The sequence below is a fragment of the Annulohypoxylon maeteangense genome, assembly GCF_022496945.1.
Source record: "Annulohypoxylon maeteangense strain CBS 123835 unplaced genomic scaffold GGS22scaffold_3, whole genome shotgun sequence".
In the NCBI taxonomy this organism is placed as follows: domain Eukaryota; kingdom Fungi; phylum Ascomycota; class Sordariomycetes; order Xylariales; family Hypoxylaceae; genus Annulohypoxylon; species Annulohypoxylon maeteangense.
In genome coordinates this window covers 1-264,225 of record NW_025953250.1, presented here as the reverse complement: position 1 = coordinate 264,225, position 264,225 = coordinate 1, and the positions used below count along the sequence as shown (strand labels likewise).

Sequence of the window (264,225 nt, the reverse complement as noted above, 5' to 3'; positions counted from 1 at the left end):
GGCAAAGATGAACCCGGTCCAGAGTACGCAGTCTCCTCGTCTGATTCCGAGTCAGTAAGCGATAACACACTTTGCTGCTGTCGATCAGAGTCCAAGGTGCTCATAATAGATGGAGTGGCCTTCGAGGTCCGTGTATGTCGGCTCGATATGCTTGCTGGATAATCATTTCTAGACGCCGGGCGTAATTGTAAAGTGCTGGGTGTTCCAGCTCTAGTTGCCGTTGCTTTGCTCGACTGAGAAGTATTCCGGCTATGTGTCCATCTCGCATTAGTTGGCAATGGTGTGATCATATCTTCGCGAGATACGTCAGGAACTTCGGGTTCGTAAGTCCGAGGTAGTAGGCGTGGTTGGTTCGATAGTGTTTTCTCTAATAACACTTCATCCTCCTCATCTTCTTCTTTCAGGTCTTCAGCATGTCGGAATGACATTTGTTCATAATGGTCGTAAAGTTGTGTTAGTGTACTTGCATCGTTCCCGCCCTTTAAGCGGCTAGGTCTCCCCGACGCTGCGTGGGATGTGATCTTCTTGTCTGGTCTTGGGGTCCTTTCATCAGAATTCGATGAGGCCAAGGAATTCGACATATGTGACATTACAGATGGTGATCTCATCACATAGTTATTTCCCAGAACAGGACCAACTCCGTGGGGGTCCCGATTCTGGTCCTTACGAGATCTCAATCTCAGCTTTGAGAAGTCCAACTTCGAAGGCTTCTTCTTTTGTGGACCCTTGCCATAAAGCGCCCCATCTATATCCAATAACGCGCCGGCTTTCGACGGCAATCCCTTCGCCATTGCTGAATTAGAGGTTTGTTGAGATATCGAAAGTGGCATCTTCGCTGATTCGTAATGCGAATAGACAGTAGAACTAGATTGAGGTCGACGAGATATGGAGTCGTCTGTCGTGGCCTCTCGGCTACGAGCACCGAGGGTGGCGGCAGACCTCTTCGTCTTTAACCCTTTACCGAATGGGCCATTAGCGCTACGCAGTCGTCGAGGTAGAGCCTCCGATTCCTCCTCCCATAAAGTTCCACCGTAGTTTGTCCCGGCCAATATATCATCGTCCTCCTCTACGATGCCGGATTGACTAGTGCTACTTTCTGATATCGATATACTGATACCGCCGTTCGACTCCGTCTCCCACAATCTTCCAGGTTCCCTTATCGAGGTAGGCGATACAGTATTTGCGCCACCAGTCCCCAGAATCTTTTCTGCCTTTGAGAGGGGGTTCGATGTCGCCACGGCAGGTGTATGCCTCGAGGAGCGTCCCGGAATAGGGAAGGTGAATTTAGATTTATGACCCATTTTCCAAGCAAATAACTACTTCAACCAACAGGTAAGTTAGTGATAAGGCCTATGACGTTAAATTCTCGGGGCGGTCGTCGTCGTTCGTGCACAAGGCAATACAATTAAGAGATCGGTTAGTGGATTCCGAAGGTTCCTCTATCCCCGTGTCTCGCTTCGTCTCTCTCTCCCAGGACAATGGTTCCGGGTGGATAGGCATGTAATTGTATACTAGCTTTAGATGCCGAGAAAGAAAGCTACGGTACGGTTAAGGAGCGGCGTCAAGATGAAACGAAAGGACCGACCTCGGTCAATTATAGAACAGTCGTAATGTCGGTGGGCGATCAGTTAGCCCAAGTAGCATCTCCCGAAACCTCCTCTCATATCCTAGTGTGCGAATTTCAGTCGTGTTCAGAATCGCATGTCTCGACGGCGTGGCTGATTGCTGTAATAGAGTCGAAGGCTCAATTGCCAGTTCGGAAGGATTGTAATCCCACGATATAGTTCGAAGGGTCGTCAGAAAGCTTCTCAAGTTGTGCCGCCGGAAGCTAAGATCTAGGGCGTAGGATCTTGTAAATGGGCTATTTACCGACTTCTTCACCCCAAACTCAGAGATCCTCATCCGATCTCAGCGTCAAACTTCGGAGGCGCGACTCCATGTATGAAGGACGGTATATCAGAGGAGGGGGAAAACAAGAACAAAAAGGGATTGGAACGATGGCCCTCCTCACGACACGGACTCTTTTTTTTTTCCTGGATATTAAAATTGGGGAATCCAAGTGATGTACATCTCCATACAGTAGGTAATACGAAATTACTGGCACATCTACGCACATCTGCACATCTGCATATGCGAACATATATACCTGTACATTATCTTTACTTAACATGCTAGCAAACCAGCATACCAGCATATCTAGCTGTATTATATGTCGGTACAAAACAGTGACCTGCATATGTATGTACCTATCCTGATTCCTCCTCGAATGATTAATGCCGTATTAGAACAATTATAGCTTATTTTAGTCCCAGTTCCTCCATTAGGTAAAATTTGTGCTGGAGAACCTATCACCCATCCACGCGATATCCACTGAAGCCACCGGCACGATGGAACGATAGAGACGGCGCCAAACCAAAAGGAGCCCCAAGCTGCCAAGGTGACCTGCAGATAGATTGCTGCAAAATATTCAAATCAACCGTCCATGCCCGTCGACCCACAGTCCCACTCTGCCCACCTAAGCCACCTGGCAAATACTCCAGGGCTTGCAAGCCACTCTACAGATCCAGGAGAGAGGGGGGTTGAAGACCCCTGAATTTAGCCCCTGTAGCAGGTTGTAGTAGGCTCTTCAGCGGCATCATTATTGCATGCCTAGAATCAGCTATGTAAGGTACGGCTATATTATATCGTCTTATAATGCAATACAATGCAACCTAATGCTACGTATGTAGTAAGATGTTCAGGTCGATCAAATAGTTGGGAAGAAAAAGGCCGCATAAATCAAGAAAAGCATTAATAAAATGTCTGCATGGTATAATTTCATAATCAATAAATATTCCAGCTCACTAGTGAACACGCTGGACATCACGGACACGTTCGAAGTCATCTTGAAGCAAATAAAAAAAAAAACATTCAATGGTCTCCATCCCCTTTCATTAAAATACGGCTGTTTGCCGCTAAATTGGGGGCAAACGGCTAGGTTCATGGAAGTCGGATTCAATGGTGTCGAAAAGGATTTATTAACCCAAGCAAAAAAAGCAGCAAGTTCAATAGCCCGTCAGCCCGTATCATCCGGTAGCAACCCGCGAGCATCTAACCTACGGTATTGGAAATCCCTTCTTCTCCGTTCACTCTTCTCGTCGGCGTCGAGGTCCGGGCGTACCAAAAAAAATTATCGTCGTCTGGGAGTGGAGACGATGCTTGCTCAGTGCTCACTGGTGTCCCTTTCAGCAGCCCAGCCTCATCAGCCTCAACTCTGTCTCAGACTCTCAGACGATCCATGGATTTCCAGCAACCTTGAAGAAGGTTGGTGAGGAGCTCTAGCAGCAGCCCAATTTTTCTATGCTAAACTTCCTAGCTTCTTAGCTCGAAGTCCAAGCACCCGCCCAAAAAAAGGCTCCCCTTGCTGACCTTGCTGACCTTGCCGTAAAATACTAATATAGTGACGTATCGGTCATCCGCTACTAGATAAGCTGCCAGACTTCCGATAGGTGCTGGAAGATTTTGATAGATTCTAGCTCTCAAGCCATTGCGCTTGCGACGCAGCTAACCTTTTGCTAAGGTAATTTGCTTCAGTCGCGCACATGGCATCCTCGTTTTCGTCACACCGTTTCTTTCTCTGTTCCACTTCGTCCAAGACAATTGCGTTACAGATTAACTGCAAGCCGCTGTGGATGTCTTACCCTGAAGCATCGCGATAGGTAACACGGCACGCCTGTCCAGGTACCTAGGTGTGCACGATAGCACCTAGCAGCCTAGCTATGGTGGACTCAACACCAACCCGTGACACCGTAGACACGGGAAGATATTAGCTTTAACGACGGGCTGCAAGGGACCGTCAGCTTCCGCCTGGAGAAACTGTCTAAAGAAGCGCTATAGAAACCGGTCACCGGTGGCGGCCACCCGGAGCTACTGGCGTGAGATAGCGTCCGACTATGGCGTCGTAATTTCTCCTATTTTTACCTGGGTGTTGTCTCCGTCATAAATCAGTCAGGTACGCACGGGATTCGACGAATTAAAAAGTGAAGAAAAAAAGCATCAGCTCTCCCGAACGCGACTTTGGATGCAAAGACGCGGAACACTTGCGAAAAAAAGAACATGTCCCTAACCATGACTCGTATGTGGCCATTAGTCTATCGTTAGTCATTTTTGATCTCTCCTTTAATTCATCCATACTTCGGTTTTCCATCGGTATTCCCACGCTTCCACAAAATCAATACGCACGTCATTGCGTGTAAGTTAATCAAATATCACGAGTGACACATATTCCCTTCCCTGCATACATGTCTATCTTCAGCACTGTCCCGGCATTGTCCCACCCATCTATGAAGTACCTAGTGACACATGATCGATGTCAACAGGGCATTCGTAGAATCCGCATGAGGATTGCTGTACCTTCCCGATACCATGCCTACAGCCGAGTCAAAAGGATTCGTGTTGATTCCAGGTTGCACACCCAGGTAGGTACCTAGTAGGTATCGATCTTTGCGATCTCTTTCAGTCGACCTAGGCAGGTTTGGGTAGACTAGTTGCTTTTAGCTTAGCAAGCATTATCCAATACATTTTATGTATATTTGTTCATATTTGTTCATAATTAACAGTGCGTTACGACTAGTATCGTATCGTCATTTTGGATATGGAGATCCGGCAATTTATTGCACGATGTAAATGGTCTTCAACGGTATATCGGGGAACTGGGACGTACGGTCGGTACCTAGTTAGTGCTTACGATCAACGGAGCTCCAAGATGTTCGAGGCCTGCTAGCTTTATGTCACATCATTCATTCATTACATAGTTTTTTTCATGGGCGGTATAAAAATCTCCGATTGGAGCTATTTTGTTGCGATCTAGCTATTATCTGTGTATTTTGATGATCATCATCTTCTTCTTCATCCCTAGCTATCTGCCATGTGTTTGTTGTCAACCCTATGGTCGAGCTAGGAGACTTCGTACGGAGTATTCCGACGTTTAGCTACCTAGCTCCCGGTGGCTATTAGCATCTAGAAGCCTGTCAGTGATATTGCTTTATGCTTCTGCAAAAATGTCTGCAATGGATCTTTGTGGATCGCGTGCGCGTTGAATCATAGCACAGCGGTGTCAAGTTTCCGTGGTAATATGCGAAAAGCAAAATAGTGTAATGCGAGGCGTGAGCGCCCCCAATCTTCGCCATGCCGTCATAGGGGCAAAAGCAAAAGTTTCCTCATACGAAAGCCCTTAGGCATCGCAACTCAGTGATCTTCCAGCTTGGTACTCTAGCGAGATCGTTCTGTAAGTGCAAACATGTCTCGAGCGTGGGCATCGATAATTGCCACCATCTGTAGGCCAGCGCTGTAACTTAGCTCCTGACCATTCGAGCTTCGGGTGACAGGAAGGTCGTAGTTGAGGCCGTTGATAATATGAGTTACGCGTGTAGTCTCGACGTGTTCCTTAACGATCCATTCCACCTTGAACGGTTCCGAGATGTTCCATCTGACGTTGTACCACCATCTTGGATGATGTACATCCTTGGACGGGATCGACTTCATGATGGCCTATATTCAGGGAGTCATACCAATTAGTAACTGAGCAACAATGGCGGGATGATTAGGATAGGCTACATCCAGGGGGAAAGGGGCGCCCTGGAAAAAGGAAAGAAAAAGGAATACTGACGTAACCCTGAAAACCATGAGAATGATTGACGGCAAAGAAAAGCACCACAGTAATGCCACTAGATAGTATGTCGCCAAGTTGGTCTGCCTTGTTGATGTTGGTAGCCCAGATTCCATCCTCCTATTAAATTTGTTAGTTGTTGCAATTTATCATATCTTCCAGAACAGGTCTTACGTACCATCGAGTTGTAGACATTGTTCCAGCTACCAGATCGCATAACGAAGAACCGCACCGCTTTAGAACACATAAGATGTTAGTATGTTATCACATAGGCACTTCTTAGCCCCTTTTGAATAATTCTTTTCCGCCAGACTTACTTCCTTTATCACCAATCTTGAAAGACTTGGGACGGCAGCGAGTGGCTCTTTCACGAGCAAAGTCACGGCTGTCGGTTGGAATTTGGCCGCCGGGCGTGTTGTGAAGGTCAGATACGAGTGACGATGAGGCAACGTAAGTTGAAGAATCCGTTAGGCGGCGGCTATGGCCAATTGACTGTCCATCGTCAACTCGGGGCTTGCTGTTCTCCTTACGGCGGGATTCTGGATAATCGCGAATGCGGTAACTAGTGTGCTTGTCACGATGCAGTTCTGCAGGTGATGTGGAACGGGCGCGAGGCTTCTGTGATCCAGCGTTGTTGCGACGTGGAATCTTAAAGCTTGTCTTGGGGCCTTTTGATGCCTCGAGAATACCGGCCTGAGTTAGTTCGTTCTCCTCAGCAGGCCTACCATAAGCTTGATACTTGTCCACATATGGGCTCACATCGGACTCCCGTCCCTCTTTCCGCCGATAGTTGCTCAGCTTCTCCTCCCGGAATTCAGTATCATGCCAATGAGTGAGTCGCAGCCAATCTTGGAGATCACTAGAGAGCATTGACTCCATGCCGACACCTTTGGCAACCTCACCACGACCTTGCTGGTAGTCGCGGTGACGGGTAGACTCGGAAGTAGCCATGTCAAAGTTTGACATGGTTATTGATCCACGGGCGATGAGTAGGAGTGTGTGTAGAATAGAGAAATCCTTGCTGTCCTGTCAAAAATGAGAATAAACGCAATGGTACCTAGTAGAAAGGTACCTACCTAGGTAATTCACGTGTATGTGCTTCGAGGATTTATTGTTGTCTGATAGATTCACCTTGGTATCTCGACGTGGTGGTGTTCGAAAGTAGCGGTAGGTATTGCAGGGATATTTTATTTGCAAGGTCAATAGACTCTAGCGCAGAGGTGTGTATTTGGGGTCGGAAAGTGATGACTTGGAAATGGGAGAGGGTGGTAGAATGAAGATATCCCAGGGAGATGTAGGCTAATTTGTATCTCAGAAGGATATTCGAGTAAGGATTGGAGGTTGAAAAGAAGACGGCATAAAGATGGCCAGTCAAGGGAAATACCACTTGATTTACATCTTCTGGAGATTTGGATGAAGATTGTAGGAATTAGAAAGAATGTGATGAGATTAGGAAATGAGCTTTTAACTTCACTGCTCTCATGCAAAAGATTTCGTAATCGGTTTATTTGAGTCATCAAAGAAGGACAGAGCTGTAGAAGTGGCAGGTAGGATGACTGTCACCACCGATGAACTGGGGTAGGAAAGAAGTAATGTCAAAAGGAGTAAAATTATTTCAAGATGATATTTGATGTTGCCGTTTACGACTGACTAAAATCACTCCTCGGCCGTCCTTTTTTCGGGATAGTCCTCGGTACTGACATAGTGAGTCGTTTGTAATGCTTTGCGGTCTGAATGGCTAACTCCTTCTGGTATGACGGGCTAGGTACATACCACCCTATTAGGTAGAAAGGGGCTTATAGGAGGCTTGTTGTCTAGAGATTGGAGTCATATGACCGGAGAGCCCTGGAGGTCTTGTACGCGATGAACGACTACCAACCTAGAACCTAGTAGTTCCAAGGTTGCTAGTAGGCATGGTATCATAGATAGAGATACCTAATTCCTATGAGTTCCTTGACAACCTTCGATCATGCTAGGAAAAAGCTTGTATCAATACTATCTAGTACTTTTGTCACCTTTTCTACATCTACGAGTATCTAGCATTTGATGGTGTGCCTCACTTTTGATTTATTCATCTATGTAGGTACCTATCCAACAGGGGCCTTTGTCCACTGCTACCTACACGGTGACTGGACTGTTGTAGACAAGGATCCTATCAATGGAGCTCATGCAGAGTTAGAAAGCTTTTATTAGATTTCTATGTACTAGGTATGTACTAGGTATGTATAAACAACGAGGAACTATTCTATTATCAAATGGCTGTATGGAGGAGTGGGTGCTAGGTATATAGAGAGTACTCTGAACTATTTCTATGGAGAATTGATGATTTTGGGATGTAATGCTATAGCGGTGTATCGAGGAATAATTTACTATTATTTATAACAGTATAAGATCAAGCCGGTGGAAGGAAGGACGCAAAAAGAGCCCCTTGAATAACGGCATACATAACCATGAACCTTACAACAGTATTTCCAAATGTTGAGTTCTTCTGGTCTGTGAGAATTTTTGCCAGCCACCAATACCAAAGGGGATACCCCGATGATATTCTTGTGATAATTTGGATATGATAATTTGTAATCGCTAAAACAGCTAAGACGACCTGGGCTAAGGCCATTGACCGAATTAGTAGAGATAGATGAGTTGGATCAGCTGGGTCAGATTTCTCAGCTACAACCTTGAGAGGCAACTTCATGCATTCTAGCCCTGATTTGGCGAGAAAACAAATCATCGGTGTAGCGAGTAGGAAAAGTGGTATATTTGATGGAGTCCAGTAACGGAGAAAGCCAACGTTCCTGCCGGTCTCATTAGCATGGGTTACTACGCGTAATGACTTTATACTAACCAGTATCGTTCTTGGACGAATGAATATATGCTGCGTAAGCCACTCGTGCACCAGGGCCTGGACGGTTGGATGAAGCAAAATGTTTGGTAGGCACTTAGTTGCGGTGCTATAAAGCCGATCGCGATCGCTAGACCTCCGACTAACAGAGCACAGCGTCGCCGTATGCTTGTAAAGGTCGGTGGTGTAGTGAGCTCCTGGGCCAGCGCGATGGCGAACGGAATTCCATTGAATAGGCCATTGCTACGGAAGGTGGCAGCAAAGCCAAACCACATACCAGAAGCAACCAAGCTTACATCATGGGCAAACGTTTGCTTCGGCCCTAGCAGGCCCTTCGCAAGAAAGAGATACCCGGTGAAAGATAGGAAGGCAAAGGTGCTCTCCGCATAAGGGGCGGACAAGAAGAGACCGGCTGGGGATAGGATATGCAGAAGGGCTGCAACGAATGAGAGCCGTTGATCTTTGCAAACGACAAGTCCAAGCTGATATAAGGCAAGCACGGATAATAAGTGGGATGCATGGGCCACTAAGATTCCAACAGCTGGCTCGAGGGAGCCCTGTGCTTGGATGCCAACACTAGAAAGGGCTATCGGTGTAAATTAGAATAATGTATAGACACTATCATACTATGATTGAGGTATGTAGAGGGCCTAGGTACCTACCTTGGATGAAAAAAGATATGACGGCTGGTAGTCCACTACCAAATGCCCATTCTTGCTCATATAGATAACCTCGACGAGATGCTTGTATGAAGTATATAGAGTCCCATCTTGTCAGTTTTGTAGCGAGATCGAAGGTGGATTCGTCGGATGAAGCTATCTCGGAGGATAACAGTGTGGTTGAGGTGTCATAAGCTGAGCCGATACTATTCCCGATAGCAATAGCTAAAAGTAGCGTCTTCCAGGCAAGAAACGTGACGAGTAACGATTGGATAGGACGCCTATAGCCTAAGGAGAGCATGGTAAAGAAGAAGAAAGATTGTAATAGAGAAAGTTGTTGTTTCTATTTTTGTTTCCAATTAACTTTCGATGCTGGAACTTGGAAGCTTCCCAGTTGTAAAGTTGCAGAAAATGTGGGGTATACATGGATCTAGCTAGCTGCCTGTCGTGGTACCTAGTAGCAAGAGCTTAAGCCACAATTGGAATAAATCTAGAAGAAAATGTGGCTTGATAATGTGTACCGCCACCAATTCTAAGACAAGGACAAGTCAATCAAATATCGGAAATGAAAATTCAAGACCAACAAGGTTCAAGGTTGAGGAATCGCCAGATAATTCCCAAACATCATCGATATCACATCTGGGCAAGGGATTTGTTGTACGATGTGATTAGCCCTGCATCATTAATCTTCTTAGATTTCCACTATTAAGGCTGATATTGCTAATACTACCTATTGCATAGTATCTATCTTCTACAATTCCTCCGGTTTGCAACTATTGTCGTCGACTCGTCGAAGTTTAGCAACTCTTAAAACAATTCAACGCCTAAACCCCGGATTCAAGACCGGCGTTTCTCAGTGTTTCCTCCGATATATCTTTGCCTCGGGTCCCTTTAGGGAAAGAGGCACGTTGACGTTCTAGAGTATCTACCTACCTAAGTCTCCTAGGTGATCTTACACGCAGTCATTGATACATCGAATGCGGACATAAATTTCAACACACGTATTCGTATGTGGACAGAATGATGATTATGTGAAGTAGATCGACGCAATCTGCGGCATGTCGTCATTGTTTTACAATGCTGTATTGCAATTTGTTCGTCCGTTCCTAACCTTACAAAGCTTACAGAACTTACAGGGTTCTAATGTCATCGTTATCACAAGTCTCGAGGATGCCCCTAAATTGCGGACAGGTGCCCATGACCTCTCGGATCCAACAGGAAATATCGGAATGTCAATAGCTTCATTACTCAATACCCGCTAGGTACCTAGGTAATCAACGATTAAGAAGGTACCTATAGAATGCTCTTGAACACTCATTGCAAGCATCCGTCATCAATACCAGTCACCTGCCTCGGCTCCCGCGGGAAGATATGGAGAAGGTAATCGATTTCTTGAATCTTTACCCGCCATTTTTGAAGAATTAGCTCACGGGTTTTTGTGTTGCCCGAAGAGCCTGCCACGCTACCAGGCAGCTAGGCAGCTAGGTATACTAAAAGATTAAGATATCTACTAAAATAGGTCGACTTCTTAATCCGCTAACCGCTAAGACGCATGGTTTCATGATCATCAGGCTTCCAACGTTCCCGCGGCGTTATGGCCTCACCGACATATTAATGGCGCCCTCTTACAAATCTTGATTGGATCCGAAAGCGAGCAGGATGGATGGGTGTCTTGGTCTACTCAGCATACTTACTTTTTGGCCTCGACCACCTACCTACATATATGGGGTCTTCTAAATGTGCCGCTGTGGCTGATTATTGATTGACTTACTTGAGTACGACCTAAGAGTGTACCCAATTCAAACTTCAAACTGGGAACAATTACAGACTGTTTTAAGCTTATTAGATATTTATATCTAATGACTTAATAAAGCCGAAGATTCGATAACCGAATTATCCTGTTGCTAGTCTGGAAGTATCGAAATGACGAGATGAGACGAATTTTGATCTCTGCCTCACATTTTACATTTCACATGACTCGGCAATCGCAAGAATGGCTCAAGATAGCGGGCTCGGCAACGGGATTCTCGCCTCCACGGGTGTCGTTAAGTAATTGGTCTAATCGGCCCCCAAAGATAGACTTAAGCATCCATCTAATTGATGCATATGGATGGATGTAAGGCAGAGGACATCCGCACCAACCGAAAAAGAGAAGAATAGGGAAATCTAGAGCGCTCAAAATTTTGAATGTAAAGAGTTGTTTCTTTTTTAGACCGGCCGATCGGTCGAGCCTGTGATTTTCTATTATGCCTTCCAGGTTTTGGCCTTATGGGGCGGTTAGAAGACTAAAAGACGCTAGGGAAGGAAGGGAGACAGGGAGACAGGGAGTTTGTCCGCTAGGTGCTAGGTATGTGCATAACTAACTGCCGGTCAACAAGGTTCCGATCCATTGGTCCATCAAAGCCCTGATCTGATCTTTCTCATCCAGCTCATCGTCTTGGTGTGTGTTCTGGTGGTCTCGGATTTTCGTTTTCGCATTGGAATCGTGCATTTTCCCATTCCAACCATTCCAACTTTTTAATTATTACCGTAATATCAATAATAAACACCATCTGGGCACCATCCAATGCTACCCCATAACCTGCCATTTCATTTCCTCTGCCCTTACGATCAAACATACGTTAGCCAACCGTTATCTGCCTGATCTCTCCCCTTTTTATATTGTAACTTCATAATCTATTAGATACATACACCGACTAATACTCTGTACCTACCTACCTACCTAAGCTATCGAATCGGCCAAAACTTTCATGACCCTCCTTTTTTTTTCTCCTTGAATATTTTTATGCCTCGGTTTCGTGAGCCAAGCTACGACAAGCTAGAGAATAGCTACCTTTAGGCTACTCACTACTAGATAGCTAAGATCTGGACTCGGATAGTTTCGAATATCCGATTCGGGGTTTTCTGCTACAATTCTTCAAACGTCTGCGAATGATTGGGAAAGTCGGCTCCGATCCGAGCTGAGCGTGTGGAACTTACCTAACCAGGACGACGGGGCACGCACATGGCGGACGGCGATCAGACCCCACTGATGCTTCCATTCTATCCTCGTAGCCCCTATTAAAACCCCCTGTTCCCTAGCCGAATACGCGTATTCCAGCCCTAGGGGTTTACCAAGTGGTTCAGCCTGTCAGGCCATCAAACCATTCAACTCTCAGCTCTCTCCACTTGATCTACCTACCACTTCCCTTCTAACCTTCTAACCTTCCAATTATCTACACCTCAAGCGATAATACCTTACACGATAGTCTCCTGTTTTGTTCCAGATTCGCTTCGGGATTCGATCCATACGGGTTATATTAGAAAAAGGGTTCGGATGGTTATTCATCCCGTTTTCCTCTTTACTCTTTGACTCTTTGAGCGCAAGTGAAATATCGAGAGACACGGAATCGTCATCGTTTTGGTTCGGGTCTTAGTACATATCTGTCGGGAGAAGCTGCATTTCGACCCTAGCTTTTCATTACTCCCCACTTGCATTGCCGAAAGCGAAGCTTTGATGGCCGCTTCTTCATAATGTTCCTACATTCGGGAGCAAGCCTCCACGGCCATGAATATTCGAGCCGGCCCGCTCCTCAACCTGGTCACCGACGCAATCCACTCTTGCGCTCTGCTTTCGCTAAACCTATAAATCGACCTTCATCTTATCGTAATAGCGCCGAGATTCCTCCTCTTCCTAGCGAATCTAATTCCCTAGATAATTCCCTAAATATAAGGCGACCTAGGCCTCTCTCAGAACAACTCCCTAAAGTCACTCAACCGGTTGTAAGATTTGAAGAACCCAAATGCGATCCCCCGACTCCGGCGAAGCCAGAAGCGATGAGCGAAGATGAGGGCTCGATTGCTTCCGATAGTGACGCAAGCCGGGTCTCGTCATCCCCTCGTCGTACCCGTCGAAGGGTCCCGCGGAAGAGCACCACATTTCTTTTTGCGCATCCACCTCCGAGGTTACGCAATAAGCAACTATTAATTCATATTCGTCCGAAATTGTTGCTCCAAATCCAACAGTTATCTGTCAACCAGCGCCCGAGACCGATCATCGATGTATATCCTTCCTCTGCCGTCGCCGGATCATTGATTGCGCCTTTATTAAAACGCTTCCCGATGATTGCTCGCATTAAACGGGAATTGAATGTACAAGATGTGATGTTAGTAAAGAGCGAGGATTATGCACAGGCGTCTGGGTCAGAGAGTGATGGCGACGAGGACGATATTAAATCGCGCGAGCTTTTAGCCATATTAAGTCCATTGAGGACGGAAGACAAAGCCGAGATCGTGTTAGCTGACGGGTCAGTGTGGATCGTGACGCCCCGACTAAGCGGTACCAGTTCATGCTCGTACGAGTTCGTTTCGGTTGATTCGAACGGAAATACTATCACGGCTCGGTGGGTTCGTAAACAGGTTGTTACTAAGTCGCTACCCGCCACGCCGACGACTGCGCGCGGTTCCACACCACCACCGCCTGTAATTGACTACAAATTTACCTTTAGCATAATCGATCCGAATTGCCGGCGTCATCCCATCATGGCCACCCTTACAAACTCTTCCCTCGATATTCTCGATACATATACTACTGTTTCTCAGTCCGCCAGTCGTTACCCTCCGACTTCTCCTTTGTTATCTACACCTACGCCTTCTTCTGCCAGCGAGGAGAATCCGTTCGAACGAACGACCCAACAAGTGGAAGATTGGCAGAAAAACTTTATTACTATATCGGCTATTTGGGTAATACTTCGCCATGGCTCACCCCCGAACTATAAACCTGCAGATGTCAATAACCCGGGCGTATCTATCCCAACGCCGCCACCAGACACAAACGGAGTGACTCGTCGGCGGTCATTAAGTGTCAATACAGATATGACTCCCAAAGTTAGCTTTGCCGAAGCTAGCTGTCGCCGGAAATTCCCAGGGGCCTCGTTACGGAGTGATCAGTTTGTATCAGGTGTGCTACCTAGGAGGGCGACATCCACCAGCGCATCTTTCATACCCAAACGCAACATTACGGATACGAATCCTAGCCAAATAAGCAGTAATTCAGAGCACGGAGCGAAGAACAGGAGGCCATTCAGTGGTGATTGGAGTGGTCCAGTGAACCGGAATGTGGATAGTTCGTTGGCAGCCATATTGGACGCACCGCTAACCGCGTCTCCCATCGAGATATCCGCACCAAGTAGCACTCAGACATTAGCCCCTACCCCTTTGTCCAAAAAACGACGAGCTGTATCGGCATGCTATTCAGTCGACCCTGGTCCATTTAAAGCTACTAACGTCGAATTTATGGAAACGCCTGAAAGTCGACGCAATTCGTTCTTCCACAGCCCATTACAGGACAGCCAAAAGGATGATCACGACCACAAGGTCAAGAATCAGAAGTTGAGGAGCTTCACAAATTGGTTTCGAAAGTTACAGGGGCGGTAGGACTGCCGGCTGCACCTTTGCTAGTAGACAGCGAAATAAATAAATTCGACTGGATTGTCCGTGGATGTGGAAACGAAAACTTGTATCATATTTTCGCATGGGCCGGAGTTACAGGGTTGGGGGGTCTAAGCATTGGATTTGGATGGAAAATCACATCTTTGGTTATTACAGCTACTCCTACGGAAGAGGGTTGAATCTAGTTCACCAACTAGAACCCTAGGAAGCTTCAAGGCTTAAAACAAGAAGTTCCGATATATAGTGGTTGATCGCGAAGAGCCGGAAATCACCATGGCCCGAGGTTAGAATATTCATAGTCGCCTAGAAAAAGGAACGGCTTTGAGCAGCATCGAAAAGGTTGTTAGCTCTGATGATATTAAATAGTCTTAATAGAAAGAACATTTATTATCTCTCTACTTGGCGATGGTTTACATTACGATCTAAACTGACCAATCGACGTGAACAGGCCCTACCGACCTATCACGCACACAAAAATCCAAATACAGGCCTCATCATAGCGGCGATCTAGCCCTATCTATTTTTCTTACGACTAGAAGTCGGGTATCAATACCGCCTGACGGCCTAACGGTCAGGAACATGCCCTCCTACTTGGACCTGCATCTCGGCAGCATGCGAATACTACCGAAGCTAGCGCTCGGGTAGGCGCGTAGGTACTCATTCTTAAGTCGCTATAGCTTACCCGAGATCGACACACGTGATACCGTGTAGTTCGGATCCGAACATCTACATGTGGAAATGTGGATGTTTGTGTTACCCCCGAGGCTGTTGGACGAAACTTGACCGTGCAAGATCACGCAGGTTGGTCATATGCTTCTGGGTTTTTATATATAGGTAGCTAAAGGCACTGTTGTTAAACCGCTTACCTCCTACTGGACCCGGTCTTGGTCAGATATGACGTATATTCCCCTTTTCTTACTTATCCGGGTGGGCGATTGCCAACATCTCAGAGAATGGTTTAATCAAGAGATCTGAACCGATTGAATGATTTACTATTTTCCTGTGGCATGAGCAATCTGAGATATCGTATCTGAGGGATTCATGTACTGGGGTAGCAACGAGTATTGTTTAGGTAGGACATATTGAGGTATGTATTTCCTTTTCATACCTACCCTTAGCTGATATATCAACCCTCTAGGCGGAAAACCCGACGTAATTGTCCCTCAAGGTCGTCGCGCACGGTAAGCAAGTATGGAGAGACGGATATACGGACCGTGGAATAGATATGATGGCGGAGTTGGTTGGATGACCGGTGGCGGAGTTGGTTGGTTGGTTGACCGATGCCGGTCAGGTTGTGGAGAGTTCAAGCCGGTGGCGGAGCTTCCCGTTCGGGAGATTTCCTACATTGTCATCACAATGACGACGAATCGCAGATGACTTAAACATCGATTACGATGCGGAGAAGCCGATGTTCTGCCGTCGGGAGCCCCCCGGCTTGGTTTTGCCCCAGATTCGTGATAAATAACATCTCCGTTTTTCGGTTGTGGAGGTCAGATCGTGTACCGTAGTTTCTCCAGCGGTGTGTATAAGTAAGTGGCGGGGAGACGAACCGAATCTTTAATTGTTATCTGGAGATTGTTCGCCTTCTCACCCCCTTAGTTCGGTTGGAAGGCCACATACTACATTTGAAAGTTTCGAGGCGAAAAGACGGGATCGAACATCCTGCCATCATGGCCATGCGTGTGCAACAGAATGGCAGCTCCTCGACTTCGGTTATGGAGCTAGAGCCTGTTTACATGTCCTCACCATATTCGAACCAGGATGCTAAAGTTGATATACCAGCCCGTGGACCGAGTCGCCAGACAAGCAGCGGACATAGCGTTGCTGCTTTTGATGAAGATGCAACCTCACTTCCACCTCCTAATATGGTAGCCGAGGCCGTGCAAAGATGGAACTACCCTCGAAAAAACATACCGCGCGTTGCTTCGTGTTTTTGGTCTTTTATCGTGATGGGCTCAAATGATGCTGCATATGGCGTAAGTTCTTATTTAAGAAACCATAGCCACCTAGATATGAACGGCCCCGCTAATATTTTATATCTAGCCTCTCATCCCATATGTACGATAGTTCCCCAAGTTTCAAAGATGAAGTTCATCTAGTGGTAATGGTGGACTAACCTATCAAATAGATTCAAGCTTACTATGGCCTCACATATGTAATAGTATCGCTCATCTTCCTTGCCCCCTTTGCGGGATACACAGCGGCGGCATTCTCGAATAATGCTATCCACCTTAAGCTGGGTCAGAGGGGTGTCGCCTTCCTCTGTTCGGGGTGCCACTTGATATCCTACATAATAATCGCCGTCCATCCCCCATATCCAGTTTTAGTAGTTGCGTTTATGCTGGCCGGATTTGGCAATGGTATATGTGATGCCGGTTGGAATGCGTGGATTGGTAATATGGCACGGGCGAATGAGATGCTTGGTATTCTTCATGGTTTCTATGGAGCTGGTGCTGTCATCAGTCCGCTGGTTGCTACGACTATGATTACCAAGGCAAATTTGCCGTGGTACGCCTTTTACTATCTTATGGTGAGTTTTTCGATGTCACCGGGGGAACGGATAGCTGACTAGGTGTGTTAGATTGGAATGGCTGCGCTCGAGGTAGTTGTTTCGGTCAGTTGCTTTTGGAATGCGACTGGGCGCGAATACAGAGAGTCGCTCGCGAAACATTCCGACTCATCCAAAGGTAGCCTTAAGGAGGCTCTACTAAAGAACCCCGGAGCTCGTGTGACTTGGCTTTGTGCCTTTTTCTTGCTCGGTTACGTCGGCCTTGAAGTCGCCCTTGGAGGGTGGATCGTCGAGTTCATGATTCAAGTGAGGAAAGGTGAGCCATTCGCCAGCGGTATGACGGCTACTGGATTCTGGCTCGGCCTGACGATCGGACGTTTTGTCTTGGGATTCATAACACCGAAAATTGGTGAGAAATTAGCGATAACGGCAAGTGTTTTTCGTATCTACAATGACTTGACCTGGCTCATTCGTATTCCTATGCAATTTCATGGGCTAACTGACCGGTCAATAGATATATCTCCCGGTGACGATGGGTCTAGAGTTGTTGTTTTGGCTAGTCCCCCAGTTTTACGTTTCCGCTGTCGCCGTAGGGCTTCAGGGGTTCTTCATCGGCCCCCTGTTCCCGGCTGCCATTGTCGCCATGTCAAAATTACTCCCGCGGCATCTTCACGTCGGAGCTATCGGGTTTGCTGCAGCTTTTGGCGGTAGCGGCGCAGCGGTTTTGCCCTTCGCTGTTGGAGCTGTTGCCCAGGCCAAGGGCGTGCAAGTGCTGCAGCCGATTATCCTCGCCCTTCTTGGTATCATCTTGATGTTCTGGGTTGGATTGCCTAGGATAGATAAGAAAAAGGAGTGATTGTGTGTAATAAGTCGCATATTAGGAACCTTGATATTAGGAAACCTGGTAAGCGCGTTACTAGCTCAAAGTGAGCTGAATCATATATTTCTCATTGCGATCCCTTCTCATAATAACTTCTGATGCGACGGATGCGGAAGCTGTGGAAACACCAGATGACAATCTTTTGAGACAAGATTGGCTTCAAATAGGCTCCCTTATCCGAATACTCCGTAACACCGCGCTGGCTATGGCATGGCCAGAGCGAATCCTTCCTGGCAGTTTCTCCTTACCGACTGCGGAGATCTCGGTGTAGCAGGCAAATAGATATACCTACCAACCTAGGTATGGATACCGTCGCATCCGTAGACACATGCATTGATGCCTTCCGGGAATCGTTGGCGTCGCGTTACGAAGCTGCTTGGGCCTGACTACCTGACCATACCTTGTGGCAACCTACCTAGGTACCCTTGTGGAAGTCATTATTGGGCTGTTGAGTTGTGATAATCCGGCAAGATGGGATCTCTAAGCAAGAAGAAAATGATGATAGAACTAGATATACCAGCTCTTAGTTTTATACGACTGTGCCTGTTATGAGAAAAAGCACTCGAGCAAAGTCATGTGAGCGTCTTGATATGCTGCCAGCAAGGTTGTAAGAAAAAGTGACCTGAAAATTGCACGCACTTGCCCAAGATACGTAGAGTACTTTAGAACGATTAGCTAAAATATAATAAATCGATGAGACATCCGAGAACAATGTGGCTAGCTAGGGGCAAGGGTTGGGCAATCCGCGGGAGTTGTACCCGTCAAATCGGGATCGATTCCCCAGCCACGTCCGCAATATCCGTTCTGATTTGCATGACGTCGTGCAGTACTAGCTTTGGCGGTTCTAGGAGCTGAACCTATGGATTTCTGCAAGCATGCAGCTTTTCGATTTTTATAATAGGAACCATTGGTGATCCGCGGCCACATGCATTCTTTGGCTATTCCATTTTCCCTCAAAATTCGGATCTGTACTTGAGGCACAAGTGACTGGTCACCAGCATGTGCTTTGTGATATGTCTGGTATAATAATGAGAAGCTATCCCATGCTGCATGTTAGTTCGATGTCCGATGCAAGGCCTCTATAATATGCCAATAGTATCCGTCCCAACGGGACTCGACAGGGTCATGATCTGATATTTTTGAACTCGAAAGTTGATTTGCACGGCAAATATATAGAACAATAAGAATTGTGAAGGAGGGAAATAGATTCATTGATCAGTATGTTACTAGGTAAACCTTTAATGCTAGGTGCTAGGAACAACATTAAACCCGAATATATGGCCAGCGCTGTCCTAAAGTTATGAGAGTACTAGGTAGGTACAATACAATACACATCTCAAGTTTAAGGTTACATAGGTAAGTAGGTAGGTACATGTATGTACTTGGTATCTAGTACGTACATTCGTCGATTTGAACCTGCACGTGTTATATTAGTCATTGTAAAACATTAGAACCCAAGCTGGCCATTTGGAAATTGATGGAAGAAGGTACGAGACGGAATGTAGAAATGTAGGCTGCTATAGTGATTCGTAGTTGCTCGTCACGGGAAGTTTGCGGTTACCTACATTGATTATAGGTGGGTTCGGCCTATTACGCCTATTACGTACTTCCCTTTCTGCCTCTGGAACAGAACTTACAAGAACAAACGAAAGCGCGACCACTGGACACTGGCCTAATTGACTTTCAACTACTCCCCACTTGTGAATGAGCCAAGTGACCTAAAAGTTATTACATCTTTCACCCCAGTCAACATCCATGGATCCATGATCTCGACCAACACATAAACTTCGCTGTTTATCTGAACAAATACATCAACGGTGCTATTTATCAGCCTTTGATACCCGTTTGGTAATCTTTCATCGACACTCAAACCAACAATCCAAACAATCCCGCGATCCCGCATCTGACGAGGCTAGCAAAAAGAAAAGAAAAAAGAAAGCGTCGCACATAGTGAGGGGTCGGTATCGGTGTGCGTAGAGTGCGGCGGTGCATCGAGTAGATCGTTCCCCGTTTTCGAGTAGTCCAAACCCCAGAGCAGCTAGCAGCAGCTAAAGAAGCTCCGAGAGCTGCGACATGTCAGCGTGCACCCTACTCCTAGCACTCCTAGCTGCAGCACGAGACCAGCAGCCACTATCAAACTAGGTACACCGGGCGCACTGTCTACTACCATCGTTAACGGTGTGCGTGTGCAAGTGCAAGATCCATAGCAGAAGGGACATCGACAACGAAGTTTGGGTCTTGAAATTATCCAAAATTTACAACGGAGGTTGTATTACAACCATAGCATTTCTTGCCCCAGAAATAACTCGATACGATCTGATACGATACGATACGATACGATAACACAGGGCTGAGCCAAAACAAGGAACCAGATACCAGATACCATTATCTACGTAGCCATGGATGAGGCTCTTGATCCTCCATCTGCCGCAGCCTTTCCTGCCACAGGTGTATCACATTTTCTCTATGTCGCAGGCGACGCAATCTCGAGAACAACCTCTCCGGGCCCACCACCTTCTACTTCACTCGATGTCGACGACAATAAACGATATCGACCTCGAACCTTTGCATATTTCCAATTATTACCCTACCCTGTCGAAGACGAAGCTGAACGCGATGCCGCCTTACAAGGAATATTGAAACAGCTCTACATAGCTATCAAAGCTGAAGACTTCTCTCCTGGCGCCCTTCATTGGACGCGCCAGCTTCAGGGATGGCTTTCGTTGAAGTTCGACATGTCCCGCGAACTACGCGCTAAGCTTGTCAAGTTGTACTTCCACCTCTCCTTAGCCAAGGGCCTGGATGATACTTCTGCCGATCGGTTTGCCAAAATGGTAGTAACCCTTATCAGGAGAAAACAAGCGCTTAAACCCGAGGTTGATTTAATTCTTGACTGGAGACCGTTATGGAATGAGTTGAAGGCATTGATATTGCCCAGCGAAACAGCTGCACATCACCACTCTAGGAAACGAGGGTTTAAGCATCTCAGAAAGCTGTATCTGTATTCGCAGATGTATTTCGACCCCAGAGAGCGACGTGCCATGTTAGAGGAGATGCTACCTTTTTTCAGTACCTCAGATATTCAAAATGCCTACATTGTCGTCGGCGCTTTGAATGTTCTAATGCCTACAACTCCGGTCCCCCCTACCGAGCCGCAGTCTCAACCGTCGGATTTCGTACCTACCTTCTTCCATCTTTGGTCGCTAATGACCCGCTCTAAGGTCATGGACAACTCATTTATCGATATGTTCTCTAGGATTGCTAAGGATTATCTAATATGTCGACACGTACCCTTCAGCGAACATGGTATCTTCACACGAGAGCAGTCCGATCTGATCTTTACTGCGATCCTTCGCCTGACTGAAATTCCTGTTGGACAGGCTAATTCCCCATATACCTCAATCGATTATTCAGCTGGAATAGGCTTGTTCCTTGAGAAGGATAAGAAGAAGCACCCAACACCGTACATAGTTGCCCGTTGGGTTATATGCTCCCTATCGCCCTTCTGTCTCGACAAGGAAAATTCAATCCTGGATAGCCTTGAAGGGCTAATGGAGTCGGTTGACACCTTCTTCCACCCGTCGAACCAAGGTTCGTGGACCAAGATATTAGCTCAGCTCACATATTATCTCACTGAGCTTTTTGTGTCTCGTTGGAACAGAGAGCAGAGCGGAGAGCAAGATACCCCGGCTGAACGCAGGATTAACGATGCTCTGAAGCGTCGATTCGTCTTGAGTTTGCGAGAAGTCACCTTTATGGGGCTTTTTGGGAAAAGCTCCAGTATCACAGGCTTATACTTCAACTCTCTCCAGAACCTGACTTATCTCGAGCCTGACCTAATTCTACCTGGTGCACTCCAAAGGTTCTATCCGAGTTTGCAAGGCTTGGTCGAAGTTCATCGGACCACGTCTAGTCTCTGTGGTCTTAACATGATTGCCAATATCATGTCACGCCAGAAGGGATTCAGATGCCACATCACCGCATTATTAGCACTAGCTTTACCTGGTATTGACGCTAATGACCTGAACAAGACACAGTATACATTGAACTTTATTCAAAGCGTTGCGTATAGTATTCCATTTGTGACTTTGACGAAGGAGGACAATACCGTCCATGACACCACCCTTGCTATGCAATGGGTTCAAGGGGAAATGGAGCGCATGGAACGCGAAGGCCAAGACGTTAAGATCGATTACAAGAATGAGCTAACTGATGAGGATGAGGCGAACATTGTCCGGTCCTCGACTGCCGGCTTCGGTGAATTTATCATCGCATTATTAGGCAAGGTGTTCACATTGCTTGAGAATCTCCCTGACGCGGCCCAAGTACGTTCTGGGTCTCCCGAGGATAATATTATTAATACCTTGCCGGCTGCCTTGACTCCGATGTTTGCCTCTCTATCGCCCGAGCTCTTTGAAATTGCCCTGGACAAGCTGTCAACCTTCGTTTCCAGCCATGTTGTTCATCAAGCTCGAGATGCGATGGCTTGGATCTGCAACGCGTTATGTAAGGTGAATCCGGAGAAAACACTCAAGATTTTCATTCCGATGTTGATCGTCAATATACGCAACGAGATTGACTATAACGGTGCAGCGTCTGATCGGAGCAGTGGCACTGAAGTTCTTCCCCGAGACAGGGCCCTTGTGTGGCACGTGAGTATTTTGAGCATGTGCGTTGTACACGTTGGTAGCGAGGTGCTGAAGTACAAGAAAGATCTCTTCGAAATAGCAGAGTATATGCAAGAGAAGTGCAGAGGCCTACCTACTATTCATATTAGTAACTACATACACCACCTGTTACTCAATCTCACACATACATATCCCATAGACACTTCGCTGTACGAACCTGATGTCCTGCAGCGCGGCTTGGACGTTGACGACTGGGGTAAAACGACGTCTCCAGCGGATTTGACAATTCGATGGCATCGTCCCCTGCAGGAAGAGATTGAGTTCGCGGTTGAATTATTCGAGACACAGGCCGAAGGTGCTATGAAACGCCTCGAGTCGTTCATGAGCGAGAATCCTCCCGTAAGCCGAAAAGGAAAGAATAAAGAGTGGTCGGATGAAGTTACTCGTCAGCTAGGACAGCTGCGATTGGTCATCTCCGGCCTCGCATCCCTTTTTGATCCTAAAAGAGCATCTTGTGGGCCAACAGGACATGTTAATGGCAACGGAAAAATTGGAAGTCAGGAGGACGAGACAATGGCTGATGACGATGATGACAGTGAGAACCCGCTGGCGGAGGTTGGAGAAGATGATGAGACGAAGCCACAGTTTAAGTATCCGAGCGGCTATTTACTCACACCAGACACCCCGCTTTATAATCGAATCCATGAACTTCGAGAGGATATAGGACGGCTGCTCTCCCGAACACATTCCTTCCTCAATGATCACCAAGAAGACGATGTTTCTTGTTTCACGTCATTGTACAACACCTATCGTACATGGATCACAGACGTGGGCTTTGAGCGATCAGCACATCCATTAGATCGACTGATTCGACTCTACAGAGCAGACATTGCCCCCTTCAAGATCAGCGGGTTACGAAAGCCGTACCCCCGGCCGCTCCTTGTCAAGCGAGCCGACGCATACCAATTGCAACGAGTCAAGCATAACGCATCGATTCGTAGGAAGAGTGAGCTAGACAAACGTTTACTGCTCGACCTCGCAGAATCGTCCGTCTCGTCGTACGCTGATGTGCGACGAATAGCTCAAGGAGCGCAAGATGCGTCTCTCAAAGCATTAATTGGCGGCCGCCCACTCGTCATTCCCGTTATCCTAGAAAGATTCCGTAAAGCACTTGATGAAACCGACCACGACAGGATCAAGGGGGCCATGTATACGCTGCTCTTTACAAGTCTACTCAGAACATTGATGAGGGATTGGAGATTTGCTCCTGACCTCATGCGACTATACATACAGTCAGTAAATATCGACAAAACGTCAATCCAGAGCTTAGGAGCGACCGCCATCTACCCACTCGCTGAATTTGGCAGGCGGCTCGAGTTAATGGTCATAATAGACGAGCAGACTGTAGACTTGATCAAGCCTACTGAAGATTGTTCAAAGGCCATCAGTACGAGGCACGATTTCATCAAAGAGCGCAGAAAGAAAGTCGAGCAGAAGAAGTCGGATTTGGGACTAGAGTTGACGGAACTTGCGAAGGAGTCTCACTGGAAGACAGCAAGTCGGTGTGCTATGTTTATATGCAATCTCTGTCTACGATTTGAGTCTATTGCGCCACCCCAGTTCATCGAACTTATCGCTAAGGGTACGAATGATCCACATCCTGGATTAAGGGCTAATTACCTCAGCGTATTCGCAAGCATCTTCACGTCGATCGATCAGCGTGCCGTGTATGGGCATAGCTACTCCAATTACCTCCAGGAGAAGGAACGGGATATCAATAAAATCATTGTCCCAGTTCCGAAGGGCGACAGCGAATATACAGAGCGCTTCTTAGACAGCTTCAAACACCCCGAGAATGCTGAGTATTTCGTTGACACGGACCATGCTGGATGGTTGGTCTGGGGCAAGCAATTCAATGCATTTAAAGCTAAACCGGAAAAGTTCGACGACTATGATGACGTCGAGAAGGCAGTCAGACAGCAAATCGGCAAACTAATAACGAGGGAGTGGCTTTCTCAATGCTTCGCTTATATGAAGCAAGAGCCGCGAGATTCGACAGCTGATAGGTTCAGAACCACAAATGTCTCTTTGCTCATGCATATCTTCGATCTCATGATCTACGGGCAGACCGAGCTCAAGTTTGACGATGTCAAGGAATTAGTCGCTGATGTATACGGAGATGGGAGCGACAAGCATCAACACCGCGCCACGGCGGAGATTCTCGGTGCTCTGATGGTTGGCACAGCGTACGACCCTCTTAATATGAAGAACGAAGTATGGAACTTTGCGCAACCGATGATTCTCGATGTCTTTGCAGACAAATTGACTCCCGATAACCTCTCATACTGGGTCACATGCCTCCACTTCATCATCGATACGAAGGACCCTCGTCGTGCTAATGAGCTCGTCAACCGTCTAAGTTCTTTCCGCCTGGATATGAATTCTAACGCTGCTTTCAAGGAGTCCTCAAAGGTACAGCTTCTCGAGTTCCTGATTAATGACTGTGGATGGCACTATCGCCATGAGAAGCCGATCCTGGACGACTTCATAGCACATATCGATCACCCGTACAAGGCTGTGCGCGAATCAATTGGTCGCGTCATCGCAACCATCTACAGAACTCGATATCATGAGTCGTTCGAAAGTGTCGCCGCTCTACTTGAGCAGAATAAGGCAGACTCAAATATTGGCATCCGACCATACAAGCCAACCGAAGAGTTCGCGGCAACTATCAAAGATGTATTTGACCGTCTTGAAGTGTGGCGCCATGAGCGTACACCGGGGCAGCAGACACCGTCCTCTTACACATCTGGGTCGAAGACTGTCCTAATCTGGCTTGACAGCACTCTCTCGTCCCAGGAATGCATGCAACTCATTCCATTCTTCCCAGATCCATTTATTGATCAACTTCTACACATGATGGATGTCAAAGAGGATCCGGAGTTGATGCGTCTGGCCTACCATGTCTATCGTCACTTACCGAACATTCCATTCCGTACCGGCGAGGATGAGCCCTTCATCGCAGCATTGGTTCGTCTCGGAAAGACTGCTACAAGTTGGCACCAACGTCTTAGAGCTCTGGTGAACATGCAAGTAATCTATTTCCGGCGACTATTCCTGATGGACGCTCCTCAGAGAGCATTGCTCTTCGACGCTGTAAGCGATATGCTAGCCGATCCCCAGCTTGAGGTTCGAACGGTAGCCAGCGCTACGCTGGCTGGTATGATTAGATGCTCCCCCGCTACGGTACGGAACCCCTTCATTGTGAATCTGAAGTCGCGCTTCGAAAAAGAGTTGGCGCGAAACCCAATGCCGAAGAAGAGACAGCCCGGCACTGAAACCCCGATCAACGTCACGCAGCAAATCGTGAGACGACACGCTGCGGTCTTGGGACTTGGATCGTTGATAGAAGCATTCCCGTACGCAACTCCACCACCAAGTTGGATGCCAGAGGTCTTAGCCCTCCTCGCGAGACGCGCAGCAAGTGACCCTGGTGTAGTTGGCAAGGCTACAAAGGCAATTCTTTCTGAATTCAAAAAGACAAGACAAGATAGCTGGGGAGTTGATCAGAAGGTAAATTTCCCTCTGTCTTCCATTTGTCTTTGGATTATCCCAACAATATGCTAACGTGTCATAGTATTTCACTCACGAGCAACTCGAAGATCTCGAAGGGGTTCTCTGGAAGAGCTACTTTGCATAAGGGCGAACACATAGAGGTCAAATGTTTCGGTTATTGATTTGGTCATAACCAGGCATGTAGACCAATGATTTGAATAGGTCACCTCTAATCATGATACGGCACATTTTCCTAGGATACCGGGCGTGTACAATAAGGGCCACCGGGGTGTGTTAAGAGTACACCGGATGGTGTATCTCTTCTTGATATTGATGTTTTCAGATACTACTTGGCATAGACGCGAGGGAGTCATGAATGAGGTCGGACAATGAACCCATGAAGGCGCACACACTTTCGGGGTACCACGAATATCTACAGCTACGTATAGCTTTATCCGGTGATTCAAATCGGTATCGCCGTTAGGGCTTAGGAAGTATACGGCTGTAGAGAAGAAGTACCATGATGAATAATTTGACCCGTTTAGTCATGTGCTATATTGGTTAAAGGTTTATGTACGCGCTTAACTCGATTATTTCTATTTGTGTGCTGCTACTACCGTATCTTGACTACGGGCTGACAACGTGGCATGGAATATTCATAATTAAATCGGACTTTGGGGGCATATGCTGACATCGTCGCCTCGGATCCTTCGACCATCATCCTACTCCATTCCCTACGCCCTTATTACACCTGTGATAAAGCTTTAGTGCGGCGAGCAACCCCTTTCCTAGTTACGTAGGTACCTACCTAGTATACCCCGTTCGTTCATATTTTGAAATCCATACTCGGTACCTAGGTAGCGACGTGTATAGTTCTTGTTACATTGATATGTTGTACGATGCAATGCAGGCAAATATGGGTCAACAAAGGAGGAGCAAATAAACGCATGTGATTTTCATTCCATTGTCGATCCTCTCCAATATATATATACATATTATTAGATATAAAAGATATAGGTCGGAGATCAGTCTTTTTATAGTACTTCACTAAGTAATATGGGAACCTCAGGACCATATGAATGGATTACATAATAACCATTTGCCGCCGGTCTAGGTACCAAGTGGCGAAGTGATGGAGCCAGCTGGCAAACAGCTGAAATCCGGGTTATCGTGCTTTACAGCAACTGGCGTCAAGTTCTCAACATTTTACCGATCTGTTGAACTACGACAATTCTTACTGACTCACCTCAAGTCCAAACCCACGGCCAATTAACCCAAACCACATCCCGCATCTCTCTCACGGGGTATTTCGCCACGCTAGGTCATCAGCAGGTACCTACCTTTCAACCGGGCAGTAATCATGGGATCGATCGGCGCAGAACCAGCAATCGCCGACCCCGGCAAAGATGAAGCCACCATCAAGGCACACCTGGAGGATCTCACGGCGGCCCAGCTGCCCAACTCGGCCATCTACGGCTTTCTGCTCTCGGGCGTGCGCATCGTGGCAGCTAACCAGGGCTTCATGAGAGCGAGGCTTACGCTCACGAGGAATCACATGAACTCCGGAGGCGGCATCCACGGGGCCGCGAGCGCGGCGATTGTGGACTGGGCTGGCGGCATGGCGATCGCGACGTGGGATCTGCGTAGGCGGACGGGTGTGTCGGTCGATATCCACGTCTCGTATCTCTCGTCTGCCGTTGAGGGAGATGAGATCGAGATCGAGGCTTCGGCGGATAAGGTCGGCGGCTCCCTCGGGTTTACGAGGGTTGTTATTAAGAAGGTCGTGGATGGCGTGGCGGGGCCAGTCGTTGCTAATGGTTCGCATACGAAGTTTGTTAAGCAGAGGTAGCGCCGGTACGGCTTTGGAAGTGTTGGTGGTTTCTGCATGGCAGCGTGGGTAGCAAGCGATAGCGCGTATTGCTTCATTTCAACTTAACATCGGGGTTGATAGACGAGGAAGATAGATTTTAGACGCTTGGTATTGGCGCAGAAGTCTCGATGATAGACGGATAGAATCCTCAAGGAGTGGAGGCGACGGCGAACTGCTATAGCGTGTCGCGTACAGAGTTGCCTCTATCAAGGCGCTGGTAGCCAAATACTAAACCTCTACACCGTTGTTAGCAGCTTTTTCGTCGATCAATACCTAATCCGCCCTCCAGAAGAGGGTATCAAAAGACGGTATGAACTCTAAACTACCACGACTGTCGTAGCTGAAACCGACGAGAGGAAAGCATAATGACTAAAGTTACCCCCAGCCTAGGACAATGCGGAATGAATAGGCTGTAACATCGACGTTGGACAGGATCGTGTAACTCTGGGCATAGAGTACTTGGACTGCGTCACCGCCTCTATGGAAGGGTTCTCTCAACCATCGACGAAATACGAAGTTTCCGTGCTTTTAATGCACTGTATAAAGAGCCCCCTGGCTTGCGGCGACTTCCTGCTCCAGTCAATAAGGGGTAGATTGCTCACCCCACCGCCATGACATTCACAATTCGCCCACTTCGTAACCAAACACCCCTTTAAACAGCACCATAAAGTTAAAGTCATAAACTCGCAGCTGGAGGCTTTGGAACCAAGTAACTGCCTAAAGCAAGTTCGAAATCATCGGTCTGAATAGGTCTTGAGGATGTAACGATGTTGTCGAGGCCCACCCAAATCTTGCACGACTGCTTTTTCTCTTCCAGCCCATAGCAAACCTCAAGAACGGCTATCCATTGTATAATTATAATCTTTCCAGATAGAATCCCATCGTGTATAATAATGCTTGGAGCTTCTCCGTCTAAAGTGCCATATGATCTACCAGGCAAGCACTTAAATCGGAAAGATCGGACTCGAACTCGATAAGATCGAAGTATCGTACAGAGGTATATCACTTGGTACTAGGTAGAAGTTATAGTCGGCGTTTCCGAGCATCGATAGAAGCAATCGCCATTGGTCATACGGATAAGGCGAGGCTTGATGGTCCCCTCTGCCCTGTTCCCCCTTTTGCACTAAACGCAATGCTCTTGGACGAGAATTACAATAGAGCCAAGAGAGTACCGGATAGACATGGAGGTTTCAAATAGGGCTACCTAGGAAGTGCCGGCTATCTGATAAGAATCCTTGCGGAAATTCGTCAAAACGATGAGGGGGGAGAATTAGCAGGACCCGCGTTGCCAGCCACTGATATCGTCGTCAAAACCGTAGATCAGCTCGGACTACATGTAAACACTGTTAGTAGAGTAGCCTTTTCCATCAATTGATGGGTTGAGGGTTATGTAGCCCAACCTTCATCTACGATAAGATGTTGGCCACTTCGCTGATTTCCGCCACTATACGGGAGCTCGTTCTATCTCTGCCTCGAAACGTTAGGACAATCCGTTGAAAGAAGGCGAGAAATACACCACAACAAGAGAATGGGATTTAGCCGAATATAATAGCATTCTAGCGATTCCATCCTAAATCATGGTAGGACAAGACGACGAGGTCCGGGAGCAGCCAAGGTCTGTGCACATTCAATGGGTTAACCGATGACGGGTTGAGAGATAGTTTATGCGACCTTTTCGTTGTGGTATGCAGCGACAGAGGCTGACATAGAAGCTCTTATGGGTTAAATGCAATCAATACAGTGCTTACGGCTAGTTTGGGTAGGACCGAGCCGGCTTAGAAGAATGTCAATAGGTGACGACATTCTTACGCCTTTGTCATCTTCAAGAAAAAGGTAGCCTTGCCTGCCTTACCAGTATAATAGTAAAGATCGGATCATGGATGTATTCAACCTAATTCCTTCCTCCAAAGCCCTATCTACTCCCTCTAGATTACTCCAGGATCTTCCATCCCAATAAGGCTTTCTCGGAGATGAGCTCCTGACATTCACCTTTCGTGATATCCTTATTGTGGTGGAACCAAGCTCCCACCACACCTGGATACTCTATTCCGTATTGAGAAGCCTTGTTGGAGCCTTCTAGTTCACTGGTAGAGAATAGGGGTTCATTCCGAGGATGGCACGGGCCAAGGGGCTTGGATCTACGAGCTATCTCTATTATGAACGTTCTAGATGTTCATTGACTATTTGTGGCTCTACCAACAATGAATACTCTGGACCGAAGGCAATATCGCTTCGCCGAATACTTACCTAGGTAGGCTGCTCGAGGAGGAGTCACCCCGCCAAGTAAGTCCTACGCCTTTTTAGGAGAAATATTGATTTAGGCAGCATAACCGGCAAACCCGCTATCAGAATTGATGGCTTCAGCATACGATGCCCCTCACATATCACTAGCTCCCACTGACACGCCCGGGGCGGAGATGCCACGGCGGCCTTGAGCCGCACGGAGGTCGATTAGGAAGGCGGAGTCGTGGGTTTCGTGGTGGGGGTTGAAGAGCCGTAGGAGTCTGACTAGGTAGCCGAAATCCACAAGAGTAACTAGGTAGACAACCGCTATAAGCGTCGGTTTGTGTTACGGAGGTCCGCGACTCGACGCGTTGATGGTGTGGTTCTAGCTTTGTGGGAGTTTGTGGCGAGCGGACTTAAGGGGAGTTCTCGTATCAGGGAAAATTCGTAACTTATCGAGTAACGATAGCCGCCGAGGATCCGGCTTTCCCCTCTTGAGTGACCTCAGTACCCTGAAGGACTATTACGAGGTAGGATAGGCAGATAGGGCATCCCATCCTTGAAGATTACGAGACATACAGCGCAGAAAGCAGAGCTGCCTTGAGAGAGAAGCACCCATTTAGCGGCTTTTTTCCCCCCTAGGCTTCTAACACTATCCCACCACCACGATTGATCTACAGAAAGCGACGAATTAGGCTAACATTCTTGATGTAATGGTGATGTGCATGAATAGTGCTAATCGATGCAGACGACCACACATCGTGTCTCGTCTTTCCCTTCTGAAAGCTTCGATATCGCGGGAGACGCCGACCACGCGCCGAAGATGCTTGCAGTCTGGCCTTCCCGCGCATGGCGGCACCCACACCCACACACAATTCGAGAGGGAGAGAGGTCATGGCCTCCTTCCTCGGGCACGCAAAAGGACGCAACGGACGCAAAGGAAGAAGACGTGGCCGTCGACGAGACGCATTAACACTTACTATTTCATCGATATTAGACGTGTATGACTAACTTAGGGAGCACGTAGGTCCGATGTAGCAGATTCTTCGATCAAGGAAACTGGGGTTTTAAAACTTCTTGCAGGTTTGCTACATAGTATATTATTATTATTTTGCTTTTGCTTAGGGTTATTCGCTTTAATGCCCTTTCCCAGATTGAAGCTTCGACCGGAACTACCGGTGCATATGCCCGGGAGGAACAACGCATGAGCGGGAACGATGTGACGACCCTGGTGATTAGCAGCCCTGCAATCCCTTTCAGTGATGGCGTGAGGTCCCAAGATCCCCGATGTAGGAATCGGTGGAAAGCTTCCCCAGACGGGAATACACGTAGCTAAGCGGGCTGTTCCCAAGATTTGGGCTCTATTGGGAGTGAAATGGCTAGGCCTCGGTGCATCGCGAAGTCCCACTTGGTCGAAGAAGCTCTTCTGTCCTGAGCCGCCTCGTATACTCTGCAGTGGAAAGGCATGCGTGCGTGCGTGTCCTTTTCTAGATGTTCGAAGCTGTATGTAGTAGGTAGGCATGGGCAAGGGTAAATACACAACTCCGCCCACACAGTCCTTCTATACTGTATGCAGAAAAAGTCCAGTTACCGTAGTGTGTCGCTAGCGACATGTTTTTGTAGGATGCTGTTTAAGCAAAGCAGGCAAAGGCAGGCAAGCTACTACTAAGACGGCACAGAGGGCATAGGAAGCACCACAGAAGTAACAGCGATAATATGCACCATCCTGGATCTTGCGGCGAAGGGTCCGCCGAGGGGAGAACTGCCACCGAATCTTCCAGGTTGTGGTCTCGGCTTTGGGTGACCAGGGGGGGTTAGGTGGTGTACTATGCGTAGGTAGGTAGAAGAACCGACTAAAAAATCGAGGTGGATTCAAAATCCGGGTGCATTTTGAGAGTCAAGGTCAAGCCAAGTCAATCTACGTTCCTCCACGAATAAAATGTTGATCGATGAATTTCTCAATGAGGAAAAAAAATATTATGACACTTCTATCGTAGGGAATAGACAGCTGACAGGAATACCCCGGTTCATGACCGGTGTAACGGTGAGCTGGTGTGTCTCGTCGTGTTGAAGGAGAAAAAAAAGAGGTACTCGCCGGTACTGGTCCAATCGTAGCCTCCGATCCCAATCCACCTGTCGGTCAACCTCAGCGAATAGTATAGCGAGAATGCCTCTATTCTAACGGCTAGACTCAATGACATGTCCTGCCTTAACGAATAACACATCAACGTCGGCGGAGAAGCCAATTTTACATAGGTAGGCAGACATGCGGTTTTAGGTACATGGTCAAGAAGTATTGATGAACATAACATAGCATGATACCCATCGTCACCTCTTGGTCGATGATCGGCAAGTTATGCGTACCTAGCATCGTACCTTGCTGACTCTTACCTAGTACTTGAGCTGTAAGGTAAGCTCGTGCCTGTCAGAGATTGACCAGCATGGTCGGCTCAGCTCGCATATGCAAAACCCGAAATAGAAACAAAAGCAGCTGCAAAAATGTCGATTTGGGGTAACAAGGGGTGATCTTAACATACAGGATTGAACGAATATCGGTCAGCTATCATAATATCTACCTACTTCAATAGATAGGCATGTGCCGCAGGCAGTGTATGTAGATAGATAGATACTAGGTAGGTAGATAGGCAGGTAGGTGGTATCGAGGAAGGCAAGTGTGTGTGTGTCAACGAAGGAGCACGCAGTTTTGCGGCGAGGCAGAGATGATGATTTGTCGGAAGGGATGAATCAATCAAACAGGCGAGCTTCGCATACGATCGCGTCGCCTGAAACACGATGCGGTTGTCATGATATTCCTTGCACGATATAGAAAATTCGTGTAGGCAAGCTGGGGTCATCTTATCATAGACCTACCTACATAGCAGTATAACTTATAATTTATAACGTATAATTGCCTCGTATTATCATATACTATGATATTATGATACATATTATGGCTAAGTTTATGTTTCAGGTCTTGATATCGGTTCGGGGTAGGTATTCAGCGCGGTCGCCCTGAGGACTTGAATGTTGCCATATGCTAACCGAGTATGGTTAGGGATATATATGTGTGTTGGTTCGTTTTCCTTAGGTACCTTGCTTACCTAGTAGTTACTGGATAACTTGGCAATGTATTGAATATTATCGTGAGAAAAAAATAAACGTTTTGTTCGTTGTGGAGCAGAGAAAAAGTCGGTATCTATCTTAAGAACCGCTAAAAAGATCGCGGGTATGGGGAAATCAACAGTTTGTGGGTAGAAGAAAACCTTCTGCGATGGCAATGAGTTATGCGACGTTCAGGGGGTCGTGCTGGGAAGTAAGATGCTATTGCCACCTGTTCTGGAAGGGTTCCAGTTGGTTCCCGCCAGTTGATGAGGTGAGCATCCAGCCTCCTGCTGCTTCTGGAATAGGAGTATGTTTCGCAACTCTGTTTCTAGCAATCTCATGACCGAAAAGAGAAACTCACGTTCAGATTCTGCACTTCCCTAATCAATAACAGCGACTTATTTAGGTCCCACTGCCGTCAACGGCTACCGTACTCTGCTATTCATGTACGATGTGTCGTAGCATGAAGGTGGGACAACTCAGCACATGGCACCTGCAGTAGCGACTGCATCATAGTAGCAGGGTCCTGTATAGCGCCGTACGGATGTGTGGATATAGGGCATGTATTGTTGTATTGTATTGTACGAAGTGGGAAAGGAACACCGCATCCGTTATGTTGGCGGGTGGTGGCAGATGTTACAGCGCACGTGGATTTTAGGAGCAGGGCGGAAGAGTCGACGACAAGGAGAAGTGCCGATATTCATCCCACGTTAGATTTTATCCCTAGATGTCGTGTGGTGGAAGACGACCTAAGAATCTATTAATGCGACTCATATAGGGTCAAATAGTGCCTAGGTCTACCCTACTTGGCTGGCTTGGGGACGGCATGGTTAATACCATTCTGGAATGCGGAGATCGAAAAAAGAGAAACTGCAGGGAAATGGTAATGACGGACATCTGATACAAATGACATCCTTGAACGGCAAGCTATGGGTACCTGGGAGGTATAATACGTAAAATATAATAAGCTGCGTTATAACACATCTGTACTATGTAAATCAGTGCTCTGTTCAGGTAGAGCAGGTCAGTGTCGTTTTCTTGTGTCATGCACTAATACATATTGATATTGTATCGGAGAGAGACAGAGAGAGAGAGGCTGGCATTGGCAAGATAGCAGTGCAGTAGCAGCTAACAGCGCCAACAAGCACCGCACATGATTATTGATAAACGTTTCCCAACCACCGGGGCTTTTTGTTTTTTTTTTTTTGTTTTCTTTTTTTTGGCATTGCCGAATTTAGTAGCGGACAGTTCCTAAAATGAATGTGGGTAAACGTAAACGCCTCTTCGTCACGGGCTACAGGCTCGAGCGGCGAGCGGTCTAGCCATAATTAGCCCGTTTGTCAAATCTGGGGTCTGGTCCATGTGGCTGGGAAACCAACCCGAATGTTCCGGATTCTTAATCGGCCTGTGCGTCTTGTATGAGCGATGTTAAGGATGATATCCTTTCTGCTTTGAAGTATATTGCTTGGGGTATCCTAGAACCTAGGAAAGATCAGAGTCGCAGGTGACGATGCGGTATCAGATAGGCCTTTGCATTAGAGATGAACTGGTGGTTCGTCTCAACGAGTTGTAGCAAAGTAAATGGCGGTGGTGGGTTACGCGAGGATAACTATTGATTAAAGGGCTGCACGGATTTCTTTTGCCCGTTCGACACGTAATGCAGATATTCCCAGCAAGACCCATCATGTAGGGAGGCATGAGGCATGAGGTAGGTACCTATGCAATAAAGTTTTTAAACATATGAAGATAGTCAGATATATTGGTTTTTTAGAAGCAAGGATACATGTATCGCCGACATCGACGTGCGATATTTACGTGGGGTAAGTTCAAGGTTATTATGATTGCTGTATGGTCCCCTAAGCTATATAGGCGAATGTTATAGAACTCGATTCGGCGAGATACAGAATGGATCGTACATAGATTATGGCATAACCCATGATAATAAAGCCTGGCTGGCGTCTTGCAACATCTTCGTCTTGTGGGGCGCCATCGTAGGCGAGAGTTAACCGAAGGAGGCCAGTCGGGAAAGGCCGCATTGTCGGCGATGAAAAGGTGAAGGTTAATAGATATGGGATGAATTATATGGGATGAGATACATACCTAGCCCTTGATAGCCCTTGATAGTCCTTGATATTAAGTCGGCCAGGATTAAAAGAGGATGCCGGACCGTTGGTAACAATCTGTTACGCGGTTTGTAGAAGAATCCCGTGGGGGAGTTTGGGTTCTGAAGCCACGAGTCATGACGAATAGGCAAGGGGGTGGCATGGCCTTTTGATCTTGGCAACCCTGTATCCAGGTAAAGCACCGGCAGGAAGCGGCTTTAAGCTGGCATATCATATTAACGTTTGGTGCTGCTATGCGGCTTATATACCGTAACTCGGCCGTGAACCATGGTCGTGCGATGCGTGGAGTGTCTAATGTAGGTACGGCAACGGAGCGAGTGTGTCATCCCGTCCTAAGTCATGTATGGTAAGTTCTGATAATGATATTAATGTAGATAGCCTTACGTGACCACTGTCTCGTTGAATTTGGGGCTAACATCTCACTTTAAAAAAAAAATAAAAATAAAAACTCGACCCCAGATCGCGGCTGCGAAATCTCATTCTCAACGATGGTTAGCGATCTAAACCGAACCGAGAGCCCCGATTTTCTGGATAGAAATTCCGAATACTTACCTGTATCTAACAAGTACTTAATAGTTACTTACCTAAGTAGGTAGGTAGTAGGTATCCAAGGAAGCGCATTAGTTGGAAGTAAGATGTTGAAGTTTCGACTCTCGAGATCCAACCCTAAACTACCCACCTAGGTAGACAGCTCTCGATAATGCTAAGAACTAAAGCAAGGATGACGACAGGGTACATTACCTGTTAAAGATTCTATTGATTGGCGGTTGAAAATGTTGCAACATTTCGCGACTATGCTCACCTACCTCTTAACCTTAGGCTACTAGGTACAATACTAAGAGGTAGTAAATTCATCTACCTAACTGTTAGTGTATCTGCACACTATTATAAGCCACAATTCGATAGGGGACCTCGATTCGACTGGATGTCAATACGGTGTCGGTATAGGTACATGGTGCACTGTGAGTTTTACTTCCCGAATTTCCAAGAATTCCCCAAATATTTGTAGTGGCTTATAGACCCCTGACCCTTTCAAGCCTCATAGAGGAAGATCCCCCACTCTAAGCCACTATCGTCGAACACTTGCGCGTGAGGTATTGTCTGTTGTAGCTAATGTCGTCGTATGTATGTGTGTACCTAGGTATGTAGGGTAGGTAGTACAGATATCTTACCATGTCTTACAATGTTTACACCCTCTTCCGGCACTTACACGACCCTTACCACCAACGATTACCAACAATATCACCACCAGGAGTCATTCCGCAACTTTTAGAACTCCATGGCAGGTGACTAACCAACCTACCAACCAATAGAATCCGATACGCGGGACCATCTAACGAATTTGAATAACTATTGCAGTAGAGCTACCATCCACACCGAGCCGGAATACACCCCACTGGTAGGTTCTCATCTGCAATGTTCCGACCGGACCCTGGATGTGCATATGCACGCCAAAGACCCATATGTATTCTGCATGAGCCAGACGAACGGCATAAGCGAGACAAGTGTCAAAAGCCCTATCGAGTACCTAATTATGCTACTACGTTGGTACTATGGATGTTGGTATTTGTGGTGTGTTCCATCGCGCGGAACGGTCCAGTCATGTACCAGAGTAGACATGTATGAAATGTATGAATGTGCCCATAAACTACCTGCTGTAGGTGGTAGGTAAGGTAAATAAATGTCGGTATGTATGTCTGTACGTATGTCTGTACGTATGTACGCACATTACATACCTACTACCTAGGTAGTATCTATTGTACGACAAAAAAAAAGACCGCTGTTACTATTTTGGCTATTATTAAAACTGGCAATAAATATATCGCATCATCCTAACCTTCGTCATCGTCATCATCGTCATCCCTATCATCATCATCAGCAGCAGCATCATCAGCATTATCGAAACCGATCATGATCTTCGGCAAGGGGAACGGCCGACGAATTAGCTCGCGCGGTCGGCCGTACGCGCTAAAGAATTCCTTTCGTCTGGAGCTTCAGAGCCCCGGCCTGATCTCCGCCTTTCCGACAAGATCAGTGTGACCATATGGACCAGCGGTACATACATTATGTACGGCGATTGTACTGTATGTGCGATGCAGGGCAGGGCCAAAGAACGTGACAAGTTGGAGATGCCCGATGCTGCTTTGACAGCTGGCCCTCACATGTTGTGGCCTATGCATTGCGCAGGCCAATGCCTTGGCGGCCACGAACCGCAGAGCTAGCAAAGTACATGCAAACGTGCTTCTTCGTCCCGAGTACCTATTTTGTTCCTGTTAGGATTATCCTTCTTAAGATTTTCTATGCCGTTACCCGCAGCGTCAATGCCGGTTCGCATCGCATCGAATCTCTGACTTAGGGGTTGTTGCAGAAGTCTATCTTAAATTCTAGAACCTGGGATGGGGAAATAAGGAATGGTGAAGGAGCTGGAGAGGAGTCGAAAGTTACCTAGGTTAGCATATTCTCTTCGTTCATCGTTCGTCCGATCCCCACGACCACTTCGGAGCTGAAAGGTCTGTGGTACACCCTACATACAGCCCTGAAGGGCTAAAAAATCGCCGACCAAGATCTAGGTGACCGCTTGCTTTACCCCATCAACTTTTTGTCGTCTGGTTCTCTTTTGAGACCAGTCTCGTTCGCGGCCTTTTCCTGATTCAGGTATTTATATTGCTTCTTAATCAATTAGTATTTGCCCATGTCCTAAAACGGTATGTGGGAATCCTCTTTAACATCGCCAGCACTAAAGCACTAAAGCCCTTGGTATTCTCACGTGGGTCAGTTCCATTAAACGTGGCGTGCTCTATTATGTACCAATACATATTATACCTACCTACCTAACTAATCCTTTTTAACCCATCAAGCGAATTACTTTGACGTTTTTTGGGTATCTTCCAGGTTAGTATGCGACATCCTTCGAGATGGTGTAATACCAAAGTCATCACAATGTATGTTCTCGCATTCGGGATTTATTTATTTTTATTCGTATTGCAATAAGAGTTAAGAAAACGCGACCTAACAGCCCTAGATATACGCATAGTACACGATGGATGTGACAGGGATGATCTACATATGAACAAATAGTCGTCCAGTACCTTAAATTTACAATTTTAAAAAAGCTTCTAGCTCTTGTAAGATGATCGGTCAGAGTATGCATCGATCTATATTAGTTCTCCTATATCCATCCTCATTAGATATTTTTACCCTTTTCTGCAATGAGAAAATGAAAGTGGATGGTGTTCGGACACCGTTCACCTACGGCGACTCCTTGAGCCTGTTCCTGTCATAATAGCCGTAATAGCTACCTACCTACTTACCTACCTAGTATTGTACCCAGACTGTCAGGTCTTAAGGATTCAGGAACGCGAACTACTTCGCCACATGAACACGACCCCTTTATTATTAGTGTACAGAATTGAACCCTGAACCATGTCAAATCTCTTTGGGGTATTGCAGCACGACATCTATATCAACCAACTTAAAAGTTTTGACGTGCTAATACGGCAGGATGGGATGGGATGGGATAGGATGTCAGAATTAAGGTAGGGGACATATGCCGCGCTCGACCTTGAGGCTGTGAAGACCGGATCGCCCTACCCATTTTAGCGTTTGATGGCTTCTTTCGATGCGCATTCTTTAGCATGGGCTGTGGAAGCTTCTGAAACACGGCCGGTCCAGTCCCGGCTGGGGATTCCGTCCGATCTCGAAATAAGAAAACAGATAGACAGCCTGACCTGGCATACCTGGCATGCCATGTCCATGCCTGGTTTAGCGGCAGGCCCGTTAGATGACCTCTGCGTTTCTTTCGTTGGTTTTGGAAGCGGAAGAGTTCTTCATGCTGACCAGGTGCTGAGCTGATTCGGCGAATAATTCAGATCTTCCACAACCACGCACGCACGAATGCGACGGCAGGGTGCATACTACCTAACTACTAGGTAGTAACTAGGTAGTTACAGCGTACCTATGTAAAATACGTTCGTTCTCCATTTTCCACTCTCGAGTCTCCATTCTCCCAGTCTCCATTCTCATACAACACCGACATGCTATGTTAATGAGCCAACCGTGCGAGTAATGTCACCCTTCGGCAACGACATCCTAGATTATCGAAAAAAGAGAATAAAATAAAATGTTGGGCTAATTTAACACGAGTTCTTCTACCGGCAGGCCACAGCCAGTTCGCTGTAAAGGTAGATCTTTTCAGTATATGGGGTCTTGGGAGCCGTACCTATACTTGTACGGCGTTAATTACTAGGTGGCATCGGCCCTCCTCGAAGGCTACTTAAAAGAGGGACGATGCAATTGATGTACCATACTTGGCATAGCCCGGGGATTACACATTTTTGATAGATAGTGGAGCACTCGCCTTCACCGTCCACGTCCTCCACTTTGCATGCGAGGGGGCGTAGCTCTTTCGCGCATACCTATCTGCACTTACTGTGACCGTTCGGCTCTAGAAGGAGTCTGTCGTATGTACCTCTTACACTCTTTGCTCGCCGAGTTGCCTACTAGAAGTCTCATCACCTGCTAACCGTATGCGCGTCTGCGGCAGTCTTCTCTTTGCTAATGTATTGTATTTTAGAGGAATCGCCTTTTTGAGAGACCGGGGTTCGTCCTGGCCGACTACCTACAGCGTACCTACACACATAATACTCTACCTACCTACCTACCTTAGTACCTACACCTACAGGTAGGTATGTAGGCACACCACACACTGTGTTATTTCATTCCTGCCGGCTCAAAATCTCCTAGTCTCTACCTAGTAGTGAGCTCGAACAATATTTCCTATCCATATCCACAGTTCTCGTCAGACCTCCTCCTTTACCTATCCTTCAAGGAGAACCTTGCTCTGAGAATAGTATGAATAGTATGGATTTATATGATATTAAAACTACACATATATATCACACGTGGGGATAGGGAAGCGCGAAGTCGCGTTGGGGTTCCGCGTTCGATAGTCTGGTGCGGTGCGGGAGTGCCAGCATCAAGTCCCTCGCTCGTTCGGATGCACAGCACGGACAGGCGAACCAGCCCTCCCATGTACAATACATAAGTCTTTGTGCGGATAGAAAAGCTTGAAGCGGCGGACCCCCCCCTGTCGCTCTCTACTCTGATCATTGACAACGGTTGACAACGCCCCATGCAGGCTCTTTGTTGTACCTCGATGCGAAGTACACTCATCCTGCAGCTCGACCCCTGCTGGAGGGGGGAAGTATGTCTACTTTTATACAATACAGCATGGTTTCGTCAGCAGAGATAGCTCTCTTCTGGTATGGTGTATCATTAGGCCAAGGCGGAGCTAGGCTGTTGCTGTTCACCATGCCAATCATGAACTCGAGGTACAAAAGATGGGCGAGTTTCGTATACTATGTACATCCATCAAGGGTATCCTCTTAGACGCTACCCTCGAGGGTCGAGTACCTACCGGTTGATCCCTACATACTATGTACAGAAATTTGGCCCACCATCGTCATTCCCCGTACATCACAGTGCTTAATGTTGGCATATTTTTTTTCTCTGGAGCTTTCTGCAGTTATTGGCCAGATCACACCACTATCGTTTGTCTCTGGACCTGCTTCGAATATCTACTGTGCCATTTGTACTTGGACCGGTACATATTGCCTAGCTTATGCCTTCCCGTTGGTAATATGGTATACCGTAGTTTATTCTTCTCCACATGGTAAATCCATCCACCCAAATACATGACTAGTTCCAGAATCGTCTTCTTGAACAATCACGACGAGGACGTCGTGTTGTCTTAACTATCCAACTTCTACTGGCCTTGACAATAACCTTTGGGAAAACCTGGTTACGGTAAAGACAGCCTACATTCCCTCCGCACGACCGGCCTATCGATATTGCTGGAAGATCCCGGAAAGCGGAAATACCCCCACGAAGCTCTTCGCCCACCTTGTTAGATTTCTCGTCTTTTTTCCCTTCGTCTTCCAAGGTTGGACCTTCTTTCTTGATCTGTACAGCTTCAAGAATACACCACCATATATACGACCAAACTCAATTCATCCAAATAATACTAGACGAATATCCAACCGACGGCGACATCCTTGGACCACGACAGATTCTTGATTCCTTCCAAAGGCGGCCCGAACGACAGCAAGACTCCCAGGTCCTTGATTCCCAAGCCCGCGAACTCAGATAACAGCCTTCCATCCCCATTCCTCGGAACGGTACAGCGTGGACCGGCCATCTTGGATTAGGTACATCTCGTCCTGACAAGCTGTGATTTTGGGGCGCACTCCTAAACCTCCCAGAAGCAACTGGTCCTTGGATGTGAATTTAAGAGAGGGGTGCTAGAAATTCATCGTGTGAATACGAGATCGCGAGATCCTGGGCACTAACATCCTGGTCCGATATCAGGAAAGCCATCAGGCTGCCGGCGCCATCTCCAAGTCGAGTAGAGCATCGCAAAAGTAGAGAACCTCTCTATTCACAACGCTTTTCCACTTGACCTTGCACCAAATACCGGCTATTCCTTGACTCTTAGTACGAGGCTGTTGTCCTAGCGGTTGTAGCCGAATCTTGCCGGGTCACTCACCGCATTACCTGATTACGCGGGCCAAACGAACCAGAGCCTCGCGCTAAGTTCTAACTCCAATAGTTATCAGTAACAGTCACAGCTCCTCATCCAAGAAACGGTGCTCGACAGTAGAGTGTTAGGTTGAGGCTACGTCTTCGGAAACAAAAAAAATCTTTACGGTTCTTCTACCAAGTCATGCGCCTGCTCACAACTATCTACGGGTAACGATACGCCACTGCCGCACTTTGCGAAGTTGAGGTGGAAGAATAGTATTTTTGGATGGCCGTGGCGACTCTTTGGCTTCAGTTTGGCTTGTGACAAGGATTGTAAAACGGGAAAAAAGACATCTAGTTCACTAATCAAACTCCCACAGTGGAATTTCTATTAAGTGAGAGCTGTTTGCCGTCAACTGGGAAGAGACGTAGATCCTACCAAGGAGTCGGTATTACAGAAGTTACAAGCAACAAGAGTTACTACCCAGTAGGCTCCGGTTGAAGACTCAGAAGAAGGAACTTAATACACATGCAAAGGAAGGAGACAATACGACCCTTTTACACGAATTGTTTTGTAAAAGTGCTCTTGTACTTGTCCTCATCGATCCTCTTTGGAAAGACGCGTCCCTCGACTTGGTCTTCACTAATTACGCTTTGTATGAAAGCCAGTTTGGTGGGTTGTCTTGGACACGGATCTGGTAGCTTTTCACCTCCGGATCGGATACATCACGATTATCTCGAGATTCTTGATTTCTGAAGTTACCTATATTGAAAGAGTTATCACATTTTGTTGACTCTGTTGGGTGGTGACGTCGTGGGTCGTGAACCAGCGAGAGGGACGATTTGGAACACACAACCGTCAGTACCCTCTATTTTATTATCCTCTCCCCGTTCGCCTACATCTCGTTGATTTTTTCCCCTCCTACGTCTAATCTTTCTTCAAGAGACTTGATAAAAGTTATTCCTTCTCTTTCGTTTACTAGATGTATTAGCACCCTTCTCTACATTGTTCTATTTAGTTATTAAGCCACCTACCTTTCTAACTTATTAACAGATTTGATCCCACATTTGCGAACCAGAGCAAAAGCAATTTACCATATATAGTGTTTTGCGAGTTGCGCATAAAGTACCGCATGATTGCTTCGGTAAGTATCCCATTGCCAACCTCTACTGTCCTAAACCTGCTCAAGTCTAATTATTGTCAAAAGAAATGGCATTCCATACTCATCACAGCACCCAATGGGTCAGCCATGGACCTCCAACTGGATATATGCCAGCGATGAGCCCAGCAATGCCTCCATTATCCGGGCCTCCCCAGGTTCACCATCAACAACATCCGCAGCAGAGTGGCCCTCAACCTCAACGGTAAGCAACTAGTTCACTATGAGCTTTTGTAATTTTATGAAGACGCTGTTTACTAAATCCTGATAGTCCCGAATCTTATCGTTTAGAAGTATTACAACAACCTACCATGGCTAAAGCTGCTAATGGTAAAGACAAGGGTAAAGAGCTTTCCCACCCTCCAATATTTGGCATAATACTTACCTGAGAAGACCGTAAACCTGTCGACCCTCCTCCAATCCTTCAACTACACGTACCCAGCGACGAAGATCCCGATGGTGTATACCGTCAAAGTGAGTACCTAGATACTTGTAGAAAAATCTGACCTAAGTACTAAACATTCTCTAGGTCCGTATCTAATAGCTGTTGCATATTTAGAGTATGCGCATCCTCCGGGCCCGAATGGCCAGTCTACACCCCCCGCAAATATGATGGCGGGCACAACAGTGTCATCATTACACCGGCTGAAGGATCCCACTAACAAGGAGGGGGCATTCTTCGTATTCGGCGATCTTACGATTAAGAGTGAAGGGGAATACGTAATTCGGTTTGATCTGCTGCAGATGACGATGGATAATATCGAAGATGGCGAGTTTTGGGTCACAATTTGTTCGGTGACGAGCGACCCCTTTAAAGTCCATGCTGGGAGAGCCTTTCCCGGTATGGCGGAGTCTACGTTTTTGACGCGTTCATTCAGTGACCAGGGCGTCCGCCTTAGATTACGAAAAGACTCGCGGCAGATTGCCAACAAGAAAAAGAACATGCGTATGGCAGACATGGACAAGCAGACAGGACATAGGCAGGGCGGAGCTCCACAAAATGGTGGCATGCAACCTATTGACGAGCGCTCCTATCACGATTATGCAGAGGAACCCGTAGCAAAGAGACACCGAGCAGAATATTCAACGATAAACCCCGGAACACCTACACAGGAAGGGGGACCAGAGATGCGATGGGGACCTTATGGTGGTCCCGCGGGTCCTGGATATACGTCCCAGCAACTGGCTTTGGGGTCTGTAACTACAGGGCCACCGAGTTCAGCGACGACAGTATCAATGCCTCCTCCAACAGGCCGTATCGAAACTCACTTCTCTTCGTTACAAGGCCCTCACGCTTATGAGCGACAATCTCCGTTAAACCACTCACCGATCCAATTCGGAAACCCGAACGCACCAAACTCTTCTCACCCTTTCATCTTCACAGGAGGTTCTAACGCTGGAAACAATCCACCATTAAATCTTGCTCCGATCCCGACACATCCCCAGAGCGCGATGGCTTCACCAATACATAATGTTTCTCCCCGATCACACGGTCCACTAAACGGCGCACCCCCTTCGGGAACCGCGTCACCAGTAGGTCCTAATCTATACACTACCGCACCACCTACCTCAAATACGCACCAGACTCATCACTCCCCCTATTCTAATCAAGGGGCATACCAAGGTATGACGAATGCCTACGACCACGGCAGTTTACGAGAACACGGCTTAGGAACACCTTTGACAGCGACTATGCCGTCTGAAAGCTTGAATGGATCTTACCCAATTAGCGGCGCAGATTCTTTCGATCACCATCTTGGCCACATGGTCAACAAGACGCAGCAAGACCACTGAGGATGGCTGTTGGCCAATATTATACCTCCCACGAGGAAAGATTATTATTGGCGAGCTTAAAAGGCTAATAATTGCTGGCATACCTACCAGCAAAAATTTCATACCCCTTTTCGACTTGAACGAACGCTTGACGGCTTAGAATAATACTTAAGATTTCGACGTTGGCACATTATGAGAGTACACTTTATTTACACAACCGTCCTGTCGTTTTTATCGTTCCTTTTCGAAAATACCTATTTGTCACACGCATCCCATGGAACATTGCATCGAAATGGAGATTTTCCAGTTCGCAGGAAGGCAGGTGGCGTTGGTGTGTGTATGTGCGTATGTGCGTGCGTTGGAATTGGTCTACATGTTTTTTTGTTTTTTGTTTTTTCAAAGGGAAATTGATGCATAGTGAGGGACAGTCGTATTTCCTCCGGTTCATCCTTCTGAGTTTGTACGGCAATACGGGTTTTCAAAAGCACTTCTCTGAAAGATACCCAAATGGAGGCTATTCTGCGTCATTGGTTTCCCCATATTCCCCCTCCGCGCAACCATTCGAGGTCCCCTTTGTTTACTACTACTTTACGCACGTCAAGGGGCTAATGGATTCGCCCCTGGAGGCTCTTGGTATTACGATGACAAAACCTACTACGAGCACTCTTCAAGAATCCGACTTAATTGCTAGAGTAAAATAGAAATGAAGGCATCACTGCAATGCTATGCTTAATTCTGCAATGTGACTCGACTTACTACGAGCTTGGCATTAAATACATGAATTCTTCCTTCATCGATCGCGATTCTAACTCCGAGTGACTGTTTCTAGTAAGAGAATGCTTCCCCTTATGATATCCCGTAATATAGGTGCTACTAGTCGGACTCGCCGGAGAGTCACGGCTAAGACGTCTCCGCTTGCCAACTCAGGATATAGGTGTGATACAAGTGCATTGCAGTTCTGTGGACGCGTTTGCATACAATAAATCAGGGCATAACGGCATGGACTCTAGCTGCAGCCTCGTGTACTATGTAGGTAGCCCAATACAGATCAGTTATTTCTCATCAGATCTATAAACCAATAATAGAATTACTATGAAGCAGGGTGTGCTTTGTGCCCGCCGTTATATATCATAATATAGCCCAGGGGGTCGAGATATCCTCGAGACAAGGTAGCCAAGCTAACCAACCCCCGCAAGGGGCGGAACCAAACTTACAAACTATTCGGAATGCGTCCACTACAGTGAGTACAGCGTAGATAGAGGGACAATTAGGGCTATTAGGTGACTGTGTATTGTACAGTACATCGAGTGTTACAGTCTCTCTGGTACATAGTTTGCCCCAGCGGCGAATTATCATTTGCAGAACTATTGGCAGTTTCGTTGTCATGTATTCCCGCCGCCCTGTACATAAACGTGTGGCTGGTTGTAAGCATGATGATGTGTTTGAACTATTATGTGCTGTTTCTTGACAAATACACTACTATTGACTAATAATTCTACATCGCAGCCCCCGTCAGATGCAATTCATCCGGTTGCTTACTGTCTATAGCTTCTTGCAGGTCTCAATAAAAGGCCGAGGCCATCTTTTTTTGTTTGATTTTGTAAATAAGTATGCCGTTAGAGCCGTTGTACATGCCTACAAATTCAATGTGGTCGTAGAAAACTCCCAAGCCGAGCACTCATAGGTACCTACCTACCTACACATCTCAAGTAACTGTCAGGATTATCTACCGTGCCCATTCCTCTTCCAGATGGCACGAAATGTTACCAGGTAGCCTGTAATTACCTAACCATCCTGATCAATGTCATCTAGAGTCTATCTAGTCGTCATGTTACAGTTGATCCTTGCTCTAGCATCCCAGAGGAATCCATGTACTCGTACACTACTTCATATCTGTCTGTCTAAGCCACACCGCAATTACTGTTGACAATCTATCTTAATTACGTCTAAGCTATGAAGAACCTCCTTTTCAATTCTACCTAGGTATTAAATTCTTTCCCTAGCCTGTCATCTAAAAGAGTAGTTAATATTTTACTTACCTGCATATATGTAAACCCTGAATTAATAACGAGTCTAAGCCACACAGACTGCATTAAATCCATGTCCGGGATTTGCACCCGACACTGGGTACTTATTATTACTCAGTAAATTCTATTATTCCTTCACTCGCATCTCCCCAGAAAGCCTCTACCCAAGGCACTGGAGATCGTCCGGCTCTTGTAATACCGCTTGTATTTATGATGCTTAGTGTCATTGGTTTCATATTCCCGGACTCGAAAATAGCGGGCTCTCCCGAGTGAAACAAATTTCACGTACCTACGCACGCTTTGACGTTTGAAATATCAATCAGGCCTATACAAAGTTACTACCTAGGTAGGTAGCTAGACGACAAGCAAATGTATACCTAGCTTACGATGATAATAATTTGGAAAGTTACTCTAAGTCTTTCGTTGAGGTAGTATTTTTCTTTGAGGCTCGCCATCTAATCACGGAAGACATGTTTACATTACCTGCTTGTTATATAGCTAATTTGCCCTTTTCACCTTCGTCAATACATAACCTTACTCCAAGCCAATCCAATATTATGGCGGTAACTTAACTCACTTTACCAATCAGACTTCTTCAAGACTTCGGGCATTCCCACATCTCAACCACACATCCTCGTATAACAAACAATTCTCAGAGAAACGAGATACAGTATGTATTATAATCTCCACATTGGTACATTGTACAGATTTCAGAGGTGGCTGTCATCGATTATGATGTGCTCAAGGTGTTGCATTTGGATCCGCAGCCACTATTGATCGATGAACGACTCGCTTCTCGAAGTTACAGATAACCGTTGAAACGTGGAGTTCTTCAGAGCTCACCCCTGTTCGTTATACCCTGTCATATGTTCATCCACGCGGAGCCATGATCCATGTTCGCTGCTTAGGTAGCTACCCCAGCCATCCTACAGTACATTACCTCGGTCCCTAGACAGTAGACACCAGGTTTGTATCCAAGCAGGTATGGTATGTATGATACTACGTAAAGTACAGACACGTTTTAACAGACCCGAAGAACTTACGAGGATCTTTGCTCGGCCCTAGCCTCCGAAAATATTCTCCGATATTCACATTGACCGAATCCGGTATCGCCATCCTCAGAGCTAGCCGGGGAGCCGGCGGCGTAGCTCACGTTCGTAAGGAACATAATAGGAAAACGAACATAGTAGGGAGATGAGCAGATGACGCCGCCGGCAACCACCACAGCATCTAGCGAGCACGCGGAATATGCAATCGACCTCCATGTCCTATCACACCGAGCCTGCTTGGCCATCTTGGCTCCTCAGAGTCGCGCGCGACTTTGAACATGTCGTATATTGCTATAGACTTGGCATCAAGATTGGACCAGGTAAGCGCTGTAGGAAAATGACATCTCGCTTCAGCACCAACGGGAGCTATTTTCAGAGCAACATACATATGCAAGTCTGCCCGCAGTCGGCGCGGATGACTAGGGTTGCAGCTCGAAGTACGCGTAGGGGAGGGGGAGCTGCAGAATGAGCACACCATCAATCCCAAAAGGGCAATGGCAAATGATGGCTTTTCCTTGATCTGGACTATGGGGATAAATTGATTGCATGCGGAGTACAGCAAAGTTCAACCTCCCTGGACAGCTTTCGGGTAGCGAGTTCACAAATCTTCCGACCAAACATGGTCCATCTCGCCGTCAACTTAGTTGGCAGATACTGCAACGACGGGATAGAATCTTGGAAGATCGGTAGTACATCTAAGGATTATTAAAACCATGTTTCGGTACCAATCCGACATTGATAAAGAACTATTTGACTTTAATTACGTATGTCAACTGCGTTTCATGCGTTCGTACGTTTGTTTTATCATGTCGTTGCTTCCGAGACCTACGTAAATAGGTACCTATTTCGACATACAGCGCGGAGCCCATGTCACGAGTTGCTCACAAGTTACCTATCTATGTTCATCTTCGGTCCCTTTCTCTATTCCTGCTTAGAAGTCCCTAGCTACCTAGGAAGGAATGCTACCGTTATTGGTTTGTACTCCGGGAAGCGAGATGAGTGTCGTTGAGTCGTGCCAATCATGACATAGCTCCGTGAGTTACTAGTGACAGATACAAAGCAGTTAGTCGTTGACTTTAGCTAGAGAACTGGTGCGGAAATTCAGATGGCGTAACGAGCTGATCGGCAGGTGACATCAACGACGTATGTACATACCTTAGACAGGTAAGTTGTCGACGAGAATGCACTTCGCCCGGTCCCTTGTCTAGGTATTTACACGGACTCCTCACCCGGATACCACGTTTTTTCCCCTCACGAGCTTGAAGGGGCTTAAGAGCTGTCAAAATGCAGGTAGGATACCCCAAATTCGGAAGATTAATAATGAGCATTCCTCTTGACATCCCCACTACAGATTGTATAATCCCTCTCTAATCCGGTATATCGAACTTGTAATTTCGTTATTTCTCTATACTACCTATCTACCTACGTATGCGAATAGCTAGAGAAGCAGTTAGAGCATTGAGAAATATCTATTGAAGAGAGGCAAACTAGCTAAGGACGCTTTACCCCTTTTCATGCTTATCTCCGACGCTAACTACCATTCACTTTAAACCTATTGAATATATAGTAATATCAAACCTCTATTATACCCCCGCATGTCATGGATGCACGGTACTGCACTAAGAGGGTTGCAAGACAGGGAGTCAAGGGTCCCGTTGAGTTGATCCCATCGAGAGCAAGGGTACAACTTCCGCGAGCCGTCGTTACATCGCGTGCTCAATTCGAGAGCACTACACAATTATTTGCTCAAGGTACTGGGACCCTGTATCCTTTCGGGGTGCCACTCTCAGTCATGGCAACGATGGAGGAGATTGTTCAAATTACCTATTCATCTACGATAATACCTGCAGAATGGAGTCAGAAAAGACCGCCCATGTGCTATTCCTACTGTATTGGACTGTGCAAGTAAGTATCCCTTACTGTGCTAATATTGGCAACTAATACCCAGTATACTCATCATAATTGGTAGAAAATGCCTGTTATGTAATGAAGGGGATAGTTTTAATGACAGTGCAAATAGTAAGATTAGCACATGGGGCACTTTTTCTGACTCCATTCTGACCTGTCAACATGGTCGCCGGGTTGGCACAGATATTCAAAAGTCTGACGATATCTATCTAGGTATTAATCTTCAGTAATACTAAATTGTCGATGTCATTGCCTGGAATTATCCTTAGGTCCAGGATCGAAGATCTGGTCATGATCTTGGCAATAGAGGAATCAAACTTAGCCTTCTTCGTCCAAGTATATCGAACCAGTCTCCGTTTTTAAGCCGCGAATTGCTACGTGTGCCACTCACTATCCGATTTCCTAACTATCTAACTTCCCAACAAAATGAAAATCGAATTAACTTTACGAACCATAGTAGCCGCCAAGAAATTTGCCGCGGTTGCAATCGCGAGCTTGCTGGCCTCCCGCTCCTCACCGTACCTACTGCTTACTCTCTGTATGTACCAGTACTATCGTTCTATTCTGGAACCTAATCTCCCGGAAGCCATACAAGAGTAGATTCCGTCCTTCTTCCCTACCACCACAATGATACGCATGTAGTTTCTAGCGCCGAGCTAGGAACTTTGGCCTAGACCTGGATACCGAATTCCGCCGAGACCTTCCCCGGTTGAAGCTTCTCTACTATCCGAGATCTTAATTACGCGTGTTACCGCCGGTTAGGTTACAGTCATAGGATAGACCTCTGCATCAGCTCGAGAGATTATGGTATTCCAGCCTACGAGAAGCCTTTGACGTGCCCCGTAAAATACACAGCAGGCCTCGGCACCAAAATAGCGACCTGCCTGGAAGAGGAGAAAGACCTGGGACCTATGACCACCAAGCTGAGAGGGGTACCTCAAGCCGTTGGACCCGTGGCGTAGTAATTACAGAGGCAGCCTAGCCCAGCCCGAACGACTTCTGCAACAGTCGGATCTAAAGAGACTAGATGAGGAGGTCCCCCGTAGTAGCCGCTTTTTAAATTAATTCTCCGGCGCACCTGAGATGCGCTGCATGGATGGGCAAACCTCCGCCTGGTTGGCCTGTTTACCTAACCTACGGCAATTACTCGCTGGCTGGCCGGAAACATGCGACCCGTACTGCCCTCGTTATAATGCGGTGCACCGTTACGATATCGTGGGTTAGCAGTAGCGCAACATCGACGTAGGTACCCGGACGATAGTAGTGGATATGCCGTGCCATAGAATCTATATCAGTTACACAACGTGTGGGAATATCTCAGTAAGTACGGTAGTTGGCTGCCAGTCATCTGGCTCTTTAAAGCTCCGTCCGCATCACGGAATTCAATCCTTCTATATCTTCAGATGATGATTGGAGGGTACAGACTAGTTGACCTTTTTTAACCACTCCCCCTGGTCGAGATGCATAGACACCCTTAGAAAAGATTACCGTACGCATAAACCTATAGATTGGTAGCTTGGCCTCCTGGCGGCCTGTAACGGTTCATGATTCACGCCCACCCCTCTTTTCACCTTCCTTATCATTCGCATCAAGCCGTTGCCTTCCATTTAACAGATTTTGCCTCACCGACGCAACATGAGAACCACCACACTCGTACCAGTCTCCGGCTGATAGAAAACTCGAAATCGATGGTTTCTATGCACGTCTAAGGACTAGGTAGGTAAATATCCCTCTCACACCTAACATACTTCGGTACCTACTTACTTATACGGCATATGGCTGTGGAGAACAAGACTATGGCATTCCCCCTTTTTTGTAAATATAACATCCAGGGACAGTAAAAGATCCTTACCCAAGAATACCCATACCTACCTAGTACCTATCTTCAGATAGGAAGAAGCGGGTTTCTGCGGTTGGTATCGTTGTTCACCCACTGTTGACTAACTTATACACAATAGACTCTTAGAGGGATATCGGGCTTCTAAGGAGTCAGGACAGATGGTTAGTACCCACTAGGTATCTACCAAACCGGGTTTTGCTCTGGCTTGCTAGATTCTGGTACTGAATCCTATTGTTTCTACTAAAAGACTTAACTAACAGCATTGTCGAATCACCAGCGGTGGCTCGCTAACGCAAGCCTATTTGGTGCATAAAAGGGACCAGGATCTGAAAGTCACATGCCCTTGAAAATTAGGTAGCGAGTTGTTCTGGTACTATAAGTGAAACTAGCAAACACCGCAACTTTGACAGCTACCTTTATCGGAAGTGAGGCTAATGGTTTATCAGTCGTTACTCAGCTAACGTTGAGTTTATTTTACAAATATCCTGCGGTTCTCTTTATCACAATATCTAGCAAGCTGACTTACACATTCTAATGAGGATCAGGCTTGTATTCTGGTTATACCTACGGAGGTGGCGGACAAACTATAGGTAGTCTCCACATGGAAGTACAGATCAAAACATGAGCCCGGGGTTTTTTTTTCAAGATTATGTAGGTACCTAAGTATAAATAGGTAGGTAGGTATGCAAATAGCAACATTATATACTATTAGTGAAGTAAAGAGAGTGCAAACCCACTCATTTACTAGGGACCATTCACGCCATTTATTTAAGATGTGTAGGACCCGAAAATCGATTTGGACAACTTTGTAAGCTATCATGGCCATTTTTGGGATTTCAAACAACAGTCTTGATTAGCTCTAAAATGATCATCGTCTTGAATAACTTCGAAGTTTCCAATGATGCAGTTTCGGAGTATTTGGGATTCAAGAAGCTACCTAGTAGGTACCTACCTCATTCATAGTTTTCAAGCTTTGTAGGCAACTCTTTAGCATCACGAGGACATGAATCCAACTAAGTATCCGATAATTAGGTAACTAGTATCTCGTTTTATGTATATTTGCTGCCATTGCAACATAAGTACCTAGGTATGTAGGTATTCATAGTTCCAATATCTGCATATCTACCTGATACTTGTGGATAAGTCGCCTTGGGAATACTGTACATAGTATGGGTATAGTATCTAGCACCTTCTTGTAGTCTAAGAGAACGAAATCGCCATTCGCTGCCAGTAGATTAGTATAAAAGTCTAAGTATGATACCTTTATAATAACTATTCTAATTACCTACGTGGTCACCGAAATTAACCTTGGAAGGCACATATTATTTTGTGTTATGAAAGTAAATCTTACGCTACTAGGTAAGGTACAGGACACAAAGTATTCTTTATATTAGTAACAAACATCTTAACATCATAAACAAAGGGATTAGAACTTACATCCGTAACTACCTAGCAGGTACGAAGTAAGTAAAAATCAACCATCTCCTATAACTCTGAGGAAAACGGGAGTGTCAATGAACCTATGTTAATCTAAACAAAAAATTCTAGCATTGCAGCTATGATATTATACCTGGCTCCACCAAAATACTTGGTACGAAAGACAATTATTAAATCCTAATGTGGGTTGTCCTACGTGTCTACCTAGTAGGTTGGCTTTTATTTTGCTCGCGTGATCTGGTACAAGAGCTACCCCTTTTCCTTGTATGAGGCTTCATGGTCATATACCTACCTACACAAGTGGAATCTTGTCATAGGCAATAAGACCTTAATATCTTCAAATTGTATTAATGATTACATATTTTAAAGTTTGATGCCTTCTGGTTGTCGACTTATATTCTATTTTATATGAAGAAATATTTGTACTGTTTAGATGAATTTACTTTACAGAATATTGATGATTACGTAACGATGACTTTATGCCGTGTATCTTCCGGATAATTTGATAAGCGCTTACATAGAAGGATTAGGTAATCCATATTATGTAATTTAGCTTATCTAATCAGTCGCGTCTTACCCCTGAGCTAGGCAACAACTAGGAACGCGTTCATCCTCGTTCGCGTCAACATTTAGAATCGCGTGCAATTGGTTTTCTATGATGACAACTCTTCCCAAACAACATCAGGAACCATGTCCAGATCCCGGGAAACTTGTTCACATGAAGCCTTGCTATTAGAACCGTCAGCTTATGCTAAAGAAGTTGGATATAGCTGGCCTAGTTCGGATCGGAGATTAGCTGCAACGACAAAGTCAGGGCGAAATCCGTTGATAAGAAAAGGCCAGAAAGTTGAAGATGTAGAAAAGCTGAGCGAGGCTATTGCCAATAACCTCTCTGGCACATTTCCAGGCCCGTTGATTCTACCAGGAGATGAGCTGGCATTGGATCCGAAAGACCCGCCACAATCATTTCGATCTTGGCTTAACGAAGGACTGCGCAAGAATCGAAAGTTGAATAGGAAGTGTAAGACATTATATGTTGCAATCGCACCTGAGATCACATCCAGTGTGAGTTTCATGAAGGCAGGACTGCAGCCATCAGTCAGGAAGGGTAGTAGGGTAACAGCCACTAAATCGTTGGATCCTCCATCACCAGAGGATATCATAAAATATACGGGCGCTTTTTATCATGGGCTACTTGTTGAAGCATTTCCAGGTAGTTTTCAATTCGTGCCGTGGGACGAGTCGAAGAAATCACGCAAATCCGATAGTGATACTGGTTATGTTGGCCTCCTTGCGGGCAAAAACAGTACTCGCATCCGCTACAGACCATCCCCTGACGGCGTTTTCAAGTATCAGCTAAACCTCAACGATCTTATCGACGCTGCTATCGAAATGCTGACAGGAGATGCGTATTCTCTCCTTTTACTTGTCAACCATGATATGTACGAGGACGAGGATGATGTCTTTTGCTGCGGTCGGGCCTACGGAGCTGATCGCGTTGCTGTAGTCTCTACCGCCAGGTACCATCCTGCCCTAGACGATCACGCCAATATTGATTTCGCGCATATGTGGCCGACGTCTCATTGTAAATCCTACGTCGATCAACTCTGCGGAGAAGAGGGTCTCAGACAGGACACAGAAATGGCTACACGGGTAGCAAATACATCTGGACCACTCCGGGCAGCGGTAGAAGCAATAAGGGGGTTTGAGAACTCGGCTTTGGAGGATCCAAGAGGCTTATGGTTTTCAAGGATTACAAGGACGGTGGTCCACGAGCTCGGGCACTGTCTCGGTTTCGCACATTGCGTCTACTATGCCTGTGCAATGCAGAGTTCGTCGTGCATGGCGGAGGATCTCCGACAACCTCCTTATCTATGTCCCGTGTGTCTGGGCAAGGTATCCCATGCGATTGCTTGTGAACTAGAAGGACGAGACGAAGCCGGCAAATACGAATATGTAAAGGACAGGTATAGATCAATAGCTGATTTTTGCGATTCGTGGAAGCATGTTGGCTTATTCGCTGGGTATGGGGCTTGGCTCCGTGCAAGGCTCGAACAGCTAGACATAACATAATAGATAGGTAGGCAGGTAGATTATGAAGTCATGGCTAGGTAGTAGTTTGGCACCATTCTGCGAGGTAATGCGATGAGAGCTTATGCATAACTGGATTAGTGGTATGACTGGTAGTTCCCGATTATGATATTCATGAGACATACTTTTAAGCGTCGATGCGTCTAAAAAATATCGTCGACTTCTAAACCACCATGACGCCTTATAATAATTGGACCCGAACTAACATTGACCGAGGTCGAGTAGGGCTATAGACGCGTATACTGAAAGAAACCTTGGAAACCAGTGGTCAACATTTATGAAACATTGAACAGACAGAATTGAAATTGGACTTTTTAGAAAACCTACCTACTTGTATTCATCCATTAAACATCTAGGTAAGTACCTAGGTAGGTAGATAACTATAGCTTCGCGATGGCAGGCATTAGAGATTCCGAAGAGAATATATCGGTAACCTAGCACCATTCTGACTCCATTGCCGCACCTGATAGTCTATGAATGTCTACTTTTTGTCCACCTCTAAACGCAACTCGGAAATAAGAATGTTCGTTCTCACCAACCCGCGTAATCGTGATGGTCGGTAAGGATGCATGCGGTTCTGGTCTTAGCTAGGTGGTATATCCCTAGAAATAAGCCTTCCTCCTAGATTATATTTCTTTTCCAGCGCGGCCGAACCCTTCTCTTGTTCACGAACACGTTAACCAACACGATCGCGGCGATGATCATATAGAGGGGGAAGAGTATCAGGGAAAAAATGTCAATCCATCTCAGTCTGTAGGGTGGTTTTCGGAGGGCCGGTAGTAGATAAGGCCCCGTTGATTTGAGAGCATTGGTGATCATGGTTGAATTCGCGAACACCATATCTTCTCGAGGGTATTCCGAAGGTAAAGCTTGAGGATTAGAGATTTGTGTTGTTACTTATCTACAAGGAAATAATTTGGAGAGCCGTGTCGGCTACCTAATTTATATTTTAATCGTCTTGGCGCCATGTTTTCTTATGTGATATAGGCCAAGATGTGGAAACGAAGTCACGCAGTCCTTGTTGTGATTGCGACGAGGAGCAACGAATATTTCCATAGGCTTCATTTGGGGTCTCTATTGCTTGGGTTTCTTAGCTTGGTGAATAAGCATAAGGGCTATTTGGCAAACTGATGCTATCACTCCTCCGTCCGTGCAGGTCTCTAGGTCAAATTCACTAGGTAGGTACCTAGGTACCAATGTCATACTCTTGCAGACTCAGTTCTAACTTAGGATTGTGAATTGACCTTCGATCGACCGGTAATGTATTCACAGGGTGTAGTTTGCGATAACAAGTATAGTGTGATACGTAGAGAGAGGGAGCATTCGATATTACATGTTTGCTTCGATACATATCAGTAATAGTTTGACTTATTTGTAAATCGTCATTGCGAAATCAGGGTGGTTACCTATATTCCAGTAAGAGATTTAGGAAGGTACCACAGATAGCTACCCGGATGGGAAACATACAGGTACTAGGTAATAAATATACTTAGGTAAATCTATAACTAATGATAGAAAGAACGACCCGGTACGGAGGAAAATGATTCACCTGACGGACGGCACTTCCGGGGCAAACAATACGGAATCGGTCGCCGGATAGTGGGTCTTATCACCGAAGTTAATCGATTCTGGTGCTTTAACGACATGCGACAAATATTTTCCTATTCGCTGTCCGGTGTATACGTGACATCATCAAATTGGGGTGTCGTATCATCTTCAAAGGCAAAACGGTACCTTTCTTGTAGGGAAAATAGCGGTCTGGATATAGCGCATGTTCTGAGTACCATCAAGGGGTCTTCGTGTGGTTACATAATTATATCCGGCATGAAAGACGAGGAGCGAACCGCGATCTTGGCAGGCCGTCAAGTAATGATGACCTGACCCAAGGCTCTGGGTTTGTAGGAAGTTGACGACGGTGGCGTATTTGGCAGGACGCCACGGCATGCACTTGTCATAGATCTACATGGTACCTAAGTAAGCCGGCTCTTTCTCTTGCGTGTAACCATCATATCCGATCATTTCGGGAATATCGGATATCCTCTTTAGCTTTAGTCAGTTGTGTTTCACGGCGGAGGATGTGCAGACAATCATCTTCTTGGGTCAACGGACACAGCAGACTCTCGTGCAAACTATATGAATCTACTGATATTTACTTTAGAGGTATTGGATTCAATTATCCGATGGACCACGAAGCTGAGAAGATGAGATATCAATTCTTAAGCAGATTTTAGTGAGCAAGATGAATTTTCCAACTTCCTTTCAACCTATCGGCACTTATAGTAAACTATACCTAAATAGGTAAGGTATTTGTGCATGCAAGACACTGATATGAACCTATGAATTTGATATTTCGCGGGCATGTTCCTAAAAGGAATGTGCTAATAGGTACCTGATCACACGATATGTAAGGTTAAAAGCTGTCGAAAATCAAATGATCTTATATTGGACGCATCTACAAAGGCTAGTACAATTTACTCGATTTTCTTGTTACTATCTGACTAGGGTCTAACAATGGAGCACTTTACAAAGGATATGAAGTAATGTGCAATTCGAAGTAACGTAAGTAGGTACTTATGTACCCTCAATTCTCCACTCCTATAGGCAATACGAATGACAAAAACGACAATAGATTGACATGTATTCAATAATCGGAGATCCGAGACGCTAAGAACGGAGATTCGAAGATTGCTCGGATTTGGACATGAAGATAGTATGATGATGTGTTCTTGATACCCAGTCACAAGCGGCGGCAGTCCTCGTAGAGACGTTAGGTAGGTTGTGTGAAGGTACCACTGTGCGACTTGCTCAAGGTATATAAAAGGTAATCAGCCATGTACGTATTGCAACCATGGCCTACTACACTTCTACTCTATCAACCACCAAAGCGAAATACGATATATATATCACTCGATATATAGCACAAATTGAGCAACTGCCATCGCAAAACCATGGCCGAGGAACAAGACCAGAAACTCAACGTCATAATAGTCGGATCGGGGCTCGCCGGTCTGGCTGCGGCCCGTGTCCTACGGGAGAAGCACCAAGTTACCGTGTATGAGCGTGGCGAACCTTCAGTTGCAACGGGAGGACAAGGTATCGCCAACTTCCCCAATGCAACCAAGATCATGCAGCAGTTGGGGTTTGACCCCGAGCGGACTGGTTCAGTGCCTGTCCAAGGCTTTAGAACACTCGACAAGCTCGGTAACCTAGTCTTCGACACCGAATTTCCCTTCCAGGAGAAATATGGCGCCCCCGCCTTATCACACATGAGAGTTGACTTTAGAGCCGAGCTGCTTCGTCTCGCTACCGCCCCGTCAAAAGAACTAGGCATTGGTGGCGAGCCTGCGAAGATCGTGTTCAAGAATGGCGCCAAGGACATCGACCCTGAAGCTGGAGAGATTACTTTGGATGACGGAACGAAGGTAAAGGCGGATGTGATCATTGGTAAGAACCTAACTCATAAGCTACAGCTGTATTGTTGCTGATGACAAGTTAATAGCTGCCGACGGAATCCACTCCCGCCTGAGACCGAAGATCGCCGGCCCGAACTCCCCTAAGCCCAAGAAGAGCGGCCTGACATGTTGCCGAGTGGCTGTCTCCGCGAACCAAGCTATCGAAGCCCTCGGTCGCTTGCCCGATTGGTGGCAGGAGCAGAATACCGGCGACCGTCGTATTCTAGTCTTTGAGGCTCGCGATGGCACCGACCGCATCATGGTTATATACGGCCTCCGACACTTGAGTTATATGAATATGTCCTGTATCTTCGTGACGCGGGAAGAGAAGGAGAGTACGACCAATTCTTGGTTTGCCGATGGCGATCGTCAGGAGATGTTGGACATCTTCCACGACTTCGACCCGAGCTTACTCGCGCTCATTGGGTAGGTAGAAATTTTCTTACCATTCTATTCTATGTTCTCCAAAGTATCAGCTAGAACTAACCACCGTGCAGCGCGGCGACCGAAGTAAAGCTATGGGAACTCCAAGACATGGAGCCACTTGATTCGTGGAATAAGGGTCGCGCGATAGTCATCGGCGATGCTGCTCACGCCATGACGCCAATGCAAGGCCAAGGTGCCAACTGTGGTATCGAGGACGCCGAAGCCTTTAGACTCTTGATAGAGCCAGGCGTTACGCGCGATGACATCCCCGCAATCTTGAAGACGATAGACAGTGTTAGGAGGCCACGCGCCGCACGTGTCCTCTCCAACACGCGGGCAACCCAGCGCGGCATCAAAGGAGATGAAAGATACAAGGTAATGGATGACAACTGTACATACCACGGGATATTCAAGATGATTGAGGGCCAATGAGGCGTCTAGAGCTAAAGAGGTGTTGTCCGAGCTTGGTGGCTTGAGGAGTAGGGGCTGGGAATACCGGCTGCCGTCTAGAAACTCATTCGGGTGGTGTAACGAATGATGAGCATCGCATATTTATTTTTCATTGTACTGCATCCTCAGCATATATACGAACTTAGGTTCGGAGCGGAGTTTCTCCAGATCTCCCCTCGTTATATAGGTACCTAGGTAGGTAGGTAGGTAGTTGATCAGATACCTATCGAGTATATACCACTCAGCCCTCCATTCCTCTCCGGACCTTCAGCAAAAAAACTCCTGTGATAGTTTGCCGTTGTTGACAGTGTGAGACAGGCAGAGCCGCACATTCTTGGTGGTTAATTAATTCCGGATGGCTTCCGACGGCTTGCATCATGTACGCTCAATCCTCAAGCCACGGAAACGAAACGGCACAGCATTGACTGCCCAAGTGAGTACCGGTACCTAGCAGGTACCTAGTGTATGAATGTATCGCAAGGCATGCGCCCCTAATCGCCATAGTCAGTGCTAAGAAGTCGGTCAAGCAGGCAGTAGTTCGTTCACATTTCTAAAGTGAAGCTTAAAAAGTGTGATAGAGTCTTGAATTGTCATTGAGGCAACGTCTATTGACATTAGATTACCTAGATGGTTAACTTGTTGGTACAACAAATACCGAGATACCTCATCATTCCTTAGATATCCTGTAATGGGTAATCTAGGTAGGGTTCGATTCTCAAAAGGCATCAATCTCTTGAGGTCCTGAAAAAGAGTAGCAAAAAAGCAGGAGCGTAGCTAGGGACCGATCAACAATACCTCAGGCAATTCAGGCTAGTTGGTCCAGCCCAAAAAGGGTGTGTAGGTATAAATGCAGCACCTTGCAGCCTCTCTGCAAGTCACTATCACATTTGAGAAAGTGAAAGACATGCATGGAAACCAACTTTTATAGAAGGGTATTTCGAACTGAAACAATGGGAATGGCCAGAATCAAATTGAGGAAATTGTCGAAAAATTGGTGATGATAATTTTTGTTTTATTATCTACTAGGTACCTAGGTACCTAAGTTGTAGGGCGCTCGCGCTTCTTGGCAACTGGGCTCATAAAAGTACTAGTACTAGGCCGCTTTTAGATAAAGTGGAGACGGTAGCGGAGCTTTCTTCAACTTCTGAGCGAACATGGCATTATGATAATAGATCCATGGAATACCTATCTTGTATGAGTTTCTGCATTTTCTGGAATCGAATAAAAATTTGGTATAAATTCAGTTGGATCGCCAAGTTGAAATTTGTATTGAGTTATATCGACCGCGAGGCCGATGTTCGGCTCAGTATGGCATCTGAACGATTGGATTTGAGTGGCTTACCTCAGGAAGCACCTACAAAACTTAAGAACAGATTGCGTTATGTAGATGTAGGTTTAAGTTGATTTATATTAATTGTCTGGTTTTGATTCAGGTCTATAACACTTGTAGGTATAGGTTGCAGTTACCGCCACCGCTAAGGAATTTGATGGCATCTATCGAAACAAGAAATACCACCAAGCCGACTTCATAAACACATTGGATCGCGCGCAGGCCGCTGGAGTAGAGAAGATTATGTTAACGGGGATGTCCCTATCCGACGTTTCTATAAATATTGGAATTGCACAGTCCCGTCCGACCCAATGTTTCGTCACAATAGGTGTGCACCCATACCATGCCGCCGAGCCTGATACTGAGGGACCTACGTATCTGGTAAAGTTAACAGAAGCTATCCGAGCCGCTCTCGCTTCGACACCGTGCCCTCTCGCGGCTTTCGGTGAGCTAGGTCTTGACTACGATCGATTAAACTACGCATCAAAGGAGGTACAGATCCGCACCTTCAAATCGCAATTGGATTTATTCGTTGAAAATGGATGGGAACTGCCGCTCTTTCTGCATTGCCGTGCAGCGTTTAACGACTTCGTCGAAGTCATAAGTCCTTATGTGGGGCGATTACCGAGACGTGGCTTAGTACATAGCTTCGTTGGATCCAGAACACAGATGGAGAAGCTTGTGGAGCTCGGTTTCGACATCAGCGTAAATGGGTTTAGCTTCCAGTCGCAGGAGAGTGTTGATATGGTGGCTGCGATCCCGTTAGAGCGCTTGCAGGTCGAGACGGATGCTCCGTGGGGAGAAATTAAGAGTGGTAATGAAGTTTCAAAGCGATATCTGACTAGTGCGTCGCCTTTACCACCTAACAAGAAGAGGGATAAATGGGATGCGACGTGTATGGTGAAGGAAAGGAACGAGAGCTGTACGATTGAGAGAGTTGCTTATGTTGTTGCTGGCTTGAAAGGGGTTACCGTGGATGAGGTGGCGGAAGCGGCATGGAAGAATAGTATAAATATGTTTGGCCTCGGTATAATTGGTAAAGATTCGTGAGCTATATTGTCTAGGTATATCCTAAATCAATAACACTGTTACTCGGAATTCTACCTACCTACACAACTTGCGTAAATATTAGAAATAAATGCTGGAGCCTGGAGATGAATTTCAAGCTTCTAAGGTTTTGTTGAAGGGTTTAGAGTACGATGTCTAGGTACTATATATGCACTGTATTTTATCGCTATACTCCCCGTATGGATAGGGGATTTAGCATTAGTTAGCGATGTAATTCTAGGGAGTTTTAGCGCCTACCGTGTAATTAAATTGCAGGTAGTGAGTCCTACTCCTCCAAACGACGGTTCAACAACAGCTTAAAATAAAGTCTTATAATTACACTTATTATACATTTGATATCACACAGCCCGGATTGGATTAAATGGCTTTGAATAATAGATTAAAAGATGTAGGTTTTGCCTATTTAGAATTCAGATTTATAGCCGTTGTGAAGCTGTTGTTAAGCTGTTATTTAGCTGTTGTGCTCTGAACAACGCCTACCTTAGGCACCTAACTTTGGCATTTCGCGGCGCTATGTCCTAAAAGTGATTTCTCACCTGGCACCTGGCACCTGGCAGTAGGTGTCACTCAGTAATCCGCGCCACAAACAGAACTACTAAAATTACTGATTACCATCACGTGACTCTTGTCACGTTACACAGATGCATCGAATCAGAGTGCCGACACGATTTCTCACGAGCCTTGCTAGTTCATCTTCTAATTCTAATGTTCACTAATCATTAAATACTAAACCCGCCTTTTCTTGATTCTTTGACCGTCAACCAATACAGATCGGTTTAGACTGTTGCTATGACGCTTATTTGGTTTTCATAAGCGAGCTGAGTGCATACAAATCGCGATCAAAGTACCGGAAGTACTTTACGACGGTGAAAGTCATTGGCGAAAGTATTTCGATTTTGCACTCAGTGTGAGTGCTGACTCAACGACTTGGACGCTGTGCTCTGTCGTTGGCCCCCGTTATTGCCGGAGGAAACGGCGGGGAAGGCGAGTCTTATCAAGACCTCACAGGACAAGGTCTCGACCTTAGCTCTTAGACTCGGTACGGAACGCCTAAGAGGCCTTCCGGCTATCTGCAAAGGTACACACCATGGGACCTGGGCCCCTGTCAACAGTGCCTCCCTATGTCCTCGATGTCCCAGCAAGATCCTGCCACCCGGTCCCAATACATTGGGGACGGTTTTCAAGGTCATAGAGGACAACCTAGTCGGTCTAATCCCGCGCATAATAGCTTGTTGTCAGATCCCCTCTCAACAACGCCTATATATCCATTTTCCTCCAACATTTATCGCCCCGTTGGCCAATCTGGAGTAATAGAACCTATTAATAGTGTAAATGAAGGACCTGGTTTGTCCACTGGAACCTCACTGGCTCAACACACTTATTGGGGTGGTGGAGTCCAATCGGTTTCTCAGCCAGAGCACACCGTTTTCCAATTTACTGCTAGTGGAACACCAGCAGCATCGCTGCCAGAAGCACCGCCAATGAGGTACCTTCATACCGACTTACCTGTGCTCAATGTTGAGCAGTATGAGGAGGGGCGTTATTCAAAGCAGCCTTCTAAAGGTAACCCAAAGCCAAATATTCCGGCTGACCACGCCGAAAACGTTCCAAATCCGAGGAAGAGAGGAAGGAAACCAGCAAAACATGATCACCAAAGGGAAGCAAATGAGGAAACCAAGAGAACTAGAGGTCGCCCACGTCTTGAGACAAAAGACCAAACTCCTACCGAGGTTAGTGGATGCCTCCAACCCCTATATCTTGCCAACTGCCTCCCCGTAGTATTTCGCACCAAGAAATTCGATGGGTGACCCAGCTTTTGAATATCTTAAGCTGGTAGACCCTTGATATCTATATATGCGCTTACGTCTAACCCAGCGCCGACGAACTCAAATCCGACTCGCACAGAGAGCATATCGTAACCGGAAGGAGAATGCCATCACAGATCTCCAGGCAAGAATCGACGGATTGAAAGACGTGAACAACGAGATCAATAGTGCATATCAAAATCTTTTCGACTATGCTTCGCAACGCGGGCTTTTGGCTCAGGCTCCCGAATTTGGACAACAACTTCAAAGGCTCCAATCGCTTGTTAAGCAAACCCAAGAAGAGGATATTCCTAGGCTTAGTGATCAAGATAGCCCGGAAGGGAACTCTGATGATAATGTTCGCGATACACGTGAGACTGAAGACATAGCTGCCTTGAACGAAGAGATCGTCCCTATCACGGCGCCTACTACGCTTCCTACTACATTGCCCGAGGGCCGGCCAGTTAATCTTTGGGGTGGGTTTCAGGTATCGCATGAACCTGTGATCCAACAGGAGGCATTGGCTAGTACGTCTAATTTAGATCCTGCATTGATGTCCTCTCAACTGCACCAACATCAGTATGAGATTGTCACGACACCAACTCCTGACAATGCTAGCTTTGGAACAAACCTTTCGGTCGATATGAATTTCGCAAACCCGGCATATACGAATTGGGCGCAACATCCATATAATCGGCTTACTGGTCCTCGAACGATGTCTTTTCACGAATGGGCATTTGCTCGGAGACTCCATAGACACGCTGTCGAAAGGGCATCGGCCCTGATCAACATGCCCAACCCACCCCCAACAATCCTGTCACGGGTTTTCGGCTTTGTCATGTTGTTTGAAACTGTTGATGAGATTAGAGCACGAACAACGGCAACCCTCAATCGGATTAGGCATCAACCGCTAAATTACTGGGAGCATCCTTTCCATCGGCTTGGCGGCTCTGGTACTCATTTCTCAGATCAAGATGGACCCTCTAGTCTTTCGGGATCGTCAGCTTATCAAAGCACCGGTTTTGCCACTGGGCCCTTTAATGAGCGAACGACGAGGGTGCGTGATACTTTATTGGGAGTGTCACAGTATATCAACATGAGCGGTTGGGAAGGGACTTGGTTCGACTCGGGCGAAGTAGAGACCTATTTGGCACAAAACGGGATCGTCATTCCGACAGCAGCTGATTTACATCCCGTTGAGGTCCCACCAAGCGCGTTTTCTGACGTCCAGGAACCTCAGATTCAGCTGATGCAGACCATACCCCCCAACGCTACGCATATGCCGCATGAAAACCAGTCATTCGCTTCTGGTGTATCTGACAATAGCTCGCCACCTACGGGAGTTCCTACCTTTTCGGCAGCGGTAAATGTCCCTAGTACCGTAGGAACACCTACAACCCAAGGTGATGCTTGGCCTCATGTTTCTGTCACGTCAAGCCTTTATGGGACCTCACAGCTTTCAGATGGAAGCATTCCAGCTTTCGCTGGCCTTGATAACATGGCCAATGTCTTTCCGAACACTCAGTCTTACATCTACCCACACCACGAGCCGGTAGCTCCCATACCACCTCCAGCCCCGAAGAGAGTTATCCTGGATGTAAATAAATTTATATCAGGTAAGTTCGCATGCAAACTCTATGAATCCGCGACATTAACTAACTGTATTTTGTAATAGACATGATATCACATGCCACTTGTCTCGGACGTGCTCCCGCTTTCAGGCCGAAAGATATTGCGAACTCGTTTTGGGGTGCTGTGATATCTGATTGATGTGTATCATGCGCAAATTTTCTGCTATTTATACGCGTACGCGATTTTGATTAAGGAGAATACCCGGTATATAAGAAGCGTTCTGTTCATTTACCTACCTATTTTATTCATACATAGGTACCTAGGTATATATCACGGTTATATGGGCGGCCATTTGCCTCGGGCGCACCCGAAATATAAAATTGGAGCAGCGTCTATTGTTTTGTGCAAGGAGTAAGGGGTTGGGTATATATATATATTTTTTTTATCTATAGCCGGAGCTATTCGCTCACATATAAAATACATGTCATCTACACTCTATGAGACCATAGTTGATCATTCTAGGAACTGAGCCGGGCGCGACTCTCGCTCTCTTAGTCGTTTAGCAGCCTCGCTAGCAGCGACGAGCTTATCCCACTGGTCGCTACTCGATTCATCCGTCCTGCCCTCTGCTCTGGCTAACTTGCTCTCCTGTTTCATGGCGCGCTTCTTGCGGATTCTTTGTACTTTCTCCTGCTCAGCCAGGGCCGTCTCTTCCTCGATCAATTTCCGCATGGCGTCCGCCCGCGCGATCTCGTGCAATCGCTCTTCGTTGAGCTTGTTATGCAAATAGTCGATAGCGTGTCTTTTTGTCGTATTTCCAAACGTATTCCCGCTCGAGAAGTCGGAGAATATCGCATCTATCTCGGGAGTGTCTGAGATTATTTCATTTCCGCCGCCGTTAGGGCGAGTCATGCGATGTGTCTTCAGCATCGCACCCACATCCTTCTCCCACGCATCCTCGAGCTCTGCATCGGGTAGCATCTCGTCCCAATAATTTCCTAGGCTATCGTATCGCTCCACGCGCTTCTTGATCTTCTGTGTTAGCACGCGGTTCAGCACCGGCGGTTGCGGCTTCTTGATCCGCAGGAACGGGATGTCTGATGCCATATCCAGGCGGGGTATATGCCTCTTCCCGGACCCGCCAAGCTCCTCCAACGGCCGCGGCCGGTTCGGTGTCGTGTACACGGGCGTCGGGTGCGGGTTATCGGGCGTAGGTTCCGGCGTCACATTAACTAACAACGGCACGGTCTCCTTCTTAGGCGCGGATGTGATCTTCGGCGGGTTGCGGCTATTCGGGGGATGTAAAGCCTTAGCCTCGAGGGAGAGATTGCGCTCGCGCAACCGCGAGCGTAAGAAGGTGATTATGGACTCGTGGTTTAGGTTGCGGGCCCATTGCAGGGTCGGGGGTGAGGACGCTTTCAATAACGCAAGCATCTGGTACCCTGCCTTCAGCGCGGGGAACACGATCCGCGGGCTGGTGTCTGCGCGGTTGCGCCGGAAGGCTCGTCGGATTAGGTGCTTGATCGGGTTACCTGGCCCCCAGGCCTCTCTGAGTTGATCAGGTAGAGGGACATTGGGGGCCTCTTTGAGGAGGGCGCGATAGAGGGCAAAGCCTGGGTGAGAGGTTTGTGTTAGTGATCCTGTGCAATAGTGATGTATCGATACCTATATAAAGCGAGATAGCCGGGTACCTAGCTATTAGGTAGGCACCTAGGCATGTAGCATCCACTAGATGCGCTGGAGATAATAGAGGTTGACTTACATGCTGTCCGATGCCGTGAGTCTCGGGCTGGTATTAGAAATTTTGGCATATGGGCATCGAGGCTTTTAGGTGTTGTCGATGTTGACTGCCCTCCGTTTTGTCCACTTCTACAGTTTGCCAAGGTTCTAAGAGCGAATATTCATAAAGTTCTAAAAATTCAATTAAAAGACGGAATGATTCCGCGCCGACTTAGTCACCCGGGGTCACGTGGGCATATATTAATTTAGTGAGCATTCGGTTAATATGGGCAACATGTTACGCTAAAATGTCAAGAGTCACGATAGTTACGATAATAAGGGAATAAGCTTGCTCATACAATAGAGGATAATGGTTAATTCATTGTTTATTCATGCCAAAACTCCAGGACTTAAACCTTCCGTCCCTTTCAATTGGAGATTCCTCCGCGATGGTTCTGGCCTCGCTATGATGCAATGAGTTGATCTATCAAGCACTAGCACGATCATACTGGGGAAAACATCAAAATCAGAATCTGGGTCTCTTCCAAGACCCGTGTCTAGGATGCTGGAGGTTGCGCGTTGTCTGTCAAATTCAACCCCCTCTCGAAAGCTTCCTCGATGCAACTATCCTACTGGCCGGGGTAAACTGATCCTTCGGGTGGCTGAGGAAGCTTCTTGCACTGACTCGATGCCATGTATCTAAAGTTGACCCGTGATTAGTATATCGTCAATCTATAAAGCCCAGATCTATGCTCGATATAACAACCTCTACTAACCTCCGAAGTTCGATCAGGATAGTCTCCATGGTATTGTCTCGCTTCCAGTTCGCTAAGCATGGTAATTGGTTTGGGTCTACCACTCCATTCCTTTGGTTGACACACGGGAGGTTGACTTGGCTGACAAACTGGATCGTGGGTGGCTTGTCGGGGTACTGATCACCACAGTGCATTTTAACGGAGTAGATTCGGTTCTCGTGTACGCTCTATAATCGCGCATATCAGTTCCCGTTTTCTTGTTCGTCATAGAGCATATAGGTTATAACTAACGTGGGGAGGTCCCAGAATAGTGCCGTTCCAGTCGGACATTAGGAGGTCTTCAGGGTTATCTAAACCATAAGAGCATGCCTCTATTGCACAAATAATCGATCGCAGGTCAGCCTAAACATTTAGATATCGTCCAGGAAGGGTTGAATATACCAGCTCCCAATCCCTTCTCTCCCTTTTCCAACTCCTCCAAGAGACGGAAATTTCGAGGAACTTTAGCGCCCATCTTGGATACAATCAAGTAGGTATGTGTCGAGGAGGGAAATCTATTGTTAACCGGATGAGGTAATTAACTCCGATTCTTAACGTGTTATTGTGAGATTGTAAGTATTTATGCTGCCAGAGCCTCTGAATTGGTAAGAGAGTTGTAACTTGGAACGCAGCCTCACGAAGTTACAGCGATAAAGATGAATGATGCGGGATGGTGGGGTTGAGGTACAAACATGTATTTCGTACCTGGATACCTGGATGGAAGGTTCCGCCGCTCTGGGTGCCTTCTGCTGCGCCCTCCGAGGCCTGCTAATGTTTTAGTAAGCACCCCTGGCACCTTGGATTTACATTGTCTGCCACATTATCTGTGGCTGAAACTGCGATTACCAGGTACCCATATGCTTAGTCATGATCAATTTCTTGGTAAGTGGGCTTATGACGAATCTGGCAAGAAGCTGTGAAGCTTACGACTTACACTAAACAACTAATCAATTCAATCTTCCATCTTTGTTCGATGCCTCACGATAATTAGTTGTCAAATACTTGAACTTCTAACTCGTAGATTTGATCAGATGGATTCTATTCAACCTGATTGGCCAAGATGACCTCACAGCTCCTCTCTACGGAGTTAACCAATCTCATACAAGAGAGTAAACGGAAACATAACGATCTCAGACAGGCATGCACTCACTTAAACTTACCCCTGGCTCAATCTCTATGAGTTTACGGGTAATCTCAATGACACAAACCTTTGCTAATTCATTTCCAGGCAGCTGAAAAGTCTCTCGAGGAACTTAAAGGAATTCGTGCCACAAGTGAATCACACCTTGCTGCTGGTATGCTTCTCTTCTAGACTAACCGGATACCGAGGAGTACTTACGGTATAATGTAGAACTCTCTCAGAAGGTCAATTTTGTCAACCCCTTTGTCATAGCTTGTGGTACAAGAAACGCCAAGTTTACCGGAATCGCCATTGTCTGCTTGTCCCGCCTCGTTCTCGTCACAGCACTCCCACGATCCAAGTTGAGCCCCGTCTTAGAAGCATTACGAGAGGCCACCTCCGCTGGGCTGGATGTCCAACTTAAGATTCTACAAGCTTTGCCATCATTGCTCCAGAATTACTCTAAAGAGATCCAGGGAGATTTACTTGTTACAGCTCTGAATATCTGCTTCATTTTGCAGACGACAAAGAATGGGGTCGTCAACAACACATCCGCAGCTACGCTTCAGCAGCTTGTTATGACCGTATTTGAAAAGGTAGCAGCTGAGGATAGTGAGTGAAGACTTGTACTACGTTGAACTTCAGATATTAATGTCGTTTAGAATTAGCACCTGATGGGAATTTTGTTGGCGATGCCCCTACCGGTGATGGCGCCGTTCAACTTCGCGCCGCGTCTATGGATGCTTACCGTATTTTTAAAGATATCTGCCTAATGACAGAGAATCAACGACCAGAATATCTCAGGTTTACTGGGCTTCCACAGACATTCGGCTTAGAGTTGATAGAATCGGTCTTGAGTCAGCATGCCATCATTTTCACCGACTCTCATCATCCGGAACAGGCACATATACTCCGCACTGGGGTAATGCCCTTTGTGATCAAATCATTATCCGGAAAGCCGAACTTTGCAACTTCCGTACGTCTTGTTCGTATTTTATACACGTTACTCAGAAAACATCTTGATGTTTTACCGGCGGAGGGTGGCGAAGCCCTCGATACACTTACTCAACTACTAGATCAAGACACGGCTGCTTGGAGAAGAGCATTATGTATGGAGGTATTTCGGGGTATATTCTCAGAGCCTCCTCTACTCAGGCGTATATATACCTTCTACGATTCTGAAGAGGGGGAGAAGGATGTTCTTAGGAATCTGACCGCTACGTTTGTTAGGGTTAGTACAGAAAGACCCGTGGTAATTGGTCTGGGCCACCAGTCTACTATCCCCGTCGCAAACCCGTACGCAAATATAGGGGGCTCATCGGATCAGGCAATGCTAGAGGCTAGCGGCGTTACTGGAATTATCGGCGGATCCGTTGGTGAGGGAGGAAATACCGGAATTAGCTCCCAATGGAGTACGGTCCGAGTCGCTTGCATTGATCAACTTGACAAGACTGAACCGCCGTTGGTTCCAGAATCGTACATCTACGCATTAACACTATCTTGCATCACTTCCTTGTCTGAAGGGTTGGCTAAATTCATCTTGCCACTTACGGTTCCTCCCGACAACCGGGCTCGCAAACGTGGTGCTAAGCAGCCAGAAACGGGGAGGAATTCCCCCAGTCTAGTTGATGATGATACCGGTAATCTAAAAACTATAGTAGAGAGGACGGCCACTCTGAATTCTCTCGAGAGATCAGGTTCGTTCAAGAAAAACCCTGTTCCCCTCAATCCTCTGGCAGTAAAGGACCATCCCTTACATGCCGAGGTCGAGATATGCGCGGCTATCATCGACGAATGCTGGCCAGCTATCCTTGCAACATGTTCTACCTTTTTATATGCTGCACTCGATTCGGAATATTATCATGGCCTGGTTCGAGCGTTTCAGAAATTCGCCCACGTTGCTGGATTACTTCACCTTACAACCCCAAGAGATGCTTTCCTCACAACCTTGGGTAAAGCAGCTGTGCCCCCCAACGTATTCACTGCTTGCTCAAATACTGGCGCATCTAAACCTACCGCCGTCAGCCCCGTTTCTGAGGTCCCCAATAGTATCATAGGTAATGCTAGGGGCCTTCTTAGCGTTGATAACTTGGTAACCCCAGTCGGCGCTGCCGGTGAGAGGCAGAGACAGGCATCTATGGATGCTAACACGATACCTCAAACTTTGAACACTCGGAACCTTCTATGCTTACGCGCATTATTGAATTTGGGAATAGCCTTGGGGCCAACACTTAGTGCCTCTTGGTCAATTATTTTGGAAACGTTACAACAAGCCGACTTTGTGCTATTCGCAACTGGGAAGTCTCCCGGTAGAACCCCAATCGCCGGGAAGGGACCGGACCCGAGAGCAGAGAGTGAAGCTTCTTTGCTCTTGGCCAACTTCAGCACTGAGATAAGGGCTGTTGAAACTGCCGCATCTAGACTCTTCGAAAGCACGGTTGATTTTCCTAATGGTGCTTTTGTGGAGGTCGTCGACGCCATATGTGGTCTGCTAGATCAACGAACAGACCAGGCTTCAGAAGCATCAAGCCGACCACAATCATCAGCTTCCCTAACAACGCCAGTGCCAATGACGGGCCTTCGAACGCCGAGTGGTCAACATCGGAGACTTGTCAGCGTATCTACCATACTGCCAGCTGGTCCCAGTCAAGAGGATCAATTTGCCCTTGCGAAAATCGGTGAAATTGCGAGTATCAACATTGAGAGACTTCTAAGCTACCCTCCAGATGTGTCAGGCTGGACGCGCATCACCACTGAGCTTATTAACGCATTAAGCTCCGTCCCCATGCCAGCACAGATTCGAAACCGTGCTGCAGATATTCTTGTGCATCTTACTCTAAACGCAGCCAAATCTGTAGTTGGCTTCGACGACGAAACCCGCGGTCGGGTTCAACTGCGCCTCCTCGAGGCTCTCCGCGACTCCTTGCTTCCACTACAGATGGAAGATCGTGCAGCTTCCGTAGCCACTCATTCAACAGATATTGATATCCATAAGATCATACTCGAGGGCCTTAAAAGCCTTCTTGATGACTGTGGCGATACGCTTCTGAGTGGCTGGGAGATTACGTTCGAGATTATTGGTAGTATCTTCGTTCCAAGAAGATACGGTGACGGCACACGAGACACTGGTGACCAATCCTTCACCCTTACAACACGATCTAGCAAGCTCATTAGATCCGCGTTCAATTCTTTGCAATTAATATGCTCTGACTTCCTCGGGTCATTGCCCAAATCATGTTTTCTTATTCTTGTTGATACCCTGTACAAATTCTGTTCACAGGACGATGATTTAAATATTGCGCTCACGGTAAGTCGCTTCGTATATTCGTGCTCGCCTATCTGCCTTACTAACTTTTCTTTCTTTGTCAGACTGTCACGTTCTTCTGGGTACTTTCTGATTTCTTGTCTGGGAAAAGCAAATTGCTTCCAATTACCGATACTCTTGTTGATGATCCTGATGGCATTTCATTAGTTGAGAAGGCTTCGAATGCTGAAGATGCATCCTCGGACGCTGCCTTGTGGATGCTTCTCTTGTTGAGACTAACTACCGTGACAGCCGACGATCGACTTGATTTAAGAAACAGTAGGTAATTCGATAATTATGTCATGGTTCTATACTAATAGCATGTTTAGGCGCTATTCAGACACTCTTGCGCATATTCGATGCATATGGAGAAAGGCTCGGTCCTGAAGCATGGTCTGTCTGCATCAAGTCTGTCATTTTTAAACTTCTTTCGTCAATTGAGGAGGAACTTGAAGATGTTGGCAAGCAAGACGTTGACGAGAAAATACGCCACGACTGGCATGACACCGCTGTTGTGGTCCTAAATGGCATATCTAGTCTCCTTGCCAATTATCTTGACGTGCTGACTGTCCATCCCACATTCAACTCATATTGGCAGCAACTATTAGGGCATTTTGCTTCCCTACTTGATTTCCAGGTTCTAGAAATTAGCACGGCAACGTTCAAAGCGTTGACCCAGATGCTTTCACAAAGTCAGAACGGTATAAAACAGAATTTTAACAAGACAACAATTGACCTGGCCTGGGATCTGTGGTCTCGTGGCGTTCCTGTCTCTAGAAAAGGCAACACGGGCAAGATCACAGATAACCAAAATTGCCTTCTCGCCTACGTCGCGGCTCTTCGCGACGTGTATCGTCTTATACAAGTTGACCTTACAGTTGACCGCATTCGTCGAATGTTAACGCTATTACGAGAAGTCATGCAAGTGGCGACCCCCGGATCATACATAGCTGATATTGATCATGTCACACCTTTGCAAGGGCAGGTTTTAGAGGTGATAAAATTACTTCGAACTGATCTACCAGGGGCGCCGTCTGCCGTGATATCTCAGACCTCCGAATTCATCTCACTGGCTTTCCTCGAAGAACATGCCATGTCAAGCCAACGCAATTCACAAAAACGCACTTACGTTGCTATGTCTAAGGCCAGCATGTTGATTCTTCAATCATTACTTGTTAGCCACGCATCCGACGTAAAGATCTATAGCGACGGCGCATTCCTGACCGCTCTTACGGCTTTATCGAAGCCGATTGTACTTAAATACAGATTTCCCATCATCACTAAGACAGAGCAACCTTGGAGGTTATCCACAACTTCTGCTTTGGTTATTCTAGAAGCTACTCTCCCCCAACTCCATAAACTCGATATTTCCCGGCCAAACCTACAAGACATTTGGGAGATGATCGTTACTATTGCCAATGGGGTCATCAGTGCAGATTGCGATGCACCCCCAGATCGAGTTAACATTGCGGACGATCAGGATTTTGATATCTCTTCATTCTTGAAACTTCGTGAGCTCATCATTCCTTCTCTAGGTGGAGAAGTTGTAGCGGACAAAACCAGAAAGGTGTTCGCAGAAAACCTATTCCGCATGTCCATCATACATACACCAGCACCTGCAGAATCCGCGCTTATCTACGGAAGCGATGGAGATGACATAATTGGACTCTCAAACCTTTACAAGCCACGAAGAGGCCGTACCATCGATCCACCTCCTGCTAAACGCGAGAAGATGTGTTACATATGTATTGATGAGCTCTTCGCCTTGGTAAGTAACCATAGCGAAGCATCAACACCTCACATAACAGTTCAACCCCCAACGCCTGCTTTTCCTCCACCAAAGGTAGCGGCGAATATGCCATTTGAATCCCCTCATGCTCTCCATGTGCGACTAGCAAGAACGGCAGCACCATATTTAATACTGAGGGCAGCTCTTACACTACGGGCCTACATTGCAGATCAGCCGCTGCGTGGTCGCATGCCGCAACCGCTTAGCCAACGCAAAGAACTATCGCGGATGTTAGAAAGATTAGTAGAGCTTCGAAGCGAACCCGAGGCTATACCCGACACAGCCAATGTCGAAAGCGAGAGCCGTAAACATCTACTCAGACTTTACCCGTTGATTGTCAGCGCGAGCAGCGTAGCTGGCACGAGCGGGGATGAAGGCGTATCGAAGTTGCTGACGAAGGCATTGGAGGTTGTTGGATCGGAATTGGGGATTTGAGATTATTAGTCTTTTATGACGGCAATGATGAGCTGAATTCGCAGGCTATTAGACTCGTGGTTATGTTGAATTACCTTACAGTGGTTTGTATGAAGCTAGGTAGGTAGTATTCTCATAAACATTAGGTAAAACCACAACGCACTCGAAATAATCTTGAGGAGAGTTGCGTACATAGATACTTGCTAGGCACCTACAACCTCTTAGGCTTATATTCATCCTTCGAACTTTTTATTAGCATTCCCAAGGGAGCTGCCGCCTATCTGACACGACCTAAACTCCCATGTCTCGTGCCCCCAATCCACCCCCACCCCATCATGCGTTCTTATGAGTTGCGTGGTCGTTTTAAGAGTGCCATAGAATTACATATCCATACAATAAGACACTTGAGGCCCAAGTAGGATGATTATACCAACAGTGATGACAATGCCTCTACCGCAATGCCCGCCGACGCCATGCTCAGCCGATTTTTGATTGTTTTTTTCTCTCCTTTTCTCTTTCCCTCATGCCGAGTGATATGATAAATCTCAACCTCCTTTTTGATAGATACGGGTTTGGTGTTACAGTGACCTTTTTACGGATTCATGCAATCGTTTCCATCTCATTCCCCATCCGTCCCATTCCTCCTTACCACCCTCATATGTTCGTAAAGGATAACGTGACGTCTTCCTTACCATAGTATCCCGATAGCCGACTGAGCTATCTCACTTTGTCACACATTTCCTCACTTTCTACGAGCCGTGTTATCGAACTCCCTAACCATCGAGTCGACGACACTGGTCTCCTTCTCCGCGGGCTCCTCTGACCTCCCCTTCTCCATCAACTGCTTAGCCATACTCCGGCTCTGCGCCTCGCCCACCTTTCCGTACACACTCAGTCCCGTGGCGATCATACCCCCGATATCTCCCACATTTCCAGGAACAACCACCGCCGTGCTCTCGCGCGCCAGCTTCCCAAACGCATCGACGTATTTCTCCGCGACATTCAAGCTCACCGCACCCTGAGCCGCCGCCCCACCCTCGCTGATACTCCTAGCTACGGCATCAATACCCTGAGCCGTAGCCTTGGCTTTCATGAGGATAGCCTCGGCCTCACCGGACGCGCGGTTGATGTTTTCGGAGCGAAGAGCCTCCGAAGCGAGGATCACGCTCTGCTTCTTTCCTTCGGCTATGTTGATCGCACTTTGGCGCTGACCCTCGGACTCCAGGATCTCGGCGCGTTTGGATCGCTCCGCTGTCACTTGTCGGTGCATGGCTTCGACTACGGCGCCCGGCGCGTGGATATCTCGGATTTCATATCGGAGGCAGGTTACACCCCATGCTTGTGCGGCTTCGTTGATGGCGGCGGTGATGTTGGTGTTCAGGGCGGCGCGCTCTTTCAGTACGTGGTCGAGGGTGAGCTGGCCGATCTCGCTGCGCATGGTTGTTTGGGCGAGTTGGGATATGGCGTATTCAGCGTCTTCTACGCCGTAGCTGGTAGAGGGTGGGGTGTTAGTAAATAGGATTGGTTATATTATGGCCATAGTGGGGGTGTGAGCAAGGTATTGAGGCAGAAAGACATACCTGGCTTTGTATGCATCGAAAACCCTGGTGAACAAGACGCCGTCGAGCTCTAAGGTCACGTTGTCGGCGGTGATGGCACTCTGGCTAGGTATTTCTATGGCGACTTCCTTTAAACTCTTGACATAGGAGATTCGGTCGAGGAAGGGGACGAGGATGGCTAGACCGGGCTCGAGAATACGGTGGAACTTGCCCATGCGTTCGACAATCCATGCCGTCTGCTGGGGTACGAAGCGGATGATGGTGTTGGCGGGGAGTGAGGGGCGTTGGAAATAAGACGGCGGAACGGTGCCGAGGCCGCTGAGACCCGAAGGTGACGGGGCAGAAGATTTGGTAGTATTTTGGAAAGTTCGGACAGCTCCTAAAGTAAGCGTAGGTGCTAGTAGTGATCTTGTTGCTTGTCGAGTTATTTGTCGCGTGGCACCTTGCCGTAAGGCCGACGAAACAACTCTCTTAGCTCTGGTCAGCGACATGATTGCTGCCGTTCCACTTTCCACACACTTCTTTTCCTCTCGTTCCTATTCTACTCGCTGAGGGCCACGTCACAAGTCGAGTCGGCGTGTTAGGAAGAGTGAGTGGGAGAGAGCTTGGAAATTCATTCACAATGATGACATTTCTTTTTTGAGAGCTTCAAAAGTCTCGGAGTTTACCTTGGAGCTCGGGCCACATCCAATTACGTAAACATCATTTCTAGAATTGCCCCTATATATAGGTATTTTCTTAAACTTATCGCCATAAAGAGTACTATTTCCTCATTTATGGAAATATGCATGAAATAGCTATAAGCTACACCCCTTTTCTAAGTTTTCGTCGCTTCACCCTGAGACCTTTCAGCGACTTTACCATAATTGTCTTCCAATTGAAAATATTACCCCGCACTAGCTAATAAATGATCGAAATCTGAGCGATTGGCGAAGGGAATTAATTTCCTGGCGACATATTCTATTTTGCGCAATCGTTGTTAAGAATCGCGAAGATGGCACCACAAGAGTAAATCCGGAAGGTAGAGTCATACCCAGAGATCTAAGCAGCTTGGCAGTCTCTCGAAATGCACCAGACGCTTGATCACTCTGCATGATCTAGAGCATAAGGTTGATTTAGTGGTTAATGTTACTAACTACTAATTGTTGACCTTAGCTAACGATATCTCGTTATGATTCCATCGACAATTATTTACCTCCGATGTAACGGTACACGATGTTTAAATTTACGTGCGAATAGATATAAAAAGATGATACTACGCTCAGGTTATACTTACCAACCCTCCATGATGTTTATTGAGTTCAACCCTACTACGTACCAGGTATTGCTCTTGTCTTTGCAATGAAGTCCATTCGGTGGATTTCCGTACTAATTTCGCTCGCCACAAGCGTTGCCTCACTTCCTAAGGCCGACCAGGTAGGAGTTACAACTTATGATGGATATAAGGTATTCCGAATAAACACGCATGCGCGACCGTCTATCATACAAGAAAAGCTCTCGAATATCACCTATGAGCAATGGAATCACGATGTATACAAACACATTGATATTCTCGTTTCTCCTGACCAGATCACACGTTTCGAATCACTTGAACTTGACTACAAAGTCATGCATGAGAATCTAGCGGAATCAATTGCTGCAGAATCTGCTACCAAACCCATATATCAGCGACAAGCCGGGAATCTTTCATGGTATGATTCATATCATGGTTACGACGATCATGTTCAATATTTCAAGGACTTACAACAATCATTTTCAAACAACTCTGAGATCATATCGTCTGGCACTTCATATGAGGGAAGAGACCTCTATGGCCTTCACTTGTGGGGTGCGAGCGGGCCTGGTAAGCCAGCAGTACTTTATCATGGAAATGTACATGCTAGGGAATGGATCACATCGCCTGTAAGCAGTATCAGTGAAGTGTCCCCATGAAAACCAGCATGCTAAAAACTCTAGGTCGTCGAGTACATAACCCTTCAGCTTATCAATGGCTATAATAACAATGACAATTTCACTCGTTCACTAATCGATAGATACGACTTTTATATAATTCCATTTGTGAACCCGGACGGTAAGTTGTCTATACTTCTTCAACTAGTACCTCTCATGTCTTTCATCGATTGACTGTTTCAAGGATTCGTGTATTCTCAAACATCAGAGCGTCTGTGGCGGAAAAATCGGCAACCGCCACCTCCCGGAGACAACTTGTCTTGTATTGGTCGCGATGTTAACAGAAACTGGGAGTTCGCGTGGGATTCAAATTCTCGGGGGGCCTCGACCAACCCCTGCTCTCAGACCTATAGGGGTGAAGCACCCTCAGATACCCCAGAGGTTCAGGGTCTAGATAAACTAGTGCGAGAACTACGTGATAGATCCGGCATCAAACTTTTCATCGACTGGCACAGCTATGGGCAATACATTCTATCTCCGTTTGGGTATAAAGAGACACTGTACGCACCGGAGTTAGGTAAGTGGACCAAAGCGGCAAGCGTGGTGAGCGAAAGTATTAGGGATAGTTCGGATGCCCGCACAACGTTCACCTTTGGTCCTAGCGGTGCCGTGTTGTATGTTACGACCGGTGCAGCACCAGATCATGTATACAGCATCGGTGGTGCGGAGTTCTCATACACCATCGAACTTCGGGATACGGGAGATTATGGATTCGTGCTGCCTCCTGAGCAGATCAGGCCTGCTGCCGAGGAACAGTGGGCTGGTCAGAAAGCTTTACTGGGTCTACTAGACGAGGAATTCTTCGACGGAAGGGGGCCAGCATAGCCATTGTGATAGTAGGGTTCTATCTGAGAAGATCAACAAACGACCAAAATATACAATGCATACCAGGGGAGAGGACCTATCACTCACTGATCATAATAAATATGACAATCTCATCATAACGAGGAACAAAATCGTGATCCGTTTAGCACAAAGTATCTCCGCGTTATAATTCATACACGCGAATATCCATCTGTCCAACCTGCCCCGTCACCCGGACTACCTATGTACTATATCATCCAATGAAACTTACAAATATAACCTGTTACTACCTGTTACCTCCTATCTCCTTTTTTTACCCCGACGTCTCTGTTTGGTTGTCTGTGTCATCATCATTTTCGCATGAGGAAATCCTTATCTCCAGTCATTATTCCGCAGGCACATTAACTCCGCGAAGGAGTTGCGTAGATATACCTACCTACCCAGTACCTACCCTTGATCATGCCAGGTAAGCTTACCTAGTATTCTCTTATTTAATATTGTCTGCTTTCTACGAAGGTTCAGACTAAAACTTTTATTCATGCCTAGGCAGGCACACTACGGGTGCTGATGGCTTAAAGCTGTATAAATTAGAGTATCCTCTCACCGTGTGGCGTTTTTTTCTAGCGACTAAGTCCCTAAAACAAGCTTAAGTTGTAGCGACTATCCACTGGAATTTAGCGGACAGATCACTATCAGGTTTCAGCTTCAGCGCAAACCTAATACGGTATGAAGTAGCTGCTTTTCTAACCACGTACCTATTGTACAAGGGACGTTCTGATGAAGCGTTCAAGAGTCGACCTAGGATTCAAGCTTGTATCGCGACGTAGTAATTAGGTCTATACAGGGGTAACTGCGGCACAGTCTTTTCCACCCGACCGGTAAGCGACCGTCCATAGTCCAATTAGGAAATCTATCCGGTATTCGTCCGCGATGACAAATGACCGACCGGACGAGATGGAAACCCGTTCCCAACCCCTGACGAGAACCTCATTGAAGTCGCCGGGTTCCACCGACACCGATATATAAAAGGCAGTGTAGAGCCATTGAATATTTGTAAGTGCGTATAATCCGTATCTCAACAATTACAGATAATCAGTAACCACCAAAAATCACAAATCGCGTTGAACTTCCCATCCACACTTCACCATGTCTTCACCAAACTCCGCTCAGCTCCCAAGCACCTACAAAGCACTAGTCTTTGAATCAGCCTCTATCAACCCCAAAGTAACCTCCCTCCCGTCCCCAAGGCCAGGTCCTGGCACAGTCATCGTAAAGCCGCTCTACAGCTGGGTATTCAACTACGCAGCCGACATCTTCACCAACGGCAACCCACGCAACTACCCCATCTCCTTCCCCATCATCGGCGGCGGCAACGCCATCGGCCGTGTCGCCGCCACATCCGCGGATACCCGGAACCTCACGGTAGGCGACCTAGTCATAGTTGAACCCATCATTAAAGAGCGCGATGGCGCACACCTCCCCAACACACGGGGTCTCGGCCTCTCGGATAACGGGACGTGGGCGGAGCTCGTGCAGATCCCGCTCGAGAATGCGATGCGCGTGGATGAGGCCGCGCTCAAGCGGAACGGCATCGCAGTGAAAGATGTCGCGTTCTACGCGCAACTCGTAGTTCCCTACGGCGGGTTCCGCGACGTGGGTCTGACGGCGGGGGGAACGGTGCTGATCACGCCGGCGACAGGTAATTTCGGCGGCGCGGCGGTGCACGTCGCGCTTGCGATGGGGGCGCGCGTGATCGCCATGGGGCGCAACGAGAAGATCCTCGCGGAACTAAAGGCGCTGGCGCCGGGGCGGGTAGACACGGTTGTGTTCAGCGGGGACCTCGAGGCTGATGTGGCCAGCATCGCAAAGTACGGTCCCGTCGACGTGTTCCAGGACTTGACACCACCGATGGCGACGAATACCTCGCATATCCAGGCGGGGATCTTGTCTGTGCGGACAAACGGCCGCGTCAACCTGATGGGGAATGTGAAGGATTTGGAGATCCCGTATCGCGCGGTCGTGTACCGCGGGTTGAGGATACAGGGGACTTTGATGTACACGCGCGAACAGGCCTTGGATATGCTTAAGTTGATTGAGACGGGGACGCTGAAGCTAGGCCCTCAGGCGGGGTTGACGACGAAAAGGGTCTTTAAGCTGGAGGATGGGGTTGCTGCGCTTGAGTTTGCGGCGAAGGAGGCGGGCGCCGGGAGGGCGGTCTACTTTGCCCCGAACGAAGAATGAGTAATAGGCTGTAGCTATTATTCGATGACTGTGCGCAGAATAAATCAAACGGTTTACGAATTTTTCATGGGTTTGGTCGTAGTTGGGTTCTAATGACTTGGCTAACCAAAATGAAATCTTTTTGGATTGGGTGGGTACCAATTTTGTGAGGCTATTCGGGCCCATATATTTATACATACCCCATAAAACATGGTGGTTGGTGTCCACAATATGGTTGATCATCCAGATATCTGGGTGGCTTTTTGTACTGTGCTTAAAGTCTAGCTAGACCTAAATTCCCAATGTTAATACGGCAATAGCCGTTATGAAAACTCCGGATAATCGGCAGATTCAGGGGCGGGTTTTCAATCGAATACGACCAAGCCAACTGAAAAGATAGCTATGTGCTTAGGCGATTTTGTCAGCTTGCAGCATGATTGTATTATGGTTCATAAATGTAGATAGTCACTGTCGGTGGCTACTTCACCGCCGTAGTACACGTGTTAGTAGGTAGAAGAGGTGATCGACATGTACATAGACTTGTTCTTACACCAGATTACATTGAGTGTTCACTGTCGTCAATAACTCCCTAGACGCGTCGCATTTGTCCTAAAGGCTATTGAATTTACAGCTTCATGCTATAATCAAGCACATCAAGATTCGAGCAACCACAATGGCACCAATTCTCGAGTCCGTCATAGAGGATTATCGCTATACGGCCCTTCCGGAACAAGGACCTGGAGATCTTTATATCCGTCTCCTGGATATACTTCCAGGTGGCCCTAAAGATGAAGCGCTCAGACTTGGCCTACGAACAACTCGCCTGGAAGAAAGCCCGACGTATGAATGTCTCTCATATGCCTGGGGTACGTCAGATGGAGACCGTGAAGAAAAGGAGGTCTTTGTCGTAGGACCTAACGCCGAATCGTTCAAATTGAGAATCCGCAAGAACCTTAATGACGCCCTCCGAGCCTTGCGCCACTCGTCACGATCGCGCACTATTTGGGCAGATGCAATTTGTATTAATCAGGAGGACCACGAAGAACGCAGTAGCCAAGTCATACTCATGGGTCTCATATACTGGTCCGCCTCCAGGGTCAATATCTGGCTCGGCCCAGATAGACGTGGGGTTGCAAAGATGGCATTCGAAGCCGTGAAACCAATATCAGCTGCGCATTGGGAGACAGATGCAAGGTTATCGAGTTTTAGCAAAGAACAAGCTGCCGAACTGGACCCAGTTCCTTGGGAAGGAGTCGCGGAGCTTTATCGAAATTCCTGGTTCGAACGCGCCTGGGTGCAACAAGAGTTAGGCCTTTCAAAAGAAGCCTATTTTTACTGGGGAGATAGCCCTCCGATCGACGTGAGGGATCTCTTTAGCTTCGATCTCTGGATGGAGAGCGTTGGCGATTCCGTTAGGGCTCGATTCATCGGCGACGCATCTGGAGTACGAGGAACACGGAACTTATGGTTACAGTATAGTCGTGTAACACGCAGCGACTGGCCTGGAGATCCTGATCAATTTATGGCCGAGAACCCTTTCCTTCAGGTTCTAGTAGATGGCTCTAACTGCAAAGCCACCGACCCGCGAGATCATGTATACGCCTTCCTAGGTCATCCCGCTGCGCGAAGACGAAATGCGTATGAAAACGATCAGAGTATGAACTACGCGGAGATATTTATTGATGTAAATCATACCTTTATAACACCCGACTATAGAAGAACTGTCGACGAGGTGTTCCTGGACGTTGCCAAGAAATTGCTGGTGCAGCATAACGACTTGCGAATACTTGGCGCAGTCTCCCATTCTACTGGAACAATTGCATCTGATTATCCAAGCTGGGTGCCACGGTGGAATGCCAATCAACATCGCAAAACGATTGGCATATCAGTGTCTATATGGCCGACCAAGATAGATGTCCCTGGACTTCCCACAACGCGCATCGAGGTTAACGCACTTCATGTCCAAGGCCTGGTTATCTCAACCGTTTCTAGTCTTCTAAAGTGGACTAAGGAGTGTATACAGGTTGCCACGGTGGATGTGTTTGCGCGAAAGAACACCATAGAGATGTTATATGGGAGGCGGCTATTTCAAACGAAAGATGGACGGAAGGGTATGGTACAGGATATCGTACAAGCTGGTGATGTCGTGGCTCTCTTAGTAGGCGCATGCTCTCCTTGCGTCCTGAGACATGTAGAAGGTGGAAAGTTCAAGCTTGTAGGAACTTGCTTGATGCTCGGTTTGGCGGACGATGATTTAAATGATATGATTAATAATAGGAGAGGACAAATACAAGAAATGATAATAGTGTAGGTAGAAATGGTTGACGAAAACACTGGGCAATTAATTAGCAGCAATCTCTAGTAGACTGCTAACGTGTTTAGTTGCCTAGGTGATTTTTTAGCAGTCATTGATGGGAGCCTGGGGACTAAGAATTAGCGGTAATCCGTGGTCTTTTATAAGCCCTGGAGGTTTCCAGGTGCAAGCTCTATAGCACCAGTGCTAGCCCGGGAAGATTACAGCAGTTCCACGCTAGTGGTAGGTACCTAGCACCTATAAATATCCAACTAATGCTAATATTGAACGAAATACAGGTCGATCTAGGGGCGAGGAGTTGAACTTTATAGAACCCCCACCCTTCGTTTCCAAATTCGAACCCGATCCAGGCTATTAACCTGTGGCATTCTTCGGTGCAACATTTGGATACTCCACACCTCCAGCCCAAACCCGAGCAATATCTCTGGTGTTCGTGATATTTTCCAATGGATTACTATTCAACAGAATCAAATCGGCGCGTAGCCCAGATTTAATCGCACCCCTGTCCTTCAACCTATGCACTGTAGCAGGCACAATCGTCGCGGCACGCAAAGCCTCGAGCGGCGTCATGCCAAAATCTACAAAGTTGGCCATCTCCTGATGCAGCGACACACCAAATGGGAAGTAAACGATAGGTACCAGGCTACCGACCGAATCAGTACCGGTGAGCATAGTTATCCCGGCGGCGTGCAGCTGCTTCACGTTGGTAACTACATGCGCATACGAATCGTTGGCAGATAAATTCCCTCGAAGAAATTGGCCGATCTCTGGTTGTATCGTGTACCCACGCCGAAAAATCTCCACAGTTGGGGTGGCGGCTAGATCGTGGTCTTTGATCGACTGGAATATATTGGGTGGCAGTAAACCGTCATCGGGGATGTGTTGCAAGACGTCTGTTCGAGCTGACACAGCGCGCGTGTACGTAGCCACGCTCGGCGCATGCTGGACAACGAAATGGCCGAGGGAGTGCGTATACTCGACTATCGTATTCTGTTGATCTTGAGTTGGGCCGTCAGCTGCTCCCACGATCTTAAAATAGTCAGAGCCATTGCCGAAGGAATAATCAACGAGGAACTTCGGGTCCTCTCCAGGGGAAAGACGCAGCGAGGCCGGCACCGGATTCAGCTTCGCATTTCCCCCAGACGGGGCGAGGGCTGGTAGCATGGAAGCGAATAAGGTAGCCAGGCCAGGGTTTGATTTAAGTGTATCGCAAAGTTCGTAAGTAGGGCATGCCATGTTAAAGATAGTCGTGACGCCGTATGAAGTCATATTTTCTAGTCCTTCGACTGACTGCACATGGGCGTGTGCGTCGATCAAGCCGGGGATTAGGATACGATTGCCGGCGTCAATGGTTTTTGCGATGTTATCGTCCGAGTCAGTGATGTACTCGCCATCGATTATGACTGTCTGGGGATTCCCTATATTATAGCCATCAAATACTCGCACATTCTGAATGGCTGTTTTAACAGAAGCTGGTACATCACGCTTGCGGAGAGCCTCCTGCACATCTCGTAACCGAGGCGCAGGAATATGGTCGTGGAGGCAAGCTTCCGACCTCTCGAAGATGAGAAGCGAGACTGGGATAAGCTGTTTAAATTGCATCTTGATGGAAGTTAATGGAATATGATATGGATATAGAATGTCGAGATCGGTATTGAGTCGAACTCGCTGCCCGTTGTGGCATATTATATACTTGCGAAATAGCTCATCGTATGACCTAGGTGCACCTGGAAATAGGGAAGATAGTCGATGGCATACGAAGCTTGATTTGCACTTTTCATCCAAATCATCTTCTGTTTCTCAACTCACAAGTGATTCGTGATACAAGCGAGTCTCAATTCCTCGTACACTAAACCTGAATAGTTCGAAGAGAATATAAGAACAGAGCCCAGCTCATTCGGAGGGCCCGGTCGAGTAGTCCTGTCATCCATGTCATCTTAACATTCGGATTACTTGGGAAGTAAACATTTTTACAGTATCATTGTATGTTAGGATGCGGCACTCAATAAGCGCCGCTACCGCTCATCATGGGATGATGGGATGAGAGAAGGAAAAAAGATGGTTAAAGATCTCGACCAAGATCTCAGGATTGATAAAACCAGGGGGGTTTCAGGGATACTCGTACACTAGACCTATAACAGGATAGTGTAATCGGTAGTGTAGCGTCAGACGCGTTGATGACGCTGCGGAGTATGGAGTGGAGTGGGTAGGGTTTAACCTTGAAACGTTCAGCTGAAGACCATTACCGGGGTGCCATTAGGCGCGGAAGTACAGCACCCAGGTAGCCCAGCCAGGTTGCCCTAGGTAGTCCGGGTGCTTTCAATGTTTTTCAATGCTCCAAACTTCAATCTTCATCAAAATGCATCTTACATCTATTTTCATCAATGTGCAATTACAATTGCGCATTCAATTCCCTTGTGTCTTAGCGGCACAAATTCTAGATTGTTCCGACCCCGAAACTTATCGGTCTTCAATCTGTTGTAAAAGCCCGAACACCAAACCTTGAAGATGTTTGAACGAAATCGTCCTGTTCGCTTGGTTTCTCATCCAGACCCTTCCTAGTCCACCACACATGGGGCTAGCGATGCATCTGAATTAGGTGCTCTGAGCCGTTGCTTTGACTTTTATTTACATGGCGACCATTCAGAATAAGGAGCGCAGAAGCGTCTCCCGCCAGTTTCATAGGAAATCTCGCAATAGTTGTCTACCATGCCGCAAGCGACGCGTTAGAGTAAGCTCTTAATAGTCTATAGAGTATTTCTCTTAGATGTTCGCATACATGCTGACTCTGACTAGTGCGATCTGCAGCCGCCTACTTGCTCTAACTGCCAAAGGCGTAATGAGCTTTGCTCTTACAAACAGCAACAAAACCAAGCCTTGGACCTAGCTCTGATTTCAAGCCTCAGTTATACAACGGAAACCTGGCATCGTAATGGCGACAACTTTTTCGATGGCTATGTTCCATTGGAATATGCAACCTCTCATATGGCTCCCAATGTTCTCCGTCATGTAGACAGCCCACAATGGATACGGCAAGTCACAGGTGTCAATACAGGTTCTGTAAATAAGGTCATGGAGGAGACTTTTTTCCTCTCTTGGCTGTCGAATCTCGAAGGAGCAACGCTTGCTCAAGAATTTGACCGCCAAGCAAATTCTTTCAAATATGTGCACCGCATAATCACCGCACTTTACGCGCTTCATGAATCCAGTCAAAAGACGTCGCACTCAAATCTCCACTCCACCGCATATCGTTATCAGATCGAAGCTTCCATATTGTTCAGAAACTCGCAAGTCGAAGTGAATGAGGCGAATTGGTTGGCCATCCTGATGTTCGGAATAGGAGTTATTGTCTTTCAATTTGCTTCGGCCCTGGAAGCATCCGACGAAGATAGCTATATGGAGCTCCTTTACATTTTGCGTAACTCTTTTGGCCTAGCTGCACAATTAGGGCCTTATCTACATGCGAGCCCGCTCATGCAGTTTACTAAACTTCATCTCGGTCGACTTCAGCTACACTTAGATGACTTCACGTGGGCTGCTATATGCTGCCTGGACTCGCTTAAGTATCCAGTGGATACTACTGATGAAGAAAGACGTGCGTGTCTACACTCTATCGCGGCACTAAAGGGATGGGTTATCGAGATCGATGGATATCCAAGAAATTGGCTTCATTATATCAGCTGGCCCGCTGCGCTCTCCGATCATTATCTTACATTGCTTTCTCAGAAACATCCCGTAGCTCTCGTTGTTTTCATCTACTGGTGCTGTATAATGCATCGCTGTCCAAAGCGTTGGTACATGGTCGGCTGGCCTAACCGTGCTGCGGACTTCGCTATGAAGTATCTTGGAGAACAGTGGGATTATATACTTGAATTTCCCAGAAAAATACTAGCGAACGAATTCAAGAGTAGCAGGTCCCATAGCTTAGCTCTCATATAAGTATACTACCGGATAATACTTGAGTCTTGAGAACCTGGCCGCCGGGAATAACGATCTAGCATGCACCTGCATGCCACACCACCACACGATTATCAATTCATTCAACATATCAATTACTTCCTGTCTATCTCCTATGAAGTCACTCAAAAGCAAGCTTCGCGGAATATGACTTGACGTCGAATAGTGTATCCAGTAGCGTACGTTCGCGTCCTACCCCATCTGTGGAAGGACTTTTAGAGGTCAGCAGAGTGTCATCGTTTGTCACAATTTACGTCCATCTATAAGAGCACCAATGAAATACTATCCAAGTTAGAGGTACGTTCAACCTTTGGCAGGGTTTCTCACATAGGAAGGTGACTTGACTGAGACATTGAGCATTAGTATTACCTAACTACCTAGTAGGCACTGTACTGCTTTCTTATTAGGTTTTATTCTGTGAGATAATTCCTCAACCTTCGCATTATGACCTCGACTACCGTTTAGATCACAAAGAAGACAAAATTTCTACATCGCCGTACCTAATTTGACGCTCTATGAATTAGGTCGATTCGTAAACGCGAGTTTTTATATTCAAAGTGTTAAGCTACGACATTAGGTATGAGGGAATCCCTACTTTTTGTCCTTGTCGGACTCGTTCCTTCGTGTGCGGGGCACAGTGAGGAGATATGGAGCTCGCTCAATACTAGCACCAATGGACGTCTTCACACAGACCAACCCTTTGCATTACCATGTTATTCGATGTATAATGGAAACCCAGTCAAAGCTAATAAAGAGCAATGCTCTACTGTTCGAGATAATTATACCACCAATTCGATCCATGCAGCAACCCCCGGCGGATATCTGAATCTTCAGGGGGAGTTATGTCTAGCGAACCCCTTAGACGAGTGTACTCTCAACAATACAGTGATTCCAGCCCCAGAACCTGCTTCCGGAGTCTCGTGCAATCAAGGGAGTGTTCCTTCATATTATATCGAGGTTGAAGAAATTTCAGACATCAGCGCAGCTTTAAGATTCACTCGTGAATACGGGGTGCCCTTAGTAATCAAGAACAGTGGTCATGATTACATGACTAGGAATAGTCAAAAAGGAGCTCTTGCTCTCTGGGTGCATAAACTGCAAGGTCTTACATTCCATGAGGACTACGTGCCAGAGGGATGCGCCGAAAACCTAAGCGTTGGTCGTACTGTCACTACAGGAACTGGGGCTAGCGCGGGCGATATTCAGAATTTTGCGCATGAACACGGAAGTACGTTTATCAGTGGCTACTCTCCGACAATTGCGAGTTCTGGGGGGTGGGTTCTTGGCGGTGGGCATAGCGTGTTGTCGCCTGTGTATGGTCTTGGAGCCGACCGTGTGGTCGAATTCAAGATCATTACCCCCGACGGAGTCATCCGGGTTGCCAATCAATGCCAACATGAGGATCTTTTCTGGGCTCTACGCGGAGGGGGTGGTGGCACGTTTGGAGTTGTGTTAGAAGCTTCACACCGCGTTGAACCCTTAATGTCCGTCGCGGTTGCTAATATCATTCTTCCCGAAAATGGAACAGCGGATACATCGTTGCAGTGGATCGAATTGATGGCACGACAGTCCTTAACTTGGGGTAAGCAGGGCTGGGGAGGCCATGCGGCAGGGCTGTACCTAACCTATATGAATCCAATGCCGGCCATCGCTAACTTGACGGATGGATCTTCTGCTGCTAGGGACTCGATGAGAGTTGCCACAGAATTTGCACTTGCTGCTGGAGGGACTAGCACCATAGAAGTTCTCCCAAGCTTTCTTGATGTGTGGAATAAGTATGTTCTGCCGGGAGCCTTGGCAACGGCGGGAGTAACTCGCATATTGGCAACAAGAATTATTCCCCGAAAGTTATTTGAAGACGAAGCCGGAATAGCCAAATTGATGAATTTCATGGAAGCTGCACAGGAACTAGGCTTTGATCCGCGTGGTTTCTACTGTCCAGTGGGTACTCCTTTTGTTGTTGGCGGCCCGATGAACCTTAACGCTGCGAACGGGACGAAGCCTGCAACTTCTGTTCATCCAGCATGGTATGATTCTCTTTGGGATATTTCAACATCCTTGACAATACCCTGGGGTGCATCATATGAGCAGCGGTTGCAAAATATGACAGCAATCACAAAGGCGACCCTCCTTGCGGAAGAACTAACTGGCACCGAAGGAGGGACATACACGAATGAAGCGAATCCTTTCACGCCCAACTGGCGTGAATCGTGGTGGGGTGATAATTATGAGAGGTTACTTGAAATTAAGAAGAGGTATGATCCTGAAGGTGTTTTCAAATGTTGGAAATGTATTGGCTTTGAAGACGAAGAAATATCTACCGAAAGATTTCATTGTCAGGGAAAACTACAACTTGACGTTGATCGCAACTTGGCAAATGCCATATGACCATAGTAATTCGGATCAAACTTACGAGTAGCAATTCACATTCGATATTTCCACGATCTAGGACGTTAAAAAGAGTAATATAGTCAGGATCAATGTTAGTTGGATTCTAGATAGGTCCTACCTAGGTACCTATTGAGCCCGGCCAGTTTCAACTCCCGATGCTTACCCCTAGGAAAAGTAAGATACTCCAACTTTACACTAATAGGCTAATACATAGACCAGTAATTCCTGTTGAATAGCCCCTCGAATATGATGGCGTATGCTGTGAAAGCTTGGTATTATGTAAGACGTGCGATTCTCATAGTTCAATTCACTACTAGGACTACTATGGAATAATGTTTCAAGACAAAGAATCGAACAATGTTGTCATCCTGTGGCTAGTAACCGGGCTATAACACCGGAATGATCGGCTATTTACCTACCTAACCATTCCATGACAACCGATATTGGTCAAATTATGAAAAACATTTACCTCCAATTGGAGAGAGCCCGCGAAGTTGCCCATTATCTCAGCTCTTTATAACCGCTAAGCCTCACGGTGCTGACAGGCTGATTTCTCAACATATAACTCAATTAAGTTAATTCCTAAAATCATCAGGTAGGTAGTTACCTAGATACCTACCTAGGCATTAAGGTATATTCAAGAATCGTGATATAGCCTGGCAGTTAATATGGTATTATAAAATTAGTACCTACGCAATAAATAAGTAGGTAAGCACATATGCAGACTAATGCAGAAAAACGTGTCCGTCCTCGTGAAGAAGTTTTGTAAAGATAATTGGATGACTTAACCGTATGGCTTGTATTTGATCATGATGTTTTAGCTAGGTATGGTCAGCTCAGCTGTTAGGGCTGAAATGGACTAGGTAGGTAGGTCATAGGCCAAGAAAGAGGAACAAAGATTAAGTTCGTATTTCACAAGGTATTAGTAGAAAAGTACCTACCTAGGCAGTAGGCAGATTCTAAGTAGTCATTGACGACCTCACTCGGGACTTTTGACATCTCGTATTTGAGTAAGATCGATGCAATCGTGGGCGAATTGGAAGGTGCAGTCCTTGGGGGATTACTTCGTAACGGAATTTCCTCGAAATATATAAAGATGCAGTTCCCTACCTACCTACCTAGGTAGATATATTATCAGAAAGTATATTCACAACTAAACACTAGACATCCACACCGCTGAGACACTCAATCAACAATTGACTCATAGGAACATCTACAACTGATACCAAACCATGAAGTTCTCAAGCGCAATTCTCTTTGGCATGGGGCTTGCCGCCAGCTCTTCAGCTCACCCCCTCGAAGAACGCGATGTTCAGGTCGCGCATCTCACTTTTCATGGAGGCCCGGCCTCATATGATCTCGCTGTACCAGCTGATGGCTCGGTAGTTAAAACAAGTATGTTATAAAGACATACGACCATAATAATAGAAAAGGTCTCGGCTAACTCGACATAGACAACGATATCTCGGTCAGCATCATTGATGCTCCGGATTATAACGCCATAAGCCAGTGTACTTTCAACACCGCGAGCGACAAGGCACTTGTTAGCAGCATCAACACCCAGACTGGTCTCCAGTCGATTATTGTTGGGCCTCCCCAGCCTATAATCAGCGTTAGCTGCAGTGGTGTCTGCACTCCAACGTACGGGGTTTGCTTTAGCAATGGCCAATACACCGCGCCTTGCTGCAACGGTTTCTGCGCTGCTACCAGGTGCCGCCCCTGGAACATCACTAACACCGGATCATAGACATGATGCTTCAGATTGGAGTAGGGCACAAGATAAATTTATGAATGGGTTGAAATTGTGTTAGTTATGGACGATAGGATGATATTAGGTAGTCTTTGATAACCATAGCATCGTAGTAACGAATTTACTCTCTTTACCTATATACAACACTTTATATGAGATGGTCTGATGCAAATAAATAGGTAGGTAGGTATTCAACGTTATAGTGTAGGTAATCTTTAGGAGGATGTGGCAAATTGCTACGGTAATTATTATCAACATGTAGGTACCTACCTACGTTATCACGATCAATTATCGTGAACTTCCCCGTTGGAAGATCCCCCTAACGCTTGACAGATAGCTATATCTCCTCACTGTCTGTTTAACAAGTTGTTTAATCACTAATCTACTATGAACATAACACCTAGGTACCCAGGTTCCCATTTCAATGAAGGAAGACCAGAGTAGAACAAGTGTGGTGAAAGTCACATATGTATTAACTTTTATGCGAATCAATGTTAATATTATTGTAGCGCGCTGTAGGGTGGCTATCCCATTATTACCTAACCACAGTCTTTTGTCGGCTAAAACATGTATTAGTTACTTTAATAAGTAACTCAGGGGATGCTCTGCGTAGTTTAACGCAATGCTACCAGGTACCTACTCACGCATAGTCTCTTTATCTTGACGCTACCTAGTATGTTGCGTACCTATACTAGTTACGCAGTTAAAACATTGAATAACATTTTAGTTATTTAATTGTGCTATAAACAGCAAGTCGTTGATGATCATAGATATATTTTGTTGGACCTTGAACGAAAACTTACTAATCCGGTGACACCACCTGACATAATCTAAGATTACCTAATTGTCCATGACAACGGCGATATTTACCAGTAGCGAACCTAAAGATCATTAACCTATAACTTTGACTCGTCACGATGCACTCGTATTTCACGCGAATTTCCATTTCCATGTCGGGTACCGAGTAAAAAAAAACAAAAAAAAACAATGCGTTGGATTATTCATTTGGTATCTCCTGTTTCGCCTATAAAAGTAACTCATACGTATTTTGGTAGGTAGGTATGAAATGTCGGCTTGTGACGCTTTTCTCGGCTGGGATAATGAAAACATAGTTACATCGCTCGACGAATAACCGAACTTCTGTTACTCACCTTTCCAATAAACCAAGATAGATATCCACCCCTCAATAGGAGTTTTGCTAGGGCCACGTCAACACCTAGCTTGAATGGGACTTAAAGAACCTAAAGAGATCCACGAGGCTACTGGGTATTCTTTGTGGAGACATCGAGACGAAAATAGATCAAATGATTGCTTGGCCGCGTAATGCTAGCTGGCAGCGCAAAGATAAAGCTTTACTAATATTATGTCCACCAGGAAGAAACTCAGGGACGTCGATCAGGGACGTCGATCTGGTACGTCGATCACGAAGTTCTAGAAGGCTTATACCCCATGCATTGGCATGAGTGGATACAGTTGATGAGGCTTCTCTAGGCTTTGTAATTAACTTACGAGACAGGTCACTACGGAAGACTCCAGGGCACTTATACCCCTTAGGGGCGCACTAAGGTCTTGGCGTTTGGACGGCGATGACCGCGTCTCAAAGGGATATAATTTTTTTGTAGATGGTTTGATGAGGGCAGGGCAAGCTTATGAAACCGAAACTTATTATTTATTCAATCTATTATTATTCGTACTAGGAGGTAGTTTAAAATTCTTACTTTCTTGATGAGGATTAATTAGTAGAAGTCGGAACGTGCCGTGAATACCTAACATAAGCCGTTAACTCCCTTGTTTAGAACACTGTCAGGGTACTCACGGGCACCCCAGATCATAAAACTGCGGCTAAAATATACCAGATAAGAGTTCTTAGCCGCACAGGGATCCCTAGTTGGAATTATACCTACCCTAGTACCTAACCACCTAGGTACCCCTAACAGTGCGTGCTAGAACGATCATGGTTAGGTACCTATCTAGTGGCAGTACTGGAACTAGCTAACAATCAAATCAATTAAGGGGACAGTGATCTACTCAGAAATACATGTCATTGTCACATAACAGCACCGTTTAATTTGGTTCATCAGAATATTTGAACATTTGAGATTTTATTATGTCTCCCCCGAGGATTGCAAACGAGTGAAAAAAAAAGAAACGAGAGTAAATGGATCGCTATGAACACGAATGTGTGTATGCCTAGATAGTAGTAGGCAGGTATGTGTCTTTCCGCCTTAAATAATACATCTTAGATTGTATAGTTTCCTATACACATCTGTCTTTCAACTCATCGGTTTTATATTCCGGAGTCGTCTTGGTCAATATCCTCCGAGTCTTGGAATGTTGACCAGGTAGAGCACTGGTCGGTCAGCGCCGTCGCGTTGGTTATACCCGCGATCTCGGAATATCTCTCAACGAATTGTAACGCGAACCCTTCGCTTGTATGCCAGCCGATATGGCACTGTAAATTATGTTAATACTCGGGACCTTAGAATTTTGAAGGGTTTTAGAATATTACTTACGTGCATGAGCCAGACACCGGGGTTATCCGTCTCGAAGGCAATAACAAGATATCCGCTAGCGGGCAGCATAGCAGTGTCTCGGCGAGGTGGGTTGTCTAGGTTCAGGGTTACATTGCTGGAGTAGGTGCCGGTGTCTTGCGCAAGGACGTAGAAGTCATGTCCGTGAAGATGGATCCTATGGCATGGATTAGTACAATATTTCGCCTAGAATATATTTAACTGCCGAGCTACTTACGGGTGGGTGACTGCAAGATCAGTGGTGATGGCCAAGTAGAACCATACATTTGCTTCCGAGAGTTGGATTACGGAGTCGTCGGTCTCGAATTCAGTCACTTCATCCAAAACTTGCGCAAGGGTGGGGTCGGTCCAGTTGACCAGCATAGACGTGCTGTTTAGAGTCCATTTGAAGACGCCGTTGCTAATGGCGATACCAGCGTCCTCGCTAGTGGAGGTGCTCGAGGATCCCACCGTCTTGGAAATGTACGGGACAAGGTTAGAAGTTTCGTCGTCACAAGAATCAGTGTAGTTGTAGCCTGTAGTTGTGGGCGTTCCAACGGTATCGGCGTATGTGACGATACCACGAATGTTATCCGAGTTGTCGTTCTCAGAGCAAGCGGACTGGGGAATGGCTCGCATCCAGAAATTGTCTGCAACCGAGGCTCTGTGGAAAATAGGGTTAGCAATATTTCCTGGAGTAGGTACCTAATAATAACTATGTGCTTACTGGTTAGCGGTGACAATAATGTCGTAACGTTGTCCCATGCCAATGTTAAGGACGGTCGTGTTGTATGGCTGGATCGGAATGAGATCGGTTGCGATAACTTGCATGGTGTGGTTGTCGATAGAGAACTTGAAGTGGGTATCAACAGCGCCGTTGACAAGTCTCATGCGGTAAGAAGTTCCAGAGGTGAAGGAAACGTTGAGCCTCGATCCGGTGTCATTGTAGACGTTGGTGCCGTTGATGAGACCAGTGTCTAGAGTAGGGGGGCCATTTGTCTCGGCACTAACCCAAAGTTCATCTACTGTAGAGTGATCCCAGTCGGACAAGAATACCATTCCAAGATCTTCATCATAGTTGGCAGTGGCCGGGCCGTTGATGATGATACCGCCAGCAACACCCTCCCAGGCTTGAAGGGCAAAATGAGAGTGGTACCAAGTAGATCCGTACTGGATCGCCTTCCAGGTATAAGTTGTCGTCTCTCCAGGGGCTGCAGGGCACTGAGTAATAGACACCACACCATCGTTCTCGTTGGTATAGTTCTGACGGATACCGTGCCAGTGGATAGCTTTGATTATTGTCAGCTCTTGATACAAGGAGAAGGCGGATACAACGGAGAAGACCGGGGTAGCTCTACTATGCTTCTGCGGCACAGTCGAACAAAATCAAGGAAATCTTGGAGGTTATACTCACATGTACCGTTGTTGGAAGTGGTAAGGGAGTTCTTAACATGTACAATTACGGTATCACCCCAGTCAGCGAAAAGAGTTGGTCCTGGGATTGAGCCCTGTAGCAAAAGATTAGCAAAGTCCCATGTGTCAAGGACTTGAATGTCGGGGTTGCATTATAGGACGTACGTTCACAGCCATGGCTGTTCGAGAGACTCCATCAGGGGCGACGGTAACGTCTGTCAGCTCGAGCCAATACTCCTTCGTCACTCCAGTATCTACGACTTCAGTCATGTAGTCGGTGTCGATAGAGTAGTCGCACCACTGGCTTCTGGTCGTGGCCGTATTTCCCGAGCATGCTGCTCGTGGATACAGGTTAACCTCGGGGACGAACGGAGAGGCTGCTGCTGTTCCATATAGGAACAACAGAGGAAGAGTTGATAGTTTAAAGGCAGACATGATGATGTAATGACTCCAGCTGTAGCCGGAAAGTAGAATTCAAAGCTGATCCAAAAAGATAAATGAAAGTTGTTTTTTTTTAAACACAAGCCTCTAGGAGACTGAAGAGCAAAGAACGACTTGGTTGTCCCTCTTCTTCTTCCTGACATCACGAACGAACCGGGCAGTCTTTATGCTCGCCATCGTCTCCTATCCGGCCTCCTATTGCCCACTTGCCGACTACTATAGGATTAGACGATATGAGACGCACAATCGTAATGGTTCGTCCTAAAGTAGCATTGCATGGACTTCTTCCAGTATACTGCACGTGGGATGGTCTGAGCACAGAATCCACCATCGTCAAGTCGCACCAGCGTGACCCCTTGGAAGCTGAGAAAGCTGGTTTAGACGCTTGTACGCTTGCTGCGCGATGCCTTCGTATCGATGAAGTACGCGTACAGACAGGAGGTGGCCCGCGTGTTCTGTGGAGCTTCATGGATGATGCCTTGCAGTGGATCCTCGAGCCGCAGAGCCGCCGAGGGTATAGTAAGGCGTCCGTAAGGGACGTTTCACGGATTCAATAGAAAACAATAGAGCGATAAGTCTAGACTCCTTTGATATGTAGCATTATTGACCGGTCCAAGCTCGTGACGGAGTTGCACTCAGCCCCTCGTGTGTGATCGGGGGTAGATAGTCGTAGTCGGCGGTTGGCCGCATCATCGAGCCCACCCGGATGCTTTGTATGCATAAGTTATCAGCTCCAGGGATTACGAAATCTTCTTGTAAGCCCTGTGACGGGTAGCTGATAATATTGATCGATGATCCTAGATCTTATTAGATAAACATTTTTTAATCCGGCTTGGGCGCCGGTCATGGCGTAGCGTAGCTGTCAAAAGTTCGCTGCCCCTGCATCTGCCGAGAAATATAAGTGGATTTGACTATCGAAAAAAATGAAAATAGCTACGTTTGGACGAATAGCCATGTTTGGACGATTACGCGTTTGCTGCATGGGACCCTGCTCTGCTGCGGTCGCCGCAACCCCGGACCCTCCCGCACCCCCGCGACGGCCCACAATCCGAATATAGAGCTTAAGACCGTCATGGCATAGTCGACATTTAATAGTCAGGGAGAGCTGACGAATCTCTATACAAGCAGGTTCAGGAAAGGGGCTCTTTTCGCGGCTATGAAAAGATGAAAAGACCGGCGTTTGGTCGAAATATCATTTATCAACGACCACAACTCGGTTGATATCTTTTCTCAGATCCCAACAGGGTCTTGCTATCTATCTTCTTCTTACTCAAGTTATTCTGTCCTTTGCGAGAAAAAAAACAAGTTAACTCCATTCGTTACCTACCTAGTACCTACTATCCACAATGCCTGCACTCAAGAGCCTCCTTCTCATCGGCCTTCCCATGGCCCTCGCTGCTTCACCCGCTGTCATGAGGCGCGGACCCACATCCAACTTCAGCCTCTATGCCTACGGTGATGGCATCGGTGGCGCACAAGTCTTCACCACCGGTGGTAAGTCAACTACCTAGGTACTAAACCTATCTGCGACGAATTGTCATTAATACATTTTATAGATGGCGCCTTTGTCGGTTCGGCATCTTCTTCAAACAGTACCGAAGCTGCTCCAGTTTTGTGTAAGCCGTATAGAACTAAACTATAGAAATATCTAGGTACTAATTACGAATATAGTCGACGTCGGTACGGATAACGCTCTGTTGGGTAGCCCGAACGCCACTGAAACCACTCCCTCCTGGTCAAACCTCACCTTCAATGTTCCGGACACTACTTCCAGCGGTCACCAGGTCTCTTTCAGCAACTCTACGACTAATAGCACCACCGGCAGATCTGCTTCAGGTTTCGTATTCTATGGTCAGTACTTATTCCACCAGAACACCGGTGGAAATCTCCAGTCGATGTGGTACGCCCTTCCTTCCGATCAGGACGGTGTCTGGACCTTGAACTGGAACTCAACTGGCGACGACACCGACGGTCAGGTGATCGTTACCTTGAGGGCCGTAGCCCCATCGACGGATGCCTCTTCAGACACGACTTCGTAAGCAGAGCATGGATTAGCAACCCGCCACGATCATTTAAGGAGTTGATAGTCTATCCCGTGGGTTGGGTTACTGCCTCCCATGAATCACTCGTTGACACAACAAATTCACACCGAGGCACTCTTTTTGAATCTAGAATTTGAAAACATTTCAATAGATACCTAACTTTATCTTCTATAACAAATTCACTCGCTTTGCAAATAAGTCATGAGATTTGAACTTTCTTTATGCTCCTTTCAACCTCCCGTATGGACCTATCTGATAGGTAGGTGCCTGCCTACCTGGGTACCTATGCAGGTAGTTTAGTAATTGATATTATATTCGGCTGTGAAATTAATGACTCAAAATGTTCCTCGTTAAGTCAACCTAGTATTCAAATTTAAGTTTTCCTTTTCGGCTATCTCATTACAAACCCTTATTTGACATACCTTCGAAATATTTCATATCGTATCAGTACTCTCATCCCTTTCAGCGGTCACATAAGTCGGAAACGGGTTATCGGGTAGGAATACCCATTATCTCCGTGTGAATGTTTTGTCCGGTGGCCGAGTTGTCGTGTTTCTCGGCAGGAAATGGAGCAAACGCGCGCCTGGAAAGGAAGCGAGCTCGCACATGATAAAAGAATGTGACGTTACTGAAGCCGCTGACGTAGGAATGGTAGGGTAGCCCTACATATATTTCGCTTCAGCCATTGGTGGCATGATATGCAAGGTATAGGTAGGGCCTGGGCTTTGAGGAGATGGTAGTATCCTCCTTCATTTTATAGGTATTGTTATAAGAAAGGGGCGGTTTATTTTCGTTATCACATCGAAATATCAGGTGTTGTACAGCCGGGTTGCCTTACCGGAGGAAAGGGGTAATAGGCTATTAGATAGTCAATGAAGTAAAAATCAAGATATGTCGGGTGGATTAAGTTAAGGGATATCACTTGCATGAGAGATACTACACAAACGTCATGAATATCAACCAACTTTAGTATACCAACAAAGATTTTCCTACCTAGGTACTGAGGTAGGTACCTCATAAATCGTTCTATTAACAACAAAGTCATTTAATATAATGTTATAATGAGAACTACCTAATTACAAAGAAGTAACGTATTTTGATTTTGGAATATTTACTAAAGTAAATAATTAAATGTTTAGTTACTTACTAGGTATTTAAGTAATTTACGTGTTTAAATGTAAAGAAATATATGTAAAAATACCGATTATACATAGCCATGAAAGAAATGCACTTGAGTACTTATAATGTACCTAGGTAAATATATTAGGTTAAAACAGAAGCATACCTATATATGAATAATAGTTTGAAGATTAGTTAAGGTTTCAAACTAGGTAGTATACATGGAGGCTCTAACTTCTTTAATCCGGTCTTATATCAAATTATATCTTTTTTCATACACCCGAACCAACCAAACCAAATCTCTTCCAATATTTTACGCCCCATGAATAAAGCTCTCCTTGCACAAATAATGTTTAGTTAACAGATTGAACACTAAGATATTATTTATTTAGACGCCAAGGCTATGCGTGAACTATGCAGTGTTGCGGGATGGGTATGAATGCATACTAGGTATGCCAGGTACCTACCTACCCATGAAACAGTGAAAGATGTCTTTTCCAGGAAATAGTCCGGATTTTCAGTGATTTAGATGTATGCAGACTTTGAAGACCAGGCCAGAATTCTTTGAAAAGGTAGGTAGGTGCTTGTATCCAGGATTTCGGGATTTGGACTCAGGAGTTAATAAGAAATATTGAATCATGAGTCATCATTCGTATTACCTAACAGTTTCAACCTACCTAGTATTCTTATCTTCCCCTGACTTTAATAGTTGTTATATCACAAGTGTTCCGTGGGAAGACACTCCCAATTGCTTCCTTTGTTGTGACTCAAACCTTCTCATGACAAAATCCAATGCGACCTCCGGGCCTTCCGACGGCCCCTGAATACTCAGTTTAGCACTAAGCTATTTCTAGAGTGTTACGGCAAATATGGATATAAAGCATCTATGACTTAAATAGCTGTGCGAGAGGTTCTCTGCTTATTCATTATCTTGGGTATCTAGTTCCTTGATTGATCGTAACAGCCTATAGACTATCCTAGGTAGGTACACAAACCATTACGAAAATTCGTAGTACTGAAGTATTGGTCGGATATAAAAATAGGGGTATGCATCAGGTAGGTATGTATATGATTTAAGTCACCAACACCTGCAACAATTATATTAATGCAGGCACGATCTCAAAATCCGAGCATGAGATTACATAGTATATAAAGGTATCTTTCCAACATCCAATAAAATAAGAGCAGTGACATGTCGTGTTGTGACTGAAATTTTAAGCCGCCCCTTTCCATATGCATAGAACTTGTACGACACGAGTAACATAAGTAACACCAAATGCCGCCCATTAACGCCTCATCGCTAATATCGCCTGACTCAAACTCTAAGCAGGCCCTTAGCTGCGATCATGGTCATTAGTATATCAAAAGGTGGAGGGAGCGCGGACCAATGGGGAGCCACCAGGGACGCCAACACGAAGTCAGTAAATGGTGTGTAAGCACCATGCAGCAGTTGGAGCAGTGGCAAGATCGAAGTAACCAACCAATACGCGTATATTCAAAATCCATTGGTGCTTAACTATCCGAGGGAGGGCGGACGATAGCTACGACAAAAGCATATCTTGGTCGTCCCCTCGATGGTAACGATATGAACTCATCCAAGACTTTCGGAATTGTCTCGCGCTCTTCCCTCGGTCGGTTACATTCGACAAGTCATATTCGCATATCACGCCAGGCGGCTATCCGAACAGCCTCATTTTGCGAGCTGAGGAAACATCTAGAACGTCGAAACATTTTGCGGGGTGCCACATCCCGATCTTCCATCCGCGCGCCTGGCCAAGGAGTCGCCATGAGCACGCGGTCCGTACACCGGGTTCCTATCGAACCACAACGTGTCGACGCACCCCTAACCCAGTCTGCGACCTTTCTCGTAGTTACTATCGCTCCTACACCAGACGCCGCCCATGTGGTACGCTCAGTTCTCTCAAGCATCGGAAGTTTAGCTAAAAACGTCGCTATCCGAGATCTTGGCGCCGCGTTTTCTTGCACGGTAGGAATCGGCAGCGATGCATGGCCCTCGCTTACTCGGATCCCACGGCCGGCGGAGCTTCATCCATTCCCCCCAGTTCATGGTCGGAAACATGTTGCCGTCTCGACACCGGGGGACTTGCTATTCCACATCCGCTCAGAGCGACGAGATCTGTGCTTTGAGTTCGAGCGGCAATTACTCGACGCTCTTGGTGATGCCGTTTCCGTCGCCGACGAGACAACTGGCTTCCGCTATTTCGATGTTCGTGATCTTCTAGGGTTTGTCGACGGCACAGCGAACCCAGTCGGTCCTGCAGTGCCAGACTCTGTCCTCATCGCGGAAGAGGACGCATCTTTTATTGGAGGTAGCTATATCGTGGTGCAAAAATACGTGCACGATATGAAGGCTTGGACTGATCTCTCCACCGAACAGCAAGAAGCTATAATCGGGCGCAAGAAGTTCGATAATGTCGAGCTAGATGATGCCGCAGCAGATCAGCAACAGTCCCATAAGTCACTCGCTACGATTGAAGACGAGAATGGCAACGAGCATGACATTCTTCGAGATAACATGCCATTTGGTTCGCCCGGTTCAGGAGAGTTTGGAACTTATTTTATAGGATATTCAAGGCGGTTATGGGTTATCGAGAAAATGTTGCAGCGCATGTTCATCGGTCATCCGCCTGGTTTGCACGATAAAATACTTGATTTCTCGACGCCACTGACAGGAACGACATTTTTCGCGCCATCGTCGGATTTTTTGAAAGGATTACAGATAGAAGAATAAGTTATATCTAGATATTATTATGTACCTATTGTCGATCGACATGATCATTCCATGGCATTAGAATAATTACCTAGTATATTTGTACGCCGGCTAAATGACGCAAAAAAAAAACACCAAATAAATTATTGGAGGAGTGAGAATGGCCTGAGAGCATGCACCCAATCAAATCATTTCATAATAGAAATATCGGGGTTACCGGATCTGACGGAGTTTACAAGGTTTTAGCGCCGGTCTTAGCGGGGTTACTGCGATAGGAGATTTAGGAGATTTCCAAGGTTTTGATAAGGACTGGAGAGAAAAACTACCTAGGTACCTACCCAGGGCTAATACTACACAGTTTTTAAACTGGGGATCGATGTTAATATGAATCAACTTCACATGATCGACAATAATTACCTACTCTAACTCTACCTACCTAGTAGGGATCTAAGATGTAATCCCTTATTCAAGAGGACGTCGCAAATCTATTATTCTTTAAATTTTTCTTCTCAAGACGCCTATTTATTTATTTTTTAAATGTCGACTGATACGCTACGTCTGTTGCTCCCCCGACTTCTAAGGTCTTTCAGTAACCATGGACATGGACGCGGAAAGAACCTACCAGGTTATACATCCCTAGCTCGGTCTCCTTTAAGTCACCCTCAACGTTTAAATCCGCAAACATATGCATTTTCGAGCATGGCACAGTCTCCGGGAAAGGTAGCCGCGACGAATAATTCTTCGATGGGAAAGGCGGAAGACTCCCACGCAGAGCCAACAAGTCTAGCGGATGACGGTGCGATGGAGGAGACTGACAAGAAAACTGTAGCTATTCTGTGGGATCTCGACAATAAGACCCCCAGTGCTCTGCCCGAGGGTCTCGCAACCACCATCCGCTCTTTAGCTTCTAGGCGGGGTAAGATCATTGAGTATTCGGCCATGGCAAATTATTGCGCCGACTTACGCCTACCTCCTGCTGCAATAGAACTCAGGAAACAGCGGAAGTTGTTTATGACTGCTGAAGCACGAGGACAATTCAAACCTGCCGAGCCATATAGGTGTCCTGTGTGCCAGAGAAAGTGTGCCACGCAAGTCAAACTAGAGAAACATTATAAGCAACTTCACGAGCGGGAACTCCGCGTGAAACAGGGCCGGCTAGCCTCACTGGGGGGTAAAAAAAGGGAGAAGTGGCTCAAGGATAAGGGCTCAAATCTTCGTAAGCGTATAGAAGCTCACGCCGAAATCCTAAATCCCGAGGCGAAGCATAAAGTCTTTAAGAGCCTGACGAGAGCCGGCGTATTAGTTCGGGTGGTGCAGAAAAAACCTCAAGCGGCCGACAAGGCACTCATAGAACGATGGAAAGTAGTCGCAAAGAATTCGAACCTTACTCTAATTCTTATCTCGGACGACTCTGACTTCTGCAAGATGGCCCAAAGGGCAAAAATGAGTTACGGCGTGTATGTTATCGTCGTAAGTGAAAATTCAGAAGGGAAACTAGCCGGGGTTGCCGATGAGTGGTGGTCGTGGGATACTCTTAACAACGACGCGCGGGACACTAACCACATCCTCTTGCGTGAGGCTCTGACTGACTTGTCCAATTCCGAAGAAGGCGAAAGCGATGGAGGTCCCGGTTATGTGATCGACGATGACTTACAAGAAGAGCTATTCGAGATGCAATTAGGAAACGAAAACGTTGAAATCGAATGCGAACCTTGGAAAACTAGGTAGCGATAAGGACACCGTTCATGAATAATCGCCGACATAATAGGGCTTATCTAGGTAACTGAGGGGGAAGAGGGTTGCCTGAAGTCTTGAGAATCGGATCTTGCGTACAAAGGACGAAATAAGAGTTGGTTGCATCAGGTATATCGAAGTACGCTGCATCGTGTCACTCGAACGGTGGTTCCAGCACCGACTTTACTTCCGCCATCTACCTAAGTTATGTCAATTAGATGCCAGTTCTAAATTACCTAGGTACCTACCTAGGTAGGTCGCGTAATACCTTAAAAAATCAACCTTAGGTAGGTGCAAAATGGCTTGGGTGCGATTAGTAGCGGTTACACTGTACAATGCAAACACTGTATTTTACCGCTAAGTTCCTCATAATAATAGCGCTGTTTAGTCCTCTTCAGCAATAGCCCAACAACCCTGAAAAATACCTACCTACTTATTACCTAGGTAAAAGAGCAACTTCATGTGTGGAATTAACCAAGTTTGATGTTTATACACGATGATCATGGTTGGGTACCATACGTACTATACTAAACAGTTTATATATACAACTGGTTGCTTACATCTGCCACCTAGGTGTAATATTGTCATAGAATACCCCCTTAGATAGCAATACACCAAATTAGACAAGTCTAGGCCTGATCAACTCATCACTCACCCAATTCTCTATGAAGGATTATGCGCCTAGTTAACTCCTAGGTAGCTAATGCCCAACGCAGGGTTAAAACATATCTTTGAAGTGCTGGTATACGTTACCAATACTGTAAGGTAACGCGGTACTGTCATCAACAGGCGGCGGACCGGCCGTCGGCGGGTCCCCCGGGCTGCTCTTCTTGCCCATGTAGCCCTCGAATATCCGGGACATCTCGCTGGATATCTGGTGCCCGTTCTGGACCCCGGCAAAGGTAGGGGGCGCTCCCGAGACGGGCGAGGGCTGTAACCCGTAGCCGGAAGCGAGGAGAGGCGTGACCCCCATTTGGCCGGTAGCCAGCCCGGCCATCGTGAGCGCGGCCGAAGAGTGGGGGTCTTGCGCGAGTCCGAGACGAGGTGCCACCTCGCGAAGCGACTTGATAGTGCTCCAAAGGCGTTGCGAGACCCATGATCTGGAAGATAAGTCCTTTACCAACTCAAGCGCCATGTAGAATTCGTTTCGACACGTCGAACTAAAGTTGACCGGAGCATGGCAAGATGCGAGGAAGAGCACCGCGATGGCGGCTAATAAAAATTGATGGTAGAAGACCTGGATCTTCCGGTAGATGTTGGTCGTGTTGTTTAGGTGAGTGAGGTAGCAAATCGTGTTTTTAGCAAGCTTGACAGCACGCTCGGCAAATTGCATGTTTTCCATGATGCTACTGTGAGTATGCAGAATAGGGGTATATAGCCAAGTCCGAATTTGGTTGAAACGTAAGTATGTCCAGATCTGTAGTCTCTGTATATCATAATCCTTCTGCGAATTAACTGGAGGGTTTAGATATATTGGTAATGCCTCCCAATCGGCTAGCTCAAGCTGAGTTTCTTGGGGCACTTCGCTGTACCATTGTTTTATTTGCCGGTCGAGATCCTCGATTTCATTTGGCCGAAGCTCTAATGGCGTGTTAGGCTCAAAATTCCGTACCAGTCGCCATACTCTCGCGCTCAGTTTTGAGTAGGTAATCATAGCGACCAGATAAGGATGTGAATCCTTCGGGCTGAAATTAGCACCAGCAGCTCCTCTGACGTCCTATGGGATGAATTACTTACGGGATAGGGCAATTGAGGATCGATTTCTTCGTCTGGGACAGTAAATGGCAAACCTGTACCGAACGCCCACCTTCGATCCAATACGTAAGCCGCCCAAAATGTGTTGATCGCGTTATTACGTTCCTCCTCGTTATCTATTCGTTGGATCGCGTCGAGTCGATGAAGCCCAAGCTCGAAACAAAGGCGTGTTACTTGACCCATAGTCCGCCAGGCTAGAATTTCGTCATTGGCGAGAAAGTAATAGCCCGCCTAGGTAAGTATATTAGCTTTGGTAACTATTAGGCCGCCTCGCGACCGGGCATACGAGAAAGGCACGTCGTGAATGAAAATGTAGGACGTACCACAAGAGCTAGTATTGGCATATTTTTCACGTCACTTGGGTCGGACATCAACATCCTGTCGGTCGTCGGCCGGACGCTGAGAAAGAGCCTTTGCGCCTTCTCGCTGTTCCCGTGCTCCTCAATTTGCAATGCGCAACAAATGATGAGCTTAAGCAAAACCGTATTCCGATCCTTAAGGTTGCTTTCTTCTCCATATAACATGAAGTTCTTTCTAGCTGCCTCCATCCACGAAGACAGAGTTTTTGCATGGCGAATAACCGAATCCATCTTAACTACCGGGTACATGATACCAATCTCTTCGTCGTGAACACGGCATAAGCGCACTAAGTCATCTTTGTCGAATTCCCATAGCGGATCGCGGGTAAGGACGTTAGGAGTCGTGGTTAGTTGAGTCGTCATATTCGGGGACGGTGCGGGACTTTCTTGGCTATAACCGTCTGGCTCGCTGCCATCGGGCGGATTGCTATAACCCATCTTATGTAAGGTATTCTTCGCGACATCCAGGTTGAATCTGGTACTTGTGGGCCCGCGGAAGCCAGGCTGACGAGACTGAACTAATTCAGCCGGCCTGTGTATGGGCGTGATGGAAGGTATAGAAGAGGAGGACGGAGTACTCGACGTAGATGGTAAGGTGGGCGGTCGGTCTTGAATAGGAGCTAGGCGCAAGGCTTCCGACCTCAAAGCGTTCATGTTTGCGAATAACGCATCGACCTGTTCCTGCAGCTGATTGACCTTGCTAGTCATATATTTAAACTCGTCCGAGTCCTTAAACGAACTAGAGCAGCAATTGGGCGCGTAGAGGCATTGGAGGTTGAGGTTTCCGCATCGCTGGCATGGAGTCTCGCCATTGCATTTTATTTTGCGTCGCTTGCACTCGTTGCTAGAGAGGGGGCGTAGAGTCGGTCAACATCGCGTAATTCGAGCCAAGTCAAATCGCGTCTTGCGTCGCTACGTCGCTACGTCGCGTGTATTCGAAGAGGGAGGGTATGGATGCATATGCGAAAAGACTCACCAAGCTATGGATATATACCTATTCCTCTTACTTCTTTGCTGAGGTCCTTTCGAGCTTGGCGACTCTTCTGCGCTGTTCTTTCTTTTGGCACCGGGAGCTGTCGCTATACTACTGCTGCTATTATGTTGCTGAGAGGCAGGAGATACAGGCGGCGCGGAAGCAGGGGTTTCAGCCAGTGTAGTCAAGTATCGCACCTCGCCGACTTGGTTCTCGAAGAATTCCATAATCCCATTCCTTCGAATGACCCGTATATCTACTGATGGTGGAGATGGTGCACGTCGTCGCTAGCATTCTGTACGAGTATTGAAGATATTGAAGCAAGAAGGGCGAAGGCGAGCTGAATGGAGTAGGATCGCGACAAGAGAACTGCCCCACTACGAATGAGAAGGATCGGATCTTCTAGTTCCAAATGTGGCATTAACAATGCAGATACTTTCTTGTTACGGGGTCGAAGCGTTGCCAGATATGTTATAAAATGCGTATTACTAGGTCTCACTAGACCTAAAATGTCCTTCACAAAGCAACCTCACGAGTCATGTGGGTAATAGTTAGGTGTCGAAAACAAAGGTATTTCATGTTATGCCACTCTTCACCAGGATTTCCATCTTCTTAACTCCTAGTATAATAATATAGAATCGAGTCTCTGGAAACTTCCAAGTTTCTTCCAAGGAAGTTTGCGGTCATTACATACCTTACCTACCTAATATTTACCTACCTCGGCTACTTAGTTGCCTACTAGGTAGGTACCTACCGTAGCGGCAAAAGGGATATCTTTACAATTATTCTTATAAGATAATTATTCTTTTTACCAGAATATTTCCACTAATCTTAAGTACCTTCCCATACAAATTTAATGGCAAGGTACATCGAGAAAATCGATTATGTTTAAGAATTATTTTAAAGTTATAAAATATATGCGAATAGTTTTATTTTTTTTAAAATATTTTCGAAATTATTTTTTTCTTTTTAATTATTTTATTAATAATAATTATTTTTTCGAATATTATTAAAATTATTCCTTAAATTATAATCGAATTTATTAATAATAATTATTTTTTTAATATTATTAAAAATTATTCCTTAAATTATAATCGAATTAATTATAAATAATTATTTTATTTTTTTATATTTTTTTATATTTTTTAAAGTTTTAAATAACTTTATTTTTTTTTAAAAATTTTATATTTAAAAATTATTTTTTAAATTTTAATTTATTTAATATATTTAATATATTTAATATATTTAATATATTTAATTTTTTTATTTTATAAAATACGTATACGATTTATTCGATTAATTTAATTAATTCGATTAATTCGATTAATTTAATTAATTCGATTAATTCGATTAATTCGATTAATTTAATTAATTTAATTATTTATTTACTTTAATAAATACGTATTTAATATATTTAATTTATTTAATTTATTTAATTTATTCGATTTATTCGATTTATTTAATTAATTTAATTAATTTAATTAATTAATTTAATTAATTTAATTAATTTAATTTATTCGATTAATTTAATTTACGTAAAATTTCGTATTTAATTTTTTTACTTTTATTTTAACGATATTTTTATTATTTTTAATATTTAATAAAATATTTATCGTTTTTATTATTTTTTTTTTATTTCGTATTTTTTATTTATTTATTTATTTATTTTCTTTTATTAATTTTTTTATTTTTTTATTTTTTTATTTTTTTATTTTTTAATTATTTAATTTTATAAAATATTTAATTAAGTTATTACGTTATATTAATTTAAGTATATATATATTATATTAATTTTTTAACTTTTAAATTTATTAATTTAAATAATAAATATATTAAAATATTAATCGCGTAATTAATAAATTTATTTAAATAAATACGTATGTATTAATTTTATAATTATTTAATTTATTAATTTATTTATTTATTTAATAATTAATTAAATAAATAATTTTTAAATTATTTAATTAAAATAAATACGTATTAATTTTATAATTATTTAATTTATTAATTTATTTATTTATTTAATAATTTTCGAATTATTTAATTAAAATATATACGTTTTTATTTATTTACGAATATTAAATCGTAATATAATGTTTTATTTTTTTAACATGAACTTTACGTTATTATGTTAATTAATCATTCTTTAATAAACTTTTTATAAAAATTCGTTAAAATTTCTCACTTTAAACTTCACCACTTTTTTTAACATTTATATTATTATATACGTTTTTTACATTTATATTTATTTATAATTAATAATTTATTATAATAATGTTTTACTTTTAAAATTTACGAAAACGTATTTAAAAATTTCATAATTTATAACTTATATTTTTATAATATAAAATTACCACGTTTTAATTTAATATATTTTTTAATTAATTAATTTTATATATTAATATATTAATTTTTTAATTTTTTAATTTATTAAAATACGTTTTAATTTATAAATTTATTTATTAAATAATTAATTAATAAAATAATATATTAATATATAATTAAATTAAATTATAAAATTAAATTAAATTAAAAAATTAAATTAAATCGAAAAATCGAAAAATTAAACTTAATATAATTATAATAAATTTTATATAACTTTTAAATTAAATTATAAAATTTAAATAATAAAATTATTTTATTAATTATAAATTATTATTTTTAATTAAATCATTTTTATGCATGTAATAATTAAAATCATTAAATTAATTATAAAATCATTAAATTAACTATAAAATCATTATATCAATCGTAAAATCGTTATATTAATTGTAGAATCATTTCTTCTAATTAAATCATTCCTATGCATGTAACACTTTAAAGCTATTTAGAATTATTCTCATAAATGGGATGTTCCCACTACGGTACTTAGCATACTATCGTGGGGCTTTTGGTGTATTAGCGCTTCAAAAGACACGTAAAAGCCAGTGCTCATAAGCCAACACATCAATATCGGCCCTGAAGGTGAGCTACTAGTTAATTCGAACGGGGATGATCCAAAGCTTACCTAGGTATAAATACACTTTTCTTTTAGCAATAGAAAGGTACCCATTAGAGGTATAGATAAAATTAGATCGATCATTGATCTGTGTACGTTTAAATTACGAGACTTGAGAGCCTATTAATTAGTATTTCCCCTTAGTAAGTCTGTAATGACTAAGTAGGTATTGATTGGAGATCTAGAGGCGAAATGTAGTCGAGTCTTCTGACAGACTCACAAACTACCTACTTAGGTACTACAAACCAAGCCAGAAGACGGCGACTATTTTGATAACTAGGCACCTAGCCATTATAGCAAGTGCAATATCTCTTGCGTGCTCCGAGGAACGATAGCCGGGCTGAATTAATATCTGTTGGATATAAAATCGTACGAGAATCGATGCGATAGGGTCCAAGAATATAGGGCTTATGGCAGCTGCCGCAGAATAGCGTATCCGAGAACCTGGAAGACATTAGGCCTTAGCAAGCACGCTGTAGTTACGGGCTCCAATACCCTTGCAGATGCATCGGCGCATTAATATGCGGACCAGATCAGCCCAACCAACAAACCAACAAACCAGACAAATTGGCTTTTTTCTCTCTCAAAACACGATGTTATTCTTGCACCAACAGACTACCTATCCCCCCCTCTTACTTACACCGAGATGGCCACAAAATCCTCAAGGGAGCCTACTACGACAACAGTATTTATTAATGAGCGACATGTCCGGTCCCTTATTTATGGATCAAGGTAAAGGTATGTTACTACCTAGAAAAGATCTAAGATATCTAAGATATGCTGTGCGACGTTTGTCGCATTGGTCTTGAAGGTATCTGGGATCCCAGTAAGAGTAAAAGGATCGGGCTGCTCGAGGATTTCCCTGAAATACTGCAATTCCGATTTAATGATGACGAGCTTGAAGAAGCCTTGAGTGAGCACCTTCCTAAGATATTAATCCCTCCAGCTAATAGTTATCAGGCTCGAGCAAATTAAAAGAGCCAGAACGATATGTCTTCGGTCATCACATCGACTACGACTCCTTAGCAAGGTCCAAGGAACAGCATTGCACCGCATGCAAAGAATTTGGAGTGGCTAATGACCGTGATGATGTGAATACGACTTTCGCGGAAGTTGGGTACTATTCTGTATTCTGCATCGGCCTGTCTCCGCCCGAATTTGACAATCCCACAATGCTTGTCTACGTGGGTGATATGATTGAAGAGATATCGCACGAGCTAGTCGCGCATGATGGTAAGAGTTCGAGTTCTCCAGAAATGTACGAGCTCCGGAATAACAGTTGAGCAAGAGAACGACCACCTCAACTCCATGATATCGCCTTCTACCTCGGACGACAAGACATGGAGTTTGGTCCAGTCTTGGCTTGACAGATGCCTAGTATCACATAGTCTATGCCGAAACCAGGCACTCACAGTTTTTTCGCCTACCCGTCTCTTGGAGCTGGTGGATACAGGGTCCGATAAGACTTTCCGACTTGTTCAACGGGGAGAATTTGATCCAGGTGAACGCTACGTAACGCTAAGTCACTGCTGGGGCCCAGAGTCCGGTGAAGAAAAGCTGCAGCTTGTGGCGTCAACTATGTCTTCCTTGTCTGTTGGAAAACTTGTCAATAGTCTCCCAAAGACATTCCGCCACGCCTTCGAAATTGCCGACCGACTGCACATTCGCTATATATGGATTGACCGCCTCTGTATTATACAGGACTCCGAAGAAGATTGGCGGGATGAATCAGCAACTATGCAGACTGTTTACAGGAATGGGTTTCTTAACATCGCCGCGCTTGGTGCCACAAATGACGAGGGTGGATGTTTCTTTGATCGCGATCCAGTGCTGGTTAAACCTACGATTATTAATATTAGTCCCGATCAAGATCTTCCGTCCCATTACAGATTTTCCGATGAGACCGAAACGTGGACTAGAGATTTTCATAGGGAGACGCTTATAACAAGGGCCTGGGTGTTGCAGGAACGGATGCTCTCGGCTAGAAATCTTTATTTCGGCACCCAGCAAGTTTTCTGGGAATGTTGCACAACTAATTGTTGTGAGACTGTCCCGGCTGGACCATTGCTCACTTATATAACCCGGAGCACAACAGGCCTTGATGCGATGAGTTCAAAATCTGCAAGATTTGCATGGAAACGGCTCATCGATGCTTCAAATTCTGGTCTAAGAGAGGATCGAGGTCTTCTTGCTAATCTACTCCTAGAATGGTCGGCAGCGGTTCAGGCGTACTCTACTTGCAATCTCACCTACTCAAGTGACAAGCTGATTGCCTTGTCCGGGCTAGCAAATGACATGGGAGCTATATTGAGAGACCTAGACCCTAGTTATGGAACATACCTCACAGGTATGTGGAAATTAACGATGCCTGATAGTCTATTATGGAAGGTCAAAGGACTAAATAAACGGCCTTCGCCGTATCGCGCGCCTTCGTGGTCCTGGGCATCGGTTGATGGGCCTCTCGATCTCCCTCCCGGTGGAATAAATTCAAGTTGTCCCCTTGTTGAAGTCCTTGGCACCGAACCGCTCCCATTGGATGACAGTGCCATAACTAATATCGATGGGTACAAGATAGTGCTCAAGGGACCTTTATGCGTTGTGAAGGGACTTAGACCAGAAAAGCCACCTAACCCGCTACTCAATGTTCACAAGATCAGTAGCCTTCACAACCTCGATACATGTCTACCCATCAATGCTTCCTTAAGTCCAACTCGTATCCTCTTTGACGACCTACAAGATCAATACGATGAAGTATTTATTTTACTATTTTGGACCCACCCTTACCCTTCACTTTCGAGAGTCGTTACCGGCGGTTTAGCGCTTAGACCCATTGACGACTCCCAAACATTATACCGCCGAGTCGGACATGCTCAAATCGATGTCGATGCGGATGATATACAAGATCAAGACTTAGACCGGTACAACCCCGTGTTGGATGCTTGTCAAACAATAAGCATAGGAATTGTTTGAATATTATATGTCATGGTTTATTACTAGGTAGGCATCTATACATTGCAATGTACCACGGTAATCTATACCTACCCAGTAATCTTAAAGCCGGGTCTGGAGTTGACGGACATGTCTACTGGAGAGGGAGTCGTTTACCGTGATCTAAAAGGAAGTATAATGCGATAATGATAGGAGTATTGGAAATTCTCGGCAAATGAAGTAGACAGGTATATGCACTGGATGAAACAAACTGATGATCAACAATAATAGATTGTCTACCGTTATAGTTGTCATACAATGACTACATTATACAAGATTTAGGAATCCAGTCCTAACCGAGATACGCCTCGATGGTATCCAAACTATCTATCGCAATATATCCAAAACGCCCTACGGTTGAGTCGACCTAACACAGACAGGGCACAAGTGTCCAAGGAAGTATTGGATGAGAAGTGGATGAACAAGCGGAAAGGGGCTCTACTCGGCTGCCGCCTTGTTCTTCTTCTTCTTGTTGCCACCGAAGTTGGATACGCCGGGCGTCGATGATAGATGTATTAGGAGCCGTTGCCACTCCTCCTCCATCTCTTTCAACGATTTAGGATCCTCCTCGTTGTATTCAGTGTGTACAGGGGTCCACTCGAAGCCTTCTAAGTATGGTTTATCAAGTTCATCATCGGCCTGCATCGACAAATTCCAGTCAGCTAGATGTACGACAATACCGAGATAAGGTGGATATTCATCCCATGATTTCCATAGAGCCTTACGATGCCTAGAGACTCAACGAAAAGGAATTATCTTAGAAAAGAAAAAAATTGACTTACCCTCTTCTTATTAGCTTTATGGATGGCGTCTAACGCATCCTTGATGGTGACGCCTTGGCGATTTCTCGCCGTTATTACGGAACCCAGGTCCGTTACTAAGTCAATCGCTCTCACCATTGGCATTACTAATGGTTTCTTTAGAATATCTTTCTCCTCGACTGTATGAGAAGATGTGTTTATTTTCCTACACAAGTGCCACATTTGTTAGTAAATGCGGGGTATGAGTGACGTATAAGTGCCGCTACGCCGGAAACAATGGAAGAAAACCAGCCTTACCATCCAGTCCGCTGCGTTTCCGGTGCTATTTGGAGTTTCGTCCTCGTGTCCCCTTTAGTTGGAATTAGCTTTCAATGGTGATCCGACCTATCCGGTTGAATAGGCCATCTATGAATATCAATACTCACACATGTCTTTCATACTAGAAACCCCAGCTGCACTTGAGCTGGTTCTCCGATGGGAGATCTTCTCCTTCGTCGGAGATTCCTTTGTCGGGGATGTTGGAGACGTAATCTCGAGACCTTGGACGGCCGAGTCTACTCTGGTGAGAGGTTGAGGTTCCGCCATAATGAATTGATGGATTAGGTGATATAAATGTAGTTATATATATCGAATTGGAGCTTATTGTGACCTAGCTACATCAAACCGGGAGTTGTTAGTATCGCACTTGAAAAAAAAATTTACACAGATGATTAGGTCTAAGAGAAGGCCAAGGAAGAGCTACCTTAAACTAGCCAGGAAAGACAATGATGATGATGAACGCAGGTACAGGAACTGTTGAGAAAACCAATGTCTGTAGGACAGAAGAGGAGAAACAAGAAAGGAAAGCAGGAAGAGGGGAAGTGAGGGCAATTTGAAGGGGAGGGAAAAAGGGGCTTCGGGAGAAGAGAGGGGCCCCTGGCTTTCTCTGATGTTCCGTAATGTACGAGGAGCCATTATGGATCGGCGACCAGCTGATGCAGCTCCATGCTGCTAGATTTCGTAATGATTGGGCGGGGTGGGATACAGTAAGGTGTTGACGAGACACGGATGGTGTGCTCATCGCGTGACTCTCGAGCTATGGTTCGCTGAGCTCCGTTGGCGAGCTGCAACATCATACTTACTCGAATCGGTATAGCGTTTTACAGCTTCAAAACCTGGGGTAAAAATCCGGGGCGATGAGCAGATATCCACTATTCTGCATATTTCATAGTAGCCTAGACTGAATCCTTCTTCTCCCCCTCCCCACTTCTTCATCCTTCGAGTATAGACCTAGATGAGTTACTCAAACTCTTTTCATAATTTGCAGTTCTTATATTATCGTGAGAATACCGATTGCTTGTACAAGAATACCCTCCAGATAGTGGGACATCGTGGCTGATCGCCGAGGGGGCTAAGAACATCAGACTTACGATGTTACCTACAATGTACGACATGAGTCGTTAATTAACTCTTTAGCCCCAGCCATTCATACGTCTTTCCCACTGTAGCATTGCTAGGAATGTGTTCCGGTTAAGCCTAAGACGGGCACCTGACGTCGAAGGCTCGAGCGACATCATGATTTAGTATGGTCCTTTGTTGACCCTAGGGTAATTTCCCACCTGTCCAATCGATCTTTTCTTTTCAGGTTTTGTTCGTTGTGGAAATTGACTACACAACTATCTCTATGGTTTAATAGAATCTCAACAAAGCGGGCGCCGAGCTGTATGAAAGCTTGCTAGGGCAACCTTGGGGCGATTGTCGGCTAGATGGGCTCTGCTGTGCCTCTGCATTGTAACTAGGTACCTAGGTAGATAGTATGTAGTGCCGGAAAAAGACGGTTGAATTAGGAGCGTTTAAAGCCGACATTTAGTAGATCATTTTTAATCCTGGGGCATGACTCATTAGGAAGCCAAAGCAGATATTGACTTAGATTGGTCAATATTTGTCATCGATCTAATGAGAAAAAGTAAAGATCTAAAGCAAGGAGATGGTTCATCCAGCTTCAATTAACCTCAATATACCTACATATCTTCAAGCCTGAGGTTCCAAGGTTAGATTTGGATGCGATAAAGGTGGTGCTGGACCAGATTAGTAGAGCCTTAAAAGATCTGCGGTCAACAAATAGCATCAGAACTCTACTTAGTACCTAGCTGCCTAGGTGCCCCCCTAACAACGCGAATGAAGCTCACAAATTAGCGCTTGCGCAAAAAAAATGTTATTATCTCTACCTAGGAATTTAACCCGAAATGCGACTTCATGCCTAGGCCTATCCCGAAAAAATAATAGAGGAATGTACATGATATGTACCTGGTTTGTAACTGGTCAGATCGTGTACCTACGTAAATATTCACTGTCCCGTTCACCTTATCCATCCTGATATTGAGATGCAAATGATTCAATGACATATAAACCCCAACATTGGTAATCAATCGTAGGGGTAGGTAAGTACCTAGGTAGATACATATTCCTCCACCACGACTTTCATAGGTACTTACCTACCTCCTAATAGCAGCACTATAGCACTATCGTAAATCCATCATAGAAACCTCTCCAAAGTAATATCCGTGCCTGTATTCACCCAACTTGGCAATCACGGTGATCGCCCCCTCCGTGTTGCACCTTCCATCCGATCGTTCAACCGGGTAAACCCCTCACTTCCGCTGCTCCTGCCCCGAGCCGGCGACGCCTTTAACGGTATTGTCCAGCGTGCCCGTAACTCCCTTGCCGACATTTCCAACGCCCTCCGTCGCGGACCCGGCGGTATTCCCGAGTCCTTCAGTTGTCTGGTTTAAGGCATTTCCGACACCTTCGGTTGTCTTACCGACGGCGCTGTTAAGACCGCCGACAAGCCCGCCTTGACCCTTGGCTTTGTCGCCACCTGTCAGGATGCTGTCGACGCCGCTGACGACGCTACCGATGAGACCACTACCTCCTTGTTCTTTAGATTGCTTTCCGCTGTTCTCGGTCATGATGTGCTGATTTGAGATGCTTGAGTTGAGAGATTATTCTCCGAGATTGTGTTCTAGTGGAATACCGCGAAAGTCTTAACTGGTAATTCTGAGAGGCGAGTTATCAATTACATCGATTGAAGGCAAAAAGGTGTTGTTGGCTTAGTCCTACTCCCTTAAATTGCTGTGCTGTTGCTCATTAGAAAGTTCGTGCGTGATGGGGTCATGACGTATTCGTGCTGTTTTGGCGGTTGGCTATGAGGTCACATACACGACAAATAATATGAATGATCCCAACATATTACATACTATGGTATACCTGATCATGCCTACTAAAGCCCGCACACGTGGTCCGTATAAAACTTACTGAAAGTTGAAGCTTTATCGTAAGTGTGTGCTGTCCAGCGCTAGTCAAGTACAGCATCATCAAGAGACGGAACTACTGCGGACGGGTAAACAACAATCGGCTGCTTTCTAAGTGTATCCTTCTCTTGCACCCATGATCCAAGTCTAGCGGCAACTCTCTCCTCGTCGTGACGCGCTTTAAATTCGTATACCGCTGCATCAGACTTCATCATGTACTAGGTATACGCCCAACTCGGGACATCCTCAAGCACATGTATAGGTTTTGGCGTCTTGTCCCCTACCCCTTATTTTGCTGTGGATATGGTAGATTGATCCATCGTAGTAGGATCGCGACGAAGCTCAGTAGACCCGGTTGGTTCTGAAGTAAGGTGTACGCCACTATCTGCCCTCTTCCTTTCACTGGTAGATTCTATCGTAACCTCGGGCTCTGACACCCCCATCATGTTATCTTTTTCAGAAGCCGCTGGTTCCTTTCTTTTACTGAAAACGCTGACAGATGGGTTCGGTATGCTCGGTATCTGTGGCATTTGCGTTGGGAGATAGGATTTGAGACTAGACCCCGACGGGATTTGAGGCATCTCGGGCATTCTAGTTGGTACATAAGACTTAACCCCGGTTCCTGCCTGCTGTGCCACTTGCATGAGATATCGCATGTATGTGCCTTTTCTCGCTTGTTTAGCTTCGTTGTCTTGGGGAGCTTCCTCATCGCTATCCGGTAGTGGGATGGCAGATGCGGCGGCAGTAATGTCCAGCGGAGATGCATCGGGAAAATCACTACCATCTTGCTCTTCGATTTCGTTCAGCGTTGATTCGGTATCTTCTGCAATACCGTCTATCTTTGGAACTTCCTGGCCATCCTCCATCGTAGCGACAGGCTGCTCAATAGTCTCTGGTGGTGTAGGCATAGCAAACTTAGGATCGTCCACGATATCAGAGTCGTCGTTGAACCAACGAATCACGAGATTGCTAGCCTCCTCCGTCATCTGGTCGTACTGTTGGTTCTTATCTCTGATGAACATGCTCATATGTGCTTGGACTTCGTCCTCTGTCTTCTTAATGACTTGCCGTGAGAAAATATGGTGTGCCTGATGATCTTTCACTGGTATGGCACAAAATGTCCTTTCGGGTACGAAGTATCCTCCACTCCACATTCCATTCTCCCCTAGCGATGTGAAGAAATCATGGATGCCAATTCCCTGAAGTGCAGCTATACGTTCGAGTCTCCGAGCTAGTTCTTGCTGCTTCATAAGTGTACCGACAAAGGTAAAATGGTCAGAAAGGTATTCAAATGACTTTCCTACGTTGCCACGGTTGATATATGCAAGTCCCTGGCTGAGCGTATCCATACTCTGTTGATATCCCTCCTTAACCGAATCTTTGTTGAGGTTTCGCACTATAATAAAAGAAGTCAGCAATTGGTTGTTTATGGGGAGGGGTCATTTAATGCATATCCCGGAAGTATTTAATTCCAAGGGGGCAGAAATAATACTAGAAATGGGAAAAAGGACCTCTGGATTTTACGTACTGCTGCGCATCCCATCCATAATCTTCTGGCGGTGCACATAAGCAGCAACGCCCCCAGCTGCAATGGCACCGACCGTACCGGTGCGCACGGCAATGAGTTGCCAGCCTTTCCATGCTGGATTGGATGGCTTGGTGGACGAGACACGCGTCGCTGTCTTCTTAAAGGCGGACTTTCCGAGAGCTGACGGTGCTGCTGAGAGGGCCGTCATTACGTTAAATACAGTGCTTACTTTCTGGTAATTTGAGAAAGCACCGTAGACAAACATAGATCGCGCTAGGCCATTGAACGGAGTGTCGAAGGTTAGAATCCCCTGAATTAGAGGGAAAATTGGTGACCCTTCTTGTCCGTGTGCGATCCGCTCATTTAGAACAAGGAAAAGGGTGTCCGAAGCGACAAAACCCCTAAAAGTACCATTAGCAATTCATATCCAAGGTAGGTACCAATGTTTGATACATTTATTCTAGATTTATCTTACCCCATAGAATGTGCAACTAAGATAACCCCTACATCTCTATCATGGGGCGGCCAAGGGGTTTCAGATTGAGCTTTCCGAATATTCATTACCTTTTCCTTCAGCCTACCGCATTCTTAGTTGTTAATCTTTTTTTTAAAAAAAATATTGGCTGAAGCTTACCATGATAAGAAGGACGAGCAACACGGTGCTAGCTCTCCTCTCGTCTCATATTTCGGATATACTATCGACTCGACATTGTGATCCGGGAGTTTAGTGGCTACTCGTTGCTGCAAGTCACTCGGGAACGTCCGAAATGTGTCATCGTCCCCCTTAAACCCATGTAAGAAACAAAGCAATAGTGTTCGAGGCATACTTGCGGTGATTGATAATTCATAGGTGCCTAGTAGGTAGGAATATAAATAAGGAGGTATATAATAGTAAGTTCTAAGGTTGTTAAGCTGAGATGGTTCACTACCCACTTAGGTAGGTAAGGGAGCGCGCAGTAAGACCCCTAAGTTAGGTATCTACCTAGTACCTAGTAGTTAGCTACCTACTGGAGCTAGCCAACTCTTTGTAGGGGCATACCAACTAGTAACTTCCTCTGCCAATGTCACACACACCCTCCATATTGCATCACAGCGTCATTTATAACGTCACTAACGCTTCAACCTTTCTATTGTATCCTTGATTTCGTTCAAATTTCTTTTTAAAAAATACAGGGATGAGAACGCCACAATCCCCTTGGGCAAGCCTCCTGCTGAGTGAGACTGCTTTCACTCGATAGTTGGTAATCCTTTGGTGCTCGCAATCACGAAGAACGTGCTCATGAAAAATCATGGACTATTGCGAGATAAGATGTGATGTATTTACCTATTATTCCTAGCTAGTAGATACCTATATAGAATAATGATCACTTTTACCTGCTGAAACCACCTATTTATGTGCCCCTAAGCTTTCCTGGTGTTCCTTTGAAATCCCAGACATAAAATTGTGAGCGAAAATATTACAGAACCATTCATTACAAGCATGTCAATGCCCATACTTCCTCATGCATTGCATCAGATTATTTCTTTTTGCTCCCAGTAATGGGAGCTAGAATCGGGCCTAGCCCAAGGCCATCTAGAACTCTAGTTAGACCGAGACCGCCTAATAAATTGTTGACCAAACCTCCTAGGCCAAGTCCATTAAGAAGTTTGCCGACAAGGCCCAAGACACCGCTTAGAAGCAGACCGACGGCTGCGACAATCTGGAATAAAGGCTCGGATAGAAGACCCCAGAGTGGGTTGATGCCTTTCTTGGCATGTGGTAGGTTCTCGAGTTTGCGCTTGGCATTCTCGATGGTTTCGGTTACGGTACCAGTAAGTTCTTTCAGCAAATCTGCGAGACGGTATTCTTCAGGTGTTGCTTCGCGTGCTGCAGTCTTGTGCTTTGCGTTAGCTGAGATACGGCCGTCTGGGTCGAGACCGCGAATTACGCCGTTAGCCTCTGTAAGGATCTTGCCGCCCTCTTCAATTAAGGGGCGGACTTGCTTAACAAGCTCTTCTTCGTCACGCTCGTCTTCTGGTTTGCGCTCCTCGGAGTCGATCCTCTATAATAAGAGTTCAAATTAGCACGTGGGTCTGATAAGAGAAAAGGAGGTTTCCGTAACAACGTATCGTAACATAATTATAGACTTACATCAACAATCATCTTGCAAATCGGCTTGATCTTATCAAGAGACTGCTCAATGCAAAATGAAATCTGTCCAGCAATCTTCTTGTCTTGTTCAAGCTGCAGACGGGCCTGTTTCTCCTCTTCGGTCTCCTCGGGTTCGGGAGTCTGAGGTATCTCTTCGAGTAGGGAACAATGTCCCATGACGTTTCCTTTGCCGTCGACAACGTCACCATCATCGTCGATCTTCTTGCCAGCGCACTCGCTCAAGGTACCAGATGTAAGCTTTCCCATGAGGTCGCCATTTTCGTCAACAACATTACCTTCGCGGTTAACCTTACGACCTGACATGGGATTAATGTCCTTAGGGATTGGATCTTCTTCCCAACGTTCGGCGTGGCCGAGAACGTTTCCATTTTTATCGCATATATCGCCATCATCATCGACGGCACGGCCAAATAGAATTTTCGGGTCACCAGACACGAGTCGTCCAACAACATCCCCGCCAGGCGTCACGACCTTTCCTTCCCTGTTGACAGTACAGCCTGGGAGCTCGGTGAAGGGGCCTTCTTTCATACCTTCACGCTCAGCTTCAGGTATGAGCTCACATTTTCCGATAATATCGCCTCCTTCGTTGCGTATGAACCCATTCTTGTCACACATCTTCCCGATAAGGCGTCTAAGATCACCCTCAACTACACGGCCATAGATATCGCCGTGCGAATCGACGGCATTACCAGCCTTGTTGATACGTTTGCCAGCCAGAGCCGAGTTATCGATTTCTGGCTCAGGTTCGGGTTCTTCCTCTTCCCACCGCTCCGCATGGCCCAATTGGTTCCCTGTCTTGTCGAGGATGTCACCATCGGCATCGACAGGCTTCCCCTTTAGTTTCTTAGGATCACCCTCTACTAGGATGCCGATTTGCTCCCCAGCAGACATAATCTTTCCTTGATCGCCCACAATTGCATCAGGATAGTCTTCAAATGGCGCAGGCTCTTTCACTTCTGCACGTTCGCTGTCCGGGATAGGTTCAGCTTTGCCGATGACTTGGCCAGCGTCATTGAATATTTCTCCCTGGTCGCCGACCCTTTTCCCAACAAGATGCTTGAGAATACCTTGCACCACGTGGCCCCAAATCTGACCTTTATCATCCACGACATTACCTAGCTTGTTGACTTTCTTGTCACGGAGCATAGAGTAATCAACTTCCTCCTCCTCGGCCTCCACGGGCTCCTCGGCCTCAGCACGCTCAGCGTGCCCAATGACGTTGCCGTTCTTGTCGAGGATATCACCGTCAGCGTCAACCTTCTTGCCGATTAACTTTTGGAAATCATCACCAGATACTACACCAACTTGGCGGCCTTCGTAGATGACTTTGCCAAATTTATCGACGGTAGCATCTGGAAAATCTTCAAACGGCGCTGCCACATTCTGAACAGCCTCAGGCAGAACTTCGACTTCGCCAATGATATTTCCTTGGCTATCCCAAACTTTTCCGTTCATATCGGGAGCCTTTCCAATGAGCTTCTTAATATCACCGCTCTTCACTTTACCGATAGGGTTGCCGTTATCATCGACAACGTTACCGGCCTTGTTGATCTTCTTACCCTCAAGAATGGAGATATCTGGTAGTCTAGTCTGTTCTTCTGCTTGGTGCTTGGCGGCTTCGAGAGCATCGAGCCTCATCGCAGCTTCTGGCACTTCCTCCTTTATGCGCTCGACGATTGTGCCTTCAGGCACCAAGTCAATCTTGCCAAGGACAGTTTCGTTGTCGCCAAGCAAGTTTCCTTGGCCATCAATACCTTTGATATCCTTACCGACTAAGTGCTCGTATTCCTGACCTTCCGCAAGCCTGCCAAGTATCTTGCCCTTCTGGTCCGTGACCTGACCATCCTCGGCGATATTGAAGGGACCTTCAAACATTGCGATAACCTTATCGGCAACTGATGGAGCAAAAGAAGGGATCTGGATCGGCGCAACTTGTTGTGCTTGCAGCTCCAGAGCATTAAGGCGGTCTGCGGCTTCGGGAACCTCTTCCTTGATGCGTTGAGCGATCGAGCCTTCGGGAGCAATATCAACTTTACCGACAATGGTACCGCTCTCAGCTAGTAGGTTTCCTTGGGTGTCTATTTCCTTAACATCCTTACCCACTAGGTCTTGGATGTCTGAGCCATTAGCCAACTTGCCGATGACCTTTCCCTGTTTATCGGTGATCTTGCCGCCGTCTGCGATAGTGAACGGTCCTTCAAACAGTGCTACGACTTTATTCGCAACTGACGGAGATAACGATGGGATATCAATTGGTACAAGACCTTCGTTCGCGAGGTCATCGATTTTAGAGCCGAGTTCGGGGTCCATGTCCTTGAGTACAATCGGAGCTCCCCCCTCTTCAAGCTCTTGTGCGTCCGGAACGTCGCCTTGCGCTGTCTTTTCAGCAATGTCTGCATCATCAGCAACATCAGATATCTCTCGTACGTCAATGTCCTTTGCAGTTCCTTCAGCAGCTTCCGTTATACCTTGTGTAGCATCGCCAATGGCTGGCGTTGCATCTGCGGCTGTGTCACCGGCCGTATCCAGGACGTTTGGAAACGTGTCGCCAAGTTCACCCGTAACACCCTTTGTCCCGGTCGCTTCGCCGGCGGTGCCAGTAATACCTTTCGATTTATCACCAGTAGCCCCCGCAACGCCTTTGGTAGCCCGGCCGAGACCTCCAGTGATTCCACCAAAGGCAGAATGGGCGGTCCCTGTGATTCCGGAGAGGGCACCACCGAATCTACTTCCGCCGCCACCCTGCAGTTGCTTACTTTCTTGTCCTTGCGTAGCGATGTCCTTACCGGACTTTGTCGTGTAGTTAAATTCAGACGCTACGTTCTCCAGTGGTACGGCTTTGCCGACCACACCTCCATCTTCGTCAAGTATGTCACCCTCCTGCGTGACAATCAAACCGGCAAGATTCTTCACGTCGGCTTGAGTCACCTTGCCGATAGGTGTTCCATCATCATCAATTACCTCTCCTTTGTCGTTGATGCGTCCCGCTGCTGGGACCATCTCGCCTTCGCCTTCATTTCCCTCGGATGTATCCGGAATAGAACGGGGTACCGATGCTTGCGACGCGGTTTCTTGTGGGTAACTATCGTTCCCTACCCCGGGAACATTTTCGGTAGCTTTACCAAGCGGACTGCTCAGCCCGCCGACTGCTTCTCCGAGCCTAGACATGGTATCTGGGTGGATAATCGTGACTGGGTCCTCGTCTGGGCTGATTTGTCGTGTCGTAATAGTTATTTCTTCGGAGTTGTGTTGGTCTTGTCGTTGCTGTTGTAGCTGTGGTTGGGTATAACAGTTATGGGGAATAGTCATAAAATGATGATCACTAAATCCACAATAGGTACACGAAACGACGAATTGGATCTTTTATGAGGATATGATCACGAGAAAACAACAAGAGTTATTTGTCTTTGAGGATAGAACTTACGTCACAGGTTTAGGGAATCATCTACCTCATTCTTAATGGTTGGTAGAGATGTCCGAACCCTTAACCCTTCCTACATTCCGTTCGACGTCATGACTGCGGCTGTCTGCTTTCGACAAACGACTGTGAACGTCATGAGTAGGGAATACCTAGCCATGGGCCCTAAGACAAACTTCGTGATAAGGCCGAGCCACGAATGAGGCTACCGCCCAAGCCGGTATTCTGTCGATCTTGAGCAATCTCGAGCCATAATGTGCGATGGGCAAGTAATGAATCTTGAGTTTGTGGCTTGCTAGTCTTTTCGCATTAACCAGATGATAGGCTTGAACGACTACTACAAGTAGTACAAGCCAACTTCCCAGCATAGGGGGTTTAAGGAGCTGAGCTGTCATTCGTTGAGCGTTACCAAAGAGTGGCATAGAAAACAGGATTCCTTCTTAGAACTGTGGTTATAGATTATCAGCCACCCTAGGGGGCGCCGTTCGGAATCTCGATCTTGAGCTAACAGGCTAAGTGAGCTAGATGTCGGAAGTTTTGTTGATGGTTTGGAGCGGTCTTTGCACCTTTGACCGTGCAGACCGTGGCAATTCCACACGCGACATGGAAAAGGGAGGTTGAGAAAAGCTTGGCGTTGTAGGTCTTAGTCGTCATTCAAGCCACATCTCCTGGCTCGTACCATGAAGAATGGCCGATGATTGGTTGTATGGGTTAGGTTAAATTAAATCGAACGCCACTTCAACTACAAGGATAGCACGACCACCTACACCAGCCCTATGCTACCCTGCCTGACCAGCAACCACCCCTGCCATCTTAATGCCGTCCAGACCGTCCAAGCCGTCCCGTAGCGTGTTACGGGTTGTGACTAATAGCCAGGGTTGGTTAGCGTAATAATGTGCGCCACCCACTTTTGTGCGTACGCGGATTTCTTCATCTTAACCGGTTTTCCTCGCAATCCAGCAAGCCACACTTGACATGGGTAAACATCAGATTAACGTCATAAACGGCATGGTGGATGGCAAGGGCGCCTTCTTTTCGACTAATTTGTATTTCAAAGTACTATACCTACATATCAGCGTACCTATTTATGTACTTACCTACCTAGGTACCCAGGTAGGCACCTTGCAGCATTCAATATTTGGTATGGGTGGAAGATTAGATTCACCTGGCTGCCTGGGCAACATTGTAGAGCCAATTCTCAGGTTCCAGATTGTATACCCAAACTGAATACAGCGTATGGCATTCATCCTAATATGTAGTAGGTAGATACCTAGGTACCTATTGATGTGTATGCAAGGTAATTGGGCAAATTCAATTATTACCTACTCATACACGATGCAGTCGCGGACGCTGTCAAATGAAAAAGATCCAAGGACCAAGGTATCATATTCCGCCAAAATCGCTCCACCTTATGCATTTTCCAACCCAGATTACTATGTATGCCTAAGCAGCTAGGTAGGCAGTAAACAAATAAATATTCACGGATCTTGCGGCCTTTTCCCAAATGTTGTCGGGATGCGAATGGTTAGTTGGATACCGTCTGTTGTAGACTTGACATCTAAGAAGATATCAGAAGGGCTCCCACCTGTGTGAGCGTTAACCTTCGGTTTCTTCTCTTCTTGAGGCTCATCATCAGGTTCAGATTCACCCATTTTGGATGGCTTTATGAATGGTGCTAAGTCGTCGTTCTCTCCAGCCTTCTCATTAAAGCGGCCGATTATGTTGCCGTTATTATCGAGAATGTTGCCCTCGTGATCCACTTTCAACCCTCCTAGCACCTTTTCAGGTATGTCCGTAGGAGGAGGTGGGCTGATAAAATTTTCTGAGACATATCCTATGAGCTCGCCGCCATCTCCATATACCTCGCCGTTATCTGCGACTTTCCTGCCTACCATAGCAGGTAGGTCGCCTGTAACATGACCAAGCACTGTCTCCGACGCATCTATGATATTGCCAACGTCGTCGATAACATTACCGCCAAGACCATATGCGAGACGGCGTAAGTCGGGGGGTGGTTCCACGCCGATTGGTGTAATCTTTGGGATCTTCGGAATAGGTGAGACATTGGAGGACGGAGAATGGACCGAAGGATCCAATACTTCTTCCGGTGGATCTTGTAGCTCGTCAGGGAGCCCGGGCAGACTATCGGTGCTTGGTAGACCTTGCGTCCCAGGAAGTTCGTTAGGGTCATACAGACCAGATGCGATATTCTTCATATCGGGCGTTGTCGGTTGAGGGGGACTGTTCACTACCTTTTCAGGGCGAGTGAGAGGTATTTCAATCCTTCGTTCAATGTGTGCAGGATTACCCATGTTGTCCACGATCTGGGTCCCATCATTCATCATTTCTAAATCTCTAGTATTCGCTTTCTGGTCGATGCTCTCTCCAATGTTTCGAGCACCACCGTTCCGCTTCATTTCACTGCCTTGTACTCCAATATGTGCCTCCTTCGAGATGCTAGATATATCAGGTTCGCCAATCACATTGATTGGCGTAGTGCCTGACATTTGGGCTTTGGCGTCGTTCGTATTCCCCTCTGCTTTCTTCGAAGCGTCTGTAGGGGTTGAAATATTTGCCATTTTCTCATTGAAGCCTTGACTCGAATTCGCCGTTTCAGGTATATCTACTTCGGTAGATGCCTCGGTAAGATTCACAAGATCCGATGTCTTTGGCTCCTCGAGAGTTTCCCGCGTCCGGCTTTTGGGCGGAATTATTAGTGTGTCGTCTCTTGGTAATTCCTTAGTTGGGCTAGGTACGTTATTCGGTAACTCGCTGGTGACGTGGCTCATCATCTTATTAGAGCCATGCAATGCTCCCTTAGCAGGGTCAATCGCACCGTCACTCGAAGTCTTGCCAGATAACGCTGATACGAAAGCACTCATTTCGGAGTTCCCTTGTTCAGAAAAGTATTTCGCAATGTCTATTGGTGAATTGAGGGCATCTGTGGGATTGGAAGGTTCGGGCAGATCGTCGGTTGAGGAGCTAAGAAACTCTCGAGGTTTTCCAGCAATGCTTTTAGCTGGGCTGATCGTTTGGTCCGAAGCACTACCCTCTTCGGTTGAACCGTCGATGGGGTCCTCTGTCTCCAAGGCGCCAGGTCTGTCTGTGCTCCGACTAATAGTCTCGGTGGGGGTGAGGACCTCGTGGGACTGAGTACTCGAGGCCGCGGGAGTGATTGGTCTTTGTCTTTTCACGGGGGTTGGCGTTTTAGTTTTGCTGGAAGGCTTGAATAACTTCCTTGGCGGTGTCTGTGGATTCATCATGTCGGCCATGGTTAGGATAAGAGATCGAATGTGATTGGCATGAAGGAAAAAGAATATAGCAAGGTATATTGCTAGGATAATATGGTAGAAGAGGTCAAATCCGGAAAATGTAGGCCATGTGAGAGAAATCATTCACTAACACGAGCTTAGCAGCAGCGTAAAAGCCACGAGGATATTCACGTACGAGGTTAGTTTCTATGGGGACAAATGGGGATAAGGAGTATGCGAAGTGGAGGAATGATAGCATGAAACTCTAAAGGTGAATCCCAACTACATACTATGCGTAGAACATTGAATGTTTACCTAGTAACCGACCCGCTAGGTACTTACCATGTTGCCATGTAGCCGGTTACAACAGGTACTTCATCTTACATCTTACTCCATCCCAGACGCCGTCCGCTTGCGTCATAGTGAGCAAGGAGGGGAGCTCTAACGTGATCGACACCCAATCGCGATCTTAGTATCTCATCTATGTAGGTACTAGGTATGCCGCATGTATAGATTGACAGGGGTTAAGCTCACCTGCCGGCTTCGTGTTAATAAGTTCGCCTAGGTAACCGGTCATATTCCTCCGAACCTATTAGAAGCTTCAACTGTGGCAAGCTTCAGCTAGAGAGACGTTATTTCTTAGCCAATGCTAAAAATGAATGATTTCGCAGGAAGAAACGATGCGCACTTTGTTCTGTGATCTTCTAACACGATCCTAGAGGTGTATATCGAAACGTATATCGAGACTTCCAATATCGAAACCTCCAAGCAACCATTGCCCTAGCGTCCAAGTAAGATTCAGCTGGTCAATTGGAGCATATTGGGCGCACTGCACCGTCTGCTGTGGCGTGTTTGTATACATAGAGACTTGGGAACCTGGCTGCCTGGCTGCCTGGTCAATTCAACCCGGTCAAATATGTTAAGTGTGGATATGTGGATGATACCCGAGCCGAACCGCGCCGTAATTAACTAGCTGCTAATAACTACCTAAGTAGCGAGCCATGCCGCCATGTCAGTCCACGGCTGCTACGTTGTGATCAATTTGACAGATTCTAGGGGGTCTTGTGGTTGTGCTCGTCCGACTTGAAGAACTGAAAAAAGTTGGCAAAGTTGGAAATATTAGGAAGAGTGGATTAAGAATATGAAGCTTTCATTGGTGGGAATGGTGGAGGTTGTCTTTTGTACGAATCTGCACGGTTGTTGCTATGGAAGTCCGTCACTTCCGTAAGCAAGGTACTTACATGTACCTTTTTATGATTGGACAATACCTAGTAAGGTTGATGGTCGATCTACTTAGGTATCTACCTACTAGGTACCTACGCAGTATGCAGTAAGATTTATTGTTCTTTTGAAGTTCGAATCCTTTGAAATTGCCTTGAAATTTTACTATATTACTTATCATTAAGTTATCATAAACCTGAAATATTCCCAGTATTCTTTCGATAGTCCAAGCTGCGGCTATCATCATTAATGGATATTCGAGTATTATGTCACTCTGTAGGCACCTGTCCGGATACACGCTACCTAGTAGGTACCCACCTAATATCCACTCCTTGGGCTGTTCTCGGGAATCTGTGCATAGGTAGGGCTAAGTGGAGATTTACCCCCAAACTCCGAAGCTAAGGTTGATATCCACTAATCTTTACCCCTGAAGTTCTTTCTCTTCTAACTTCATACCTTCCCATGCTCAGAATTAATTCACTTACTTGAGGAGTCTCTAGCACCGCAGTTCACAAAAGATTCCAGGAGAATTTAAAGCATCTTAGGTTTACAACAGCCAAATTTTTGTCGAAATATTGTATTATCCAGTTCCCCCCTATCAATTAGAAATATCTCCCCCCTCTGTGCATGGGACCCTCATAGGCGCTTTTATAATTATAAACAATTAAGTAGCTACATATGTAATTTGCATTAGTCCTGCTCAATCCGGTTGACATGCCCGATATCGATCAGGATCTAGATGATCTACAGTACCGGAACTGCGGAAGAGAGCAATCACGTGCCGAATATCCTAACCCAAAGGTATGACCCTCGTCTCTAAATGGATACGAGACGGGATATCACTGAAAGCCGCCGGTCCCGGCTGCCCCGTCACTTGTCATCCATCTCCCCTTGCATACCTAGCATGTGGTATGTTAATACAGGCTCACAGACCTTCCCTGTTAGCGGCAAGCAAGGCTGTTAGTTATTGACTTATCTCCCTAAGTATCGCTTTGGCAGAGGTCAGTTTGGTTGACACCCAGCAGGACAAGTTTCTGGGTGTCTCGTGGATATGCAAATGTACAGCTGGCGAATCCCCTGGCTAGAGGAACACAAAATGGGATGGGAGAATACTGAATGTTGGGTAGGAATACGAGGGTGGGAAAGTAGGTATCACGTACAAGAGAGCCAAGGTCAGATCACCGTGGATCCGGGCCTTTAGCGTTACCTCTATCTCGAGGTTGAGATCCAACCGCAACTTGAGCGGATTCTTTCCACCACTATCCTTCTGGGGTTGTTGTTGGACTTGCTGCATTGGCTGTTGTTGCATCGGCATCTGCTGCTGCTGTTGATACTGGGATGGGGCCCGGCGCGGTGGACGAGGCGCTACCTGTTTCTCATAATCGTTCTCTTTGTCGTCTTCTTCCATCCACGATGGTTGATTATTGCGGCGGCGTCGTCGCGATCGACTTGGCTTCTGTGATTCGACACGCGCCGGCCTAGGTGGTTGAGGTGGAGGCTTCACCTCGGATTTCACCGGAGATTGAGCTCGGGAATTTGCACTCTCATTCTCTTCTTGTTTGATATTCTCCCGTTGTTTTCCGTTATTTTGTATCGTTTCGTCGTAGTGTTGATCATCTTCCCTTTTCACTTCGTCTTGTGTTTGCCCGGCTTGCGAAGACGTCTGCTCTGGTTGTTCTTGCCTCGTCTCGCCTCCCTCGTTGGGTTGCTGAGGTGCCTTATCGTCATTTGATGACATGATGTTTAATATTGGTGCCTGTGGTTGACTGCGTTTCACATGAATAATATGGCAAAGAATAAAAATTATTAATGAGATGGGCAAGCACTAGTAGTGCCTGTGGCGGTCTCCTGTATTTTATTTTCTCGACTGAGAATGGCATTTTCGAAATACCATAGCCTCCCTGTTGTATACACCATGTATACATAAGGTAAGCGTCAGCACTGTGACGCAATGGGGCGCTCCCGAGTGAACTGAGTCGTATCCTAATCGAGATGGAGTACTCATAATGCATATCTATCTAAACCCCTGCCCACTTTCCAAGTTCCTCTTCGCCAATCAACGCGATCCAGCACCGAAGTCGTGCAGAATTATCCTTACTCCAACACCAGATTTAGTAGTCAACTAGGTACCTATCAAGGATGAAGTCATGTATTTGTCTTAGACAACCATGCATAAGGTTTCGGGTGCCCCCCTACTTCTGTGGCTGAGAAAAGGTAGCTTGCTCGTATGGAGTAGAGCATATGTTTAATTTCATCATCTGACTCCCGAGTGTTCCCAATTATGACATGAAGAGTCTCTAAACCTGTTTTACTGCCCACGAATATCAGCTTCCGTCAGGCCAAGCTCCGTCGCTTCACCATTAATTCATTCTCTCCTTGATACTTGGGCGCGAAGGATCTTCGAAGTCGCAGCTAAGTTCCTGCATTGTACCTCTCAATTACGAGACATATGGCTCTCTCTACCCTCGGACTACTTACGGTCTGCTCCATTCCAACGGTCATTGGCGTTGCAGAAGCAATCGACGCCCAGAAGAAACAAAACCAGCAAGCGAAGGATAGGGTCAAGTTCAAGTTGACGGCCAATTTTTCACATGACGGCGTCTCACCGCCACAACAAGCTTCGGTAGTGTTTAAAGACAAGAAGGTAAGTTCACAGCTATCTATTCTAGCGCGTCTAGAACCAATCTCCTAAACCAATTCCCAGCTATACCTCAATCATCCGGCGTGTCCAGTAGACGGCTATCCATTCAACGGTTACTACTTCGGCTACCCAGGGCCGGAGAACTATCAGGGTTTGGTGGCACCCATAGCAGATGATCCGCCAATGCTTAATTGGATCTACGCGGATAAAGAAACGGGGTTATTACGCCACGGCTCGAGATCAGAAACTACTGGTCACATTATTGGACCTTGGAGTTGGACAGAAGATGAGGAGTGGCTCACACTTGAGGATGTACAATACTTCGTGGCCGTCGAGAATGATGAAGGTACCTGGAACCTCCACTATGACAAGGACGGAAATTTGGACGAGGTTTTAGACTGCGATGTGGTAGATATCGACTTACATCGTGAGCTGCAGCTTGGTGTATCCAGTCGATATACGAAGTAGTAAAATAAACAAGATTTAGCTTGCTTGCTTAATATCCCAGGGCAAAAGGGGTTCACATGCAGGAACCTCGTGATGCAGTAATAGCGGCACAGAACTAAGGGTCGTCTGATAATGAAGGACGTGCTAAATACTTCGAAGTACACCCATTTAGCCCTTGTAGACTGGGTACTAGGTATCTCGTAGCACCTAATAATAAATCCTCCACACCCTCCCCTTAACTCCGCATCCCTGTTGGATACCTACCTCTATGTAGCTAGGAACTAAAGATCGACGGACTTCCTGTGGCTGACGTCAATACGTAAGCCATGCATATCATATCCGAACCCCCTGAAGTCTCCGTATCAGGCATTGGGTGGTGTTGGCAGCATCTACACATAATACTTCTCTACCTACCTAGGTATGTATGGGGTAAGAAAGGCGCAAAAGTTACGAATATCTAAAATCAGGGTTTAGATCCTCCATTGCTTTTGACGAGTGAGACAAGTTCCCCGATTTGGACAATGCGTGACGTATCGCCTCCGAATATGACACACCTAATCTACATGAGGTCGATGTACCGGTGAACTTTCACAGCCCTTCTAGATCGTATCTTATACGTAGATGGTCTCGCCCTATTATGAATTCACACTTTGTAGATAAGCCATCAATCATATTTATATTGTTTCCAGTATGAATCGCACTTCTGTCAAACCCCTAATAGTGTCGCTTTGGTAACACATTTCTTCTATACACTTACAGGTATCTTAGTGCCTATAAATATAAAGCTCATAGACACGTTTACCATATTATAATCAACATAATACCTACACAAGCATCTCCGACATGTCGTCTCCCACCCCTTCAGGTTCAGGATCCGTGTCTAGGTCCCGACAGGGCCGTCGCCGCAGCCGCAACCAGTCCCGGAGACAGCAGGCTACCGCGCCACAGCCGGATCCTCAAAGCCAGCAATATTCAGACGACGACAGCGCAGAAGATGTTGAAGCAGTACCACAACCACAGCCGCAGCGGCGCCGACGCCAGCGTACGCAGCAGGCGCAACAGCAGCAGCAACAAAGCGGTGGAACGCTTGGAGGCGTTGGCGTCGGGGGGGTTGATCAGCTACTTCCCGTCAATAACGTTGGCGAGACGGCCAATAACCTGACCAACTCCGCGACAAGTACATTGGGAAATGTTGCTGGAGGCGCACTTGACAAGCAGGGAGGAGGTGGTGGCAAGTCCGACACTTTGCGCCTTAGACTTGATCTCAATTTGGAGATTGAGGTCACACTGAAAGCTAGAATCCATGGCGATCTAGAACTGGCTCTACTGTACGTGCCTCCGTTTCCTTTCATTTACATCTTCATTGCATTGCCAGCATTACAGCGTTCATCTCCATATTTATATGTTGTACTTCCTGCGCCATAGCAAACCATGTCCCTCCCATACCATAATACTCAGATATTCTGATACGCTCTTCAAGGGATACTGCTTGAGCGTGGTAAATGGAGTTTATATTATCGAAGATTGGGATGGAGCTTGGAAAATAATGATATTGCTGCAAATACCTAGAGAATACCCCGGGCCTAAATCGCACATTCATGTACACTTACAGCTCGGTCATTTACTTCCTGCTTTCGCATGCTATCTGCGATAGTCTCACCTTGTCCGTAGAACTCGCTAATATCTCTAGAAATGGTTAAAGGACGACTTGAAGGTTTTCACTATATTATATATACGTTTTCCTAGAAAGAGTTATTGTTTAACAGTGGCGAAACTCCTCCCGAGTTCGGTTCCTCGATGGTTACCTAGGTACTTGTAACCTAGTATCTATGCTGTGTAGGTACCTAGGTATCTATTAACTAGGTAGAGATACCTCCGCTACCGGTGTTTCTACAGGTCTTTAAGGCCTAGACAATACCTGTCTAGGTATTCAACATGTATATAGTTGGGCATATTTATGTTTATTTAATTTGTTACCTTAGGTAGTCACGATAATATCACTTGTAATGGCTCATATATATAATATCTACGATACCATCCTATAACGGAACCTTTAAATCCTTGCACGATGGGCTTCCTTTAAGATTTCCTAATACCTACCTAGGTAGGTACCTAAGTAGGTGAATCCAGGTTCTCGCGAATAGTATTTCTCTCGGCCCCTAGGTTATAAAGCTTCGCTCCGAACTACGTCTCGACATTTCAATTAATATGGGTAGGTACCTAGGTAAGTAAGTAGTTTTATTTTCATTCGTTCCTTCCATCTTAGAGATTTAAGGTCGAGTTAATCTAGTTAGGTATAATAACTGGGTGGCCATCGTGATTCGTTCCGTTGCTTTGGGGTCCTTTATGGGATATGGGACTCTCCTTGACATAAACGCCGGGATATGGTATCGTCTAGAACGTACAATACCTATCATGCCATGGATTCGCTCTACATTAATCCTGAAAACATCGTCACGGTTCCCTCGATACCTACCTAGTACCTACTATATCCCACATATCCGATTCGAGGGGTATAAAACATCTTTGAGACTAAATCCATTCGACCGGTTAATTATGATTTATTCTAATTAACAAGGCTTATTCTGTGTTAGGGCTGCCCAATAGTAGGCTGAACTCTGTATATTTAGCCAAGATGCTAGTGTGGATGAGCTTGACAACTGGATAGGAATATCGCTTGCGCCTATCGTGATATAATCGTATAATTTACCGCCACGCGCTTATCGGGCCGTACTCCATGTTTACAACCCCAACCTGAGAGGCGTGATCTGGGGAAACTGGGGAAATAGGTAGGTATTAACGATAGGGCATCCCAAACCCCAGGCGCGCTTCTCGATGCAACGAGGAGCCATGACTCCCGTTTATGCAGGATTAAGCATGCCTTAATATTGCAGGAATGCTACATATATTGCACGCCCCTCGAGGCCATAATTTACCGCGATTAAGATTTGTATATTTGACGCCGTCGTCTAGTTACTTGGGTACATGTGTGCCTGCTCTTGGAATCCTGCGTTACCTATCGATTGAGATTCAGAGGTAACCATCAAACATGAGACAGAGGATTTTAAGTATTGCGGTACCTTGGATCCGCGAAGCATCGGTAGATGCTGCCTAACGCGTCTCAATGCTGTGCCGGGGCGCCAAAACGGGTTGGATAGGAATAGCGTCATGTATGAAGACATAGCCATACATCCATATTGAGTCTGTCTCCCCACGAACATTATCTCCATATTCATCATCTTGGAGTAGATGCATAGTGAGTGTCATTCAAAGCTAACCTAACTACCAACCAGTTCGTTGGCGCTATATTAGGCGATCGCCATGTTCAATATGGCACTTGACATCGCTCGGACCGAATCGATTCATATTTCCCCTTGTAGTGGGTTTAAAGGAGGTAAGTGTCACATCATAACAATCTGAACCCCTATTGCATCCGAAGGTCATGATTCCCTCACCTTATAAACCTTAGGGATACTGCCACAGAAAGCCTCGCTATAGCTACCTACCTAGGTATCTAGGCACTACAGGTACCACGCAAATCTCGGCAAAGACGAGTTACGAGATACGTCAAATATCCTTCCAGCATCGTAGGATAGGCGTCTGAATAACCAACTTCAAGACCCCCGACGACGACGGTGGGGCACCAGGTGAAATTTTGTGATGTATGAGATCGAACCAGTACCTTTCAGGTGCAGGGCAATCTTGATTAGAGAACTCACGAACTTAAACAAAACAATACGATTCAGGCCGCATTCATTCTTGATACTACCCATCAAAGGTATCCTAAGCCAATAACCGACATAGGCCACCATCATAAAAGATACGCGTAAGTAACACCGACCCTTCGAATATAAATGCATCCAATGTCTAACCATAAGGTAGCAAATAATTTCAACAGCCATACCCTTCGGCCAACAGCGAAGATGCCTAGAATCTACCATTATCCCCCGCCCGAGGAGGCAGCTGCAAGTATGCAACAGGAGTCCTTTTCTTCCGCTCTCGGTCTGTCTTCGGAGCAAATGCTTCTTAATCGAGCCGACTAAGGCGCTATTTCCCCCAGGCATACTTGAAGCTTTCCCCTAAAGAAGTAATCGCTGACTCCTTTTGTTGTAGTGGAGGCGTCATCCGCCCTCGAAGACAAAATATTCATCAGTCTCATGGCAATCATGCTCACGATCTTGGCATTTGGATACATATTCGTCTTCTACCAACTCTTCTTCGGGTCTCCGCGAAAGGTCGACATGGACGACGACGTCGAGCGACAGGCTCTCGATCGAAAGGACGAGATCAAGTGGTGGCTCCATGACTATGATAATGACCATGATAATGATGCCAAATAAGGCGTCAATTATAGAGGGTTACAGGGGAAGGTGATCTAGCCGAGGCTAGGAGTCAAATCGGGATGATCAAGTACCGCAGTCCACTAAGAATGAGGCAGGGAAGTTAGGTGATGTGGAAGTCATCTGCGCCTAGCTGAGGAATCAAATACAAATGTTCAACTTGGTCAATTCTACCTACCTACCTACCTACCTAGTCAAAGGCTCATTAGCACGAATGAAACACGAGTGTTATTGATGGACTTTATGATCAGATTACGTACTAACTCGTCGGGTTATTATTTTAGATGCGAACGAAGATCTAACGATTCCTTGATTGCGAATGTTTAGGTAAGAAAGCCTTGGAAAAAAGGTAGAAAAAAAGTCATCTCTGCGTGAGCGTATAATATGTATGATTTTACCTACCATGGACCCACCAACCCATGCAGGTACGCAATTGTTGGCTTGTTGTATGTACGAAGTATGTCTATGATATTGGCTGTCGCCCCGTATAATTTCCGTGTCCCCCACGCGCGTATGAACACCGCGGATAGCATCCACGAATCGTCGTCATCGTAAACCCCAATGGCACGAACCTGCTCACTACAATCCGGGAATCAATGGATATTATTCATGCGGTTATCTATCTCGCAATAACTTACAAGGGTTCCCCATATTTTATTCCTTGGCCTAACATCATGAGATCCAAGGCTAAAGTACCGGAATGCCAATTTCTCCAGCGCCTGGGATTGGTCAATTCGGATAGCGATCTACCGAGAATCATTAATATAAATGCGAGATCCGTCCCATGTGTACAGCGTATGAAATCGAAGACCGGGTTTGCGGTACTCTATTTATTTTCTGTTCGGGATCGTCGCAACCATGTTCGTACGCCGAGTGCTTCACCTTGCCATCTCGATTGGCGTCTGCCTTAACCTGTCTCTAGCTAGCCCTGTCGACCTTAACGAGCTGGGTCTTAAAGTTGAACGCCGTGCAGATACAGGGCTGGTTGGTTATCTCGGAGCAATATTTCTTGGGGCAGATCCTTACGTGTATTTCTACCTAAGTAACGGCAATGACCCGCTTTCCTTCAAGGCGATGAATGGGGGGCAACCCATACTACGCCCAACGAAGGGCACTGGTGGTGTGAGAGATCCCTATCTCGTGCAAGGTGGCGGTGCTGAGGCCGGTAAAAAATGGTACATTGTTGGCACCGATCTCGATATCGGCAAGGTGAGTGATTCGATAGCATGATTGCGACACCTCACGCTGATAGCATCGTAGACAACCTGGGACGCATCCCAGCGGACAGGTTCTAGGGGTATATTAGTTTGGGATAGTGCCGATCTTATTAACTACAGCGGCGAGCGCCTCGTCGTTGTGGAAGACGAGACTGCTGGCATGGTTTGGGCGCCCGAAGCGATTTGGGACGCGTCGAAGAGTCAGTTGATGGCATAACCGATCGAAATATGGCGCTAACTTTCTTAGACCAATACCTGGTTCATTGGGCTTCGAAATTTGTAAGTCGACTCGCTCAGAGGAGACCGTTTCTACTAATAATGAATTATAGTATTCTTCATCTGATGCTAAGCATACCGGTTCGGCGTCGAATATTCAGATTAGGTACGCCTACACAAGCGACTTTAAGACGTTTAGTACACCGCAGACATATATCAACTACTCACCTACGAACATTATCGACCTCGATATCCTCCCGCTTGACACCGAGGGTAAGAGCTACCTGCGATTCATGAAAGACGAGACGGCCAAGACGGTATTCGTCGAGTATTCAACTACCGGGCTTTTCGGGACTTGGACCCGCGCCGGGGGAAATACGGGTATCATCACATCCGGCGTCGAAGGCCCTGCGGCATACCGCGATAACGGGGACGATTCCAAGATCCACGTACTCCTGGACTTCTACGGTGGCGACGGATACAGGCCGTACGAGAGCGTAGACCCAGATGGAAATAAATGGACAGCGAGTGGTCGATCAGCGTTTCCAACTAATCTGCGGCACGGAAGTATTCTACCCATCAACCAGACGTTATACGATGCCGTAAATAAGAAATGGGCTTCCTGATACCTTTGAGCTGGGTCGAAGCGGATATTAATGTTTCTGCCTACCTACCAACAAACCTAGGCAGGTAATTACCAAGTACAAGGGAGATAAAGGTTGATAAAAAAGAATCTAATAAATTATACCGCCGTAAATGATGGGAATTCCTTCACTTCGCATTGATAGCGTCCACGATGTCTCGTTACCCTTATCATAGTTAGGGTATTAGGGGTTTCTCGATTTGTTTGATGTTCACGTTAAAATATGTTGAAGGAAGATCCATGGGATAATCTATGGATAATCCAGAGAATTCATTGGGTCATATTTACTACGGCCTCTATTACTACATACATGGTTGGGTACCTACATATGTACCTAGATAAGCAGCATATTCGGAGATTTCGGCTATATGTATAACCTAATATAGAAACCCCAAATCCCACGAGGTGTGAATGTACTTTGTACAACTGGACTAGTTTAGGTCTAGGCGGCTTGGCAGATTTTTGAATTAATTTGGACTAGTCCCCAACTGTCTCTAACCCTTGGAACTTTGGAACTTTGGAACTTCAACAATTTCAAGCCAACTAGGGCTAGCCTCAAGGTTACAAGTTGATGTACTGTATTATTCTGCAAGATCGCAGCTTATCAATCGCCCTATCTGCCTGTCTGCCTAGGGGTAGGTACATAGTAGCCATCTGTCACAAGAAATCGCAGGCATCCAATAACCTTCTCATCCGGCGATATGTGCTTACCTGCCGTGATCCGAGTGGAGGCCGAGGCTTCCGGTAGGAACCGTCACGAGCCAGCCTCAATGTTGCCAATGATGCACAGGCGGCGATATGAGCACCGCGGACTGACGGACTAACAGAAAAAAAACAAGCGGACAACCGAAAGATACATATGTTGGACAAGGCAGCGACAGGGGGGATGGTAAGACCCTTAGGATCACCATCTAGACCCTGTCCTTTTTATTTTTAATCTGCCGGTACCCAAATATTCCAGAGAAGCTCCCCCCCAAATGAAAAAGCTTATTATTTATTATATTATTATGAGGCGGAAAGTAGTGTCACCTACGATCCTTATTGTTTATTTCTCTCCCTTTCTTTCTTTTGCTCCTTCTTTGCCAGCACCTGAAAGAAGCATTTACTTAATTCTCCTGGCTACCAAACATGATATGACGCATAGCTGATCGTTTATCCCTACCTAATTATCCATAGACCCTTCCTACCTGTACTACCTCTGCCAGCTCTGCTTCGTTTTCCGCAGCCGTAGAGCCCCAATTATGCCGTGGGCGACAAATCCTCTCTTCAAACCGTCGACGGCGGAGGCTACGGCTGATGTTGAAGCGGCCGCCGCTAATAACTCTGGGTCCAATCTTGATCCGAGCCTTGAACCAAGTTCTAGCGCTGGACAAGAGATTCCGAGCAGCGTTGATGACGGCTTCAAAGAGCCAACGGAAAAGTTCACCGCTCATCAGATCTTCTACATTTTCATCCTTGATGGAATAGGTGCTATGATCCTATCCGGCGGCATCAACTTCGCTATTGCATATGGTAAGAGGCAGCCACTTCAATCATACTCGGTCCTTTTTAGTCGACTCATCCGACCAGCCAGCTCATCTCTCACCCTGAATTACCTAGCAGGGTAGTATTGCTTTACGATCCCTGCATCACATCATTTAACCAGCCACATATCTCTAGCCACAATTCCATCGCTAACACAGCCACAGCTATGTATGCGACCCAAGATATCGCAACAAGACCCATCAGACTATGGCTGTTCCCGAACACCCTTGCCGGAGATGCGGCTGTCACTGTCATTATCCAGTGCCTCATCACATGGCACATAGAACTCTTCCTCGTAAATCGGGATCTAAGGAAAGGCGGAGTGCATCCTATCGGTTTTATCCCGGAGCCCAAGAATAAGCTCATGCGCTGGTTCATGTTTCTCGACCGCCCTAAGCAGACGCACGAAGTTAGGAGCATCGTGCATTGGTTAGGCTTCCTCCGCTCTCAGATACTGCGATCTATGATAATAGCCGTAGTCTGTTTCCCTTTTATCTGGGGACCTAGCATCGGCTTCCTCGTCTTGGCGGGGAGATGGGAAGGGAACGATTGGTACTACGACAGAGTGTGGGCACCGCAAGTTTTCAAGCTCATTCAGGGAGGCGTGCTGGGACTGCTGACCACACCGCCCATGGTGATTTTTTGGCTTACGAGATGCGGATGGGCATTGAAGAATAACGAGGAACGCTATGGCGAGCGATAGCCATTCGAGACCGCATCAGTAACAGTTTAGAAATATAGACATACTAATAACTCTTTATGAGGATCATGATTCAAGAATATTACTCGGTGCTCGATATCGTATAAATTCTATTCTTTTGAAACTGATTTCGCTTCTATCCACCCGCTCAATCTACTTTTGGAGTGAATGAAGTATGTAGCTGACAGGTTGACAGGTACTGAAAATTAAATGTACACCTATCTACCTACTAGGTGCCTTGGTATCTAGGTCGTGGACACGCAGGCTTATAGTTATTCCGCACATGGAATAACTATTCAAAACGACTACTCTATGCTCGGTGTCAAGTTCCAGGTTAGAATCCGGGCTTAACACAACATCAATAGACCTATGAAGCTATTGTTTAGGTATGTGCGAGATTAACACCCTGCTCTCGAGCATCATATTGTCATCAGCAAGCCCCGAGTTTGTTAGAGGTAGGAATCCTGATTTTCCAGATACCTACCTCTTATATTGCAGATCCATGGTCTCAGGAATGATAGCACCCAGTTATTGTCAGATACACTTTTCTCTCCAAGTATCTGTCACGTGGAATTAGGTGTATTTCAGGTGGTCTGTGCTGAATAGCTATCCTGTCTGTGCTTTGGAGATATTATTGTCAAAATCTGGTTACTCACGTGACCTCTCTGAGACAAGAAGAACTTTTCCTAAGGGTTTCTATTTGTAATAATAGAATTAGAACAAGATACATCTTTCATCAATAATTGAATGGTTCAATCCAACAGTTATTCTCGCCTTCTGGCTTAAGTTTTATCGAGTCAAGGGCGCAACAATTATTTCGATGGTCCGAGCTGAGTGCCCTAGCGTCGCCTGGGTGGAAATAGAATCCTAGCCCCTTGCAATATGATCGGAGCATGGCCTCGGCTGAATCCCATTGTCATCGAGATCAGTAGCTATGAATTAATGAGGTAGTGAGGATATTTAAACGATCTTAAAGGTTGAAGCGGTGATCAGCGCTCGGTTGCTTCATGGCCGAGGATGAAGGACGGATACGCTCCAGCTTTTTAGCCATCATCCAGAGACGTCAGGCGCTGTCTAAAAGCTAATACTAGCACTGTCCGTTCTATCACTCTCACCCCCCTGAACCACTTACGTCAATTTGTTGATCTATTTAGGTATTTACGCCATTGACGTCAGGTTAGGACAGGATACAATGACCACAGATCTTCTAAATCTTGAATATAAGTATCTAGGTAGGTACCCTTCTACTTAAGTGTTCAGAAGGTGGGGAGTAGAATTCTTTTCCAAATTCTTATGTTGCCGTCTCACGCAAACCCCTTGACTTTTTAGAATTACCACAACTCAGTATCATGACGAGTCCTTTAGGGGAAAATAGACAGAAGACCAATATTCCTTCTACAGTAATGGTAGGTACTCAACCTATTGGATACCCAGGTGCCTAATACTTGATATATATGCTAACAGGTCATGCGCAATGGTGTCTAGCCTTCAACTAGGCAAGGCAAAGAGAACTATCGCGATGATGCTGCCGACATGACCAAGTCTAACGCCGTCTCGTCTCGGAAGCGTAAATCAGATGTCTTCGAAGACAATCAGAGCATGCCTGAAATAGACGATGACGATCCCCGCCTCCGCTGCATAGACGATACATGCAATCAAATACGCAGAAAGGTAAAAAGTTTCATCGAGGGTGGAAATATGAAAGTATACGAGTTCCAAAGGGCTATTAATGTGACGTCGAGCACGTATCAGCGGTTCATGAGACAAAATGGCATGTATAAAGGCAGCGAGTCTGCGATGTACAGCAGAGCCTTTGCCTTCTTCAAGAAGCGTGAGCTGAAGGGACTAAAGGCTTCCCCACCGAAGAAAGCCAGAAAGTCCGACGAAAAGAATGTGCTAGACGTTGATGATATAGAAATGGATGGACAGAATACGCAGGAAGTGCCAGTATACGATACGTGCGATGAAATCCGCAAAAAGATCCGAGCTTTTCTACGAAAACCCGATATTAGCCAGGCCGCCTTCTGCCAGGCAATATCCAGGAGTTTTCCCGAAGAGGGGCGCAAGGTACAATCCAGGCAGCTGAATGCTTTTCTAAGTAAGAAGGGGGCCATGATGGGAAACACCAGCCCCGTGTTCTACGGCGCGTATGTGTTCTTGGAGAAGCAACGTATCAAGGATGGTAAACCAAAGTCTGAGATGAGAGACGAGATGGAGAAGATTCACCCTGATGGGGTAAACACCTCAGATCCCGAGACGAGGTGGATATGTAGAGGTAATGAGCGCCCTGTTCATGACAAATACGGACGTATTCGATTTATTTAAGGATAACACATTCATGTAACCTACCTACCTAGTCCCTAGGACTTCAGTACCAAATCAACCCGACCAGGTTACCATGGACGTCACCTAGCACTGTTGCCCTTATATATTCCTATTTAACCCTCTCATGTTTTCGACATGAGCAGCTTCCGTGATAAAGAGGAACGTGAACGAAGCCTTCCTAGAGGGACGGCAACTACCTAGGTAGTAGGTAGGTAGGTAGGTAGATAAGTACCTAGGTACCAATCAATAACGTGGAACATTAGAATGTTTAGATACTTGAAGGAAACCGTTGGTTATTTTATAACATCCACTAAGCCTATCATTAATCATACCTATCAATGGCAAAAGTGCCGACCAGTCGCGAGACCTGATCCTGTTTGCATGTCGATCCGACAAGACTGGGAAGACCTCGAACTCTATATGGGCCACATTCATGTATCAAAGGCCAAGCCTATCAGAGCCTATGAATATGAAATACACCAAAGCCACGGGCAAGCTTGCTTCTATCCCAGACATCATGAAGATGATCGGGGTGGCGCGGTTGCTTCGGGAGTTCCACAAAGTCTTAGCCTCTCTTGCATACAAAGTTTTAGAAGTTTATAGATCCGAGGTCCCGGCTATTATTCTTTCTTGATAAGTTCGAAAATCAGACAGATCGTGAGCGGGGCCTACGACTCTTTGCTCGCGATATCGAAGGATTGCTATCTCGAGGTATTAGGGTGTTAGGCCATATGCTAGAATCGTCGGCTACTTAGAGCGAGGTGAAGATCCGGAACGAGGCAACCTAATACCTAATTAGCAACCCATAACCTGTATATGATAACAGGTACTAATGGCGGGCTTGATTGATTCGCCTTCAGTCAACATGGATACGTGATGTCTCATTATTCCTCTTCGGCGCTCCGAACGTGCAAAATTACCTAGTAGGAAGTACTTATTAGCTTCGGTTTGAATGACAATTGATCATGAACCGCGCACTGTGGCTTCCCACTTTTGTTTCCGCCATATTGCTACGTAAGTACCTAGTATCCAGTATCTCGTGACTGCTACCACACCCAGGTATGTGTAGGTACTAGGTACCTCTAAAATAATACCTACACTACCGGGAGGGGGGGGTATTTGGACATGGTCACAACTAACGTTTTAATATTTCAACCTAATCACCACCTTTTATAAACCTTGTTAGAAATTAATAATATTACAGCTATAATTTCTAAATTAATATTATTATATATCGATATAATTATTATATAATTAAAAGCGTTATAAAATAAATATAATTATTATAATAATTTAAAATTAAATTTATTTTTAATTTTAATAATAATATTAAAACATAATAATAATATTAAAATTTAATACTATATTAAATTAACGTATTTAAAATACGTATTTTTAAATTCCTTAAATAAGTTATATATTAAAGTTCGAAATAATTAAAATTAATAATTATGTAAATTATAAATTATAATTTTTATAATATAATAATAAATTTCGTAAATTAATAATTTAAATAATTTAAATAATTATAATTATAAAAAAAAAATTTAATTTTTTAAAATAATAAAAATACATTTAAAAGCTTTAAAATAATAAAGATTTAATTAATCGTAATAACTTTTTTTTTTTTTTTTTTTTTTCTAAAAAAAATTAAGTTTAATAATAATTATTAACGTAATAATAATTATTAACTTAATATTTATTAAATTAATAATCGTTATAATAAAAAGTGAAGTTATTTTTAAAGTAATTATTTTTTTTAATATAATTTTTATTAAAAAGTTACGGTTATTTTCGAAAATAATATTATTTTATTAATAATTAATTAAATTAATAATTATAAATTAATAATTATTAATTAACATTATATTTATATTTAATAATTATTTTTATAATTATATTTAAACATTTCCTTTTTTTAATAATATATTTATATATATTTAAATATTAAATATATATATTATTAAAAAAAAGAAATATTTAAATATAATTATAATTAACATTTTAATATTTTAATTTAATTATTACCTTTTATAAACTTTATTAAAAATTAATAATATTATAATTATAATTTTTAAATTAATATTATTATATATTAATATAATTATTATATAATTAAAAACGTTATAAAATAAATATAATTATTATAATAATTTAAAACCGAATTTATTTTTAATTTTAATAATAATATTAAAATATAATAATAATATTAAAACTTAATATTATATTAAATTAACGCATTTAAAATACGTATTTTTAAACTTTTTAAATAAATTATATATTAAAATTCGAAATAATTAAAATTAATAATTATATAAATTATAAATTATAATTTTCGTAATATAATAATAAATTTCGTAAATTAATAATTTAAATAATTTAAATAATTATAATTATAAAAAAAAAATTTAATTTTTTAAAGTAATAAAAATACATTTAAAAACTTTAAAGTAATAAAAATTTAATTAACCGTAATAGTTTTTTCTTTTTTCTTTTTTTTTCTAAAAAAAATTAAATTTAATAATAATTATTAACGTAATAACGATTACTAACCTAACATTTATTAAATTAACAACCGTTATAATAAAAAGTAAAGTTATTTTTAAAGTAACTATTTCCTTCGATATAACCCTTACTAAAGGGTTACAATTACCCTCGGGAGTAATACTATCCCACCAATAACCAATTAGACTAATGATTATAAATTAATAATTACCAGTTGACATTATGTCCACACCTAGTGACTATCCTTGTGATTATGTCCAAACACCCCCCCCTCCCGGTAGTATAACACTTAGGTACGCGCACTCACTATTAAAGGTACGGTGATACGCACTGTAAGGAGTGTATACCAAGTATCCATATTTACTATTTACACTCAGAAAAGTTTCAATTCTTTTCTCATACAACAGCCTATTCTCTTTGCCCACTATGTACAGTACTAATTCAACCTTTCTCTAGTCAATATTAGAGAGAATATGCGCAGACGAATAAAATAAAATCGAGCTTTGTGAGAAAAGATCCTATGAATAGGTTCTAACCATGTTGCCATGGTCTTTTAATCATTGCAAAATGACATACAACCGCCCTTCTTTTGGCTCCCCTAACCACTGTCTTTCGGTCCCAAAGCTCAAATAGTCTACTGACCCTTCCAACTCCTCGCACTGTTCGTAGAAGGGCGGCGGCATTTGCATCTCGCCCCATTTTAATCGCAAACGGTATATCTGCAGCCGAACACGGCGCTCCTGGCACTGAAGACCCGTCTCGAGATCACCCACCGCGTTTTCTTCATCTCCCGTATCGCTCACCCAGTCGTTCTCCGAGTCATCCGTCAACGCCCCTAGACTACCGTTTGTATGCCTTGCTGTACCTATCCCCAAGTCCGACATTTCGATATCTATGGTAGCGTCCAAAAGCAGTTACCGCGATAAGGCTGGCCTTGTACTATTACTAGTCCAGAATCCACGTCGCGTTCCTCTAGGGGTACCGCGGGGAGGCGCTTAACAGGTCTACGTCGAAGAAAGGCCTCTACAGTTGAGGCGTAACACGTCGCACTCATGACTATCTAGTTGCTGCGAAAACAAGGACCAGTATCTCAAAACTGATGGGGACAGTGGCGCCATAGGAAAAGTCTTACCGACGTAGATAATGACTATATAATGCGTGTTGGAGACCGTCCAATAGAGCACGCTGCTGGGGACCAGCAGTGGGACGCTGTAGCGGTAGGGCAGCTGCAGTCCGTACGTCGAGACCTGCTCGCCATGGGGGTCTGTCGCATGCAGCAGCCGCGCGACGCCGGCGTAAGAGAACTACTCGCGGACTATGATCTGGTGGGTGAACATGCTGTTATACGTAAATAGCCTACGGCAAGAATGAGCTACAAGGCGGTTGCTACAGTTGCCCGTCCAAGTACGAGTTACTGTAGAACGGAAACCAAATTCTATCCAGCCAGCGCGTTAAGGCAACATCATTACATAAGTGAATGTATCCCGGTTTGTCACGATCCTTCCACTGACTGTATGGCTGACTTCTGCAGCTTAGGGTTGTCTGATGGCATGTGTTATGTCTAGAAGTCCTCGAAGTTATCTTCTCGGGTGGGATCGATGCCTAGGTCAGAAAAGTTGAACCCGTTCCCATCATTATAACCAGATAGGTTAAAGCTTGTTTTCATAGTAAAATGTCGGTTGATTTAGGGCTGAAGTTTTGAAACATAACATCCCCTCTAGGGGCAACGGAGACATCTTACAATACGATCATAGAAAGGCAGGTACCTACCTATTATCACTAGCTACCTAATTAAGCTAACTACCTTAATACATGTTAACAATTACCTTTATCCTCGAGGTTCAATATGAGACTCACGACCACAATGAGTATTGGAATAGGAATCGTCCATGCTCTCGACAAGAGATCAAGGTTAACAGTTACCACTGATAGGCTGTATACCTATCTTGAGGATGTCTCCCGATTCCTACGCTTGTGATGACACAGGTCAAAAAGGAACCCCCAAAAAACCACCGAGGGCCTAGTTACTTCCTCGAAGTAGTCCTAGACCCTTTTTATGATACCTATATAGTTAGGTAATTGTGAGGTACGTTGCGTAATCCATAGGTAATTATTATTTGTACCTACCTATGTACACTATGTTGCAACGGTATATAATCTAGGAGTTGATACTCAGTCGGAGAAAATAAGATAAGTCAAAAATGACGTTAAGGGGTGAGACAATGTGAACAACTGCCCTAGGAGTGTAAAATACATGTATAACATGAAGAAAATAGCGACAATAACGAAGTGTGGGATAATTCTAAAAGTTTTCTTTTTTATTGTCTTATGTTTTCCATTGAGAAGCTTTCTGCTTTGGTTTTCGTTGTCAAGTTTGCTGTTTTCTTTTATTTATCAGTAAACTTGTCATATTCCATACCTATGGGGGAATTCACCATCGGCATCATTTCTACCATTCTCGCCGTCCCGCTCTCACAGCCCCATGGTTCCCGCCATTCTTACGGTAGCTCGCCGTCATTATTATTCACGTTGTTCTCGCCCTTCTCGTGGTACTATCATCATCATCCTAGTTACTTCCTCCTTGTTATCACCGTCTTCGCCGTCCTCTTCCTCTTTCAACAGGCAGTTACTATCTCTTATTTTACCTTATTAGAAAAATACCTATCTATACCTATTTGGACCGTACTAAGCCAAGTGCCTTCCTCTACGATACTCGAAACCGGCCAGATCAGCCTGGTTTAGGAATGGTTTGCTGAGGAATCGGTCCCTAGTAATAAACTACTTCCAAATTCCCTTCTGAATGACTCTTATACCTTCCTGTAGAGTAAAAGTTCCTAGGTTTCTGAATAGTATTTATAATAACCCACCCACATCACAAATTCTACGCACCATCTGAGATATTATTTCTGCATCAACTCAACTTCTTCCATACCTACACATATTCACAGTCATATCTATCCTATCCCTCGACATACCACCAACGCGATTTGTAAAGCATTCAATCAACTCTCAATTCCCAAGTCTCTCCAATATTATCACCTTTATTTCACCAATCCAACTCAACTTTGATCAAGCAACCACACCCGTCTACTCTCTAAAATTCTGAGTAGTAAGTATTTCCATCTCCTTGCCATATCATCACCATCATAATTACTATCACTATCACCGGTTCTATACCTACCTACTTATAGCCTACCATACCTACCTAGTCTTGTGGTATAATACTAGCGACAAGAAGTGTGGTACTATAAATACGCATATTCACTGTCGGTACATACTTACTAGGTAAGTATCTAGTAGGTACCTACATTGATTATACGACCACGTCCTCATCTTCTTATGTAACTGTCCCTAACTATATGTTTCTATCGCTACACTAAGCTGGTTTCCCCATCGCTGTCTTGACGGAATTCCCTTTTACCCTTTCGCTGACACTAGTTTTCTAATTATTCGTTCTACCAGGCTATGGCGCCCAACAAGAAGGGAAAGAAGATAGCAAAGAAGGGCAAGTCAACCACCAGACATCGCCCAGTCCCGGCTGTGGAGGGGGCATACGGTAATGTGCTGAATGATGGACGCTTCGAATGCCGTCTAAGTGTGCGACGACGGCCCTGTGGTGCTCGTATGGCGAACGAGAGTCACAATATCCGATCTCATATTTCGAAGAAGCATCGGGTCGATTCTGCTTACAAGAAGAACCAGAGAACCGGAAACTGGCCCTGCACATGGGCTGATTGCATGGAAAATGGTAGCACCTATTCCAATTTCCATTCCCTAGTTGGGCACGCTCGATCTTTCCATGGAATGAAAGGCTCGTCGAAGGCGTTGAAGAAAAAATCGGGTAATCTTCTACAGAAGATACGTATGGAGTATCAGAAGAAGAAGAGAGAAGAGCAACGACAGATGGAAGATGACGAAGACGACGGAGAGGATGAACCTCTCTTTATCGATGCACCCGACTATTCCGATGGTAACCACGGCGACAAGAATCAAGAAGATCGTGATCCTCCTGGAACTGGGGGCAGTCAACCCATTCCTGTCGCGTAAGGGGATAATAACCTTGGAACTTGTAATCGCTACTTACGATACACACAATACTCACAAGTCTGCTATTCCCAATTGAGTTTCATTTCCTATTTCCATTTTTAGCTTTATTTGCGCAGTTTCCTTTTTTCATCTCGATGTAAGTTTGAACTGTTCATCTTCCCTCAGTACCTAGGTAGGTACCTAGGTACATATTTGAACATTTAAACATTTAATTATGAAATTCGAATCCTAACCTTTAAAAACCAAACAGATTTCCTTTCTCGGATATTTCCACTCTTTCGATTATCAATAATCATGTCGCGCCAGATTCGCCGAAAACTCGTCACCGTAAGACGCATCTCCAATATTTCCCCTATCGCGGGATCACGATACAACGTCGTCACAGTGGACGGATGGAATGTGGTTGTCGGACGGAACGAAGGGTTCTATGACGGTCAATCAGTTCTATACTTCGAAGTCGACAGCCTACTTCCGTGCAATCATAATTTCTGGGAGTTTTGTGCTTTCTCTAACAACAAGTCCGGTTATGTGGTCACGACCATGATCGTATCCAAGCACATATCCCAGGGTCTCATATTCCACCTTGATACATTCACCGAGTTTTCAGATCTGTATACGCGAATGAAGAACCGCCATGGCATGGAAACCACTGAAATGATGATAAGAAACCGATCTTTTGAGGACATTCTTGGAGTCAAGAAATGGGAGAATACCAAAAATGGAGGGACCACCCATAGCCTCGAAACGCCGCCCATATTCTTCCCCCAACCAGGTTGCGAAAGAGCCCAGAATTTGCCAACTCTTTTTAGGGATCACGGAGAAGACGAATATCAGATCACAGAAAAGCTAGACGGTATCCCTATGAGCGTCTATGCGGTTAAGAAAGACTCGAAGTGGTATTCAATCTTGCCATCTCCCAATGAAGACTCGCAATGCCAACAGATCGGATCAACTCGCATCGGCATATGCAATAGAACCCGAGATCTAGTCGAATCATCAACCTCCTTATTTTGGAACACTGCTAAGAAACAAGGCATAACCGAGAAGATTAGTCAAGTTGGACATAACATCGCAGTACAAGGCGAGCTCTGCGGTTTCGATATCATGTCTAACACAATCGGCTTTGAACCAGGAGAACACATCTTCTTCGTATTCGGCATTTTCGATATCGACAACCAGGAAGACCTACGGCCGGAAACCGTAAAAGACATATGCGATAGGCTTGGATGGGAGCACGTGCCCATAATTTCGGACCGTATCAAGCTATCTGCATTCGCCAATGATGTTCACGATCTCCTCCTCAGAGCAGAAGGGACAGGGATGAAGGGTCGGGCGAGAGAGGGGTTGGTTTTCAAATCAATTGATGCTAGTTTTGCTTTCAAGGCCATTTCAAATCCGTGGCTTCTTGAAACAGGAAAGGATTAAAGCAGGGAAATATGTGGTTTCCTTTCTGCCTTTATTTCACGATGCTTTGCGTTGCTATTGATTAAACGAAGGACAGGATCAAATGGGGTCTCGGAAGATTGTGAGATTTATGGATCTCGCGAGATGCAATGATCCTAGTTCGCGATGCACTCGGAAAGGATAAAATAAAATAAAAAAACATTGCTTAATTCTTTATTCTTCCTAACAGCGAAAATGCTAATGACTGTAGTTAACGATTTCAGCACTCCAAACAAACCTCCTTCTTTCCCCAATACCCCTTTTCCCGTACCCTTTACCCCGATCTGCTCACCATTTCTAACGAGTACTAGGTATCTACCTTCTCTACACTACCTGTCTAACCTTGCCTGTTTCAACCTCGTAGATCCAGCCACTAATGATCACACCGTCTGGCACAGTTGCGCTTTTCCTCAGGTAGTCAACGTCTTCCCTGACGGCATCTTCCAAGTTGGTAAATGGGAGGAAGTTAAGTGTAGCGATCTCCGCCACGGCACTGGGACCTAGGTTCTTCTTTACGAGGCCGTGAGCATCCTCGTTAGAAAATGTCAGCATGCCACAACCGGTATGCTTGATGAGGATGATCTCCTTCGTCCCGAGAAGTTGTTCCGATATGATGATGGACCGCTGGCCGTCTCTCGCGCTACCACCGGCATTGCGGATAACATGAGCATCGCCGAGGTCAATGCCGAATGCAGCAGCCGGGTCGAGACGAGCATCCATGCATGTCACTTAATCGTCGTCAGCTTCTTTTTTTTTTCTCTTTGGGACTCGCGCTTCAGATGCAATTAATGATACTGGGGACGTACGAATCAGATAGTGTTTGGCTGGTGGAAGAGCAAGGTCGCCCTTTGTAAAATGACTGGCATACTCAGCATTCTTCTCCACGAGGTTTTTCTGGATAGGGGAAGTCATGTTTGTGGTTGTGGTATGGAAGAAATAGTTCTTAAAAGTGAAGGTTGATCTCAAATATCCCACGAGTTTGGAATCAATGTTACCTCGATCTAAAACTGGTAACAAGGGTCTTATATATCCCTTTCTGTCCCTGGACAACAAGAAGTGACGCAATGGCTGTTGCAGGCAATCTCAGTTTCTATCTAGATAGTCTGCATACATACTAGAATAAGCAATCGAATTACTGATTTCGATCATATCGCCATATCAATAGTGATCACGTCATCACCTTAGCTAGTATCTATTCACCTCTGCGGGGAATGGTCGCCGACGTGGCAGAGATAATTAGAACCAATAGGCCGGGACAAAGGCCGACCACAAACGGCAATTAACACTTCCAAGGTAAGGTAAGTAGGTACCTAGTAGGTAATATGACCGATTCATAAAACAAATCCCGTAACTACCTAGGTATGCGACGTTTAAAATCTAACTAACGATTAAGCTGTCTGCATCCGCGGAAATATGTACTAATCTCGTGATGGACTCCACATAATAGATTTAATTAGTAAATAGGTAGGTAGGTACTAGGTAGGTATCTAGCTAGGTTAGGTGCATGCCCTAATGGTAGAGCTGAAGAAAAAAAGGAAAGAAAAGTTAGCTCTGCTCCGTTTCGATCGGAGGACCTCCGGGTTATGAGCCCGGCGCGCTTCCGCTGCGCCACAGAGCTTTTACCTTACAAGGAACTCAAGACTTTCCACACTTGGATGAAAAACACTATGTAATTGTGCACTATGAGGAGTGAATGTGGATTAAATGTGTTACCGAAGTTTTGGTCAGTGCTTTCTAGATAAAGTGCAAACACTTGCGAAATTCATGTGTCCCTAATAGGTGTCTGTCTGGTTGAAAGCCCTCTGTAATATACCTAGAAAGGACTCAGAAATACCTAGTAGGTACCTAGGAATGGTATGGGAGATCTAAATCACGAGAATATCGCATCTACGTAGTACCTATGGTACCTAAATAGAAATAGCGTCCCTTGCCGGAAGGTGATGTACAACTTTAATACCATCCCTGAATCAGTGGATGGACTGATAGAATGCGCCGTGAACGCTTTCTCAAGATCCGTGAGTGGACAAGGAGGTATCTCTCAATAGCTTGTAAGGTAACATGGATGTGGTTCATACCTACGAACAAACGAGAATTGTTAACTTAAACAATTCCTTTGATTCCGATAAAGATCAGAGGCATAAGTATGAATAAAGAGACAAAGTCATTGTTCAACAATAGATAGAACAACATCTAAGAGCCCTTGCCAAGGTAACTTCTATATATACCTGGCGATGATTGCATCTTTTCGAATCATAAGCACCAACAACTTCAAACCAACTTGAACAGTTCGATCAAAGCTCTAATCCATCGATATCGCCAATACTTTATCTCTCTTGTTCTTCAATTTCCCACTTCATCGGAAATCTCTACTTCAATCGTCCATCATGTGCCAAACCATCCGCCAAACGAACCACAGCTGTGGTCACCAAGTTCTCACCAGCATGGGTAAGTCGAAGTTCTGCCTCTTCTTCCCGCACGAGGCCGAGGAGTTTCACTCCGTCATCACCGTGTACGTTAATGGACCGCAAGGCTACCCGTGCTACGAGTGCAAGGTCAAGATGGACGCGTTCGGGAACGGTCTGAAAGGAGCCGAAAAGTACCAGTACGTGAAGAATAGGTACGCGAAGAGCCGCGAGGCACAATCGAAGGCAACCGCAGGCCAGGCCATTGCCGCCGCAAAGAAGAGTCAGCAATGTAAGCTTAGCGCGGAGAAGGTCGCCCAGCTGAACGAGAACGCTCGAACCCAGGTCGCGTTCTACTTCCGCAAAAATCGGGTAGCGAACATGACTCAGCGGGCCATTCTCCTCAGGACCATCATCCAGATGCCCGACGTCATTGACCGTAAGAGCCTCGTGAAGTATTTTGCCTCTTACGTAGTCTGGGACTGGACAGACAAAGCAGCGCCAGCGTGGAAGGGCTTGCCTTCTGCTAACAAGGCCGTTCTTACGACCATTTGCCGACGCGCGGGATTGACCAAGACTTTCGAAGAAGGGTTGAAAGAGCCTCGCCCTCTCGAGGCGAAAGCAGCAGAGGTGAATTAATCAGCATTTTCCAGAAGTTCTAGAGAGTCGGATTTCGTCAACTAAGTAAATTACCTAGGGGATGAATTCGGAAACATATTTACCTACGACGTATATTAGTTGGAGTTGGCCTTGTACTTATGTTTACTAGTTAGTTAATAAGACTGTTTGTTGTTTACAATGAAACCCGTGTCCACGTCTGCTACTATGTAGGTGATGTATAAATGAACCAGTACTGGATCAACATTTGGAGACGTTATGTTAATATATATGAATAATAAGTCAATATATGGAAATATAGACGTATACGAAGTAGAAAGGTTTAGCATTATAATCCGTTGCGTACCTGGTACCCTTGTCTAATGCTTAAGAGTCAAATTAGCGTGGCGTTTTTCTCATAATTTCCGCTCTAGTTCAACTTTGAACGTTCTAAGATTCACACTCTGCGCTGATCCATTGCTGCTAAGCTCGAAAACGAATTCGTCCATCGATCGAAACCCATACGTGAGCCTATCCATGGTCCCCCATGTATGGCAACTTGCATCGGACCAGAATAAGTTTGATTCCTTTGCAGCGAGTTGTTCGGGGGTACCAATATCAAAAACAGCTCGCCACGCAGTATGGCATTGCGAGCCCAAGTTTGTGGGGTACAGTCGAACAGAGACGGCTCTATCTGTCGGACTACTCGATAACGCTGCAAATCTGCCGTAGTTCTTGATGATATCAACGTCGCGGATAACCCAGTCGTAGACGGAAAAGCCGGGAGCGTCGTCTAGAGAAAGGGTGATGGTCGAGTTCGTAGTAGCATCTGCATAAGTACCACCAAACTTTGGTATAGCCTCTGCCTTACTAGCGTCTTCGATGGCAGGAAGCAGACCTTGGACGATTCTCGACAGAGTTAAATCGACTAGGTCGGCATTGGATTGTGGTCCGCCCGAGAGAATTGTAATAACAAGATCGTAATCTGGTATGAGGCAAAGCTCATTGTTATATGAAGCCAAGTTTCCAGCTTTGCAATAGAACTCAATAAGGCGTTTATCCTTCGTGACAGTATTAGACCGAATAATTTCCCACGGTCCTCCCAAAAGGAGGCCAGACGAAGAAGTGGATGTCAATGGTTTCATCCATTTCCTCGTCTTAACCGAATCTAGTACAGTATGCTTTAGAAGGCCAGTACCAAAAGAAAGTAGGTCGAGTGTGTTTGAATAGAAGCCACCAGCCCTACTTACTGTTAGCATTATTCATACTTAATTAGCATCATGGCTTACATGTCTTCGTATCCTAAACTACTCCCCCACCAAGTCTCATTCACCGGAATAAACCCCCACGAGTTCTCTTTGGGACCAGTGAATATCGTGGTATTCGTCATAGAAAGAGGCCCAAAGATCGACTGCCTCACATAGTTTTCGTAGGTCGTATTGGTGATCGCCTCAACAGCAAAGCCTAGGATAACGCTTGCAACATTCGAGTAGACCGGGTTTGTGAACGGGGCGTATACCGGATGGCGTTTTCCGAAATCTCGGAAAAATTCCGTTCTATTACATGGTGGAAGGCCAAGGACTCCTGCACATCCAGTTTTCGAGGACTCGTTCAACTTGGGCAAACCAACTTGGGTCCAGTCTGTCGGGATACTAGCCAAATCATTGACCACTAGAAATTCTTAGCAAGCGTACCTATGTATAAGAATGATGCCGTCATGTCACTCACAATCTGTGCCGATACCGCTCATGTGTGATGCAAGTGCACCAAGGGTTACCTCGTTCCACCTAACTGTAGTGATGTCGCTGATTTCGTCTATCTCCCCTTCGAGTTCAAGTAATTCGGGGACATATTTCGTGATGACGTCGTCCATCTTTACTTGGCTCTGCTGTAGAAGAGAGAGAACGGCGAATATCTTGGAAATGCTTCCAAGTCGATACACAGTCTGCGAATCAATAACGGCGGTCCCATTAGGGTTGAGAACTGCGGGTGTGTGATGAAGCTCTAGAAGCGGAGAGTCCTCGTGTATAGACTTAACTGCGATCGATATACCGGTATAATTAAGTTCAGCAGTAAGGTTGTGGAAGGCGTCCGTAATATTATGTATGGCTAATTGGACCGATTGGTGTGCTGCGGGATTCGTCGGAGCAGGTAAGACTGGTCCTAAAGGAGGACAATGTCCATTGAGGGCAGCCAGAGCGACATTACTAGCTGCTAAGGTTACGAAAACGTTTGCTAAGAGGTCGTATCGAGATATCATGTTGTGTCTGAGTCGCTGTATCAGGAATCTTAAAGAGTCGATATATGTAGGTAGAGACTGGGCCGCCTCTATATATAGGTATCTTCATTGGGTTATCTATCTCCATGATAGAATAGAGTCCATCATAGTAAGGCAAATGCTAGACCGTAGCATGGAGCTAATTTCACTCCGAAATGGAGACAAGTGCGAGCTGCTCTCATCATAACTCAGCCACTGATTGTAAGGGGACATGATACAGTCCTACAATCACGAGTAAATTGAATTGGGAGAGAAGAGAGACGAAGGAAGAAGCTGAAAACCCTAGTATATGATTTGCATCGTCCAAGCAGTCGAGGTTGCTTAATAGAATGGAGGGTCCGATTTGATGGATTACTCGATATTTTGATTGGTTGGATCGGTTTTTGGTCCCACGCGGTGATCAGCTCTACCGGAATAGAAACTCGGACTTGGCCCCGTCAACGACCACAGCCATCTTGCCATGAGCAATAGGTAAGGCTTAGAGTGTAGCAGTGTGGCTCTTGGTCCCCATGAATCCAAGGTTTAAGATACTGTATATGCCAGGTACCTACCTACATATCTCGCAGTCGCTCTCGCTTCTCTCTTGCTTCATTTCGCATCCAAATTTTCTTCCTGGCTCGGAATACATCTTCAGGACTTATAGATATACTCATATTCGCAGCATACCTACCTAGGCAGGTACCTAGCGGTCTAGGAGCAAAAAGACGTTTCGCGGAGAACGCAAGAATATTAGAATATTTCCATGTGCTGTCACATTCTAAAGATCTTATTTCTTTTCAATGCGCATTGGTAGGTAGATATGTAGGTAGGTAGGTAATTTGCCGCTTTTTTTAAAAAAAAAAAAAAAAAAAAAAAAAAAAAAAAAGTCGCTCGTCTTTCCGTTAGGCCGAATAACACGGATTGATTTCATTAACTATCATTATATAAGACTCTACCTAGGTAGGCATGAAGTAATAGAGGAATAAAAATATTGATATTGAGAGATGGATATTGCCAGTGCATAAATTGGTACCTGGGTAATTTAGGGGTAAATACAGTGCGACGCCGGGTTTAAGATTTCCCAAGGTTACAATGGATTGTACCAAGTGACAACAAAATGACGTATTTCGTACTTGCTACCTACTAGGTAGTCAAGTTGCAGCGGCATCTCATGGCTAGGGGCTACCTAGCTATTTTTGGAGTCATAGCTTGCAGCTTCCCGCACTGTATTCTGCCACGCTAATGATAGTTGATCGATAAGGTTCTGGACCCTGGGGAATTTGTGGAATTTCAACTTGGCCTCTTTTATCATTCTATCATTCTATCATTCTATTTGTTCTACGCAATCTTTATCGTATTCACTATCTACATACCGTCTCCATAACTATCAGCTACACCAACGAATAGTTTCACGATCGCTTACTCGTCGATCTGATCGATACTTACTCTCAGTTTCCGATGACCTTGTATCCTACAAGCTAGTAAATGCCATTCGTTTGAGGAGTAGCGAAATCGGCTATCGTCACAGAAAGGATGGGCTTAACGAGAACGACGTCGTCTCCCTAATGCCGGAATTAATCACACGAGACGAAAGTGAAGGCGGATTTGTCAACGACAACCGCAATAATGAAGATCCCACGAGTTCACAGAAGGAGGTGGTAGATGATAGATGTGGGAGAAGCTTGGAGAGAGAGAAGCAGTATCGAGATACCTCTATAGTCAAGGCAGAAAAATACCCAACGCCGCCGGCTGATCCTTTTCCTACCCTCGAAATTATTTCCTCGACGCCCGTCACGCCAAAATTTGACGGGAACGAGTCAGGCTTCGATTCAAGTAACATAAACGAGAAATCTATGATCAACGGAAGTAAACATATACATTCATTAGAAGAGCACTCAGCACCTGGTAATAGCTACAACGGGAGCGGGAACGGCCACGGCAATGGACATGTTAAGGGGCACTCTTACTCGTCCATTACAACACCCAGTATTTCAGACAAGGCTGTCCCTAACCGACCTGCCGATTCCGTCACTAAGCCACGTACACAGTCGACTTCAAAATCCGCTACGAAGAAGGCGAGCCATGAGAGTGTTAGGAAGCTCTCTGCCTCTCAGATGCAAGCGTTAACCTCATCACCCGACTCACTACCTATTGCCATAGTTTCCCAGCGCAAGCCTAACGGCACCGAGTATCCCATGTCTGCCGGTGCTGCTGAGCTGGGATCTCGTCCATCAATGGCCGAGCAGCTCCGAAACATTGTTCACACGCCACTCATAGAAAAAGATGCGCCCGTGCCAGCTTATAACGATGGCCCTAGAACGGCTGCCGACTTTCGGCGACCTCCCGCATCGCAACGAACACTTTCCACTCCTCCTATCAACAGGAGATCTTCCACTGGACCCCCTACGAACGAATCGCATTCTACGAGACGAAATTCCTTCAACCCCCTTCCTCGACCACCTCCTCTAAACCTGTCCTTCGTTTCGCCCAAGCCTCCTGTGCCACCTCCTAAAACGGACCGAGCCGATCCATCGCCACCGTCTCCTATACTTCCTACCGTACCTCTCCCGCCTATGTCCCTTCCTACCCATTTACAGCTCGAACTCGCCGGCCAGAGACCCAGTCCTCTCTATATTCACCATTCTCAGTCCGCCGATACCCCTTACGAGTCTAGTGCGGTCAAGTTTGAGAGGCTGCTTAATGCTCTGCTCCTACCTCCATACCTCGAGCGTATCCTTACCTTCGGCACGCTAGCATGTCTGGATGCTTGGCTATATACCTTCACTATTTTACCTATGAGATTTCTCATTGCTCTCGGCGTACTTTTGAAGTGGTGGGCTTACGTGATATGGAAAGAAGCCAGGTGGGTCGTTGGCTATGTGTGGCAAGGCACTTGGCGTCTGTGGCAAAGGGGAAAAAGAGGACGGGCTCCCTCGCGGCACCGGCCAGACAGCAGTCACGCGGTAAGCGAATCGGAGAGAAGCGAGAGCCGGACTAGCGAGAATCGATCCACCACTCACCAGAATGGGACTACGCGGCACCGGACCTCGTCTGAAGTCTCGAGCATTTCGGGCGCCGAGACCTCTCGGTTGAATGGTAATGGTGTCTTCCACCCTCCAAAACATCCTATGCCTAGGCCTGGAGGATATCGTCACAGACGAACAAAGTCGATGCCGTCTAATCTAACATCTTACCATAAAGCCGATCTGCTCCAGGGCTTCGTCCTCATCTGTAGCGCCATGGCTCTAATGAACCTCGACGCTAGTCGGATGTATCATGTTATTCGTGCTCAGTCCTCGATGAAGCTGTACGTCATCTATAACATCCTCGAGGTTGGGGATCGGCTCCTCTCGGCTGTTGGTCAAGACATCCTAGAGTGTCTCTTCAGCTCCGAGACCCTCTCTAGGAACAGCTCTGGGCGATCTAAGGTCCTCCTACCCTTTGGGATGTTTATCCTATCACTGGTATACAACGTCATTCACACAATGTGTCTATTTTATCAAGTTATCACCCTAAATGTTGCTGTGAACTCCTATTCGAATTCTCTCCTCACTCTCTTGATATCCAACCAATTCGTGGAGATCAAGGGAAGCGTGTTCAAGAGGATCGAAAAAGAGAATTTGTTTCAGCTGACTTGTTCGGATGTCGTCGAACGATTTCAGCTGTGGATTATTCTCTTAATCATCGGGATGAGGAACGTTGTCGAAGTAGGTGGACTCTCCGTTGTAGGAGCCGGGAGTGATCTGGACGGTGGCGCCGTAAAACCCGGGCCAGTCCATACCAGCTCAAGCATTCCCAACAGCTTCACTGTCCTGCCGTCCTGGATTCTGTCGGGTGAAGTGCTTTCTCCCTTTCTCGTCGTCATAGGTATCGAGATGATGGTAGATTGGATCAAGCATGCATACATCAACAAGTTCAACAATGTAAAACCAAAACTTTACAACAGGATGCTAGATATCTTATGTAAGGATTATTACACAAATGTATGTCAAATTCATTCCAGGAACTGTTTCAGATTAATTACTCACAGTGCATCTATATAGGCATTTTCGGCACCTTCGTTGACTCGACGGTTGGGGCTACCAGTTTTACCACTATCCTGCCTTTTCATCCGAGCATCCGTTCAGGTCTACCACATGTTCCTCGCCACCCATCTTAGTCCCCCAATACCAACCTCGACCACCGAGCTTTCGGTCGAATCATCGACCCCGTCTTCACCTGCTATGATTGCCGCATTAGAGCACCTCGACACATTACTCAGGAACGCTCTCGGTCGAGCAGTATATGGCTACCCATACGATTCTCCCCATGTCCGGCCATTCTGGACCTTTTCTTCCGATGACGCAATTGCATTGCTGACGATGGTGATATTCTTTTTCCTCGCATGGGTTGTGCTTCTTATCGTAAAGCTCCTCCTGGGAATGGCTTTGCTCCATTATTCCAGGGAACGGTACGCCTCCATGAAGTGTAGGGAGCATGCGGCAGCCACTGGCAAAGCAGAACCTGAGAATTTCTCGCAACCTGGTAAGCGCATTGGATCTTGGGGGGCGGTTGAGATTGGAGATGATCGAAGAAAGTGTATTTACGAGGACGATAAGGAAGGGTTGAAGAAGATGCGAGATCGAGAGAGGAAGACAGAGGAAAAGTTTAAGGAAAAAGGTGACGATGGGCTGTCTAAGGTGGTGAGGTACGAGATGGTAGCGAAGCGGATATGGTGAAAAGACCGTAATGATCCAGCTTCATCTCTCACAAGGCATGGCGTTAACGTCTATAGGACTGGCTATTGCATTATATTTCGCATCATATGGCGTCTAGCATAGTTATTGAGCGTTTAAGAGCATTTTTAATATCATTAAGCTGCTGGTACTGTTACAGTTACTCCAGCATTGACTGAGCCCTTAGAAATATTGCTACAATCCATTATTCTAAGGTCGCCCACAGCTAAACGTGTTATAAATTTACGGGCGCACATTTTCATTGATGCCAACAACATAAAGAATTCCCATAACTTTAGGGCTACATCTTAGCACACTAGTCAGATACCTACCTAGACCTAGGTAGGTACCTACCCAGTAGGTAGTTGTAGTTAGAAACGTTGACTTTTTAAATACCTACTACCGTAGGATTAAAAGTTCAAATTGAAAATAGCTGGAGATGTATGTATGCATACAATCTAATAGGCCTAAAAAAGTACCTAGGTATTGAGGAAGTCCATAGTCACTCATGCTTGTCTCCATGCTTGTCTTAACATAACGGCCCATAGGTAAGCAATGCCCTAAACTCCGGTATCCATCGCTCGCTAATGCATGCATAACGTATTCCATCCGTCGTAATATTAAGTTTGGGGAATCAATCAAGCCCGAAAAACGCCAAATTGTATGGGTCGAAGTGTCTCGTCAGCATTCCCGTCTGGATGCATGCCAATCTCTTCTATCTCATCCACTTCAGTTCGCCATGAGGTCCCCGTTAGCTTACCGACCTCATCCCATAATTCTTGCCAGCTTGCAGCGTTGTGAAGGAACCTCTTTGTCCTCTTAGATCCTTCTCTATCGCCCGGTGTCGTAGTCCCAGCTTGACGTCCGAATATCATGACGTCTGGGTCGTTGGGGTCGAGAAACCGCACCATCCGCTGAGCTGCCCGTATTTGGTTCTCCCGAGTGAAGAGATGGAAGAAGCTAGTTGCGTGGATAATGCTCATCCTCCCGTCAAATAACTCGAGACTTTTATCGCCATCATCACTCTCGCTACCCTGGTTGACCATATCACCCACTACAAAAGTAGATTTAAGCTTGTCACGATCCTTAAAGAGGTCGTACCCGGCTTCAAGAAATCGGGGGTCCAAATCTGTACCAAAAAGTCTTGAAGAATCGGCACCATCAAATACGAGCTGTCGCAACATCTGGCCTACACAACAGCCTACATCAAGAAAGTTGGCCTTAGACTTAGGTGCGAGCAGTTGATTTAACGCCATTTGGTACCGGGGATCCAGGGTGAACTTGAGCGAGAGGAAGCGAAAGTGACCGATGCAGATATAAGGGTATATATCCCATAAGCGATCTCTCTAATATGCCATGTCAACAACATCTAACCTAAGCCAGGAGAGAAGGAGCGGGGACTTATACGTACTATCTCATGAATATGATCGTCTATATCCTTAGCGCGGATGCCGCTGTATTTTTCGAGAAAGCTTCTAATCGGTTCAATATCCGGAGGAAGTTCTTCGATGTAGACTTTCCCTTTCAAGATAAAGTCGAGGGATCTATCAGGATGGTGTTTGCTATGCATTCGATTGTTATCGGCTGTCGTCGCGCAACGACTGTATCGTCGAAGGCGCACAAACAGCTTCTGCATGCTATAGCGACAAGACGAAGAAATATTGCAGACAATTCCCACTCTCCTTGATAGCGATAGCGTCAGATTTAGAAATATTCTGATTCCGTACCTGTCGGTATCGCTCTTGTAGTCGAGAAATAGTAAGCCGGTGCTAAACTTTCGGGGCATTCGCATTCTCTTGCTGTTGATAGGAAACGCGCGAGCTACGAGGTTGACACTCTTCCTCGCAGTTACATCCCTCGTTGGTAATTTGAACGAAGAGCGAGGAGCGTTCAGGTCTTGGACACTCCACAAGTATGCGCCTGGAGGATGGCACACACGGAAGCTAAGATGGTGTGCAGAAGGATGAGAGAACCAATCAAGGCATTGGCATGTACAGATATGGAAAATGGCGTTTCTCGTACAACCTTCAAAATAAGCCGAGCCAGCCTATGAGGAGGCAAGATCGTGATATCGAAACGCTAGGACCTTTCGTGTCTCGCCCGAAGTCTTATTTCCTACACCGTTCTTTTATTGACTTTCTCGAACATAACAAAACGAAAGAACGAAAAAACGAAAAAACGACAGATACGACGTCGAAATCTATGTTCTGACGTCGAATAAAGGAGATACTTAGGACCTAGGTACGTGATAAAGCCCAGAGCTCACTAGCGTGTCGTACTTGTACGACTAGAAACTTGACTAATAAATACCCTCACGATGGAGCCACTAACGGGAACTTATGTTTAAATGGGACCGGTGGCCGGGAAATGGGATCGAAGAATAATTAAGGATTAAAAGGAAAGCAGGGAGAAGAGGAGAAGGAGAAAAAAAAGAAAGGATACCACATTCTTCTAGTTGACATGGTTACATTCGGTTGCAAGTCAGTACCTAGTAATCGGATTGCGCAAGTGATTTATAATGGAGGAATCCATTCACATCTTCAATCGTCTTGAATCGTCTTTAAAGAACGCAGAATAATAGGAATAGGTACCTACAGAATACAGAGCATGTATGCCGTAAGATCTTCCCGTCCAAAAATAAAAATATGATAATGTCGACCCCTGAACCTAGTATGCAAATCAGACGGGCGGGGGGGACAGGGTCTTCTAATAAATCCCGAAGAAACGAAACAACGACGGAAACATCGTGAGATTGCGAAACATAGACCACTTATGTAATTATGAATTTGTACTATTACTGTTCATCTTATTTCGAAATAAAATATTATTTGCCAGTCTGCCGGTATCTTTATTACCTTGACCAGCGTCTATAGGTACCTAGTTAGGCGTGGTATAGGCATCGAATGCAACAACATTCATACCTAGGCATCCTTCTACGGCTTAACCCCTCCCCTGAATATACCTAGTAGCTGTAAGGGTAGGTACCTAGCCAAGATCCTCTCCACTTGACACTTTAAAGATTCAGCTCGGAATGGTAACCGAAAACTAAGACGTTATAATAGACAGCACTCCGAATTCCGGTAAGACGGTTCTACATTATATCAGTTAACTTAAGAATCCACCACTCATAGGACAGCCAGAGATTTAATAAAAGCCCAGATCTTAGGCAGAGTGTTGACTATTTCACAAAACTTCAGTACATAAACTTCAAAATAGTTAGTACTATAGGTACCTAGGTAGGTAACACCTATCTGAATGAGATCTAATGAGTACCTACCTATACAGGCATTTACAATTTATTACAGCAAACCCCATCATTCATTCAACAGCTCTCCATCGCTGCTCCAATTGCCCAACTAACATCATCGTACCGCCGTTAACCGCGCTAGAGCTCACCGCCACAGCCTGCTGACCGTACATAGCGCCCTGTAAGAGATTCATGTTTGAGTATCCGTACCCAACCCCTGCCGCACCGTACGTATGCGACGATCCCATTGTGATCTCCTGAAGCATGCCGGCAGAATTGTAAAATGAACTCGTCGTGTTAAGGAACGACTGCTGATTCAACGCCATCTTCGCTCGAAGCAACATCATTCGCATCTGTGGCACCGTTTCTGCCCATACAAGCCGCCGCTGTACAGAATAAACAAGCAGCGGTCCTGCATCCGGTGGTGATGTCTCGCCACACTCCTTGTACAGATTGCGCATACGCGGGCTGTACATCTCGCACATCGCTGTCGTCTCTAACGGTGTGTTGTTCAAGTCCATTTTCGCTGCCAACGGCGTATGTCGTGCGAAATCATGATAGCATTCGGAACAAATCGTACAGTCTATCCACCCGTACCAACGCTTCTGCTTCCCATCCTCGTCGCGAGGACATGCCGGCATGGAAGCATACACCGAAGCAAATTCGCTAAAAGATCGTGGGTTAAGCGTATAGTACATTTCTAGAAGGTGTTGCATAAATTGTCTAAATCGAGGGTGTGCGACGCTGAAGCAGCAACGCCATTTACTTCTGGGTGGCTGGGCGTCACGCTTCCGCACAAAGAACTGGGATACATTGAGCATCTCCGCGATTCCCACGTAACAGCGAGCACAGATACCGAAATTTACCGGGTCGGAAGGAAACGAGTACCAGACACCGTCTTCGATGCCGTCGTCCTCGCAGAACTTTTCGTCGGCGACCTTGCGCGCGGCCGTCCAGAACGAGTCGTAGTTCTTAGTCTCGTGCGCGTGCGACATAGCGATTCTAATACTGAATATTCCCATACCACATAGAACGTACTTGCTCGTCTTATTTGTGTAGTTTCCTGCTACTTCCCACCGCCCTTCTTCGCCGGTGTGGATTACTTGGTCGCAGTAACACCCCGCGCAGAGAACAAGTCCGTCGGGCCCGGTCTTAGGGACGAACCACTTCTTTCCGTAGGTCAATGCCTTGCCGCGCCCCGGGCAAGCCTCTATAGACATTCGAGCTTTCGTTTCGTTCACGAAGCCATCCCAGTCGTTGACTTTGCCCTTGGTCTCGTACTCCTTCTCGATGAACGGGACGGCGACATCGCAGGCCCAGGTATCGCTTTCCGGCTGCGGCGGTGCAGGCTCGAAGTGGACGGAGAACCGGTTCGTCAGGATATGGTCTTCGTAGCATGCCTGGCATGCCACAAAACCCGGGATTGCATCTGATTTTGCCTTGTACCATTTGATGCCGACCTTTCCCTTAACACCTTCTATCCCTTTGCAATCGGGTATCTGTGGCCGCGTACGCATCCAAACTAGCGCTGATTCAAGGGAGCTCTGTGTAATTGCTTCTTTAAAAAGACAGTCTCTCATCCTAGGTTTGCTAAACCGGCACACGCGCGCCTTGCCATCGTCAAATCTCTTACTTTGGAAGGAATTCACGAACTTGGTTCCGTGTATGTGGTCGACATAACATCTCGAACAGATTAGGAACTCGGGCAAGTCCGGGTGCCAGTACCAATCAGTTATAAATGCAAGCGGGCTATCGATACAGGATGTGACCGCCGAGGGGACAAGTGGCGAGGGGGTGGCATGCGTAACCTTGGACTCGTCTTCCGTAGGTAAAACATAGATCTGGCAACCAGATAGGGACACTCGAGGGCCAGGAGAGAGTGATGCAGGAACAGCTGATAGATGATCTTGACTATACTGCAAGGCCTGGGCGTTCTGGTAAGAAATATAAGGTTGTGAGCTAGTTTCTGGTTGGTCATTGATTGCTAGAGACTGAAAACGAGCCTCTAAAGCCTTGGGTGGCGGCGATACATTTTGTGGTGAGGATGAAGAGGGGATATAAGAAACATAAGGTGATGGCTGACTAGCCGGCAGGGAACTCGATACTGGAATATAAGATTGCGACGGCGAAATTGGTGGGTTTGATGACTTTTCCGAGTGCGGACTATTAGGAATATCCTTCAAAGGTGTATATACAGGTGATGGATAGGGAGGAGTTCTTCCTGAAGAAACCCGGTGGCCAGGACTTGGTGCCGCGGATAGGCTGGCTGGCGTATATGAAGTATAATTAGTAGCCGGAGGCTGTGGAATAGGTTGGTACGGCGAGAATGAGGGCCTGTAGGGTGAACTTGAATACCCGGTATACTGAGGAGGAGGTCCTGGTGGAGGTGGGGGAATTGTTGCCAAGGTATTAGGACTTTGAGATCCTGGACTCAATGGCGAGGGCGGACCGGATATATTGAACTGAGGATATGGAGATACCGGAGTGTTCGGTAAGCTCGGTGTAATCGTCCCCGGAGGCGGTCCCGGAGGTGGAGGGGGGATAGCGAAGTTCGGAGGAAGATGTAAGCTCGGGCTAGAATTCGTACTAGGGGTCTCATATCCGGGAGGTCTCGGAGGAAGGGGCGGAGGTTGGTGGGCTGGTAGATAGGCTGAACCTCGAGGGGGGCCGAGGGGAGGAGGCGGCGGATAGTTCCAGTTTGAGTATCCTGGAGGAGACGGTGTGGGATTACCAGTCGGCCTAGGGTTCCGTGGTGGGAGCGGCGGTGGTTTGTTAGACCCGTGATAAGACATATCCGGCCTCTTTGCCTGACCTTAATGCCTTACTCCCCGTTCTGATATGGTTCGATTCAGCTGATCTAGCTAAATAAATTCCTCGAACCTTAGGATAGACGGGTCATAGCGATGTGACTACACGCGAATCTCTTACCCACAATATACTCTGATCCGCTAGCAGGTCGACAGGCTGAACAAGATCCGGCCTACTAGGTATGCGGCGAGTGAGCGTGAGGTATTGGATATTTCTATTTCTGCCTATTTTCTCGCCTTAGGATCGGTGCGGCTCGAAATAGTTTCAGCTGAACTGCACTAAATAGGAGTCCACAGCGACAGCCCCAATACTATCGGCTTGGCGCAAGTAGTCGGTCATGAAGGCTTAAAGTCGTATACGTACCACGGTGTAGGCATACGTACCTACGAAACTCGATGCAAAGCCACCCGCTAGCCCTCAGGCCTAACCCTAGCGTTTGATTACGCATCGCACGAGTCCGTATAATTGCTCATCGCCTGGTTTTGGGCGAGCCTCACGTATTTACTACAAACCAGGTTCTATTTCTGAAGGTTGGCTACGTATTTCGCGAGGCGGATGTCTACGTTGACCTTGCCTGAAGTGATTAATTTGGTAGGTTTAATAAGATACAGACCAGAGTACGCCGTGATGAATTACGCGGTACCGTTGCTGATCGGAGTAGTCAGTCGTAACGAACCTTGGAATGTAGTTCTCTTGGATATATTAACTTTCTAGCAGCTGTCTAGGTATTCCAGACATGCAATACTAGACGAAGCTTCTGTGGGCGTTCTATACTTACCTTCAAACATACCTATAGAGTACACTTTTATCAAAATGGAGTAAAACATAGGAAGGTACCTATTTATGATGAATATTATAGGTGGATATTGGTTTTCTTGTCATTCTATTTCAAGTTACTACCTAAATATGATATACATATGATAGATAGATCATTTCTCCGTCTGAGAAATACCGAATAGATTTACGAGCTGATGACCACCATCTCAAATGACAAGCCAACATCATTGGAACAATGCTTCATGCCTCAGTAAGCTGTTGGCCTATGACGGAAAGGTATAAACGGTCGCGTCACTCTCGAGCTTGGTTCATTTTCGTTGTCATTGGGTAGCGGAGATTCCAGTAAATGCATGCCTGCAAAGTGATTGCAACTCTCGAGAATATTTTTGGTGTTGTTCTCCATCTTCTCCAATGGCGCCTCTGTGCATCGAGATGCTAACCAGGTCTAGAGATCGTCACTTGATTGGCGGAAGTGGCCTTTCCACGCACGGTTAGAACGAGGGGTTGTTCCCCGGTACCATCATTACCGGACCGTCCTCAACTCTGAACTATGATGGTGCATGAACGGTTATCTCTCTGTTGCGTGATTTCAGCATAGACGTTGGTCATTCGGTAAAGTTGTTCAATATGGGTCTCGGGACGGAAGGAAAACAAGAGGGACCCTGCTACATCGGCACACGGACGACTTTGGGCATGATAAAATAACCTCGGGAAGTAGAAATTACATACATACTAGTACTATTATATACCTACCTACGTTCGTAGAACATCATGGTCATCAAGGTCATGTCGGGAGGGGTCGTTTAGCTACTCGGATTTAGCGGTGAAGATACAGTACAGTAACTACCCCTACATAGGTATGTACCTGACCTACCTGCTGTACCAGGTATGTATTATACAGAATATAATATGGATAGCACCTAGTATGTAAGGCTAAGTCGTCTTCGGAACTAGCACTGGTTGTGGTCTAGCCCTGATCCGGGCAGAATCTGGCAGTTCGGGGGATGCCTGGAATTTTCATCAATACCTACCTAGATCCACGGATGGATTTCATCCCATCCCACGGGAGATGCACGCGTGACAGGTACTTCTCAATGGTCGCCTGCTTGTGCGGAACACGCAGAGGGTGCAACAACAGAGGCCGTTATAAGTTATTACCATAGGCACCATATCTAGGTATTTCTAGGATTTCTACATAAGAGCCCAGAGGAAATTACAGTGACTGATACGCCCAGTACGCCGTAACGGTGCTTCCGATCTTCATGCATGTACTTTACGTGGTAGGCAGCGCTAGGTCTACTACATATGCCTACTAGGTAGTATAGACTCTAGAGTCATAGGAGGGAAGTATGTATATATTTCGAACATATATCTGTAAATAAGTTATTAAACCAACGACCACACCAGTTTCTACCCCTCGCAGAACGACCAGATCACATTATGATCGAGATGCATTGCGCTTGAACGACACCGGGTTTCTCCTCCCGCGCAGGGCACAGTAAAGGAAGGCATATGCGGGTGTTGGCATGCATTCGTAAATAGTGCCACTAGACTCCAAATCCTCAGTCTCCAGTCAGTCAGACATAAATCTACACATACCTACATCCCTCGTCGATAGAAAAGTTTCTATTTTTCTATACGTACTTAGTAGGTACCTAGGTATGTGAAACTGAAGAATGAGGAATGGTATGTAGTAGGTATGAGGTATGTTTAGGACCCGAACACTTTAGATACGGGGAGGGAAGAATGAAAAGGGGAGGGCTAGGAAAGGGAAGGGCGAAAAAAGAAAGGAAATAATCAGAGAACTCTAGTTCTAATATGGACTTTTTCCTTCTGCCTGATATGAGGTACTGTACCATATGCGTGATGATCACGAAGATATGTTAGGTAGCCGGCCAAGCCCAGCCAGTCGAGGCTCATGGGGGAAAGTAAGAAAGGGATTAAAAACAAATGTAAAATAAAATAAAATAAATATACACCCATTCATTAGATGTAATAAAGGGATGGCTCAATAAGGGGATGAATAAGGGGATGCATATTGTTATGTTTAAATGGGTGCTATTATGAAATCTGGGATCATCTGAACTTTTGTTGTCACTTCCCCAAGAACGGAAACCAGGTGGTACTTTGTGAATGGCTGTGGGGTCGAGTAAGACTCATGTACATATGTACGTTATTTTGGGGTAAGCACGGTTTATTTGTTTTTATCATTTTAATACTAGGTTGGTAAAGTTTGAACTCTAACTACCTATCTACAGTAGCAGCCTAGGTACATACGTAGTCTCGAGGCAGCATGCATTTAGCAGGTGTGCATGCATACCTGAGTAATACCCGAGTAATAGCATTAGTCGGTATTGGACTTCTCGGTTATTTGCAAAGTATTCACTAGAAAAGTACGTGAAGATTTGTAAGTTTGCTTCTAGTGAAGTTTTACATAATCGCCACCTCGACGGTAACTGCCCTCGGCTGAGGATTTTGCTGCGTTGGAGGTACTTAATGCGGGCACTGTGTCACAGTCGTAAAGTGCGATGCAAAGTACATGTCCTCAGGAAAGCGCGTCTGTGCTAGTCGGTACGTGCGCTGGATAGCGCGCCTCAGCGAGGTTGGATGTACCTAAAGGTGGTAAAGTTGGGGAAGGATTGTGTTGTACCTTCAACTTTCGTGAGGGATGTACAGTAGATGTACCTTGGGAAGTTGCGACTTGCTGGCACCAACTGTTTGACAGTACCAGGCTAGTGACTCCCTCTAGCGCCTAGGCCATTCCCGACGCCTCCCCTCCTTGAATATTCTGAACAGTGAACATTGCGTTTTGTCATTTACAACCAAAAACCTTCCCGCCAAAATCGTCCAAATCGCTAACTCGTCCAACCGCCAGAAGACCAAAATTCTATCAACTCCAAGGCAACCCCGCGATATGGTATCCGAGGTCTCTCACATTTTCGAAATATTCTGACCTACAATTAGAAAAGAAGAAAACATAAAGAAAACATCTTGCAAGGGAAAACGTCTCGACAATTTTAAAGAATACGCAGCCACGGGCAACGTGCTATTCCAAGTACTGGTTTCTCTACTTTTCCTCTTCTTCCTCCCTTCATTCTCCTTTGCTCGCCTCCTTAGATCCCGACCTCGACCTTCGACGTAGAATCTTAACCCTATTCTTCAAACCTTGATCATTCGGCGATATAATCCTTTCATTCGCTTGTGACATCGATCGACGACATCCTTCTTTCACGTCAGTATCCAGTCTTACGATCACAACCTCGAGTTTTCGACATACATGGTTTCTAGAACGATAGAGGAAATAATATGAGGATACCGGCACCATCCGTAGACGACGGGATGGAGTCTGGACGACCTCAGTCTAGCCAGACCACGGTCTCGGTTAACTTTGACGATGCCGATTCTCTTTCTTCCCATCCGCGTATTAAATTTGGCGTCGCAGAGTGCATCGAGACCAAAACGATCACCACTACTACCACCACTAAGCGATCCTACCCACCACTCCTCGTGAGAGAGTCTAAACCACTCTCGTCTCTCGACTCTAAGGAATATCCTCTCGCCCAGAAGCCCACGCCCCCCGAGTTGGCCAAATTCACTTTCAATGTTACCCGCTACGGTGGCATATCCTGGCCCGTCGACGATGATATAGAACATCAACAAGATGTATGTTTCTCCTTCATTCCAGCTTCTTATTTTTTTCTTCATTAACAAGACTTAGGCCTCATCCCAGTCCCAACAATCTACCAGTAATGAACCCACACAAGAGATTAAGACGGAGCCATCATTAGACGTCTCTCATCCTCAAACTAGTCGACGCGCAGCGAAATCCTATCTACAATCGTCTTCACGTAGAAGTCATAGGATAGACTCTCGAGCCTCTTCGCCCGTTGTTGGTGGATCTATTAAGAAGAGTTCGCAGAAGCAGTCGACACGATCCTTCACCCCAAGTCTCGCGCCTGCCGTATCAGACAAACTTCGTCGCGCCTTAACCAACGGCTCTCGCAGGGATGCTGTTAAGAATAACACGAATAGGTCTACGAGTGATTTCCCGGTTACTCCAGACGCATCTGAGCTGATCCCCGTTAACACGAACCGATCATTTCAGCTACGCAATTCGAACCTCGACTCGTTCGAGACCCCGGAATCGAACAACACCAGTCAATCACAGTCCTTCTTTGATATCTCAAGTCCGTCCGGCAGTGATTCGCATACCGTTTTCAGCAGTAACGTGGCTACTCCCCCCATTACCGATGCGGACGCAGATGCTGAACCATTCGCCGACGTTGATGCCGACGAGTCCCTCCAACAATCTATTCGTGCTTTACATCACCCACGGCCCATTAATACTCTTGCCGCTCAGGATGCAAGCTTACCTAGTCCGCGCTTGTCCCCGACATTGCAGGCTTCTAGATTCCACGAACACGAACAGGACGATGGGGACAACGCTGTGGACGAGGAAGTATCCCTCATCTTCCAAGATGATAGCCAGAACACGATGGATTACGAATCCGGCCCATCTTCTGCTGCTACCGATCCTCCATCTATGGTTGTCAGACGTTTCGAAGACGCTTCTCAATACTCTCAGCCGACGATATTAGACACACGCTCGATGTTGGAGACCTTTGACGCCATGCCTGCCGAGATGAAATCGTTCATGATGTATCAGTTCCTGCGAAGATGTTCCAGAAAAACGCTACACGTTGTTGCCGACGTAGTCAACCCGGCGTTGAAATGCGACATCTTGAAAGAGTTGCCTCTCGAGTTAACCCTACATATCCTTTCCTACCTAGATCTCCGTGATCTCTGCCGCGCGGCTCAAGTCTCGAAACATTGGCGGGGCATTATCGACAGCAACGAGACCGGTTGGAAGGAACTCTTCGATCGTGATGGTTTCACCATAGCACCTGGTGAGCTTGACAGAGCTATTAAAGAAGGATGGGGTTGGCAAGACCCGGTAGGGCCCGAAGGTTGCGAGCGTGACTATAGTACTCAGGCTCGACTTACGTCTACTGAATCGGAACTAATTCGATCCTCAAAACCCGACCCCCCTCCGCAAAAGTTGCGGACTTCAAAGCGTAAGAGAGCCTTGAATAGCTTTGGCTCTGAACGATCGAAACGACGAGCGAGCGCCCAGGAGATGGCGAAGGATGAGAAGACGTATACCGGCGAACGAGTCCACAAGTCCGAGGGACCTATGTCTGCTGCCAACGCCGCCGTCTTAGCCGTTCCCGACCCGCATATAGGCCTTCCGAGCCTCAGGAAGCTTCACCTGTTTAAGTCTCTCTATCGCCGTCATTACATGATTCGCAAGAGCTGGACGAGTGGCAAGGTCGAGCCTAGCCACGTCGCGTTCGCAGCTCACCCTCGCCACGTCATTACGTGCTTGCAGTTCGACGAGGATAAGATTATTACCGGGAGCGACGATATGCTTATACACGTCTACGACACCAATACCGGTAAGCTCCGTCGCCGCCTAGAAGGCCACGAAGGTGGCGTCTGGGCTCTGCAGTATGAGGGAAACGTTTTGGTATCTGGCTCGACGGATCGCTCTGTTCGTGTATGGGACATCGAGAAGGGTCTTTGCACCCAAGTATTTTATGGTCACACTAGTACTGTAAGATGCCTACAGATTCTCATGCCGACGGACACTGGGAAAGTGGAAAATGGGCAGTCCGTCATGATGCCGCCTAAACCTCTTATTATCACGGGGTCTCGCGATAGCCAGCTAAGGGTTTGGCGTCTTCCCGAATCTGGATCAAGGAGATACATACAGACCGGACCACCGGCTAACGACGCCGACTGTCCTTATTTCATCCGCACGCTTCAAGGCCACAACCACTCAGTTCGTGCTATTGCCGCTCACGCCGATACGCTCGTCAGTGGAAGTTATGATAACACCGTTCGCGTATGGCGTATTAGCACGGGAGAGACAGTCCACGTTCTGCAAGGACATTCGCAGAAAGTGTACAGCGTTGTGCTTGACGTCGCTCGCAATCGATGCATATCTGGTAGTATGGATAGCTTCGTGAAGATTTGGGATCTCGAAACGGGATCTTGCATACATACTCTCGAAGGACACTCGCTACTTGTCGGACTACTTGATCTTCGTGACGAACGCCTCGTCTCGGCGGCGGCGGACAGCACCCTTCGTATCTGGGACCCCGAGAGCGGGCGTTGCCAGTCGACGCTGACAGCTCATACTGGTGCGATTACTTGTTTCCAACATGACGGGCGAAAGGTTATTAGTGGTAGCGACCGAACCCTCAAGATGTGGGACATCCGCACAGGCGAATGCATCCAAGACCTTCTCACCGACCTTAGTGGGGTCTGGCAGGTCAGGTTTGATGAACGCCGATGTGTCGCGGCTGTCCAGCGAGACAACTTGACATATGTCGAGGTAGGTAGATCCCTTGTACTGACAACCTTGCTTATAATGGATCGAATACTGACCTGACGGTAGATTCTTGACTTCGGCGCGGTTCGTGATGGTAAATCTCCCGAGGAACTTGGCAAGCGTATTCTACTGAATGCACCCGAGGTTCAGCGAATCATTGACGAAGATAATTAATCGATCTGAGTTGGCGCAACCCGATTCTGACGGCTCGCTTTATATCCACATCTGAACCGCGAATACGTTGAAAGGGGGTTTCCCTTGCAAGTTGAGGTTGTTACTCATTTACTTATCGCTATATCATGAGCATGCGATAATATGCCACTACAAGATGAATCTTGAGGCGATACGTGAGACTGTCTTCTTATATTTTGTCTCCGTGTCGGGCCGGCTTTTGATGCCTACCTAGTCTCTCACATCGTGTGTCTACGAGGGCCACATCTATCCGCGAGAGTGTTGCTAGTGTAGCAACGTTTTTCCTTTTCTTCACTTTTGGCCAACGATAGCTGCAGCTATCAAGACGAAGTCGACAACATTCAACCGTTCATCAACAATATGTTGTGGCTGTGCATATGCTACGCAGATGTCCGTCGTCAGGCATGCAACTGGCGATGTATAATCACCGGCTGCTAATAATACATTCATAGCCCCTAGGGGGCCTCGAGAAACGGAGTATTTGGGGAGGCAACGTCAAGTTTAATTTGAGCATAAGCATCGCAATTGTGAATAAATACACTTCCGCGAATGAGCATCGATCGGATCGAGGGGGCGTTCTAGGCATCGTAACATTGTGGGCGTTCATGTATTAGAGGGGAAGCATCATAAGGCGTAATAGGCACATTGTCGGAATAAACAATCACGTAGCACATCGATGAAATTAATTAAAAAGTCTTGCTATAAGTAAATTTGTGTTGGCTTCTAAGTATTGAGATTCGGTAGCTCTTGCTCCTGGTACTACCATCTTATAGGGATTAAGAGGTATTGAGTATATATATATTTTAGGTTCCAACTAATCAATTTTTGAATAGTTACTATTTATTGGATCACAATTGGCTATCCATTTGCTTAGAATAATATTAGTATTGTAGATGAGGCGGTTTACAGTACCTAGGTAGGTATTTACTCGGACCTGCCTCCTCTGGTATTGTATTGTATTGTACAATACCTGCCTGAAAATTACTGCACTTACCTAGTAGACAGCTATTACAAGGAAACCTTATAGGGGACTCAGGAGTTGGTCGGGGGTTGAAAGCATGGACCACCCTACCAAGTAACGGCTTTCAGCGCCGACCGCGTTTGTCGTTTTCTCATTTCTGGTTTTCCCTTTCCGCTTCCCGTTTTGCATTTTGCATTTTGCATTTTGCATTTCTCCTTCGACCACTTTTTTCTCAATCGAATTAATAGTAACACATTCCTTCCTGATCCAGTGGCCTCTAATTTAGGTAGTGATTGAACAAATCATGTCTGATTATGACTCGGGAGATGAGCTATTGGGGAGTATCAATGTGGATACTCTCATTAGCGGAATGAAGCGTTCGCGTTCTCCAGACGACGAACAATCAGTTCGCGAGACCAAGCTTGCTAAGCATTCCGAAGTACAAGATCATGAATATATCGGAAATATTTCTAAGAAGATCTTGAAGGATGACTTTGGTTATGACGATTTCCGTCACGAACAATTCTCCGCCATCAAAAATATCTTGCAAGGCGAGAATGTCCTGGTCGTCTTTCCCACCGGAGCCGGGAAGTCCCTTTGCTACCAAGTTGAGTCTCTCCCCTCTGTACAATATCTTTTCATTAACACAAGACTTGTTGCAAGATCCCTGCAGTTGCCTTCGAGAAGATAGATGCCCTGAGAAACGATAGACATGACCTAGGACCAGGTATAACTATTGTCGTTTCACCTCTTATTGCTCTCATGAAGGACCAAGTAGATGCCCTACTGCGTAGACGCATTTCCGCTGCTTGTTTAGACTCTACTAAGACTTATGAGCAAAATCAGCAAATCAATACCGACCTAAGAGAAGGTCGGCTAAGATTGCTTTACTGCGCTCCAGAAAGATTAAACAACGAGGGCTTCGTCGAAAACATGAAGCACGTTTCCGGAGGCGTTCGGCTAGTAGCCGTTGACGAAGCCCATTGCATCTCCGAATGGGGACACTCCTTTCGCCCTGATTATCTCAAGGTTGCCCGCTTCGTCGATGAGATCAAGGCTGAGAAGGTTATCTGCCTTACTGCTACAGCCACTCCTCGTGTCGCTGAAGATGTTGCGAAGGCTTTCCATATCAAGCAGTCCAATATATTTCGCAGTTCTCCCTATAGGCCCAACTTACAGTTGCTGGCCGAATCTGTACCAACAAAGCAGGATAAGTATCCCAAGATGTTCCAATTTCTAAGAAACCACCCCGGTCCTACTCTCGTCTATGTGACTCTTCAGAAGCAGGCCGAGTTGCTTGCAGATGACCTCAAAGATCAAGGTTTTGATGCTGTAGCCTTCCATGCCGGCCTCAAGACAGAAGCTAAGACACTTATCCAAGATGACTTCATGGCTAATAAAGTAACTATTGTCGTGGCTACGATCGCATTCGGCATGGGGATCGACAAGCCAGACATACGAAATATTCTCCATTTCGACTTGTCTGGAACGGTAGAAGAATACTCGCAGCAGATTGGACGCGCGGGACGAGATGGCAAAATCAGCCATTGCATGTTCTATATCTGTCCGGATGACTTCTATATCCGTGAGAATTTCGCCCGAGGCGACCTTCCATCACGACAATCACTACGTCAGCTATTGCACCACCTATTCCACATGGAAACTACCCAGGCGGCGGAAGGCGAAGTCATTAAACTAAACCAGACAGCTCTAGGCCGAGAATATGACATGCGTGCGAGCCCTCTCGCGATCTTACTCGCCACATTGGAACTACACTTCGGGTTACTCAGGGCTATCACACCGGAGTATGGCTCGTATCAGTTCGAAGCGATGTCTACCTACTATCATATTGCCCATGCCGACAAATCCCAGGAGGGTAAAGCGATTTTCAAGCACGCCATAAAAGCGAAGAAGTGGTACAACCTTGACATAAACTTTGTCGTATCGTCTAGCGGACTACTCCGAGCAGACCTCGTACGGAAGCTCAATGAATATCATGATAAAGGTATTATCATGCTGAAAGTGGGTGGTGTCGAGAATCGCTATAAGGTCCTCAAGAAACTCCCCAATACGCCATACCAAATTGACGCGATCACGGACAAGCTGTTCGTAGACATGGAAACTCGCGAGGAAGAAGCATTAAAACGAACTCAACAGGTCATCGACCTGATCACCGGCGATAAATGTTTCGCTCTAGCCCTAGCTGAACACTTCGGCATGGGACTTCCGGATGAGAAGACCAAATGTGGTCACTGCACTCACTGCTTCACGGGGAAACGTGTCATATTGCCACCCCGACCGAGTCTACCTGCCGACATGGATACTATTCGAAGAGTTCTGGCAGCCTGTCGCGTTCGAGATGATCCTAGATTCCTAGCTCGCGTCGCTTTCGGTATCAAGAGTCCCCGAGTTCTTCAGTTGAAGCTCCACCAGAAAGAGATATTTGGATCATTAGTTGAACACGACTTCAAGGTACCTATAATCAACGAACCAATTCTGAGTAATGGCTTAACTAACGCATTGTGGTATAGTCTTTGCTGAAAGAATTCACCAAGGCGTGTGAGGAAGAAAATTAGTCCATGGCAAAACACCGAGTTTCTATTGGTTTGCGGCCTTAGTGAAGGGGAAAAAGGAAGAGTATGCTTGTGCTCGATGTTAAGTTGTTTCACCACCATCGTGATACTCCAAACCCACGGGTAAGTACCTAAGGCCGGATATCTCTAAAGATTCTACTACATGAATAATGTTGGCGCAAGGGTTTGTCTGTATCTGTTGACAATAAGGCAATACAAAAAGTCAGTATTTGAATAGAACTGATCAGTGAACAGCCCACGAAAGCTACCTAATGTAGGTAAATATCGGAACTTCAAATTCAGGTAGAGTTAGAATAGTGACTCTTAAGGTATTGCTGCAACACAGAACTTCGTACGCGCGTCTAATCATTTCCCTCTATCAGGAAGCCGTACCACCAGGCCGGCCAATCAAACGGGGGTAGCCGGCGTTGCATATGGAACCCTACATACAATATTACTCCCAACGCAGGTAGCCGTTCTGGATAATGTCATGACAATGCCACATCAACCGGGATATCCGATTCCGCCATATGATAACGATCACCATGGTACCAGAGTCTCGGTACCATAACGGGAAGGACGGCTGATCGTAAGATCATGATACTAGGTAACTACTAGGTAGGTATTCTACAGTTTTATCCAATTTTTAGGTAAGATGGGGGGATAAAAGCATCTAAAAGCCCTTGTTTCGGACACGTTGAGTTCTATGACAGTCACAACTCGTAATCTCTTCAAATCAAAGGCCTAACCAAAATGAAGCCTTTTCACTCGTGTTATCTTCTTCTGCCACTATCGTTCGTCCAAGCAGGATCTAGTCATACATTTTTATCTTCTAAGAGGGCGGAAAAAGTCTCGTCCTGCGCCGATATATCCACACCAACGACGTTCTCGTTATCGCAGATATCGTACATAAAAATAGAACAATACCCAACAATGGCAACTGTTCCCAATTCGACACAGCTCGTTTTTGAAGTCGTCAATAACGCCAACAGCATCTCGACCGGGTGTAGCCCTCAAAACGTGGAAGTAAACGGTCAATGGGGAAATGATAGCAATTATTGGTATAAGTGCATCGATCGGAATTTGGAGGTGAACGGGGATGAGGTCACTCTCAGTACGAGTGCGCATGTCGTTTGGGAACAGTGGCAGTTGAGTGTCAATCAAAGTTGGAGCTGTGGCGACGAGTATGTTTCCTTCCCCATCCCTCCGAAATGGGATCCGTAGATTGTCGACGAGGGATATGCCATTGTGAAGGATGCTAAATTTGGATGCTTGCAGGTCTATCGTGAGGCATATTTCCACTACGACACTCAAACCGAGCTGCCAGGAGACCAGTAGTGCTTTTCAGTATATCAATGAGTGCACAGCTCCTGACCTAGAGGCGCCTGCGGCGTTTCAGTAACCAACTTTTCATTAGCTTGTCAGGGTTATTCATTCTACTTCGTTAATTTCCAAGGAACTCTCCCCCTTATATACGCCAGTCCATATGTGCCATCCGTACAGTTTCCGTTATACCACCCGTCCCATGACAATTCATACAGTCGTAAAACTACCCAGATACCTATTCAAACAGAGATGCCCAAGCTATTTAAACCCCGAGATAGAAGACTTTTTTTTACCTGGGCCGTATGCCCTGGCAAGTCTGCCAAGATTGACCAGGCCCCTCCAAATCTATTACCAACGCTACCGGCCGTGACCTTCATCATGGAACCTGCCCCCCTTGCGACATATGTCAACCACCCTATGAGACGGTACGTGGCGTATGCTCCCGCAAAAGCTATGATAACCAACAATAGCTTTCCCAGCCTCTTCCAGAAGGTTGCCCAGTCGAATGGTCTTGGAGGCTCCGATCCACGATATCCAGCTTGAGCCGACGACCTGTATCCATATGCCGGATAGGTTCCCGGAGAGCTGAAAGGGTGGCTACTCGGGTAACTGCCCGGATACGTAGTGTATGAGTGGCGAGAATATCCGTGAGACGGCAATAAGGAATCTCGTTCGGTCGGAATAGAGGAGCGGGTATACCGCATCGGTGTTGGGCTCGTGATCGGGGCATGCTGTGCACCAGGTGGACTGGTCGGCCCTCGAAGTACCGACACATACTCGCCGTAACTACCCCTACGCTCTCGGGTTATAGGGGTGGCTGGGTTAGACTGTTGAATTCGTCTAGGGGAGGAGACGGTATTCGAGGCCGGGTGGGGAGCCGGCGGAGTGTATTTAGCGTATCGGATCAGGTCTTGGTACGACTTCCTTGACAAAATATAATCGGGTCCGCGGCGGTCGTAGGCCTCGAGTGAGCCGAGTCGGATGCGATGTTGGTTTCTCGTCTTAACGTACGTCCTCTTCCGTAATTCAAGCGCGACATCTTCGAGGCTAAGCAATATCCCATTATCCGGGTGCGGGCTACAGGGCCGGATAGGGAGGTGTTCACGTCTAACATTCGGTTGATTCAGGAAGCGCGTCTCAAGATTCTTGCCCTTAAGCGATGTCATCTATCGTATTTTCGTTAGACCAAACAAAGTTCCCATAAATACCTAGTAGGTACTAGGTAGTCAGACGACGTACCATAAGGTACACGACCTTCCCATCTTCTAAATATGGCGAAAGCACCACGACCGGGTGGTTGCATCGGTCTTCTTGGAGATCTGAATCGTATTCGTCGCGGTTGTCAGGTAGGTCCTCCTTGCGAGGTAGCCATAATATGCATCCTGCCAGCTGTTGAGGCAGCCGTAGTGTCCCGATCTCGCGAGGCTCGCGTGATCCCCTGCGAGCTGACGTCGCCGTTGCCGATGCTACCGTGATACCAGGCATCTAGATCATCTGGGGCTGTCGGGATGAGCTAGACCCGGGGGAGACGACTGTCATGTACTGTACCTAGATATGAACGTGATATATATTTCGAAGAAGTGTTAGTTTTAGAATGATGTAGATGGGAAGAACCTCCATTCTTTTACGAAGTGAGGCGGGGTGATGCGATGTGGTATTTTGGGGATTGAGAATTCAGCCTGGGCGCCTATGAGAGACGAACGCGAGGGTCTCGTCCGCCATGTGGTGCGACCAATCTCGGCGTCGCTCCAACATCCAATGCGTCAAATGCAAGCATAGCCACGTGTAGCCAACCATTGAGAAGGCAGCGGAGGAAAGAAAACAAAGCCAGAGCCTCGCATGAAGTTGACGACAGCTTAGGTCAAAGTTATATGTTATTTATGATGAAACATCTCTGGTTTTTTTTCTTCGCCGGCGGCCTCAGCAGCTCAGCCACTCATAATAGCTCCCGATCGCGATGCTGCGTTGCCGTCCTGCCGAACCCGAAATGTCACCTGCATCTTCGGCGTTTGCTGCCTTCTGAACCGAATCCCTGTATTTGAGGAATGATACTGCAATCTCATAGGTTATTGTTAAATAGGTAAGTATAAGATCACCTCCAGGGCTATGACATATTCAGTAGCTTATAAGGCCGAAGGGGAAAATATGGCTGCAGCTTACCTGGGTAAATTTATTGAATTATATAACGGAATTTGAACAGTTCATCTGATGTGCATCATGTATAGGTGCCTTGTAATTAATTACCTAGCAATTGGATTGTTAAGTGCCCAGGTGGTATTCATCAGTATACCTATTGGTGTAAGAGGTTGCTCAAAGTGTGTGGTTATCTATTGAACGTTGACCTGGAGTTGACACGGATATTTATCTTCGATTCTTTAAAATAATCCATATACATATCATTAGTTGCATTATATTCGGGCTAACGTTAGGTAGGTACCAAGCAGCCAAGGTAGGTATTGTACGTACGAGTACATAGTAGAATCAAGTAGGTAGCAACCTTGAAAGAGATTATCGGAAGTTACATGTAGTAGATACGCCCTAACTAAATAATGCCTAGTAACAGCGGTTATACCTCGGAGACGGCTGCATGCCTCATCCATACATCATGGATTCATATGTCTACTAGGTACTAGGTAAGTAAACTTAAATTTCCGGTTCCTCCACCTCCTGAACATTGACAAAAACACAAATATTACCTCGGTAGGTACCTACCTAGTATCACAGGTTACCTCTCACCCAATTCATCCACTTACTCATCATAATCGCATAGGAACCACCCAAGGTAAATCATCGCAACCTCTCCCAATATCAACATGACTCTCACCGTCCACCATCTTGGTATATCGCAATCGGATAGGGTCGTCTGGCTCTGCGAAGAGCTTGACATTGATTATGAGTTGAAGAAGTATGACCGGGCTCCGATCATGGCGCCGGACGAGTATAAGGCCTTGCACCCTCTGGGGTCAGCTCCTGTCATCGAAGATGGCGATGTCAAAATTGCGGAATCGGGTGCTTGTGTGGAGTACATCTTGCAGACCTGGGGTAATGGAAAGTTGGCACTTTCCCCCGGAGACAAGGACTATTCCGAGTACCTATACTGGTTCCGTAAGGGAGAATCGCTCCTAGAAGATGTGTGTCACTGGTAGCTAACAGTATGACGAGACTTCGCGAACGGAACTCTACAACCTACTCTGTTCCTAAATATGTCAATGTCTCGGACGGGACTGGACGAGGCAAACCCATCCGTAAAATACCATAAGGCAAGGCAAATTCAACTCATCGAATATATGGATCGACGCTTATCCAACGTGCCTTGGCTCGCCGGTGAGCAGTTCACCGCCGCCGACGTAATGAACGTCTGCTGCCTCACGACCATGCGTTGCTTTGCACCTTACGATCTTGGTGCATATCCCAACATACTGTCTTACCTCAAGCGCGTCGCCACACGAGATGGATATAAGCGGGCAGTCCAGAAAGGAGATCCGGATCTGTCCGTCGACCAGTTGATCGGCGCTACTCCTCCGCCTATGCAAAAAGCCGTGGCGGCAGCCATTCAAGCCCGCGGACGGCTATAGGGGAAATGATAGACCATGTAGATAATGGTACTACCATCCTAGTCTACCTACCTAGCTGCATAGGTTGCTACCTATTAATAGGTAAGTACGTAGGTAGGTATATAAGCAGCCAAGAAATCGCATCTATTGTTGGTATCTAGCATGCACGAGACGGGTCCGACATTTGGCAGATATGGCTGTCAGGACTACGTAAGTGTGTGTGCTTGTATTCAAGAAATATGGGACACGCAAGATAACTTACCTACCTTTTCTTCCTACCGGGCAGCCGGGTGGGTATCTGACAGGTTCCTTCAATAATGAATCTCAAAGAATCTGGGGAACAAAATATGTCGTTCGGGCGGGTAATTCGGATTGGTAAGTGATGGGGCTTTGCGAACTCTCGGTCCCGAGACAGTTGACCGACTACCTACTTAGGTAGGTAGGTAGAGTCTATTACCTACTCATGTACCTCTAATACCAAAGCAAAGACTTTATACAGGGATCCCTAATCAGCCTTTCCCATGGACTGATTGTGCTTTTTCTTTTTTTTTCTTTTTCTTTCTTTTTTTTAATCTGCATGTTTCTCGGTGTTCTGAGACCGTGTGAGCGAGCCTGAATTCATTCATACACTTAGGCATCTTACATGTTAGACAAGTACTAGGTACTAGGTAAGTAGGTAAGTAAATACCTCCATATATGATCGGATGGAGAATAATTTGGGGATACCGTGCTTACATGTCAGCTTTAATTCCTTCCTGGGAAGTCACCACAACTTTTGTCGAGTGTGACAATGATGAATCTCTCCATGATGTTGCCTAGACGGGAAATAATATTGTCATTTTGACGGCATCCGAATAACCGATACGTCCGTCCTCATGCGTCATGCGGTAAATCTTGCCGCATATTGGGCGTTAGACGGTGACGTTGATTTGTTCGATGCCCCGAGCTCCTAATAGTCAGCCACGGACCCGGGACGTCGTAATCGGCCGAAGGATGACAAAGGTACTGCCTATATGTGTCACAAGTTTCTCTGACAAGCCGTGCTATGCAGAGAGACGGAAGAAGCTATATACTAAGGGGGGAGACCGGAATGACAGAATAAAGAACTCCACCTGCCTAGGTACTATCTAAAGTCTTCTTAACTCTCATATATACGTCCTGCATAGCGACATACCCAGATTATATCTTAAGCTGTACCTTGGAAATCTATTTTTCCGACCAACTGATGCTTAGATACTTACCTAGCTACCTAGGTATATACCCAACATCCCTTCTAGGTACACATATCAAGCATGTCTCAACACCTTGAACATCGAGCCGCGTTTGAGACTCATCTCATTGGTTTCTTCTACCGCCAATGGCTCATGTACCAGAAGCCCTGGCCTAAAGGAACTAACCTCTCAGGTCAGACGGCTATAGTGACCGGCTCAAACTCGGGACTCGGGTTTCAAGCTGCGCGACAGCTGTGTCAATTAGGCCTCACCAACCTAATTGTCGCCGTGAGATCGCAGACACGAGGCGACACAGCTGCGGATAAGCTGCGGAAAGAATTTCCCAACTCCTCAGTATCCGTCTGGCTTCTTGATATGGCATCGTACGACTCTATCAAGGCCTTCGCCAAGAGGTGCGAGACTCTGCCGCGCATAGACATCACGATCCTGAATGCCGGTATACGAACTGATGTGTTCCGACCTCACGCCGTTACCAATCACGAGATTGTCTTCCAGATAAATTATCTTTCCACAGTTTTATTAGCTATCCTGCTCCTACCTGTCCTCAAGGCTAAGAAGCCGACGTCGCCAGGCGCGACGCCGCCGCGTCTTTCTCTCGTTACCTCTGACACGGCGTACTGGGCTCCGCCATTCAAGTCACCCGGTCCAGTCCTTGTGCAGTGCGACGAGAGCGAGAATTACAAGCCGATGGCGGCCTATCCACGAAGTAAACTACTACAGCAATTTTTTGTCTCTAAGCTCGCGGAGTACGTTGACCCTAACGACGTGATCATCAATCTGTCAAACCCCGGTCTCTGCGGCGGCACCGAGTTTGGCGCGGATGCGAAGATGGGATTATTCGGTAGAACGATGTTCACCATCTTCCAGGGTATAAATGGGAGGAGTGTAAGTGCCGGGACGAACGCCATCCTCGATGCTGTGGTGGCGAGAGGCAAAGAGACGCATGGAAACTATATGAGTGATTGGACTATCCAACCGTATGAATACCTCTCCTACAGATGTTGAAGCTAAAGCTAATCATAGAACAGGTTTCCCTCGTGCTATTACACGAAGGAGGGTCAGATTTTAAAAGAGAGGATATGGGAAGAAACGCTGGAGGAGTTTAACTTTGCTGGTGCCTCTAAGATCATTCAAGACATGAAGCGCTAGCATGAGAGAGAGTTTTATCATTGAGCCGTCGTTGAGTTATTACCTGAGGTTATTATAGCGAAATTGACTTTCTATCTGTGTAGGCGTGGGTATCCATTAGAGAACTAGGGGTTCGGAATGGATATCTACTTTTAGGACGATTTGTATTACCTCAGGTAGGTAGGCAATTTTTGGTTAATGGTATGATATCTGTACCTACCTAGGTACCTACCTATGTGTTTCTACATAATAGCTTCATGCGGCCATGTATGATAAGTAGGTACCTATCTAGATGGTGAGCTTAATGAATTGCAAGGACCTACATGCGATCTCGTTACGTGGTTCTTCATATCGCAACCATAGGCACCTACCTAGACTCGAGATTTATGCTGTTCACATTCCTACATCTTCTATGATGTTAAAAAATAAAGGGTTATGCCGGGCAAAGCAAGCTTCAATTTTAAATATAAATTAAATATACCTTGGGTACCTCCTTAGGTAAGTAAATACTACAAGGTAGGTAGGTAAATGCCTAGTACCTTAGTAGATAGTATTCCAAGATTCCAAGGTTGGTATCATCAAGCCCCGTCCCAATTTTTCATATTTCCTGCGCCTATGAAACAGAGAGGCCACTCACCGTACTCAATAATTATCACGCCTCAACCATAAGGTCAACTCATAAAGCATCAATCGAATCCATGTCGATTGTGGAGGGAAATGGTCAATTCAGACAACCCCCTTGCCCCTTGACGACAAAGCCGCTGAGTCGATGCTCTGTTCCCTTTCCATCTCATGCATTTCCTTCTCGACCTGGCGAATGTCGATGTTGGCGACAGCGTCTACGCCGTCGAATATCCATGCGATCTCCTCTAGCGTAGGTCCTTTCGTCTCGACATAGAAGAAGTAAACGAATGCCAGCTCACAGAAATCCCACAGCTGCGCGAGACATATAGGTTAGTGCATACTCGACCGAGATGGATCGATCACTCCTATGCAAGAGATAAAATGGCCATGGCGGGGAAACTTACAGTATAAAAAAGCATGAAATTCCAGTGTTTCGGCATCCTGTTCCAAGCAATCTTGTTTGTCTGGTTGCTGAGTGCAAGCACAGCTTGTACTGTGATGTTCATAATCATCATACCCTTAGCGCGTAGCTTGAAGGGAAGCACCTCTAGTGCGTAAGCAATCAACAGTCCCGAGAACCCGATATCATAGAAAATTCCAAATAGCCAGATAAATACTAGCTGTGCGTAACCAGAAGCTACATTAGTCAGGTCCGAGTTCTCGTAAATAGCGCCACAAATCGTCCAGCTTACGAACGATACCACCATCCCCGATGTTGATATTAGGAAGAGTGGTCGTCTACCGAACCTATCGACGTTCAAGGCGGCAAGGATCGTCACGATGAGATCGAGGATTGTTTTCCCGCCGCTCAACTACAAATAACACATTAGCCATTTCTCAGCGATCCTAAAACGTCGTATGAGGCGTCTTTACAGCGAGCTTCTGGTCTTGAACCTTTATTCCAGCGCCCTCATAGACGGTGTCCATATAATTCGAGAAAAGCGCGTTTCCGCTGTACTGAGATATAACACCTAAAGAAACGAGAATTGCTAAACGCCATAAGTTTCCCTTAGTCCGTAAGAAGTCAAGGTAACCGGCGGCGCGTGCTACTTGTTTCTCCATCCGCATTGTCTCCTTGATTTCCCTAAATTCGAACTGGACGAGCACATCTTTCTTGTCGCCACCAGCATGATATTTAGCTAATATATCGAGCGCCTCGTCATGGCGATCTTTCGCTATGAGATATCGCGGGGATTCTGGGATCCAGTAGATGAAGATGATCTGGATTAACGAGGGTAATATCTGGATGAGAGTGATTGACCTCCAACTCCAGTCATTCCGGATCTGCGCAGTGCCCCAGCCGACCCAGGCCACCAAAAGAGCACCTAAATTCCATAAACAATTATAGACCGCCGTTACGGGTCCACGATGCTGAGGATGACATATTTCCGTGAGGAGTAAAGGAGAGGCCATTTGTGATAAACTGTTACCAAAGCCAAGGATTAGACGACCAGTGATAAACACTAGATTATAGGTATGTACGTTAGTAAAGGGGATCTACGTATTTTATCATGTATTGGCGCTTTCGCATACTTTCATATCCATTACAGAACGCCGACACACAACCCCCAATTATCATGAAGACACATCCAATGGCTATCGATGTCTTCCGACCCCAGTTATCGGCAATATACGGTCTATTGATATATTTAGCAACGCATGATATGTAAGTGAAATATCTTGGGAGTAATCATACGTGAGGAAGAAACTCAAAATGCTCCCGATGTTGAACATGTTCACGAGGAGTCCGAGCCAACTGTCGGCTACGTCTTGAGAGTTATCGGGCCCGACCTGAGTCTTGGGAAAGTACTGTTTCCAGCGATCTATTTGCTGAGAAGTATTGACGAGCATTCTGAACAGGTACGTTCCTAACTATTAGTTGATTGCCTAGCAGAGACAAGAAATTCGACTCTACTCTTACCCATCGTATCCAGTTGTTGCCGAGGCTATCATCAGTACACAAGCCCATGCGTATAATTTCCGTAGATGCGGCTCCTTCGTCCAATAGACGTATTCAAATTCTGGCGCTTCCCTGTGCGCTAACTGTTCATGTTCCTCCTCATGGCCCTTGGCTATGGGTTGACGAGGATGAACCATAATGGCATTTAGGTACCTAGGTAGGGATTCCTTTCTTCGCGCGCGAGAGTCGTCAAGATCGATGTTATATGCCGGTAGGTAAGAGTCAAACCATTCCAATTCAATAGATAAAACCAAGGTATATGTGCCAGAGAAGCGACGAAGAGCGTACGCGATGCGAGGGATATGATGCCATTCAAATATTTTATGCTGGCAGCGTACCTAGCTGCGGCTGGTAATTAATAGCATGATGAAGCGCGTCCGTCCAAATCCTTTGCCAAGAAGAAATCGAACGTATAGAAAAACCAAGCTCGATGCCTCTACTCTGGCGCTACCGTAACGACGGCTAATGCATGTCACGATAATGCGGGGATATTATATAAAGATCGTAGGCGGGTAGTAGTTGGAGGCGACCCTCGACTAGGATTCCACTGGGACGTTGCTGACTAGCGGCCTATCAAACCGACAGCCCGGCTACGATCTAGTTGAGGTTCCCTCTCCTCACATCCGAAAAGAGACCCATGGTAAGATCTAAGGCTCCGAAGTATCATATTTGGAAAGTCTGTGGTCTGCTGTTACGGGATCAGCAATCGAGGCTTAGTTCTTAGCTTGCACATTATAGGTACTAGGTAGGTAGGTAGGGAAGCAATTCATGAGGTCGACGGTGGCGACGATAATAAGAACCACTTATGACTTGGATATGCTGTGCCGTCCGTGATATACTGTCTGAATTTTATTATCCTACCTAAGCATTATTCTTAAAGGCATCCATCTCGAATCTAGAATGAGAGCACAGATAATCGAATATGGGACGTGATAAAAAGCTAGCAGAAACGCGCTTCTCCAGGTTATGGGCTACGAGGAATTGCGAGGATATTTTATTGGATCTTTGTCGAAGATGGCCTACCTACCTACCTAGTAGGCACTCTTCTAGACTTCGGGGCTACACCTTCCATCGCGTGCACGCGATCCGGGAACCTAGTCGGTAGCTCGGCTACTATTGGATGTTCCTCAGTGACAGCATTGAAGGTGATGACATCTATGGTGTACCAGAAAAGGGCCGGCCGGCTAATAGGCAAAAATCGGAATGAAACATGCCTACTACATGCAGGCCATGAGCAGGAGAAGCCTACCTAGGTAGGTATACGTGGAACTAGAGTCTGATATGCTCTAGCCAATCGTTGCATTCCCATTATTTCTTTTTAGGTAACTACCTACCTACCTACTACCTACCTAGATCCTAAAAAAAAAAAAAAGTGTCTTAAGATGCACAGGTAGGCAGGTACCTACCTTATAACGCACCGTATAATCATTTCATTGTTTTGACCAAACCACATAGACTTAACGCCTGGCATGAAAGAAAACAATGGGTGTTTTTATGCCTAAGTTAATTCTGAACACCAAGCCCGCCTGTCTGGCATCATATTCCTCTTGGTTTCATTGCCTGCGTAGGTACCTACCCGAGCACCTAGTAGGCAAGATGCCTTTACATAGTAGAGATTGGTGAACCAAAACCACCCCGGGAATCCTAGCTCCAATACATCCTAGTATCACCTTTTCCCTTATCCCTGATGACCTATCCATAACCACGGAACTTTGAACCGCATTCCTGGACTTGGATATCCAATGGGTGAGCCGTGGACACAAAAAGAAAAACAAGTGTACCGAGGATCGATCCCGTGATAAAATCAAACCTGGTCACTTCGTCACACCCTCCATCACAGCACGGCATCGTCCATTTCACAATCGGACTCCATGATCGCGTGGAAATGGTTGGGGTTCGAACCGTTCACACCGCTAGAGCCATGTGCGTCAATAGCATCGCCAGAAAAGCTTCCAAGCTCGTTGATACTATGCATGGCTCTCAACAGCTTGTCCATTTCTCCCTTGAGCTGTAGCCTTCTCTTTGCCGTTCTGTCATCCTCTTCCATCAACCTATTATACTGATCCGGGTCTGCCAGCCAGTGAAATCGCCATTAGTATCGTTCACTAGCTTCATCGTCATAATGCAACGTGTAGAAATATCAAACTCACCGGAGTGACTGTAGATATGAAACTTCTCATCCAGAGACATGTCCAGCTGTTTTTCCCTAAATGTACGCAGGAGATTTGAGTTTACGTTCATCGTCACCCCTTCTACGAATCTTGCCGCGGCCACTGCAGAGAAGAAAAAAGGATTAGTAAGGTTCGAAACAATTTTAATGATCTTTATATCGTAGACATCCCCGGGAATACACGTACTCATGTAGTAACCACGGACAAATCCTGCTACCTCAATTTCAGTGTCGTAAGGGTCTTTCCCGATCTTGGGAAGGTAGGTATCGAGCATCTTGCGTTCTTTGATCTTGTCTTCTTCCGACATGTCTTCTAGCCTCTGAGCTGTATAGTTCCAGTCAATCAGAGTGAGAGATTTCAGGCGAATTATTCCCCGTACACGCAGAAGTTGACTCATTTCCTGGGCTTTGTAGCGATGAAAGGCGTCGTCATTCATCATATATAGCTGGTACGTCTCAGAGTTGAACATGTCTGAGAGGCGTGCCCTCTGCGAGGCGACTGCCTCTTCAATAAACCGTTTCAGATGATCATGGCAGTCCTTGAAGATTAAACGACGGCGCAACACCCCGAGAGACTCGTCAAGTGCGGCATTAGCAGTCCTTTCTAAGAGTTCTGCCGTCTTGAGAATATAAGTGTCTAGTGGTTCCTCCCACTTCTTGACCGCGTCTAGGCACAAAGTCTCGCGAACCTCGTCCGGGACTAAGTCTCGTGGCATACCAGGACGCTTGGTTCTGAGTATCCTGTTACGGATATCTTTAATGTCCATGGCACAGCGACCACGGTTGAAAAACCTGACGAACGGGCTGTGCCGTGATTCTGGCGCGCCCATGATAGATGAGGCGCGGGATGGACTGGCTGCTGCGATCTCCTCATGCTTTACCGGCGTAGCGGCGTTGTCTTGGCGCGGACGCCTAGTTGGCGTGGAGATGTTTCGCATAGTTGAGTCACTAGGGCGAGGTCTTTTTGAGGAGCCAGGTGTTGTAGCTTCCGAATCGGCTGAAATATCGATAGTCTGAAGCTCTGAGTCCTTAACCTTACAAGTAGGCTTCATCTTGAACACACAAGTCTGGAACTGACTGTTTAACGTATTCCACTCGGAAGAAAACCCAGTGTTCCTGATGGCACTCTTTACTTGCTCTAGGAACTTGAACAGACTCCTCTTGACTTCGTGTTCTACATTGGCGGGAAGTTCAGGGAGGGCATCTAATTCGTCTTTGATAGTAATGATACGCCGATGAACAGTCTCCTTGATGGATGGCAAGCTTCTAGCAAAAGCCTCCGTAAGCTTTCCAGACAAGAACTACGAAAAGGTTAGCTAATTATCTGTATTATAGACTAGGTATCTGCCTAGACAAGCGTATCGTGTGTGATGACACCGGAGACAATGCCTCGTCTAGGCTTAGAACTCGCAAGGGACCGGGGACTTACTTTTAGCAAAACTTCAACGCCGCAGCGGTCGGCGAAATCCGCGAATTCGATCGGCCATGGGCTATTGCCATCAACTTGTCGGTTAAAGAACAGTTCTTCCCATTTGGCTGCGTCCTCAAGAGGCTGGCTCGGCGGCCGCGACGTAGCGAAGAAGCCTTGTCCGACCAACTGCTTGTCGCCCCGAAACATGGCTAACCAATTAGGAATATTCTGAGGGGGAAGTTGGTCTGCCTTAGTCATAACCCCAATTGTTCGAGGTGCTGCCTTGGCCTTGCGAATGATACCCAAACAGGTAGAATTCTCCAAATCGACGTTCATAGGTAGAGCCCACATGATGATTGCTTTTTCTCTCCTGATATATTCCAAGGTTAGCTTCTCAACCACCTTTACTACGTATTCGTCTTCTTCCTTTTCCGGTGATTGAAATACACCGGGTAGGTCATAGAAGCTTAGATCAGGAAGTCCAGGGCCCTTTATCTCCAAGGCCACTATATTTGGAGAGAATTGCGCATCTGTCTCACGAGCGGCCACTACAACAATCTTGAGTAAGCAAACGGTGGATAAAAAATAGGATGTGAAGGGTGCGGTTAGACAAGGGACTGTCTGACTAGCGAAATGCGACTTAAATTAGGTGACTTCCTAGGTACTAGGTAGCTACCTAGGTATGTATGGACTTACAATCGAGTGGTGTTTCTTTGGTCACGGCACCTTCGCCAGGGATGAATAATTCGAAGTTTCGGTTGTGATTCAGAATAGCAACCTGAGCCCAACGAAGGACCTCTTCGATTTCTGAGGGATCGAAAATGGTCTTGAACGGCTTCGTGTCTCGATGATTCATCTTGACCCAAGGGGGGAAGGGGTTCGCGACGGTAACATCCGAAGTCTTTGGTTTCCGATCTGGAAAAGGTTTGAAGTCATAGTCTCGCTGAAGAGATACAGTGCATGACCAGTGGTCAATCTTGCTACTGATTAAACGAATATGAAGCGGGCAGCGCGTGCAGACGCCGGCGCTACGCGGAAGGCTAACCCGTGCTAGACCGGACATCAAGCTGGACTTTCCAGCAGACTGGTCGCCAACAAGAACCAGCTCAGGCAAGGCGGCCACGTCTTATGCATGTTTAGTTAGCAAGTGCTGTTACTGCTTATGCGTCTTAGGTATGCTTATAGAAAAGGCCATTAAATGTAAGAGCTTAATATATGAGAAGTGTGAAGTACTAGGTAATGATTACTTACGAGATACTCCGAGTGTCTGGAGATCACCAAGTGTGTCATTGCATGCTTTCTGCTTTAAACCAATATCGGTAAATGTTGGGTGAGCGAAGCTTTGATGAGAAAAACTGGCGTCGGCATTCTGGGAAACGGGTGAACCTTGCTTGAAGCTGTCAGGCAGGCGTCTCATTTCCATGAACATTGGCTCTGTATCATCGTCTCGTCGATGCCACGTCTCGGCGCTAGCTATGGGCACGATCAGTACTAGTTTATGTGGTTAAGTAGTATACAGGAGGGTGACCAAGAACTCACGAGCATGAGACCTAATGAAGCTTCTAGCTACAGATTGAGTATCCGGATACTCAGTCGGGGGCGTCTTCCGCTTGAGGGGGCTAGGGGATGGCGGCGGCATGGTAGTATCTGATATCAAGCTTGCCGCCGGCGAGCCAAGGCGCTCATATTTGACTACCTTACCAAGGCGAGTCATGCTACATTTTAATCAGAAAAAGTCATTCAGGATGAGAATGCAACTTAATAACATAACTTACATGGCATGTAGCTAGGTAAGAGACAAGGTAATATAGGTAGGTTAGTGACAATTATCAGAATAACTCAACTCGTAATGATTGCCTAGATGAATGAGTAGATTTTTAGGTATCTAACATGAGATTAAATGACAGCGACTCGGGTTTTAGACAGCAAATAGATTAATACCTACCTCCTAGGTAGGTAGGTAAGCATGTGGGAGATGTGGGAGATGTGGGTAAAATATTCATGTGAGATCTAGGTGTAGCTACCTAGTAGGCTATGAAGTTCTGAAGAGAGTATAAGATAGATAAGAAACAACCGTGATGGGGCGGAACTGGGATGGGATGTAAACAGGACGTAGGTAGGAAGGAAAGGAAGAGAAAAGAAGAAGAGAAAATGATTGAGCAGGGACAGAGGGGGGAGGAAAATATTCGGGCAGACATGAGACTCGAAACTTGCAGTGCACCTTCATCCATATCATAATCCGAGCTAAAGTAACTCTGGTGATGTTGAGTCAAAAGAAACTCGAGAAGATAATAGTGATTGTTAAGAAAATAGAGTATGATATGTGGGAACACTAACATATTCTATCTAAGTATAGAGTATTAAGGAGTTGTTATTCACGTTTGAACCTGAGGTACCTAGGCTGCTAGGTAGGTAGGTATGTAGTAACCGGGGTGTGCAGGGGGTATGCATATCCGGTGGCTGGTAGCGGGGTACGATGGACGGATAGGCACCAGTCCTAGGACTTGCGCAGTTATCTCATTGAAGATGATTGGCTAAAGCAAAAACCTAGAAAAAGCAAACTTCAATTCACAATTCCTCATACAAATCTCTATGCTATCGAGTGAATCCGCGTGAATCTGTCAGTTATCAATTCCTGAGCAACAGGGAAGAGTAGAGGAACATGCGCACGGAGTACCTCAGCTGCTCAGTACCTTTAAGCATTTCGAATGTTATCCATACTGTATCTGGACTCTATTAGGAAAGATACCTTGTACCTATGATCCTTCACAACTTCAGGTTGCTTTAGGTAGTTACTATGTACCTACCTACATATGTACATAGGTCAGCCTAGTATGCTACCACCTACTTCCTACCTACCTCCTAGTAGGTATCTGCCTATGTACTACCTTGTTAATGTACAGGTACCATGTAGTCTGCAATACCCAACAACCCTCGATATTGATGTCATCCATCCAAATATTAAAATATTATTACTTAGCTACATATATCAAGAACTAAAGGAAATATTACGTAGCACCAGGCCAATAAGTCATGTTCATTTGAAATTTGCAACTTCATCGCTGGATATTGTTCGATGGCAGCTGTCTGAAGACGAGGCTATAGACAGAAATGGAAAGTCGCGATCGGTCCTTGTAAATAATTATAAAGTGTCGAGGCATATTTCCAATACTTGGCACAAATCACAGTACATATTTGCTGTTTCTTTTTTGTGCCTCTTTGATCCGATTATCTAGTAAGCACATGTTAGCTGTGACTTCCCATCATGTTGGCCATCTCATACCCATCGTTTCGTCCTGCGACCGAACCTCCTTCCTCTTCATCTCGAACTCTCCTCCAGCCTTCCCCGTCTTCTGCCCCTGTGCCAGGAGGCGGATACGGTTCGTCGCATTCTCGGCTACTCAGCCGAGGCCAATACCTGCGGTAAGTGAAGAGGCCTACAGTAAACCCCAATATCGACCCCACAGAAACATCGTATACATCATGACGGTAGTCTTCGCACCGACTAATGGCTATCAAGGCTGCTCCGACGAGAGGGGCAAGACAGATCAATGACCGACCTATATCCTTCTTGTTGCGGAAAATCCTCAGCTGGCCAGCTAGGAAGCAGGCTAGGTACCCGAGGCCGCTAAAGGAGAAGCTAGAATGACCCGAGGGGAACGATCGCCAACCGTCGTGGAGAGTATGGTGATCCGTCTCGGTACACACATCGATCGTCACTAGAACATCGGGTTTGGTGCCATGAGCCGGCTTGCATCGGGCAATCAAGTCCGGCCTCGGACGGCCAACGGCATTCTTTACTATATCGGTGAGGAATGAGCTGAGGATTAAAGCAATGGCAAGACCGAGTATAGTGCTATGATGTTTATGGAACGAGGCTCGGAAGAAGCTATTGTACAGCAACACAACCCCAAGCGGGACAAACAGTGCGTAGACAAAGTTAAGCCAGACGGGGACCCGTTCGATCTCGGCGTGGGGAAACGATATGTTTAGGTTGTTGATATAGAACATGCGATGGAAGGGTTCGACGAGGAATTGTATTAGAAGGTAGGCTGTCAAGAGACCAGCGAATCCTACATAGTCGGGCGCATAAGAATGCTTGAAAATAGTTAGGTATGTATGCTCTAACTACCAGGTAGACGATGTTCTCAAGGTTGATGGAAGGGGGAAAGGGAAAGGGAAAGGGGGAAGGGAAAACGAAGAAAGAGTATATAGCCATACAGCCCAGAACCTCGCAATAGATTCTAATATTCCTCCTTGTTGAAAAACTCCGTTTCGAGTCATGGCCACGATAGCTGCAAGTCACCGTCCACGTAGAGCCTTAAAGACACCCCACAACATTTCCCGGAAGAAGGACGTATAAAAGAACCAAGCCACGACAGTAACGGAAATGAAGAGGGCAATTAGAACCGGACTTATAAGGAGTGATATGATCGAAAGGAAAAATAGAAAGGAAGTTGTCAAGGTTGAGAGGGTAAAGTTGAAGTCGCGTGCCCAAATAATAAATTGCAAGAGGTAGGTACCTACGAATAGGTATCGTTCCAAGCTTTGACACCGATGACGGGTGTTCAATTTAGGCGCTGGTACTGGATAGTAGCTATTACGCTACCCTTGCAATTCCACTACCTAGTAGCACCCCAATCTTTTCAGCTACAAGCCTAAATTCAATTAGGTTAGGGTGCCTAAGTCCTTACATACCTGTACCTAGGTACCTAGTATTTGGCTTTTTAATTATCTTTTCGCAACCCACCCGCCTAAGTGTTTATTCAACATCATTCTCCAGTACTCTATTTCTAACCCTACCTCATACTCTACAAATATGCTGAAGTCGACGTATAAACCTTCCCCGAACCTCCCTCCGCCTCTCCCTCCTGATTGGACAGAGCATAAAGCACCCACGGGTCATACTTATTATTACAACGCGAAGACGAAAGAATCAACATATACACGACCGGCTGCGCCATCAACTTTAACAGCAGAAGTCGTTTCTCAACTAGCTCCACCTCCTTCCCGTGATCCTCACGCGAGTTTTTTCCAGTACTCGACCGTACCCCAACTCTCAGATCCTGCAACTGCGAACGCCTTCCTCGCCCAGTATGACCCATCACGACAACGCCAGGCGCAACAGCAGCAACATGGGGGTCGTGACGGACATCGTGGGACCCAAGATGGAAGAGGGGATCGCCCGCGCCCGCAACCGACCGACAAGCCAAAGTCTAAGCTCGCCATTCCAGGTTGTGAGCCGTGGCTGCTGGTATACACCAAGTACGGTCGCCGGTTCGCGTATAATCCCGTCAAGAACGCCAGCTACTGGAGGATACCTGAAAAGATAATGAAAGGCGTACTGGAGTTGGATATTAAGGGTGCTCAGGAAAAGGCCGCCGGTGCTCAAGGCCAAAGAAAATTTATCGAGGGATCTACATCTATGGAACCTCAAAGAGAAGCTTCCGTTGATGCTGCAGCAAAGGAAGCAGAAGAACATGTTGATCTAGATTCCGATTACGAAGAAGTGGAAGTTACGGATGACGAAGGTGAAGGAGACGATGAAGGAGATGATGCGGATGAGCACCATTCAAAACGCCAGCGTACAGAAGAACCCGCAGGGAACATGCCAGTTGAGTTCAACGAGGACGACTTTGCCTACCAATTACAGGCTATGGGTGATGATTATGGTCTCGACCCCGGGGAATATGACGATGGGGACCCGGACGCGTGGCCCGAAGGTGCTGAGGGCCTACCTCTTTCCGATACAGACGCACAAGAGCTATTTAAGGATCTACTGAACGACTATGGTATCAATCCCTATTCGCCTTGGGAGAAACTCGTCGAGGAGGGTCGTATCATCGACGACTCGCGATACACTGTGCTCAACACCACGAAAGCCCGCAAGGAGGTATGGGAGGAGTGGAGCCGTGAACGAATACAAATCTTGAAAGAACAACGTGCCAAGGAAGAAAAGAAAGATCCTAAAATTCCCTACCTCGCATTTTTACAGCAGAAGGCAACACCCAAGCTGTATTGGCCCGAATTCCGCCGCAAGTATAAAAAGGAAGCGCCCATGCGCGATTCTTCCCTCAGCGACCGCGATCGCGAGAAGTGGTATCGCGAGCATATAAATCGACTAAAACTCCCCTCAGAAACCCTTAAGAAAGACCTAATTACACTACTACGTAGCGTATCCCTTCGCGCCCTCAACAAGACGACTCATCTAGCAAACCTCCCTCCCCAAATACTCGCAGACGTGCGATACATTAGTCTAGACTCGCTAATCCGAGACCCCCTAATCGAAACATACATCCAAACGCTAGAACCGCCACCCACAGAAGATAGAATTGAAGAGGACGAGACAGCGCAAAAGGCTACGGAGGAGCGGAGGAAGCGGGAGAAGGCTCTCGACGAGCGCGAACGCGTTGTGGCCGAGGAAAAGCGCCGGCAAAAACGACAGCTTGAGTACGGGAAGGCCGCCCTAAGAGAGGAAGAGCGGGAATTAGAGAAGGCTATGAATGTAGGGAAGAAGGGTTTGCAAAGTCAATTATTAGCTGCGCAAAAGGCCGGCGAGACCGGTGAGTAACTTTACTCTTTCGGTACATGATTACATTTACAACAGGTTCCAAATATATGAGATCCAGCCATAGCCAAATACCTGCGTGCGTATTAGTTGTGAGACATGAAGAATTTTATCGAACTAAAAATCTAGTTCGATCTTCTTATTTATTTAAGGATCTATTGATAAGCTATATTCTGTAGTCCTTCCTCGGACATAGCACGCGACACGTCGCGACTCCCCATGATCTCTTCATATTTCGGGTATTATAATGAGGATCCCATCAGATCAGCCAGGTGTCGAACCAGGTGACAGCCTGCTCGAAGGCCTGCTCCTTCGCGAAGCGCTCGATCTTCTTGCTCGTGTCACAACGGACAGAAAAGCCGTGAACGACCTGGGAGTATAAGTTGATCTGGTATGGCTGACCGTTCTTGGCGAGAATCTCTTCGGACTTGTGGCGCTTCTCAGCCGGAAAGATACTATCCGTCTCGGCGGCGGCAATAGACAACGGCGCCTTGAAGCCCTCGAGCTCTTCCTCTTCTACGAAGGAAGGGTGAGCAAGGAAACCGACTTCAATGCCGTTCTTGAAATGGCGAGCAACGTACTACGAAGATAGATGTTAGCAAGCTCTCTTAATTAGCGGGGAGGGGATTAAAAACATACCTTGGCACCGAAGCAATAACCAACGCCTCCCAACTTCTTAACATTATGCTGCTCCTTGAGGTATTTGATAGCCGCCTCGATGATAGGATCAACGGCTTCTTTGGTATGAGGGTTGTCACCGCTACTACCCTTAGTAAGCCAATGGACAAAATCGAAACCGCTAGGGCGGTTTAACGATAGGGCATCGCCGGCAAAGGGGTCGATAATAAGGGTGAGGTATCCCCTCTCAGCAAATTGATCAGCAATCAACATGCTGTTCTGCCAGATGCTGATAACGTCCGGGACTATTAGGATAGCAGCGTCCTTGGCGTTGGAAGCGTTGGGGATGGCCAGGTAAGCATCGTGCTGGCCTACTTTGATTGCTTTGCCTGTCGGCTCGCCTCTGCGCAATAATATGATTAGTCAACATCAAACATAAAGACTTCATAAACGAAGCGGGAGAAGAATGAGGAGAAAGAGAAAGGGGGAATCAAAGTGGTGGGAGGAACTTACTCAAATCTAAAGCCCTTAGTACAACAATCTCCGGGAGGGTTGGATGCCATTTTTATATATGTCAATGACTACTTATATGTACCTAGGCACGCGTATGTAGTTAGGTATGTAAGTCGGGGTGCTACTTTAGCTATAAAGAAGAGTTAGATAAGTTGAAGGTGTGCAGATGATGCCAGCTAATAATTAGCGCAAAAAGGAGGAATGCGATTCAAGTATTTATCGACGACGAAGCTCCTTATTTCAATAGGCAAACGCTTCCTTTTAGCTATTCTGGCTTTGTTGACCCCTCCAAATCCCACTCACCCCTCTATTTTCCCCTGCGAACAATGTCTATTGTATTATGTACAATGCCTACCTAGGTACCTTTGTCGGCCGTTAGCCGTCCGGGCAGCCGGGGTAAGACAAACCCCACTCGTGAGGCGCAACATAAGTTGAGTGCTACTTGCCTTCAATGGACTTGTATGGGTAGGTACCTACCTACCTATTGATGACTTGAAAGCATCTGTGACGTCAGGCACCAGGTTACCTATTCGCATATTATGAAGTCACAACATGGTCTTTTTTCCCTTTGCCCCCTTTTCCCCCACTCACCATAAACCAACCAGAAAATGTCTCCTAAGTCTATTAAATACCTATTATCATACATCATATCACAAAGTTAACGCGCGCCATATAGAAAGGATAAGGCATATTACTTTTAGGTAGGTACATTGTGGACGGGTTAATAAGCCACACTTCTAACCCCACATAATTCCGGTTATCCTTCTTACGACATCAACGTCGAATCTACTCCGATTACACCAGACACCCCAACAGGGACTTTTACAGACTATCCACTTCGCCATCTCTTTCTTAGTATCCTGTCCCAAGATTTCTTCAGGTTTGGTGATCTGCTCGGAACCGGCTCTCCCACGATTGGCTCTAGACGCTCTTCTTGTCCTCTCACTCTTGAGCTTTTCTGGCCGCTTTCGTGAAGCGAAGAATTCGGTTGCGGTCTAGGTGATGCTCTGAATGGAATCCAAGTCCTGCTCTTGTTCTCCGCCGACGGCCTACAGGAACCGCGACTCTCGCGACTTTGTAACCCCGGTGGGGGAGTGCTTATCGATACGCTGATTTTAGGTCCCTGGGGAAGGTCTAAGTGGGTTGCTGTTGTCGATGGAGGGGTTCTCCTCGGACCCAAGAAGAAGCGTAGGATCCCGTTTGTCGTCATTGGCGAGGGCGTCTCGCGCCAATCGTCTTGTGCGAAATCCCTACGAGCGGTTGTTGTTCCTGGCGTAGAGCTTGTCCCAGTCGTGCTCGGGCGAGCTTGGGATGAGGACATACTCTTTCGATGGCCTATATGGAGCTTGTATTCCAATGTCTTGGAATCTCGATCTGGCTGTGAGAGATAAGCATAGTTCGTAGTCTTCGGTGTTCCTTGGTAGATTTCTTTCTTTTGACATCTACTTGCGTGGCGAATTCTAACGTCCTTCCATGTGTTTTGAGGCTTCCTCAAAGCTGCTAGGTCGTCATCTTCTTCGTCCTCGTCTAGCGCTGAAGACGGCTCAATAAACCCGGGTGTGATGTCTTGGTGTCTCTTGAAGTCACGTATGCTTCTCTGTTTATTGATATTCCACCATTTTCTCCGCCGGCTTTTAATCAGAGTGCCCGATTCCGTCGACGCCTGAGGTGGAGATACCGAAGTCGTCTCGGAAGCATTCGTATCGGAAGCATTTCCCCGATTCTTATTCAACCCCAATATGTTTCGCAGTGTAATTCCATGTTGGGGCGAGGAGTCTCCTTTATTCCGAGACTCCGGCGTGAAATTTGAACCATTTCTCTTCCGGGGTGTAAGACCATGTGTTCTATCCCGAAAGAGACTTGGAGTCGACTTGACTCTCTTAGATTTTGGCGGACGGTCAGTAGTTTGTGCTAAGCTGTCCCTCCGCACCGTTGCTTGTTCCATACGTCTAGAAGATATTCTCGGTCGGATGTTGTTCTCCACGGCTATCGCAACTGTCTCACCGACTCCGGTATCGTAAGGGTGTGTGCTCTTTCCAGGCCTAGCATTTGTGAACGTGAATTTGTGACTCTCAGGACTTTCGGACAAGGTCGACGTGCTAAACCGTTTTCGCTTCCGCGACTCGATGAGTTCTGCGTGGTGGTCAATGTTGTCTTGCTAAGACTCAATCTTCATGTTTATCCAATGGAGGGGAACAGAGATTGCCTCGAGTGCCTTGACCCGCCGCGATATAGTCTGGCTCCCCAGTACATCCTCGTCAAGAATTTGAGATTCATATAAGGTTTGCTGCGTAGGCCATCGATGCCTGTAATCAACTATAGCTTTCTCTTTCTTCCTTGACCGCTTGCCCATCCTACCTAAGTATATGTCCTGTCTAAAGATTCAGGGTGCACCTAGTAGGTATGAAAGTGAATCCTTTGGATGGAAATAGCAATGGCCTCTATAAGACGTTAAATACAAATGATCATAACCATACTGAATGCGTACCTATTTCAGTACCTATTTCATTCAACGATACATATGTAGATAATCGTTCAGTGTACCTACATGGTACCAAGGTACGGATCTCGAATGTAGACGGGGAATTTGGATCCCAGCTCCCAGATCATAAATACCTATGTAGGGCCTAGGTAGGTACCTGTTTCCTACTCCTCATAGATTGTGGTATTTACGAGGATGTTGAACCTTCCCGTTGGTACGGTACCTAGTACCTACAATTAGTGTTCATAAATCAGAAAAGGGATACATCAGGCGTGAGTTTGACGGAAACGTGATAAATTTCCGGCTATTCATTCCCCAAGCATATCTACGGACATAATCTTAAATCATACAAGTAGATCGATAGTATAATATATACTAATGAGGTACTCGGCGATTGTCTCTATGCCTACCTAGTAAGTAGGTACCTATTTATGTATCTACAGTCTATAATCAAAATAGGCTATGCACTGTAGCACACCAAGACTACCTAGCTAGAGTTGCCGCTAAACTAATCTGATGAGGTGCAATCACCCCTGATGGTTGTATCTATATACCTATAACTTGGAACCATACTTGATAATACGCCTTCTTTGAATAGCTTAAACACATAAATGTCATCTCTATTCAAAGACCATAGTTCCTTCATTATATCATGCTAATTCGGCTCGGTTATAACCTGTCCCGGCAGCAGGCGTATTCGGGACCTCGTAAACGGGGGGCGCTTCAGTCATGGGTAATTCGAATTTTGGTTGTCCCGTAACATCATATTGCGTCGGAGTATAAGGAGAATGTGTTCCTGAACCAGGAAGCTCCTGAGGCCCAGAAGGCGCAGGTGGTTGCGATACAGACGCAGAGGCGCCTCGTTGATACTTCTTTATAAAGAATATACCGAGGATTATCAAGGCAATGACGGCAACGCCGCCGACAACACCCCCAACAATGGCGCCCACAGGCGTTCCCGAGCTACTATTTGACGAGGAGCTAGTATTTGTGGAAGGCGAGCTGTCGGCTATCGATGTCGAGGACTCGGCAGTTGGATCACTTGTCGCGGGGGAAGATGAAGTGGAAGGCGAAGTCGTAGCACCTTCTGTTAAAGATGCGCTTGAACCGTTTGTTGTCGCAGAGGCAGTAGTATCAATCAGGCTTAGAGGCGTAGCAAGCATGTCAAAAACTCGAGTATTGCTTTGAGTATCGCAATCCCACGCAGTAACCGTTGAACCACTCGTCTTGAGTAGCAAGTCAGCATTTAATTTCTCTTAGCAGGTACTTCTTATAATCTCACAAGGAAGGGTCATTTCTGAAACGTTACTCAACATCTAGGGATTCAATACTCACAGAGAACAACCAGGTAATGCAGTACGGAAGGGCTGACTGGCTATAATGTGGGCATTTAATATTAATATCAAGATGCTAGATAGGGGTTTCAGGGGGGTTACAGCGTACCAACAGCGTGTTTTCGCGCTTATACCACAGTTACTTTTCGGGTTATAGTCATCACATTGGGTCCAGAAAGTAGACGAGCACGCCTTTAATCCTCCTGTACAACATCCTCTGTAGCTGCCGATATCCTCGCAAGTTGCGTCGGTGGAATAACAGGTATACGTGATCCCAGCTGCAGTGTGAGGTTAGCTGGGCTCGCAACGCTATCGCCTCCCGCGGGGAGAGGTTCTTACGGTCTAGGGATCCGAAACCACAAGTATCGTGGCCCATGTTGTAGCCATCTCGTCTCAGCAATTCCATGGACGCGTATAACTCCGGAGCCGCAGTCGGTGCGGGTTGCTGCACATCTGCAAACGCGCCATCGCTAGGTTGAGTGATAGCGGGTGGGAGAACAAATCTCGAGGCCGAAGCTGTAAGGAAGAGCTCGAGTTGAAGTACGAACGAGAACAGTGGACGTCCCATTTCGTCCCTTACCAATGTCGCAGAGTTGAAAAGGTATGCATCTGTCCGAGCGACTAAAAGGAAAGGAAAACCTGTTAAGATTGCGAGAGACGCGATCTTTCAGCTCGCGGCCAAGAAAAGATAGGCCTTTTCAGCCCTCCGAGTCGCCTCAAGCTCGCTCATCGGCCCCCTCCAACTCATTCCGCCATATTCTGGCTCAGCTGAGATTAATATAAACTGGCGTCGGGACTAGCGACGCTAATCAACTAGTAACTACCATCGAGGCACTGGGGAAAGACCCACGACGCCAAAGTAGGTAAAGTAAAGATTTGTGTTCTCCTTCATGGCCATTTTATATTAATGCCTGGCCGAGCCCTGGGCGGTCTACCTCACGACAGAGGCAAACACCGCATCCTAACCAATTTTTAAGCATGATCCGAATTCTTGTTGAATGTATACCAAGATTTCCAGTTCTTGGGGTGACAGAATGGTATAACTAGATGCCTGGCTAGAACTTAGTATCGAGTACATTTAGCTCATCATATTTGGTTCTAGCAGGGGGTGATCAGTAAACCCGTAGTACAGATGTAGCTAGAGAATACCTAGGTACAGGGCAAGCATGCTGGCTGCCCCCTATGATTGCCCACGTGAATAAATCGTAGGCGGATCAAACGGAGATAGGTCAATCGTATAGAGAACCTACCTAATAATAGTTAGATAATTTTTGATCCGGCCAGACAGTGAGTTGATTAGGTTCGTGGTAGGCGGAACAAATCATTTTATAAATACCAGGCACTACCTAGGCATGGGAAAGAATAATGAAGCTTTAGAAAGGATTATGAAATTGAATGTTTTAGTTCTAAAGTTGGTGTCAAGATCGGCATAGTATCAATCAATTATGTAGGAAAGCATAAATAATACCCTATGCATTCAATGAGTTGGAGGGGTAAGTTAGATACCGGGTATGTACCTCCAGGCTGCGAACCACTTATCGTTCTTATCAGAGACAATCCATTAAAATTTTTGATGCGACGACCCAACCCCACCTTGAAAGCTATCAATTTCAAAACAAATAAATCTTTTTTTTTTTTTTCGCTTTTTTTCTCATTACATAGACTAAGCAAATTTTCACATCGTCCAAAGTCGCAAATACGATAGAAATAAACAATCGAGGATAACATCGTTGACCTTAGGTCTTCGATTAAATCCGGTAGAGGTTTTACTTTCGTTAAGTTACCTCATATTTACCTACCTAGTAGCTTATGCTAGATACCTTCGTTAACGCTCACATTCATCCAAGTGATCAGCCTCGACGCTGATCGACATCACCTTTTGCCATGGATCAACAACGACTTGTCGAGTTGCTTCAGGCATCCCAGATACGTATGTTTCAAGTCCTTCCATTTATTCATACCCATCAAGTTTTGAAATATCTTGTACGAAATAAACACGCAATTATGAAAGGGGAGTTATGTACTGACAACGCATCATCTTATAGCCGACACACAAAAAGTTAAGGCGGCAACGGCAGAGTTGCGCAAAAACTTCTATCCCCACCCTGATGCCTTACTCGGCCTCCTTCATGTCATCGTGTCCCATCCCGAGGCAACTGTTCGCATGCTTGCTGCTGTCCAAGCTCTTCGACTTGTTGAGAAGCACTGGGTGAATATTTCAGACGATCAGAAACCTTCGGTTCGCAATGAGCTTCTCCAAGCAATCGTTCGAGAGCAGAATGCGAAGTGCCGTCACGGCCAGTCTCGTGTCATCGCTGCTATCGCCACCTTAGACTTTAGCGATGGGCAGTGGACTGATCTGCTCCCTGCTGTCATGCAACTTACTAACTCTGACGATGTCACTCACCGTGAGGTTGGCTCATATATCATCTTCAGCCTCGTTGAAGCAAACCCCGCTTACTTCGAGGATCACTTGTCAACTTTATTTGAACTCTTCGCTAAGACCATTCGAGATCCCCAGAGTCGCGACGTTAGAATCAACACCATGCAATCCATCAGCGCGACGTTGATGTTAATCGACTCTGATGAGGATGAGCAATCTCTTAACACCATCCAAGAGTTTACCCCCCTCATGGTCGATGTTCTTAAGGATGCCGTTGAGAGTGGGGATGATGAGAAGGTGCAACAATGCTTCGAAGTTTTCCAAACATTTTTGGCATATGATAGCGCCTTGCTCACCCGTTACTTTAAGGACCTGGTACAGTTCATGCTTGATCTAGCTACAAACACGGCAGCAGAAGATGATGTGCGTTCACAAGCCTTAGCTTTCCTCGCACATTGTGTTAGGTACCGCCGTCTAAAGATCCAAGCGATCCCTGACATGGGCGCGCAGCTCATGAAGAAGTCGTTGATGATCCTGTCTGAGTTGTCTGACGACGACGACGACGAAGAGGATAACACACCGGCCAGAAGGGCTTTAGCTGTCATAGACCAGCTTGCCTCAGACTTACCACCGCGTTTAGTCATCGTACCTTTATTAGATGAATTTAAAAACTACGCTACTTCGCCGAATCCCGGGCAGCGCAAGGCCTGCGTACTAGCTCTTGGCACATGTGGTGAAGGTGCCCCAGACTTCGTCTCGACTCAGATATCATCAATCATGCCGCTGGTCCTAAATCTCCTCAAAGACCCAGAACAGAGCGTTCGTCATTCTGCTCTCTTAGGTCTTATCCACCTAGGCGAAGACTTAGCCGATAGCATGTCGGCCTATCACGATGAAATCATGACCGCATTGGTTATGAATTTGGATGCGGCCAGCGGCAACGAGTCTGACGAGAAGAATGCCGAGATAATCCGCTCCGTCTGTGGTGCCATCGAGTCCTTGGCCGAGGGCTTGGGCTCCGAGGTCATGGCTAAGTACAGAGAGAGTATGATTCATCGAATCGGAATTTTCATATCTCATCCGGATCCTAAAGTGAAGTCTTCGGCTGCCGGCGCGCTCGGTGCTATCGCCGCCTCCATCAAGAGTGCGTTTATCCCGTACCTCAAACAGACTATGGAGGCCCTGTCGTCGTACATTATAGCCGAGAGTGGCGAAGAAGAGTTAGCGTTGAGAAGCTCCGTATGCGATGCTATGGGTCGCATGGCCGTCGGAGTCGGCGCTCAAGAATTCAGCCCCTACGTGATGCCGCTACTAGTAGCTAGCGAAAAAGCCCTCCATCTTGGCAATCCCCGCCTCCGCGAGACCACCTTTATACTGTGGAGTCAGCTAGCTACGGTTTATGAAGGAGATCTCGGTGACTCTCTTGCTGGAATCTTCCAGGGCCTGTTCGACTGCCTCGAGCAAGAGGAAGAAGACGAACCTGAAGGCCTGGATGGCCTCATAGACGAGGCCACGAAGAAGGGTAAGGCAAAGGCCTCTGAAGACGCGGAAGAGGAATATGTCGACATCATGGATGACGATGACGACGACGACGATGAGTGGGACGACTTAGTTGGAGTCTCTGCCCAAGCGTTCGAGAAGGAAATTGCCTTGGAGGTTCTCGGTGACGTTATCTACGCTGCCAAGGACAAGAGTGCGCCTTATATCGAAAAGACACTTGAACTCGTAGCTCCATTTGTCGAGCATAGCTACGAGGGGTGTCGAAAGACCGCCATTGGCACCTTGTGGCGGTCGTATGCTTGTGTTTGGGAAGTCATGGAGTCCCAGGCTGGTGTTAAGTGGAAAGCGGGTTTACCCCTTACGTTCGAGCTATCTCCCCACATTGCCAAGCTAGGTGAAATCGTCTCTACCGCCACCATTCACGTATGGGCGGAGGAAGCCGATCGGTATGTCCATTTTCTTTTCTTTTACTCATATCCTTACCCAATTTTAATGATGACTACTATACGTTATACCCAGCTCACTCAGACGCTATATGCGGTTGCTGAGAACACGTAATTGAACTAAATCTGATTTTCACTATTCTTGCCTACTATGTTAACGATGTATCGTAAATAGAATGGATACTAAATTTTGATTAGGGATGTCATAACGGACATTAACCGAAGCGTCGCCTCTACGTTGAAGACCTGCGGGCCGGCGATACTTGGACAGAAGGACTTCCTAGTCCAAGTTACCACCATTCTTAGGCTGATCATTAACCGGCAACACCCTTGCCAGTTGGATGCCGGCGAGGAGGACGAGCAGGACGGGACCCAAGGAAGCTCCGAGTGGGATTGGCTCGTCGTAGACACAGCATTGGACGTCTTGATCGGCCTCGCCTGCGCCCTCGGTCATTCGTTTGCGCAGATCTGGGAGGCCTTTGAGAAGCTCATCGTTAAACTTCTCAGTTCTAACGAAGCTATAGAGCGATCGACTGCTGTCGGTGTCGTGGCTGAGTGCATCTCCTATATGGGCATGGTGGTGACCCCCCACACGTCAACTCTACTACGCCCGCTGCTGCACCGTCTTTCGGACGAGGATAAAGAGACCAAATCAAATGCCGCATATGCAATCGGGCAGCTTGTGTGCCACTCGGACGACGCCAAAACATATCTCCCGGCGTATAATGAGATTCTAAGTAAACTAGAGCCGTTATTACAGATCACGGATGCCCGACTACAGGACAACGCGGCCGGATGCGTATGCCGCATGATAATAGCCCATCCCGACAAGGTTCCGATTGCAGATGTGCTTCCTGTCATCGTCGACTTGCTTCCTCTGAAGGAGGACTTCGAGGAGAACAAGCCGATCTACGAATGCATCCACAAACTCTGTAAGTTCTACATGACTACGCGCACCCAGTTCATCCGTCTTGAATATTTTTCGGTGTTCTCGTGCTAATATCGTGTCTTTAGATTCGATGGAAAATCCCACGGTGCGTGAGCTTACTCCTAAGATTTTGAATATCTTCCGGGGTCTCCTCGAGGCAGATGACGAGCAGCTCGACCCTTATACGAAACAGCTGGTTCTAGATATGATATCTACTCTTTCCGTGTAGGTTAATAGATTTGATATGGTTGTTCAAGGGTGCCTAGGGAAAAAAAAGGACATTACGGCAGATGGGTATGATTAGATGAGTCGTATGAGTCCATGAAGAATAGGAGGCATGGTGGTCATCGGATTTGTATATAAATGATTCCCCCCGATAGTTGATTCCCAAACGTCCCATAGCGGGACTATTACCCTTATCCTCTGCTTGCCGAATATTCTGGCGACAGGCCATAGTGCATGATACCTAATGTTACAAAAAAGGCGTTATTAGTATTTCAAATAGAAGTGAAAGTCTCGTACCTAAGTATTTAAGTGAAAGCAAACAGAAGTAATAGTAGTAAAAGCTCATTCAACATCGACGATATTTAATGCTGTTAAGATTTTTCTACATGCATAGGGTAGGTACTAGGTAGGTAGCTTTGGGCTGATATATGGATGTCTTCCGGAACCCTTTATTTCCGAAGAATAGTAATTGAACCCCTACTAAATTATCGCCACTAGACCTCCCGTCACTAGATTGTTCATGAAGTTTAATCGTTGATGCTACCTAGGTAGATAATATTAAAAGTCGGAGACTAATTTGTCGTCGGTGCTCCTGAGTTGAGTAGGTAGGTTATCTGCTAGTTTCTCATCTTCGAGGTTCTAAATCCTGCCTGCTCTGCATCGAGACCAGCCATGTCTCATTCCAAGAACCACCACTGAGTCAGGGTATGTGATACTACGACTAGACACCTTGCAGATCAGTCTCTTTATGGTGTTCTGTCACCTGTGATCCCACCCTCGGACTATCCGCAGACCAATGAGACTTCACTGCATATGTGGCTAGGTAGGTACTTATGGCATGGTGGCTTTTTTTCGTTGAAGGAGCGCGTGCGCGAGACGATGAGAAGACAAGGTCTCACCAATTCCGACAAAACCCAATGAGCACCATAGATATTACTTAAATCAGTGTTAGTGGTATCAATTTCGCCGTATTCTGCTGTATACCTATTCACGCGTGAGCTCTTTCCGTTGTAGATGTCTCGTTCTTATTTCTCCTGTCTCTCGGGATGTCTTACGAGTATGTAGGTAGGCAGTTACATATAGCGATGAAACGCGTGGTAGGAGGAACTAGGCTTGGAGCGTGGTCAGGACAATGGAGATCTGGCAAGTCGCTTGTGATATGTACCAAGTATGTAATATTATTTACCTGACTACCATCTAGCAACCGAGATTTGGTCGACCAGCCCAAGCGAGACCAGAGTGAAAAAGTCGTGGGCGGCGATTTATGTACGTACCCAAGGTAAGTAACAACCACCATATGTTCTATCGGTTTATTTACAGTCTTCGATGAAATACCTAGGTCGGTGTTATAGAAATGTCACATCTTGTAGAATTAACTAAAATGAACTCAAGAATACCTAAGTGCCTACCTAAGTAGCCTCAAAGAATCACCCACGATAGGACTCCTAATCAACGTGGAGTTCTATAGCGATATTGGTTCCGAGGAGGTTGGTCCAACTCGAATTCGTCTAGTCTTGGGCGAATAGATAAACAATATCAGCCCATCAGCTAACCGGTAGCCAGCCAACGTCTCGTAAGGTTGTCTCGTACCACAATACTACGACCTATCATCCTGGCTTGCTGAGTTAAGTCGGGGAGGTCTAGTCGTGCATTTTGCAGGCGCAATGCAACAATTCCCCCTGCGTGCTGCGTTGATTTTTCTTTGGTTCTTGTTATTTACAATGCAAGTGAGTCTTTTTGACAGGAGCTCTATCCAATAGGTAATTAGGACGGTCCTACGATTACTAGGTAGGCAGTTCATATTACGCCCATTTGTATTGTACGAGCATCGCTGGCCAATAATCTATTATATGGAGGGTTGGGTGAGGTTGCATTTTGGCACATATGAGCGTTCGGAAGCGTCCAGGTTATTATCTCCATAATAATAAACAGTGAAAGAACACACTGTCCAAGGTTTCTACTCTCTATCCTCTGTAGGTACCTTTACTGCTGTATCTACTGCCTTACCCCGGACTGCGGGATGAATCCCCCACTCGTAATTAACACTGTGTTTTTTATCTGTACCTACATAGTATTTTATGTACCTATTTTAAACGGGAAATTTACAAGCAACTTACTTCGCGGTAAGTCGGTGAGGTCGGTTGTCGGTTGGAGTAGACCGGAATATTATCTTCGTGACATTAATACAGGCTGTTATTATTTCGCCGAGTACTGAAAATCAATACACAAATACCAACGTCGATACCATTGTTAGTTGTCCTGACCATCCTGTTTGTAGGATGCGTATAACACGATAAACAAGGAGTAGGATTTGAAACGAAACAATGAGAGATACCAACAAAGATGCAGTCTTTAAGCATCCTTCAAACTCGAGCACTTCTCAGCTTCCCGTCTTCTCAGCAACCCCTGTCCCTTAGCTCACTCGCCCCTGTTTCCCCACCAATACATCACGCCTATGCCGGTGGGTCGCTAGGTAAGGAACGTCATCTCCGATCTGGGTTGCCGTCGTTCGATTGCCGCCGCGGACGGGAAATAGTGATTGGCGCCTGGGATACTGGTTTGCGGGTGGAAGCTTGATTCCAATCCTAGAGAAATGTCAAGTGAGGAGATACGCACTGACCTAGGTAGACGGACTAGGTAGGTCGTTATCTTTTGTCTTTCCCTGACCCGACTCTGTAGATTGTATGTGCATACTACAGTAGATTCTATTATCAAAATACATGTTTCAGATAGAAAGAAAGACTAGCCGTCGTCTAGGATATCTGTAGGACGGATAGGACGGCTACATTTACTCTAGTTGCATCTAAATAGCTTTTTAAGGTCAAAGCAGGAGACGAACCAGAGAACTCTGTACCTGAAAAGGGAACACTACGAAGCTACTGCAACATTGCTGCACGCGTCCGGTAATTCCAGCTTGCGTGCCCCACTTAGTAGCTGGTTCTGAAAGGTGTCACAGCGCGAGGGTACAGCAGTCAGGCGTAGGCTCATGGCAGTAGTCGTGATGGTGTCACATTCGATTCCACAGCACGCTTATAATCTCAAACAAGATGTAGCCACGCTGAAAATAGTGACGCCTGGTTGAAGTGGATTTATGCAACCAAATGACACCCATCTCACTAGGTAGGTGTTTATAATGAGGGGAGTATTGCTCACGGTTGCTTATATTATCCGGTGACATAATTATACCTAGGTATCGTAGGTACGATCTTGACTGGAGAGATACCTAATAGGTACTCAGCACCGAGCCCTTGTAATTTTGTTGCTTCGGCAAAGAAGATCGAAAGGATCAACACTGACCAGCCCGCCAGCTGCATAGATACATACATACCTACCCCAATAGACTCGGTGGAGAGTGCAGAAAAGATAACAGAGCAGAGCACATGCATACACACATACACTTACACATCAGTTACCTGATGATCCTGATCGATATGAAAGTATCCGGCCTCCTCGGCAGCCCTGAATACGTGTACTTGAAATGCTAAAGCAGATAAAAGCGAGGATCGACCGAGCTAACTGACACTTGATGGAAAAACAGGGAAAGTAGCAAAAGCTGTAAAAGCGACCAGCATCTCAAAGGAAATGATTATCAACTTATCAACACGCAAGAAATACCACAGCCAGCACGGCCTAGACCGAGAAGAATTTTTTTGTCAAAGAAAACACCAACTTCAAACATCTAGCCAATTCAGGCAAAACGTGTCGGGTCCAATCATAGATTATGGCATAAAGGTAGCGCCGGTCCTGTCTTAGAAAATAATTATGATACTCGTAATCGAAGGGATACATGAGACGAATAGGTAGGTGTGACAAAGTAGACCTACCTATAGCTACTGTAGGTACCTACCTAGGTATGTATTTACTTATATCACCTACCTTAATATACCTATGCCAAAACTGGTTAGGTGCTTTACTCGCTCTCCCTTGGAAAGGAGTGATATCTGAGCTGTGACCTAAATGTCAACGGCCAGAGAGTGCTTCCGAGTCTCCAAATTAAGTCATAATCATAAGTGTATTTTCAATAATACTACCAAAGACAGTAAGGAGATCGGCTGGCAGCAACCGCGCATTACGTGTAGGGGAGGGTACAAAAAGCCGATCCTCAACGCCTACCTCATCCTGGTTGGAGGAAGTATGATGAGTGAACCGGGGTGACTCCTGCGTACATCTAGTACGTACACCAAGTACATCTGCGGGCTGTTTTGTTTTGGCTCTGCATTAATAAGGTGTGAGTGGGAGACAATGGAACTTCGGATATGCAGCGTGGTAGAGATACCTTAGTCGATGGGTGCGTATGTGAAGGCACGTAAGGCACAGATCAGCGAATCAAGGCTCGGCATACGCATCCTAGGAATCCAAGCTTTGATGAACAGCAACGCAGTCATATAAATCTAGAAGAGAGGTCGCCTTCCCCCTCCCTCCGGTCTTTTTCCCTCTTTCCCTTTTCTTCCCATCCCTTTATTATTTTACACCAGTCTCGTAAGAAGAGTAGGGTGAAGAGGCAAGAGGCGAAAAGTGAGACATTGGAGGCAAAAGTCACTCGCTATTCAAACCGTCTGTACAATATCCAACCTTTTCTCCGAAACCACTGTCGACGTACGGACAGTGCCGATCGCTTAAACCATAAAACAACCTATATCGACAATATGCGATACACACTCGCTCTCGTCTCCGCCCTCCTAGGCGTCGCCACTGCGGCCCCTCAGGGTGTCACGGACAAGCTGACACCTACCGGTGCCGCGCCGGCTGGCTGTACTGGTAGTTTCGACGGCAACTTCGAGATCACCGTCGCCGAAGTCACCGAGAAGCGAAGCATCTCTCAACCGAAGGTAAAGGCACGAAGTTCCGCGACAGGAGCTGACTCTTCCGACTAAGATTCGGGGCACGGAATAGATGGCTAACCCTCGTCGCAGAAGCGTGCTGAGTGTGGTAACGACGGCATTCTCGTATCGACATTGAAGGATGGTAGCATCTTTGACGCCAAGGACCGAACCGGTTATATCGCGTCTAATTACCAGTTCCAATTCGATGCTCCCGCCCAAGCAGGCGCTCTGTACACTAGTGGATTTTCACTCTGCGACAACAACATCCTCGCACTCGGCAGCAACCAGACATTCTACCGATGTCTATCTGGTGATTTCTACAACCTGTACGACCGTAACTGGGCCGCTCAGTGCTCGCCTGTCTCGATCATCGCTGTACCGTGCGGCACGGACGACTCGGCCTCGCAGATTCCCGATGGTCAGGTTGTCGGTACCAGCGTCGTTCAAACTACAATCGTCACCGCTTTACCCGACGGCCAACCGCAAGTCGTCACTACGACGGTCCCCGTTCCCATCTGCCAGATCAGCGATGGTCAGGTTCAACAAGGAAGTACACCGTGCGCCTCGATTACGGCTAGCGCGACCAGCACGTATGTGCCCGTGAGCGAGTACACAGATGGCCAGATTCAAGTAACTCCTCCCGGAAGCGCACCGGCTCCATCGGCCACACCGACTGCTGGTTCGTCCGCACCTTCTGCGCCCTCTGCGCCCGCTCCGTCAGTATCGTCGGGCTCGGCACCTGCACCGAGCAGCAGCGCGGTTGTATCCAGCGCCAGTGCTAGTGCCAGCGCCAGCGCCTCGGCAAGCCCATCTTCGGCAAGCCCCAGTTCGCCAGCAGTGACTTCAGCGCCGCCTCAGAGCGGATCTTCGCGCGTCTCAGTAGGGTCAGTCGGTGCTCTGGTTATCACAGCTATGGTGGCCTTTTTCTACCTGTAAATATAGTTCATCGTCCCCCATTGCTAGGTTCATCATGGAAGACAGGAAAGTAATATGTTGATATTGACGGATAATGGATTGGGAAGGGGAACTAATGCTGGCACGACGAGATGGAATTAATGTGTGAAATGGCTCTGCAATGGAAATGGAAATGAGGAACAACTTGATAATAGGTACCGAAAGCATAGCAGGAGTTGGGAAATAATGCAAAAACTCCAGTTTATACATACATCAATAGCCAAGACTATGTGTTTACCTACCTAGGTAGGTGCCTAGTCTCTTCTATTTTAGAAGCCCCTTATGAACTTCTTGGAACTGGTAGTTGTTAAACTTAAGTGATCTAATTACTACTCTTATGTGTTTGTTATTAAGGTTCACTAGGTCTAGCCTAAATCAAAAGGTTCGATGCTGCCTAGGGTCGGTATCTAGGTACATAGAACCCCCGTCCCGGCACCTATACCCCACTAACCAAGATGACGCGATGCCTACCTGGGTACAGTTAACACCTTAATCTTGGTTAATTCTACTACATGGGAACCTCTCCACACTTACTTCCTTTGCTATCTTCAAGTTTATTCTGTCATTCTTCTACACCTAACCAACCCCATCAGTCGCCATGTCTGAATATTGGAAGTCGACCCCCAAATACTGGTGCAAGCATTGCAGCATCTACGTGCGCGACACCAAATTCGAGCGACAGAACCACGAGGCCACCGGAAAACATCAAGGCGCCCTGAAGCGTTTCCTACGAGATTTACACCGCAATCATGAACAAGGCCAACGGGAAAAGGAGCGCGCTAAACGCGAAGTCGAAAGATTAACTGGTATTGTTAGTTCTGCATCTACCGATAACGTCGCAAGCACCAGCAAAGCCTCTGTCGGTGGCGACGCATCAGCTCCGTCACAACCACCGCCTTCCAGTTCTCAGCGCCAAAAACAATGGGAGCAGCTTGCAGAGATGGGCATTGATATCCCCACCGAGTTGAGAGGTGATATGGCCATGGCTAGCGAATGGACAGTAACAAATACGAGGATTATCAAAGACGCGTTGAACTCGGAGCTAGATACTAAACCAGGCAACGTCGATGCTGTCGCGTCTGGTGTGCGAAAGCGACCGAAGCTTGAGGAGGATGAAGAGGAGGAAGAGAATGCGATAAAGGGCCTATTCAAGAAACCTCGGAAATGGGGTCGCGATACGAAACACGCTCCCGAGACCGACACCGAATTAGATGCGCTCCTCAACGGACCCCTTACGACGATGCTTAAGCCAGAAGAGAAATCGGAAAATGTATCTAAGAACGAGGATCTACCGAATATTAAGAAGGAAGATCATTCGACTTCTCTAGGCATTAAAAAGGAGATAGATGAGGACACAACTCTATTGGATATTAAGCCAAAAGATGTTGGGCGTGTTGAAGGAGTTTCGATTAAGCAAGAAGAAAACACAGCGGCTGAGGCTCCAGCTATCGTCTTCAAAAAGCGGAAACCCAAAAATATTAGACAAAGATAGTATGTTGGATGATGGGCGCCATTCTATTAAACTGTCCCTTGTCTCAATAGACACGACGGCGTATTCGCAGCTTTACGTATCATCAACCAACACCCTATTCTTATACCCTCATCGAAGTGGTATGGTCTAATATATGTGTTGTCATCGGCGTCTACGACGGAGAATTCCAAGTCTATATTCCGCTATCCCTCTAGTCGACGGGATCGGTGGACGATGGTGCTGACGTGAGCTCCATAGAGCGCATCGAATACACCGGTGGCTCTCTAGTATTTCCTCAATTTGCTCACCACCATCAACTTGTTCTCTAAGTTATAAAGAGCTTCTAGGCCAAAATATTTTGCGGTTGTCGAGCTAAAGCAATTTCGCGCCACGATACATCAATAGTCAAATCCAGTACGACTAGAAGCAGATCGAGTTCCAGCTACCGATGAATTGTTCGGAATCCAATGTTCTTGTACATTCAAGGTACACTCGATATCCAACCGGATTCCTCAATCTTCCGCCTCTGCCTCGTCTATTTAGCTAATTAGCTAGATTCAACGCCACATGCATACGCCTCAATCACATATCTACGAATAAGTCATCAAACTAGTCATCTGCTATCATTCGGTGTAGCAAAGGACCTCGAGGATGTGTTCACTAAGGAATAGCCCGTAAGAATTCCTGGTAACCCTAAAACGATAGTGATAATAACCAACCAAATTTAAAGGTGGCAATTAAAATTCCTAAGCCATTTCCATCGAAGGGATGTTATCTATCATTGCCTAGGAGCTAGAACAATCGTCCCTAGTCAGAATCAAAGGTCATGTCAGACTAGAACATGACGTAGCTAGATAAGCCAAGGACAAGGCTCATGAATACCTCTCTATACCTGTGTAAGAAATGTATTGATGGTAGTTGGTGGGTATAGATCTCTCGGTGAACGATAGAAATGCCACCGGGAATGCCGAGATTGCTGCAGCATATACTGCGTTCCGGGCCGCGTACGCTTATCTAGGTATTACAAACTCATTGTGTGCTCTCCATGCAGTACCCGAAGTCACCAATCTAGTGAATCAAACCGAATCTTATCGTATTTACCTACTAGGTAGGTAGGTACCTAGTAGGTATATATCTCTGAAGGAGAATATTGCACCTGGATCTCCAGCATTGGAAAACTTCGAGCCTTAAACTCGGTTTCTTCGATTAGGTTTCACTCGCTACCATATCTACTAAGTACCTGTATGTGTGAACTTCTCTATATTCGGGATTTATCTCCTACTATTTGGGGTGCAGCTTTGACGTGGAGTTGATTTGGTTCGTACAAGATACCTACCTACTTAACATGCATTGCATGGGATCTCGAATACTTAGATGTGAGATTCATAGAATCCATTTGCCGGGATCAACGAATACTGAAATGCAAAAACCTATCTTCATTCTCAGCCGCACCGGACTATAATTTCGGGGTCATCAGTGGCTAGAAGCCTCTGTGAGAATTTAGAATATTCTCTACTTGGCATTTGAGTCAACAGTTGCTGGGAAGATCCTATTGGAAGATGAGGGGCGGAGCTCGTCGTAGACAGCTTAGGGCGACGCTATATATTTGCCTATCGTCAGCAAGGGCTGATATGTCACTATGCCGGTCTTACACTTGTAATCTATAGGACGGGTTGCGAAGCTTCTCCGCTCGGGTGAAATGCTGCGTAATTCTTATAGGGGACACAGACACGGCAGAACAGTTGTCATGAAACGTTGGTCAAGGACATGTTCTGCTTTTTATATTTCTTTTCGGGTATTTGGTCTCCTATAACAAACGACATTCACATTTATCCTTACTAGCATACCACCTCAGCCTACCTACTTACGTATTCTCCCCGCCGCGTTCACAAATAATTCTAGTTTCCTGAGATTATACAGCCCAGGCTCCTTGTGGGGTCAACCTAGGTTCTGAATTTACGTCGAATGAGCTTCGTTGATCATACTTACAGGTATCTACCTAGGTATGTCATTGCGCTTCTAAGGCTTGACTATGATACCTGCGTGGTAAATAGTTATCTGTCTAGCTACTTGATAGAAGTTTCATATATTTCACCGTTCTCACGAAAACACAGATCTTGACATGGCTGATACCAGCGATTCGACTAGTCAACCCATCATCCAGCCTCAACATAGTCAACGATCGGTTGCGAGGAGGCTAGCCTCATCCTCAACATCGACCACCCACCGTAGAATTGGTAGTGACGGCGTTTCTCTTAGTTCAAGATCTCAGATCGATAACTCATCCGTATCCACTCGCCCTGTCTCTCTATTATCCGAATCGCAACAATGGCTTCCAATCATGGGCGCGACTGGGCCGACCAGCTCTCCAATGCCGACTCCGGCAGCGGACTGGCTCGACGAGGGTTGTCCCGGCTCTCAACCATTCACATCGCCAAACCTTACTCCAGAGTTCTCGTCCCAATCCTATCTGAAGGCAGATAGCTTTCAAGGTTTGCCAGCTCCGCCGTCGAAAGGTCCACGGCCCAAGCCAGCTCCGATGCAGTTCGAAGACGTTCCTGTGGACTATTATTCGCCTCCTGGATCCTCCCATACTACGTTCACTCCTCATGGCCGATCTCAGCATAGCCGCACGAGTTCTCGGTCACACCTCCTGAATACGCCTACCTCAACGGCGTGGAGGAGTCCGCGAACGCCGCCGCCTTACTCCACAGTGGTCCCACAGGCTAGGAAATGGTGGCATTGGCGGCCGGTATGGTCCATGTACCTGACATTCCTCTTCGGCATAGCCTGTGCAGTTGGCCACCATATATTTTATAAGACGCTAAACGGAAAGCCGGCTGATGCTCAAATCACGATGCTTCGGTACGGCACGATCCTGTCTTTCGCATCCAAAGCCGGCCTAGTAGCAGCCATAGTCATTGCCTTCAAACAGCGCATATGGACCACGGTAAGGAACAAGTTCCTCAGCGTAGCGGCTTTAGATTCCCTATTTGCCGCGACAGAGGATATGTCGGCATTATTCAACACCGAGGTCTATCAGCGGGCCAAGATCGCCATGGTCTTGGCGATATTCGTCTGGCTGACGCCTATCATGATTATACTGACTAGCAATACCTTAACAGTAAGGCTGGTTCTACGGGCAGACAACACGACATGCCCTGGCATCCGAACCCTAAACTTTACGCGGGACGAACTCGAGGTGACTTGGCACTCTCTGTCGACGTTAGTATTATCTAACAAGTTTATAGGAATGGAGAACTCCTACCAGGATCGAAGGCTTATATGGGAAATCTTTGTCGCTGTGGAACACGACGAGCTTGGATACTGCTTCGTCGGACTGGTTCGACTACTATACCGGTTCAAGCAACCCCTTGATTCGTGTAGCAACCCAGGCGGCTTTTATGGGACAACCAATCGGGAGAACGGGCGCTGATATCGACATCTGCGGTTCTGGGTGGAACTGTTCCTTCACAATTAATTTTACGGCACCTGCGTACGAGTGTTCCGAACTAGCGAGCGGCGTCGGTTCTGATGTAAAGTCGCTCGGTAAGCAGATCCCACCGGACGGCTTCGATACTAAACTGCTAGTTCCCGAAGGTAACTATAGCTACTATGCCTTTACGGGCGGCGGTGACTATGCCACCCCACAGATGAATATGACCATGCCCGGCGGCATTCCAACTATTCAGCCTCCATTTCCAGAAACCTTGGGCGCGTTTCGTACGGAACCGGCCATCTGGGTCGGATACTCAGTAATCTCTAATCCAAACGAGGCAATACCTCTCAATAGCTCATATCCGGGCTGGAACGAATCATTTATCCCTAAAATCCTCGGATGCGAGCATTATGAGGCCCATTATACTGTCCTATTCAATCTGATTGGCGGTCGGCAGTTCACGAACGTAACGAAACGTACGTTGTTGCGTCGTGTTATGGAGTAAGTGAATATCTTCGAATAGGAGCGCTTCGCCGCTTAATAAGATTATCTAAACGTGACTCGATTGGGTCGGGTTCAAACACCCAGCGTCCGAATCACGGTGCAAATTCACCCCAAGCAGATGGAGCAACACTGATAGGCGCTAGCACAACCTGGATCCAAGGCGAAGATGCGAACGACGGCACGAATGACAACACCACAGCGCTCCCGAAGAGCGGTTACGTCTACCCGAAAGATGTTCGCCACTATAGACGGGTGGCGGCGTACCACGCGATGGGCACGCAACTGCGGAGCTTTCTAGAGGGAACGATCGACTCACACCAAGTCAATACCCCGATAGAGAACACGAAGGCGGAGCAAACAACGCTGGTGAACCAGACGCAAGACATCTTTCCATCGACGAATCTCCTGAAGTTGATACCGGCGCTGTACGAGGACATGATACTGTCGATGCTTTCCGACCAACAGTTCGTGAGCGTCGTGTGGGCGGCCAAGCCAGACGAGAGCTCCGGGGCAGCCGCGGGAAACGAGTCGACGAGATATCCATGCACGAGGTCTCGGCTGGAGAACGTATACGACTATCACGAGCGAGACCTGTGGATTGTTTACAGCCTCGCGATCTTATTAGCCATGGTAGGGATGGTGCTAGGCACACTAGCGATATTGGAAAATGAGTGGGTGCTGCGCAGCACCCGATTTTCGAGCATCGTGGCGGCGACGCGTGGGCCGGCGCTAGAGAAGCTGGGGTGGATCGGAGACGATGATAGGGGTGACTTGCCGCGGGATGTTAAAAATCTCAAGGTAGGTTACGGGATCGTCCATCGAGCAAGCGGGCTCGGCGTTTTACAGGAGCATACGGGATACAACGAAAGAGTAGTATGGGACGGCGGGGACGTGCGTTACGGCTTCGGATTGGAAGGCGACGTCCGGCAACCAAGGAGCCAGACGAGGAGGGAGGATAGCTAATCCCAACAAAGGTAAACCGTAATACGTACTGGTATCTAATGCATACCTATCTGCAGGACTGGGGGACTTCGAGCGGGATTCCAAGCGGGAGTTCTTGAGGTTATTCGCATATTAGTAGTACTTACCTAGTAGTTAATCCGTTTTATCCATTAACTTTGTAATTCTTCTTAATTAACGTAAGCAAATTTATCTCAGGTGGCCTCAGACTAGTTACCGCGCTGTGGCTTATTTGTGGCTTAAGGGTGGCTCGAGCTTTTGTATAAATGGGGCTGGAAACTCGAACGCGCGGTTGACTAGTTTGAGGCTTGCTTGCGCAAAAATACGCATGGTTCATTAAGTTCTTATAGTAATAATAATATTAGTATTTTTAAAAGCTTTAAAATTATAATAAAAACACTTCGATATAACTTTAAAAATATATTTTAAACGTAAAATTTAATTTAATTATTTTTTATAGTTAATTTTTTAATTTTTAAAATTTATTTTTTTTAAATATAAAAACGTTTTAAAAAAAAAATCGAGTTATATATTATTAAATAAATTATTTTATATTTTTATATATATATTTTATATAATTTTATTAATTCGCGTTATACGCCGCGTTATTTTATTAAAATAAAAAATATTATTATTAAAATTAATATAATATAATTTATATTTAAGTTTTAAAATATTTATAAATCGTTACGTAATTAATTTAATTACGAATAAATTATTTTATTATTATTATTAAATAAATAAAAAAATCGGAAAAATTTTAACTTAATTATATTTTAAATTACGTGTTATAAAAAATATAAAATAAAAATAAAAAGTTTTAATTAATCGAAAAAAAAGTATAATAAAAAAATATAATAATTTTTATAACGTACGTAAATTAAAATTATTTAAAATAAAAATAAATTATAAATTAAAAATTTTTTTTATATTAAATTAATTTTTTTTATTAAATATATATTAAATAAATATTATTTAATTTTTATTTAATAAATATTTAAGTTTTAAAAATATATATTAATTATTTTATTTTAAGTAATTTTAATTTACGTACGTTATAAAAATTATTATATTTTCCCGTTATATTTTTTTTTCGATTAATTAAAACTTTTTATTTTTATTTTATACTTTTTATAATACGTAATTTAAAATATAATTAAATTAAAACTTTTCCGATTTTTTTATTTATTTAATAATAATAATAAAATAATTTATTCGTAATTAAATTAATTACGTAACGATTTATAAATATTTTAAAACTTAAATATAAATCGTATTATATTAATTTTAATAATAATATTTTTTATTTTAATAAAATAATATAACGTATAACGCGAATTAATAAAATTATATAAAATATATATATAAAAATATAAAATAATTTATTTAATAACATGTAACTTAATTTTTTTTTAAAACGTTTTCGTATTTAAAAAAAATAAATTTTAAAAGTTAAAAAATTAATTACGAAAAATAATTAAATTAAATTTTATATTTAAAATATATTTTTAAAATTATATCGAAATATTTTTATTATAATTTTAAAGTTTTTAAAAATATTAATATTATTATTATTATAAAAATTTAATAAATTATACGTATTTTTACGTAAATAAACTTTAAATTAATTAACCGCGCGTTCGAATTTTTAATTTTATTTATATAAAAATTCGAATTATTTTTAAATTATAAATAAATTATAACGCGGTAATTAATTTAAAACCATTTAAAATAATAATTATCGTATTATTATTAACGTTATTTTTATTTAATATTTTAATTAAATTAATTAAATTTTTTTTATTAATAATTATTTTATAATTTATTTTAAAATTATATAAAATACGTATTTTATATTAAAATATTTATATAATATATTATTTTTATAAAATATATATTATTAAATATAATTTATTAAAATCGAAATATTTATATTTCGAATATAATTAATTATTTAATTTTATTATATATTTTAAATAATTTTAATTATAATTAATAATATATTAATTATTAATTTTTTTTTATTTAAATTAAATTTTTTATAAATATTAATTTTTATAATATATATAATATTATTAATTATACGTTTTTAATTTATTATAAATTCGTTTAATATATTAATAAAATTAATAATAAAATTTAATTTAATTTAATTTCGATTAAAATTTTTATTATATTTATTTTTTTATTATTATTATTATAAAAAATAATTTAATATATTTTAATATTTAATTTTGAGAAACCCTGGCCGCGCAGTATGGGTACATCGTCGGATCCGCGCAGTAGCGCTAATTCGAAAGAGGTATAGCTTGAGGGTACTTCTGTCGCCATACAAACTGATATACGGGAAGATGTATCTTTTCGCACAATGTATCTTTTTGGAACACCTAAGTCTCCGACCAGTTTCAATCAATTGTTGCTCCTTCAATACGACGTCAAAAGCTTGATAATTACAATCAATTGAAAGCTCTTAATCGAAACTACAATCAGGTAAGTTTGCATCTCTTCAATCCCTAGTGACGTCACAAAAAGTCAGTTTGAACCTGGAGGCGCTACAAGACTCCGACCGGAGACCTTGGAATTTTATCCCTCTGCCCGAATCTTTTCAATCCCAAATAGCTCTTCAAGCCTGATAGATACAAACCTGCAACCTGATTCATTCGAAAGCGCTTTGTAAGAGCTATTGAATGATTGTAATTATAGTAAATTTGAAGCGTTGGTGAAGGAGAAATAATTGATCAAAGTGGATTGAAGGGAGTTGGGGCGTTCTGGGTACCTTTCGAATGCGCTAGCGCGGATTTTAGCGTTACTGCGCGGATCAGCCGATGTACCCATACTGCGCGGCCAGGGTTTCTCTTAATTTTTATATATATTTATTATTTATTAAAAATTTTTAATTATTTTTATATTATTTAATTATATTTTTATTATAAATAAATATTATAATTATTATTTACGAATTTATTTTATTTTAAATATTAAAAATATTAATAAATTATATTATAATTATTATTTTAATAAAATAAATTTTTAAATTATTAATTTATTTTATTATTTAAATAATTATCGCGTTTATTAATATATATTCGTTAATTAAATTAAATTAAATCGTTAATTTTAAAAAATTCGAATTTTAATATTATCGTTATTAATTTATATTAATAAATCGTAAAAATATTTTATTAATATTAAATTTATTAAAATAATTTTAATTAATAAATTATTTTTTAATATATATAATATTATTTTTTTTTTCGAAATTATTTAATAATTATATTTAATTTATAAATTATTTAATTAAAATATAATTAATAATTTTTTTTAAACGAAATTTATAATAATTATTTAATTAAAATATATTAAATTATTATAATAATTAAAAAAATCGTTATTATATTTAATATATTTAAAAATTTAACTTTTAATTAATTAATTAACGTTTTAATTTAATTATTAAATTTAATTTATTATTATTAAAAAATAATTAACGTTAATAAAATTAAATTAATTACGAAAAATTATATTAATATTTTAATTTTTATTATTAAAAATTTTATAAATTTTAATAATTATTTAAAAATATTAAAATTTTATATAAATACGTATAAAATTATAAAATTCATTTATAAATTTTTAATCGAAAATTTTAAACTTTTTTATTATTAAACGGTTTTTTACGTTTTTTATAATTTATAATTATTAATAAAAAATATATTAAACTTAATAAATAATTTTTAATTTTTATAATTATTTTTTTATTATTTTTACGATTTTTTTTAATTTTTATTTTATATAATTAAAAATTTTAAAAACGTATTTATAATAACGTTTTATTTATATATATTATTTTTAAAACCGTAAAATTATAATATTTTTTTTTTTAAATTAAATAATAAAAAATTTATTAAAAATATAAAAATTTAATTTTATTAATTATTATTAAATAAAATATTTAATATTATTATATTAAATTAATTTTAAAAATAAAATAAACGTTATAATATTAATATATTTAAATTAACGTATAATAAAAAAAATTTATTTTAAAAAAATTTATAAATAATTATAATAAATTAATTATTATATTAAATTAAATTATTAATAATTAAAATTTTTAATATAATTTTAAAATTTTTTTTAATATTATATATTTTATATATAAAATTATCGTTATATTTAAATTTAATTAATTATATATAAATTAAATAATTAATCGTTAAAATTAAATTTCAAATAAATAAATTTTATTAAAAAAAAACTTAATATAATTTAATTACGTTAATTTTATTATATTATAAATTATTTTACGAAAAAAAAAATTAATTAAATTTTAATAATAAATTAAATAATTTAATTTTTTAATTATAAAATTTTAAATATTTTTTTTTTTAAATTTATAAAAATATTATTATTTAATTTAAAAAGAGCAATGCTAGCCGCGCAGTATGGGGTTCGGCTAAGTTCCCGCGCAGTAGCGCTAAAATAGCGCGTTCGAAAGAGTACCTTTTTGCCCATACAAACTGCCATACAACGCCTTGTACCCTTAAAATAAGCTTTTCGCGCTATTTCTCCTTAGCTCAATTGAACTTGTACACTTTCCGAAAAGTCCACACCTCACTTTTCTCTTGTATCAACCTATCTTCAACGTCCTTTTCTCAATTCAGTTTTCAATTGAAACTTTCGAAACTGATTTCATCGAAAGCTGTTGGACCAGTCTATCTGCAGGTCAAGTCTTCAATCAATTGAAGACGAGTTTGACTTGAAAAGCTGGATCGAAAATGGTGTCTACTTCTAGGTTCTGGCTGTTGATCCTATTGCCCTCAGTGCGATCAGACTTAGATTCAACGATGCAACACCCCCTTTTGATCCGATCGAGATGCAACCGGGTTCATTCAATTCGTCTTTTCGATGCGACTACGGCAATTGTAATTATTAAGGATTTGAACCTGGATTGATCGAGAAACAATTGATTCAAAGTTAGGTTGGGGAAAAAAGTTACAAGTGCCAGAATAAGGTTCGAGACTAAAACAGGTACATGTTTTCCCATATAAATCAGTATGGGACAAAATGTACACCGTTCTTCGGCATTTCTTTTATCCGATACTGCGCGGGAAATTAGCCGAACCCCATACTGCGCGGCTAGCATTGCTCTTTAAAAAATATTCGTTATTTAATTAAATATATATAATTTAATTAAATTTTAATTAATTTCGAAATTAATATAATAAATTCGTTTTTTATTTAATAATTTATTAAAATTTTCGAAAATTAATTAAATTTTAATATTAAATAAAAAATACGAGATTTTTTTTAATTAAATTAATTATTAAATTATATTTAATAATTAATAATTTAATTTTTTTTAAACGATTTTTTTCGGCATTAAATTTTATTTATAATAATAATTATAATAAATTAAACGTTAAAATAATTAATAAATTAATATTTATATATATAAATTATTAAATTATCGAATAATTAAGTTATAAAAATTAAAATATAATTATTAAAAAAAATAAAAAATAATTAAAAAATTAAATTTTTAATCGTATAATAAATAATAATAAAAAAATTTAAAATAAAATTTTTAAATTTATATAATTAAAAAAATAAAACTTAAAAAATATTTTATAAATATAAAAATTACATTTAATTTTAAATATATAAAATATTTTAATTAAATATTAATAAATATTTTTAATTTCGAAAAATACGTGTTTTATTTAAAACACTTTATTATATATTAATAATATTATAAAATACGATATAGTATTTTTAAATGTGCAACCTTAATTTACTTACTTATGTATAAGCAGTATACATTAACATAAAAGTTTATGTGTAAAGATGGATGGATGGATGGATATCCTCCTCGTACATAGTAGCTCCTGCGGTCCCCCGACTGCCCACCTAATACCTACCTAGGTACCTAGTAGATATTCTAACAGAATAGACAGAATAGACAGAATAGGGAAAGTCGGTGTGTGTCTTCCCCTCTTAGATGGAATAGGACGGCTAGCCACATTGTGGCGCCAGCCAAAGCCCAAAATGACATAATTACCGCATTACTGAAGCAGCGAGCATACTTCGTACATACCGGGCACATAAAATAAATGGTCCGAACGGACAGACGGGTCATACAACCTTGAAAATTCTCCAAAATTTCCAGACCAGATCTTACTTTCAGGTCAGGGGACTTGCATGTTCTGCGGTGAACCTGGATATATGCCATGCATTACAACATTTTGCAGCATTTGAAACAGACACGAATCTCCTCTACCTACCTACCTACCTACCTACCTACCTACTTATACATATGTTCATCTCGCCAGCGCGCAGAGACCCAGAGACCCAGCAGCCAGATTTTCTTGGCTCGCAAGTGCAGAACCTGAGCTGTCCTAGTTTTCAGGTACGGACGTTTTCGTGATCTCCAACTCTTAAAACTTATGATCGTCATGGCGGTGGACGAAAGTAGGAGCCAGCAAGTCCAAAACCACCGCATCACAGGCGATCAATCGGATTAATAGGCCAACGAACCTTCATGACTAGAGGGATGTTACGAAGTGGATCAAGCCACTCACCTCACTACACTACAATGGAACTAGTCTCTGTCTGCTAGTTAACATTTACAGTGTATGTAGGTATTAGTAGTTGGTATGACTAGGCATGACGATAAGGGGTCCAGCCTTAGATTTTTTTCCGCGGGCATCTCCCGTCGTCCCGTCAGAGCCGCTCCCATCCCATGCTCATCAAGCCCCCCCGTCGGCGGGAGGGGGAATCGTTGGCTTGATTGAGCGATTGAGCGATTGGGCGGTCACGATAGCCGCCACTTGTCTCCATTCAAAGCCTGCATTTCTTCGCCAGATTGCTTATTATTACCAGAAGCCAAGCAAATGAGCGCTGCCCGATCGCCGTCGATCAGCAGCCATTCACTCCTCTTCCTACTACGCACAATACCTAGACTGCCAAAGATACCTAGCTAGGTAGGTAGCACCGTAGCAACGAGGCGAACGCGCTGAGCACGTTGGCGTAACTACAACCTGGACTAGCTAGATCGTCCCTGAACTTGATCAATTGGCATTCGGCGCGTACCCAATTCGTCTCTGGTCTTTACTAGCCTCTCGTTTTGGTCGTGATCCTATCTTGCCTTGCTCTCTACAAGATATAAACTTAGGTACATATACGATTTCCTTTTTCGGTTTATAGGCGGCCTCCAACGCTTTACGATCCGAACCACTGGGATTTAGAAAGCGGCCGCAGACGGTACGCTGTTTTGTTTGCGCAGATGCGGTGTAATGTGAACTAAACCGGGTCTTCGAATAAGAAGAATACATCATATTGCATATTAACCTCGCCTGTTTCTCTTGCGCCTCGCGGTCACTAGAAGGCCATCAACGACGTGGTGCGGCCGAAGCGCTGCAGGCACGCCTGATCTACTTCTCCTCCCCTACCCAGTTAGCCAGCCAATCACCAACATTTGCTGCACCTGTTCTCCGAGACCGATGGCTCGGATGCGCTGTTGGCCCTCGTGTGGATTCTCACTACCCCGGGCGTTTCCCGTTCTCCTTTCTCGATATATATAGGTATCTTTCCTATACTACCTAATAGGTAGGTACCTTATAATATTTGGTTCGTCGGCTTCTCATACTGTATGTGCATAAACATGAGATAGATTTGAAAATTATCATTTCCCATAAGAAGAGTCATCGCGTACGTCTACGTTAGACCTCCCATTTCCACTTTATTACCCCCGTCGATGTTCAGTGATCCCTTCACCGCTGCGTGTTGTTGTCCTGACAGACGAATGACAACCGTGCTGGCTGGCTAGCCGGTTGCGCTCCCGCCTCTTACTTTTTCCCGCTACTTCATAAGTAACTAAGAAACACACACTTCTTCCTCCTTCTTGTCTCGCTCGCTTGCTCCCAAGTTTGCGAGGAAGATAAGTACATTACTGCAATCATGCCAGTGGAGATAGTCACCATAGTGAACTCTTCGGGGAAGATAATTAGCAATGTAAGTTAAGGTCGTCGGTTTTCCTAATTTCTAGCTTTATATCTCACATCTACTTCTACAACTCTTATTCCCGGCGCTACATCTACGGTATGGGTGTATCTCCACAGACGCCCCGCACAAAATATCGCTCCGCAGCCAAGCCCAGCTCTTCAAGCGAAGTCCGTATTTGTTGAATGTTCACAGCCTAATAATCGTTGCTTTTTCACAGGGTAGACACCTGTTAAACGTTCTAAAGGAGGCGAAGGCCTCTTACCAAGAGAAGAAAGCTGCTATCAAAGCAGAGCGTGCCGTCAAGCGCAGCGAGACTTTTGACGTGCCGCCTTCGCCGCGCTATTACGATGAAGTCGAATACGGTGACTGGCCTCGGCGGGCATCCCACGACGATGCCGCTTCCCAAGCGACATCTCGTAGGAGCTACGGATCTAAGAGATCTAAACAACGGTCCGCGTCGCAGACGAGACCGGCATTGACCGAGCGCAACCTCCAAACTCATAGCGAAGTCTCATCAACAGCTCCTTCGCGCCCCCCCGTTACCTATCGTTCACCATATGCGGAAACCGCCGGGAGAGATATGACATTGAGTCGTCCTACTCTGGCGCACGCGCCAACTATGCCCATCTACATCGACGAGCCTTCTATCGCGCCCTCGATGCACACTGTGACCGTGCCTCGATCGATTTCGGATCCGGCCTTGAGGGAGAAACGAAAGGAGATAGATATGGATCTGGCGTACGGAAATGTCCCTCCAGACCTAGAGGAGAGGATCGACCTAGATCCCGTCCACAAGGCCGCCCAGAAGGAGCGCAACGCGCTGGACTTGATTGGAAAGATAGAAAAGCTGCTTACGGAGGCCCAATGTTTACATCACACGGCGACTCACATCATCCAACACCTACAGGGGAATCCCGACGCTGCCGCCGCCGTCGCTCTCACACTCGCCGAACTATCTGCGCTACTAGGAAAGATGTCACCCTCTTTCTTATCTGTCCTCAAAGGCGGCAGTCCCGCGATCTTTGCCCTTCTCGCGAGCCCTCAGTTCCTAATCGCCGCAGGCGTGACGGTCGGGGTTACGGTTGTCATGTTCGGAGGCTGGAAGATCGTCAAGCGCGTCTCGGAGGCAGAGCCAATGGCCGCTACCCCGATGGCTTTCCCAGCATATCAGCCAGGCCCTGACGAAGCCGGTCGACACTATCCGGAGTCGGAAATAAGCGCCGGCTTTGACGAGGCTCTCGTCATCGAGGAGGAGTTGAGCAGTATCGAGAATTGGCGCCGAGGTATCACGCCGTTTGGCGAGGATGCGCAAGCCGACCTCGAGCTTATCAGCCCCGAAGCTGATCGCGCAATGCGCAATCAGTACGGTGGCGATGATACCCGCAGCGTTCGCACGACTAAGACTAGCCGAACAACAAAAACAAACAGGACAAGTAAAACGGCTAAAACGAGCAAGACGCATAAGAGCCGAAGGGATAGTACTGGAGATGGTCACACCGAGAAGGGGGCTGATAACGCAAGCGAGGCGGGAAGCCACCGGAGTCATCGGACCACCCAAAGTCACCGAAGTCATCGTACCGACAGAACCGATCGCACTACCAAATCCAAGCGACCTGAGAAGGTAGAAATTAAGGCGATCGATGACGGTCGTAGTGACCGGGATAACTCCATAAACGTGGTACTCCGCCCTAAAAAGGACAACATGCTCAAGTCCTTATTTAAGAAGAAGAAGGACCGGGAAGAAAAAGAGCGGGTTTACTCGGTGGTTCGGTAGTCATATGAAGTTCGATTCCTTTTCTTTCTACCTATACATTACAACAATAAGGGGGGTACCAGGCTCGAAGACATGTCAATTCATTATATGGGAGTTTTAGGGGACAACGTTTGAACGGGGCATGATGCATCTAGTGAGCGACCTCGCTGTGCAGGATCTGTTTATTAAAGGCGAAGACAATGTAAAGGGTGTCGTCAAGGTGTATGAATGGTATATTTCGAGTTTATAGCATCTAAGCATCGGCCGACGAACAACAATAAAGAAGTATATGTCTCACATGAACTTGACTGACAATATTGAATAAAAGCACCGCCTATCTACCTACTAGGTACTAGGGTATCTACCCTGGTACCTTATGTTGGCATCTATAGATATATTTTCACTTCGAAGCCTGTCAGTTAAATGTGTCTGCCATTTCTACAATACCCAGCCCACCACCTACCTACCTATTACCTAAGTAGATGTCTAGGTAGGACTTCTGACATATAATTATGTGTATAATACCTACCTAGCTAGATACCTACTAGGTATATACATAACCTTGGAAACTACGTGATTTAAGTGGTAGGTACTTTTATCTTAATTCTATACATAGCACACATTTTTCAGCTCTCTTCCAGCTATTCAAAAGTCGTTATCCCCGGAGCGTAGCTTCCAGTCATCATTTGTCTTGGTATAGAAGCGATGGATCGCTTGCATATCAGGTACCTACCTGCCTAGTCAGCTAGTATATTACGTGTATGATGGTTCTCCTCATTTCTGCAGGTTCAAAGCGCTGTAGTCCTACAAATTCTACAAGTAGAGAGAGTCCTAGAGGTTAAACTTTCGAAATTTCTTGTTCCTTAAGTGTTCTAGACCCAACGTTTCAGATGATTGCTCCATCACTTTCTTCAGCTAAATTATGTGGAGGCGGGAAGAAATCCACATGATTCGTATTCCTAGAAATTACTATACGTACTGTCTGCATACATTCCTCTTCGTGTGTTTTAAGGCCTTGATTCTCACAATCCTGTTAGCTCGAGGTGATAATTTCAGTATATCCTAATGAATCTTCATTCTGACTTGACCTTTGACAACGTAGACTTTGAATCGGGTTGAAACTGCTCGGGCACAGGACGGAAGTATCGAACAAAATACCACCTTATGATACAAAATACCAGCTACATTAGATCCCCCTGCGCTGCCAAGGTCCTATTCTAAGAACCATGATCTGTGGAAATTCCACGTCGGCTAGCGACCTCTGATTCGTCAATTATTCTACGAGTTCTCCTCTAATTGGCCTTCTCGAAAACCTCTTCCTGTTTCAATCGACTCCACTATAGTATTAGTGGTAGTTATGCAGCTACAATGTACAGTATGAAGGACCCTTACAGGGTCTTGCACAGCATACCGTCCGAAAACTTCGACAGCATCTTTTAGGCTGACGGCCCCCAATGTTGAACCAGATATTTAAAACTTGCCCATCCCCTGATGCGCAAAGAGTGGATTCGGCAGGGAGTTTGTTCTAGGTCTCTTGTCATGAAGCTGCTCTCTTTCCGCCCTTGATCCCCAATCTCAAACCTTCGTCGACATTACGCCTCTTCTTTCATTCATTTTCACTTTGGCAGGTTCCAATTCGCAGTCTTTGTGGACGAGATAACGTTATAACGTCACAACGTTATATCGTGATCCTGTCGATTGCCGAGGCGCGTACCAATCGCTGTTTTTCGTAGATTCTCCAGGAATTACGCAATACTAGTCGCTGTCGATCGCAGCTTTGACTTCCGAGCTCTCCACTCGTTTCCACGTTTGCTCGCTCCAGCTCATCTCAGAATGTCTGAAGACTCGGGCATCACGATTAACACAAACCACAATGGCGATCAGGGACATCACGTTCCTATCGACCAGAAGGGTTCGCACGTCGTCAACGAAGAGGAATACCCCATGTCACCACGGCGACAAACGGCAACGCCGAATCCCTTCAGCAGAAGAAACACGACGATGGATATAGATGACTATTTTGTGAGATTCCCACTCCCACTCCCGCTCCTAACCCCGCTAGTTTGTCGTGACTGCTAACCTTTTCTCCGATAGACGGGACCTCGCGATCTATCCAAGCATTCAAAATGGCCTCTATTCATGCAGATGCACGGCAGCATTCTCCCCAAAATGATCGTTCCGCTACTCGTCGTAGCTACCTGGGCAACTACTGTAACCGTTATATCAAAGCTGGTCCCAAACGTCAATTTGGGAATTAGTTCTATCCTGCTTACCATCACCGGTTTCGTCGTGGGCTTGGGCTTGTCTTTCCGTAGTTCGACTGCGTATGAGCGATACGCGGAGGGCAGGAAGTATTGGAGTCAGTTGATATTTACTAGTCAGGCGCTCGGAAGGGTGTTTTGGCTGAATGCTATCGAACGCGAGGGTACTAAGAAGGAGGACCTCCTAGCAAAATTGTAAGACCTCTTCACCTATTCCCAATTCACATCGGTTACCTAATCAAGGTCAGGACCGCCATGAACCTGATCGTGGCCTTCGCCGCAAGTATAAAGCATAAGCTTCGGTTCGAACCTTACACGTACTATGAAGACCTCGTGGACTTGGTCGATCATATTGATACTTTTGCCAAGTCCGCTACCGAGGAGCACGAGATGAGACCGAAGCCCGGGCTATTCAAGGCGATCGGAGAAAATTTAGGATTATCATTCGCGGCGTCCAACCCGCGGAAGCTGATGAAGAAAGCTCAAACCCCTCTCGGCAATCTTCCACTCGAGATCCTCTGTTACTTGACGGCTTATGTAGACGAACTCGCTACCGGCGGACAGCTACCTGTTGGAATGCAACAGACCGTCGCTTGTAAGTTTCCTAGGTTCGATTCCATCGTGTGCGCGAACCTGCTGACAGCTCCTCTGCAGATAACAGTCTCCAAGCATTAAACGACGTCATGGTCAACACGGAGCGTATCCTTAACACGCCTCTCCCCGTCGCCTACGCCATCGCCATCTCTCAGATTACCTGGCTTTACGTATTTCTCCTCCCGTTCCAACTACTCCTAGAGCTCGGCTGGATTACGATCCCGGCTACCGTCGCGGCGTCTTATATCATCCTCGGCATCTTCTTCATCGGGCACGAGATCGAGAATCCCTTCGGCAACGATGTCAACGATTTGCCCCTAGAGCTCTTCTGCCAGCAGATCGTAGAGGATATGGAAACCATCGCAGCGCGCCCCAAGCCGCGTGTATCGGAATGGGTCGACAACCCGAGGAACAAGGTCTTGTATCCCCATAGCGAGTCAACCTATGACGTATGGGTACAGCGGCCGGAGTCGGCGATCCGTAATGCGTTAAGAAATAGGCCGCACGCAGGATTTGACAAAGCGGAAAACAGCTCGAAGGGAAATCAGAGCGTATGAGTCCTCCATATTAATCTTCTCCGTCGACGGCATTCCCCATTCTATTTTCTTTGTTTCTAGTTTTCTTCGTAACTATTTCTGGCTTGAAATATCATATGGCAGAGGGTATTCAAATATGTTTTTATAATCGTTGATCGGACAGGGCAAAAAAAAATGAGACTCCGGCGGTATATTGATTTTTGTCGTTAGGTTTAGCGGGACTGCATTAAAAGTACTACCTGTATATACCTTAGGTACCTATCTAGAGGTAGGTATAAGATAAATACTAGGTACATAAAGTTTATTTACAAGGTACCTATTATGTAGTTCTGTTGTTGTTTGTGGGATTCATGCTGCTATCGTGAATGAACCCCGCTAACATTTTATTAGTTCAGTTCATATTAACCTTGGAAACCTTCAGTATAAACCCGTGGATTTTAGTAGGTACAATACTAGGTGTAGTTAGGAAGTACTTAGTAGGTACCAGTACCTACCCCCAATAAAATATTATGGCATGTCTTCATCACGATCTATCACAATTTATCTCTATCACGAATCAAACATACCACCAACTCATTAGTAGGCGTATGATTTGCCACCACTCTGGAATGTATCATGGCACACTCTTTTGTAGTGTCCCATCTGCAATCTTTCCTCGGCGCTCTTTAATACGATTTCCTTCAATCCACTCCAAATATTTGTTTCGCCGGAATCGCAGCATGGATTCAAATGATGCAACGAACGGAAAAGATAGGCTGAAGAGGCGATCTGTCGCCGGGTCATTTCTCTTCAAAATCCCCGACGGTCTTGACAAGCCAGTTCAAGTCGCCCTGTTCAGACGTAGTGGAAAGGTTAGCACCTACCAACATAAACTGGCGCCTATATCTGGTAGTGTCGAAAAGAACGACGCAAGCCCATATGCTACAGCGTTGCGGGAGATCAACGAGGAGACTGGTCTCACTCTCTCTTCGATCGAACTTCTTCGAGTTGGCAAGCCTTACACCTTTATCGATGAATCTATCGGTCGTGAGTGGACTATTAACCCCTTCGGCTTCCGCCTTAAAGAAAAGATCGAAGGAGGCAAAGGTGAAGATGGAATCACAATCGACTGGGAGCACGATGGATTTCAATGGTTTGACCCTTTACAAGTAAGGGAATCGGACGAATTTGGTGGCGTGCCAAAACTCGTAAATAGCCTGCGTAGGGTATGGCCCGAGTATGATCTAGGACGCCACGCGGGTAAGGCCTTCACATTCGGCTTACAGAGGCTACGGGACGATCACGAAAGTGGCGCTAGGCAGCTCGCCGAAAAAGCACTTTCTATCCTAAAAACTCTGATCTTGGAAATGAAACCCGACGTTATCGATGATACCTGGTGGGCGAATGTTCGGATGGCCGCGTGGCATATTTGCAAGGCCCGCGAGAGTATGGGCGCCGCAATTACAACTGCCATCGTCAAAGCCCTCGATCAGATCGAGGCCGTGATTAATCAAGATATTCCGCCACCAGAAAAGCTCCGGCAGATGATCGAATCTATTGATGACCAGCTGACCCGGCGTAAGTCCACGACCGACTATATCCGCGATACATTTATCAACTATCTCCGTCAGAATGTCATCAAAACTACAGAGCCGAAGAAGACGATCCGCGTCCTAACCCTATCCTCGAGCTCTACAATATCGGCATGTCTATTACAGGCCGCTGCCAACTTGGGTGTCTCGCTCGACCTTCGTATCTTGGAATCAAGACCCCTCTGCGAAGGTGTGGCCCTGGCCTCAAAGTTACTCAAACTTCGTGACGAATCCATAGACTTTACTGTGACGCTATATACAGACGCTTCGATGGCTCTGGCGGCCGACGCAGTTGATGTCGTTGTGCTCGGTGCCGATCGCATCAGTGCTACAGGCGATGTCAGCAATGTGAGTCGATGTATTTCTCTATTCTGCTACTCATACTTTCCCTCTTTGCCCCACAATGGTTTGTGAGGGACCCTACAGTGATTTCCATTGCGAATTTTATCTAGACACTAACAATACAATTAGAAAATCGGATCGTTGCCCGTTGTTCTAAGCCAAAGGCATGTCGCCCCCAATGCAAAAGTAGTAATACTAAGCGAAACCGAGAAGATAGCCTGTCCAGGCCTGGCGGAGGAGCACACGGTAGAAGACAACGACCCAGCGGAGGTGACGCAAGCTTGGAGGAAGGACGCTAAAAGTTTTGAAGTTATAGAAGACGTCCTGACTGATACTCAGAGCAACGCAACGCGAAATATCCAAGTACGCAACACGTATTTTGAATGGGTTCCTGCTCACTTTATACACGGATACCTCACCGATGAAGGGCTTTGGTCTGTCCAAGATATTGCTAAGAGATCGAGTTGGATTGGCGACGAGATGGACAGATTCTTTAAGAATCTTTAGTCTGATGAGATGGAGGATGGCTACGTCAAACTCTCACGTAATTCGTGTATTTTATGGCATAGTTTGGACATCGATGCTCTATTTGTCTGGCATGTATCACATGCTACTTATACAGCAAGAGGATGGTATCTTAAACGCATATCGGCTTACGACGACTACTATCTATATTAGGCAACTGGCAAGGGCAAATTAGATCGAGCTGGATTTGGTGTCGAAAATTGAGTACCTTGCTGGACGTTATCGACATTACAAGTATAAGCTCTGCCCGCTTCGTATTGCTAGCAGACATTTATTATATCTACTAGGTACCTACACCTAAGTATTTGAATAATTCTTCTAGTCGAATTACTTTTTTTTCCATGACGAGAAAAGTTCATTTGATGGCGTTCATATTAACTATATTATAAAGTTCTTCTTGGTTCTTGCAATTGGTTAAGGCATGATGAACTTTAATCTTGGAAAAGACTTGATATTCTTTTCCGCAAAAGCTACCATTAAAACCAGAACCTCCATATAAACCAAGAGACTGAAAACTATTTTATCGTGTAAATATTATACATATAGTCTGGCTTACAGCACACTTAGCAGACTCCGCTCGGGATTGTGTTGCTTCCCGTGCGTCTGCTGCTCGAGTATGCGGCACCTTGACCAAGACCCCTCTTAGCGAAGGCAGTCCAGCTAAAAATTGGATTGTTAGTTACAGCGCGGCCTAGGTGGGAGGAGAGTTACTTACAGCTCGCAGACATTTTCGCCGCCGGTCAATGCCTGGTCGGCGTCGATAATGGCATCACGTCCCTGGATGAAGTTGGGGTTGCATGGTTGGCTGGGAGATATAATGTTAGTCTCTACCTATTCCCGAGTCAACGTGATCTGGATCACTTACATGGCCATAGCATCAACCACAAGCTTGAGGGTCAGGTATTTTCCGTCGGTCGGGACGCCTTTGCTGTCGAACTCGGGCTTGGCACCGTCGTTCTTGCCGTGCTTGTCGATGAGGTTCCATAGGACTTCGTATAGGATCGTGGCCCACACCTCACCGATATCGTGTACCTCGTTGTACGTGTTGAGCGTCGTGTACTGGTACGGGTTGGTATTGAGGTTGGTCGAGTACAAGTAGTTTCGGATGCCTTCGGGTTTGTTGTAGACCCAGGCGCCTAGACTGTAATCGGTTGTTCGGGTGTCGCCAGGCTGTAGGCGGATGGCTGTTGCGAAGAAGTCACCCCAGCCCTCGCCCATACCGCCGGACTCGAGCGCGTTCAGACAATTGGAGTTGGCGGGGCCGCCGGTTAGACGGTTAGACACTGTTACCAGAAGAGAAGGTTAGCTAGATCGGCCCTCTGACGCTCAAGCTCTCTACTGATGCCCAGGCGAGATTGGCAAATACGTTGGCTACTTACATCCGTGGCTGTATTCGTGGATGATCACACCAGCTTCGAAGGCACAATCCCTGTAGGGGGTTGACTGAGTCCAGATGTACATCCTCATACGTCCGTTTTGTCCGTCGGGGGGCGTGGCGAAGTTGGCATTGTTGGTGCCGGAGCCGTCTTGCGAGTTGAGAATGACGAAGTCGTTGCCCTTGCCGCCTTGTCCGTTATTGTTCGACTCGAAGTTGCCTGCCGCCTCAGTGAAGCCGAGGTCGTACAACAGGTCATGGTAGGTGTTCGCTGTATAAAAGAGTTGGGCGACTGAAGCATCCGCGTAGGTTGAAGGCGGAGTTAATGTCGCATCCCACTTGTATTCGAACTTAAGAGACGAGCTTGTCGGGCGGTAGTTGTTAAGGTAATCCGAACCTCCGTCAGGGTTGGTCTGCGCGATACCGTTGTCTGTCGATAAGTTTCAATGTTAGTCACCGTCTCCCCCTAAAAGTCCATGCATAGACCGCCTACACGAACAAGGAGGTTGCTAATTTGGGTATTGACTTACTTCCGCGAGTTGTCGTATAGTTGGTCTTTCCGTCCGATAGCCACGTGAACTCGGACGTCTTCAGGTCCCACGGGTCTGTTACAACCTTGCGAGAGCCCACGTCAGGGTCATTTACTCCCCACGGACTAGTCGAACATTAGGGGACAATAGCTTAGTTGGGGGGAACCAACTTCACTTACTAGACAAGGTACGAAGCTTCGGCAACATAGTCGACCACACCATGAACTTCCTCGTTGGTGTTCGCATCAACGTACGACAATAGCCAGTTGTCGAGGATATCCGTCTCTACCCTCCACGTCAAGGCTAGGCTGCCATCGGACTTGACAAAGTAGACCAGGCGAGCCTCGGGGTCTTTCTGAGCACCCGAAGTCCCCTTGAGGGTGTAAATCTCGGTTCCCTCAGCGGCCTCCGCGGAAGCTTCTCCGGTCACCGGCAACTCGAGAACCTTGGTGGCTCCCGCGAGCGCCTGCGTGGGTTCCGAGAAAGCTCGCTTCTTCAGTGGGCTCTCTTCGGGAATAGATCCCGTGAAAAATGAGTTACCGTATGAGAAAACGGTGCCGTCGGAGGCGATCTAATGAAGGTTAGTACCAGATAGTAAATTTCCCGCGTGGTGAATCGCTATGGAGACTCACGTTGACGTTGAAGTCAGCATTATCAATGTCCAAACCATGCGCGGTCTGCTTGAAGTTGACATGCGCTATGCCGTTGTTGCCGACGTAGTGGTCGTCGACCAGGCGGAAAGTAGCGCCCGGGGCGATACTCTTTACAAGCTCGGTCGCGGTGTCGACGTACGAATCGCGTTTGAGAAGGCTGGCAGCTTTGTTAGAGCTCGTCGCCGTCTTGTTGCTGTATTCAGCCGTCTCTTTGAGGCGGAATGAGTTGAGGTCTACCGTCCGACGTCGGAGCCCGGCCTTGTAGGGCTGGGCAGGGTGGGCGTGCGCGGGGAGTGACGCGCCGAGAAGGCCGAGCAGTAGCAGAGATCTCATCATGGCGAAGAGGGAGCAGCAGAGATGGCTTGAGACGCTTGAGCTTGTCGGTGATTCTACGACAGCCCGGCGTCGAACCTTATATAGCTCGCGAAGCCTGAAATTCGGCTTGGACCTCGACACTCATCATCACCGAGCTTCCTCTTTGGAGGAGGTTCGTGATCATCGATAGACATGGTGCTTATCGGCAGGGTTGGGGTCGAGCAAGCCTCGCCTTGCCCCGCTGACCGCGGTCGTGTGCCATCACTCGGGCGACTTCTTCGCGCAAGCTCTGCTGCTAAAGAATGTCTTCTAGGTACCTACCTCTACTATGCTTGTCCTGATGCCATTGGCAGCGATGCACGAGAAGCTTGATAACCTCCCCCCTGCCCGATACGAGTTCACGAAAGGAAAGTGATTATCGGTTGCAGCGACATACCGCACGTCTTGACAGGGGCCTATGACGTTCGGAGCAGGTCCCTAGACGCGGTAGACCGGCTTGCTGGCATGCCAAGCCATCGGAGAGACGAGTGGGACGAAATAGCGCCGGATTGGTGTATTGGGAAGCTTCAATTCTATGCTGCGGCAGACCTTGCAGAAGAGTTTCGGTGCTTAGGTACGGATTTTACTCGATATAGGTTTGGCAATAATGGTAGGACCTCTCCTATTCCCGAGACGGGCTCATCGTTGAAATTTGTCTAGATAGGTAGATGCCGAGAATCAGCGTAATTGGGGTTGCTGAGGCGCGACGAGTGGGATGCAGACGGCTCTGCGAAATTCCCATGGCAAATTATTCGGTATCTGGCTGCAGAGGCCTAGGCAATCTAACTCTACGGTCGTCAATACGTTAATACGGTTGGAACTTGAACATGGGACGAACCGGCTGCCAATTTGAGAATGTCTATTCTGTTCACGATGTCTTGAGCAGACCTCTTGACCATGGCACATTCTTGTCAAGGCCTAGTCCATAAATCTCCTGGTATTCTGAGAGGCCGGCCTTGGCGCATCGGCTGACCCTTCGCTGTGCCAATGTCGCAATCTCCAGCTTGGCAGACAAGGAAGCACAATGGCGCCTCGTAGGTATGTAGGTATGTACATACGGCTTGTCAAGATAAGGAAAACTCAGCCCGGCAGATGGAACATGCGTTGCCTAGCTGGGAGGTAACTCTCGACATTAACGCATATTGTTAAGAGATCAATATATTATAGCGAGTCTTGGCTATGGGATAGTCGCGCTTAAATATGTGGTCGATACGACCCTGAAGCTTTGGGATTGGCCCGGCCTTGATTCTCTCATCTCGCAGACCTTCCTAGAGAAGTAAGCCAACCGAAGCTTGAACCGTGGTATCAAGATTGACCCAAAGCTCGAATAAGATACGAAGCAATTATCTGTCTGTCAGCTAGCAGTCAACCTACCTACCTACCTACCTACCTAGTTAACTCTACCTAATCGTCCAAGAATTTCGTGTTTTCTGCGGGTTTGGTCACATGCCACCTATAGCGAAGTCACAAATGCATCCATGGCGGCGCATAACATACCTACCCAGCTAGGTATCCTAGGGGCGATCCTGGGCGGTACGAACAGCCCTGGAGCCCTGATTCTCCGCATAGCTATTACCTTATTTCCCCGGATAGCGGCGCATAAAAATGCCCGCGAATCAACTTACTGCTTACCTGCCTACTTACTATCTACTAATAGGTAGGTAGATACTTAGGTAGATATGTAATTGTAGTCCTAGACTCCAACGTTGCACGGTTATGATTCGTTGTAGCAGCTGTGCCACTAACCCACTGCTGCGTACCTGGGTAGTTTGAGAGGCTGCCGGGTAACATACCACTGTTACCGGTGCGCCTCCCGGGTCTAGTAGGTACCTAGGCAGTTTAATCCCCGATATCGTAATCTTGGCATACATATAGATCTCTATCTAGGTAGTGAACATTCACGTCAGCATTATCAAGGCACGGCTTCTGCTCTCAACTTGAGTCCTGGGCAAGCTGAGCTAACCCGGAGTCCTTGGAGAAAATCGACCTCTTTCACCGACGCTCGCGTTGAGCTCTTCCCCACTTCGCAACATCTTGTATTTTTGTCCCTAGTGCCTAAGTACCTGTATGGTAGGTATCGCATTGCCAACCTAGGCACATCCTGTATATGGCGGCACCATCCGACATCTTGCAACTGCCTCATCTGCTTAGTTCTAGCATGTTATAACGCCCAGGAGTTAACTTGGCAAGTTCGTAAATGCTAATTACCTCGGTAGGTACATACCTACCTCGTAGGCATTAGCTAGGTAGATTGCCAACAGGACGAAATGGCTCCTATATTGGTATATTTTTTTCTCGTAATAATCACGGACCATCTATTCCTAGAAAGCGTCCTTCATATACTATGGGCGGCCTGATTCTAGCGAGAAGTTGCCAAATCGTAGGCATACAACTAGTGACAGTACTAGGTATGGTGTTTATGGGGAGCAATGGAGACTTATACTAGATCCGAAGATTACCTAGGTAGGTATATGAGAGTTACAAAAGCTTGTAACCGAAATCGTGTAAATTCAATGACTACGTACGCGTTTCTGCCAAAGAACATTGCTCGGGCGTATTGGCGTAAGTAGGTATAGTGGGCTCTAGCCTATTATAATATTTGTGATCTCCGCATTGCTAGCATCGCGGCGTCGGGAGGGAATCTACTCTGGTCGTCTCGACCACCGTGTGATTTCGTTTACTGATGCCTAATATACGGCCTCTAGTGCGATGACGAGATCGTCGATCAAGCCCGCGGCATCAGATTCCGAGAAGGAAGGTGGGCAAAAGACACCGATATCCATGGCATCGCCACTAATTGCTACTTCGACGTCTATCGTATGCTGTTGACGAGTCTCCGGTCAGCACAACAATATTACGAATTGTTATTATTATTAATAATAGCAAATATCAAGAACTACTCACTAGAAACGCCTTCCTCACTTTATTCTGCAACGTAAAGCCCGCACTCGGCTGTGCAAGGCTCTGTAGTGGTTTGTTGCTGTCAGGGGCCGGTTCTGGCTGACCAGTCGTCTCTGTCATTGTAACATTGCGGTTCGTGTATGCGGTTATCGAATCCTCCAAAGCAGGGAGAAAGTTAACGGAACTCTCAATTTGAATCCTGGTTTGATCGTATATTTCCCATAGGCCTACGCTAGCATTCTCAAATTTGCCAATTTCGAGGATATCCTTCTGAACATCAATGGCCAATCCGACAACCGATCGAGCTAGTGGTTTTCTGACTAGCAGAGGTAGAATATTTAACGTTGGAAAGGCAGCTTCTTCGAGACCACTAAAGCTCGTTCGATTTGCAAGATATATGCCAAATACGACGTCCTGGTTGAGCTCGCTTAACTCGTTGGAGCGATGCAAACCTGCCAGCGTCTTGGAATATGCTGCAAAGAAGAGTGCCTGTAGTGTTATTCCGTAGGTCGAACATTTTGCCTTGAGATTAGATACGCCCTTTTTGGCGCCGCGCCTCAGCTGTCTAACTTGCTGAAGCCTTTGGCCAGCTGTTATTGGCCCTAGTAGAGCTGATAGATGCACCAGGTTTATAGATCGAAGATAGGAAGACCAGAAATCTTGTCTTTGTCGCCGGACCTTAGGTGAATAATGGTTCGAGACGAAATCATACCACCTGGCATAGCAAGGTTCAGGAGACGGAGCCGTAATATTGTCGCACAATTCTGAGAAGCGACTTATTATTGAAGAGAGGCTGATACCGTCGTATAAGGCATGGTGGATGCGAAGATATAGATATGTTCCTTCTAGGTGCGAATTATCAATGCAGATAGAGATGAAAGGCGTCGCGGCGTCCTTGTAGGTCCATTTAGTTTGCTTAGGCTCCGGCGAAATCTGCCGTGTAGAATCTATCGGCCTCGATTTCTTTATGATTTGGACAAAGGGGATTTCTTCCGACTTGGTAGCAGCAAAGTGCGCTCTAAGTAGTGGATTCTCGGCCACTAGTTTAGACCAAGCATTCGTGACTATCTCATAGTTTATTTTGCCAGTCATACGGTACTTAAACTGTGGGAAGAAGAGAAGTCCGTCTGTATTTTGCCAAGTGCTTAACATATGTACTTGCACCGGTAGGGCTGGTAGGACAGACTCTACTTCGTCTTGACCCACCCCGGCAGCCTCGAGCATTCTCTTCATTTCAGCCAAACCAAAGAGCTTATCTAACTGCAGAGGCGCATCTTGGGGGGAAACTACAGCGCTATGGGCGCGTCCGGTTCTCTTGTTCACAATTTCGCGAATCGACGCTGCTTTTAGCATATCCCGTACGGATATCTCGAGACCGCGTTTTCGAAGCATAGATGATGCCTTGATAGCACTTATAGAATCGAGACCAAGGTGATAGATGGAATGATTGGAGTCGATGTTGTCTTTGTCTACTCCTGATAGCTCCGATAAGATATCAAGTACAGGCGACTCTAAGCTGAGAGAGTGGGGGTCGAACGACGGGGCATCCGTTGGCGCTACTCCCACTTTATTGTCGACGATGTTGGTCAAATTAAAATACTTGAGACCACAGACAGATACCTGCTCGGAAGCCTGGTCAAACTCAAGGATATCTGCATGGTTTTCAGAAAAGTAACATATGATCTGGTCGATATCCTTTAGGATTTGTTGAGCGTCGCTAAGTGATGCGTAACGTTCGTCACTGGCTACGCGCCATAGAACCGTGGTTTCCGAGATTTCCAATTCGATGCATAAAGGGTATTCCACAGCTGATGACGTATAAACAGATTTGTAAATGGGGGGATCGGCTCTGACGCTAGGTTTCTTGACGTTCTGCAAGAGGAAAAGACTATTGAATAGCGGCCCCCCCGTAGAATTAGCCATCTTTTGCACTTCGCGCAATGGAAAGTGTTGGAAGCCTATGATGTCCGACATGGTAGCTTGTAAATAGTTGAAATATTCGGTGACTGTTCCGTGAAGGACGACCCGCAATGGTACGGTATTCATGGTCGGAAAAAGTAGACCTTGAGCTTCGTCCGTGTCCCTTCCTGACAGGACTACACCAAATACAACATCGAGAGACTCGGTAATTGAAGCAAGCACCGGTGCCCAGCATCCTTGAGCCAAGACCTGAGGAGTGACGCGATATCTTTGGCATAGCGCTTTCAAATCAAGAGGGTTTAACGCCGACACTAATTCCGACCGATATATAATTGGATCGCGGTTTTTGAGCGGTCTCGTAGCTAGCTGAAGTAATGTTGGATGGACACCATCTAGATAGTCAGCCCAAAAGCTCTCGCCAGCTGTTGTAGAACTGAAAAGGAGGTGGGAAAGGTACGGCTCGTATCCTCTTCGAGCACAATAACGGCCTTCATATGCGGCTAGCACATCATCATGGAGCAATTCAAGCGACCACCCATCGTATAGAGCATGGGCAACGGATATGACTAAATAGCGATTCGCCGGCGTTTTCACAAGCGTTAGTTGGAATAAACCTGATGATCCATCGGCCACCGCTGCTCTATCTCGGGCCTTGCCGATAACCATTGGAATGTCGTCTAGGCTGGTAAGCTTCACGGCCGAATCAACCTCGAGGGGTTCTTCTCGGACGATCTGACAGAATGCGGTTTTACTGCTCGGATCATCGACGACAGCGAACGAAGTGCGTAGGATCGGGGAGTTGGCATAAACGATAGCCCAGGCTGACCTTAGCCGATCAACGTCTACGCTTGGAGAGATCTCTAGGACGTCATGGTTGAAGTAACGATGGAAGCTAGATAAGAGCATATCCGCGACCATAGAGTCCTGTAGCGGCGTCGGCGGTAAGATGGCTACAACATCGTGAAGGTTCCGGCCATCTCGTACCAGGTATTCCCTTAAAGAGGTGGTCGAGCTCATTAGACGAATCATTCCATCTTGATCATCGGTACCGTTGGAATCGGCAGCACGACATGACTGGACAATGCTGCGTATGCTTGGGCTTTTCATAATCTCGCCAACCGTGATGTGAAGTTCAAGTCTCTTGAGCCTCGTGGCGAGTTTGATGGCGTCGATGCTATCAAAACCTAGCTCGAGGAGGCTCGTGTTCTCAAGGATGTCCTCGTCAGCCAAGTCAGCTAAGTAAGCGACCTCGCGTCGAACCTTTCGCGCTTTGTCATCTCGGAAAAATTCCATTCTATCCACAGTCGACGCGTTTAAAATGTGTAAATCTTTCGCGTGATATTCTTCCTGAAAGGCCACCGAGTAATTCGTTGATATAGGACCGCTGGGAAGCAGCGTATCGTTATTCGAGCTAGCGAGATCTCCTAAGGTCCGGCCCAGCTCGTCTAATAATAGACGAACTGCGTCCTCGGTAGCAACACTGCTCTTCGCGGCGGCGTTAACCGCCAGAGATAAGTCTCGCGATAGAACCATCTCAAGCGCGAGGGGGTAGTCTAGTGATCCCGTTGAACGAACGGATGTCCATAACGGCGCTTCTTCTCTCGGGAATACGTCTTCCCGATCGAAGGCCAAGAGGGTGTCAAATAAAGGCTGGCCATTCGAGCACCATTTCTGAATATCCCGAAGCGGCGTATGCACACACTCGAGAACAGAAGCGTTGTACTCCTGTATACCCCGAACAAGCGATACCCATGTAGTATACCCGGAATGTATTTGAAAGGGGAGCGTGTTAAAAACGGGGCCAATCACATCTTCGATACCTTCAAGAACTAGAGACCTCCCAGAGAAGACGACGCCGATAGTCGGAACAAACCCGATGCGCTGACTCAACGTAACTAGCCACGCAGCCTGCAGCATGGTTTGGTGTGTTACTCTAAGAGCTATACGTCGAGCTTCTAGGCCGCGTACGCGAAAGACCCGAGAAATAGAGACATCTGACGCACCGAGCTTGGTTCCTAGGGTTGGTAGTGGCCGGAATATATGATCCCTGAAAACGTCCTCCCAGAACGTTCTATATTGGCCATGCCTGAGTAGTGGTCCGCGGGATAGCACGTCAAGGAATTTGGGGGCGCGGGTAGGAAGTTCCTTGCGATATTTAGAGCTGATTATTCGAAGTAAAAGCTCGAAGCTATGACCGTCGTAAACAGCATGGAAGAGCCGGAGTAGAAGGATTTGTCTTCCATGGTACTCGAAGTGATCGATTTCAACAGAATTCCGTAAGATGTTTTGATTTGAGATAACCCAAAGTTCCCGGCGTCGTAATGCGAAGTCTTCGATCCCCTTTCCTCCTACGCTAATCTCAAACCAAGGGATTGCCTTTCGCTTGGCGGCTACTTGAATATAACCGTCAGCAGTCGGGAGAAAAGCTGTTCTCAATATAGCGCATTCTTCGAATATGTTATCCCAGCATCGCTTGAGGTCCCCTATAGATACATTCGTGTCTAGCTCGATCTGGAATTGATTGAAATAAATCGACCGATCCTCAGCCGTTCTCGATCTCGTGACCATCCCCTCCTGAAGAGGTGTACACGGTGCTATATAATCCACATCCGCCTTGTTTATCCCTAGCATCCTACAAGCCATGCCGATATGCCTATGGTAATATGCGCGAATTGACTGATCGACTTGTAGGGCCTGTCTATTGACGGATATAGGGTGAGACTTTTGTAGAGCTTGAGAGAGACGGTCTATTTGGGGACAGCGTAAAATGAGGGAAGCGCTCGCGCGGGCGAAGCCCTTAGATTGCAAGATGAAGGCTAAACGCGCCACATTTATCGAGTCAATTCCGAGTTCGAAAATTGATGACGAAGGGAGGATTTCCGTATCTCCGATTCCCGTAATATTCGAGATCGCTAACGATATTAGACATTCCTTCTCGTCGAGTGCTCTGTGGGACGTGGTGGAACCCGCTGTAAGACTCCGTAAACGGTTGTGGGGTAATTCGGCAAAGAGAGATTTCAGACGCTTGATGTCTGCTTTATTATTTGCTGACAGAGGGATGAATGGCACGCATAGGACATAGGAGGGGACCATGTACCCGGGAAGGCGGCCTCTACACGCTTCGAGTGCCGCCCGGGATATTTCAAGGGAATGATGGTCAGAGCAAATATACAGACCCAGGGGCCCGGGTGGACAGTCGATAGGGGCTAAGAACGAAACAAGGAGGTCTCTCTCCTGTCCAAGGTGCCTCGTAACGAAAGTAGCTACATCCGCCAACCGGTTAGAGAGATCAGTTTTGATAGCGTGGTTTATCTCGCCGATCTCGAGCCTCTGGCCGCGTAGCTTGACTTGGTCGTCGGCGCGACCTAAGAAATCAAATGAGCCATTATGAAGGACACGGACAAGGTCTCCCGTGCGGTATACGCGGTCTTTATACTTCCCCAGAACTGGAAAACGCTCCTTGGTAAGGTCTTTTCTGTTCAGGTATCCTTTACCAACCAATCTCCCAGACACACACAGCTCCCCAACACCACCTCTAAGGATCGGGGTTTCGGTACCGGGTTCTAATACATACGTGCCTACGTTAGGAAATTGAGTTCCAATGTTTGTCGATCTTCCATTCGCGGGTACTCTTTGGAACATCGTGACTCCGATCGTGGCCTCTGTGGGACCATATGCATTATAGATGACCTTCTTGGGCCCCCACACTTGTAAGATCTCTTGACGAAGCTGTTCTCCTCCGGTAATAAATACACCCCTGCATAGGCTTGGGACCTCTTCAGGGTGAACGAGTCTCGCGAGGCTCGGGGTAAGGTCGATGTGGGTGATTTCCAAAATTGATATGGTCGCTATTATGTCGCTAAGCATAAGATCCTTCGGCGCCGCAACGAGAGTGATACCGACAAACCACGACCAATACTGCTCTAATACCGACACGTCAAAATGAAACGAAGCGAACTGTAACCATCTTGAGCGCGCGTCCCAATGCCCTGAAAAAAGCTGTTCAAAGGCAAGCATGGCCTGAACGGCATTATCGTGGCTGATCAGGCAACCCTTCGGGGTGCCAGTCGTACCGCTCGTATAAAGACAGTAACACGTATCCGACGAAGATATCTGGGACGTGCCCTGGTACGAAGCCGGGAAATCCGAGAGCCCACGCTCATTAATGATATATGTTGGCGTAGTCGTATTTAGTCGTAAAGAATCGCTTAGCCCCGGCCCAATTAGCAAACACGTAGCTGCCGAGTCACCTAGGATAAACTCGAGCCGGGACGCCGGGGCGCCAGGATCAAGGGATAGAAATCCGCACCCCGCTTTAAGAATTCCGAGAATCGAAAAGTAAGCCTCCGGACACTTGTCGAAGCACGTCGCGACGATGCTTCCCGGCGGCGTTTCGTGACGCAAAAGCATGTTGGCCACACGGTTGCCCATCTCGTTCAATTCGCAATAGGTCCAGGATCGTCGACGGATCGGGCTGCCTAAACCCTCGACGAACTCTAGAGCGGTCGCAGAAGGTATGCGTCGGGCAGTCTGTTCCACAAGCTGATGAAGGAGTTCTGCGGAAGACGGAAGTTCCGGGCAGCGCGCGGGGAGAATAGAGAAGAGGTCGGGCACGCGGTGAGGAAGCTCGTCAGCGCAGCCTCGAGGATTTGCTAGGAGGTCGAGAAACACCGCGTCGAACTGTTGTAGAAGAATACGTGCCTGTTCTGGTGGCAATACCCGGGAGTCGTACGTTAAATTTAGTCGTAGCCTGTCTGATATCGTCTCGACGATTTCCAGAGCGGCCACGTACTCGAGTGATGCAGTCTCGTATAGCGTCTCCCACGGAAAATTATTTTTCAATACATCTTCAGTCTGGTAACCTATAATCGTGTCAAAAAGCTGGACGTTAGGCCGATTGAGCCATCGCTGCACTTTGGGAAGGGGAGTCCGTTCGTATCGGCGCATATCCGTGTTGTATCGCATCATGTATTCGAGAAGCTCGCTGTTTGAGTTCGAGTTACACGCGAGAATAGGCAAAGTTGTCACCATCGGGAATATTACGTCCTGCTCTTCCTTTGTATTTCGCCCGTTTAGAACGATTCCAAAGCAAATACAGACTTCTCCGAGATAAGCAGACAGTACACGGGTCCAGGCTGCCTGCAAGGCGGCTCGAATGGTGACACCAGCTTTGGCAGCATTGTGACGAAGATTTTCGGAAGATGAATCGCACGTCTTAGATACAGTAGACTCAACCCGGTCGGTAACATAAAACGGCGTCATCGGTGGGAATTTGTTAATTACGAGATCCTCAGCTTTCCCTTTCCAAAAGGCTTCCGAAGTGGGCTGGGAATGTACGGGGTCGAGACACGCAGAGAGGGCCGGTCGAATTGGTGAGGGCTCCTCCTCTTCTATATTGCCAGAAAGGACACCTGTTAGCTCCCATAGCAACCTCTGCAGAGACCTCTCGTCATATAACGCATGATGCATCGCAATATGCATCGTTGACGGGCTATGCATGTGGTCGACAATAACTACTTGCCAGGGAGGGTTCGAGAGAGCATCCAATGCCCCCGAAGTAGCCTCTGCGCGCCACTCGGAATCATTGAACGCATTAGGCTGATAAAGAATCGATACTGGGGTCGCAAAGTCCGCGTTGGGGTAAACTATCATTGCGTAAGAGGTATCCTGATGGTTGACCGTTATGAATCCAGTACGGAGTATGTGGTGGCGGCTTGCAAGACGAACCCATGCGCTAACAACTTGCTGAGGGTCAAGATCAGGCTTCAAGGTTACACTTAAGAAATTAAAATAATGCGCTCCCTTAGAGCTAAGGAATTGCGAAATCATGCCTTGTTGAGTCGGCGTGCATGGTAGCAACGCTTCATAACGTTTAGTTGACTTAGGGATATTGTTCATATCGCCCGTAACGGCATCCTGGAAAGCATCAAAGTTATAAACGAAACGCTGTGTGTCATTTCCTTTACTCGTCATACGAGAAGCGATGCCGGCGCATGTCGGGTTTTCGATTACGTCTACTGCCGAAACGGAAAACGACTCTCGGCGGAGAAGATTGGCTAACTGGACAGCCCCAATACTATCCAGGCCATAGCGATATATCGACGTGTGACGTCTTATTTCGTCTTCCGGAGTCTTGACTAACCTAGATAATACAGAACGAATTCTCGTCTCAGTTTGGGTCCAGCCATGGTTGCTTTTCGACTGTTCTTGTATCGCAGCATAGGCATCCGTTTGGGGCGTTTCGTGCGTTAGAGATATTTGAGCGATGTCGTGCTGCCATCGAGCAGGTAGTTTTGGTACTGTGAATAGGTGCGAAGATGGGTGTTCTAAGCAAGCATCGAAAACGAACCGAAATATATCTAAAATACGTATCAATGTTTGGTGGGTAAATATCGATCTATTCAAGGTATATATGTAAGCACGAGTATTTATGAAACACAAGAAGGGTTTCAAAGTAGGTAGGGCTTAGAGCTCACGGATCTCGATGTAATTGTAATGTTAGGACATCTTGTTCCGGTAGAGGGATGATCTCGCACACAAGAGGTACCTATAATGAGCTTAGTCAAGAGTTCAAGGAAGGATTTGCTCTAACTAGGCGGTCATAACTTACATCCATTGCGCCGTTTTCCTGTACTAGGCACCATATATTTTCGTCCAGGGGCTGGGACTGTGGTTGAAGAAGGAGTACGGTGTCAAAAAGTCGCGATACCGGAAGTTGTGATTGTATCCTTCGTAGACTAGTAAATTGATATGGCATGATATCGGTATTGAGCTGTTGAAACTTTTTCATAACCTGATGTAGAAGTTTCATACCGGAAAGTTTTATTCGGATAGGTATGGTGTTAAAGCATGGCGCCACCAGGGTATCGATATGGTCTAAATCAGTAGAGCGTCCACTCACAACGTTTCCAAAGCAGACGTCGTTATTGTCCTGTAACAAAGATAATGTGATAGACCAAGTCGCTTGGCATAATGGCAACAGTGACATGCCTAGATCTCGGAGTCGTCTCGAAACGATGGAAAACGAGTTGCCAGAAGCGCTTCCGGACACTACATTCGATTCGGTGTCGCTTTGGAGTGGCAATTCGTCAAAGTGGGAGGGAGAAAAAGAAGTGAAGTGGTTTGCCCAGAAACTATCTGCCCCAATAGGGAGAGAGAGGGTTTCTCTGAGGAACGGCTCGAACGATAAAGGAGTCGGTAGCTGCTCGTCGCGAGATATCGCCTCAACTTCTGAGAGTAGGTATCTTATTGAAACACCGTCATAAACGGCGTGATGACAAACGAAAGATAAAAATTCGGTGCCGTCTTCTAGGACAAAAAACGCGAGCGACACGGGAGGCTGGTCTGAGTCGAGCGCAGACGGAAGGGAGCTTCCGTGCCTAAGAATATGTTCTTGTAAATGGTCCTTGTCTACCTTGATTGTCTCCCAAGTAGACAAGTAGGATTTCAAGACTACTTGAACTACCGGGTGTTGGGGAGTCTCGGTTGTAACAAAGCACGTTCGTAGTATTCCATGTCGCTGAAACATCATGTCCCAGTGCTTTCTCATAGTTTGGGACGGCAACCCGAGTCGGAAAAGCATCTGGTTGCAATAAGATCCTACCTTGGATGGAGATATGGACGATAACATGGCTTCCTGCAACGGAGTACATGGAAGGACATTTTCCACGTCCTTAAATCCCCGATTAGTGAAGCGGCTTCGGGTCGCCTCAACTAACCACTCTGGGAGGATACAACTTCTCTCTTTAGGATGAACCACTATGGGAGATGGAGCCTTACTAATGACCGAAGCAAGCCTGCCAACGCTTGGGTTTGATAAAATAACGGGCAAAGAAATTCGCTTCTGAAATACCACTTGGAGTCTTCGAGCTAGGGACATCGCAGATATAGAATCTATGCCGAGGGTAGCGAACGAAATCCAACGGCTGATCGCCTTTCTGTCGATAGTAAGCGTTTCCGAAATGACTTCCGATATCAAAGTCTCGGTCTCGGTCCATTCTGCGGAGTTATCATCAAGATCTTGAGTGGAACTATATGAACTCAAAATTCTATCGGTGAGATCATTGACAGCACGGCTTAGCAGGTTATGATCGACCTTTCCGGACGATGTCAATGGCAAGGCGGATATAGGAAAAACGAAGGACGGCACCATGTAACCTGGTAGGATAGCTCCTAGTTCCTGACGTATCATGGCAATTCCCTGTTTTGTTGAGTCCGTGATGGGTAAGAAACTAAATCTAGTAGATTCGTAGCCTGCAGGAACATAGAACAGTGCCAATTGTTGAGACGAAGTATGCCTAACGGTGACAAGCACGTTTGTGCAAGAGCTTGCAAATCCACTCCTTAGGGTGATTGCTTGTATCTCTTGAAGCTCGATCCTGAGTCCACGGAGTTTTACCTGGCTATCTATCCGTCCGAGAATGATTAAAGAGCCGTCGGGAAGCATGCGTCCAAGATCTCCGGATCGATATAAGCGACCATACTCACGGTGGTCAAAGAACTTCGCCGCCGTCAGTTCGGGCATCTCCAAGTAGCCTGCGGCCACCTGATCGCCCCCAAAACATAGCTCACCTACACAGCCGAGAGGGACTAGTTCTTCCGTGCCTAGCGAGAAAACGAAAGTTGAAGTATTTTCGAAAGACCATCCTAAATACTGCGACGAATCTCCTCGCGATACTTTCCTTACGGTGCATATATTTGTGGTCTCCGAAGGACCGTACCCTAAACCCGTCAGTATAAAGTTAGCAAGCAGGGCCCGGTAATGACACACCTTGCCAGAGTTGATCCGCCCATGTTTCCAACACCTTGTCGGTCATCGGCTCACCGGCTGCGACTAAGAACTTGACGCTAGGCACTCGACCTGGTTCTAGCAGCGAGGCGACGGTAACCGTCACGCCAAGATGGGTTACGCGAAGCGCTCGTATAATGTTTTCGAGATCCCCAAACAGGGCATCGTCGGCAGCAGAGCATAGGCACATGCCGGTCCCCCACGAGAAGAATATTTCGAATACGGACATGTCGAAGGCTTGAGAACAAGCTTGTAGCATCCGGTCGGAAGGTTCGTGAGGATAGATCCGGGATAGGACTTCGATATTGCTCAATATGTTCGCATTCGTAACCGAGACCCCTTTCGGGGCGCCCGTAGTTCCGCTGGTGTAAATGACATAGGCGAGGTCGGACACGTTCTCGGGAATTTCAAAGTTGGAGTCGGAATATTTGGCAAACGACAAGCAAGAGACATCGATGATCGAGCACGGAGCGTTCTCAACTGGCTGCAGAGGAGAAGATCTATCGATGAGACAAATTCTAGTTCGAGCCTGCTCGAGAATCAGTCGTATCCTGTGAAGTGGGGTGCTGGGAAGTATGGGAAGATATGCGCAACCGGATTTCAAGATCCCGAGTATAGTGCAATACATCAATATCGACTTCTCCATTACGAGCGCGATCACCCCACCGCCGACTACCCCGGATCCTCGAAGGTATCTAGCTATCCGGTTTGCTTGGGAGTTCAACTCTTCATATGTCAAGACGCGCGCCTCTATACCAGAAACGCCGATGGTAGATGTGAAACATAGAGCATCGTGAGTTGGAAACGTCGAGGCCGATCTCTCTACGAGCCCTGATAAGCTCCGTAGCAGCTTGAGGCGCTTCGGCTTCTCGTTGTAAATAGATAGTCTTTCAGGCGGAAAGCTTCGCGAGATACCTCCCAGCGGCTCATTGTAGTTTGTGGTAAAGTAATTGACTAGATAGTTTAGGTGTCGAAATAAGTTGTCTACCTGTAGCTCCGAAAAGGCGTCCGAGTGCCACGTGATCTGGCACGAATAATGGCTTTCTAACGGCAAAATCTCAATAAGGAGCTTGGCTTCTACCGCGTCTTGATGTGAACTCTCGTAAACGATATTATCGCCCTGTCTGCGGCTAACAAGGGATTCCTGATAAGCGAATATGATGTCAAATGGTTTCTGAGAGAGAGGGATTCCAGCTGCCCGCTTGATTTCCGCAAGAGGAAGACTGCCATATCTAAGGGTCTCCCGGTTGATGGCGTGAATCCCCTGCAAGAGCTCGGTAATGGTGGTGTATCTACTGGGAATAATTCTTAAGGGAAGCGTAGTCACGCAAGGTCCCATCACCTTCTCGATGCCAGCTATTGGAAGAGTGCGGCCGGATGATACGGAACCGATCGTCACATCATCGGCGCCACAAACCGCCCCCCAAAGCCACATTAGGCAGGCTTGGAATAGGACCTGAGGACCGATGGTCGCTCCCAGAGCGAAATCCCGCGCCACCGCAGGGTTCAACCCGATCTCCCTGCGCACTGTTCTAATCTGAGATTCTAGCACAGCTGTAGTTCTAAAGTTAGGCAGAGCTGGAGGGGTGTGTCCGCGGAGATGCTCCGCCCAAAATTCTCTAGCGTTCATCATGTCGGTTTCCGGGACTGCAGTGAAATAACAGGATACCTGTCTAAACTGAGGCCTGTCGATCGGTAGCCGGCCGCGTGCCAACAACGAAAGATCTTCGATTAGCATGTCTATAGTCCATCCGTCATATATCGAATGGTGGACGGTCATCATTACAGTGTGGTAGTCCGTTACGGATTTGCCGGGAATAATATCAAGCTTGAACGGATGACGGAGAAAATGTTCGACTTCGACACATTGAAAAGGGCGAGCGTGATCGAGAACGTCAACTTGATCTTCCCTAAGCTGTTTCCAGATTACTTGGTAGAGTTTATTATTTAGATGCGAGAACCCGGTACGTAGAATTTCGTTGCGTTGGGCCAGAGCCAGGAACCAGGACTTAATCGATTCGATAGCGAGATGGCTTGGGAAGCGAAGTTCCGTTTGATTGATATATAATCTCGCATCTTTTAGGGTTTCCGCAACCATTGCTTCCTGAAGAGGGCTGCACGTTTCCACGCGCTCGACGTCATCCAGATGTGACCGCATCACGCAGTCGTCTGTTAAGAGATTCAAATGTCGCTCTGGATGATCCAAAGCTAGGGAGCCTTCATCCGAACTAAGCGCATTCGTCACATCGCGCCGGCCGCCGATGAGGCGCGACAGCTCTCGAACAGTCAACGAATCCAAAATATCGGCGGGGCTGACAGCAACTCCGACGGCTCGAATCATTGATGCATATTCAATCGCCGACAACGAATCTAAACCTAAGGAGGGTAGACGAGTTGACGGAGCGACAGGTCGTCCGAGAATCGCCCCAGCAATCTCGCATAGTTGAACCTCTAGAGAATCGTGGAACATCTCCTCCGCATCCGGATCATGAGTAGCCACCGCCTCATAATACTCGATCAACGTTTTCTTATCAACTTTACCTGAAGGTAACAGAGGGAAATGATTCATTATCTTGACATCAGCAGGGATCATAAATGCCGGCAACCAAGACCTGCATTGGGAAAGGATTGTCAAACGAATTCTCGCAGCTTCAGAGCTTTCTTCGACTGCCGCAAAAGCCACCAAAACATTGGCAATAACAGTGGCGAAAGCACTGTGGCATCCCGGCGTGCGTAGAAGGGCATGCTCAACCTCTCCCAGTTCTATCCTCTGCCCGTTTAGCTTTACTTGTCCACCCCCTATTCTTCCGAGACATTCGATAGTGCCGTCTTGTAACATCCTGGCCTTGTCACCAGTTCTATAGATTCGGCCCCATCGTGTATCGACGAAAGCTGCCGATGTCTGCTTTGGTCGATTGATGTAGCCCGAGGCAATCTGCAGGCCCCCGACGGCAAGCTCTCCGGAATGCTCGATAGGAAGCACTCGGAAATCGGTCGTATCTGCGTCTATTATGAAGGCCGAGACAGTGCCGAGAGGGACCCCGATATTATTTATGGTAAACGTTTTTAAGAACGAAGGCTGTAGCGTGCTAAGGTCTCACATGAGCATAACATCGAGGCTAAGAGAGACAAGTCAAGCTTACCAGTGAATGGTTGCTTCCGTAGGGCCATACATCCCCCAGAGCAAGCTTTCTTGATTCTCATCGCCCCCGAATTCCCGAATAACGGGTTCAGTAAGCATCTCGCCGATTGTCAGCAACAGCCGCAAGCTTGGCGCGTTACTTCTCTTTTTCAGAAGACTGCCGGCAACTGAAGGTGTCAGCTCGCAAGCATCTATTTGCATTTCCCTTAAAATACGAGGGAGGTCTGTCAGCATATCTGCGCGGTCGCAACACACGAGGGTGCGACCGCGAAAGAGGGGGAAGAAGATCTCAAACACGGACACGTCGAAGGTAGGCGCCGCGAATTGAAGGAACCGGGCAAACGCCGGGATGTGGCGGTCGTGAGCGAGCAAGCTCTGCGTGACAGCGATATGAGAGACGCCGACACCCTTGGGCAAACCCGTCGAACCGGACGTATACATAACATATGCTAGATCTTCGGCTTCGGGTATTGTGTCAAAAGTCGACCGGGCCTCTTCACGTATTGAATCATCCGGCGGTTTGTCGATTACCAGAATTCTATACGCATCCCCATCTACCGGCAGTTTCGACTCAGATTGAAGGTCAGTTATGACGATTTTCGCACGGATATCCTTCAATATGAACCTGAGACGGTCATGGGGGGTGTTGAGGCTTAGGGGGCAAAAGGCGGCGCCGGCCTTTAAAATCGCGAGGAGACCAATATAGAGAGCAGGTGACTGCGGCAGAAGAATGGGAATGACGAGACTCTCGCCGGCGTCTGGCGGAGGTAAAGAGTACAGGATATCGGATATACGCGCAGCTAAGGCCGCTGCGGCGGTATGCAACTCAGAATAAGAGAGGGATGATCTATCGCCGACATCTGAGCGGTAATCTACCGCCGGCGCACCATCGTTACTCGACAGCGCCACCAAATCATGCAAGAGTGCCGGTCCCCGAAGAAGTTCGGGGGAAGGGTTGAGGATCGATAGTCCCCTCAAGTCTGTTGCTAGCTCCATCGAGAAATGTAGACGAAGCTATTCACAAGAATGGGAGACAAAGGGAAAGGGAAAGGGAAAGGGAAAGGGAAAAGGCAACAAATCAAAGATCTCTTATCCTTGCTCGCGCGTAAGCATATCATACTATGACACAAGTTCCACGGACGGACGTGAGAAGACTATGACTTGGGGTCATGAGTTGGAAGATAGCTTGGAATCTTTTATATGACGATGTCGTTCAACGTTGTTTAACATCGACAACCTATCATGGGTTTAGGTACATTGAGCAACAGGCAACAAACAATTGTCGCAGAGTCTAAATCAGCGTTAGCCCGAGTAACAAGCAGCAGCAGCTGGATATAGCAGAAACAACAGACGCATCTGGTTTCGATCTGAAGGCATATAGTGATCCGTGATGAGTGGTCGAGCTTAAACTTACAAACTTGAGATCTCTCAGGTACCTCGGTACTTGAGCTCTAGTCGAGCTTATTTGAGGTCGGGTGGCGCAAAGCTAGCAGGGAGAAGGAGAACGGGCCGTTAAGTGGCTTTTGTGGCTGTCCCCGCGCGGCAGGAACAGCGCGGCGCTATGTAGGCTATACAGCGCCAGGCAGCCAGGGAAGTACCTATCTCGCCAACCGCAGCCGCCCGGGAGGAGGCTTGACGCCTAATGTTTCAAATTGTTTAATGATTCCTCTTTGCGAGTCCGGACAGCTTAAGCCACAGTACAAAGGTACGTCAATAGTAGCGACTACTAGGTATGTATAACCAGATTAATCAAACTACTAGGTAGGTAGGCAGAATACCAAATCGAGAAGAGGTCGCTAGAATTTGGTGCGAAGCTTGAGTCGTTTTTGTTACTGTGAGGCTTTTTCTTCCCCTCGACTCTTGGTTGGCGACAAACGTCCCAATTCTATTACGTTTACTTTCTGCTTAGGTGATTGACTAACAGAAACGCTAAACGAAGGAAGTACAATACATGATGCTAGGTACTTGTAGGTAACGTACAACCTTACATCATCACATGCTAGCGTCATCTACTATCCATATAATATGTAGGTACTAGATTAGTAGGTACCGTAGACGCATACGTATATGCATACTCGTATGTACATGACACTCACGTCCAATTACATAGTAAGAGGATGTACTCCGGAAATCCGAAATCCGTTAATACTATTCAACAAGACGAGGCAAGACAGGGGTAAATTTTGTTGAGAGGCAACTTGGACGATATCTACATCGATCAATATTTGTATTGACTATCCCAATTCATTGGCGTCAAGCGTTCGGCTACCACGAATAGATCATTTGAACGAGAAGATGGTGAAAATAGCAAGAGAAACAAGGTCCAGTATAAAGAAACCAGTTTCTTACCAACCCGTATCTAGCATTCGCGATGTAACCCGCAGTAAAAATATCATTGTACTACCTGGGATTCGTGAGACTCGATACCCGGCGGAATGGATCACGACGGGACTTGACGAAATTTTCTAGCGAAATTACCTACCTACATACCTCCCCAAGTACTAGGTACCTACCTAGATATGTATGGAGACTGGGTATTGTGGTTTGCCATGGTGCATTCAAGCTACTGACACAGGGAAGCAGTAAATAAAATATCGTTCATATTTTAACCCAGTTGCCATCCATGATATAGGTACCTAGGTACCTACCTACTCACTTCGATTCTTATTTGGTTCGGGATAAGGCAATTAAGCATAGGAGTAAACTCACAACATCTTGAATCAAGTGCTCCCCAAATCATAAATTACCTACCTACCTACCTGCCTACCTGCCTACCTAGTACATAACCAAATAAGCACAGCTCAAGCTGCGTATTCGTTCTCGGCATGTTCCCTTTTTTTTCGAATTTCCCTTACGAATATTCCCGCGCCGAATGTAAAACGTTTTACGTATGTATAATACTTAGTATGTAGCTTGGGTTGATTGCTTCGGAACCTGTTCCTCTTCTGTTCACACGCTACCCCTAGCTCCGGTGTTCATCCAGGACCCTGGCAATGCCAAGACGCATCTTCTAGGCTGAGATCTTGACATGATCTTATCAGATCATCAGATACACCCCCCTCGTGGACCAATTACCATCGCGTACGTACCTCCAGTCAAGCCATTGCGGAAATCGATTTGCAACGAAAACCAATCGCTTGCTCTTATTATCCACATCTTGACATCGTTCATCAAACATACTTTCCCCACGCTACGATGCAAGAGAGGGAAAAAATTTTCTTCTCTTCTTTTTTTCTTCTCAATCCTTTCTATTCTCCGATCCATCTCCACCGTTCGCGTGTCATGGACGGAACGTATGTTCGTGCCGATCTTCAGCTAGGTAACCATCTATTCTTTTGCTAATGCTGTCATGACTGTCGCCGCGACATACGAGGTCGCGCCCGTTCGCAGAATTTGGAGAATGCCGAGTCGCAGATGACAGGTGATAGGTTTCTTCGCGAGATCTAGAAACGACGGTGCTATTTGTCGTCCGGTACCTACCTTTAGCACACCTAGACAATTAGTCCAGCCGCCCGTCCTAGTTACTGCTCTAGGTAGTTGATCCGCGACTTAGCCCGCCCGGGAGCTAGAGAGAAGAGATTTGGCTGACCAGGTTTGCCGCGGTAACTAAATGGCAAGGATGTTAGTCTTACTACGAAAGGAAGTTCCGTCGCGAATGCAACGATGAGAGCAGTCAGCGGAATGTTTAAACCCTTCTCAAAACTTGGAAGAGGTACTGCCTAGTATGTATGCGCTCAAATAGTGTAGCATGAAAGAGCGGCTTCGAAAAACTAGATAGGCGCCGTCCGAGGCTTCGGAGTCTCATTTTTCTCGTCCCAGCCGAGACACATTTTTTTCGGGCAGGAAAGCAAATACACGCACATACCCAATACGTACGCGTGTGAGAGAATTGGTCAAGGTACGGAGATCTCGAGGGTAAACGAGGCCCGACAATATACCCGTCGAAGATATCTCCTGCCGGGCCGGCGCCAAGATGACACAAACAATGTTTACCGTATACTTACCTGTTTGCTTTGCTTGGTGCCTGGGATGAGATACGCGAAGCGTATACTCGAGTTCCAAGCCGCGGGGAATTCCAAGGCCGAGAAATATGGGGGAAGAAGGACCCGGGCTACAGATCTGGCCGTCATCGGCATTCCATTTTTACTTAGTCTTTATGCACGAGCATCTTATCTGATCCGAAGATAAGGCCGATGTCGCTAGGTTAATGCCTCTGCACCCACGGGATCCCTTCTCCCCTCAGCCCTTGCTAGGGTCGGACGGCCGACCAGCAAAATCCATATTCTGCACACCCTATTACGCACGAGTGTGAGTCTAAGGTCGTGTTACGTAGGAGTAGCCCGTGAGGCCTAAGCTGATCTTAGAAACTGCCAACGCTAGCGTGTCGAAGCCGGCTAATCTAGTCTCGAAGTGAGACCGGCGAGGGCGTGGAGCATTGGTCGTTTCGAACTCAGGTATCCTCTTCGGGCGATTCCATCGAATCTAGCCTTCCAAATCCAAATATACGCAACCCACCAGTATCCAACATTCGAGTCGACTACCCGGGCACGTATCCTGCTTTGTATCCCGCTTTGTATCCCGCTCCTCGAGCCCGAGGCAGCTGTCGATCTACAACGCTCCTGTCTACCTACATGTCTAATCTCTTTTACGAAGTCTTCGGTACCTACCCGGGTAGTACTAGCCCGTCAAAACTCCACAAGGTCAAGACCGTAGGACATGCTTCTCTTCTTTCTCGTCCGTACTATGACACGCCTATTCAACCGTCCGATATGCATGGTGTGTCATGCCATACCGCTTGCGCCATCCAGAACCCTGGCCGCCGAAGTTTTCCACGATCCAAATAGGGATTCGTAAGGCAAGACCCGCCCTATATATAGTTTAGTACCTGCTGCTACCTGCGGCTACTTTCATATGACCCCGTCGTGATTATTTTAATAACGCTCCGGTATCCCTCGCCATCCATACCGAGAAAGACGTCCACCCAACCTCTCGGTCATCGAGCACCCGCCTCGTGCTGTTAAGTAACACCCTTTCAAGAATCTAGAAACATCCCTGCGCTTCCACGTCCGGTCAAGCTAGTTCCCGCGACGTCGCGTTCCACTACGTCATCTATCACTATAATTAATCGCCATCTCACCTCACCGAACGTAAAGTCGTGGGATTATTCGATAATTGCTGCCATGGCACCGCATAGCCTATTAGACGGCCACGAGGATGGTCCCGTCGGCAACGGATTCTCGCACAACGGTTCTCATGCCGAGTCGAACGCACAACTAAGCAACGGTGTCTCATATACCCAGTCGCACCTGAAGAGGACGGCGCCAGAGAGCGTGCATGATTTAGTCTGCGTCGGATTCGGGCCCGCCAGCCTCGCGGTCGCGGTCGCTCTACACGATTCCATCGACCGCGGGAACCTCTCGAAAACGGGAGACGCATCGCCGCCGAAAGTCCTCTTCCTGGAAAAGCAGCCGCGTTTCGCGTGGCACGCCGGGATGCTCCTCCCGGGCGCGAAGATGCAGATATCATTCGTCAAAGATATGGCAAGCTTGAGGGATCCGACTTCGCAATTCACCTTCCTAAACTACCTCCACAAGAACGGCCGCCTCGTCGAATTCACTAACCTTAACACGTTCTTGCCTGCGAGAGTCGAATACGAGGACTACCTCCGATGGTGCGCGAGTAGCTTCGACGACGTCGTCCGCTATAATACGGAAGTCGTCTCAGTCTCTCCCGACAAGGTTTCAGAATCCGCAGGTTCGGTCTCTACCTTCACAGTCACGTCGAAGAACGTTAAAACGGGTGCCTTGACGAGCTACAAGGCCAGGAATGTCTTGTTGGCCATCGGCGGGCAGGCCTCGATTCCGAAGTGCCTTCCTTCAAACCACCCTCGAGTAATCCACTCTTCCCAATACTCTCATCTCGTGCCGCAGATCCTCGACAAGCGAGATTCCCCTTACCGCGTAGCCGTGGTCGGGGCGGGACAGAGCGCGGCCGAGATCTTTAACAACGTCCAGACTCTCTACCCGAATTCTCGGACGTCGCTGATCATGCGATCCGAGTTCCTCAAGCCTAGCGACGATTCGCCTTTGTAAGTCTACCCAGCTGTTAAGCGCATTCCCGATCCTCATGTCGGGCTTTTCCCCCTCATCTTAAAATTACGCGGTGTTAATTATCGACAGCGTCAATTCTATCTTCAACCCGTCGTTCGTGGACTCTCTATATCAGAGATCTGCCGAGAGCAGACATTCCTTGTTAGAAGGTGCGCGAAGCACCAACTATGGAGTGGTGCGCCTAGAACTTATCGAGCGCCTTTACGAACGGATGTACGACCAGAGACGGGAGATCGGTAGCGACGAGCGGAAGTGGCCGCATCGCATCCTAAACGCTACCGACGTCGTCGGCCTCGACACGAAGGCGGACCAGCTGCGACTCACCGTCCGCCCTCTAGATCCGACAAAGCAAGACAACTATAGATCGAGCGAGAACGGCCTCGGAAATAGCGCGGATGAGGTCCTAGACGTAGACCTCGTCATCGCAGCAACCGGCTACCAGCGACAATCTCATCTCACCATGATGGAAGACGTGGCCGACCTGTTGCCTAAAGCCGACGAGTCGAACGGAGCTCCTGCGAGAGGGGGATTCGGGTCAAAATTCTCCGAATCCAGGATCAGAGATCACGCATTACGAGTCTCACGCGATTATAGCGTTCAATTCGCCCCCGGGAAAGTATCATCGGGATCCGGCATTTGGCTTCAAGGATGCTGCGAGGGAACGCACGGGGTAAGAAAGCTCGAGAATCTACCTAACCCTCTTGATTTCCGCACACGCTAACCTGTAACCCTAGCTGAGCGATACCTTGTTATCCGTGTTAGCCACCCGCTCCGGAGAGATCGTCAACTCGATATTCGGCGAGAGAGCATAAGCTCCTAAAATAACATTCCATCCGAACGAACGTCGTCTACGGCGAATCGTGATACATAGTACATAGATATGCATAGTAGTATTTTTCCATAGAGACCGCCGGAGAGACTGAGATACGGCAAAGAGAGTCGAAAGCGATATATTTGCATCGAGACACCGGGGTAACGCACGTCTTGTTTGGGCGGCATCTAAGCCTCACGGTGAAAAAGTTCTGAGATAGGGCAGTCACATACCATTTTGCCCGTAGGTAGTAATAAAATATCAGTTTGGTTCACGAGCAGTTTAGCCTGGCGTACGATGCCATATTCCTTGTAAGATGTCATTATTTACCAAGGAACTTGGTTACCTACCTTGTACATACCTGAGTAATATGAATACATCCAGACAAGAATTATCTCCTATCTTTGTAAATATCCGATCCCCTTCCCCCTTTTTTGGCAGGATCTGACATAACCTTACATGGTGGCGCTAACAAAACCGACTCATATGCGCTATACGAACGCCAATACCTATTTTACCGACGCATCCCATGTAGAAGCATATAACAATATTTATACGCATAGGTATATTAACGAAACAATCCGAAAACGAAAATGTTGTGAGTAACGAACCTAATAAGTGCGTGTCTAATGCAATAGTCGCAAAGTAAGCTGATTTTATTGATTCGTATCCCTAGGTGAATAGGTACTACCCTCTCGTTGTTTTATCTAGGCATTCTGAGTTGATGAAGGCGTCAGCAAAACGTTCGTCAACATAAGCTTAGTCACGGGTCCATCCTCATTAGGAGCTACCTAGGTAGTTACCTATATAAATACCTACGAACGTTTCTTACAAAAGTTCTTGGTCGCATATCCATCAATATCTGAGCGTATTGCGAAGAAAATTTCCTCGATGGCATCTTCATTGCGTTATGCAACACTTGTCGCTCTCTTCGGCCTCGGGTCATGCGTTGTGTCAACACAACATACTGAGCGCCAAATCTCAAGCATCGACAGATCTACGTTAGATGGGAAATTATTTGTGGGATACCAAGCGTGGTTCCGCAAACCGTTGGAAGATGACGGGAATTCGCACTGGACAACGTTCGAGACCTTTCGTACATATAATATTTTATTATCTAGACTGACTCCTAACTCATAGAGACACTCCATCGCCGGAAGTCGGCCACGGTGAGCATGTGAAGATGGTGATGGTATGGAGATGACGATCTGACGTGTTTTACAGTTGGGGTCGATATGATACCTAATATAACAGGTTATCCATCCGAATGTCTCTTCGACACTCCCTTTACGCTCCCTGGCGGGGGAAACGCCCAATTTTATACAAACGACTGTGAGGGCGTCGTTGACATGCATTTTAAGATTATGGCAGACAATGGAATAAGCGGCGCTTTCATGCAGAGGTTCTACGGCTATATCAACGAGGCTAGCGGCGGCTGGGTTAATGTTTGTTATCTACCTAACTATGCTATTGGTAAAGATTACGCTCTAATAAAGAGACAGATTCTCAATTATACGAAAATAGCTGCGGAGAAATACGGACGAGGATTCGTGATAGAATATGATCTTAATGGCGCCGCCACCACCTCGACGAATGTGACGAGCACTTTTCTCGCTGACCTCGCGGCCCTAAATTCTATAATATCGTCTCCGGCATATATGCATCACAACGGAAAACCCGTCCTTGAGATATGGGGTTTTGGTATCGTGACATCCGTCACGGTCGATGACGGGATCGCAATAGTTACCGCGCTCAAAAACGCCGGCTGGTACGTGATCCTGGGAGTGCAGCAGGCATGGCACGCAGAGCTAGCGGCGAACCAGCCGGGGGGCTACGGATCAGTTTATCAACTTGCCGATATGATACAGCCTTGGACTGTCGGAGCTTACGACATGAGCAGCTACGACAGTTTCCATGACGGACGACAGGCTGTCGAAGATGCTAACGCGTTACGCGATATGGGAATAGCGAGTAGTATCGTCGTGTGGCCTGGAGGTTCTAGTAGCAATGCGAATCCGAGTGAGACATTCGACCACTTTCCAAGATGGAATGGAACATTCTATCAAAAACAACTAGACGGTGCGGTAAACCTCAAGCCTACCTTCATATTCGGCGCCATGTTCGACGAAGTGAACGAGGGAACCGCGATTTTGCCTTTACTAAGGAATAAAGAATTACCTACAAACCAGAAGTTTCTGGGCATCGATGATAATATGGAGCCTGATGCCTATGTAAAAATGGCTGGAGATGCGGCGTTGAAATTTGCTTCAACTTCATAATACTTTACAATTGCACTCCTAGGGTTAGGGTTAGGGTTAGGGTTAGGGTTAGGGTTAGGGTTAGGGTTAGGGTTAGGGTTAGGGTTAGGGTTAGGGTTAGGGTTAGGGTTAGGG

The 264,225-nt window shown here is 45.9% G+C and overlaps 73 protein-coding genes and 1 non-coding gene across 74 annotated transcripts in view; 45 read left to right on the top strand and 29 right to left on the bottom strand.

Annotated features, from left to right (window-relative positions):
- GGS22DRAFT_88811 (uncharacterized protein) overlaps window positions 1–1,445 on the bottom strand; it is a 3,095-nt gene extending 1,650 nt beyond the window's left edge. Inside the window, exon 1 of the mRNA XM_047968343.1 lies at window positions 1–1,445. This exon is cut by the window's left edge and continues 1,650 nt beyond it. Within this exon, the coding sequence (XP_047821595.1) occupies window positions 1–1,301 (1,301 nt within the window). The 5' untranslated portion in view covers window positions 1,302–1,445.
- Window positions 1,446–5,250: 3,805 nt separating this feature from the next.
- On the bottom strand, window positions 5,251–6,613 carry GGS22DRAFT_185139 (YT521-B-like domain-containing protein; the record flags this gene model as incomplete). The annotated part of the gene is made up of 4 exons (XM_047964273.1): window positions 5,251–5,529; window positions 5,648–5,767; window positions 5,826–5,881; window positions 5,965–6,613. The coding sequence occupies 4 exons, from the start codon at window positions 6,611–6,613 to the stop codon at window positions 5,251–5,253; spliced, it is 1,104 nt and encodes a 367-aa protein (XP_047821594.1).
- A 1,241-nt stretch (window positions 6,614–7,854) lies between these two features.
- On the bottom strand, window positions 7,855–9,514 carry GGS22DRAFT_154205 (glycosyltransferase family 76 protein). The gene is made up of 3 exons (XM_047960000.1): window positions 9,149–9,514; window positions 8,490–9,072; window positions 7,855–8,439 (listed from the first exon to the last, which is right to left on the bottom strand). The coding sequence occupies exons 1-3, from the start codon at window positions 9,444–9,446 to the stop codon at window positions 8,040–8,042; spliced, it is 1,281 nt and encodes a 426-aa protein (XP_047821593.1). The 5' UTR covers window positions 9,447–9,514; the 3' UTR covers window positions 7,855–8,039.
- A 3,144-nt stretch (window positions 9,515–12,658) lies between these two features.
- Window positions 12,659–14,560, top strand: GGS22DRAFT_177989 (uncharacterized protein; the record flags this gene model as incomplete). Its single annotated transcript, XM_047963548.1, has 1 exon — window positions 12,659–14,560. The coding sequence occupies one exon, from the start codon at window positions 12,659–12,661 to the stop codon at window positions 14,558–14,560; it is 1,902 nt and encodes a 633-aa protein (XP_047821592.1).
- Window positions 14,561–16,022: 1,462 nt separating this feature from the next.
- GGS22DRAFT_154189 (MFS general substrate transporter) lies at window positions 16,023–18,586 on the top strand. Its single transcript, XM_047959999.1, has 5 exons — window positions 16,023–16,551; window positions 16,619–16,633; window positions 16,704–17,105; window positions 17,157–17,513; window positions 17,599–18,586. The coding sequence occupies exons 1-5, from the start codon at window positions 16,246–16,248 to the stop codon at window positions 17,938–17,940; spliced, it is 1,422 nt and encodes a 473-aa protein (XP_047821591.1). The 5' UTR covers window positions 16,023–16,245; the 3' UTR covers window positions 17,941–18,586.
- Window positions 18,587–20,115: 1,529 nt separating this feature from the next.
- On the top strand, window positions 20,116–26,646 carry GGS22DRAFT_88722 (uncharacterized protein). The gene is made up of 2 exons (XM_047968342.1): window positions 20,116–26,165; window positions 26,230–26,646. The coding sequence occupies exons 1-2, from the start codon at window positions 20,364–20,366 to the stop codon at window positions 26,290–26,292; spliced, it is 5,865 nt and encodes a 1,954-aa protein (XP_047821590.1). The 5' UTR covers window positions 20,116–20,363; the 3' UTR covers window positions 26,293–26,646.
- Window positions 26,647–27,163: 517 nt separating this feature from the next.
- GGS22DRAFT_154186 (thioesterase family protein) lies at window positions 27,164–28,299 on the top strand. Its single transcript, XM_047959998.1, has one exon. It carries the CDS (start codon window positions 27,508–27,510, stop codon window positions 27,994–27,996), a length of 489 nt encoding a protein of 162 aa, XP_047821589.1. The 5' UTR covers window positions 27,164–27,507; the 3' UTR covers window positions 27,997–28,299.
- A 14,671-nt stretch (window positions 28,300–42,970) lies between these two features.
- On the top strand, window positions 42,971–45,651 carry GGS22DRAFT_154175 (velvet factor-domain-containing protein). The gene is made up of 5 exons (XM_047959997.1): window positions 42,971–43,129; window positions 43,193–43,349; window positions 43,416–43,486; window positions 43,538–43,618; window positions 43,674–45,651. Exons 2-5 carry the CDS (start codon window positions 43,195–43,197, stop codon window positions 44,936–44,938), a joined length of 1,572 nt encoding a protein of 523 aa, XP_047821588.1. The 5' UTR covers window positions 42,971–43,129; window positions 43,193–43,194; the 3' UTR covers window positions 44,939–45,651.
- An 8,154-nt stretch (window positions 45,652–53,805) lies between these two features.
- GGS22DRAFT_88646 (uncharacterized protein) lies at window positions 53,806–55,341 on the top strand. Its single transcript, XM_047968341.1, has one exon. The coding sequence runs from the start codon at window positions 53,869–53,871 to the stop codon at window positions 55,249–55,251; it is 1,383 nt and encodes a 460-aa protein (XP_047821587.1). The 5' UTR covers window positions 53,806–53,868; the 3' UTR covers window positions 55,252–55,341.
- A 2,414-nt stretch (window positions 55,342–57,755) lies between these two features.
- Window positions 57,756–59,807, top strand: GGS22DRAFT_154170 (FAD binding domain protein). Its single transcript, XM_047959996.1, has 4 exons — window positions 57,756–57,828; window positions 57,899–58,713; window positions 58,769–59,147; window positions 59,219–59,807. Exons 2-4 carry the CDS (start codon window positions 58,218–58,220, stop codon window positions 59,577–59,579), a joined length of 1,236 nt encoding a protein of 411 aa, XP_047821586.1. The 5' UTR covers window positions 57,756–57,828; window positions 57,899–58,217; the 3' UTR covers window positions 59,580–59,807.
- A 1,098-nt stretch (window positions 59,808–60,905) lies between these two features.
- On the top strand, window positions 60,906–61,977 carry GGS22DRAFT_185129 (Mg-dependent DNase; the record flags this gene model as incomplete). The annotated part of the gene is made up of 2 exons (XM_047964272.1): window positions 60,906–60,986; window positions 61,054–61,977. The coding sequence occupies 2 exons, from the start codon at window positions 60,906–60,908 to the stop codon at window positions 61,975–61,977; spliced, it is 1,005 nt and encodes a 334-aa protein (XP_047821585.1).
- Window positions 61,978–62,703: 726 nt separating this feature from the next.
- Window positions 62,704–65,728, top strand: GGS22DRAFT_88620 (uncharacterized protein). Its single transcript, XM_047968340.1, has 3 exons — window positions 62,704–63,725; window positions 63,871–65,416; window positions 65,476–65,728. Exons 1-3 carry the CDS (start codon window positions 63,117–63,119, stop codon window positions 65,568–65,570), a joined length of 2,250 nt encoding a protein of 749 aa, XP_047821584.1. The 5' UTR covers window positions 62,704–63,116; the 3' UTR covers window positions 65,571–65,728.
- Window positions 65,729–65,853: 125 nt separating this feature from the next.
- GGS22DRAFT_154162 (uncharacterized protein) lies at window positions 65,854–67,257 on the bottom strand. The gene is made up of 2 exons (XM_047959995.1): window positions 67,135–67,257; window positions 65,854–66,985 (listed from the first exon to the last, which is right to left on the bottom strand). Exons 1-2 carry the CDS (start codon window positions 67,181–67,183, stop codon window positions 65,886–65,888), a joined length of 1,149 nt encoding a protein of 382 aa, XP_047821583.1. The 5' UTR covers window positions 67,184–67,257; the 3' UTR covers window positions 65,854–65,885.
- Window positions 67,258–67,441: 184 nt separating this feature from the next.
- On the bottom strand, window positions 67,442–68,541 carry GGS22DRAFT_154161 (UBC-like protein). Its single transcript, XM_047959994.1, has 4 exons — window positions 68,288–68,541; window positions 68,138–68,217; window positions 67,868–68,073; window positions 67,442–67,790 (listed from the first exon to the last, which is right to left on the bottom strand). The coding sequence occupies exons 1-4, from the start codon at window positions 68,358–68,360 to the stop codon at window positions 67,721–67,723; spliced, it is 429 nt and encodes a 142-aa protein (XP_047821582.1). The 5' UTR covers window positions 68,361–68,541; the 3' UTR covers window positions 67,442–67,720.
- Window positions 68,542–68,814: 273 nt separating this feature from the next.
- On the top strand, window positions 68,815–74,737 carry GGS22DRAFT_154158 (uncharacterized protein). The gene is made up of 6 exons (XM_047959993.1): window positions 68,815–69,023; window positions 69,114–69,180; window positions 69,237–69,617; window positions 69,668–72,312; window positions 72,375–72,588; window positions 72,639–74,737. Exons 1-6 carry the CDS (start codon window positions 68,946–68,948, stop codon window positions 74,531–74,533), a joined length of 5,280 nt encoding a protein of 1,759 aa, XP_047821581.1. The 5' UTR covers window positions 68,815–68,945; the 3' UTR covers window positions 74,534–74,737.
- On the bottom strand, window positions 74,738–76,687 carry GGS22DRAFT_154156 (uncharacterized protein). Its single transcript, XM_047959992.1, has 2 exons — window positions 76,093–76,687; window positions 74,738–76,002 (listed from the first exon to the last, which is right to left on the bottom strand). The coding sequence occupies exons 1-2, from the start codon at window positions 76,560–76,562 to the stop codon at window positions 75,255–75,257; spliced, it is 1,218 nt and encodes a 405-aa protein (XP_047821580.1). The 5' UTR covers window positions 76,563–76,687; the 3' UTR covers window positions 74,738–75,254.
- A 263-nt stretch (window positions 76,688–76,950) lies between these two features.
- GGS22DRAFT_154152 (uncharacterized protein) lies at window positions 76,951–78,977 on the top strand. The gene is made up of 4 exons (XM_047959991.1): window positions 76,951–77,092; window positions 77,227–77,973; window positions 78,028–78,142; window positions 78,206–78,977. The coding sequence occupies exons 2-4, from the start codon at window positions 77,413–77,415 to the stop codon at window positions 78,844–78,846; spliced, it is 1,317 nt and encodes a 438-aa protein (XP_047821579.1). The 5' UTR covers window positions 76,951–77,092; window positions 77,227–77,412; the 3' UTR covers window positions 78,847–78,977.
- An 833-nt stretch (window positions 78,978–79,810) lies between these two features.
- GGS22DRAFT_154151 (alcohol dehydrogenase GroES domain-containing protein) lies at window positions 79,811–81,339 on the top strand. Its single transcript, XM_047959990.1, has one exon. The coding sequence runs from the start codon at window positions 79,972–79,974 to the stop codon at window positions 81,064–81,066; it is 1,095 nt and encodes a 364-aa protein (XP_047821578.1). The 5' UTR covers window positions 79,811–79,971; the 3' UTR covers window positions 81,067–81,339.
- Window positions 81,340–81,718: 379 nt separating this feature from the next.
- GGS22DRAFT_197712 (uncharacterized protein) lies at window positions 81,719–83,372 on the top strand (the record flags this gene model as incomplete). Its single annotated transcript, XM_047966023.1, has 1 exon — window positions 81,719–83,372. One exon carries the CDS (start codon window positions 81,719–81,721, stop codon window positions 83,354–83,356), a length of 1,638 nt encoding a protein of 545 aa, XP_047821577.1. The 3' UTR covers window positions 83,357–83,372.
- A 116-nt stretch (window positions 83,373–83,488) lies between these two features.
- GGS22DRAFT_154147 (uncharacterized protein) lies at window positions 83,489–85,391 on the bottom strand. Its single transcript, XM_047959989.1, has 2 exons — window positions 85,334–85,391; window positions 83,489–85,279 (listed from the first exon to the last, which is right to left on the bottom strand). The coding sequence occupies exon 2, from the start codon at window positions 84,959–84,961 to the stop codon at window positions 83,714–83,716; it is 1,248 nt and encodes a 415-aa protein (XP_047821576.1). The 5' UTR covers window positions 84,962–85,279; window positions 85,334–85,391; the 3' UTR covers window positions 83,489–83,713.
- A 333-nt stretch (window positions 85,392–85,724) lies between these two features.
- Window positions 85,725–87,311, top strand: GGS22DRAFT_154146 (uncharacterized protein). Its single transcript, XM_047959988.1, has 2 exons — window positions 85,725–86,090; window positions 86,156–87,311. The coding sequence occupies exons 1-2, from the start codon at window positions 85,992–85,994 to the stop codon at window positions 87,296–87,298; spliced, it is 1,242 nt and encodes a 413-aa protein (XP_047821575.1). The 5' UTR covers window positions 85,725–85,991; the 3' UTR covers window positions 87,299–87,311.
- A 389-nt stretch (window positions 87,312–87,700) lies between these two features.
- GGS22DRAFT_154144 (FAD-binding domain-containing protein) lies at window positions 87,701–89,877 on the top strand. Its single transcript, XM_047959987.1, has one exon. The coding sequence runs from the start codon at window positions 87,896–87,898 to the stop codon at window positions 89,702–89,704; it is 1,809 nt and encodes a 602-aa protein (XP_047821574.1). The 5' UTR covers window positions 87,701–87,895; the 3' UTR covers window positions 89,705–89,877.
- An 844-nt stretch (window positions 89,878–90,721) lies between these two features.
- GGS22DRAFT_88563 (uncharacterized protein) lies at window positions 90,722–91,570 on the top strand. The gene is made up of 2 exons (XM_047968339.1): window positions 90,722–91,102; window positions 91,162–91,570. Exons 1-2 carry the CDS (start codon window positions 90,940–90,942, stop codon window positions 91,452–91,454), a joined length of 456 nt encoding a protein of 151 aa, XP_047821573.1. The 5' UTR covers window positions 90,722–90,939; the 3' UTR covers window positions 91,455–91,570.
- Window positions 91,571–93,503: 1,933 nt separating this feature from the next.
- Window positions 93,504–95,974, bottom strand: GGS22DRAFT_154142 (multicopper oxidase). The gene is made up of 6 exons (XM_047959986.1): window positions 95,546–95,974; window positions 95,382–95,475; window positions 94,695–95,256; window positions 94,206–94,631; window positions 93,971–94,145; window positions 93,504–93,909 (listed from the first exon to the last, which is right to left on the bottom strand). The coding sequence occupies exons 1-6, from the start codon at window positions 95,813–95,815 to the stop codon at window positions 93,745–93,747; spliced, it is 1,692 nt and encodes a 563-aa protein (XP_047821572.1). The 5' UTR covers window positions 95,816–95,974; the 3' UTR covers window positions 93,504–93,744.
- A 98-nt stretch (window positions 95,975–96,072) lies between these two features.
- GGS22DRAFT_185116 (uncharacterized protein) lies at window positions 96,073–96,378 on the top strand (the record flags this gene model as incomplete). Its single annotated transcript, XM_047964271.1, has 1 exon — window positions 96,073–96,378. One exon carries the CDS (start codon window positions 96,073–96,075, stop codon window positions 96,376–96,378), a length of 306 nt encoding a protein of 101 aa, XP_047821571.1.
- A 448-nt stretch (window positions 96,379–96,826) lies between these two features.
- GGS22DRAFT_88557 (uncharacterized protein) lies at window positions 96,827–98,183 on the top strand. Its single transcript, XM_047968338.1, has 3 exons — window positions 96,827–97,315; window positions 97,378–97,437; window positions 97,493–98,183. Exons 1-3 carry the CDS (start codon window positions 97,168–97,170, stop codon window positions 97,858–97,860), a joined length of 576 nt encoding a protein of 191 aa, XP_047821570.1. The 5' UTR covers window positions 96,827–97,167; the 3' UTR covers window positions 97,861–98,183.
- A 1,911-nt stretch (window positions 98,184–100,094) lies between these two features.
- Window positions 100,095–101,857, top strand: GGS22DRAFT_154137 (uncharacterized protein). The gene has a single exon (XM_047959985.1). The coding sequence runs from the start codon at window positions 100,568–100,570 to the stop codon at window positions 101,732–101,734; it is 1,167 nt and encodes a 388-aa protein (XP_047821569.1). The 5' UTR covers window positions 100,095–100,567; the 3' UTR covers window positions 101,735–101,857.
- A 242-nt stretch (window positions 101,858–102,099) lies between these two features.
- GGS22DRAFT_88538 (uncharacterized protein) lies at window positions 102,100–103,811 on the top strand. Its single transcript, XM_047968337.1, has one exon. It carries the CDS (start codon window positions 102,251–102,253, stop codon window positions 103,439–103,441), a length of 1,191 nt encoding a protein of 396 aa, XP_047821568.1. The 5' UTR covers window positions 102,100–102,250; the 3' UTR covers window positions 103,442–103,811.
- On the bottom strand, window positions 103,804–107,114 carry GGS22DRAFT_88532 (uncharacterized protein). The gene is made up of 4 exons (XM_047968336.1): window positions 106,538–107,114; window positions 105,526–106,405; window positions 105,185–105,433; window positions 103,804–105,125 (listed from the first exon to the last, which is right to left on the bottom strand). The coding sequence occupies exons 1-4, from the start codon at window positions 106,759–106,761 to the stop codon at window positions 104,166–104,168; spliced, it is 2,313 nt and encodes a 770-aa protein (XP_047821567.1). The 5' UTR covers window positions 106,762–107,114; the 3' UTR covers window positions 103,804–104,165.
- Window positions 107,115–110,273: 3,159 nt separating this feature from the next.
- GGS22DRAFT_154132 (HET-domain-containing protein) lies at window positions 110,274–112,798 on the top strand. The gene is made up of 3 exons (XM_047959984.1): window positions 110,274–110,445; window positions 110,493–110,765; window positions 110,821–112,798. Exons 1-3 carry the CDS (start codon window positions 110,310–110,312, stop codon window positions 112,500–112,502), a joined length of 2,091 nt encoding a protein of 696 aa, XP_047821566.1. The 5' UTR covers window positions 110,274–110,309; the 3' UTR covers window positions 112,503–112,798.
- On the bottom strand, window positions 112,733–114,453 carry GGS22DRAFT_154131 (uncharacterized protein). Its single transcript, XM_047959983.1, has 5 exons — window positions 114,024–114,453; window positions 113,707–113,934; window positions 113,579–113,630; window positions 113,303–113,486; window positions 112,733–113,159 (listed from the first exon to the last, which is right to left on the bottom strand). Exons 2-5 carry the CDS (start codon window positions 113,864–113,866, stop codon window positions 112,959–112,961), a joined length of 597 nt encoding a protein of 198 aa, XP_047821565.1. The 5' UTR covers window positions 113,867–113,934; window positions 114,024–114,453; the 3' UTR covers window positions 112,733–112,958.
- A 1,128-nt stretch (window positions 114,454–115,581) lies between these two features.
- GGS22DRAFT_154129 (uncharacterized protein) lies at window positions 115,582–116,481 on the bottom strand. The gene has a single exon (XM_047959982.1). The coding sequence runs from the start codon at window positions 116,227–116,229 to the stop codon at window positions 115,912–115,914; it is 318 nt and encodes a 105-aa protein (XP_047821564.1). The 5' UTR covers window positions 116,230–116,481; the 3' UTR covers window positions 115,582–115,911.
- A 368-nt stretch (window positions 116,482–116,849) lies between these two features.
- GGS22DRAFT_197704 (uncharacterized protein) lies at window positions 116,850–118,924 on the bottom strand (the record flags this gene model as incomplete). Its single annotated transcript, XM_047966022.1, has 4 exons — window positions 116,850–117,967; window positions 118,100–118,500; window positions 118,575–118,676; window positions 118,734–118,924. The coding sequence occupies 4 exons, from the start codon at window positions 118,922–118,924 to the stop codon at window positions 116,859–116,861; spliced, it is 1,803 nt and encodes a 600-aa protein (XP_047821563.1). The 3' UTR covers window positions 116,850–116,858.
- Window positions 118,925–119,410: 486 nt separating this feature from the next.
- Window positions 119,411–123,690, bottom strand: GGS22DRAFT_88474 (uncharacterized protein). Its single transcript, XM_047968334.1, has 2 exons — window positions 120,231–123,690; window positions 119,411–120,141 (listed from the first exon to the last, which is right to left on the bottom strand). The coding sequence occupies exons 1-2, from the start codon at window positions 123,558–123,560 to the stop codon at window positions 119,617–119,619; spliced, it is 3,855 nt and encodes a 1,284-aa protein (XP_047821562.1). The 5' UTR covers window positions 123,561–123,690; the 3' UTR covers window positions 119,411–119,616.
- A 1,216-nt stretch (window positions 123,691–124,906) lies between these two features.
- Window positions 124,907–127,311, bottom strand: GGS22DRAFT_154123 (uncharacterized protein). The gene has a single exon (XM_047959981.1). It carries the CDS (start codon window positions 127,062–127,064, stop codon window positions 125,148–125,150), a length of 1,917 nt encoding a protein of 638 aa, XP_047821561.1. The 5' UTR covers window positions 127,065–127,311; the 3' UTR covers window positions 124,907–125,147.
- A 1,286-nt stretch (window positions 127,312–128,597) lies between these two features.
- GGS22DRAFT_154120 (uncharacterized protein) lies at window positions 128,598–130,109 on the bottom strand. Its single transcript, XM_047959980.1, has 2 exons — window positions 129,302–130,109; window positions 128,598–129,131 (listed from the first exon to the last, which is right to left on the bottom strand). The coding sequence occupies exons 1-2, from the start codon at window positions 129,877–129,879 to the stop codon at window positions 129,122–129,124; spliced, it is 588 nt and encodes a 195-aa protein (XP_047821560.1). The 5' UTR covers window positions 129,880–130,109; the 3' UTR covers window positions 128,598–129,121.
- Window positions 130,110–130,296: 187 nt separating this feature from the next.
- GGS22DRAFT_154117 (uncharacterized protein) lies at window positions 130,297–131,273 on the top strand. The gene is made up of 2 exons (XM_047959979.1): window positions 130,297–130,785; window positions 130,846–131,273. Exons 1-2 carry the CDS (start codon window positions 130,591–130,593, stop codon window positions 131,248–131,250), a joined length of 600 nt encoding a protein of 199 aa, XP_047821559.1. The 5' UTR covers window positions 130,297–130,590; the 3' UTR covers window positions 131,251–131,273.
- Window positions 131,274–131,796: 523 nt separating this feature from the next.
- Window positions 131,797–133,243, top strand: GGS22DRAFT_154113 (uncharacterized protein). The gene is made up of 2 exons (XM_047959978.1): window positions 131,797–132,557; window positions 132,710–133,243. Exons 1-2 carry the CDS (start codon window positions 132,073–132,075, stop codon window positions 132,720–132,722), a joined length of 498 nt encoding a protein of 165 aa, XP_047821558.1. The 5' UTR covers window positions 131,797–132,072; the 3' UTR covers window positions 132,723–133,243.
- A 2,789-nt stretch (window positions 133,244–136,032) lies between these two features.
- On the top strand, window positions 136,033–137,852 carry GGS22DRAFT_154109 (glycoside hydrolase family 43 protein). Its single transcript, XM_047959977.1, has 4 exons — window positions 136,033–136,778; window positions 136,830–136,986; window positions 137,034–137,065; window positions 137,116–137,852. The coding sequence occupies exons 1-4, from the start codon at window positions 136,428–136,430 to the stop codon at window positions 137,626–137,628; spliced, it is 1,053 nt and encodes a 350-aa protein (XP_047821557.1). The 5' UTR covers window positions 136,033–136,427; the 3' UTR covers window positions 137,629–137,852.
- A 616-nt stretch (window positions 137,853–138,468) lies between these two features.
- Window positions 138,469–139,965, top strand: GGS22DRAFT_154106 (uncharacterized protein). Its single transcript, XM_047959976.1, has 2 exons — window positions 138,469–139,157; window positions 139,334–139,965. The coding sequence occupies exons 1-2, from the start codon at window positions 138,887–138,889 to the stop codon at window positions 139,870–139,872; spliced, it is 810 nt and encodes a 269-aa protein (XP_047821556.1). The 5' UTR covers window positions 138,469–138,886; the 3' UTR covers window positions 139,873–139,965.
- Window positions 139,966–141,193: 1,228 nt separating this feature from the next.
- Window positions 141,194–142,326, top strand: GGS22DRAFT_88365 (uncharacterized protein). The gene is made up of 2 exons (XM_047968332.1): window positions 141,194–141,275; window positions 141,355–142,326. Exons 1-2 carry the CDS (start codon window positions 141,219–141,221, stop codon window positions 142,192–142,194), a joined length of 897 nt encoding a protein of 298 aa, XP_047821555.1. The 5' UTR covers window positions 141,194–141,218; the 3' UTR covers window positions 142,195–142,326.
- A 2,857-nt stretch (window positions 142,327–145,183) lies between these two features.
- On the bottom strand, window positions 145,184–146,222 carry GGS22DRAFT_154102 (uncharacterized protein). Its single transcript, XM_047959975.1, has one exon. The coding sequence runs from the start codon at window positions 145,581–145,583 to the stop codon at window positions 145,257–145,259; it is 327 nt and encodes a 108-aa protein (XP_047821554.1). The 5' UTR covers window positions 145,584–146,222; the 3' UTR covers window positions 145,184–145,256.
- A 1,942-nt stretch (window positions 146,223–148,164) lies between these two features.
- GGS22DRAFT_185097 (uncharacterized protein) lies at window positions 148,165–148,746 on the top strand (the record flags this gene model as incomplete). Its single annotated transcript, XM_047964270.1, has 1 exon — window positions 148,165–148,746. One exon carries the CDS (start codon window positions 148,165–148,167, stop codon window positions 148,744–148,746), a length of 582 nt encoding a protein of 193 aa, XP_047821553.1.
- Window positions 148,747–149,040: 294 nt separating this feature from the next.
- On the top strand, window positions 149,041–150,171 carry GGS22DRAFT_177963 (RNA ligase-domain-containing protein; the record flags this gene model as incomplete). Its single annotated transcript, XM_047963547.1, has 1 exon — window positions 149,041–150,171. One exon carries the CDS (start codon window positions 149,041–149,043, stop codon window positions 150,169–150,171), a length of 1,131 nt encoding a protein of 376 aa, XP_047821552.1.
- A 171-nt stretch (window positions 150,172–150,342) lies between these two features.
- GGS22DRAFT_88341 (carbonate dehydratase) lies at window positions 150,343–151,325 on the bottom strand. The gene is made up of 2 exons (XM_047968331.1): window positions 150,996–151,325; window positions 150,343–150,917 (listed from the first exon to the last, which is right to left on the bottom strand). Exons 1-2 carry the CDS (start codon window positions 151,099–151,101, stop codon window positions 150,514–150,516), a joined length of 510 nt encoding a protein of 169 aa, XP_047821551.1. The 5' UTR covers window positions 151,102–151,325; the 3' UTR covers window positions 150,343–150,513.
- A 410-nt stretch (window positions 151,326–151,735) lies between these two features.
- On the bottom strand, window positions 151,736–151,807 carry GGS22DRAFT_t22. Its single transcript has one exon. It is a non-coding gene; the product is annotated as a tRNA-Met (tRNA).
- A 638-nt stretch (window positions 151,808–152,445) lies between these two features.
- Window positions 152,446–153,230, top strand: GGS22DRAFT_197701 (uncharacterized protein; the record flags this gene model as incomplete). Its single annotated transcript, XM_047966021.1, has 1 exon — window positions 152,446–153,230. Exon 1 carries the CDS (start codon window positions 152,574–152,576, stop codon window positions 153,228–153,230), a length of 657 nt encoding a protein of 218 aa, XP_047821550.1. The 5' UTR covers window positions 152,446–152,573.
- A 201-nt stretch (window positions 153,231–153,431) lies between these two features.
- GGS22DRAFT_88334 (beta-lactamase/transpeptidase-like protein) lies at window positions 153,432–155,732 on the bottom strand. Its single transcript, XM_047968330.1, has 3 exons — window positions 154,917–155,732; window positions 154,478–154,859; window positions 153,432–154,430 (listed from the first exon to the last, which is right to left on the bottom strand). The coding sequence occupies exons 1-3, from the start codon at window positions 155,446–155,448 to the stop codon at window positions 153,605–153,607; spliced, it is 1,740 nt and encodes a 579-aa protein (XP_047821549.1). The 5' UTR covers window positions 155,449–155,732; the 3' UTR covers window positions 153,432–153,604.
- Window positions 155,733–156,768: 1,036 nt separating this feature from the next.
- GGS22DRAFT_154098 (DUF747-domain-containing protein) lies at window positions 156,769–160,472 on the top strand. The gene is made up of 2 exons (XM_047959974.1): window positions 156,769–159,428; window positions 159,489–160,472. Exons 1-2 carry the CDS (start codon window positions 157,011–157,013, stop codon window positions 160,161–160,163), a joined length of 3,093 nt encoding a protein of 1,030 aa, XP_047821548.1. The 5' UTR covers window positions 156,769–157,010; the 3' UTR covers window positions 160,164–160,472.
- Window positions 160,473–160,798: 326 nt separating this feature from the next.
- On the bottom strand, window positions 160,799–161,796 carry GGS22DRAFT_185091 (uncharacterized protein; the record flags this gene model as incomplete). The annotated part of the gene is made up of 2 exons (XM_047964269.1): window positions 160,799–161,506; window positions 161,572–161,796. The coding sequence occupies 2 exons, from the start codon at window positions 161,794–161,796 to the stop codon at window positions 160,799–160,801; spliced, it is 933 nt and encodes a 310-aa protein (XP_047821547.1).
- Window positions 161,797–163,324: 1,528 nt separating this feature from the next.
- On the bottom strand, window positions 163,325–166,576 carry GGS22DRAFT_154092 (uncharacterized protein). Its single transcript, XM_047959973.1, has one exon. The coding sequence runs from the start codon at window positions 166,197–166,199 to the stop codon at window positions 163,479–163,481; it is 2,721 nt and encodes a 906-aa protein (XP_047821546.1). The 5' UTR covers window positions 166,200–166,576; the 3' UTR covers window positions 163,325–163,478.
- Window positions 166,577–170,136: 3,560 nt separating this feature from the next.
- On the top strand, window positions 170,137–173,781 carry GGS22DRAFT_88290 (WD40 repeat-like protein). The gene is made up of 3 exons (XM_047968329.1): window positions 170,137–170,655; window positions 170,711–173,389; window positions 173,453–173,781. Exons 1-3 carry the CDS (start codon window positions 170,299–170,301, stop codon window positions 173,558–173,560), a joined length of 3,144 nt encoding a protein of 1,047 aa, XP_047821545.1. The 5' UTR covers window positions 170,137–170,298; the 3' UTR covers window positions 173,561–173,781.
- A 1,062-nt stretch (window positions 173,782–174,843) lies between these two features.
- GGS22DRAFT_185088 (ATP-dependent DNA helicase) lies at window positions 174,844–177,080 on the top strand (the record flags this gene model as incomplete). Its single annotated transcript, XM_047964268.1, has 2 exons — window positions 174,844–175,146; window positions 175,203–177,080. The coding sequence occupies 2 exons, from the start codon at window positions 174,844–174,846 to the stop codon at window positions 177,078–177,080; spliced, it is 2,181 nt and encodes a 726-aa protein (XP_047821544.1).
- Window positions 177,081–177,780: 700 nt separating this feature from the next.
- Window positions 177,781–178,596, top strand: GGS22DRAFT_88243 (uncharacterized protein). Its single transcript, XM_047968328.1, has 2 exons — window positions 177,781–178,296; window positions 178,391–178,596. Exons 1-2 carry the CDS (start codon window positions 177,866–177,868, stop codon window positions 178,512–178,514), a joined length of 555 nt encoding a protein of 184 aa, XP_047821543.1. The 5' UTR covers window positions 177,781–177,865; the 3' UTR covers window positions 178,515–178,596.
- On the bottom strand, window positions 178,507–180,116 carry GGS22DRAFT_88221 (uncharacterized protein). The gene is made up of 2 exons (XM_047968327.1): window positions 179,678–180,116; window positions 178,507–179,604 (listed from the first exon to the last, which is right to left on the bottom strand). The coding sequence occupies exons 1-2, from the start codon at window positions 179,921–179,923 to the stop codon at window positions 178,678–178,680; spliced, it is 1,173 nt and encodes a 390-aa protein (XP_047821542.1). The 5' UTR covers window positions 179,924–180,116; the 3' UTR covers window positions 178,507–178,677.
- Window positions 180,117–181,105: 989 nt separating this feature from the next.
- On the top strand, window positions 181,106–182,534 carry GGS22DRAFT_154080 (glutathione S-transferase). The gene is made up of 3 exons (XM_047959971.1): window positions 181,106–181,138; window positions 181,209–181,543; window positions 181,601–182,534. Exons 2-3 carry the CDS (start codon window positions 181,252–181,254, stop codon window positions 182,011–182,013), a joined length of 705 nt encoding a protein of 234 aa, XP_047821541.1. The 5' UTR covers window positions 181,106–181,138; window positions 181,209–181,251; the 3' UTR covers window positions 182,014–182,534.
- A 32-nt stretch (window positions 182,535–182,566) lies between these two features.
- On the top strand, window positions 182,567–184,757 carry GGS22DRAFT_154075 (NAD(P)-binding protein). Its single transcript, XM_047959970.1, has 3 exons — window positions 182,567–183,112; window positions 183,246–184,201; window positions 184,253–184,757. Exons 2-3 carry the CDS (start codon window positions 183,285–183,287, stop codon window positions 184,371–184,373), a joined length of 1,038 nt encoding a protein of 345 aa, XP_047821540.1. The 5' UTR covers window positions 182,567–183,112; window positions 183,246–183,284; the 3' UTR covers window positions 184,374–184,757.
- A 34-nt stretch (window positions 184,758–184,791) lies between these two features.
- On the bottom strand, window positions 184,792–187,628 carry GGS22DRAFT_154070 (sugar transporter-like protein). The gene is made up of 6 exons (XM_047959969.1): window positions 186,898–187,628; window positions 186,673–186,828; window positions 186,510–186,613; window positions 185,850–186,439; window positions 185,381–185,788; window positions 184,792–185,288 (listed from the first exon to the last, which is right to left on the bottom strand). Exons 1-6 carry the CDS (start codon window positions 187,071–187,073, stop codon window positions 185,079–185,081), a joined length of 1,644 nt encoding a protein of 547 aa, XP_047821539.1. The 5' UTR covers window positions 187,074–187,628; the 3' UTR covers window positions 184,792–185,078.
- A 680-nt stretch (window positions 187,629–188,308) lies between these two features.
- Window positions 188,309–192,881, bottom strand: GGS22DRAFT_154068 (P-loop containing nucleoside triphosphate hydrolase protein). The gene is made up of 8 exons (XM_047959968.1): window positions 192,293–192,881; window positions 192,057–192,232; window positions 191,769–191,990; window positions 191,214–191,642; window positions 190,536–191,065; window positions 189,294–190,407; window positions 189,087–189,209; window positions 188,309–189,006 (listed from the first exon to the last, which is right to left on the bottom strand). The coding sequence occupies exons 2-8, from the start codon at window positions 192,229–192,231 to the stop codon at window positions 188,771–188,773; spliced, it is 2,829 nt and encodes a 942-aa protein (XP_047821538.1). The 5' UTR covers window position 192,232; window positions 192,293–192,881; the 3' UTR covers window positions 188,309–188,770.
- Window positions 192,882–193,245: 364 nt separating this feature from the next.
- Window positions 193,246–194,997, bottom strand: GGS22DRAFT_154066 (PAP2-domain-containing protein). The gene is made up of 3 exons (XM_047959967.1): window positions 194,739–194,997; window positions 193,801–194,615; window positions 193,246–193,749 (listed from the first exon to the last, which is right to left on the bottom strand). Exons 1-3 carry the CDS (start codon window positions 194,799–194,801, stop codon window positions 193,746–193,748), a joined length of 882 nt encoding a protein of 293 aa, XP_047821537.1. The 5' UTR covers window positions 194,802–194,997; the 3' UTR covers window positions 193,246–193,745.
- Window positions 194,998–195,269: 272 nt separating this feature from the next.
- Window positions 195,270–197,165, top strand: GGS22DRAFT_88139 (uncharacterized protein). The gene has a single exon (XM_047968326.1). The coding sequence runs from the start codon at window positions 195,337–195,339 to the stop codon at window positions 197,086–197,088; it is 1,752 nt and encodes a 583-aa protein (XP_047821536.1). The 5' UTR covers window positions 195,270–195,336; the 3' UTR covers window positions 197,089–197,165.
- Window positions 197,166–197,177: 12 nt separating this feature from the next.
- On the bottom strand, window positions 197,178–198,507 carry GGS22DRAFT_154061 (dienelactone hydrolase). Its single transcript, XM_047959966.1, has 3 exons — window positions 198,217–198,507; window positions 197,725–198,106; window positions 197,178–197,665 (listed from the first exon to the last, which is right to left on the bottom strand). The coding sequence occupies exons 1-3, from the start codon at window positions 198,264–198,266 to the stop codon at window positions 197,345–197,347; spliced, it is 753 nt and encodes a 250-aa protein (XP_047821535.1). The 5' UTR covers window positions 198,267–198,507; the 3' UTR covers window positions 197,178–197,344.
- A 492-nt stretch (window positions 198,508–198,999) lies between these two features.
- GGS22DRAFT_197695 (uncharacterized protein) lies at window positions 199,000–202,600 on the bottom strand (the record flags this gene model as incomplete). Its single annotated transcript, XM_047966020.1, has 5 exons — window positions 199,000–200,349; window positions 201,375–201,924; window positions 202,034–202,073; window positions 202,142–202,310; window positions 202,372–202,600. 5 exons carry the CDS (start codon window positions 202,598–202,600, stop codon window positions 199,046–199,048), a joined length of 2,292 nt encoding a protein of 763 aa, XP_047821534.1. The 3' UTR covers window positions 199,000–199,045.
- Window positions 202,601–203,658: 1,058 nt separating this feature from the next.
- Window positions 203,659–207,768, top strand: GGS22DRAFT_154054 (importin beta-4 subunit-like protein). Its single transcript, XM_047959965.1, has 4 exons — window positions 203,659–203,962; window positions 204,078–206,361; window positions 206,557–207,290; window positions 207,373–207,768. Exons 1-4 carry the CDS (start codon window positions 203,917–203,919, stop codon window positions 207,513–207,515), a joined length of 3,207 nt encoding a protein of 1,068 aa, XP_047821533.1. The 5' UTR covers window positions 203,659–203,916; the 3' UTR covers window positions 207,516–207,768.
- Window positions 207,769–211,963: 4,195 nt separating this feature from the next.
- On the top strand, window positions 211,964–213,591 carry GGS22DRAFT_154052 (uncharacterized protein). Its single transcript, XM_047959964.1, has 2 exons — window positions 211,964–212,340; window positions 212,425–213,591. Exons 1-2 carry the CDS (start codon window positions 212,158–212,160, stop codon window positions 213,268–213,270), a joined length of 1,029 nt encoding a protein of 342 aa, XP_047821532.1. The 5' UTR covers window positions 211,964–212,157; the 3' UTR covers window positions 213,271–213,591.
- Window positions 213,592–213,835: 244 nt separating this feature from the next.
- GGS22DRAFT_88069 (uncharacterized protein) lies at window positions 213,836–215,461 on the top strand. The gene has a single exon (XM_047968325.1). The coding sequence runs from the start codon at window positions 213,887–213,889 to the stop codon at window positions 214,778–214,780; it is 894 nt and encodes a 297-aa protein (XP_047821531.1). The 5' UTR covers window positions 213,836–213,886; the 3' UTR covers window positions 214,781–215,461.
- A 1,420-nt stretch (window positions 215,462–216,881) lies between these two features.
- Window positions 216,882–219,665, top strand: GGS22DRAFT_177944 (uncharacterized protein; the record flags this gene model as incomplete). The annotated part of the gene is made up of 3 exons (XM_047963546.1): window positions 216,882–217,961; window positions 218,011–218,699; window positions 218,846–219,665. 3 exons carry the CDS (start codon window positions 216,882–216,884, stop codon window positions 219,663–219,665), a joined length of 2,589 nt encoding a protein of 862 aa, XP_047821530.1.
- Window positions 219,666–227,621: 7,956 nt separating this feature from the next.
- Window positions 227,622–229,749, top strand: GGS22DRAFT_154043 (uncharacterized protein; the record flags this gene model as incomplete). Its single annotated transcript, XM_047959963.1, has 2 exons — window positions 227,622–227,675; window positions 227,884–229,749. 2 exons carry the CDS (start codon window positions 227,622–227,624, stop codon window positions 229,438–229,440), a joined length of 1,611 nt encoding a protein of 536 aa, XP_047821529.1. The 3' UTR covers window positions 229,441–229,749.
- Window positions 229,750–230,778: 1,029 nt separating this feature from the next.
- On the top strand, window positions 230,779–233,237 carry GGS22DRAFT_154040 (UPF0187-domain-containing protein). Its single transcript, XM_047959962.1, has 4 exons — window positions 230,779–231,441; window positions 231,514–231,875; window positions 231,929–232,275; window positions 232,335–233,237. The coding sequence occupies exons 1-4, from the start codon at window positions 231,253–231,255 to the stop codon at window positions 232,829–232,831; spliced, it is 1,395 nt and encodes a 464-aa protein (XP_047821528.1). The 5' UTR covers window positions 230,779–231,252; the 3' UTR covers window positions 232,832–233,237.
- A 105-nt stretch (window positions 233,238–233,342) lies between these two features.
- On the top strand, window positions 233,343–235,579 carry GGS22DRAFT_154035 (nagb/rpia/CoA transferase-like protein). Its single transcript, XM_047959961.1, has 2 exons — window positions 233,343–234,729; window positions 234,853–235,579. The coding sequence occupies exons 1-2, from the start codon at window positions 233,398–233,400 to the stop codon at window positions 235,228–235,230; spliced, it is 1,710 nt and encodes a 569-aa protein (XP_047821527.1). The 5' UTR covers window positions 233,343–233,397; the 3' UTR covers window positions 235,231–235,579.
- A 12-nt stretch (window positions 235,580–235,591) lies between these two features.
- Window positions 235,592–238,383, bottom strand: GGS22DRAFT_87901 (elastinolytic metallo proteinase Mep). The gene is made up of 7 exons (XM_047968323.1): window positions 237,786–238,383; window positions 237,333–237,724; window positions 237,154–237,278; window positions 236,628–237,053; window positions 236,114–236,531; window positions 235,964–236,053; window positions 235,592–235,908 (listed from the first exon to the last, which is right to left on the bottom strand). Exons 1-7 carry the CDS (start codon window positions 238,140–238,142, stop codon window positions 235,812–235,814), a joined length of 1,905 nt encoding a protein of 634 aa, XP_047821526.1. The 5' UTR covers window positions 238,143–238,383; the 3' UTR covers window positions 235,592–235,811.
- A 2,464-nt stretch (window positions 238,384–240,847) lies between these two features.
- Window positions 240,848–255,907, bottom strand: GGS22DRAFT_185069 (uncharacterized protein; the record flags this gene model as incomplete). The annotated part of the gene is made up of 6 exons (XM_047964267.1): window positions 240,848–240,982; window positions 241,065–249,378; window positions 249,458–249,528; window positions 249,592–251,702; window positions 251,752–254,858; window positions 254,913–255,907. The coding sequence occupies 6 exons, from the start codon at window positions 255,905–255,907 to the stop codon at window positions 240,848–240,850; spliced, it is 14,733 nt and encodes a 4,910-aa protein (XP_047821525.1).
- A 4,016-nt stretch (window positions 255,908–259,923) lies between these two features.
- On the top strand, window positions 259,924–262,198 carry GGS22DRAFT_87839 (L-ornithine 5-monooxygenase). The gene is made up of 3 exons (XM_047968321.1): window positions 259,924–260,999; window positions 261,091–261,691; window positions 261,756–262,198. The coding sequence occupies exons 1-3, from the start codon at window positions 260,092–260,094 to the stop codon at window positions 261,831–261,833; spliced, it is 1,587 nt and encodes a 528-aa protein (XP_047821524.1). The 5' UTR covers window positions 259,924–260,091; the 3' UTR covers window positions 261,834–262,198.
- Window positions 262,199–262,687: 489 nt separating this feature from the next.
- On the top strand, window positions 262,688–264,149 carry GGS22DRAFT_154018 (uncharacterized protein). The gene is made up of 4 exons (XM_047959960.1): window positions 262,688–262,914; window positions 262,973–263,001; window positions 263,057–263,277; window positions 263,335–264,149. The coding sequence occupies exons 1-4, from the start codon at window positions 262,724–262,726 to the stop codon at window positions 264,109–264,111; spliced, it is 1,218 nt and encodes a 405-aa protein (XP_047821523.1). The 5' UTR covers window positions 262,688–262,723; the 3' UTR covers window positions 264,112–264,149.
- Window positions 264,150–264,225: the final 76 nt, after the last annotated feature.

Excerpts from the sequence above, each read along its gene's own strand:
- GGS22DRAFT_88646 (XM_047968341.1), top strand. The coding sequence starts at position 53,869 with ATGTCCAGATCCCGGGAAACTTGTTCACATGAAGCCTTGCTATTAGAA.
- GGS22DRAFT_154109 (XM_047959977.1), top strand. The coding sequence starts at position 136,428 with ATGTTCGTACGCCGAGTGCTTCACCTTGCCATCTCGATTGGCGTCTGC. Across the intron at positions 136,987-137,033 it reads GATTTGGGACGCGTCGAAGA|ACCAATACCTGGTTCATTGG; the intron begins GTCAGTTGATGG and ends TAACTTTCTTAG. Across the intron at positions 137,066-137,115 it reads TTCATTGGGCTTCGAAATTT|TATTCTTCATCTGATGCTAA; the intron begins GTAAGTCGACTC and ends AATGAATTATAG.
- GGS22DRAFT_154102 (XM_047959975.1), bottom strand. The coding sequence starts at position 145,583 with ATGTCGGACTTGGGGATAGGTACAGCAAGGCATACAAACGGTAGTCTA.
- GGS22DRAFT_154147 (XM_047959989.1), bottom strand. The coding sequence starts at position 84,961 with ATGCAATTTAAACAGCTTATCCCAGTCTCGCTTCTCATCTTCGAGAGG.
- GGS22DRAFT_154035 (XM_047959961.1), top strand. The coding sequence starts at position 233,398 with ATGATTTGCCACCACTCTGGAATGTATCATGGCACACTCTTTTGTAGT. Across the intron at positions 234,730-234,852 it reads CTACAGGCGATGTCAGCAAT|AAAATCGGATCGTTGCCCGT; the intron begins GTGAGTCGATGT and ends CAATACAATTAG.
- GGS22DRAFT_154092 (XM_047959973.1), bottom strand. The coding sequence starts at position 166,199 with ATGTCTTATCACGGGTCTAACAAACCACCGCCGCTCCCACCACGGAAC.
- GGS22DRAFT_154142 (XM_047959986.1), bottom strand. The coding sequence starts at position 95,815 with ATGTCTGCCTTTAAACTATCAACTCTTCCTCTGTTGTTCCTATATGGA. Across the intron at positions 95,476-95,545 it reads GAACAGCCATGGCTGTGAAC|GGCTCAATCCCAGGACCAAC; the intron begins GTACGTCCTATA and ends CTTTTGCTACAG. Across the intron at positions 95,257-95,381 it reads CACTTCCAACAACGGTACAT|CTATCCACTGGCACGGTATC; the intron begins GTGAGTATAACC and ends CAATAATCAAAG.
- GGS22DRAFT_154080 (XM_047959971.1), top strand. The coding sequence starts at position 181,252 with ATGACTCTCACCGTCCACCATCTTGGTATATCGCAATCGGATAGGGTC. Across the intron at positions 181,544-181,600 it reads CGAGTACCTATACTGGTTCC|ACTTCGCGAACGGAACTCTA; the intron begins GTAAGGGAGAAT and ends CAGTATGACGAG.
- GGS22DRAFT_154161 (XM_047959994.1), bottom strand. The coding sequence starts at position 68,360 with ATGGGCGCTAAAGTTCCTCGAAATTTCCGTCTCTTGGAGGAGTTGGAA. Across the intron at positions 68,218-68,287 it reads AGAGAAGGGATTGGGAGCTG|AGGCATGCTCTTATGGTTTA; the intron begins GTATATTCAACC and ends TTTGTGCAATAG. Across the intron at positions 67,791-67,867 it reads ATCCTGATCGAACTTCGGAG|ATACATGGCATCGAGTCAGT; the intron begins GTTAGTAGAGGT and ends GGTCAACTTTAG.
- GGS22DRAFT_154151 (XM_047959990.1), top strand. The coding sequence starts at position 79,972 with ATGTCTTCACCAAACTCCGCTCAGCTCCCAAGCACCTACAAAGCACTA.
- GGS22DRAFT_88221 (XM_047968327.1), bottom strand. The coding sequence starts at position 179,923 with ATGCCTGGTATCACGGTAGCATCGGCAACGGCGACGTCAGCTCGCAGG. Across the intron at positions 179,605-179,677 it reads GGAAGGTCGTGTACCTTATG|ATGACATCGCTTAAGGGCAA; the intron begins GTACGTCGTCTG and ends AAAATACGATAG.
- GGS22DRAFT_88620 (XM_047968340.1), top strand. The coding sequence starts at position 63,117 with ATGTCCTCGATGTCCCAGCAAGATCCTGCCACCCGGTCCCAATACATT. Across the intron at positions 63,726-63,870 it reads AAGACCAAACTCCTACCGAG|CGCCGACGAACTCAAATCCG; the intron begins GTTAGTGGATGC and ends CGTCTAACCCAG. Across the intron at positions 65,417-65,475 it reads TGTAAATAAATTTATATCAG|ACATGATATCACATGCCACT; the intron begins GTAAGTTCGCAT and ends ATTTTGTAATAG.
- GGS22DRAFT_88069 (XM_047968325.1), top strand. The coding sequence starts at position 213,887 with ATGTCTGAATATTGGAAGTCGACCCCCAAATACTGGTGCAAGCATTGC.
- GGS22DRAFT_88538 (XM_047968337.1), top strand. The coding sequence starts at position 102,251 with ATGTCGACTGATACGCTACGTCTGTTGCTCCCCCGACTTCTAAGGTCT.
- GGS22DRAFT_154144 (XM_047959987.1), top strand. The coding sequence starts at position 87,896 with ATGAGGGAATCCCTACTTTTTGTCCTTGTCGGACTCGTTCCTTCGTGT.
- GGS22DRAFT_154117 (XM_047959979.1), top strand. The coding sequence starts at position 130,591 with ATGGCTCTCTCTACCCTCGGACTACTTACGGTCTGCTCCATTCCAACG. Across the intron at positions 130,786-130,845 it reads TAGTGTTTAAAGACAAGAAG|CTATACCTCAATCATCCGGC; the intron begins GTAAGTTCACAG and ends ACCAATTCCCAG.
- GGS22DRAFT_154052 (XM_047959964.1), top strand. The coding sequence starts at position 212,158 with ATGCGATACACACTCGCTCTCGTCTCCGCCCTCCTAGGCGTCGCCACT. Across the intron at positions 212,341-212,424 it reads GAAGCATCTCTCAACCGAAG|AAGCGTGCTGAGTGTGGTAA; the intron begins GTAAAGGCACGA and ends CCCTCGTCGCAG.
- GGS22DRAFT_88290 (XM_047968329.1), top strand. The coding sequence starts at position 170,299 with ATGAGGATACCGGCACCATCCGTAGACGACGGGATGGAGTCTGGACGA. Across the intron at positions 170,656-170,710 it reads ATATAGAACATCAACAAGAT|GCCTCATCCCAGTCCCAACA; the intron begins GTATGTTTCTCC and ends AACAAGACTTAG. Across the intron at positions 173,390-173,452 it reads ACAACTTGACATATGTCGAG|ATTCTTGACTTCGGCGCGGT; the intron begins GTAGGTAGATCC and ends ACCTGACGGTAG.
- GGS22DRAFT_154152 (XM_047959991.1), top strand. The coding sequence starts at position 77,413 with ATGAAGTCCATTCGGTGGATTTCCGTACTAATTTCGCTCGCCACAAGC. Across the intron at positions 77,974-78,027 it reads GGGAATGGATCACATCGCCT|GTCGTCGAGTACATAACCCT; the intron begins GTAAGCAGTATC and ends TAAAAACTCTAG. Across the intron at positions 78,143-78,205 it reads TCCATTTGTGAACCCGGACG|GATTCGTGTATTCTCAAACA; the intron begins GTAAGTTGTCTA and ends GACTGTTTCAAG.
- GGS22DRAFT_154129 (XM_047959982.1), bottom strand. The coding sequence starts at position 116,229 with ATGACCGAGAACAGCGGAAAGCAATCTAAAGAACAAGGAGGTAGTGGT.
- GGS22DRAFT_154070 (XM_047959969.1), bottom strand. The coding sequence starts at position 187,073 with ATGGTTCATCCTCGTCAACCCATAGCCAAGGGCCATGAGGAGGAACAT. Across the intron at positions 186,829-186,897 it reads GCAACAACTGGATACGATGG|AATGCTCGTCAATACTTCTC; the intron begins GTAAGAGTAGAG and ends GTACCTGTTCAG. Across the intron at positions 186,614-186,672 it reads ATTTTGAGTTTCTTCCTCAC|ACCGTATATTGCCGATAACT; the intron begins GTATGATTACTC and ends ATATATCAATAG.
- GGS22DRAFT_154113 (XM_047959978.1), top strand. The coding sequence starts at position 132,073 with ATGTCGTCTCCCACCCCTTCAGGTTCAGGATCCGTGTCTAGGTCCCGA.
- GGS22DRAFT_154186 (XM_047959998.1), top strand. The coding sequence starts at position 27,508 with ATGGGATCGATCGGCGCAGAACCAGCAATCGCCGACCCCGGCAAAGAT.
- GGS22DRAFT_154170 (XM_047959996.1), top strand. The coding sequence starts at position 58,218 with ATGGCCGAGGAACAAGACCAGAAACTCAACGTCATAATAGTCGGATCG. Across the intron at positions 58,714-58,768 it reads AAAGGCGGATGTGATCATTG|CTGCCGACGGAATCCACTCC; the intron begins GTAAGAACCTAA and ends ACAAGTTAATAG. Across the intron at positions 59,148-59,218 it reads AGCTTACTCGCGCTCATTGG|CGCGGCGACCGAAGTAAAGC; the intron begins GTAGGTAGAAAT and ends ACCACCGTGCAG.
- GGS22DRAFT_154018 (XM_047959960.1), top strand. The coding sequence starts at position 262,724 with ATGGCATCTTCATTGCGTTATGCAACACTTGTCGCTCTCTTCGGCCTC. Across the intron at positions 262,915-262,972 it reads GGGAATTCGCACTGGACAAC|AGACACTCCATCGCCGGAAG; the intron begins GTTCGAGACCTT and ends CCTAACTCATAG. Across the intron at positions 263,278-263,334 it reads CTAGCGGCGGCTGGGTTAAT|ATTCTCAATTATACGAAAAT; the intron begins GTTTGTTATCTA and ends ATAAAGAGACAG.
- GGS22DRAFT_88557 (XM_047968338.1), top strand. The coding sequence starts at position 97,168 with ATGCCTGCACTCAAGAGCCTCCTTCTCATCGGCCTTCCCATGGCCCTC. Across the intron at positions 97,316-97,377 it reads ACAAGTCTTCACCACCGGTG|ATGGCGCCTTTGTCGGTTCG; the intron begins GTAAGTCAACTA and ends TACATTTTATAG. Across the intron at positions 97,438-97,492 it reads CGAAGCTGCTCCAGTTTTGT|TCGACGTCGGTACGGATAAC; the intron begins GTAAGCCGTATA and ends TTACGAATATAG.
- GGS22DRAFT_154175 (XM_047959997.1), top strand. The coding sequence starts at position 43,195 with ATGGCATTCCATACTCATCACAGCACCCAATGGGTCAGCCATGGACCT. Across the intron at positions 43,350-43,415 it reads AGTGGCCCTCAACCTCAACG|TCCCGAATCTTATCGTTTAG; the intron begins GTAAGCAACTAG and ends AAATCCTGATAG. Across the intron at positions 43,619-43,673 it reads CGATGGTGTATACCGTCAAA|GTCCGTATCTAATAGCTGTT; the intron begins GTGAGTACCTAG and ends AACATTCTCTAG.
- GGS22DRAFT_88243 (XM_047968328.1), top strand. The coding sequence starts at position 177,866 with ATGAAGCCTTTTCACTCGTGTTATCTTCTTCTGCCACTATCGTTCGTC. Across the intron at positions 178,297-178,390 it reads AGTTGGAGCTGTGGCGACGA|GTCTATCGTGAGGCATATTT; the intron begins GTATGTTTCCTT and ends GGATGCTTGCAG.
- GGS22DRAFT_154068 (XM_047959968.1), bottom strand. The coding sequence starts at position 192,231 with ATGACTCGCCTTGGTAAGGTAGTCAAATATGAGCGCCTTGGCTCGCCG. Across the intron at positions 189,210-189,293 it reads TGTCCGTGGTTACTACATGA|TGGCCGCGGCAAGATTCGTA; the intron begins GTACGTGTATTC and ends TCTTCTCTGCAG. Across the intron at positions 189,007-189,086 it reads TCATATCTACAGTCACTCCG|ACCCGGATCAGTATAATAGG; the intron begins GTGAGTTTGATA and ends ACTGGCTGGCAG.
- GGS22DRAFT_88365 (XM_047968332.1), top strand. The coding sequence starts at position 141,219 with ATGACGAGTCCTTTAGGGGAAAATAGACAGAAGACCAATATTCCTTCT. Across the intron at positions 141,276-141,354 it reads ATATTCCTTCTACAGTAATG|CCTTCAACTAGGCAAGGCAA; the intron begins GTAGGTACTCAA and ends AATGGTGTCTAG.
- GGS22DRAFT_88334 (XM_047968330.1), bottom strand. The coding sequence starts at position 155,448 with ATGATATCTCGATACGACCTCTTAGCAAACGTTTTCGTAACCTTAGCA. Across the intron at positions 154,860-154,916 it reads GAGCGGTATCGGCACAGATT|TGGTCAATGATTTGGCTAGT; the intron begins GTGAGTGACATG and ends AAGAATTTCTAG. Across the intron at positions 154,431-154,477 it reads AGTTTAGGATACGAAGACAT|GGCTGGTGGCTTCTATTCAA; the intron begins GTAAGCCATGAT and ends AACAGTAAGTAG.
- GGS22DRAFT_154054 (XM_047959965.1), top strand. The coding sequence starts at position 203,917 with ATGGATCAACAACGACTTGTCGAGTTGCTTCAGGCATCCCAGATAC. Across the intron at positions 203,963-204,077 it reads GCTTCAGGCATCCCAGATAC|CCGACACACAAAAAGTTAAG; the intron begins GTATGTTTCAAG and ends ATCATCTTATAG. Across the intron at positions 206,362-206,556 it reads TGGGCGGAGGAAGCCGATCG|GGATGTCATAACGGACATTA; the intron begins GTATGTCCATTT and ends AATTTTGATTAG.
- GGS22DRAFT_154040 (XM_047959962.1), top strand. The coding sequence starts at position 231,253 with ATGTCTGAAGACTCGGGCATCACGATTAACACAAACCACAATGGCGAT. Across the intron at positions 231,876-231,928 it reads GAGGACCTCCTAGCAAAATT|GACCGCCATGAACCTGATCG; the intron begins GTAAGACCTCTT and ends AATCAAGGTCAG. Across the intron at positions 232,276-232,334 it reads AATGCAACAGACCGTCGCTT|ATAACAGTCTCCAAGCATTA; the intron begins GTAAGTTTCCTA and ends GCTCCTCTGCAG.
- GGS22DRAFT_88563 (XM_047968339.1), top strand. The coding sequence starts at position 90,940 with ATGAAGTTCTCAAGCGCAATTCTCTTTGGCATGGGGCTTGCCGCCAGC. Across the intron at positions 91,103-91,161 it reads TGGCTCGGTAGTTAAAACAA|ACAACGATATCTCGGTCAGC; the intron begins GTATGTTATAAA and ends AACTCGACATAG.
- GGS22DRAFT_154061 (XM_047959966.1), bottom strand. The coding sequence starts at position 198,266 with ATGGCATCCAACCCTCCCGGAGATTGTTGTACTAAGGGCTTTAGATTT. Across the intron at positions 198,107-198,216 it reads ACTAAGGGCTTTAGATTTGA|AGGCGAGCCGACAGGCAAAG; the intron begins GTAAGTTCCTCC and ends ATTATTGCGCAG. Across the intron at positions 197,666-197,724 it reads GTTATTGCTTCGGTGCCAAG|TACGTTGCTCGCCATTTCAA; the intron begins GTATGTTTTTAA and ends CTATCTTCGTAG.
- GGS22DRAFT_87901 (XM_047968323.1), bottom strand. The coding sequence starts at position 238,142 with ATGATGAGATCTCTGCTACTGCTCGGCCTTCTCGGCGCGTCACTCCCC. Across the intron at positions 237,725-237,785 it reads ATGCTGACTTCAACGTCAAC|ATCGCCTCCGACGGCACCGT; the intron begins GTGAGTCTCCAT and ends AACCTTCATTAG. Across the intron at positions 235,909-235,963 it reads GGCGAAAATGTCTGCGAGCT|CTGGACTGCCTTCGCTAAGA; the intron begins GTAAGTAACTCT and ends TCCAATTTTTAG.
- GGS22DRAFT_88474 (XM_047968334.1), bottom strand. The coding sequence starts at position 123,560 with ATGACTATTCCCCATAACTGTTATACCCAACCACAGCTACAACAGCAA. Across the intron at positions 120,142-120,230 it reads TTTGCAAGATGATTGTTGAT|AGGATCGACTCCGAGGAGCG; the intron begins GTAAGTCTATAA and ends CTCTTATTATAG.
- GGS22DRAFT_154098 (XM_047959974.1), top strand. The coding sequence starts at position 157,011 with ATGCCGGAATTAATCACACGAGACGAAAGTGAAGGCGGATTTGTCAAC. Across the intron at positions 159,429-159,488 it reads GTAAGGATTATTACACAAAT|GCATTTTCGGCACCTTCGTT; the intron begins GTATGTCAAATT and ends GCATCTATATAG.
- GGS22DRAFT_87839 (XM_047968321.1), top strand. The coding sequence starts at position 260,092 with ATGGCACCGCATAGCCTATTAGACGGCCACGAGGATGGTCCCGTCGGC. Across the intron at positions 261,000-261,090 it reads CCTAGCGACGATTCGCCTTT|CGTCAATTCTATCTTCAACC; the intron begins GTAAGTCTACCC and ends AATTATCGACAG. Across the intron at positions 261,692-261,755 it reads GCTGCGAGGGAACGCACGGG|CTGAGCGATACCTTGTTATC; the intron begins GTAAGAAAGCTC and ends CTGTAACCCTAG.
- GGS22DRAFT_154189 (XM_047959999.1), top strand. The coding sequence starts at position 16,246 with ATGGCCATGCGTGTGCAACAGAATGGCAGCTCCTCGACTTCGGTTATG. Across the intron at positions 17,106-17,156 it reads ACGCCTTTTACTATCTTATG|ATTGGAATGGCTGCGCTCGA; the intron begins GTGAGTTTTTCG and ends TAGGTGTGTTAG. Across the intron at positions 17,514-17,598 it reads GTGAGAAATTAGCGATAACG|ATATATCTCCCGGTGACGAT; the intron begins GCAAGTGTTTTT and ends ACCGGTCAATAG.
- GGS22DRAFT_88722 (XM_047968342.1), top strand. The coding sequence starts at position 20,364 with ATGGATGAGGCTCTTGATCCTCCATCTGCCGCAGCCTTTCCTGCCACA. Across the intron at positions 26,166-26,229 it reads GCTGGGGAGTTGATCAGAAG|TATTTCACTCACGAGCAACT; the intron begins GTAAATTTCCCT and ends AACGTGTCATAG.
- GGS22DRAFT_154132 (XM_047959984.1), top strand. The coding sequence starts at position 110,310 with ATGCTGTGCGACGTTTGTCGCATTGGTCTTGAAGGTATCTGGGATCCC. Across the intron at positions 110,446-110,492 it reads CGAGCTTGAAGAAGCCTTGA|GCTCGAGCAAATTAAAAGAG; the intron begins GTGAGCACCTTC and ends AATAGTTATCAG. Across the intron at positions 110,766-110,820 it reads CGAGCTAGTCGCGCATGATG|AGAACGACCACCTCAACTCC; the intron begins GTAAGAGTTCGA and ends CAGTTGAGCAAG.
- GGS22DRAFT_88532 (XM_047968336.1), bottom strand. The coding sequence starts at position 106,761 with ATGGAATTCTTCGAGAACCAAGTCGGCGAGGTGCGATACTTGACTACA. Across the intron at positions 106,406-106,537 it reads AGGTATATATCCATAGCTTG|CAACGAGTGCAAGCGACGCA; the intron begins GTGAGTCTTTTC and ends CCCCCTCTCTAG. Across the intron at positions 105,126-105,184 it reads ATCCTCAATTGCCCTATCCC|GATTCACATCCTTATCTGGT; the intron begins GTAAGTAATTCA and ends TTCAGCCCGAAG.
- GGS22DRAFT_154075 (XM_047959970.1), top strand. The coding sequence starts at position 183,285 with ATGTCTCAACACCTTGAACATCGAGCCGCGTTTGAGACTCATCTCATT. Across the intron at positions 184,202-184,252 it reads AGTGATTGGACTATCCAACC|GTTTCCCTCGTGCTATTACA; the intron begins GTATGAATACCT and ends ATCATAGAACAG.
- GGS22DRAFT_154120 (XM_047959980.1), bottom strand. The coding sequence starts at position 129,879 with ATGTCATCAAATGACGATAAGGCACCTCAGCAACCCAACGAGGGAGGC.
- GGS22DRAFT_154146 (XM_047959988.1), top strand. The coding sequence starts at position 85,992 with ATGGCGACCATTCAGAATAAGGAGCGCAGAAGCGTCTCCCGCCAGTTT. Across the intron at positions 86,091-86,155 it reads GCCGCAAGCGACGCGTTAGA|TGCGATCTGCAGCCGCCTAC; the intron begins GTAAGCTCTTAA and ends GACTCTGACTAG.
- GGS22DRAFT_154131 (XM_047959983.1), bottom strand. The coding sequence starts at position 113,866 with ATGGCGGAACCTCAACCTCTCACCAGAGTAGACTCGGCCGTCCAAGGT. Across the intron at positions 113,487-113,578 it reads GAAACGCAGCGGACTGGATG|GAAAATAAACACATCTTCTC; the intron begins GTAAGGCTGGTT and ends GCACTTGTGTAG. Across the intron at positions 113,160-113,302 it reads ATAAAGCTAATAAGAAGAGG|GCCGATGATGAACTTGATAA; the intron begins GTAAGTCAATTT and ends TTGTCGATGCAG.
- GGS22DRAFT_154123 (XM_047959981.1), bottom strand. The coding sequence starts at position 127,064 with ATGATTTCTCTCACATGGCCTACATTTTCCGGATTTGACCTCTTCTAC.
- GGS22DRAFT_154158 (XM_047959993.1), top strand. The coding sequence starts at position 68,946 with ATGACCTCACAGCTCCTCTCTACGGAGTTAACCAATCTCATACAAGAG. Across the intron at positions 69,181-69,236 it reads TGAATCACACCTTGCTGCTG|AACTCTCTCAGAAGGTCAAT; the intron begins GTATGCTTCTCT and ends GGTATAATGTAG. Across the intron at positions 69,618-69,667 it reads AAAGGTAGCAGCTGAGGATA|AATTAGCACCTGATGGGAAT; the intron begins GTGAGTGAAGAC and ends AATGTCGTTTAG.
- GGS22DRAFT_154156 (XM_047959992.1), bottom strand. The coding sequence starts at position 76,562 with ATGTCGCTGACCAGAGCTAAGAGAGTTGTTTCGTCGGCCTTACGGCAA. Across the intron at positions 76,003-76,092 it reads TTCGATGCATACAAAGCCAG|CTACGGCGTAGAAGACGCTG; the intron begins GTATGTCTTTCT and ends ACCCTCTACCAG.
- GGS22DRAFT_154162 (XM_047959995.1), bottom strand. The coding sequence starts at position 67,183 with ATGCCAAAATTTCTAATACCAGCCCGAGACTCACGGCATCGGACAGCA. Across the intron at positions 66,986-67,134 it reads CTCACGGCATCGGACAGCAT|GCTTTGCCCTCTATCGCGCC; the intron begins GTAAGTCAACCT and ends CCTCTCACCCAG.
- GGS22DRAFT_154205 (XM_047960000.1), bottom strand. The coding sequence starts at position 9,446 with ATGCTCTCCTTAGGCTATAGGCGTCCTATCCAATCGTTACTCGTCACG. Across the intron at positions 9,073-9,148 it reads CATATCTTTTTTCATCCAAG|CCCTTTCTAGTGTTGGCATC; the intron begins GTAGGTACCTAG and ends TTACACCGATAG. Across the intron at positions 8,440-8,489 it reads TTCGTCCAAGAACGATACTG|GAACGTTGGCTTTCTCCGTT; the intron begins GTTAGTATAAAG and ends TGAGACCGGCAG.
- GGS22DRAFT_154106 (XM_047959976.1), top strand. The coding sequence starts at position 138,887 with ATGCCGTGGGCGACAAATCCTCTCTTCAAACCGTCGACGGCGGAGGCT. Across the intron at positions 139,158-139,333 it reads CAACTTCGCTATTGCATATG|CTATGTATGCGACCCAAGAT; the intron begins GTAAGAGGCAGC and ends ACACAGCCACAG.
- GGS22DRAFT_88341 (XM_047968331.1), bottom strand. The coding sequence starts at position 151,101 with ATGACTTCCCCTATCCAGAAAAACCTCGTGGAGAAGAATGCTGAGTAT. Across the intron at positions 150,918-150,995 it reads AGCCAAACACTATCTGATTC|TGACATGCATGGATGCTCGT; the intron begins GTACGTCCCCAG and ends ACGACGATTAAG.
- GGS22DRAFT_88139 (XM_047968326.1), top strand. The coding sequence starts at position 195,337 with ATGCTGAAGTCGACGTATAAACCTTCCCCGAACCTCCCTCCGCCTCTC.
- GGS22DRAFT_154137 (XM_047959985.1), top strand. The coding sequence starts at position 100,568 with ATGAACTCATCCAAGACTTTCGGAATTGTCTCGCGCTCTTCCCTCGGT.
- GGS22DRAFT_154066 (XM_047959967.1), bottom strand. The coding sequence starts at position 194,801 with ATGACTCGAAACGGAGTTTTTCAACAAGGAGGAATATTAGAATCTATT. Across the intron at positions 194,616-194,738 it reads CTATTGCGAGGTTCTGGGCT|CATTCTTATGCGCCCGACTA; the intron begins GTATGGCTATAT and ends ACTATTTTCAAG.